The sequence below is a fragment of the Canis lupus genome, chromosome 5 (assembly GCF_048164855.1).
Source record: "Canis lupus baileyi chromosome 5, mCanLup2.hap1, whole genome shotgun sequence".
Taxonomy (NCBI): domain Eukaryota; kingdom Metazoa; phylum Chordata; class Mammalia; order Carnivora; family Canidae; genus Canis; species Canis lupus.
Genome location: NC_132842.1, coordinates 72979181 through 73220974, shown reverse-complemented (window position 1 = coordinate 73220974; position 241794 = coordinate 72979181). Strand labels below are relative to the sequence as shown.

Below are 241794 nucleotides of genomic sequence, written 5' to 3'. Positions count from 1 at the left end.
CCAAGTCCCGTCCTAATTTTTCTCCTTGTCAATTTCCTACTGTAGCCGGGACACGGGGGCACCTGGCTCGGGGGCTCCCAAACAGGCCAGCTTCGGCCCCTGGCCACTGGCAGATCCAAAGGTGGAGGGAGGAGAGGAGGTGGAGCAAGAGAGGGGTGCACGTCGGTGAGGCCCACCCCGGGAAGACGCCCCCCCCCCCCCCCCCATCCCTGAGCCGCGCTCCAAAGTGTTGAAAACACAAGGAGAATGTGCGACAGGTGGGTGGGGCCGGGCAAGTGGGCAGCTCTAAACCTTCTCGTGATTCCATTTCCCACCAGCTACCTCAGCTTCCTTCCACTTCTCTGCTCGGCTTTGCGGTCCACCGCCTGGAAAGAATTGTCTTACTTTGCCGTCTCAGCTGCTTCTCCTCCACTGGCTCTTGCATCCACTCCCGGCAGGCTTTTGCCCCAACACTCCATCAAGACCTCGCCTGCTTATACCCTGTGCAGCCCAGAATGCTCCAGAGGCCCCTCATTTCCTCCAGAGCAAGAGCCCATCTTTCCGCTGCAGGTCTGGCCCTACTCTGTCCCCACTCCCATTACCTCTCAGCTTTCCTACCACACAGGGTGGGTGGCTGGTCCCCCAACCCTACCCCCATGGCTAGGGTGCTTCCCCAGATGTCAGCATGGCCCCTCCTTCACTGCCTTCAAGTTGTGGAAGAGAGAAGCCAGCCTTGACCTCTCAGAGCTGGCCTGGCACTCACAGCTGGGCCTCGGTGTTCTGTGGAGCAGAAACAACTTCACATAACATCACCGTCGGACAGAGCCGCTGGGTGTCAGTGATGAACGCAAACAGGACTACTCTGTGATTGTGTCTGAACACAGACCAAACATGAACATTGCCCAAACCACAAAGACCAGCCATCATTATCATGGGTTGACTTGTGGTTCCAAACGGTACGTACACCTGGAACCTCAGAATGTGACCTTATTTGGAAAAAGAGTCTTTGCAATGTAATCGAAGGATAAGGTGAAGGTCTTGAAATGAGATCATCCTGGATTAGAATAGGCACTGCATCCAATGATGAATGTCCTTATAAGCGACAGAAAGGAAGAGACAGGACACAGAGGGGGAGGCATACGAGGATGGAGGCAGGGGTTGGAATGGTGGGTCTACACGCCAAGGGCTGCCAAGGATTGCCAGCAGCCCCCAGGAACCAGGAGAGAGGCATGGGGCAGGTTCCCCCGCAGAGCCTCCAGAAGCCCTGCTGATGCCTAGATGTCAACCTTCTGGCATTGGGTCTTCAGGACTGTGGAAGAATACGTTAGCGCCCCTATAAGCCATCAAGTCTGGAGTGGTTTGTTATGGCGAACCTAGGGAAGGAAGGCAGTCTCCCTTGCCAGTTAGTAGGAGAGACTGTTGCCTCTTACCAAAGACAGCTGTAGCCTTGGCCTGGTCACCCCTCCTTCTAGATAGAATTTAGTAGGATCTCCAAGCATGGAATTGGCCTGGTCTCCTGAAAGCATCCAATCTAGAGTCAAGCCCTGCTTCGACCAGCCCTCCCGAATCCCCTGCCTCAGCTTAAATCCTACATAAGGCCTTCCTAACACTCTTACCGAGTCCTGGTAATCCCTCTGGAGCGCGCAGTCCCTCACTACTGGGTCATAAACCCCACTGGCCTCCTGCCCTGTGTTCCTGGAGGCCTTTGGTTGGAGGGCATTGACGAAGTCCACCTGGAGGCCATCATCTCCAGCTAACATTACAGCCTGCTCGCCTCCCCTTCCCTACCCCGCTGTCCCCCCCCCCACCTCTCCGCTCTCCCCCACCTTACCCCCATCTGAATGTGAACTCCACAGGGGGCAGGGATGGTTTGTCTATTTTGTTTCTGGACCTATTCAAAATGGCAAGAACCCAGCCAGCCGTGGGCACTCAGTACATTTTGTTGAATGAGTGAATCAGTGCTGGGACAGGGGCAAGCCCAGGGAGCTCCTAACCAGTTTGGCCCTCTGGGAAGCTTCCCTGGAAGGGGCCAGGAAGGCTGGTGTCAGACGGGTAAACGGAGGCGATCCAGGTGCGAGAGTGTCTGGGCCTGTGCAGGAAGCCTGGGGAAGTGAGGACTTCTTTCAAGACTGGGGGAGAACAAGCACTTCATGGTGGCCGAAGAGGAGGTTGTGTTAGAATAAAGCAAGAGCTGGGGCTGAGAGTTGTCAGGGGCCAAGACACGAGGGGCCAGGTCATCCAGAATGGTGCTGTAGACCAGGTGAGATGAGGTGGGAAGGCCGGCAAGGCTGTCACGGGTGACATGACGTGACTGGCTCAGTGGCAGCTGGAGAGAAGGGAGTCCAAGGAGAAGGGGGAAAGCAGCAGGAATCCTGGGTCCCTGGCCTGCGCATCCGGGGGTTCAGAGGTGCCATTCAGTGCAGAGGGGACCACGGGAGGGTGGGTTACAGGGAGAGTGCTGAGTTCCGGGCACTACATGCCATCGACCTTCAGGACAGATGTCAAGGGCGCAGTCCTACACAGGCCTGCAGCTCCAGATTGGGCTGGAAGGTGGACGCTGAAGCCTTGCAGAAAGGGGATTCCGAGGACTTCCGCCTGAGAAGCCAGAGCAGAGCAGCGGAAGGGCTTCGGGGAAATGGGGGAGGCCCACTTCCCTCTCTCTGGGGCCCCGGGGGCTGGAGTCATTTGCTGGGACAGAGGTCTCCCAGTCTCTGCTCCTTTGGAAAGCAGAGGGGAGGTTCCGCGTTGCAGCAGCTCCCACAGAGGCAGCGGTGGCCCCTCCAGATCCGAAGCCCCACCTGGAGGGGGAGATGGTAGCCTGGCCCTGGGACTCCCCCCAACCCCCCCCCCCACCCCGCCGCCCACTATTCTGGGAAAGCTCTTTACTGGGCCGAAGTGGGCGGTCCCCAGACGAAGCCCAGCCACCTGCAGCAGTTCCCAGGCTGCAGGGCTGGGGGCGAGGCTGGCACAGGCTGGCACGCTCCCTCCTCGTCCCAGTGCCTCCCCGCCAGCCCAGGTGGGGCTCCCTCCCCTCCCCTCCCCTCCCCTCTGGGCGCAGCAACAGCCCCCCAGCGCCCTCCCCGCCTTCCCCTCCACCCTGCCCTCCTCCCCCAGAATCTTGCTGAAGTGCAGTTCCCCTCATTCAGTTAATCAGGGAGCATTCCCAAAACCTTTGGGTGAGAGGCCAAAGTCCCTTTGGGGGATTCTCGGGGACTGTTCTTACTAGAAGCTTCTCTCAGTTCCTCAGCGTGCATCCTCCCCCTGCCCTCCTCCTCCTCTCTCCCTCCGCTCCCCAGCACTTCCTCCCCAGGCAGCCTTCCCTGGCCTCCAGGCGGCGGAAGGGTCTGCTTGCCTAACCCTCACCCACTGGGTTCCCACCAGGAGCTCGAGGGCAGACACTGGTGGCCTTGTTTACTGCGGTTTCCCAGGAAAGCCACCGTGGGCCAGAAACAGAGATGGCCTCTGAGGTCTTCCACCTCCCCTCCCTCCCCGGGGCCTCGCAGCCCGACCTGTGGGGAGCGTGAGCCCTGGGGTGAGCAGAGGTCGGTAGGCTCCTTCCTGGCTAGAAGGAACAGCCTGAGTCCAGAGGCTGTGCCCCCCAGAGGGTGTCTGCCCTGAACCCGGTGACCTCGGACCCCCCAGAGGGTGTCTGCCCTCCTCCTCATGTTGGGGAGGAGTTGCATTTCCAAAGGACTCCTTTTTTTTTTTTTTTTTTTAAGATTTTATTTATTCATGAGAGACAGAGAGAGAGAGAGAGAGAGGCAGAGACACAGGCAGAGGGAGAAGCAGGCTCCTTGCAGGGAGCCTGATGTGGGACTCGATCCCGGGTCTTTAGGATCACACCCTGAGCCAAAGGCAGGCACCAAACCGCTGAGCCACCCAGGGATCCCCTCCACAGGACTCCTAAACCTTTGGGGAAGTAAGGGAAAGAGGAGGCAGGGCACCGGTTTCTGTGGAGAGGAGGCACGAGGGCCCAGAGGCCGAGGGAGGGAACTCTCCCTGCTCTGAGCAGCACAGAGGGTTGCTGCGAACCTGGGACCCTGGCTCAGTCTCATCCTTACTGTGGGCACAAGGCTTCGCCTTTCCAGGTGGCAGTTTCCTGTAAAATGGAAAGCAGGACATAACCTGCACCTTGGGGTGTTTGCAGGCTTAAGGCAACAATGCACAGAAAGCACTTGGCCCAGTGCCTGCCTGTGGTGAGCCAAGTTCCCCTTCCTGGGCCTTCCCTAGGCCTCCACGAATGCAAATTCAAGTTTGTGCTCTGCCTGGAAGCAGGGAATGGGGAAGGCTCAGCAGAGGGAAAGAGGACAACTGTCTGCTGTGGGAGACAGGGTCCCAGGGCTGTGGAAGATGGAGAAGGGGGTGGGGACTTACTTCAGTCCCTTTTCATTACAGCTGAGGAAACTGAGGCTAAGAGTGCCCAAGTATAACTCAGAGCCGGGTTTGGTACCACAGCTCCCCTGTACTTAATGCACTGAATGCAAGTTTCGCATCTCTCTGGACGGATGCCAGGCCAAGAGAGTCACGGTGGTGACTCAGGCCACATGCTTTAGACTCAGACAATTACTTGGCTCAAGATTACGTGCAATAGGCTGTTTCGAGAAGGCCAGGAACCTAGGGCTACAGACTCCCCCAAGACTCTCTGCCCCAGAGAGTGTCACCTTCCCCGATCTGGAGGAAGGGGTTGGGGGTGGGGGAGTGAGGGCCCATCCCATTCTAAAATCTTCCCATATCTGTTCAAAAATGCCAGGCTCTGTGGAAATAGGCAAAAAAGAAACAACACCCTGTGGAAGTAGCATTTAAATCAGGAAATAAGCCTGTGATGGTAATTGGATATCTTCACTGATAATCTGATTTGTGATAATTATATTTCAATTGTCATCTCTTAGTTACTTATAAGCCTTTTTATTTGGAGGGTAGGTCAAGGCAGAAGACAATTCTTGGCAACTCCATCTCTCTCATATGATATGTAATACCTATAATATGTGAAGAACAGGATGAATCAAAAATACACTTTTGGGGGGATCCCTGGGTGGCGCAGCGGTTTAGCGCCTGCCTTTGGTCCAGGGCGTGATCCTGGAGACCCAGGATCGAATCCCACGTCGGGCTCCCGGTGCATGGAGCCTGCTTCTCCCTCTGCCTCTGTCTCTGTCTCTCTCTCTCTCTCTGTGACTATCATAAATAAATAAATAAAAATTTAAAAAAAATACATTTTTTGTAGATTCTATTTTTAAGTAATCTCTGCACCCAATGTGGGGCCCTCACTCACAACCCCAAGTTCCAGAGTCACACTCCACTGACTCAGCCACGCACCCCTCAAAAATACAGTTTTTAGAAAGTTCTTGTAAATTAAAAATATAAAAGCAGAAACTATTAAAGGTAGAAGAATGGCTAGAAGATAAAGTCTGTGAAATTTCCTAAAAATCTCCTGGAATATAGAAGATGAGGACAGGGACTGAAAAAATGGTCCAGAAGATTCAACATATATTTAAAAAGGCTCCTGGGATCGCTGGGTGGCTCAGTTGTTCAGCGCCTGCCTTTGGCCCAGCGCGTGATCCTAGAGTCCTGGGATCGAGTTCCACGTCGGGCTCCCTGCATGGAGCCTGCTTCTCCCTCTGCCTGTGTCTGTGCCTCTCTCTCTCTCTATGTCTATCATAAATAAATAAATAAATAAATAAATAAATAAATAAATAAATAAATAAATTCTTAAAAAAAAAGAAAAAGGCTCCTGAAAGAAAGAAAAACAGAAAAGCAAGGAAGTTTCTAGAACAGAGGGGTTTGAATTATCAGATTGAAAAGATCCACAGATGCCCAGAAGCAAGAATGGGAGACCCACAGATGGCTGAGCATGTGAAATGAGAATCGGGGACTGAGAGAAGACTCCCAACCTTCAAACACAAAAGTCTAGAATATGAATGACATTGGACTTTCCAACAGCAAACATGTTACTACGAGATCATGGAGCCATGCTGCTACTTTTGGGGCAAACATTGTTTACAACCTGCACCTCAATACCAGCCAGACCACTGTTGAAGAATAAACAATGCTGTACATTGGATTCAGGCTTAGATCTGAGATAACTTTTTTAAGATTGTGATAAAATCCATATAACATAAAATTTTCCATCTTAACCATCTAAAACAATGTATAAAGAGCACAAGTGTGTGGCGGGGAGAGAGAGGGAGAGGGAGATGGGAGATTCTTTAGCAGGCTCCATGCTCAATGGGGACCCGGACCTTGGGCTTGATCTCACAATCCTGAGATCATGACCTGAGCTGAAATCAAGAGTCAGATGCTTAACCGACTGGGCCACCCAGGCACACCTAAACAAAAACTTTAAAAGTAATCTCTGCACCCATCGTGGAGCTTGAACTCCTGGCCCCAAGATCAAGAGGCACGTGCTTTTCCAACCGAGCCACCCAGTCACCACCCATCTCAACCCCCACCCCTTTTTAAAGATTTTATTTATATATTTACAGAGCGGGAGAGAAGCAGAGGGAGAGGGACAAGCAGACTCTGTGCTGAGATGAGCGTGGAGTCCGGCACGGGGCTGGATCCCATGACCCTAAGATCATGACCTGAGCCAAAATCAAAAGTTGGATGCTTAACTGCGCAACCCAGGCGCCGCTCAACCATTTTTAACTGCAGTTCCGTAGTGTTTAAGGACCTTCACGCTGTTGTATAGCTGATCTCCAGAACTTTTTCATCTTACAAAACTGAAACTTGATCCTCATCAAACAACAGCTCCTTATTTTCTCTCCCAGCAGCTCCTGGCAGCCACCATTTTACCTTCTGTCTCTTTGAATTTGACTACGCTAGGTACCTCGTGGAAGTGGAGTCAAACTTCGTCTTTTTTTGACTGATCTATTTCACTGAGCATAAAGTCCTCAAGGTTCATTCATGTCGTAGCATGTGTCAGGATTTCCTTCCTTTTTAGGCTAAATAATATTCCATTGTACGTTTATCCATTCATCTGTGGATGCGCCCTTGGGTTCCTTCCACCTCTTGGTTATTATGAATAATGTTGCTGTGAGCCTGCGTGCAGGAGTATCTACTTGAGTCCCTGATTCCAATTCTGTTGGGTATATACCCCGAAGTGGGTTTGCTGGATCATATGGTAACTCTATTTTTAATATTTTGACGCCTACTGAAAGGAGACAGCAGACCCAGGCTGCCCTCCTCAAACCCAGGAAGGGCACGAGGAAGTATAGCTTCTGGAGCTCAGAGCCTCACCCCTGTCCCAGAACTGAGACCGCTTCCTTCCTTCTGCTCACTGGCCCTGCAGGTGCCACAGTCCCTTCGCAGGGAGGAGAGGAGCCTCTGACGGAACTGAGTGGTGATTTGGCTTCCATCCAGTCCCAGCTAAGAAATATAGGGCCAAAAAGCCCTCTGGGCCCAAACCCACTTCCCCAGGCTGGAGGTCAATGGTTTCACTTTCTGGTCTGTTCTTTACCCGGCTTTCTCCCCCAGCTTGGGACCTCTGCAGTTCCCAGGCCTGAGGAGCTCTTGCCCAGGCCTCCTCAGCTCCCCTCCCCCCTACCCCGTCCTCCACTCCCTCTCCCCCTCTGCCCTCTGTCCCCTGCTGTCTCCTCCCCTCGTTCTCTCTTCTTCCCTTCCCTCTCCTCTCTCCTCCTTTCCCCTCCTTTCACCGACAGCTGCGCCGCCTCATTGAGGATCTATGCACAGTGAACCTCTCTCTCCAGCAGTGACTCCCCCACTCTCCTGGAAATCTGCAAGAGGGGAGCCTCCCTCCAGCATGGCCCTCATGGTAGGCTCAGAGAATCCTTAGCAGGGAGCTGTTCATATTATTCTTACAAACCGTGTTCTAGAAAATCTAGAACACAGGGAGAAGACAACAGATGCCCCTTCCAGGCCCTGTGGCTCCCGGTGCCGTGAGCGGTGCTGGTTTCATCTGTGAGTGCTATAGGCACCTGTCTCTGCTGAACCCCTGGAGCATGACAGCTTCTGAGCAAGCATGAGGTTTGAGTGGTTGTGTAACTGGGCTGGCACGGCAGGCACCCTCGAGGCCTACAGGTGCCTTGGGACTTGTGGAAGGGCCACCTGGGAGCAGCTGAGCGGGGCCTGTGCCAAGAGGCAGGAGTCCATGGCACCAAACCCTGACCGCTACGGTGTTTTCCACCGGCCCCCTCCTTGGCCACTGTGCCAGGCTGGTGGCTGTAAGTGGACGGCAGGGGATGCTGTTACACCCCCCCCCCCCAGATGCTGCGTCCCCCTCCTGGAGAGGACCCTGCCCCTGTACAGGCCCTGTGGAACAAAGCGCAAGAGTGGTGCCAGCACAGCAGGCAGGGGCCCAGCCCCACACCCTCTAGTCACCCTGAGTCACCCTACTACTGTGACCACAGGAAGCCTGGAGCCATCCACCGTTTAGATGCTGAAAATTGTGAGACTTACGGTAGAAATGAGGAACTCCAGTCTGGGTTGTGATGGGCCTTTCCTTGGGCCTCCTCCCCCACTTCCCCCTACCAGCCCTCCTCTCCCCTCTCGTCCCCTGCCCTCCCCTCCCCACCCTCCCCCCACCGCTATGCACCCCACTCAACTCCTGAGAAGACCCTGGCTGGTGCTCCCAGGCTGGGAAAGGGCAAAGGGCTGGGGCCATGGCTACCAGAGGCCCGGCCCTGCTTCCAATCCTAGTTCCTCCATTTGCATGCTGTGTAACAGCCAGGAGGACGGTTTCCCACTCAGAATCTCATTTTCCTAAACTAGAAAGCAGAGAATTAAGAGAAGTAAATGAGATCTGAGATCCCTGAGAAATGTCAGAGGCGCAGGAGACCCTCAGAAAACAGTAATAATAGATGTTGAGTGCCTGGCACGTGCCACCTGCACTGTCATTTCCACCAAGACCCTGCTCCCGCCAGTGCCCATGGTATACAAGGGACCGAAACTCAGAGAGGTAGGGAACTTGCCCGAGGTCGCACAGCTAAGAAGTGACAGAGCCAGGCTTTGAGGCCAGTTCGATTTTCAAAGCCCCTCTTTTTATTCTTCATCCTCTGCTGCGATTCTAGGCCAAACTAACCGATCGGAAATCCATCAGACTTCTTGGTCCGCTGAAACACGTGAGGAAGAGGTGACTAATTGGCCTCCTCTCCTCCAGGCTGCCTTGGAAGTCCTGGCTTCCCTGGGGCGCCTGGTCGGCTCAGGGGGAGAGCACGCGGCTCTTGATCTAGGGGCTGCAAGCCCAGGGCGCCACGTGGGGGGTGTAGAGATTACTCAAATGAATAATTAAAACTTAAAAAGAAAATTCCTAGCTTCCCCACTTTCTTGCTGCATGATCTCAGGGAATACTTTTCTGAGCCTCAGTTTCCTCACCTGCAGAGTGGGAATGAAAATGTCTGTCTTGGGCAGCCCGGGTGGCTCAGCGGTTTAGCGCCGCCTTCAGTCCGGGGCGTGATCCTGGAGACGTGGGATCGAGTCCCAAGCCGGGTTCCCTGCGTGGAGCCTGCTTCTCCCTCTGCCTGTGTCTCTGCCCCTCTCTCTCTCTGTGTCTCTCATGAATAAAAATCTTTAAAAAAATAAAATGTCTGTCTTGCTTGTAGAGAGAATTTTTTTTTTTATGATAGTCACACGGGGCGGGGGGGGGGGGGCAAAGGCAGGCGCTAAACCACTGTGCCACCCAGGGATCCCTTGTAGAGGGAATTAAGTGAGCATGTGTTTGTGCTGAACCTGCTCAGAGTAGGTGCCCACAGAATCACACCTGCCAATGTTTCTAGAAATACAGAAATGCCCCGTGTCCCATCTCCTCTGCTTAGCATACCCTCCCTTGGGCCCGTGGCCCCGTGGTCTCTGGCATACATCTGCTTGCCACTCCTCTCAGCTCTTGCAATGGGCCTTCTCCTTCCTTATCTTATTGGCCCATTGGAGGCTCAGCAACATTTCAACATGACTGAAATACACCCTCAGAAGCTATAAACACCAGCATACCGTTTCACCCAGAGATTCCACTTACGGGATCTATCTCAAGGAAGCATTTTTCCACCCATTCATTCAGTGAGTCATTAACAACAGTGATTTATTGAGCACCTACTGTTTACCAGGTCCTGTGATACACTGGGGAGCAAAGAGACTGGTACTCCAACCTCTGACCACCAGAAGCCAACTCTTTTCTTTTCTTTTCTTTTCTTTCTTTCTTTCTTTCTTTCTTTCTTTCTTTCTTTCTTTCTTTTCTTTCTTTCTTCCTTCCTTCCTTCCTTCCTTCCTTCCTTCCTTTCTTTCTTTTTCTTTCTTTCTTTCTTTCTTTCTTCTTTCTTTCTTTCTTTTTCTTTCTTTCTTTCTTTCTTTCTTTCTTTCTTTCTTCCTTCCTTCCTTCCTTTTTCTTTCTTTCTTTCTTTCTTTCTTTCTTTCTTTCTTTCTTTCTTCCTTCCTTCCTTCCTTCCTTCCTTCCTTTCTTTCTTTCTTTTTCTTTCTTTCTTTCTTTCTTTCTTTCTTTCTTTCTTTCTTTTTCTTTCTTTCTTTCTTTCTTTCTTTCTTTCTTTCTTTCTTTCTTCCTTCCTTCCTTCCTTCCTTCCTCTTCCTTCCTTCCTTCCTTCCTTTCTTTCTTTCTTTCTTTCTTTTTCTTTCTTTCTTTCTTTCTTCTTTCTTTCTTTCTTTCTTTTTTCTTCTTTCTTTCTTTCTTTCTTTCTTTCTTTCTTCCTTCCTTCCTTCCTTTTTCTTTCTTTCTTTCTTTCTTTCTTTCTTTCTTCCTTCCTTCCTTCCTTCCTTCCTTCCTTTCTTTCTTTCTTTCTTTTTCTTTCTTTCTTTCTTCTTTCTTTCTTTCTTTCTTTCTTTCTTTCTTTCTTTTTCTTTCTTTCTTTCTTTCTTTCTTTCTTTCTTTCTTTCTTTCTTTCTTTCTTTCTTTCTTTCTTTCTTCCTTCCTTCCTTCCTTCCTTCCTTCCTTCCTTCCTTTCTTTCTTTCTTTCTTTCTTTCTTTCTTTCTTTCTTTCTTTCTTTCTTTCTTTCTCTTTCTTTTTTTTGTAAGTTCTGAGTTTAAAAAAATGTTTTTTAGGGCAGCCTGGGTGGCTCAGTGGTTTAGTACTGCCTTCAGCCCAGAGTGTGATCCTGGAGACCCGGGATCAAATCCCACATTGGGTTCCCTGCATGGAGCCTGCTTCTCCCTCTGCCTGTGTCTCTGCCTCTCTCTCTCCTGTGTCTCTCATGAATAAATAAATAAATAATCTTTAAAAAAATGTTTTTAAAATTTTCTTTTAAGTAGGCTCCACATCCAATGTGGGGCTCAAACTCACAACCCCAATTAACAGTCACATGTTGTACCCATTGAGCCAGCCAGGTGCCCCCACAAGCCAACACTCTAACTGCTGATGAGACATTAAACAGTTACACATATATAACTGCAAATGATGAAGGCAAGAAAATATTTCAATATGTTGGTTGTAGTAGGCTTTTGCCTACTAATTTGTTAAGTCCACTTCAGCATCCAGGAATCTGGGAACAGATAAAGTCAAAGGGAAAGGGAGGATTTTAAAATTTTTTGTTGAGTGTTATCATTCAGGAGCTTCTCCTTGAAGGTCAGGCTGGACCTGATGTCAGCTGGGTCATGGGGTGGGCAGTGGTGTCTGTAATGTTCACGCAAAGAAAGAAAAAAACCAAATAATGGGCAACCCAGTGGCATGGAGTACTCTGTGACCGGCTCGTGGATGCAAAATGCTGTTCTCCAATAAAAGGAACCAGAAATGGCTGCGCGTAGGGATGGGGCAGAAAAAAGACAAGATGAGCCTAGAGTTGGGACACCTGGGTGCCTCAGCGGTTGAGTGTCTGCCTTTGGCTCAGGGCGTGATCCCGGGGTCCTGCATCGGGTTCCTTGTGGGGAGCCTGCTTCTCCCTCTGCTATGTCTCTACCTCTCTCTGTGTCTCTCATGAATAAAAATAAAATAAAATCTTAAAAAAAAAAAAAAAAGATGAGCCTGGAGCATCTTGTAGCACCGGACAGTAAGGAAGTGCTCAGAGAGAACAATCAAGGCATGGCAGAAGGACCCCAAGAGCCAAGGAAGGAAGTCCTAAAGGAAGTCTCAAAGCTGGAACAATTTGAGCAAGAACACGAATAGCGTAGTATTACATTATAAGTCAAAGTATAGAGTAAATACCCATCAGTCCATACTGACATAAATAATTCAATTAATAAATAAGTAAATGGGGGAAAGAGACACATCTCTCTTACAGAGGACTCCCAAGTACTTTATTTGGATGTTCCTCACTCTGGAAGGTGGAGCTTAGCTTCTCCGGCGACTTGTTTCCAAAGAACAGAGTTTAGACAGTGGACAGTAGCAACTTTACAGTGAAGAAATCCAGAAACGTGGCCTTAACTAAGCGATCAAGGTTACCATCACAGTGAAAAGTCCTGTGACTAGGTCCTGTGCCCCCTTGGAGAGATGATGATAAGAAGGGCGTATCCCCTTGGTAGTAGCCTTCTAGAAAACCCGCAGCCCCAGCCTAGTCATGAGGAAAACATCAGAAAAAAATCCAAGTTGGGGGACATTCTGCAAAATAGCTGACAATTTGTCCTTGAGCTTGTCAAATTTATAAGAACAAGCAAAGGTTGAGAACCAGTCACAGGACAGAAGACGTGCCAGTTAAATGCAATACAAAATCCTGGATAAGATTCTGGAACAGAAAAAGGACATCAGAAAAAAAGCAGATAAAATCCAGATAAAGTCTACAATTTAGTTAACATTAATGTGATGCTGGTTTCTTAGTTTTGACAAATAAGCTCTGGTAATGTGAGAGGGTAGCATTAGGGGAATTTGAAACTATGCTGAGGGATATGGGAAATCTGCTTTTTGCAACTTTAGTGTAGATTTTATTTTTTTTTTAATTTTTATTTATTTATGATAGTCACACAGAGAGAGAGAGAGACAGAGAGAGACAGAGACACAGGCAGAGGGAGAAGCAGGCTCCATGCACCGGGAGCCCGACGTGGGATTCAATCCTGGGTCTCCAGGATCACGCCCTGGGCCAAAGGCAGGTGCTAAACCGCTGTGCCACCCAGGGATCCCTTTAGTGTAGATTTTAAAAAGTTTGGGACGCCTGGGTGGCTCAGTGGTTGCATGTCAGCCTTCAGCTCAGGGCATGACCCTGGGCCCTGGGACTGAGTCCCACATTGGGCTCCCTGCGTGGAGCCTGTTTCTCCCTCTGCCTATGTCTCTGCCTCTCTCTGTATCTCTCATGAATAAATAAATAAAATATTTAAAAATAAATAAAATTTTAAAAGTGTAAAATCTGCACACAAACAGAATAAAGAGAAGGAAACACAACCTAGTGTTAGTAATAAGTGTATTTGGATAGTGGGAAAGTGTCCTCTTTTTAATTTGTCAAATGTCTTTAGGGTTTATTCCTTTTATTTTTAGCTTTTATTATTTCTTTTATAAAAGATTAATTTTTAAAGATTTTATTTATTTATTCATGAAAGACACACACAGAGAGAGGCAGAGACACAGGCAGAGGGAGAAGCAGGCTCCATGCAGGGAGCCGGATGTGGGACTCCATCTGGGTCTCCAGGATCATGCCCTGGGCTGAAGGCAGCGCCAAACCGCTGAGCCACCCAGGGATCCCCACCTTTCTAAAAAGATTTATTTATTTACTTGAGAGACACAGAGCGGGGCTCGCCTGCAGGAGGAGGGGCTGAAGGAGGGGGAGGGAGAGACTCCCAAGAGGACTCCCCTCCCCCAAAGGGCAAAGCTGGGCAGGGAGATCAGGACCTGAGCTGAAACCAAGAGTCGGAAGCACAACCGACTGAGCCACCCAGGTGCCACTAACTTATATTATTTCTTCACTTTACAGTGGTAAAAAAGTGAAATAAAGAATCTTGCACAGTACCTAAATGATTTCATTTTGTCCTCACAACCAGCTAAGAAAAGATCCTTTGCCCTATTTTACAGATGAGGAAACTGGGGCTCAGAAGTCAGGGATTTGGGGACGCCTGGGTGGCTCAGCGGTTGGGCGTCTGCGTGAGGATCAGGGCCTGATCCTGGAGACCCGGATCGAGTACCGCATCCGGCTCCCTGCGAGGAGCCTGCTTCTCCCTCTGCATGTGTCTCTGCCCCTCTCTCTCTGTGTGTCTCATGAATAAATAAACTCTTTTTTTTTTTTTTTTTTTTTTAAGTCAGTGATTTGTTTAAAGCTGAATACCGGGATCCCTGGGTGGCGCAGCGGTTTAGCGCCTGCCTTTGGCCCAGGGCGCGATCCTGGAGATCCGGGATCGAATCCCACATCGGGCTCCCGGTGCATGGAGCCTGCTTCTCCCTCTGCCTCTCTCTCTCTCTCTCTCTCTCTCTCTCTCTCTCTCTCTGTGACTATCATAAATTAAAAAAAAAAAAAAAATTAAAGTTAGATACCACTCAGCGGGCTCTCGCCTGTGATTTCTCTTTAGCCCAAGGAAGAAGTTTTAACTAGAAATGTCCAGAAGGCACGAGCATCCCGGAAAGGGTGAGCTCCCCAGCGCTGCGGGGCCGCCAGGTCCTTCCCGCGCCGACGCCCGGGCGGGGCTGTTTTCCCGGAGACCCAGAGCGGCGCGAGGCCGCGGACTCGGGGCAGGCGGGGGGCGGCCGGGGCCTCCCCGTCGTCCCCATCAGCGCCCCGCCCACCGCGCGGTGCGCCACCGACCAGCCGGGAGGGCCGTGGGGACCGGCCTTCGCGCGGTCGGAGCCTCCAGGCGCGGGGCCGACCGAGACCCCCCCCCGGCCGAGGCGGGAAGCGGGCGCCCGCGGGTTCCCACGCCTCGCGGCGGGCGGCTCCGCCCACGTGGCCGCGGGGCGGGGCTGCGGGCTCGGCGCCGGGAACGCGGCCACTCGCTCGGCGTCGGGGGAGCCGCGAGGACCATGGAGCCGGTGTCGCTGCACAGCTTCGTTTGCACCCTGGACCTCGCCTCCCTCCCGCGTGTGCTGCGGGTCTGCTCGGGGGTGTACTTCCAGGGTGAGTGAGGCGCTGTCGCTGGGGCCGCTCGGCGTCTCTGCGCCTCGGCTCCTGCTTCCGTGGATGCCCCGCGGGGCGACGACGAGCAGTCAGTGAGCTCAGACCCTCGGCGGGCGAACCGGGCCGGGCGCAGGTGGAAGCGCGCTGCGCCCCGAGGGCGGCCTGGCGGTGGGGAGGCTCGTGCCAGCCCCCCCCCCCCGCCGCCGACCTGCGCGCCTCCTCTCAGCCCTCCCAGCCCACCTGCGCCCTCAGCTCCGCTCCCCGTGCGTCAGCTCTGGAGTTGGGCCTCCCTGCCCTCTGCCCTCTGCTCGGGCGCACCTGCCCGGCCTGCCCACCTGGTTCCCAGGGATGCGCGCACAGCAGGGGCTGAAGGGACGAGAAGGGAGCGACTGACAGGCGGCAGAGGGAGCAGAAGCTGCTAAGAGGGTGAGGGAGGAACTGTGGCGAGGCGACAGCGGGGATGCTGGAGGGAAAGGAAACTTGGGGACTGGGTGGAGGGGGCGAGGCTCCTTCCTTCGAAAGCGAACGAAGGCAGGGATGCCCTGTGGCCTCCGTTCCCTTGCTCGGCCACAGCAGCCTCCAGTGTTCCGAGATTCCAAGGGGGGGGGGCAGTCCTAGACCAAGGGGGAGACTCGAGAAGAGCCATCCAGGAGCCACCACTGACTAGGGTTTGCAGGTCCACTTGGGAACGTGGAAGATGCGGGTTCAAATGCTGACCCCCCCCCGGGGGGCTCCCTGCAGGCCTCTGCTGTTTGTTCTACTGCCCACATCCCCTAACCGCTGTGTGTCACAATGGCTGCTTCCTCATTTTGCCTGAACCCAGGCATGGGAAGTGGTGAGGTGGGGGTGGGTGCGCAGAGGGGTGAGTGATGGGGCAGGTGGGCGGGCCCCACCCTCCGAAGCCCTAGTGTGCTGAGGTGTCCCAGCTATACAGACACACACCCTGGGCTGGAGTCCCAGTTCTGGCCCCTTTGACCTGGTAATCTGGGGACCCCACCCAGCCTCAGCCCGGAGCAGCTCATTATTTAGGAAAGGGACCCGGTCATCCCTCGGAGGGCAGTCACGGCGCAGTGTGGTGCCCCAGCGGCTAGTCCCGCCAGCCCTGGGGACCACCCCCTGCAACTGGAGACAGAGCTGCAGTTTATGAGCCTGGGTGCGTTTTCCTGGGATAAGGGGTAGGATTTTCAGCAGCTTCTCAGGGCTGTTGTGAAATGCAGTAGGTCAGGTGGCCTCAAGGCTGACCTGTGTGTGCAGTCGTGTCCCTCGTTAGCAGACGGAGCCTGTACCCCCTGTGGGAGAGATCTCTACTGAGCGCCTTCTATGCCCTGGACATTGCTTTAAACACTTTAAAATAGTTAAGTGGGGCTGCTGTGCTTGATGGTGGCACCCAGAACCCGCCTACGGGGCCCACTCTGTCAGTGGCCCTCCATTTTCTCCTGTGCTCCTTTTTTAAAAAATTAAATTAGGGATCCCTGGGTGGCGCAGCGGTTTGGCGCCTGCCTTTGGCCCAGGGCGCGATCCTGGAGGCCCGGGATCGAATCCCACGTCGGGCTTCCGGTGCATGGAGCCTGCTTCTCCCTCTGCCTGTGTCTCTGCCTCTCTCTCTCTCTCTCACTGTGTGCCTATCATAAATAAATAAAAAATTAAAAAAAATTTTTTTAAAAATTAAATTAAATTAAATTTTAAAGATTTTATTTATTTATTCATGAGACACACACACAGAGAGAGAGAGAGAGAGAGAGAGGCAGAGACACAGGCAGAGGGAGAAGCAGGCTCCATGCAGGGAGCCCAACGCGGGACTCAATCCTGGGTCTCCAGGATCACACCCTGGGCTGAAGGCAGGCGCTAAACCGCTGAGCCACCCGGGCTGCCCTGTGTTCCCTTTAAAGACAATTCATCTGAAGAAGAAAAGACAGTTTACACCCTATGGGGGTGTCAGGCTGTGTGTGACCTCCAGGCAGGCACCGACCATCTCAGGGCCTGGCAGTGTAGCTGTACCTTGGGCCTTCTGGCCTAACTCACTCAGGACTTCAGCACATGCTTAGACGCGGCCTGTGCAGCTGCAGTGATGCTGGGACGACCAGCCCTGCCTTAGAGCTCGGTCGGGGAGGCATGGGGATGTGGAGGAGGCCAGAGAAGTTATCGCAGAGGGGTAGCCAGCACTAAGAGCAGGCAAAGGCAGGGTGCACGCTGCCTGAGTACAGCTGAACGAGGGCCACGTGGTGGGGAGACAGGGAAGCCACTCCAGGCAGCAGGAGCATGTGCAAAGGTGAGGCAAAGCACAGCCTGTTGGGGAACAGGGCACGGGCCACCCGGCACTTGGCTCTTGCTGCACAAGGAAACTGGTCTCTCTGCAGGCTCCATCTACGAGATCTCTGGGAACGAGTGCTGCCTCTCCACGGGGGACCTGATCAAGGTCACCCAGGTTCGCCTCCAGAAGGTGGTCTGCGAGAACCCAGGAACCGGCCAGACCATGGAAATCACCCCCGACTTCCACGGTAAGGAAGGCAGCTGTGTCTCCTCCCAAGTGGCCCCTTCCGGGCACACCAGTGGGCTCGCCCGCCCCAGCAGGCACTCCCACCCCTCTAGGTTGGCGCATGTGCTCTCACATCCATCGCTGCCCTGCTCTAAGGCCTGGGGTGTCCTCTGAGCGGTCCGACAATGCCCTTAGCCTGGGGTGGCTGCACCCTCTCCATACCATCTCTCTGATCACATCTGCCTCTCAGCTGGGGCTCTTTCCTTTGTTCCAGGTCTTTGTCCATCTGCCTGTCTCTGTGTTTGCTCATTCGCTCACCAAACATTTGCTGACACTTGTGTGCCAGGCCCTGTGCTAGGGGTTTGGGGAGTGGGGCTCAGGATGAACCGGGTGCAGCCCTCCCAGCCGGGGCCTTCCAGGATGGCAGTGAGAGGGCGACAACAGTCGACACATAGTTTAGAGAGGGTTCCTGGCAGGGGGGGTAGCCTGCCTCAGGCATCTGTGCAGGCTTCCTGGAGGAGGTGACACCTGAGCTGGAAGAATTCCCAGAGGCAGTAACTCCAGGGAGGAGCATGTGCATATCTGGTGCTCCAGAAAGGACATAGCTCAGTTACGGCAGGAGGTGAGTAGCATGGTAGCCCATGGGCCAGGACACTGAAGTCGACAGTCTGGATGGGAATCCTAGCTCTGGCAGCTACTAGTCTTATCTTGGCCAGTTCCTGGCACCCCTCTGTGCCTCAGTTTACTCCTCTGTAATAATCAGGCTTGATGTGAGCATTGAGTGAGTTGCCATGCATGAAGTGCTTAGCACAGGGCATGGCACAGAGCAGGTGTACTCTGAGCGCTCATTCTACATAGGATTTACTGTGATTGCCTGAATGGGATAGGCGAGGCCTTGGGTTCCAGGTGAGAGGCAAGTGGTGGCAGGCAGACTGCAAGTAGGGCTTTGTGGGGCATTGGCACATTTTGATCTTTGCGAGCACTGTGGAGCCAGTGACGGTTTTAAATATGGAAGTGGTGTGCTTTATTTTGTATTTTTGAGGATTTTTTCTTTTTATTCTGAAATATGTTCAAGTTACAGAAGACTTGCTAGAACTACCGTACACCCTTTATCCAGATGTACCAATTGTTTCCCAGTTCACCAACACAAGGACATATATTACTATGTATGTCTATGTATTTTTTTCCTGAACCATTTGAGAATGAACTGCAGACATGATAACCCTTTACAACTAAATATTACTCCTTATATTTACTATTATTCCTCAGTACAAGGACATTTATTCATAAAAGTATAGTTCAATGATCAAATTCGATATAATACTACTGCCTAACATAGTTTATTCAAATGTCAACAACTGCCCTAATAATTGTCCTTTATTGCTGTTTTCCCCTTGATCCAGAAGACAATCTCAGATCACATATTGATTTTTCTTTTTCAATAGGAATTTCCTTCTCCTTTTCACTTATTTTCTTAGAGTGTGTGTGTGCGAGGTGGGGGGAGGGTGGGAGGAGGAGAGGGAGAGAGAATCTTGAGCAGGCTCCATGCCCGGTGCAGAGCATGACATGGGGCTTGATCTCATGACCCGAAGATCATGACCTGAGGTGAAATCAAGTCGGACTCTTTTTTTTTTTCCCCTCAAGTTGGACTCTTAACCAAGTGAGCCACCCAGGTATCCACTTTTTTTTTTTAAAGTAGGCTCCACACCCAGTGTGAAGCCCAGTGCAGGGCTTGAACTCACAATCCTGCGATGAAGACCTGAACTGAAATCAAGAGTTGGACACTTGACTGAGCCATCCAGATGCCCCCAGATCACATCTGCATTTCTTTTTTTTTTCTTTTTCTTTTTATAATAAATTTATTTTTTATTGGTGTTCAATTTGCCAACATACAGAATAACACCCAGTGCTCATCCTGTCAAGTGCCCAAGTGCCCACCTCAGTGCCCATCACCCATTCACCCCCACCCCCAGCCCTCCTCCCCTTCCACCACCCCTAGTTCGTTTCCCAGAGTTAGGAGTTTTTATGTTCTGTCTCCCTTTCTGATATTTCCCACACATTTCTTCTCCCTTCCCTTATATTCCCTTTCACTATTATTTATATTCCCCAAATGAATGACAACATATAATGTTTGTCCTTCTCCGATTGACTCATTTCATTCAGCATAATGCCCTCCAGTTCCATCCACGTTGAAGCAAATGGTGGGTATTTGTCGTTTCTAATGGCTGAGGAATATTCCATTGTATACATAAACCACATCTTTATCCATTCATCTTTCGATGGACACCGAGGCTCCTTCCACAGTTTGGCTATTGTGGACATTGCTGCTAGAAACATCGGGGTGCAGGTGTCCCGGCATTTCATTGTATCTGTATCTTTGGGGTAAATCCCCAACAGTGCAATTGCTGGGTCATAGGGCAGATCTATTTTTAACTCTCTGAGAAACCTCCACACAGTTCTTCAGAGTGGCTGCACCAGTTCACATTCCCACCAACAGTGTAAGAGGGTTCCCTTTTCTCCTCATCCTCTCCAACATTTGTGGTTTCCTGCCTTGTTAATTTTCCCCATTCTCACTGGTGTGAGGTGGTATCTCATTGTGGTTTTGATTTGTATTTCCCTGATGGCAAGTGATGCAGAGCATTTTCTCATGTGCATGTTGGCCATGTCTATGTCTTCCTCTGTGAGATTTCTCTTCATGTCTTTTGCCCATTTCATGATTGGATTGTTTGTTTCTTTGGTGTCGAGTTTAATAATGACAGCCTGAGGAAGAAAAACCTATGTTTAATTGGGGTTCCCGAGGGCGCCGAAAGGGCCAGAGGGCCAGAATATGTATTTGAACAAATCATAGCTGAAAACTTTCCTAATCTGGGAAGGGAAACAGGCATTCAGATCCAAGAAATAGAGAGATCCCCCCGCTAAAATCAATAAAAACCGTTCAACACCTCGACATTTAATAGTTAAGCTTGCAAATTCTAAAGATAAAGAGAAGATCCTTAAAGCAGCAGGAGACAAGATATCCCTGACTTTTATGGGGAGGAGTATTAGGGTAACAGCAGGCCTCTCCACAGAGACCTGGCAGGCCAGAAAGGGCTGGCAGGATATATTCAGGGTCCTAAATGAGAAGAACATGCAACCAAGAATACTTTACCCAGCAAGGCTCTCCTTCAAAATGGAAGGAGAGGGATCCCTGGGTGGCGCAGTGGTTTGGCGCCTGCCTTTGGCCCAGGGCGCGATCCTGGGGATCCAGGATCGAATCCCACGTCGGGCTTCCGGTGCATGGAGCCTGCTTCTCCCTCTGCCTGTGTCTCTGCCTCTCTCTCTCTCTGTGTGTGACTATCATAAATAAATAAAAGTTTAAAAACAAAACAAAACAAAAAAAACCAAAATGGAAGGAGAGATAAAGAGCTTCCAAGACAGGCAGGAACTGAAAGAATATGTGACCTCCAAACCAGCTCTGCAAGAAATTTTAAGGGGAACTCTTAAAATTCCCCTTTAAGAAGAAGTTCAGTGGAATAATCCACAAAAACAAGGACTGAATAGATATCATGATGACACTAAACTCATATCTTTCAACAGTAACTCTGAACGTGAACGGGCTTAATGACCCCATGAAAAGAAGCAGGGTTTCAGACTGGATAAAAAAGCAGGACCCATCTATTTGCTGTCCACATCTGGATTTCTTAATCTCCTTCAGGATGGCATAATTCTGTAGCCTTTGTCTTGACATCAACTTTTTGAAGAGTCTAGACTGGTACTTTTGGGGAATGTCCTTCAGTGTGGGTGTAGTGTGATGTGGCCTTGATTAGACTTGTGTGGGGGCATTTTGGAGCAGGAAAACTCTGGAAGCAATGTTATGTCTGGATGTGGGGTGTTTAGGGCCAGTACAGTGGCAGGAGAAGAGCGGATGGGGACAGGGGAAAGAGGTGGGTGAAGAACAAGTTGGGCCACCAGAACTGGCAGACAGGATGAAGGGGGGTAGTGAGGTCATTTGGCTAGGAGCTCCTGGGTTTCTAGTTTGAGAGAGAAGGAAAATGGCACTGCCCCAGCATGGGGTGATAGGTGTCGGATGTACGGGATTGGAGCAGTGGTGAGGAGTATGGAAGCAAAGTTGGAGGTAGGTGCGGTTCAGGATGTAGGCAAATGTCATTGTCAGTGTGTCTTTTGGGAAACACACTGCTGTTCTGTCCTTGGCAACCATCCCTCAGTGTTCTTGCCTGTCCGCGCGAGGAGGAACTTGTCCCTCAGCCCTGCAGCCTGGATGTCTAGATGCTTGGGGCCTGTCTCCAGGGAATTCTGATTGGGTTCTCTGTGGCAGACGGGACCTGGTATACGTGGCTCTGAACCCTGCAAAGGCCTGTCCTGCCTTGACACCCTTTGCTGTGCCCCACAGGCTACTTCAGCCCCCTCACTGGCCGTCAGAGCTATGGGACCCTGGAGGAGCTGCTCTCTGCTGCAACCCAGTGCTCCAAGACGCTGCCCATTTGCTTCATGTCGACCCACAGAATCACCACAGAGGCCAGAGTGGTGCCTGAGGACCAGCCCCTTAAACTCGAGGCTGTGGAGACATACCATGGGACCTACCGTGCCCGCTGTGTACTAGACACTGAAACACATCCGTTCATTCTGCACCTGCCTCTGTCTCAGAAGGGGCCCTTCTGGGAGTGGAAGCCCGGTGCCCCTCGGCCCCTGCTCAAGGCCCTGCAGGACCCAGCACTGAGCAACCTCCTCTTCACCTGCCCGACCCTCCCCTGGCGTACCCTGATCTTGAGGCCCCAGTATGAGGTCCAAGCCATCATGCACAGTGAGTTGCCTGGGCAGGTTGGTGGGGTGAGAGGGGGGCCCTGGGAAGCAGCACAGATGGAAGGTACCAGGTGGCTTACTCAGTACATTACAATATAACAGAATAAAGACTCCCAAATAGTGGGAAGTTTGGTATAAAAGGAGACAGGAAAATGAGGGGACTTAACTGTGAGGTCCTACATAGCAATTTTATAAAATCAGGCAAAAGTTGGGATTGTGAACTGGCTAGCAACTAGGACAAAACAACAGTTACAAAGTAAAACCCTCCTGTCTGGGTGATGAGGGCACCGGGTGAATCCTTAGCTGTTTCACGGGCTATTTCTTAGGACAGGCTGGAAGCAGCGTGCAGAACAGGGCTGGTGAAACAGGCAGACCTGGCCAGGTTTGGCCACTTGGAGGCCCAGTCAGAGCAGAGGCAGAGGAACAGGTGCCCTGGGGCCTCTTCCCTGGAGGGTAGAGTTTGAGGTTCAGCTCCCTGGCAGTTACCTGGGGAGCAGCTGGTCATGGCTGCTGGTGGGCTATGGTGGGAATTCCTTATCCTGATTTTTAAGAATCTTTGAAAACTACTTTATTATGGAAAAATTCAAACAAATACAAGCACAGACTAGGATAACAAACCTCTGGACCCCATCACCTGACATCATAATTATTAACTCATGACCTATCTATCCCATTTCATCTCTTCCCCACCTGCCAGATTATTTCAAAACAAACCCCAGGTATCCTATCATTTCTCATACAAAGACTTCAGTGTCTCTCTTTTAAAAATATATTTTTTTAAACAGACACACAATACCATCATCACACCAAAAAGAATTAACAGTAACTCCTAATACTACTACTTGGTGTTTGAATTTCCTCTATTGTCTTATAAATTGTTTTTTTTTTTTTAAGATTTTATTTATTTATTCATGAAAGACACACAGAGAGAGAGAGGCAGAGATGCAGGCAGAGGGAGAAGCAGGCTCCATGCAGGGAGCCTGACATGGGACTTGATCCCGGGTCTCCAGGATCACACCCTGGGCCAAAGGCAGGTGCTAAACCACTGAGCCACCCAGGGATCCCCCACATAAATTGTTTTACCGTTTATTCACAGCAGGATCCAGATAAGATCCACACATTGCTGTTGATTGTTAGGCTTAAATCTGTTAATCTATAGATTCACCTTTCTTATTTTTCTTATACTTAATCTGTTGAAAGGTCTAGGCCATTTGTCCTGTGGGCTCTCTCCCGTTTTGGATTTTCTTGCTGGCATCCTTGTGCTGGTGCCAGCATGCCTCTGTCCCCTGTATTTCCTGTTGTGTTGGGCCCAAGGCCACCCCAGGTTTGATGACCCGCTGGGAGGCCTCATGGGACTTCACATATGGTTGTACTCACAGCCATGATTTATTATAGCAAAAGGAAGGAGAGTCCTCTTCTGGTGGAATCACATAGGACTTGGCGAATCCCTCTAGCACTGAACTATGACAACACATGTAGGTGTTGTCTATCAAGGAAGCTCACGGACTCAGTGCCCAAGGTTTTTCTCAGGGGCTGGTCACATACTACCCTACCCTCTGCTTAGCACATACCAAAATTCCGGACTTCCAGACAGAGAGCAGGTGTTCAGCATCACCGATTGTTTTGTACAGTCTAAGGACAGGAAACCGCCCCCACCAGTTAGAAGACGGTGGGAACACGTGCTACACCATGTTCTCAGATGCCAGCCAAGGACCAAATTTGCAGGCAAGCTTTCCTCAGGCCAACTGTTAGCTCTTTTCTGTCCATCTGTAAACAGGCACTTAGAGTTTTGACCAGACACACGAGGCAGTTCTCACTGCTGCATGAGGTGTGGGGCAGGGAGTCCCCACCTGGCTCTATGTCTGTCACCAACCTAACTTGCAGCGCCAACCTTGCCATGTGATGTAGTCAAATACAATGGATGGGCCAGCATTTGTAATGTGAGTGTCTGTTGCTGATCCTTACCTGATCCATGATATCCTTAGGAACCGAGATAGTGATTTTAATCCTATTGTCCCTCATTCGTCTATTAGGAAACTACTATAAAAAGCCCCTATGCCCCTTTGGTTAGTTTGTACAAGAAATATGGGACATTGGGCAGCCCGGGTGGCTCAGCAGTTTAGCGCCGGCTTCGGCCTGGGGCATGATCCTGGGGACCCGGTATCGAGTCCCAAGTCAGGCTCCCTGTGTGGAGCCTGCTTCTCCTTCTGCCTGCATCTCTCTCTCATTAATAAATAAATAAAATTAAAAAAAAAAAAAGAAACACGGGACATTGTGTTTATATATGTCGAGGTTCCAGGATACCATTCTACCTCCACTCTGGCAGACCTGGCCAGGTCCTGTTTCATGAGCAGTGCTCTGCACACTGCCTCTAGCCTGCATGGAGGGACACCCTAAGAAATGACCTATACTTTACTAGTTTAACAACTTATTTATTTATTGAGAGAGAATGTGCATAGGGGAGAGGCAGAGGGAGAGGGAGAGGATCTCAAGCAGACTCCATGCTGAGTGCAGAGTCCTGCTCGGGGCTTGATTTCACATCCCTGAGATCATGAGCTGAAACCATGAGTTGGACATTTAATCGACTGAGCCACCCAGACACCCGTTTACTAGCTTTTAAAATGGATTGGCTCCCTAGCATTCTTCAAGGATGATTATTTAAGTTTTTTTTTTTTTAATCATCATTATGAACTCACAGATGAAATATTTTCAGTGTTCCAATCCACTGGAATTATTATTGATGCTCACACATCTCAGCTTTGACCTATGGGAGCCTTTTCAATTTGGCTCCTGAATCCTTGTGACACACCTGCATGGTCTCGAATAGATTTTTCTTACTTTCTGGTGTAAGATGTTCCAGACCATTGCACATTTCCTCTCTAGGAAGTTTTCTCTTTCCCAGGGAGCCCTGGAATCCTGTGGGAAATAGTAGTAAGAGACCACAGTCTGGGGAACAAAGGCTTTTTTTTTTTTTTTTTTTTGAACAAAGGCTTTTGATGGTGGGTTGGGCTTGGGGGCTGTCCTGGATAATGAGGCAGTTCAGGTAATCCATTAAGTGCTTTGAAGAAAAAAGCCAGAACAGTATAATGAACTCCCCATGCCCATCTCCCAGCTTCAACCAGCTATTAGCTCACCTGGCACAGAGCAAAAATCCCAACACTGTGACCTGAGGCAAGTCACATTGAGCCTCAGTGTCCTCATCTATAAAACGAGGATATTCCTTGCTCCATCTTCTGTGTGATATGGCTCAAACACAGCGGAGCCACCTCTTGAATTTATAAACCAGGAACTAATCGATGCCAAGAAAGGAAACAAGTTGCCAAGGTCATCAATCAGTGTTTTTCTTTTTCTTAAAGATTCATGCATCTATTTTATTTTTTTTTATTTTATTTTTTTATTTATTTTTAAAGATTTTATTTATTTATTCATGAGAGACACAGAGAGAGGCAGAGAGAGAAGCAGGCTCCATGCAGGAGCCTGATGCAGGACTCGATCCCGTGACTCTAGGATCACGCCCTGGACCAAAGGCAGGTGCTAAACCGCTGAGCCACCCAGGGATTCCCCCATGCATCTATTTTAGAGAGAGAGAGCAAGCGCACAAGCAGGAGGGGCAAAGAGGGAAGCAGAGAGAATCCCAAGCAGCCTCTGCTCTGAGTGCAGAGCCCATATACAGGGCTTGATCGCAAGACCCTGAGGATCATGACCTGAGCCAAAACCAAGAGTCATTTCATTGCCCTGTGAAGAGTCGGACGCTAAACTGAATGTGCCACTCAGGAGCCCCAACCAGTGTTTTCCTTAATTTTTTTTTTTGGGGGAGAGAGCATGCATGAATGGGGAGGTGGGGCAGAGAGAAAGAGAGAGAATCTTTATTTTTTTATTCATGAGAGACACAGAGAGAGAGGGAAACAGAGGCAGAGACGCAGGCAGAGGGAGAAGCAGGCTCCATGCAGGGAGCCTGACGTGGGACTCGATCCTGGGTCTCCAGGATCACACCCTGGGCTGCAGGAGGTGCTAAACCGCTGCACCACTGGGGCTGCCAAGAGAGAGAATCTGAAGCAGACTCTATAGTCACAGAGGAACCAGACTCAGGGCTCGATCTCACGACACTGAGATCATAACCAGAGCGAAATCAAGAGTCGGACATTTAACCAACTGAGCCACCCAGGTGCCCCTCTTGATGTGGTTTTATACTTAAAATGCAGAAAGGATCTGGAAAGGTAGCTTACAAAATTACGTTCAAAATTTAAAAATGTAAACAGTGGTTGAACTAATTGGATATCTGATGCTATTAATGAATTATCAAATCATCATTATCTAGATGTGGTAATGGCATTGTGGTTTTTAACTACTCCTTTTAGAGATACAGTGAAAGATCAAGATGGCATGATGTGATTTTTCTAATTAAAAATAATCAGTGGTGGAGGACAGACAGGGTATAAGTGAAAGAAGATGGGCTGTGCATTAAATGTTGAAGCTGGTGACAGGGGGTTCACTATACTATTCTTTTATAAATCTTTAACAATTTTTTTAAAGATTTTATTTATTTATTCATGAGAGAGAGAGGCAGAGACACAGGCAGAGGGAGAAGCAGGCTCCATGCAGGAAGCCCAGTGCGGACTCAATCCCAGGACTCTAGGATCATGCCGTGGGCCCTAAGACAGGTGCTAAACCACTGAGCCACCCAGGGATCCCCAAATCTTTAACAAGTTCTATAACAGCTTTTGAAAAGAGGTTAAAGAACAGAATGCTTAAGGAATCTGATACCACAGGAAAATGCTGCCAGAACAGAATAGGAACAGGTCAGGCAGCCCAGACATCATTGCCAGGGGTGGAGGGGCACCCCCGGGTGGGTGTGAGTGCCTCTGAGCTGATCTCTCTCCACAGTGCGCAGGACCATTGTCAAGATCCCCTCCAGCCTGGAGGTTGATGTGGAAGATGTCACCAGTTCCTCTCAACACATTCATTTCATCCAACCACTGCTGCTGAGTGAGGCCCTGGCCCGGGGAGGCCCCTTTCCTCTGTGCATGGAGATCCTGGAAATTCCGGAGGGGCCCTCCATCTTCCTCAGCCCATGGGCAGGCTCCTTGCATAAAGGCCAGAAGCTCTGTATCCATGGCCTGGCCTCACCACCTTGGCGGGTCCTGGTTTCAACCAAGGGCCGGAAGATACCCAGACACTTCATGGTCTCTGGGGCTTATCAGGGCAAGCTGCGGCGGCGACCCAGAGAGTTCCCCACAGCCTATGATCTCCTGGGTGCTCTCCAGCCAGGCCAGCCACTCCGCGTAGTGGCCACAAAGGACTGTGAGGGCGAAGGGGTGGAGAGCCCTGGGTTCACTTCCCTGGCTGTGGGCGACAGGCTGGAGGTGTTGAGATCTGGCCAGGCCCATGGGGCTGAAGGCAGGGACATAGATGTCTTGGTGTGTCAGCGGCTGAGTGACAAGGCGGAGGAGGAGGAGGAGGAAGAGAATGAAGATGTAGAAGACGACGACCAGATTCTGCTGCCCCTTTACTTCTCTGGTAGTTTTGTGGAAGAGATGAATGATAGTCGGCGCTATAGTCTGGAAGATCTGACTGCCCATTTTTCATTGCCCTGTGAAGTCAAGGTGGTGGCCAAGGACAGCAGCCATCCTGCTGACCCTCTGCCCTCCTTCCCAGGCCTGCGGCTGGAGGAGAAAATCATGGAACCTTTCTTGGTGGTCAGCCTCAACTCCAACCCTGAGATGTGCTTCGAGATCCCTCCCCGGTGGCTGGACCTGACTGTCGTGGAGGCCGAGGGGCAGCCAGGCCAGCCGGCTGGGCCTCTCCCTGTAGCCACGGTGGAGGAGCTGACAGATGCCTTCTACTACAGCCTTCGGAGGTTACCGGCCTTCAAGAACCAACCCCCCCCACCCAGGCCCCCCAAAAGTCAGGGTCTCAGTGGGCAGAAGAAACAAAGCAACAAGGAGAAAAGCGGCCAGGTACCAACCTACCAAAATGGGCAGGGAGGGGAAGTTGTCGGGGTCACTGCAGGTCCTGCCAGTTTTGTCCAGCATCCCATTTCTCTTTCGGTTGTGAAGAACTTACAGTTTATACACTTACACACTTTGTACCTATTATTCTTATAATCTGATGTTGGTACGATCATTCATATTTTAAGGGTGAGAAAACGAGGACTCCGAGACCTCCGAGACTTGCCCAAGTCAGTTACGAAGCGGAAGCCCTGAACCATAGCATAAGCACTCTGCCTCCAGGCTTACCTTGCTTTCCCTGCCCATCGTCCCCTCATGTAGGCCTCATCATCTGTCACCTGAACCGTGTCAGCAGCTTCTCCCACCCCTCCTCATGGCTGTCAGAACGGCCTCTCTCCCTTCCCTGGTTACTGATGGGCCTCAGCCCCATCTTCTGAACCGTCTGTGGCTCCCTGTGGTAAGGGGGTAATGCCAACCCCTCAGCATGGCATCCAGGGAGGGTCTTTTATAAACTGACTTCAATGTCCCCCTCCCAGACCCATCCTCCACTACCCACTCTGGTCCATACTCAGCCATAAACTCCTAGAGCTTCTTCAGTATGCCAGGATTCTTGCCTCAGCACTTTACACATTCTGGTTCTATTGCTGGAATGTTCTTCCTCTTTTCAGTGGACAAGGCTCAGCTCAGACTTCCTCTGGCAGTGACAGCCTTCCCCCTTCTGCATTCACACTGATGTGTGTGGTATGCAGCTTGGGGATGTGGGTAGGGGTGGGAGCAGGTGGGATGACACCTAGTTTTTGGTGTGTTGTGAGTGGTCTGTGAGGGCAGGGGCCTCGCCCACTTCCAGGTAGGCAGACAGCGCCAGTGAATGCTGAACTGATCCAAACTAAATCACGGGGATGGGGAAAGGACCAGACATGGAAGCAGAGGGACCCAAGCTTATGGCCCAGTTCACTTGCTCCATGGCCTGCTTCCTTTCCATTTTCTCACCAGTGCACCTGAGATAAGGTCACTAACTCACAATTCTAGTTTCTTAGCTGCTGCCTGGTGGGTGTCTACTCTGTCACAGGCTCCTTATGTGCATAGCCCCACAGAGCTCTCATGACCTGAGAGGTGGGCACTGTGAAGTCAGGCACTGATGGATAGCTCTTTCTACAGTTGAGAACACAAGAGGCACAGAGAGGTCAAGCAGTTGACCCGAGAGCACACACCCAGCAAACAGCAGGCTGGGGTTTGAAGCTGGGTCTGACCACCCAGCCTGGGCACCTAACTACCGTGGTCTGCTGACAGCAGTTGATTTACATCAAAAGCACTTTGTAAAGTGTAACAGGCTTACGGTTTTGGGATTTGGAGAAACTGGTATTTTGTACTGTGAGGGTAGATGGTGGGAGGGCAAGGGGAAGTGAGAAAGACAAATCAGGGGCAGTTTCGGCCCCAGAAGGAGACTGCATCTGTGGAGGAGGGTGGAGGGCAGTCCTTTTCTGATTGAACACAGACTGGACTGGGGCATCTGAAACACAGGCCTTCCCGACAGTACCGGAGAACATAGTACAAAAAAATTGAGAGACCTCAGTTCCAGCATTTGTTCCTGCTGGAAGTGACTTTGGGCCTGGTCCCTGCTCACTGCCCTTGATCCTGCAACTTTTCTTCCCTGGGGAAGTATTCCCCACTGCTGATCAGGGGCCCTATATGGTTTGCTCTCCAAAGCATAGAAAGAGCATAAGCTTTAGAGGTCACGAACATGGCTCTGGGTCTGAACCTTGGCCCAGCTTGCAATCTTGTGTGAGGTATGACCTGACACTCTGAGCCTGTTTCCTCGTGGGTACATTGGGAACTCAAAACAGCTACTCAAGAGGGTCCCCTGAAGATAAACGAATAGGTGTGCATATGGCAGAAGGTGGGAGTTCAACAAAAGTCCTCCTCCTTCTAGGACCCCTCTCAGCTCTGGCACTCTGTCCTGATATTCTGTGACTGCTTTCTTCCCCTTCAGCAGCAGATGTGAAGGACACTGATTGAATCCCCTCTGGGGAAGAAACTCAGGGCACCCTGTCTCTAGCCAACTCTTTCCTCTTTCATTCTGGCCCCTCTCCTCTGCCAAAGAACATTTCAGGCACTAGAAACAAAAACACTTGGGTCTCACGGAGCCCTACCCTGGCAAGGAAGTCAAGAGGGGAGCAGAGGAAGTGACAGTCGAAGGAAATGACATTTCATGGACTCTGCTGCCCATCTCTTGGGACCCTGACTTCTGCTTTTTCTCTCGCCTAGTCTTCTGAACTCTTAGAACTGCAGCAAGCCCCTCTACTCAAGCCCAAGATGCAGACGCTGCCACGGAATGCCAAGGACAGCTCAAATACATACAGCAAGGTCTCAGGCCACAGGAAGGACCGCAGGCACACTAAGTCCATCATAGAAGATGGAGGTGAGTCCATGTCAGCCCCAGTTCACCCCTGTCCTCGCTTCTTCCCTCCTTACCCTGCTCCTGCTTGTACCTCTGACTGCGCTGGCCTTACCCTCAGCAAGGCCCCACCCATGAGCAGCCCCCTTCTGCTGCTCTCTGCTGGACAGAGAGGCTTTTAAGGGGATGGGCCAAGGGGTGCCTGGATGGCTCAGTTGGTGAAGTGTCTGCCTTCAGCTCAGGTCATGATCCTGGGGTCCTGGGATGGAGCCCCGTGTCAGGCTCCCTGCTCAGTGGACGAGTCTGCTTTTCCCTCTTGCTCTGCCCCTCTGCTCCCTCCCTCCCCCTCTCGCAAATAAATAAAATCTTAAAAAAAAAAAAAAAAAAAGGATGAGCTTAGGTTGGAGGGTCCCTACTGTCCCTCTCCCACGGGCTTCAGAGTCCTGGCAAGGAAAATGAGTTCATCCTCCAACATACTACCCTCCCCGAGGCATGCAAGGGGAATATTTACACAGTATTCAGACAGAATAATTTATAGTTTCTGGCCTAGCAAGGACCTTAGAGCATCCAGACCAACTACTTCCCTGTCCAGTACCCTAAAAAGGGAAGGATCCTGCCTAAAACCAAAGATCATCACTGACTTGGACTCTTTTGTAGATAATGATGACCATGATTATGAAGAAATACTTGAGCAATTTCGGAACACCCTTTAAATGCTGGAGGAACCTTGCTTCTTACCTGCTGTTTCTCAGAGAATCTGAGATACCAGCCAACGTTACAAAGCCTTTACAAGACCTTTGGACATGATCTCACTGAAATCAGACTGTGGACAGGAAATGGCTTCGTGCGGACCAATCTGAAAAGGGATAGACATACCAGCTCTCCTGAGGTTCTAGGTTCCTGCCACAGAGGGCTGGCTTGTTTGGGGCCAGCACCTTGTGCTTGACTCCCTCAGCCTCAGAGCTCTGGTATCCAAAGGAGCCAAGGAGGTTCTACTCAATCCTGAGTCCCCAACACCAGCTGTCTCACTGGTTGGTGCAGAAAGGAATCAGAGACCACCAACCTTGATGGTGGCGGCACAGTGTTGCTTGACTCTCAGTAAAAAGGGCTCAATGCTGAACATAACGCACTGAGAGCCTTTTCTTATGTTTGCCACTCCCTCGCCACCCCACCCCCAAACTCTAACCCCTGAGAAAACAGGAGCTGTGTTATCTGTGCAGAATGCAGCACATAATAGTTGCATGTGACTATCCAAGATTTTTTCACTCTAAAACCATAGAATAAAAATTACATCTGGAAAAATAGGAACAGAAACCATTTAGTAAGGTCTGTGTGCCAGACCCTTTATAAGCATTATCTAAATCCTCGACTCTCTAGATAGACAATGGCCTGATTTTAAAGATCAGAAAACAAGCTTAAGTGGTCAGGTGTTTCAGGAGGCAGACTAGTCATGAGCCTGGGTTAGCATCCCTGCACCACCTCTCAGCTAGGACTATGAACAAGTTATTTTAACCTAAGCTTCAGTTCCTTCACATGTAAAATGAAATAGTTATCTACCTCACAAAATTGTTTTAAAGATCAAATGAGATAATCTTGGTATATAGTGCAGTGCCTGGAACGAATAAACACTTAATAAGAATCTTAGTATCATTACTGTTGACCTAGATCACATAGGTATACCTGTGTATGGACTGGTTGGAGAGCCTCATCACCTCACATAACAGAGATAAATCTGTGTCTATGCAGAGACTAGCTCAGCTTCTAAGGTCAGTCCAGGCCTGTTCCGTGAGGTAAGACCACAGGAATCACCCCCTGGAAGTGGTAGGGTTTTGGTTCCTAGATTGAGGCAGTCACAGAACTAAGCACTGTGGTCAGTAGAGGTCAGATGAACAAAAATGTGCCTGGAGTCTCCAGCTGTGGTGGGAGTGGAGTGTCCATCTGCAGCTCCCAGATTCTGGGGAGCACACCTGAGCCTGTCCTTCCTCTGCCTGCTAATAACGCCTCTGGGCTGTCCAGACCCATGGCACTTCTGGGCCTCCTGGCTTCCAGAACTGTGCATGGATTTCTCCAGGTGACTACCAAGCAGCTAATCCAAACTGCTGGGTCAGTTCCCATGCCTTCCTCCAGAGAGACAGTCTAAACTGAATGGAAGGACTGAGGAAAAGCGTATTCTGGGACAAATAAACAAGGGAAGTATGCAAAAAGGTTCCTCCTTGGCATGGGATCCCTAGGGCCAAGACAATATGCAAAATGCCAATAATTTTCACTTTCAGTCTGCATTTAATTGTGGCATCAAAAAAAAAAAATAATTGTGGCATCAAACTGAGCAAGCTCACAAAAGGGGGGCAGAGAGGGCTACCAGCTACTACAGAAGGGGATTTCTAGTGGCCAAATGCTGCAGGAAGAAAGCAAGCCAATTTCATAGCTAGGACAACTAGGCTTAAAAAGAAAACATGTCGGCAGCCTGGGTGGCTCAGCGGTTTGACACCTGCCTTCAGCCCGGGGTGTGATCCCTGAGACCCGGGATCGAGTCCCATATCGGGCTCCTTGCATGGAGCCTGCTTCTCTCTCTGCCTGTGCCTCTGCTTCTCTCTCTCTGTCTCTCAGAGTAAATAAATAAAATCTTAAAAAAAAAAAAAGAAAAAAGAAAATGAATAAATTTGGTCCCCCCCCCCTTTTTTTAGATTTTTGTTTTAAGATTTTATTTATTTATTTGAGAGCAAGAGAGAGCACACAAGTGGGGGTGGGGGCAGAGGGAGAAGCAGACTCCCCACTAAGCAGGGAGCCAAATGCAGGGCTTGGTCCCAGGACCCCTGCATCATGACCTGAGCTAAAGGCAGCTGCTTAACCAACTGAGCCACACAGGTGCCCCTTGTTTTAAGAGTTCTTTATATATTTTAGAGAGCATGTGTGCATGTGCGTGAGCAGAGGGAGAGGAATCCTCAAGCCGACTCCCCACTGAGCTTGGAGACCAACACAGGGCTAGATCCCAGGATCCCGAGATCATGACCTGAGCCAACATCAAGAACTGGATGCTTAACTGACAGTCACCCAGGTGCCCTGAATGGTTTAAAAAAAATAATGCAGTTGAGGTATCTGTCTGGCTCAGTTGGTAAAGCATGTGACTTGATCTTGGGGTCCTAAGTTTGGGCCCCACTTCAGGTGTAGAACTTACTTTTTAAAAATAAAGTTTTGGGGAGATCCCTGGATGGCTCAGCGGTTTAGTGCCTGCCTTCGGCCCAAAGTGTGGTCCTGGAGTCCCGGGATCAAGTCCCATGTTGGGCTTCCTGCATGGAGCCTGCTTCTCCCTCTGCCTGCCTCTCTCTCTCTCCCTCTCTCTATCTCCCATGAATAAGTAAATAAATAAAATCTTTTTAAAAAAAGTTCCGGGACGCCTGGGTGGCTCAGCAGTTGAGCCTTCGGCTCAGAGTGTGATCCCAAGTCTGGGGATCGAGTCCCGCGTCAGGCTCCCTGTGAGGAGCCTGCTTCTCCCCCTGTCTATGTCTCTCTCATGAATAAATAAATAAAATCTTTTAAAAAAAAAAAAAGTCTTTTTAAAGAAAAAAAGCTTTAAGAGGGGGATCCCTGGGTGGTGCAGTGGTTTAGCGCCTGCCTTTGGCCCAGGGCGCGATTCTGGAGACCCGGGATCGAATCCCACATCGGGCTCCCGGTGCATGGAGCCTGCTTCTCCCTCTGCCTGTGTCTCTGCCTCTCTCTCTCTCTCTGTGTGACTAACATAAATAAATAAAAATTTAAAAAATAAAAATAAAAAAAAAATAAAACACGGTTGAGGGAAATTCAGAACTCGATCCATTTTTGAGTATGTATCTCCAGTTTATGTTCATTTACTTAGCAGTTATTTACATCTGTTACTGTTAGCACGTTCTCTATATTATTCAAAATAGAAATGAGAAAAGATATGAAAAATAAATATGAAGGGATGAGCAATTCTTTTCTCCCAGTATACATCTTGTGTATTCCCAGAAGTTTGTGTTCACTTTGGAGACCACTGTTCAGGGGGAGCCCCTAGCCCCACTATAACACCCTCCCCACCACCCAGTAGCTTATTCCAGAGTTAAGACAAAAGCACCCCACGGGCATTGTCTGCTTTTGTTCCCTGCCAACCCCAATTGCTCTGATAAAACATTTACAGTTGTGGTTTTCAAACATGTTTTCCTTTTATTTTTTTAAGATTTTATTTATCTATTCATGAAAGACAGAGAGAGAGAGGCAGAGACACAGGCAGAGGAAGAAACAGGCTCCATGCAGGGAGCCCGACATGGGACTCGATCCCAGGTCTCAGGGATTACACCCCGGGCTGAAGGCAGGCGTCAAACTGCTGAGCCACCCGGGCTGCCGACATGTTTTCCTTTTAAGCCTAGTTGTCCTAGCTTGCTTTCTTCTTGCAGCATTTGGCCACTAGAAATCCCCTTCTGTAGTAGCTGGTAGCCCTCTCTGCCCCCCTTTTGTGAGCTTGCTCAGTTTGATGCCACAATTAAATGCAGACTGAAAGTGAAAATTATTGGCATTTTGCATACTAACCCGCTGAGCCACGCGGGCTGCCCCAAAATTTATTCATATACATCAGACACTATTTCTTATTGGCCCTTTTATAGTTAAACCTGATAAATACTATTTCCCAAGGCACCTAATTTCCCATCAGTATACCTAGAGAAAGACTCTCCTGAGAACAAGCTGGAATCATTGCTTGGCTGTGATAAATGCAGGAGCCTCCTGCTCAAGCAGGGTAAAGGCTCTAGAAGGCTGGCGTTTCATTCTGCTGAGGAGGGCCTGGCTGTGCTCAGCCCTACAGGCCTCCGTGGTGCTCAGAAATTACACATCTTATGCAAGGCTACGTAAATGCCAAGATGGCAGGGAATACAGCACTGCTAAGCAGCCACTCTGTGCTACTGGGAATGTGGAACCAGCAAATCCAATGATATTACTTACTTTGCTTTGTATTCCTAGTGCTTGACCAATGGGCCAACATGGTAGGTACTCAACAAATACGTGTTGAATTATTAAATAGTTTGTAACTGCTGAATCATCAAATTCAAAATCAAAAGACTTCTATCCAGAATTACTCTACTGCCTTGCCCATTTGAGAGTGCTAGATAACTAGATGTCAACCACTCATAAAAGTATCCTATGCATTCAAAATTCAAATTCATGGATGATTTTTTTAAAAAAATATTTATTTATATCAAGAGAGCAAGCATGCACAGTGGGGAGGAGCAGAAGGAAAGGGAGAGGGACGCCTGGGTGGCTTGGCAGTTGAGCGTCTACCTTGGGCTCAGAGCAGAGTGTGATCTCAGTTATGGAATTGAGTCCCAAAGCAGGCTCCTATAGGGAGCCTGCTTCTCTCTCTGCCTATGTCTCTGCCTCTGTGTGTTTCTCATGAATAAATAAAATCTTAAAAAAAAAAAAAAAAAAAAAAAAAAAAGAGGGAGAGAAAAATCCAAGCAGACTCAGATCTGAGCATAGAGCCCAATGTGGGGCTCAATCTCACAACCCCTAGATCTTGACCTGAGCCGAAACCAAGATTTGGACACTTAACCAACTATACCACCCAGACACCCCCAAAATGTATGATTTTTTTTAACCTGTTTTTAGCCAGTACCTTTTCTTTCAGGATATAATCAAGGATGGACAAACCTGTAGGTAAACATATTGGCTGGCTGACTGACTTCTTAAGCATCAGTATAGCTCCCTAGATAGGAACTGTTCTTCGGGTACAGAAACAACCACCAGACTGTTGTTCACTTTTAGAAACTGGATGGTGGGCATTTTCCACATGGCTGCTAGTAGGTTTCATTTTGAAACAGGTTAGAGCAATTATAGAATTTTTATTTGCATGTTACATCTCATTAACTTACCTCAGAATTAGTTCTTTTATTCAAGATGTACCTTACATTCTGGAGTTGTCAAAAACATCTTTGAGCTAGTTTGCTCTCTTGTAAGAAATAGAACTGATTAAGCTCACCAAAGGCTGCAGGCCTTTAGATAGTCTCATCTCGAGGTTAAATAATAGATATTCAATTCAGTTACGTGACCATATATTGCTAGAGTCAAGATTAAGGTTCACTTTATAACCTCTACTAATGGCAATGGTAGATGCTTTACAAACCTTATTTTGCTCAATCTTCACGACACACCTATGAGGAAATGACACAGTTCTCTTCATAAATAAGGAAATGGGAGGCCTTTAGAACTGACGTAGTCTACCCAAGATCCTAACTAAATATGGGAAAGCCAAGATATCAAACCCAAGTCAAGCTATGCTACACATCTCAGATTATAAAAGTATTAATTATACCATCTTAGGAATAAAAAAAAAAACATTTCCACAGATTCTGCAATAGAACTTTTATTAAACATATGGATTTTGTATTGAAATCGAAATATTTCTTTCTCCCCTCTCCTCTCATGAGGTCACGACTCTAGAACTTCATGTTCATAAAAACACACTTTCGGCAGCAGTCATGACAAGGTGAAGGAAAGTGCAATTCTGAAAATAATACCATATAGCCAACTAAAGGGTGGAACAAAACCAGGCAGAGGTTAGCAGGTTTTTTGGCTAGCTCCCTGCTGAAGGCCCTAGTTCTGCTCATCTTCTCTCAACAGGGAACATTATAGGAGCAGAAACTCCTGAGTATTCTTTAATTAATACTGCCCAACTCTCTTGGTAGTATGTCTCTCCCACTTCCATCAGTCCTGATGTTGTAAATGGCTGATTCGTAACTTTAAGAAAGTCCACCCAGGTTTATATTCTCATCAACTGCCCAAAATTGAGCTTCATAAAAACAAAAATTAAAAACAAAAAAAAAATAAACAAAACAAAACAAAAAAGCCAGAGCACTAAGTTTCAAAAGGATGTTAAATGAGACCCTTTCTAGATGAAACCTACTCCCTAGACGTCAACTGACCAAACATATGCACAGTTGGAGACAACAGATTATGAAATCTGGTCCAGCTGGAAAATACCTGGAGTACTCAATTAGATCCAGTTAGTCTGCATCTGTGGATTTAAAATGATCATCATCCACAGTGGAATAGATGTGGCCCTCATTGCTAAGAAAATCCACAGCTTGCCTAGAAAGAAAGAAAGAAAAAAAAAAAGGCTCATTATCAAACTGATGCAGAAGAAAGGAAACTGTCTTTTGGGTATGGCCAAACACAGATTTTGCTCACAGGGGACTCTTGCGGGGAGAAGTGCGAGTAAAATTGCAAAACTGAAACAATGCATGGAGACAATAGCTAACAGAGCTGCCCTGGACCCCTCTACCAAATGGTATAAAGGCAAGAAAATAGAGCCTAACTCAAATGCCAATCTATGCAAATTGAAACAAGGATCTAAGAATATAGTCCGCATGCACATAAAACTCCTAGTATAAACACCTATTTTTCAAAGTTCCTCCTCCCACCAACCCTCTGGGAAGTTGAAGGACATAAAGGAAAGACCTTTTGCAGAAACAATAGAACACCTTCATACCCTTTAAGGCTCTCAGGATCAGTATCTGTAACATGTTTAATAATATTAATAGTATTAACTGCCTATTTAATAACAGCAATAATTTACAGAGCAACTACTACATGACAGTGTTTCTGTACCTCATCATCACTGGAACTCTGAGATATGAATTAATATCTTCATTTTATAAAACAGGAAATGAAATTAGACCCAAGCCTTTCTTTTCTGTGTAAACCTAGAATATCAAGTGATTTACACTAACAAAATGCACCAAAATACTCTGCTTGTTTGATTCTTTCATCAGGATCAGGAAGCTGCTTGTCTAACATGGAAACAAAAGATGTTGGAAGGACGCTCTATGGTTTCAGGTTCAGACAGTCAAATGCACATCTCCACAGTGGAAACAGTAACACCAATGGGACAATACATGTGAGGACCAGGAGCTGAAGATCTCACTCCTCCAGGTCAAATTTTATCTGGTCAACTTTGACAAAATTATATCCCTTGCCCATAATGGGAATCACTGTTTGTTAAATGAACAAGTTAGGGATCCCTGGGTGGCACAGCGGTTTGGCGCCTGCCTTTGGCCCAGGGCACGATCCTGGAGACCTGGGATCGAATCCCACATCGGGCTCCCGGTGCATGGAGCCTGCTTCTCCCTCTGCCTGTGTCTCTGTCTCTCTCTCTCTCTGTGACTATCATAAATAAATTAAAAAAAAAAAAAAATGAACAAGTTAATCAGTGATGTGACGGGAAGCACCATCATTTTGAGTTCTTTTTTTATGTTTCCATGACTGAACAACTTCCCTTCTGTCAATGAGACTGCAGCTGACAGTTCTATTTTTATTTTTAATTCACTTCTCATTATCAGGAAACCCTGGTGAGTTGAAATGGGTACAATTCTAGAGCTCCAGTTGTTAGAAACCAAATACTCACTTAATTGAGGCTACAGACATGTGTTGAAGCTGGTTCTTGAGATCCTGAAAGTTTAATCCTTCAGGTCTTGGACAAGCCTTAATCAAATTCAGCACCTGAAGATTCAATTCAAATGAGAAAGATTTTAGCAACTACTCTGAATCAACTTCTTTATGTAAACCTGAGTCCCTTTATAAGAAAGAAATGGTTCAGGTCCCTAACCTTAGAGATTCATTAGGGAAGTAACAAATTTAAGACTGCCTGTGTCTTGAATTTCTGGAGCCACACAGTGTTTACCTGGTTTTGGGCCACAGTGAGGCCATTTGCTGGGATGGAGCTAATCCCACCAAAGTTTCCTGTTTCACCCATTCCTGGATTGCTGATAGGTGCTCTCCCTGCTGGGGGCTGAATTAAGAAAGAAGTTCACAGTGTTAGAAAATTTACCAATTTAAACACAGTCCTTGTTATTGTTAGATAGCCTGTTGATTAAGCAGCTCACAAAAATAATTTAAGCCATTCTCCCAATAACAATTGCTTACACTGGAAAGGATGACTGTCATCATTAACAAGTATTTCAAGGGAAGATAAAGTGACTCTTTGAAGCACAGAATATCAAACAGAGAGAAAGGTACCTCTTAGCTCCTTATTTTTGCTGAGGGGAACCAGAGGAAAACTAGCATCGAGAAGAAAATTACCTGGAGATTTGCTATAATAGTCTTTATTTATCCTTGGTACTTTACTATTCAAACATGCACTTATTTATTATTTATGGCTTGTTTTTACCTTCTCCCTCTGCCTGTGTCTCTGCCTCTCTCTCATGAATAAATAAATAAAATCTTTAAAAATAATTATTTAATAAAAAATCTGTATTATTGAAGTATAGTTGACACACAAGGTTATATTAGTTTCAGGTGTATAACATAGGGATTCAATAATTCTATACATTACTGGATGCTCACCAAGCTGTATTCACCCATTTCTTTTTTTTCCAAAGATTCATTCATTCATTCATTCATTCATGATAGACATAGAGAGGGAGAGAGAGGCAGAGACACAGGAGGAAGAAGCAGGCTCCATGCAGGGAGCCCAATGTGGAACTCGATCCCGGGACTCCAGGATCGTGCCCTGGGCCAAAGGCAGGTGCTAAACCACTGAGCCACACAGGGATCCCCTGTATTCACCCATTTCACTCACTGCCCTCTCAAGTATTTACTGTCACCTAGACATGAAGCATGACAGAGAGAGGAAAAAAAGATGGTTCCCATCACTCTGTTATTCTTTTTTTATCACCAAATTTTTAAGAACAGCAGACTATAATCACTGTTTCCATTTCACTTCTCCTTAATGACTCTCTAGCCCACTACTATTTGGACGCTCACTACTGAATATACCTCTGCAACCTCTTATGAAGTCACCAATGACTTTTTTTTTTTTTAAGATTTTTTACTTATTTATTTATTCATAGAGACACAGAGAGAGAGAAGAGGCAGAGATACAGGTAGAGGGAGAAGCAGGCTCCATGCAGGGAGCCTGACCCGGGTCCCCAGGATCACACCCCGGACTGCAGGCGGCACTAAACCACTACGCCACGGGGGCTGCCCCCCAATGACTTTTCTTTTTTTCTATGTTTGGAATTCCTAGTTCAATTTTCTTTTTTTTTTTTTATTTTTATAAATTTATTTTTTTATTGGTGTTCAGCCAATGACTTTTCAACCAACATACCCAACAGTCTCAGAAAGACACACTGACCACATTCCTCTTGGAATGTACCCATCCCTTCATAGGCTTCTTGAAGGCATGTTCTTCTGGTTCTCCACTTAACCTCTCAAACTGTACTGTCTCAGTATCTTTTACCAGCTTTTCTCTCTCCCTATCTCCCAAAAGGCTGACAGCTCCCCCAGGATTCCATCCCAGAGCTCCTCCTAGGCCAAATTCTTGTTCCCAGCCATTGACTGGATACATCCACCTAGCCCTCTCACACACTCTGAAGTAAGATTATGACCGTCCCCAAATCTGCTTGCCCTGCTCCATTCCACCTCAGTGAGTAAAGCTAACCCCATCCCACAGACTCCAGTTGTCTGGGAGTCCATTCACTTACCTCCCACAATCTGTCACCACAGCCTATCACACAAGCTCCAGCGTAGGTCAAGTCCACCCTCCTTATCCTGGCCTCCCAGTGGCCTCTCAGCCACTAGTCTCTCTGACTCAGGTCAACCCTCCTTTGCTACCTCCTTTGCTGTTCAGCTTCCGATCACATCCCTCCTCTGCTGGAAAGCTTTCAGGTGGCTCCCCCTGCCTGTGAAAATAATAGAAACCTACACATTCGAGACCTACCACAACTAGACGTCAAAAATCTCTATTTGACTGTTCTTTTTTTTTTTTTTTAAGATTTTATTTATTTATTCACGAGACACAGAGAGGCAGACACACAGGCAGAGGGAACAGCAGGCTCCCTGTGGGAACCCCGATGCAGGACTCGATCCCAGGACCCTGGGATCATGACGTGAGCCAAAGGCAGACACTCAACCACTGAGCCACCCAGGCATCCCTCAGACAGTTACTTTTTTGACACACTTCACTCCCCAGTGGCACCTGACTTCTTGCCAACTATAAACATGCCTCTGATTCGAACATGTTGTTCCCTGTCTGGAATGCCCTTCCTCTCATCTGCCTGGGAAACACTGACTTCTCATCCTTCAAAGCCCAACTTAATTGCCACTGCCTTTGTAGAGCTTTCTGACAAGCCCCAAACCAAGTCAGCCGTGTTCTTCCTTCTCAGCTCCTCCAGCATTTGGCCCATTCCCTCTCACAGCAGTCATTACACTATTGGCCTGGCACTTCCTGCCACCAGCCTCTCCACCTTCACACTGTGTCTGGTCTGGTGCAGGATGTGTTCCATGCTTTATCCACTGAACTGAATGAATAGGATGATACAACATTATATGTGTTAAGTACCTATACCAGATATAAGAACACTGTGGAAGCTCATTAGGAGAAATCCCATCTAGTCAGGAGATGCATTCATTCAATAAATGTTCATTAAATGCCTACTGTTTGGAATAAATAAAACACCAGTCATGGTCCCCTGTTTTCAAGCTAAATGCCTTCACACTGCCTGCTGGTTAGACAGAAGCCTCACATTTTATGATCCAATAATACTGAACTGAATGCTGTTTCTTATCCCGACACTGCTTAAAGTGGCTCATGTCCTGGTAACCCCACCTCATGTATCCTTTAGGACTTGGTTTAGGCATCACCTCCTCCAAGGGTTTTTTTTTTTTTTTTTTTTTTTTTAAGATTTATTCATGAGAGACACAGAGAGGGGTAGAGACACAGACAGAGGGATAGGCAGGCTCCATGCAGGGAGACTGATGCCTGATGTGGGACTTGATCCTGGGACTTCAGGATCACGCCCTCGGCTGAAGGGAGGCGCTCAACCACTGAGCCACCCAGGGATCCCTCAAGGGGTCTTTCTTGATGTCAAGGTTTCAAAGCACCCTGTGCTTGCCACTTATCCTGCATTTATGATTAAGTGATCTGAATCTCCAAAGCTCAAATACAAACTCTTTGCAGGATAGCAGGATTTTGCTTTGAAGATTTTTATTTATTTGAGAGAGAGCACAGAGGGAGAATGAGAGGGATAAGTGGACTCCTAGCCATAGCCAAGTAGAGAGCCTTACATGGGCCCAATCCCAGGATGCTGAGATCATGACTGGGTCCAAAGGCGGACACCTAACTGACTGAACCACCCAAGTGCCCCAGGGTGTTTTGTTTACTCCTCAATATAACTGTCGATATTCCCAGTTTCCACTCCCTAACTACACATTCTCACTTTGAAATCATTTTTATGAAATATGTGATACATACACATATGTCATTAAGTATGGTAATAAATACCCTAAACCTTCTATGCAATTCCATTCTTTTTAACCCACTTTCCCCATCCTCTATCAAAGCCTCCCTTTTGAAGATCCAGGTTTCCAAATCCAATAGCAGACTTCTCTCATCACCTTTCCTGACTTCAAGGCAGCATTCTACAGTTGATCACCATCCCCTCCTTCCTAAAATACTATTTATTTATTTGTTTGTTTGGTTTTTTAAAAAGATTTTATTTATTTATTCATGATAGACAGAGAGAGAAAAAGAGACAGAGACACAGGCAGAGGGAGAAGCAGGCTCCATGCAGGGAGCCCGATGTGGGACTCGATCCCGGGGCTCCAGGATCACGCCCTGGGCCGAAGGCAGGCCCTTAAACCGCTGAGCCACCCAGGTTGCCCTCTAAAATACTTTTTAAAGCATATCCTACAGAATCACATTTCCTGGTTTCTTCCTGCCAGTTGGCGACTTTTTTGACTTCTAGTGGCTTCTGTTCTACTCCAGACTTCTAAAGGTTAGTGTGTTCCAGAGCTTAGGTCTCTCTGACCTCTTACCTCCCCAGCTATCTCATCTCATCCAAGGCTTTAACTCCCAAAGTTCGGTCTCTACCCCTAACCTCTCCATTGGAACCCACTTCTACACATTCAACCATCCATTCTGTTCTCCACTTGGATATCTGACACCTCATACTTGCTAAGTCCAAAAGAACTCTGGATTTTACCCTTCAAATGTGCTGGCTTCATTTAGTTGCTCAAGCCCTGAACACAGAAGTCATTTTTGAACCCTCCCTCTTTATATCCTGTATGTAACCCACCAAGAAGTCTTGTCAGCTCTACCTTCAAAATATGTCAAAGTCCAACCACCTTTTATCTCAGCTGTTGCTATTAATCCTAAATTATCTTGCTATTTCTAGTGCCTCATAATCTATACTCCATACATCAGCCCAGCCTAAGTGAATTTTTTAAAAACTCAAGACCATGTCACTCCTTAGTTAAGACCTACCAAAGGCCTAGAATAATAATTGGTACATACCAGGCTCAATAAATATCTCTCGGGATCCCTGGGTGGCGCAGCGGTTTGGCGCCTGCCTTTGGCCCAGGGCGCGATCCTGGAGACCCAGGATCGAATCCCACATCAGGCTCCCGGTGCATGGAGCCTGCTTCTCCCTCTGCCTGTGTCTCTGCCTCTCTCTCTCTCTCTGTGACTATCATAAATAAATAAAAATTAAAAAAAAAAAAAAATATCTCTCAAAGGAAGGAATGAATTTCTCTCTGTATCCCCAGTGCTTACCAAATTGTTTGGTACAGAATAGGATGCAATAGCATCCTTAGTGGTTCATGAGTTCTCCAGCCTCTCCTACGCTGTAACCAATAAACTTCCAACCTGAGACCAGAATAATCAAAGGACATTTTTTTTAAAAAGTAGGCTCCACAACTAATATGGGGCTTGAACTCACAACCCTGAGATCAAGTCACATGCTCTACCAACTGAGCCACCCAGGCACCCCAATCTAATTTTTATTTATTTATGATAGTCACAGAGAGAGAGAGAGAGAGGCAGAGACACAGGCAGAGGGAGAAGAGGCACCCCAATCTAAAGACATTCTATTTTTTTTAAAGACATTTTAATACAAGAATAAACAAACCCTCTGTGGTCATAGACAGACTGGACAAATGGAATTCACACAGCAGAAAATAATGCTGAGAAATTTCAATGTGAAGCAAGAAAGATAACTTCAGGGAGAAAATAATGGTGCATCGTTTTAGCCAACAGGTTAGAAGAAGAGCAGTAAAATGCCATCCTACTTGGGATTTTTCTCTGAATATAATCCTGGAGCCAAGTGCTCAGCCTATATAATTATGTGTCTACACTTAAAGATTGTCTTAGGCCTCAGCCTTCCAAGTAAGTGGGGTCAGAGGAACTTGTAATTCTGAAAAAAAACATGAGTGCTTCCTTTGGAATAAAATAACATGGGAAAGTTCATGAAGAAAATGTTCTGCAGACTGAGTGAGGCCTCTGTTCTGGCTCAACCTTCAAAACGTTAAGAAAATCAAAGCCCCCCCCCCCCCAATCAAAGCCAGAGCACAGTGGATGTCTATGTTCTTCCAGAGAGGAAGAAAAATTCTGAGAGTAAAGTTGCTCACCTGGCTGTTAGATTTGCTCAGGATCATGTGTGCATTGACAACTTCCAGAATATGTGCGGTAAACTCATTCATATCCTCCAGAGGCATGATCTTAAAGGCTACAAGGCTTTTCTTGTTCTATTAAAATAAAGAGAAAAATGGGAATAAAGGACAAGCACATTAAAATCAACCTCAGGTTAAAACACTGTGGCACTTGTCTTGGTTATATTTTGTCAATATAGAAAAAATGTGTTATGTACTTAAATTTTTTAACTCAAGGTTAACCCTAATATAGTCATTAATGGGACAAAAACAAAAACAAAAAAACAAAACCAGCTCAGAGTTCAATAACTTGCCCAAGGTTATACAACCAAGCAGAGTATAGTCTCCTGAACTCCGAATCCAGTGCCTCCCTTTTACCCCTAGTGGATGCCACGGATGGCAATTATAGGCAGGGATCCTGTTCTTTCTCTACCATTCCATTAGTAGTAGTTGTTGTTTTTTTTAAGATTTTATTTTTTTTATAAGTAATCTCTATACCCAATATGTGGTTAGAACTCAACCTGGAGATCAAGAGCTGCATGCACTTCTGACTCAGCCAGGCATCCCTGTTAGTTTTATATTTTATATTAAGCTAAAAACCCATTATTTCTCTTTGAAGAGAATAACGAAGTAATTTCAATCTAACTCTCATTTAACATAAAGACTTGGTTCAATCTTAAGTATCCTAAACTCAGGAATGATTCCAGAAATTGCTTCATGTAAATATATTTTAATTATTATTTCTTCTGACTTTACCTGAAAAGATCGCAGATGGCCAGCCACTTTCACATACGTCTCTGGAGGAACCACTGTGTTTTCACTGCTGGCATCCTAAAAAATAAATACAAACCCATCACATTAAGGTTTTAGGGATGCCAGTGAAATTTTTAAAATGCTCAATTAAAAAAAAAACTGCTAAATTATATATGGGAAGAAAGCATTATATAGTAAGAGCACGAAAGGATCCTCATGTGGCACTAACTAGTTTGCCTGCCTTTTAGAATTTACCTTTTTAAAAAATCAGACATTAGAATAAAAAGGCTTCTATAGACAACTTCCAGTTCCAAATTCCTATGTTATGTATATCATCAAAAAACACTTTGTGACAGTATATACATTTCTCTATCACCAGCTATGTATCATGAATATACCATGGTTTAATAGTGCTCTATTGCTCGCATTTTGAAAATTATTTTTTATTTTTTTAAAGACTATTTATGGGTAGCCCGGGTGGCTCAGCAGTTTAGCACCTGCCTTTGGCCCAGGGCATGATCCTGGGGTCATGGGATCGAGTCCCGCGTCGGGCTCCTTGCATGGAGCCTGCTTCTCCCTCTGCCTGTGTCTCTGCCTCTCTCTCTGTGTGTTTCTCATGACTAAATAAATAAATAATCTTTAAAAAAAAAAAGGGATCCCTGGGTGGCGCAGCGGTTTGGCGCCTGCCTTTGGCCCAGGGCGCGATCCTGGAGACCCGGGATTGAATCCCATGTCGGGCTCCCAGTGCATGGAGCCTGCTTCTCCCTCTGCCTGTGTCTCTGCCTCTCTCTGTGACTATCATAAATAAATAAAAAAATTTTTTAAAAAAAGACTATTTATTTGGGAGAGTCAGCACAGTGGTAGGGAAGGGGTGGAGGGAGAAGGAGAAGCGGATTCCCTGCTGAGCAGGGAGCCTGATGCGAACTCAGTCCCAGGACCCTGGGATCATGACTTGAGCTGAAGTCCCAGGGGCAAAAATTTTTTTTTAAAGATTTGAAGGGGCACATGAGTGGCTCAGTTGATTAAGCGTCTGCCTTTGGCTCAGGTCATGATCCCAGGATCCTCCCTCTCCCTCCTGCTTGTGCACACACTCTCTCTCTCTCAAATAAATAAAAAAGGATCTGGGGGGCAGGAGGGCACACGGCAGTGAGGAAGGGGGAGAGGGAGAGGGAGAGGGAAGCCAACTCCCTGCTGAGTGCAGAGCCCAATTTGGGGCTCAATCTCACAACCCTGAGATCATGACTTGAGCCTAAACCAAGAGTCTGACACTTAACCAACTGAGCTACCCAGGTGCCCCTGAGATTGTTTAATTTTTTATTATAATAAACAATGCTATGATCAACATTCTTACAACTGAATCTCAGCATACATCTTTAATTATTTCCTTAATGTAAACTTCTAGCAGTGGAGTGCTAGATCAATATTTTTATGATGGATGATTTTGATCACCAGTTAATTTTTTTTAAAGATTTTATTTATTTATTCATGAGAGAGAGAGACAGACACACACAGGCAGAGGGAGAAGCAGGCTCCATGAAGGGAGTCCGATGTGGGACTCGATCCTGGGTCTCCAGGATCATGCCCTGGGCCGAAGTCGGCGCTAAACTGCTGAGCCACCTGGGCTGCCCTCACCAGCTAATTTTTGAGGTAGGTTTTATCAGTTTATACTCAAACCATCAAGGTCGAATGGTATCCATTTCCCTAAACAAACAATGACAAATCATTCATCAAATATTTAGTAAGTACCTACTAAGTGGTAGAGGCACTGTGCTACCTACCACTCTTATCAGAGGTGGACAATGTCATTCTTTTTTTTCTATGCTAAATTAATAAATTAAAAATGGTGGGCCACCTGGGTGGTTCAGTGGTTAAGTGTCTGATTCTTGATTTAGGCTCAGGTCATGATAGCTGGGTTGTGAGATCAAACCCTGTGTGGAGACTGCTTCAGATCCTCTCTCCCTCTGCCTCTGTCCTACTACTCCTTCCTTCTCTAACAAATCAAAACAACAAAAAATCCTGTTTTCACAGTTTGTATTCTATTGTCTCTGTCACTTGCCTTTTAACTTTGCTTTTAGTATAGTAGGGTTTGGAACATTTTAAATTTCTATGAAATCAAATGTAGTAACTTTTCATTTTAGGGTTTCTGCCTTTGATGCCTTGCTTATAAATTATTTTTATACTAAGAAATTAAAAAGACTAAAAAAGTTCCCCATCTCCAGAGTCCCAAAGTAAGCCCACTCTAATTCAGAAATAACTGCTTACGTCTGTGTCAACCCATTGGCGAACATCCATGGGTGCAGCTGTCATGTCATCTATTTTGTATACAATGTTGGTTGGGGCCTTCTCTGCGTGTCTGATTATACCCACAATAGTGACCTAGATCAGAAGGGAAAAAAAAGTTTGGTTTTCCTGGAAACTAAAACAACATTTATGTATTTTTAAATAAATAACTTTTATTTCATTTTTCATATGATGAAGTATCTCTTCCATGACCTATTTTACTTACCTGTGAAATCTCAACATTCCCAATTTTGAACATTTCATCAACTAGAGTGGCAGAAAGCAGCTGAGATATGGTACAGGGTACAATGTGTTGGGCTCGGGCTCTCTGAAAATAAAAAATATGTATACATTCAATTAAGAAAATAATATTACCACCCATTAACACCTTTCATGTACCAAGCACTTTACAATTTTAGTATATGTGCTGCTGAAGCAAGCACAGCACTCTACATACATAACACTGAATCTTCAGAATGAACGTCATCACCCTTGCTTCACAGAGATGGAAACCAAGGTCATATAGCTAACACATACCACATTTTTGAATTCAAACTAGGTGTGCCTGACTCCAAAGCTCCTTATCAGTGGTTAATTTTTTTGGCATTATGGATTCACTAGAACAAACAAGCCAGAGTGGGGACAACATTAAGGAAGGATGATCTGACCTGCTTTTGAAAAAAAAAATTTTTTTAAAGATTTTTAAAATTTATTCATTTGAGAGACAGATACACACAGAGAGAGCAGGGGGAGGGGCAAAGGGAGAAGCAGACTCCCCATTGAGCAGGGAGCCCCATAAGGGCCTCCATCCCAGGACGCCAAGATCATGACCTGAGCTGAAGGCAGATGCTTAACCATCTCTGAGCTACCCAGGCACCCCTGGAATAAAACAAACTTCAGTTTTAGGATGAAGGCAAGCTGGAACTGGCTACTACTAATTACATTAGGTGGTATTTGGAAAGGGTTTGAGAAATGGCTAGCAGAGACAAAGTTTTAGAGTTGCTCTAAATCTTGTAATAAAATATAACAAAAGTTAGATGTATAGCTTTCTCTTAAGGACAGATGCTCTCAAGATTGGATGGAAGTCTGGGGAAAATGGGATAAAGGCTTGGCCACACTGGCCATCTTAAAGGGAAAGGACACAATGTGTTGAGCAAAAGAATGTCTAATGAGGACACTGAAATCCAATTCAAAAGCAGCCTAAAAAAAAAAAAAAAGGCAGCCTAACAACAGTATAAACTCTTATTGTCACCTGCCACTGGCCAGGGCTTGTGTCATGGCATAAAGATAAAAAAAAAAAGTAATATGATTTGCCCTCAACACACTCCTACCTAATGGAGGTACAACAAACCTGGTATTGATATACTATAGAATGAGCATGGGACCCCGAAAAACGTATTTGCACTTTCAAGAAGTAGCACTCATGCTCTACCTTGAAGTATGAAAACACTGACAGTGAAAACACAGTAAGGGATAGGCATTACAGGCTAAGGGTAAATATGCACTCTTATAAACTCATTTAGGAAATAACTACAAGGAAGACAATGCATGGTGGATTAAAGATTAGAGTTCTTCCTGTCAAAAACCAAGAACTTGATAGCTATTCTACATGTAAGACAGAACATAATGGAATCTTGGCACTCAGGGATTTAGCAGTTACAGCTTTGTCCTGAAGGTCCATGATACTAGCAACATTTCCTTCTGCTGAAGCATAATTTTGAATGATGAGCATTGCCAGGATGGTATAACGTAAGCCCTGCCAATTACCAGCACAAGTCACAAAAGGCTTGAGGGTTAAGATTATGGCTCTATCACTCAGGAGCAGTGTGCTCATAGTCATGTTTTTCAACTCATTTGGATCTTAGTTTTCTTATCTGTAAAACTAGGAATGATAAAATGATGAAAATTAAGTATATGGTGTAGTACTTCAAATAATACCTGGCACATCATAAGAACTCAAAAAATGTTAGCAATTATTCTGTCAGTGTTCCTCACTGTTTATATCTGCAATAGCTTTTAATAAGGATACGAAAGAATCAATAAATGCTTTTCAATTTTACCTTATGGAATTTTTTAAGTGAAGTTACATGTGATATTGGTATTTATAGACTGAAAATTTGCTGAGGTCATGTTTTAGCTCTCACTACTATATATTCCGTTTCCACCTATCACAGGTGAGATTTTCATTGTATTTTCAGCATAAGAAAACTAAGAACCACTACTGGGAACAGGAACAAGAACATGGGCTTTGGTGCCACACAGTCCTATGGACCTGTGTTCAATCCCAGCTCCATAGCCCTGGACATGCCACCACCAATTCTGTCCAGTGGACATCCACCTTTCAAATTCTAAACAAAACATACAATGTATATAAAAATACTAATGCTGATTTCTACGTGTATTATGTATTCAACAAACATTATCATTCCTCAGTTAAAAAAATTACGTATGGGTAATGCCTGAGGTGTTACCTATACCTTCAAATTTATCTCAAATCACAGACACTTGTTTTTTAACAAGCACCTATTATGATTGCAAGGAGTCCCTGGTTTGTTCCAAGAGATTCACAGAGAGTGTGCCAGGATAAGAATATTTAACTTAAAAATTATTTTCTAGCTATGAATCACAGGTTACTCTGACAGCACTGTATGAAAACACCATTTTTATGGGTAAAAAGTGGTCAGTACTGAAAATTTCACATGGTTCAATAAAATGTAACAGGTTTACAGTAGATAGGAAATTAGATAGGGTGTTTATCTAATTTACTGTGGAAAAGGCACTAGATTTAAAAACATAAAGATCTTGGTTTGAATTTCCTTTTTTTTTTTTTTTTTTAAATTTTTTTTATTTATTTATGATAGTCACAGAGAGAGAGAGGCAGAGACACAGGCAGAGGGAGAAGCAGGCTCCATGCACCGGGAGCCCGATGTGGGATTCGATCCTGGGTCTCCAGGATCGCGCCCTGGGCCAAAGGCAGGCGCCAAACTGCTGCGCCACCCAGGGATCCCTTGGTTTGAATTTCCAGCTTATAACCATCATCACTCTCTGAAAAGCTGTCTTAATACACAATCCAAGTTAGGGATCTGAGAGAAAAATTCTATCAACTAGAATGAAGAAAACAGTCAAGCTTAGAAAGATGAAAACCAATGGTCTAATTTTTGCTTTCTCCTTCACAACCTTAGGGAAGACAAAGAGTACGAGAGTCCCCTCTGGTCTTCCTGGGAAAAAGAAAACTGCAATAGAGAAGCTGCTCACCAGATTTTGGATTTGTGTCCCGTGTGTACTATCTAGTCCCACTTACTTACTAGCTATAGAAGCTTAGGCAGTCCCTCCATCTCCCAGAGCCTCTGTTGTATAAGGAAGTAAACAATACCTTATGGAATGATTATATGAAATTGTATGAAAAATATAAAGCAACGCCCAAATGTATGGGAATTATCAATGAATTCTTTCCCACCGACATACACTCCTGAATTAACGGTTTAGGTAAAAGCTTTTCAATCTGTATAAAAACCATAGAACCTGCTAATACTGAATCTTAACACCACATCTGAAGGACACCTAACAGAGTAGCCAAATCAACCTTGCATTTAAAGGATGAAATCAACAGTAGTTGTGAAATGTAAACTCATTTCTGAAAGGGTAAATAACAAGAATCTGGACATCTTTTTACAGATTGTTTCCCCATACATTACCTTATTTATTAATTCTCAGAACCACCCTGTGATTTAAGTAGTACTAGTACCAGTATCAGATGAGAAATACCAAGGGTCACAAGGTTCAAGTTGTGCCACTAAAGATACTGCCAGTGAGAAGGTGATTCTGGACACTATGTATTCTGGGTCCAACACTTGTGTTCTTTTTAACTAAAATATGTGGGATCAGGGGTGCCTGGCTGGCTCAGTCAGAAAAGAATGTGACTCAATCTATGGCCTCTATCACTGAGTTTGAGTCCCACGTTGGGTGTAGAAATTCCTTAAATAAAAACTTAAAAAAAAAAAAAGAAAAAAGAAATCTGGGACCATTTATTCAAAGTGACTACAGGGCAGGCACTTTATATATACCATAAACTAGAATATTAAGTCTCACAACAACCTGTAAGGTATGTATTATTAATCCCATTTAGTAGCAATCCCATCTGATTCCCAATGTTAAGAAATCTGTCCAATAAAACCCTGTAAATAGTGTTGGAGCAATGGTAGCACATAGATCTATCCAAGAACATGCTCTTTCCACAGCTTTTTATCACTTCATTACGTTTAATTAAAAAAAAAAAAAATTAGGGCAACCCTGTCGGGACCCCTCTCACTTCTGAGAGCTTTCTCCGTGTTTCTGCTTAATACTTCTACCGCTTTGCTTTAAAAAAAAAAAAAAAATCGATTACATGAAGAATGCAAAGTAGGCTAATACAAGTCCAGTTTTTCCACAAGACTGATTCATTAGCTACATTGGTAAATTTCAAAATAAAGCCGATTCAACAGTGGAAGTGAATGTAGGAGAAAGTTTATTTTTTCAAAAACTTCCAGCACTTAATTCTAAGATTCGGTAAGGCAAGAATTGCTAATTATCCAACCAGTTCAGGTTTGGAATCTTTCGCCGCATCAAGTTTCTCCCAGGGGTGTTAGGAGCTTCAAGACAGAAAGAAAGAAAACGAAATACTCTTTCAACCTACTGATTTCTTTTCAGCCTGCGAAGGTGTCGGCGATCCAAAGCCCCCCGGGGACTGCGTGTAGCCGCCGGCTCCGCTAAAGGCGGAGTTGCCGTAGCTCTCAGATCCGCCTGGTTTGAAACGGCAGTATTAGTGCCCGCGCTGCTTCCCGAGCCTCTCGACAGCACCAGGCCCCCTCAGACTCCCCCCACAGCCAAGCACCCCCAGCACCGCGCTAACCTGTCCCACCGCCGTGCCCCGGCCCCCCGCCCCTTCGCCACCCTGTGCCTCCTCCACTCCCACCGCCGCGCGCCTCTCTCCGACCCCCGCCCTCTCGCTCTATCCTCCTCGCGACTCTCATGCTTACCGAACCACATCTTGGTCACTATTCCCTCAGGAAAGAGGTCCGCGACACTCCCGTCAGGTGGGCTCGCCGGACTCCTCAGAACCCTGTTGCGGCCGCAGTGCTAAGCGCACTTCCCGCTGGTGCCACAAACTCCTTCCCGCGAACGACGGAGCCAATCAGCGTCCAGGACGCTTCTGGCTTCAGCCAATCAATGCTCACGAACTCTACGCTTTTTCCTGTCTCAAGAAAACGCGCACTCTGTTTCCGATGGGGCCGGAAACCTCTACGGCCATTTTTACTAAGGGCAAAACAAGTTGCGTAAGCGGAAGCAAGGAGCGGCGAGAGGCTGATAGGGCCGTTTCTCAAAGTAACAACCAATCAAAATGACAATTACGAATCTCCGGCCGTATAATCCCCCCTCCCCCCCGTGAACGACACTTTACGTCACTTCCTTTGTTCGGCGTCTTCCTTTTCCCGCCAAACTGTCACCAATCAGATGACGCCTTAATCAACACAGCACCCCGCCCCGCAAAATTCTTGCTTCGGCGACTCCGCCTCGTCATCGTGCGGCGCTTGCGCACTCGGTGACCTCGCCACGCTGTCTGCGAGGCACGTGGTGGGATTGCTAGTTCATTAGCAAAAAACCAAAACAGAACAAAACAAAAAGCCAGGTTGTCTTCGTTTGTTGGCATTCCCTCGTCCTGATTTTCCCCGGCGAGGCTGCAGTAACATACACCTCTCCCCCAGGACGCCCCTGCCCACCTCCTGTCCCCTCTGCCTCCCCGATTGTTTAAACCATCCTTCACGTAGCAGTGTTCTGTCCCTCCTGTAGAGAGAGCACGTCGGTCAGCTCCTTCGCTAGATTGTTAGGCTCCCTCATGCCTCACTTATTTTGGTAAAAAGTATGTATTGCTGCCTCTTTTGTTCCAAGTTATGTGCTGGTCAGTGGGATTCAACAGTGAATGAGATAGGTACGGTCCCTGGGTTTCTGGGCCATTTTATTTTTCTAAAACTGCAGCCACTGTCTTAAATACTTCACATTTAGCAACTCAATCCAGTGAAGTGGATGCCGCTACGGTCTCGGTTTTAACAAAGGAGGCAGCCGAGGCAACGAGATGCTAAGTGGTCTGATTGCATCCACCAGTGTAGTCGCTGTACCTTCCTGAACATTCTAGAATTGGGGCACAAACTCAAGTTGACATGTGAGTCAGGCAGGAAAACTGTAAATGTAGTAGGTTGGATAATAGAGGGGATTTTATTTATTTTTTTTTACTTTTTTTTTCTCCACAGTGACAAAAATAACCACACAAAATAAGGACGAATAGCAACTGACAAGGAATATGGTCTCAGTGGTGTCATCTATCTATATTTTTAGCAGACGCCAGAAATTTTGATTTTTGTCTAAAAAGTTCTGAATTTTAAGTGCGGGTAAATTTAAAAATTTAAAAACACCATGTGGGCCAGAGAAAAGGTATCTGTGGGGCAGACATAGCCTGCCTGCCACCCCTTACCTATGGAAATTCTGTAAACCTCCAAATCGAGATACAGCCAAGGACAGAAACCTGAGGCAAACATGAGGACGTTGTTATATTCAGGGTAAGGTGACTGAAATTTACACAGTGTAACAAATAAGAGCATATTTATGATATATAGGATAAAATGTTTGAAATTAAGAGGATTCTGGGAAATCTAAGATGTGGATTTGCTCGGGGTAATTGGTTCATTTGGGGTTCGATTAGTTATAAATTCAGCTGAGACAATCATACATTTAAGAATGAAGGAAATTATGGCAGGGCTTGTATAAAGAGTGTGACCAAAATTAAGGAGAGGGGGCAAGAACCTGCAGCCCACATTGACCTTTCTTTTCCATAGAGATTTATATCACCGTATTTGTGGGATAGATGGTGGGGAGATCTTTTACCTGTGACCCCACTTTCAGAGTTAGAGCTTCTTCTCTGTTCCCTGCTAAAGATTCCCCTAGGAGTTAAAAAGGATGTGTAACAAGTATTTTCTTATATAGGCTTGCCAAGGCTGAAGCTATCTGGTATCCAGGATGAGAGTGCTGGTAGTCCTATGTATTGTTTGAAGTTTTAATAATAATAAAAAGTTTTCAAAGAGAGAGAAAAAAAAACCCACCAAAGAATATAAATGAAATGAAAATGTCTTAATTAAAATACTTCACAATGCAAAACATCGAAATAAGATTAATTAATTTCCTGTTTAATTTTCTCTACAATGAGATTTACTCACTTCTAATTTTTTTCATTTTTAATTTTACTAAGTCATTTTTATGTGAGTCAATTCTTTCCTGGACAATTTTTAAAAAGATTTTTATTTATTTATTCATGAGAGACACAGAGAGAGGTAGAGACATAGGCAGAGGGAGAAGCAGGCTCTCTTCAGGGAGCCTGTTGCGGGACTGGATCCTAAGACTCCAGAATCATGCCCTGAGCTGAAGGCTGACACTCAACCATGGAACCACCCGAGCACCCATGGGCAAATTTTCTAAGGAGTGCTTAATTCATCATTCAAATTTGATCCGTACAAATGTTACTGGTATTTCACATCTGCCACTGTAGTTTTATGGGTGCTCATTATTTCTATCAAGTACAGTTTGATCCAGGGGACTTTTTGAAGCTTTCAATATTATATACATTTGATTTTCTTTTTTTAAGATTTTATTTATTTGTTTTTTTAAGATTTTATTTATTTATTCATAGAGACACACACAGAGAGAGAGGCAGAGACACAGGCAGAGGGAGAAGCAGACTCCATGCAGAGAGCCTGACGTGGGACTCGATCCAGGGTCTCCAGGATCACGCCCTGGGCTGCAGGCGGCGCTAAACCGCTGCGCCACCGGGGTTGCCCTACATGTGATTTTCTAATTGTGTGTGTGTGTGTAAGACAATTTTATTGGGTACAGTAGCCACTTTCAGTTTTATATTGTACTGATTACTTCTACCAGTAATAATCAGTATGAATTGGATAATACTGATAGAATTTTTTAAAAGATTTTATTTATTTATTCATGAGAGACACACAGAGAGAGGCAGAGACAGAGGCAGAGGGGGAAGCAGGTTCCATGCAGGGAGCCCAGTGTAGGACTCGATCCCGAGTCTCCAGGATCACGCCCTGGACTGAAGGTGGCACTAAACTGCTGAGCCACCCGGGCTGCCCCGATAGAATTTTTTAAGGATTTATTTTTAACTTATCTCTACCTCCAACATGAGACTTGAACCCACAACTCCAAGATCAAGAGGTTCGTGCTCTATCGACTGACCCAGCCAGGTGCCCCCTACAGAATTATTTCAGTATCAGAGAGGCCTTTTTATGTGGCAGAGCACCCACAACTATTTCATGCTCTATCTATTCAAGTCTTACAGCTAATAAAACTTGAAATCAATCTTTGGAATATTTAAACATTGTTTACAAAATTAATTAAACATCCTGGGATCCCTGGGTGGCTCAGCGGTTTAGTGCCTGCCTTCAGCCCAGGGCTTGATCCTGGAGTCCCAGGATCGAGTCCACTCCCACGTCCAGCTCCCTGCAGGGAGCCTGCTTCTCCCTCTGCCTGTGTCTCTGCCTCTCTCTCTCTGTGTCTCTCATGAATAAATAAATACAATCTTAAGAAAACAATTAAACATCCTTAAATTTTTAAACCTCAAAGTTTTGGTATGGCTGATTCTTCTGAGTACTTTAAATCCCTTAAAGAACAGACAAAATATTAAAAAAATGATGTTTTCTTGTGAGGCTAATGTTGTTTAAGCTTCAGAACTCCTAGTCCTCACTCTCTTCCAGGGCCCCTTCTTTTGTCTGGATACATATTTACTTTCATACTTTAGCATTCTTTTTCTTACATACATAAAATACACAAATTGTATTTTATTTTTTAACTTTTTTTTTTTTTTTTTTAAGTAATCCCTACACTCAGCATGTGTCTCAGACTCAAGATCTGAGATCAAGAGTTGTATGGTTTACCTGAACCAGCCAGGTACCCTGGGGCATACAAATTGTATAAGCCTTAGGTCCCACAGAATCTGGATCCTCCCGCTGCCCCCCCCCCCTTGCTTCCTTGGATCACTGCTTTATTTATTTTGTTATCCTCTTAGAGTTTCTATAAGAGACTATTTTTATTCCTCTCTGGGCTTTCAAAAATCCCATCAGACTGAAAAGAAAAAGAAATGTCATCTTAGTCCAGTTGAAGTTATTGGATCTGGGTCTTTAATCAATCAGTTCTTGGTCAGGACTCAAGACTTGCTTGTGCCAGTGCCAGAAGGCTGTCAGCACAGGCCATGCATGATCTTCTTTTTGTTACGTCTCTAAGACTTTTCAAGTCATACCTCCACATAGGTTTTAGTTTTTTTTGTAACTTTATGTCTTTCCTCAAAATCATGGGTTGTCCATCTAACTTGGGCAGCATTATATAACTCACTGTCCTGTTTGATAGCACTGATGGGGACTTTCACATTTTTGAAAATTCATGTATTCCTATTAATACATTATTTTGTTATATTAATAGGACCACCTGAAGGCTTCACTTCTTAGAAGAGGAAGTGAGTTCTGTGGAGTTAGCAGGATTTGAGGATGGTCAGCTAATTGGCTCTTGTTGTCCTCACCTACTTACCCATTCTGCCCACAGTTCCCTTTGTCTGAACTATTCGGCTCCTTACAGTCCTGTGAGTTTCATCCCTTATCCAGGTGGGAACAAGTACACATGTATACTTCATGAATAGACATCTAACTAATAAAAGAAGCAAAGTACTCATATGTGTTAACATTACTTATTAAGATTAAAAAGTTAGAGGGCACTTGGCTGGCTGAATCAGTAGACATGTGGCTCTTGATCTCCGGGTTGTGAGTTCAAGCCCCATGTTGGGTGTAGAGCTTACTTAAAAGAGAAAAAAAAAAAAAAAAAGGAAAAAGGTTAAACATATTCTATAATAGTCACTATTTTTTTTAAAGATTTTATTTATTTATTCATGATAGACAGAGAGAGAGAGAGAGAGAGGCAGAGACACAGGAGGAGGAAGAAGTAGGCTCCATGCAGGGAGCCCGACGTGGGACTCGATCCCGGGTCTCCAGGATCGTGCCCAAAGGCCGGCACCAAACCGCTGAGCCACCCAGGGATCCCCCTATAATAGTCACTATTCTTGCACTATTCTTTGTGCGTTTCAACCAGTTTTTGTACTCTTTTTCTAATTGGGACTTTCTTATTTGGGTTGTCATTGTGAACTCATGGCCTTTCACAGATTTAACTTTTCCAGTAACCTTGGCAGCAACAATAATAAAATAATCATCATATTGTTACCGATGCCACGGTTGCCGCATCTTAGCTGGTGAAAGGTAAGTTCCTTTGTCCTGTCAGTGCTGCTAATGCTATTTATAGCCTTTTGGCTTTCTGACAACAGGAGAGGATGTTCCAATGCCACAATGCCATACAGTCTGATTTTTTTCTTCTTCCTCCAAGCCATGGACTCAGCGTCCCTCCTCTGGGTGGAAAACAGAACACATGAGCCTTTTGAGAGTTGTCTGTGGGTGGGGGCTGCTGCTCTTGGAGTCCTCTTAGTAATCACTCAGCAATGACAATAGTTAATTTTTTAAAAGATTTTACTGATTCAATTGAGAGAGAGCACGAGTGGGGGGGAGCAACGAGGCAGGGGGAAAGGGAGAGGGAAAAGCAGGCTCCCCGTTGAGCAGGGAGCCCAATACAACAAGGGGCTCTATCCCAGGACCCTGGGATCATGACTTGAGCTGAAGGCAGATGCTTAACCGACTGATCCACCTAGTGCCCCAACGATAGTTATTTTTTAAGGTTAGGAGTTTGCGTTTATTTTTCCAATTTAACATGGAGTGCTATTACCTTACATTTGTTACACTGGCAGATAATTTGTGGATAGCATTGCTTGTTTGTTTTAATCTTGAGGGGAGGGCATCCGATTGGCAGAGACTTAGAATCTGGGCATGTCGCTGGGTCAAAGGGCAGGATCAAAAGGTCCTGCTTTGGGACGCCTGGGTGGCTTAGCAGTTAAGTGTCTGCCTTTGGCTCAGGTCATGATCCTGGAGTCCTGGGATCGAGTCCCACATCGGGCTCCCTGAGTGGAGGCTGCTTCTCCCTCTGCCTTTGTCTCTGTGTCTCTCATGAATAAATAAACTCTTAAAAAAAAAAAAAAAAAAGGTCCTGCTTTATTCACTTAATCTTCACAACAGCCAAATGAAGTAAGCACTCTTAGCATCCTCATTTTACAGATGAGGAAACCGAGTTTCCCAGCCTTCTCCATACCATAGGCTCATGGGCAAAATAATGCTTATACAGCACACTGGATTAAATATTCAAGGCTGACAGGAGCCAAAGGTACAGGTTGACCAGTAGTCCCCATTTGCCCAGACTTTCCCAGTTTTAAAACTAAAAATATTTTGTCCTGGGAACACTTCCAGTCCCAGTCAAACAAGGTAGTTAGTCACTCTTGCAGAGGTGTCTGGCCAGGGGTCTCTGGCAGCCCCACAGCCAGCCTGCCTGGCTGACCTCTGGATGAATACCTCCTTGCTCTTGTAAACTTAGTGGTGCACTGCTGTGCCTGACCAAAGCTAGTAAAAAGAGGAGCCAGCATTGAACCCAGCCCTATGTGACTCCTGAGCCTAATGCTTAACCACAAGCATTGTCCTTCCGTGTTCCTTTATGCCCATCCCCTCAGCCTTGTCAGTACTGCTACCTCCTTAAATACTTAGCACTTTGATGTTGTCTTATCAAACCAACAGAGGTAAAAGGGGCTTATATTCACTTTTCTCAAAAATATTTGCAACTTTGAACTTTGAAGAGTGCCTCAGGAAGAGGAAGTGTGCCCCAAAAGAAAGATGGTAAGAGAGGTACCTACAAGGGGTTGACAGTGTCCTATCTGGATGTCATGCTAAGAATTTGATTTTTTTCCCCCTTGGCCCTGGAGAGCCACTGAATATTTTGGAGCAGAGGAGTTATGTGGTCACCTCCAGGTTTTGAGATGATCTCACTGGCTGAGTGAAGGAACAAGGACAGGCCAGGGGAGGCCAAGACTGGAGATAGGGTGGTCTATTAGGAGGCTGGTGGGCCTGCACCAGGGCAGGGAGTGAGAAAGAGAGGCAGAGTTAAGGCAGAACCATGGGAAAGGAAATGGTTGAAGAGGTCTGCAATTTATTAGTTTGTTCTTCACTCAGGCTTAATTACTCAACCATTCACTTATTCAACACATATTTATTTAGTGCCTATTATTTTTTTAAGATTTTATTTATTTATTCATAGAGATGCAGGGAGAGAGAGAGAGAGAGAGGCAGAGACACAAGCAGGCTCCATGCAGAGAGCCTGACGTGGGACTTGATCCAGGGTCTCCAGATCACGCCCTGGGCTGCAGGCGGCGCTAAACCGCTGCGCCACCAGGGCTGCCCTATTTAGTGCCTATTAAGTGCCAAGGGCTATGCTAACCTTGAACCGACTCTAGTTTTGAATCTGGGTGACAAGAGGAAACAGGTCAGGAATTCAAGAGCAAAAGCCAGCCTCTTTAGTGAAGATTTGGCCATGCTGAGTTTGACAGGTATGGCCAACTTCAGAATTTCTCTCTGGGATCTTTAAGAATCATCCATCACAAAAGCCCAGCTTAAGGACGCCTGGGTGGCTCTTTGAGTGTCTGCCTTTGGCTCAGGTCATGATCCGGGGGTCCTGAGTTTGAGTCCCACATCAGGGACTCTGTGGGGAGCCTGCTTCTCACTCTGCCTGTGTCTCTGCCTCTTTCTCTGTGTCTCTCATGAATAAATAAAATCTTAAAAAAAAAAAGCCAAGCTTAGATCAGACACAAATTATATGGTATACTTTGAGGCATTTCATGTTTCATTATGAGATAATTATTCTTTTGGATCAGTCATTGCTGCTGCAAAGGGAAAACTCAGGGAATTATTCTACGTTCTTTTCTTTTTTTTTTAAAGATTTTATTTATTCATGAGGGACAGAGAGAGAGAGAGAGAGAGAGAGAGAGAGAGGCAGAGACACAGGCAGTGAGAGAAGCAGGCTCCACGCAGGGAGCCTGACATGGGACTCGATCCCGGGTCTCCAGAATCACATCCTGGGCCGAAGGCAGGTGCTAAACTGCTAAGCCACCCAGGGATCCCTCTATGTTCTTTTCATGTTCTTGCTCCAAAACCTTCAGTGATCCCCCATGACCTATAGGAAAAAGCTTGAGGTCCCTTAGAATGGCATTCAAACTGGGCACCATCAGAGTTACAGTTTCACATTAATCTATATGGATTTTACTGAAGCCTATTTCTCTCAGTAAACTGTAAACTTTTTTTTTAAGATTTTTTTTTTTTTTTTTTGAGAGAGGGAGAGAGCATGGGTAAGGGAGAGGGGCAGAGGAAGAGACAAGCAGACTCCCTGCTGAGCAGGGAGCCCTAAAGCAGGGCTCAATCCCAGGACTCTGGGATCATGACCTGAGCCAAACACAGATACTTAACCAGCTGAGCTATCCAGGTGCCTCAAACTGTAAGCTATTTTTTGTCCATCATTGTATCACTAGCACTTGGCACTCAAATGTGTAAATGTAAGGAATGTGCTTATTCTAGAGTAACTGGACTGTCAGCATTCACAGATTCTATTATGGCCTCACTCTTGACCTTCTTGGACTCAGTGGACTTGAACCTCAAGACAACCACAGATAAAGGCTGGCTTCCCAGAGGCTCTGGGGCCTAGACAAAGGGCATCAGTCACCTGAGGGCCACCCCACACCTCCAAGGGCTTTGCTATTGGGGTGTTTGTGTTATAGGCATTGCTGAAATGAACTTTTACACAGAAACTTTTCTCTAAGAGTGATGGTGGGATTTTCTGGAGTTTATAGTTGCCAAGAATCAAATGAATGCTTTGGATAATATGAAGAAAAGGAGCTGTTTTGCACTTAAGAAGGCAAAGTCCTAACCTTTCAGATTTCTCTGCCTCACTTATCTCTTCCAGCAAACCCAGGTCCAGCAGGGGCTGAGTGAGGGCTGAAATACCCCCTGGCTTTGCTTTGAGCCCTAGCTGTGTCTCTCTGTGTCTGTCTGGGAGGAAGGCATCTTTTCGTAATTCACACAAAGGCCTGGAGGGGTGCCCTTTTCTACTTAAACAGATACCTTATTGGTTAGCAGGGGGTGACAGTGATGAGGGCCTTCTGGGCACATTGACCAAGATGCTGAGGTATTTAAAAGAAGCCTCTGGTGAGGCACCTAGGTGGCTCATTTGGTTAAGTGTCTGACTTTGGCTCAGGTCATGATCTCGAGGTCCTGGGATCAAGCCCTGCATTGGGCTCCCTGCTTAGTGGAGAGCCTGCTTCTCTCTCTCCCTCTGCTCCTCTTCCACCTGTACACGCACTCTCTCTACCAAATAAAATAATAAAAATCTTAAAATAAATAAATAAATAAAAAGAAGCTTCTGCCTCCAGTAAAAAGCCAAGTGAGACTCTAGCAGCCCCTGAGATGGGTTTATAAGGAGCTCCCAGGCCCCCTCAGAGCTCTCCACCTTGTTCCAGTTTCAAGCCTAGTCTTTACCAACTCCCTGCTCAGCCCTGGGGAGACGCCTACCCTAACCCCTTGCCTGCCCTCCTTCCCCACCAGTCCCATGGGTTACCTTCCATACATGCCTCCATGTGGCTTGGATACTGTCCAGTGGTTTTGAATCAGGCCATAGGCTCAGGTGCAAGAAGCCACACTGCCTTATTTTTGTTAAGTCAGCAGCACTTGGTCTCTGAGCCCTCTTCCTTCTGCATGGGCAGAAAGTTCACTCTTGGTGGTGATTTTGATGCCTTCCTCCATCTTGGGGTGACCCAGGGCCCTGAACACAGGCTGGACTTTGCTCCTCAGTTGTGTGTGGGCTCTCTTAAGAAACGAAATTCAACCTAGTAAATTTGAAGAACTGATTGGCTTCATCAGGCGACTCATGAATTTGGCAGCATCCATCAGGAAGTTCCACCAAGGAGCTCAGAGGAGGTGTTTTTATAGGAAGGAGGGTAGGGCAAGGAAGTTATTAGCAAAAGAAAAGAAAGGAGTATTTCAGGCAAGGTCATTTTTCCTTAGCGGGAAGAGCAGGAGTTCTGATCAACAGATTAGCTCGTCTTTCTTTGCAGGAAGGGTAGAGAGGGCCCACATGACAGATGACCTCATTGGTGCTAGCCAGAAAATTCCTGACTGACTGCTTAGGACTATGTTTCTGGGGAAGGTTAAAACTGCCATTAGGTTGCATATTGAGTCCCAGTTTGATGGCTTGGCCTAGTCTCAGTGACTCCATTTTGGCCTTGTATTTTCTTGTTGCTATTCTTTTTTTAAAGATTTTACTTAGGGAGAGGAAGTATGAGTCGGGGAGGGGCAGAAGGAGAGAGAGAACATCCTCAAGCAGACCCTGCACTGAGCCTGACATGGGGCTCCATCTCACCACACTGAGATCATGACCTGAGCTGAAATCAAGAGTCAGATGCTCAACTGACTGAGTCACTCAGGCGCCCCAGTGGTTTCCTTTTTGAAAGCCCCTTGATTGAGCTTGTGCAGTTACAGGGAGCCCGAGGTTCTCCTGCGACTCTGGACCCTGGGCTTTGCCAGGCCAAGAGCCTTGTTGATTCATTTGTGTCATGTCTGTCTCTTCTGCTGAATGTAAGCTCTAGGGGAACAGAGGCTTTGTTTTGTTCACTGTGTCCCCAGGCCCAGAAGCAAATAGACATCCAATATTTATTGAACCCAAGTAAATATCCAAGTACCCCCTGTCTGAAGATCTGCTCACTCCTGGAAACAGCCTAGACACGTTTGGAACCCAGCAAGCTGTGTCTGCTGTCCTGGCTGGGCCAGTCTCCCCTCTCTGAGAGATGCTTCTCCTCCCCACTCTATTATTATCCTTTTTAGGAGGGCAGAGGATAAAAGCCCCAGAGGTGGCTGTCTTCAAAAAGTTATGGCCTTCCACTTGAACACATCCTCCCCCAAGGGAAGGGACCTTTGCTACCTGCTTAGAGCAGGGTTTATTTATTTATTTTTTTATGATTTTATTTATTTATTCATGGGAGAGAGAGAGAGAGAGAGAGAGGCAGAGAGGCAGGCAGAGGGAGAAGCAGGCTCCCCACAAAGGCAGATGCTCAACCGCTGAGCCACCCAGGTGTCCCTAGAGCAGGGTTTAAAAAAAAAAAAAAAAAACAGCGAGAATACAATTTAATACCTCAACCAATGCCTCAGCCACAGTCTGCTTCATTCTTCCCTACCTCTACTTACCTAGTCCCTAGTGTAGACTCTCACTGCTTTTCACCAGAACTTCTCTGCTTCAGCCTCCTTACTGGTCTCCCCAGAAACCCACCTTCCATGAAGCCAGTGCAGTCTATCTAACATGTTAATTGGGCTGTCTCTCCCCTAGTTAAGACTCTTCCATGGCTCCCCACAATTCTCACTTGGCAACTGAGCACGGCCTGGCTCTTACCCGCTTCCCTGGCTCAGAACTCCAAACTCTCAAATCACTCACCACTGCTCCCTGGAATGTTTCAACATCTCTGCCTTAGCAGGTGTTACCCCTCCTGCCTGGGATGCCATCCTCTCTCTTTTCCCCTTCTCCTGGCTACCTGCTGCTTATACATCAAGATCAACCATACAGTTTATATGCCTTGTGATGCAGTGTAACAGGAGCGACACAAGACCACCTGAGGAGTCTTCTTGCCAACAAAGCAAACCCGAATGCCATCAAACCTCTAGGTCTAACTACCGTTAATAGGAAGTATGCAGGATAGAGGAACACGTGAAATTACACTACCAAGAAGCCATCAGCCAAATCCTCCAGAATGTGGGAAATTTAATAGGACAAACAACCAGGTTCCTTTGAAAAGAACAAGGCCAAAGAGAAGGAGGGAGAGGGAGGTACAGATTAAGAGAAACTTAATAGACATATCAAGCAATTGGAATGTGTGGACCTGAGGTAGGGAAGCCAAAGGGACCCCATTTTATTTCAAAATGTTACTTATTTATTTATTTGAGAGAGAGAGAGGGAGAGAGAGAGAGAGAGAGCACAAGGGAGACGGGCAGAGGGAAAAGGAGAAGCAGACTCCTCACTGAGCAGGGAGCCCGATGCAGGACTTAATCCCAGATTCTGGGATCATGACCTGAGCCAAAGGCAGGCGCTTAACCAACTGAGCCATTCAGGTGTCCCAGGACTCCATTTTAGAAAGGCTCTGGGGCTCATTCACTCATGTTCCATATTTTGCCTCTGAATACACCAAAAAAGCTATGTTCCCACTTCAAAGGGAAAACAAGAAAGTTAACCATTCTCTGAATTTTGTCTTAGACCCCAGACACCTAGTAATACCTAAGAAGAGTCAGATATCAAACATGTTCCGGGACATTAGCTTCAAACAAACCTTAGCTGACACTGGCATCAATACCCCCTACCTTCAGTGATTTATGGAATAACATCTATTGTTCACCTGACACTTGCCTGTGACTGACCCTACCCTGGATTCCTGGAGAAACACATACCCTAGACCCTTTTCTAATAAAGAACCCCTACCCCCAAGCAACAAGACTCATTCTTCATTCCTTTCTGAGGCTTCTAGACACTCTGTCTGCTATTCTCTACCTGTCACTTCACTATTCAATAAACCAGGTTTTCACTTTCTCTGGCTTGTATTTGATTTCGATCTATCCTGCATTAAGCCAAGGACTCTCTTGGCTGGCCTGGTCAGGACCCTCCTCTGCATTTTCAGATTTAGTCTGCCTGCATCAGACCTGGTTTGGATCCTGATATGAGTGAATCAGCTATAAAAAAAATAATGAGACAATCAAGACTTTAAACGTTGACCAAGTATCCACCTGGTGATAATAAAGAATTACTATTTTATTGCTCTGTTAGGAAAAAAAGAGTCCCTATCTTCTACAATATGGGCAAAATGATATGATCTCTGAAATTTACTTTAGAATAATTCAGGGGGCAGTCCCAGTGGCGGAGCGGTTTAGTGCCTCCTTCAGCCCAGGGCGTGATCCTGGAGGCCCGGGATCGAGTTCCACCTTAGGCTCCCTGCATGGAGGCTGCTTCTCCCTCTGCCTGTGTCTCTGCCTCTCTCTCTCTGTCTCTGTGTCCCTCATGAATAAATAAATAAAATCTGAAAAAAAAAAAAAAGAATGATTCTGTACAGTTGGGTGGGGGTACAAACGAAGTAGATTGGCCATAAGTTCCTAATCACTGGAATTGGAAGATGGGTGCCGAGGGCTCATGATCTATTCTCTCTATTTCTGTTTATGTTTGGCAATTTCAATAATGAAAGAAGAGATTAGGCCCATCACCTCCCTTTCCTCAAGAGTTAGATTCCTCCTCTGGGCTTGTCAAGCCACCTAACACGCAAAGCTGCAGTCCATTGGTTTCCTTCTCCCTCTTGAAGGCAGGGGCTGCCGTGGGTCCCCTCCATTTTCTGGGGATGTGGCTCCTGGCATAAATGTGTGACCTAGTCTTGGTTGGCATGTGGTAGGGCATCTGGAGCTCCAGCTAGCAGTAAGTTCCTTTGATGGCAAAGGCCAGAATCTCATCCAGGTCTGTCTGTTGGGCCGGGGTGGGGCAATGTAAAAGCTTGGAAAGTAGATGATTTTGCCACTCAGTGATTGGGGCTGGGCCAGTTTCCTGGGGAATCTGGTTGCTGTCTGGACAGACGTGCTCTGAGGAACAGGCAGGACAAGTGCTGCTTTCTACCTCAGAGTTCAAAGGCCTGGCTGGTGCATCTTCTTGGGCAAGCCCAGCTCACACCCTGCCAGGCAAAGGAGGAAAAGCCAGAGGAGGCAGTGCCTCGGATGACTGGGCACACAGGGAAATAGGACGGAAACTTCTGCTTGGGCCCATGGCCACAAGCACCCAGAGAGGAAACCTGTAGTGTCATCCACAGTTCCTGGAGAATCCAGAGGCTCCCTTAGAAAGTGAGCCCCAAGGATGAGGCTGCTCAAGCTGCTAATTTTCCTGGCCCACTGGGGAGTCGCCAGAGCTGAACCAGGTAGGTGCTGCAAGTGCCTTCGTTTTGTACTATGAACTTGGGATCCGTGGCTCCTGGAAGCTGCCCAAAGAATGCTGAAAGTGCTGCTTAAAAATAGCAAGGCAGGAAGCAGGGAGGTCAGGAAGAGAGTTAGTGAGTGGTGGGGGTATTCTTTGAGCCTAAAGATTTTTTAAAATGTATTTATTCATGAAAGACAGAGAGAGAGAGAGAGAGAGAGAGAGAGAGAGAGGCAGAGACACAGGCAGAGGGAGAAGCAGGCTTCCTGCCAGGAGCCCAATGTGGGACTTGATCCCAGATCCCGGAATCATGCCCTGAGCTGAAGGCAGATACTCAACTGCTGAGCTACCCAGGTGTCTCTAAAGATTTTTTAAAAAATATTTTATTTATTTATTCATGAGAGACACACACAGAGAGACAGAGACATAGGCAGAGGGAAAAGCAGGCTTCCCACAGGAAGCCTGATGCGGGACTCAATCCTGGGATCCCGGGATAACGACCTGAGCCATAGACAGATGCTCAACCACTGAGCCACCCAGGTGTCTGGAGCCTGAAGATTTTAAGTGGAGGCCGGAACTGACCAGGCGAGGGATACTGACTTTGCTAAGAGTTCATGCGTAAGAGCCAGCCCTCTGGTAGAGGTAGTTGGTGGCAGGCAGGTTTGTGGAATCATTCAACAAACATTGGTTACGGGCCTTCTGCATATCACACAGCATTCTAGGAGCCAGGAATGCAGCAGGAAAGAAAAGAATCAAAGCCCCAGTCCTAGTGAGGCATTCCTTCAACTAGGGAGAAGCAGACCAAAAGACACATGAACAAGTAAATGGATGATATTCCAGGAGTAATAAGTGTTCGGGAGAATTATAAAGCAGAATAAAGGGGTGGGAGTGGGGCTGGGGGTACTTACGGTGTGGCCAGGGAGTGCCATTTGAGTAGAGACCCGAGTCAGTGAGGGAGGGAGCTGTATGGACATCCAGGAGATCATTCCAGCAAGAGAGCTCAGAAAGCACACAGGCCCTGCGCCTGACACTCTGGGGGTGCACGTGAGGATGAGCCCGGGGCCAGAGTGGCTGGAGCAGGGTAGGCAAGGTGGGTGGCAGAGATGAAGTCGGGGACCACGGGAGTGGGGCTCGGGGCTGGCACCAGCTCACATATAAACATGTAGATAGCGTGAGGACTCAGGGTGGGATGGAACATCATTGGAGGGTTTTAGGCAGAGCTATGGGGTGATCTGACTCCTGTAAGCTTAAACGGCGCCCGGGGCTATGCACTGAGAAGAGACCATAGTGGGACAGAGGCAGGGTGACCAGATTATCTCATTGTGCCTGAGATTTGCCTCCTTTTAGCACCTGGAGTTCGGTGACCTGGGCACTCCCTCAGCCCTGGGCGCACTGGGGAGGGGGGGGGGTTGGTCACCTCAGTAAAGGAGAAACAGCCAGACCCATGGTTGTTGTCATCCTCCAGCGAGCCAGACCTCCCGGCTCTTGTCATCCTCCAGCGAGAGGAGATGGAGGCTCGCCAGGATGGTAGGAGCAGGGCTGGCTGGAGATGGTCTGATTCTGGACAGGACTTGCTGGCAGATGGTGGGGGTGACAGGAGGACTCCAGGGTGACTCCAGGGTTCTGTCTCAGTAGCTGGGAGGACAGAACTGTCATTGGTGAGGCGCAGGAGGAGAGGATGGCAGTTTGATCAGGGATGTGTCCAGTTGGAGATGCCTGTTAGATTTCCCTGTGGTGGAAGACGAGTCAGTGGGCAGGCTGGACCTGTGATTCTCCTTAGGATCCTAGGTTGTCCTTTCCTGGAGTTCTGGGATGGGACCTTACAGGTGACCCAACACCCTTTCTGTAGCGGCAGAAAGAAGGATGAAAGAGGGAAGGGAAAGGCTCAGGGCTCTGCTCGTTGTCTGTTCTGTGGGGCTCAGTTCTCTCAGGCTGGAGCCTGAAGGGCTGGTGGCCTCTAGGGACTGCCTTGGTCAGTGCACACCCTTGGACACTGCCCAGGAGTAGCTGGGAGCCCTGGCCAAGTGCTCTGCATGCATGGCTGGGCATCTCAGAGGCCAGCGAGGTGGAACGCCAGGGCCTGGGGCCAGGAGACCAGAGCAAATTGCCAGAGAGGGACTAGGCTCCAAATGCTGTGACCCAAATGCGGAAATATCATGGGGACAAGCCCTGCGATTGTGCCATTCCCTGTGAGGGCAACTTGCCTGGGAGAAGGCTGAGTGGCAGTCCTCCTTCCATCCAAGAGGCAGACCCTAGCCACTCCCTGGGGACCTGGGGGCCCTGCCAGCCTGACTGGAGAACAGAAATGGTTGGAAGCATCTCCCACTCTCTCCGTCCTTCACTTTCAATATGCTTGCTTGGAAATCCAAACACCAGTGGGCGGGCAGCCTCAGAGGCCACCCCAGAGTCCTAGTGGTTAGAAAGGATCCCCCTCCCCACAAATGCACTAAGACGTTCATTGTAGTGTTGTTTACTGTAGTGAAAAATCCTGACAGCAATAATGGAATAGCTGAATGGATTGTGGTAAAACCACCCGGTGGAAAAGTTTCAAGGCGATTCAGCAAAACCAAAAACAATAGTGACAATTATTAAGTACTTGTTTTGTGCCAGGCACTGCTGAAGTTCTCACGTAATACCCTCTCGACAGCCTTGTCAAGCAGGGATTATCGAAGTCGCTGAGGAAGTTAACTAACTACCCCAAGGTTACACATGTAGTGTCTGAGTCAGGACATGAGCCCAGGCTGTACAACCTCACCTTGTTTATAAAATGATGCTGTCAAAATAAACCAAGAAACACTGGAGGTCAGTGTGAAGAAGAGCTAACATTTTTTTTTGGGGGGGGGCGGTTTGAGATTTATGATGGCCCAAGCTGGTGCCAGTTGCTTGACGTCTACTGTTCATTCAAAACCCACTTGAAAAATGAAAGAAGAAAAACCTCCTTTGGTTTTTATAGTCCCTATAAAGCAGGTATTATACTCATTATACCCATTTTGCAGATGAGGAAAATGAGAGTCAGAGGATGCACAACACTTGCCCAAGTCCCCAGAGTCAGGAAGTGGCAGGACCAAGTCTGTTCTCAGCTGCCTTACACACTATGCCCCATGAAGGGTCCTCCTGGGATGGTGGGTTTTATAGGGACTATTTTTTCCTCTTTTCTCCAGACTTTCTGGAATGTATCTATCTATACTTTAAGAACAAAATTACATTTTTAAAAAGATTTATTTATTTGTATATTTATTTATTTATGATAGAGAGAGAGAGAGAGGCAGAGACACAGGAGGAGGGAGAAGCAGGCTCCATGCCGGTAGCCTGATGTGGGACTCGATCCCAGGACCCCAGGATCGCACCCTGGGCCAAAGGCAGGTGCTAAACCGCTGAGCCACCCAGGGATCCCCAGAACAAAATTACATTTTAGAGGAATCCCTTACAGCACCTGTAAGTTTTCTCCGAATCTGACACTTTCCTGAAGTGCAGGAGAAGGTGGAGACACCCCGTCAGAGAGCAAGCATACCTGCTCTGCCTCGAACTGTGGGGTTTCTACTTCCACCTTCCTTAGCCAAGAGCTTGGGTGGGGCACCAGCTTGTTGGCTCCGACTCCTCCCACGTATCCCCTACGCAGCACTGTGTTTATCCTTCAGCTTCTAATTGCAGAGAAAGGGACAATCCCTTTCGGTGTGGGTCAGCATGGGAGGCAAACAGTTCCCTCAAGAATAAAGCCTATGGGGCTGTCATGTGAAGAGAGAGCAATCTATGGACGTAACACTAGGGGTCAGTCAATGTTGGATTTAACAAGGGAAGCTTCTGTGTTTCAGAGGGCCTCAGTTTATAGGGGAGGAGGGTTATTGCCCAGGGTCAAAAGCAAAAGACTAAAATAGAGACCAGGATCGCCTTGTGATGTGGCTTATACACGGTAAGAGAGAAAAGTCATGGAATCACAGAGCATTAGAACCAGCAGGACCTTCAAATAACTTTGTGCAAGACTTTCATCCTACGCTCGAGGTAACAGAGGCTCCAGAAAAGAAGAAAAATTGAGGCCTGAGGGACAGAGTGGCCCAGAATATGCACCCACGCTGGCTTGTCCACCACGTGGCCAGGGGCTCTATCTGAGATCACTCCTCTCATCCACGCCTTTATTACTGTCATCATTACGCCCATTTTACAGATGAGGAAACTGGGACTCAGCTGGGGAAATCTCTTATTCAAGTTGCCATTGCCAATGTGGAAGAGTCAAGGTTCAAAACCAGATTTCCCTTATTCCAAGTTCCATGCATGCCCTTTCCAAAACAACCTGCTGCCATAAGCCAGAAAACCTGGGTCCTACCTTTCAATACCTATGTGATCTTGAGCCTCTATGTCACTATCTGTAAAATAGGATAATGATAAAGTAGAGATTAAATATGATAGTTAAGTGAGATCATACACACATATTGTAATGTGCTGTAAAAGTTTAAAGGATCTTTTTTTTCCCTTAAATATCCAAGGTCACACTGCTTGCTAGCGACAGAGTAAAGTGCATTGTGATCATTTCTACTCTGACACGATGCAAATCACAGGTCTGCCACTAGCTAGCTCACTTTCTTCATCTATAAAATGGTACAATAATAGAATATATTTCATAATTTTGTCATGAGTAGAGTGCATGGGTAGAGTGCTTGGCACAACATCTGGCATTCAGTTAGGCGCTAAATGAAAGGCAGGTGTCCTTCTGCCTTCCTTTTCTTGCCTCCAACTGTAGGTAGACTCATCTTTTGGTCAGTTTAAGACCTTCTTAGGCTCTAGGAATTATTTTTGCAAGTCTCCCTCCCCCTATCAGGCATCATAGTTAAAGAATCTCACATTATATGATTTTACTTTATTTTAAATTTTAAAAGATTTTATTTATTCATGAGAGACACACAGAGAGAAGCAGAGACACAGGCAGAGGGAGAAGCAGGCTCCCTGCAGGGAGCCAGATGCGGGACTCGATCCCAGGACCCCTGGGTCATGACCTGAGCCAAAGGCAGATGTTCAACCACTGAGCTGCTCAGGTGCTCTACATTATATAATTTTAATAAACTTTAAAATACATTATTGTTGTTGGGTTTTTTAAAAAAGATTTTATTTATTCATTCATGAGAGACATACAGAGAGAGAGGCAGAGACACAGGCAGAGAGAGAAACAGGCTCCATGCAGGGAGCCCGACTCGGCACTCCATCCCAGGACCCCGGGATCACGCCCTGAGCCAAAGGCAGACACTCAGCCACTGAGCCACCCAGGTGTCCCTACATTACTGTTTTTAAAATGAATTATTGATTTTTGATGGTATTGTTTTTTTCCCTGAACTTGGGAGCCAATGCATTTTTTTTTCAGCTCTCAAACATTCCCCTGTCCCTTACAAGGCTACAAGGCCCTAGCCCCTATATTTGTTGTCCCCTGTGGACAAGGAGGCCTGGTGACCCTTTGGTGATGGAGAAGGAAGACCAGGAGACTGTTTTGCCTGCCCAGGGATGGGAAGCAGAACTGAGCTCTCAAAATTTATTTTTATTTTTATTTTTTTAATTTTTATTTATTTATGTATGATAGTCACAGAGAGAGAGAGAGGCAGAGACACAGGCAGAGGGAGAAGCAGGCTCCATACACCGGGAGCCCGATATGGGATGCGATCCCGGGTCTCCAGGATCGCGCCCTGGGCCAAAGGCAGGCGCTAAACCGCTGCGCCACCCAGGGATCCCTCAAAATTTATTTTATTAAAGATTTTGTTTATTTAGTTTAGGAGGGGGGAAAAAGTGAGCAGGGGGAGGAGCAGAGGGAGAGGGACAAGCATATTCCACTCTGAGCGTAGAGCCCAACATGGGTTTGATCTCAGGTTCGAGCCTGAGATTATGACTTGAGCTGAAACCAAGAGCCGGATGCCCAACTGACTGAGCCATCCGGGTGCCTCCCTGAACTCTCAAATTTTAAACTAGAGGGAGGACTGTGGCCACCAGCCCTTTGCTCAAGGAGGGCCATCCAGGAGGAGACAGGATCTGTCTTCACATTGTTCTGCTTCAAATTCTGGCCCTGGATCTGCACTTTATCTGCAGAGGACAGTAGCTAAGGGGACTCTGGGGTGACAGGGGGAAGGTTGCAGCCACTCCCCCCTCATCCCATCTCCCTCCCAAGGTGAAAGGGGGACTTGCAGGACACCCCCCCCCCCCCCCCCCGCAATCAAATTCAGAGTACCTGCTGTTTCGCAGTGCTGAGTGCCTCGGCAGTATCTCAATTAACCCTCACATGGACCCTGAGAGGTAGGAGGCACTGTAGTCCCCCTTTTACAGATGAGGAAACTGAAGCACAGAACTGCTCATGCTCACACAGCTAGTGGGCAATGGAGCTGGAATTCCGTGCTCTCAACCACTCGCTGTAATTGGTACCAAATTTATTCATAGTCTCCATGGTTAATGAACAATAATGACAGCTAAGACTGATACAGCTTTTCCTAAAACTGAAGGAACTCATGAATACTTTCTTACTGTAAAAGATTCAGGCAGTATGGATATATAAAGACTCTTCATTTTAGTGGGACCCTCAGGTGAGGCATCTGCCCAGTGAAGTCTGAGGAACTCTGGTCTAAGAGTAAAGTGTTGAAGTGCCTGATTCCCCACACCTTCCCAGTCTCTCCTGGCCCCAGGGGTCACTGCCAGGGACAGCAGGTGTATCGGGATTCTTCTCCACCAGCCCTTTCTCTTTATTATTTTATTTGCTGCTTGCAGACAAGCGGGCCAGATGTCAAGCACCTATAGGCTCAGCAAGGCTAACCAGCTTGTCAGAATCCTCAGCCAACACACCGAGGAGCCTGCATTGGAAACCAGATAACTCACCTCCCTTAGGGTCCTTCTATTCACCTTCTCCATGATGTTTTTGAGCTTAATTCCTCATAGTCTGTGACTACTTCCATAGAAGCCTGTGGCTCCCACTGTTTTATGGGCAACATGTGTGTCTTATGAAAGCCATCTTCTGGAGGCTGAGTCAACATTTTGTCTCAGCTTTGGAGTCAGAGAGGGCTGGGCTTGAACCTCAGTTTCCTCATCTGTGAAATGGGCATAAGAACCCTACCTCACAGAATGGCTGCAAGGATGAAATGAGATGAGCGTGTGAAGGGCACCTAGCTCACATTCTCTGAGTGTGTATTAGTCCCCTCATCCTCCCCACAGTCTCGCTCATTCATTGAATACATGTTTGGGCGTCTTCCACACCCCAGGCATTGTTCTAGGTGCCGAGGACACAGAGATGAACAAGACAGGCCACACACTCTCATGGCACTGACACTGTAGACAAGGAAGATGGATGATAAACAAGTCAGCGAGATAATTTCATTACGTGAGAGCGCTCTGGAGAAAATAAAAGTGAAGGAGGTGATAGCTAGTGACCAGATGGGTGGTGAGGGGTGGGACTGGAGAAGAAGTTGTCAAGGAAGGCTTCTCTGAGGTGGTGACCTTTTGAGTTGAGGCCTGAGTGGGGAGGAGAAAGCAGCCGTGGGATCACTGACCTGGGGAAGATTGGGTTAGGCAGCAGAGGAACCAGGCAAAAGGCTGTGCGAGGTGAATGAGTGGGCTGAGTTGCTCCGTGTGAGGTCTGGGTGATCTACCTCCATAATGAAGCCACCAGAGCCCAAGGAGGTGGAGACCTCTGCTCTCCGTGCTATTCCGTCCACTATCGTAGCTTCTCCTGGAAGCTCTGGGAGGCCTCTGGGGCACGTACACACACACACGTGCACACACACGTCACTCCTGGGGAGGCTGGAAGGAGTTTCAGTTCTGTGCTCCGACTAGACTGGAGCTTGTGGGAAGAGGGAACCTGCCAGCTGATGACCTGTGAGCCTGTCAGCAGACAAGGACTTTCTGAAGTGAAGCAACATTCACTGAGTTTTTTGAGGGCTGACATCAAAGGGGCAGAACCGCTCACTGTTTAAGATTAGTTGAGAAAGGAGTCTGCTTGAGGCCCAGGAATGGTCTCTGCATGGCCTTCGGAGGAAGTCAGGGCACCACACTCTGGAGAGAAGGGCGAAGGGCCTCTTGCTGCATCTGACCTGGCCAGCGGGTCTCAGGCTTGGAAGCAGGTGCGCCCCCTTTCAGTTTCTGTGCAGGGGCTCAGGAAAACCCACCAACTCTGCCCATTTACTAGTTGAAATGGGGCAGTTAGTTTCTTTGGCTTGGGGTTTTGTCTCCGTAGGAGTAATTTCGCATATATTAATCACAATTTGTATGACAAATTTTCATTCCCCCAATTATAAACAAAGACTCTCAGTTTGGGTAAAAAATAAACAAGCAGGCATAGGCTGTCTACAAAAAGACACATAAAAAAAAAAAAAAAAAAAAAAGGCACCGGTTTGGGGCCCCTGGCTGGCTCAATCGGTAGACATCCAACTCTTGATCTCAGGGTCATGAGTTCAAGCCCCATATTGGGCATGGAGCCTACTTCAAAAATAATAATAATAACAAAAGAAAGACACTGGTTTTACCCCCTTAGCAATCACATCTTCCTGGGAGAACACTGAGAACCACACGCCGTCCACCGTTTACCGTGTCATCTCAGAAGGTTGACATCTTAGACTTAGTTCCCTTATCTGCAAAATTGGGATAATGATCAATGTAGTTGACCCTTGAACGACACAACCTTGTACTGCGTAGGTTCACTAATACACAGATTTTTTGATAAACCCAGTACTATAATGTATTTTCTCTTGGGATTTTTCTTAGTAACATTTTTTCTTTAACTTACTTCATTGTACAAATACGGCATATAATATATATACAAAATATGTGTTAGTCGGCTAACACTGTTAGTAAAGGCTTCTGGTCAACAGTAGGCTATTAATTACTGTTACATTTTGGGGAAGTCATAAGTTATGCACAGATTTTTGACTATGGGGATTGGTGCCTCTAACCTGCACTGTCCCAGGGTCAACTGTACCTTCAGGGCTGTGGTGACTGTGTAATGAATGACCTTGGGAGGGATCATGATTTACTTAATCAGTCATTTGCACCTTAATGTAAATAAGCTTCTGATCCTTTCCTGGGACCAGGTTTAGATAAGGAGAAGTGAGAAGTCTTGGAGAGAGGATCAGGGGCTGGACTTTGCCTTCCCAATTCTCCTAGAGCCACGCTGAGTGTCCTGTGGCTTGGGTGGTGCCCCGGCTTTCCAACCTTGAAGGCAACCCTGGGAAGCTAGGACTCCCAGGCCCAGGCAGGGATTTGCTGGGCTGGGGGCAGGGCTGGGGGTATGACTGTCAACACTGAGTGATACAGGAAATGGAGGAGGAAGTGACAGCAATGATGGATGGGGAGGAAGTCCCAGGCCTCACCCTAGTCTTAGCCAAAAACACAGAATTTAGGGCAGCGCCTAAACCTGTTCAATAAGCATTGTTGTAACTACTTATCTAAGGCCCTGTGTTGGGTTCAGATGACAAATCCACCCCATGGGAACTGTTTCTTTGTTTGGATTCCTTTCTCTCCATCACACCAAGAGATTTTTTTTTTTAAGATTTTATTTATTTATTGATGAGAGACACAGAGAAAGAGGCAGAGACATAAGCAGAGGGAGAAGCAGGCTTCCTGAAGGGAGGGGAGCCCGATGCAAGACTTGATCCCAGAACCCCGGGATTATTACCTGAGCCGAAGGCAGACGCTCAACCACTGAACCACCCAGTGGTGGTTTTTTTTTTTTTTTTTTTTTTTTTAAGATTTTATTTTTAAGTAATGTCTATATCCAACATGGGGCTTGAACTTACAACCCTGAGATCAAGAGTCGCATGTTCCTCAGACTGAGCCAGGCAAGCACTCCTCATGCTGAAAGATTTTGGACATTTTAGCCACCCTCGGTTGGAAGCAAGGCCAAGTTTCAGTGGACCACTCCCAGCTGCACTCAGAATTGCTAGCCACTACACACACAAGAAGTTCAGCCCAATCTGAAGTTGTGTTCCTCCTTTTCTTGTCCAGCACTCTTGAATTCCATCTCCACACACGTTCCCCAGGCCTTTGCTGGTATTAATTCACAAGACCTTACTATGCAATTGGTGCTATAAACCTTCTCCCAGGTCAGATTTTTGTATATATTTCCCTGTAGCCTGAGAAGATCTGGCTCCAGTTCTGGACTCAGAGAGGTGCAGCGAGTCACCCAAGGTCACACAGCTTGTAGGTGGCTCCAGAGCTCGAGTGCTAACCGAGTGCTTAACCATGACACTCCTCAAACTTTGCTTTCAAATAAGCACTCTGCTTAGAAGCCCCAAAGGATTCTTTTGAGAGTCATGAAGTCCAATTCCTGTGCTGCTGGGTCCCCTGAGGTGGGGAAATGGAAAGGTCAAAGGTCACAGGGCAAGGTCAGACATGTGGCTCTTTCTCTCTGAACCCTGGCTTCTGAGGAGACTTCGTTTCACATTTGCAGCTCTTCTCCCAGCTCAGGACCCCTCCTGGGCTTCCTCCCCGTCTAGGCTCAGGGAGGTACCAGCATCCAAGAGGGTCTCCTTTCCCCTGCAGGGAAGTTCTGGCACATATCTGACCTGCACCTTGACCCTGACTACAAGGTATCCGAAGACCCCCTCCAGGTGTGCCCATCGGCTGGCTCGCAACCGGTGCCCAACGCAGGCCCCTGGGGTGACTACCTCTGTGACTCCCCCTGGGTCCTCATCAACTCCTCCATCTACGCCATGAAAGAGATTGAGCCGGAGCCAGACTTCATCCTCTGGACTGGGTGAGAGCAGTCACAAGGGCTATAGTTCACTGGGCCGCTGCTGTGTGCCACCTGCTGGCCTGGCCCCCTCCCCACCCTGTCCCCCTTACTCCCGATTCAGAGAGGATGCACGTGAGGCTCCAGGGGCACGACCTGCCCAAGGGACAGTGGGCCTGGCTGGCCCCACAGCCTGTGCCCTTGACTCTGTGTCTCCTAGCCTTAGCAGAATGCACCTCTCTGAGGCTGGGGATGCAGTCATGGCACATCTGGTATCTGGAGAGCTTCTGGCTTTTATTTTATTTTTTTTTAAAGATTTATTTATTTATTTGAGAGGGGGAGAGATAGCGCAAGTAGAGGGAGGGGCAGAGGGAGAGGGAGAGAGAAAACCCCCAGCAGACTCCCAGCCAGGGTGGAGTCCCACACTGAGGCTTGATCCCCTGACACTAAGGTCATGACCTGAGCTGAAGTCAAGAATCAGAGACTTAACAGATTGTGCCGGGATCCCTGGGTGGCGCAGGGGTTTGGCGCCTGCCTTTGGCCCAGGGCGCGATCCTGGAGACCCGGGATCGAATCCCACATCGGGCTCCCGGTGCATGGAGCCTGCTTCTCCCTCTGCCTGTGTCTCTGCCTCTCTCTCTGTGACTATCATAAATAAATAAATAAACATTTAAAAAAAAAAAAAAAAAATAACAGATTGTGCCACCCAGGTGCCCCGGGAACTCCTAGATTTTAAGTCAGGGGGATGAATACTGGGGTCATTCCCACCAGGGTTTAGGGACTCTAAGCCCTAGAGATCCACATGAAGAGAGGGAAGAAGGGAGGGGGGCTGAAAGTGGTCCTGGCTTTGGGACCAAGTGCCCTGGCTGCCCTGGCCCTGGGGGTTCTCACCGGTCAGAGCACTGCTCTGCTGAGGATAGCTTGTGGGGTGATTTCTACTTAGCCAGACTCCATTTCTGCTCCTCATCCAAGGATGCTGCTGTGAGTCCTCCAGCTTTCCTCAGAACTGGCTGTCCTTGTCACTCATGGTCCCGGCTCCTTTTTCCCTCCCTTGGCAGGTGGCCTGTCTGGTGCTCAGCCCTGGGTAGACACTGGGGAGCTGAGATGAAAGAAACCTGGAGCTCCCGGTCTTGTGGGCGTTACAGACAAACGCATGGACCATCATATCCCTGCCAGGAAAGAGGGGAGCACTGGGGGTGTGGGAGCTTTTCCAGGGCACCTGACTCCATCCGGCCGGTTGGGGGAGGACTTCTCACAGGAAGTGGCAACCAGGGAGCTAGGGGGGAAGGTTGGCAGGTGCTCTGACTTCCTGCTCCTTTGTCCAGCCTCCATGGACACTTGCACAGGACAGGATCAAACCCATCCTGCCCCCAGCTGTCCACCGGTGTGGTGTAGGAATGACTGGGAATGACCCCCAGATGGACCCTGTGGTCGGCAGCGGGAGGCTGCAAGGCTGGACACTTCAGAAATGTGACAGTGTCTCAGGAGGGGCCTGGGCGGCTCAGGAACCAGCGTAAGAAGAGAGTGAGCTCTCAGGCTGTGACCCTGAACTCTCCCTCCTAAAGGGATCTTGCTCCAGCAGCCTCTGGATTTTCCAAGGAGGGACCCTGGGAGGAACACGTAACACTCTGAAAGTCATGATTCCTCTGGGAAAGGCGACTGCTTTGGGATATTCACATCCTTCCACAGAAACATCATGTTGGGCAGCCCCGGTGGCACAGCTGTTTAGCGCTGCCTGCAGCCCGGGGTGTGATCCTGGATACCTGGGATCAAGTCCTGCGTCGGGGTCCCTGCATAAATTAAAATCTTAAAAAAAAAGAAAGGGAAAGAAAGAAGAAAGAAAGAAAGAAAGAAAGAAAGAAAGAAAGAAAGAAAGAAAGAAACATCATGTTTCCGAGAAATCTCTGACACCTAGAGGAGGTGTATCATGTTGAATGAGATGACCTCTGGGACCTTTTATAATTCAATTTCTAAAAAGTTTAACTTCTCTGGGCGAGTTGCAATCTCTTAGGGGTAGGCTGTAGAAACTGGAAGTGTTTTCTAAAAGAAAGAATTAGATCCTCCAAACTAGAAAACAAAGGGGAGGAATCCCTGGGTGGCGCAGCGGTTTAGCGCCTGCCTTTGGCCCAGGGCGCGATCCTGGAGACCCGGGATCGAATCCCATATCGGGCTCCCGGTGCATGGAGCCTGCTTCTCCCTCTGCCTGTGTTTCTGTGCCCCTCTCTCTCTGACTATCATAAGTAAAAATTAAAAAAAAAAAAAAAAAAGGGGAGGGGGTGGTGAATTTTGTTGTTTTTGGACCTGCTGGCCTGTCCCTAGGGAGGCCAGAGTGAATAGGTGCCTCTTGCGGCCCTAGGGAGGGTGTCAGAGACAGAGCAGGGTGTAATGAGGGTAAGCACAGCCTCGAGCCAGCCTCCACCACTTTCTAGTTCCACAACTTACCCAGAATTCTCCACCTCTCTGTGCCTTGTTTCTTCATCTGTCAAATAAGACTAACAATAGAACCCACGCTGGGGGGCTATCATGGATAACTAATTAGGAGATGTAGGTACAACACATCCCTGCACAAAGCAAGCCAGGGTGAGCTGCTAGTAACAGTATCAGTACTACTATGCTAATTAACTTCTGTGGGGGCTATCGAGGCAGCAGCTGCTTCATCCCATTGGGTCCAGCAAGGTCTTCAGACTTTAGATTGTTGGGGCTCCTACCCATCCCACACTGCACCTTTCCCCTTACTCCTCCCTTGCTCCCTGCCCTTGATGTGCAATTTTTTAAAGCCCAATGTGGGACTTGAACTCATGACCCTAAGATCAAGACCTGAGCTGAGATCAAGAGTCAGATGCTTAAGTGACTGAGAAATCCACGCACCCGTTGTTGTGCATTTCTGAGTTGGAGGCAGGTATTTAGGGCCAAACAGGGGATTAAATGGTCCTGGGGCAGGTCCTGGATCTGTCCATAGAGTAGGATGAACTCTAAGCTCTGAAGCCAGTTCCAAACTCCTTAGGACCCTTGAGGTACAGAGCAGGACTCAGAGATGGCTCTTCCACCCCAAGGTCCCTGGGGGTTTGCCAATGGGACTGGAACCCCCAAGCTTCCCTCTTTACATAATAATATTAACTGCAACCTAGCAGCTACTATTCTTTTATTTTACTTTATTTTTATTTATTTTTTAAAGAGAAAGGAGAAGAGTTTTATTTGAGCTCAAGATAGGATAGCTGCCTGGGAAATATGCTCTTTGCAAGGAAGAAAGTGGTTCCACGAGTCTACATTTTATATGTATAATATCCTCCCCTTGCCCTTTTTAAAAATCTCACAAATACTCTAGGAGTAGGTACCATTATCACCCCTATTTTGCAGATCACGAGGCTCAGAGAGATTAAGCAGTCAGCCTCCTCCTTCTCCAGAGTTTTCAGCGCTCCCAGATCTTGTAGGTTAATATTATTATGTAATAGTGACCCACAGCAGGTCAACGGCAGAGCCCAGGTTTGAACTCTGCCCTGCGTGACCCCTGCCTCCCGGCCAGCCCTTGCCTCACAGGGGGTGTCTGAGGGGCAGTTCCACAGCCCATCTCTCATGGCTGAGCTGCCCCTTTCCTGTCTCGTGCCCCTTCTGAGCTGCCCACACCAAACTGGCTCGGTGGTGTTTTGCAGGGATGACACCCCTCATGTGCCCAACGAGAGGCTGGGAGAAGCAGCCGTGCTGGGAATTGTGGGGCGCCTGACCAGGCTCATCAGAGAGGTCTTTCCAGGTAAGACCCTGCCCTCGTGCTCCCCCTTCACCCTCCCCCCACAACCCCAGCATTTCCAGAAGGTGGAGTAGCAACAGCGGTAAGATGTGGGGAAAGAACCTTCAACCACTGACCATGCTGGCTGCTGGCCAGGCTCCTCACAGCGATCGATGGCTCCTCCGCTTCAGACAACCCTGCGAGGAACACGAGCCATCCCCGGCCTGTGTTTACACGCAGATTCCTATTAAGGGGAGCACCTGACCTTCACAGTCCTCTGCCCCAGCCTGTTTTACACGGGCTCACAGCCCTTCCCAGAGCACCTGCAGCTGCATGGAGGCGCGGTGGCCTGCTGGGTCTCACAGGGACTCAGGCACATAGCCCTGTGTCCTGCTCTGGCCCCGGAGCTCCCACTCACCGCCCTCAAACCACCCCGGCTCCTGGGGCCTCTGGGAGATGCTCCTTTCCAGCCAAGGTGCTGTTCTTGGCGTTCCCAAGGTCTCCAGGGCCCAGGAAAGCAGGCAAAGCCTGTGGGTGATGAGGGAGGCAGTCCCATGGGACTTGACAAGGAGAGCGGGATCTGCACACCCCATCAAAAGGCCCCCCAAAATGTTTTTAAGCAGACTGTGCCAAACACAGGGTGCTGGGGACTGACTCAGGCTCTCAGGCTGCCAGTTGGGGGCTGGTCAGAGCAGCCCGCTAGCCCCCAGCCCTACCTCCTCCGAGTTGGGGCACCACTACATCCTCTAAAGGTCTTACTCCCGGACCCCCAGGACCCAGATATAGATTAATCATAATAAGTCATCGCTGCAGCAGTAACTACATGTGTCTATGTACTGAGTGCTAAGTGGCAGGCACTGCTCTCAAAATATTATATGCTGTGGCTCCTTCATTGTCGTGATGCTCCTGGAGAGAAGTGCTATCAGGATTTCAATTTTACTGGTGAGAAATGTGAGCCCTGGGAGTCAAGTAAACTGGTCAAAGTCACGTGCCAAGGGCAGCGACACAAATCCTGGTTTGAGCACCACTCTTATCCATCACTCCCGCTGCTGCTGTAGGAGGGGCCCTGCTCTGCTGTCACCATCCCACATCTGTCCTCGAGGCAACCTTCTCTCTGCCACCTCCTTCCCTGGACTTGAATCGTTTCGTGCAGAGTTGTCTGGATGTGTAGCTAAGGCACCTGGGGCTCAAAGCTAGTCAGTTTGTAGGGAGGGATTCAAACTCAGATCCAACTCTGAGCACTCCTTCCTCTGCTCCACATGGGCTTCCGGAATAGAAGGGAAATAGTGGACAAGAAAATGCTTTACATGCTCATTACTATGAGTTCACATGCAGATGTCAATTAGAAGATCCTGTAGTTTATTACACATGTGCACATTTTTATTGAATTTCCTAATATCCAACATGCCATCAACCACAACATGCCTCATTATTTTAGGTATTGCTCAGAAAAACATGCTTGTTAAGGTATGACGGCGCTCTCTCATGGCCTCAGGGGTAAGTCACAGCCCACCTGCAGGGACGTTAAAATAAGAACATAGGAGAAGCACTGAAATGAGGTATTATCTTATTTGAGAGTTATAGCAACACAGGCCATGCAGAACATTCTCCATTTTATAAATAAGCTGAATCACAGAGAAGTCAAAGCAAATTGTTAGAGAGGAGGAAGGGACTGGAAGTTGATATCTAGGGTCCACATCATGTGTCATGTGATCTTCCTGCCATGTGCCTACTACCTGCATTTCCCATCAGAGTCACCGTGAGCGCTGGCCCATCTGCTCCAGCACGGCTGAGTGGTGTGCACAGGTGCACTAGGCAAACCGAGCCTGCTCCCGACTCAGGCTTGTCAGTTCCAGGGGAGCCATGCCCCAGAGATTCCATTTTCTGTCTGTGCAGAAGGAGGAAAATAATGGTACCCATCCCGTACGTTGTTGTGAGGATTCAGTAAAGCAATCCACTCACTCATTTAGCCAACAAGTATTTACCGAGGGTCTACTGTGAGGGAGCTATCAAAGGAACTTGGCTGTGAGCTAGATGCCAGGTTGTGCTTCTGCATGTAGGGTGGCTTCTCACCATGCCCAGCACAAAGCAGCAGCAAAGAAGGGGAGAGCTTCTTTCTCTTCTCATCTGTCCTTGGAATTCCAGGGGTTTGTGTTTTTTCTAAATGGATTCTTTTTTTTTTTTTTTCAAGATTTATTTATATTTTAGCATGGGGGGGGGGAGAAATAATCTCAAGCAGACTCCTTGCTGAGCATGACCCCAAGATCATGACCTGAGCTGAATCCAGTCTGAATCTTAACTGACTGAGCAGCCCAGGTGTCCCTCTAAATGAATTCTTTTTTTTTTTTTAATTTATTTATTTATTCATGAGAGACATACAGCGAGAGAGAGGCAGAGACACAGACAGAGGGAGAAGCAGGCTCCATTGCAGGGAGCCTGACATGGGACTCCAGGATCAGGCCCTGGGCCGAAGGTGGCGCTACACCGCTGAGCCACCCGGGCTGCTCTAAATGGATTCTTAAGGGCTACCGGCTAGTGGCATGTATGTAAAAGGGGTGAGGTTTTTCCGGGCCGTTATGGAGATGGCTTCTGGGTTTGCAACGATTCCTGATGGGAATGTTACAACCTCCTCCTTCTCCAGAGTTTTCAGCGCTCCCAGATCTTGTAGGCTCCGTGGGGCAAAAAGTTTGTGAAAACTTCTCAAGTGGGAATTAGAGGCTCCAGCCTCCCTCATTGGTTCAAGGTCACTCCCTGGGGAATGCCAAGCTCATGAAAGGGCACAACCCTGCCCTGAGCTCAGAGGACTTTTTGGTTAATTGTCCAATATTTATTGAGCAACTACTACTTGCCAGACATAGACGTAAAATAAAAGCAGGAATGAGGTTCCTGGCAAGGAGGAAGTGACTCTGATGGGTTCCCCTCCCTGAGGGGTCATCCACAAGCCACTTCCTCCTCTGACTCCTGTTCCCCCTTCCCCCCAATCTCCATTGCACACTTCCACAGAAAGTGGCTCTTCCCTTTTTGTGACAGCCCTCACACCTCTATTAACTCAATACCTGTCAACCCTATAGCCCAGCAAGGTCCCTGGGACTAGGAATGGGTGCCTGGTTCCCGGGGCTATGCATCAGTACCCATGAGGTGTTCAATAAACACCTGTTGAATCACGAATGTGTGAAACTCCTAGGGCTCCCAGAGTGAACCAGACCCCTTCCTTACCAGGAAATGGACCTGGAATTGATAAGAACAAGCAGCTCACAATACCCAGGGGCTCACAAGGGATATGACGATCATTTAGGTCTTCTAGCTTTCTTCTCATCCTCTGATGTTTCCTTCCAAGCGGGAAACTTTCTTCTGGGAATGGGGTTAGGAGCTGGAATCAGAGAACTCACTGTTCTTCCTACCCAGATCTGAGCAATGTTGAGCCAGATTGTACTGAATGTTGTTCTCTGCCTGTCTCTGTATTTGTGCTATGGCCCTTGGTTCTTGATGGCCAGTGGCAGGGCAAAAAGTACTAATTCCCCCAAGCGCTTTCACATAAATATATTTATATGTCTCTTTTTCCTCCCAGATACCAAAGTCTACGCTGCTTTGGGAAATCATGACTTTCACCCTAAAAATCAGTTCCCACCAGGAAACAACAACATCTACAATCAGGTAGCAGAACTGTGGACACCCTGGCTCAGTAAGGAATCCATCGCTCTCTTCAAACAAGGTACTAGCACCATTTGCAACTAGAAGCATCTACTTGTCTGCCAGGGTCTGGTCGAATTCTCTTCACAACGACCCCAGGAAATAGGTACTGATTTTATCCCCAGTTTACAGAAAAGGAGACAGAGGCTCGAAGATGTCGAGTCCCTTGGCCAAGGTCAGCCAGCTTAGAGGTGGCCTACTTGAGAGCAGAATCCAGGGCTGGCTCCACTGCCCATGCTCTCCACGGCACTGGGGATCATAAGTGAATGTTTATTGAGCATTTGCTGGTGCCAGGCACTACTCTCAGCATATTCCAAAACTCCTTACGGAAACATGAAAGGGGCAGCGGTCACCTCCAGTTCAGTCATGGTTTCCCACCCTTGGCCCGAGGGACATCTTGGGCCAGATAATTCATTGTGGGGGCCATCCTATGCATTGTAGGATGCTTAGGGGATTCATGGATGCTAGATATGAGTAACCACTGGATACGAGTAACACCTTCCATTGCCAATACAAAAATGTCTCCAGACACTGCCGAATATTCCCTGGGGGACAAAAATCTGTGGCTGAGAACCACTGATCCAGAGACACAGCCAGCCCAAGGTGACCCTGGCCTACTCTCTTCCCTGTCCTCAGTCCCCACTGGTCAAACCCGCCCAGAGGCCTGCTGATTTACTCCACAGAGAGTTGAGTGAACAGGGTTGATGGTGGATCTGCAGGGGCAAATGCATCTTATTGTCATGCACATTATAGAAAGGAAGAAACCAAAGCCCAGAGAGGTGAAGTAAAGATTTTCCCAAGCTGCACAGCTAATAAGTGCTAGAGTCAGGACTTGAGCCTAGGCAGCGGGCCTCCAGAGCCCCTGGTCTTGCTCACATGCCCCTCCCATGGGGACGATGGGAAGGGGGATGCAAGGGCGGGAGGAGGTGGGAGTGATGGGGAGGGACACAGAAGCGTTCTCATCAGAGGCAGGGAGCCGGCCCTTCAGATGCTCTCTGGCTGTGACACCTTAGGCGCCTTCTATTCCGAGAAGTTGCCAGGACTGAGTGGCGCTGGGCGAGTCGTGGTCCTCAACACCAATCTGTACTACAGCAACAACGAGCAGACAGCTGGCATGGTGGACCCCGGCCAGCAGTTCCAGTGGCTGGAAGAGGTGCTGACCAACGCATCCCGAGCTAAGGAGATGGTAAGGCTCCTGCCTCCACCTGCTACCTCTCTGGGGTGGACTCTGAACACGTCTCCCACCCCTGTTCGACCTCAGCCACTCGCACGAGGTGCCTAGCTCATGGAGGGTCCTTCATCAGCCTGGCCCGGGAGGGCGCTCCTTCTGTCCTTGCCACAGCCTGTGTAAAAGAGCAGGGTACTCCAGGTGGCAGGCTCAGCACGGGCAAAAGTACAGAGGTGGGAACCACATGGGGGAAAGCCATGGCTGGGTACTCAGTGCTGGAATCTGCCTCAGGAGGGGGCTGGGGGTAGCTTTGAGCATCCCTGAGCCCCCTGGACCACCCCATCCTTGCAGGTGTACATTGTCGGCCACGTGCCCCCGGGATTCTTTGAGAAGACGCGGAACAAAGCGTGGTTCCGGGAGAGCTTCAATGCGGAATACCTGAAGGTGGTCGGGAAGCACCATCGAGTCATCGCAGGGCAGTTCTTCGGGCACCACCACACCGATAGCTTCCGGATGTTCTATGATGATGCAGGTACTCGATGAGGAGGACAGCTGCCAGCCCACCCCCTCCCACTCTTGCCAGGCTCTCAGGCCTGCTATCTCTCTCCTGAAAGGTGCCCCCATCAGTGTCATGTTCCTTACACCTGGAGTCACCCCCTGGAAAACCACCTTACCTGGCGTGGTCAACGGGGCCAACAATCCAGGCATCCGGGTATTTGAATACGACCGAGCCACACTGAGCCTGCAGGTGAGGGGCCCTGGGTCTGCTGGGGCCAGAGCGGGAGGATGGGGAGGGACTGAATGTATTACTGTCTTGCCTAACTCCTTCCAGCTGATCCACTCTCCTCTAGAATTCGGGTTTAGAACCCTTGAGCCACTCGAAATTCTGCAACCAAGTCAGGTCAATTCTTGGTCCCCAGATCTCCCTTCACCCCAGATCACAGCCTCCTACGTGGCCTTCCTACCTCTAGCCCTGCCCTGTCATAGCTCATCTACTCCATACTACAGAAGGCACTAATCTTTTTAAAGCACTTGTCTCTCTCCTGATCAAAAACTTTCAGTGGCTCCCCAGTGCCCACAGATAAACTGGATCCCTTTGGCCTGGTATTCAAGACCTCCCACAGTATGACCTCATGCCCATTGCCTACCTCATGCCTGCACCGACTAGGCCTCAGCCAAAGCAGGCTCCTAACTCATCAAGCAATCCCTCATCTCCTGGGAACTGCTTGTGATTGTTGAAATGGCAAAGAAATAGCATTCCGTAACTTTTTCAACAAAATGTACTATAAGCATCTACCATGAGCCAGGTTGGGCTCAGGAGATAGATAAGTGAACAGCTTTCCTGCAGCTGACATTCTTACGGGAGGCACACAATAAATAATAAAGGAAAGTTAAGCATGGCATGGAAAGAAGCACTAAGGACAAAGCAGAGTGAGGAGGCAAGCGGGCTTGTTGTCGGGTGTGTGGCACATGCACGTGCATGCTGTGAGGTCGGTGGGACTGGAGTGCCACCAATCGGGTGACATTTGAATTCTGAGTAAATTGAGGGTGGGAACCAGGTGAGGATCTGGGGAAGGTGGAGGAAAGAGCAAGTCAGAGGCCCTGGGTGGGAACATGCATGGTGTGCCAGGGAAGAGCAAGGTCTGTGGCTGCAGAGGAAGGCCCCAAAGGGAGAGTGGAGGGACGAGATCCTGTCAGTCATGATTAGGACTCTGGATCTGGAGGGTTTGGGGCAAATATTCTGGCTTAGAATTTTATAAAATCACCCTGTCTGCTATGCAGAGAACAGGCTGTAGGGGGCAAGGGCAGAAACGGGGGTGACAATGAGTTAGGGGGTGACCCCACAATAACCACTGAGAGAAGACGGTGGTGTGGGCCAGGGTGTGGCAGTGGGGCAGTGAGATGCCTCAGATTGTGCATGTAGGCTGAAGGCCGCGAAGACAGGATTTGCTGGTGGCTGGATGAGGGTGTGAGAGAAAGAGAGGAGTCAAGGCTTTGGCCTCGGTGCCTGGAAGGGTGAAGCCACCCTTTAATGAAATGGGATCACTGTGGGGGCGGGGGGGGGGCAGGTTTCAGAAGGAGGATCAGAAGTCTGGTTTGGGACCTGTTTACTTTGGAAGGTCTAAATGGTGTCTTAGTGAAAATGTCTGAGCTGAGGAGGCAGCTGGGTATTCCAGCTGGATGCCCAGGAAGAGGCGGGTGTAGAGGTTTAATCCAGTTGTTGAGGGAGGACATTTAAAACTAGGGACTGGGGCAGCCCCAGTGGCTCAGCGGTTTGGTGCCGCCCTCAGCCCAGGGTGTGATCCTGGAGACCTGGGATCGAGTCCTGCACGGGGCTCCCTACAGCAGGAGCCTGCTTCTCCCTCTGCCTGTGTCTCTGCCTCTCTGTGTCTGTCTTATTTATTTAACAAATAAATAAAATCTTAAAAAATAAATAAATAAAACTAGGGACTGGATGAGGTAAGCCAGGTCAGGTCCTTGATTCTAGAGTCAGTGTGCATGGAGAGGTCTGACGTCTTTCAAGAGTGTGGCCTGTTGTCCACATGGGCACTCAGAGGGCCTCAGCACAGGAATCACAGGCTGGCTCCCCACGCCCCCCACCCCCAACATGCCCTACATCCTTCTCAGGGAGGGAGTCAGAGACTTTGAATCCTGGCTCCAGCACTCATGACATTTTTGACATCTTCCCGCCTCCACACATCTGTAAAACGGGAGTAACAGTACCTCACAGGGTTTGGAGAGGACCCACTAAAATAATGTAACGTGCCTATGGGGAAGCTGCCATCCATACATGGCAGCTCTTCCTACCCCACTTCTAGTGACCTGAGGCAGGTCCACAAAAGTTAAGTGGAAAGCAGGGAACAGATCAACCTTTCCAGATTCTAGTTCTGAAGATACATGTGATCCCAAACCCTCCTCAACCACAATTCCACAACCTCTTTCAGCCGGGCACCCCATCCCGCTTCTTCAAGTGGCTTTTTATCTGTAAATATTTACTGAGCTTCTCTGGGTACCTGGGACAGAACATGCGGAGGCCGCCGCGGGGTTAGCAACCTGGATTCCAGACCCCGCCCCTGCCACTAAACACCTGTAGGGCCCTGGACAAATGAATTAACCACTTAGGCCTCAGTTTGCCCATCTGTGAAATGGGGGTCATAAGGTCAGTCACCTCATCGGCACAGCGGGCCTACCCGGTAAGTAGGAAATGCTAACCAAAGGCCGGCATTGTGGGAGCTGTAAAGAATCTGGGGGCAAATGCGAGGTGCGGGATTGTGGGGGTGAAAGCTGCCAGCTGCTCACGGCCTGCCCTCCCCCGCGCCCTCCCTCCAGGACATGGTGACCTACTTTGTGAACCTGAGCCAGGCGAACGCGCAGGGGACCCCGCTCTGGGAGCTCGAGTACCGGCTGACCCAGGCCTACGGGGTGCCCGACGCGGGCGCCCGCTCCATGCACGCGGCGCTGGGCCGCATCGCCAGCGACCCCCGCGCGCTGCAGCGCTACTACGTCTACAACTCGGTCAGCTACGACCCCTCGGCCTGCGAGCAGGCCTGCCGCGCCGAGCACGTGTGCGCGCTGCGCGAGGTGGCCTTCGACGCGTACGCCGCCTGCCTGCGCGCCCCCGGCGCCGCGCCCGCGCCCCGGCTCGCGCTCCTGCTCGCGGTGCCGCTGGGCCTGCGCGCGCTGCTCCCGCGGTGACCCGGGGCCGCCCGGAGCAGCCGCCGCTCGGGGACCAGGCCCGGAGACCCCCCCTCCCCACCTCGGCACGGGGTTTAAAAGTTTCATTGGGAAAACAATGCTCACCGAGCATCTTATGCTGTGCGTCTTTCCTCTTAGTATATAAGTAATGTGTTTTTTTTTTTTTTAAGATTTCATTTATTTATTCATGAGACACACACACACACACACACACACACACACACACACACACACACACAGAGGCAGAGCCACAGGCAGAGGGAGAAGCAGGCTCCGTGCAGGGAGCCCGAGGCGGGACTCGATCCCGGGACTCCAGGATCACGCCCTGGGCCAAAGAGGCGCTAAAGCGCTGCGCCCGCCACCGGGGGACCCCTATGGATAATGCTGAATGCAACTCCCCTGCGCAGTTTCTGGACGGGTCTTGCAGGTCCCCCCACCCTGGCCTCCCCGCGTGTGGATGGTCCGAGTACCGGGGGCCTCCGGGGAGGGGCGCCCCGCGGGCCCGTGCCCTCGGGCTCAACGGGCGCTCGGCCCGCTCGAGGCACACCCGCTTTGCGAAGTCCCGCCGTCGGGGAACAGAACCCGCCTCGCTGTCCCGCGACCGCGCGGATGCGAGGGGTCGCAGTCCCAGCCCGGGCGCCGCTCTCCGGGCCCTTCCGTCGTCTCCATCGCAAAGCGAGGCGAAGAGAAGTACGGGGAGGCTAAGGACGGACGGAGTGGCCGGCGGTCTCCGGGCCCAGCGGCCCTCGGGCGCGGCGGGGCCGGCCTCCCGGGGCGCCGGCGGGCGCGGGCCGCATCGCGGGCGCCCCCAGCCGCGGGGTCCGCGGGCCTCGCTCCTCCCCGGACGGGGCGGGGCGGGGAAGTCCCGCCCAGGAGGCCCGGGCCCTGGGCGGCCCCTAGGGCTGCGCCCGCCTCCTTCCTGCCGCCGCGACCCCGGGCCCCGAGGGCGGGCCTGAGCCCAGAGGAGGAGGAGGGGGAGCGGCTGGCGGGTCATGCCCTGGTTACCCCGCGCCGCGCTCCTCTGGGACGTGGTCCTGGGCTTTGGGGGCACCGCCGCCTTCCTGATCGACCTGGGCGCCGACCTGTGGGCCGCGGGCCAGTACGTGGTCAGCGGCCGCTACCTGTGGGCCGCGCTGGTGCTGGCGCTGCTGGGCCTCGCCTCGGTCGCGCTGCAGCTCTTCAGCTGGCTCTGGCTGCGCGCCGACCCCGCCGGCTTGCACGCGCCGCAGCCCCCGGGTCGCTGCCTGGCGCTGCTGCACCTCTTGCAGCTGGGCTACCTGTACAGGTGAGCACCACGCCCTCGGGGAGAGGGAGGCAGGCGCCGCGGGCTGCTAGCCCGGGGGAGGGCCGCGACACCGCGAAGGGGGCGGGAAGGGAGGATCCGGACCCTGGAGAGGAAACTAAGCCCTGTGGGCACTCCTGCCCACAGGTGAGCTCCCCGCCCCTAAAGCCACGGAGGCCAGGCCGGCAGACAGCCCTCTGAGCGCCTCCTCTAGCCCTACCCTCCTGCCAACCCTGGGGAAGAAACTGAGGCACTTGGTCTGGAGTCAGGCCTCTCTGGGCTCCAGTCCTCGCTAATTTACCGTCTATGGCCTCATGCCTGCGTTCTCTAAGCCTTTTTCCTCTTCTCTGAAAAGGCAACAGTGATGTAGAAACAGGTCTGGCAGGCGGCCTCTTGTGGGGAGTGGAGGCAAGAGCTGAGGTGCCTAGTATGGTGCTGGGCTCTTGGTGGGCTCTAGGGTAAGGGCAGACTCCTTATATTTTCCATACAAAAAAAAAAGTTCCTTTTTTTCCCTGGGTGGGGCCTCAGGCAAGTCACTGGAGCCTCCGGGTCTCAGTTTACTCATTGCTCAGTGGGGATGGTTGTAGCGCCTGCCTCTTTTATTTATTTATTTATTTTTTTAAATTTTTTTAAATTTTTATTTATTTATGATAGTCACACAGAGAGAGAGAGAGAGAGAGAGAGAGAGAGGCAGAGACACAGGCAGAAGGAGAAGCAGGCTCCATGCACTGGGAGCCCGACGTGGGATTCGATCCTGGGTCTCCAGGATCGCGCCCCGGGCTAAAGGCAGGCGCTAAACCGCTGCGCCACCCAGGGTTCCCCCTGCCTCTTTTAGTAGAGATTAAATGAAATAAGATCTGTAAGTTGCTTTGAGTAAGCATTCAACAAATGTCAGCTGGCTTGATCACTTGGGTCACCGTGTATGGAGCGGGGTTGTGTGTGTGTGGGGGGGTGCGGGGCGGGGAGCTTCAGCAGCCCTGACCCCCAGAGCAGAGCTTGTTGTTTCAATCCCTCTTTCCGAGTTTTGTTCTCTCTGCCCCAACCTCTCACCCCCAGAGCAAGTGAAAGAGCAACATGGGGTCTGACTCACGCATGTCCCTTGAGCCAGCCAGGGCTGGACACAGGCTGGGTTCCAGAAAATCTGTGTGGGTTATACTCCTCCTCTGAACTGGCAGGGCCCTCTAGAGATGAAGAAACTGAAAGAAAGCAAGGGATCAGAGTCATGGGATGGAGTCAGGACACATGTGGTCTGGGTTGGGATGGGGTGGCTGGAGCCAGGATCTGCTCTTGAATCGATTTTACAGATTCTCTCCAGGTCTTGCTTTGACAAAGCTGCATCGGGTCTTAAGGAGTGGACAAGAGGAGCTTTGATATTGCAGTTTTGCCCGAGGGGCTGCACAGGCATCAGTAACATGCTGGGCGGGCGCGAAGGAGTGGTTATTCGGGTCCTGGCAGACCTCGCGGAGCCCTGAATCCGTAACTGTGTCATGCATCTTCCCTTCTCCTATTTCTGCTGAGCACGAGGCCAGCAGACTTTCCTACACTTTGGTTTTGAAAATGGGGTCTCTTTGACTAGACTGAGGCAGGGGCCTTGGGGGACCAGGGGCCGAGGCTTTTGCTGAGGGAGGAGCCCCAGCCTGGGCCTACCCGCCCTGCTCCCTTAGTGTGTTAGTCCATCCAGGGGGAAGTGACAGTAGATGACTGAATTTGCTGTGACTGAGTGGGCTCAGTAGCCCGCTGAGATCAGCTCTGTGGGGGAGATCGTGGTACATCTTCCTACCACCTCATGCCAATGCCAGTGGGTCAGTCACCCAGGCCTGTTTGGCCAACCTCTGGACCCCTTAACTCTGCCTCTGTCTCCATGTCCATTACTCTGGACAGTCCTCTTAAATAGATCTGTGCTCTCACAGCTGAGGGCTCACCCCTCCACCCCTTCCTCTTCTCCACAGCCAGGGTAATCTTCCTGCAGCACCATCTGACCTATCTTGTCTGTGCTCGCAAGCTCTCAATGTCTCCCCACTCCACCCCCCGGCCCCCAGAATCCTAAGAAAAATCTTATGCTTGCTAACATTTGAGAACTATCGCCCGAAGCAGTTTCACAGTAAACCTTTGAAATTCACACAGCTTTGGGGCCAAATCCTGTTTCCACCATTGATTAGCTCTTTGGGTCTATTCCCCATCCGTTAAATGGGAATGTTGTCAGGAGTAAATGGTTTGTGATGACCTTAGGACACCCCGGCCAGCTGGAGCCCCGGTAGCTGGTACTGCTCCCCATTCTACAACAAAAAGCAAGTTCAGGGAGGTTAAGTCACTTGTGCCCAAGGCCCCTCAGCATGTAAGTGACAAAAGCTAGGACTGGAGGCCACCTGCATCGACCCAGTGGGTGAGGGAAGGTGGGACGCCACCACACACTAACCTGGCCCCTTGGAGCATCCGTGTCCGCCCCCCCCCTCCCAGGTGTGTGCAGGGGCTGCAGCAGGGGCTCCTGGTGTGGCGGCAGGAGGCGCCCTCGGAGTTTGACTTGGCTTACGCCGACTTCCTGACCCTGGACATCAGCATGCTGCGGCTCTTTGAGACCTTCTTGGAGACGACTCCACAGCTCACGCTGCTGCTGGCCATTGTGTTGCAGAGCGGCCGGGCCGAGTCCTACCAGTGTGAGTGATGGGCCCTTGGCCAGTCCCCCTGTGGTGACTTGGGAGAGCTTCTGATGAACATCATGAGTGTTTTAACTCTTTTATAAAGGCTGCTTAGAAAATAGGAGAATGTCCCTTAGGCAAGGTCCGAGTCCAATTTGGAAGTTCTTCCTTAGCCTCCTGAATTAGGACAAATAACAGGAATGGTGGCCGTGATGATTGAGGGCCTGCCATCAGCCAGGCACTGTGGGAGGTGCTCTCCTTTTGACATCGCTCACATGCACAGCAGCCCTGTAGGCTCACGTGCTCTCCATGTCACATGAGGGCAAAGACGTGTCAAAAGGTGAAGTGATCTGCTCCAGGGCACGTGGTACTCACTGGGCACGTGCTTCGTCTGTTGGAGCGATGTGGGTGTCTAGATCAGGGCTCCCTGGGGACAGTCTCCACTGTACATGCAGGGGTGGCAGGGAGCTAGGGAAGAGACAGATTTTTCTGACTTTTTATTTAACCAACATTTATTCGGCTGCTATTATGTGCCAGGTCCTGGGCTGCTGGGGACCCCAAGGGAGCAAAATGTTTTATACCGTGAAGGAGCCCCGAGACAAGGCAATAGATAATTACTGTGCTAAGACTCCAGACAGAGTGGGTGAGGTGCTACAGGTCACCTGCAGAGTGGGGCGGGGTGCGTGGGGTCAGGATGGGTGACTCTAGGGGATAGTCAAGCTGGAGCTCGCAGGGCACGTGCTCCTGGCCTAGTGGATACTGTGGGCTAAGCTTGTCCAGGTCAGCGAATGCAGCATGCTAGGCGGACTGTGAGATATCGGCCCCGCCGAGACCTAGCATGGGGTAGTCAGAAGGGATGTTGCCACAGATCTGCTCCCCAGGCGGTGGGGGGGGGGGGGGGGGAGGCGGGGCAGTGGCCTCCTGGGCCACAACAGGTTCCCAGTAAACCTCTGTTGATGGTGGGAAGGGACAGGGGAGGAAGCATTCCAGAAACGTTCCAGTGCTGCTTTCATCCCTCCTCAGAGGTCCTAGTGCTTCTTGTCCAGCCTGGGCACCCAGGAGGTGGGATAGGATCTCCATCGTAAACTGCGAGCATTGAAAAATTGAAAAATCAAAACGAAGGCCCAGCCTGAGCTGGGATGTTGTTTGTATGGCAGGGACGGCCCTCCTGGCCTGGAGGGCAGCTTCAGCCACCGGCCTGTTGCCACCCCTGGGATTTCCTGCTTCCGTTTCTGAGACTACGAAAGAGGAAACTGGGATTGTTGGTTTTCAGGCCCCAGAAAGGCTGGGCTCTTCTGGGAAAGGGTTACAGGGCCCTAGAAGATGCTCAGGATGTGGCCAGGGCCCAAGGTGCCAGATGCTGGGTGACAGGGGTGCAGATGCGGGTATGTAAGTCACATAGTCCCCCACCCCAAATCCTGGAAGAATTAGCACCATGCTAGCACCTGAAAAGTAAAGCCTTGTGGCGAAGGGCAGACTCCGTATTTGGGTCCTAGCTCTGGTTTTGGTTGTGTGAACAGGTGCTACCCAGCTGTGGTTTCCCTTCAGCAGTCCGGGGCTCTCACACCCTCCTCAGGGTGGCTATGAGGTCGCGTGGTGTCTGCGACCCCTAGGGAGTGCCGGGCAGGCTGCCCACAGGGCTCACCTTTTTCTGCTTACTCTCTGTAGGGGTCGGCATCTGCACGTCCTTCGTGGGTATCTCGTGGGCGCTCCTTGACTACCACCGGGCCTTGCGCACCTGCCTCCCGTCCAAGTCGCTCCTGGGGCTGGGCTCCTCTGTGGTCTACTTCCTGTGGAACTTGCTGCTGCTGTGGCCCCGAGTCCTGGCCGTGGCCCTCTTCTCAGCTCTCTTCCCCCACTATGTGGCCCTGCACTTCCTGGGCCTGTGGCTGGTGCTGCTGTTCTGGGTCTGGCTTCAGGGCACAGACTTCATGCCAGACTCCTGCTCTGAGTGGCTGTACCGGGCAACGGTGGCCACCATCCTTTATTTCTCCTGGTTCAACGTGGCTGAGGGCCGCACCCGAGGCCGCGCCACCATCCACCTGGTGTTCCTCCTGAGTGACAGCGTTCTCCTGGTGGTCACCTGGGTGACCCACATCGCCTGGCTGCCCGGCGGGATCCCACTGCAGATGCTGCTGCCTGTGAGTGGCATTTGCTTCCTCTTGGGCCTGGCTCTACGGCTTGTGTACTACCGCTGGCTGCACCCTAGATGTCGCCAGGAGCCCGACCGGGTGGATGGGGCCTGGGGCCTCCGTTCCCTTGAGTGGCGTCGGCTACCTCAGAACAGGCGCATGGCCCAGCTGGCTCAGAGCTTTTTCCCCAGGGTCAGGGATGAGGCTGCTTTGCCACAGAAGGGAGAGGCGAATGGGGTCCTTTGAGGCAAGACCAGACCCAGCAGGTTCAGAACAGATGGAATCAACTGGTAAAATGCAGAAGATAAGCTAATTTTGCTGCTATGGGTGTTGATTCACCCCAGAAGCACTTACTGCCTGATGTGCCGGGCACTGGCGACCAGAGTTGAGTAAGACAGAGGCCTGGCTTCAAGGATGAGAACAAGATGAGGACGGCTGGGCCCTGGGAGTCATGGGCTCTGATTACGTACAAGACACTTTGGGAGGAAAGAAGAGACCCCCTGCCCCACCGCCTACCCCCACCCCGCCAGCCAGTAGAGCTGGTTCCCCAAGGCTCTTAGAGCTGGCCTTTAACCTCCCTGGCCACCTCTAAACCAATTGGTGAAGGTGCTGTCCCAGTGCCTGGCTCCCCGATCCTTGGCTAGAAGGCCCAGGATCTCCGGGACGTGTTCAGAATTCTTCCTTTCTGCCCCACCTGTCACTCTGTTCATCTGACAAATGTTTACCGAGAGCAACTTCTGTGCCTGGAATATTCTATCCTTGGAACCTGGAACAAGATGAGCTGCCACCCAAGCTTCATCCCTTGCCCTCTCCAGCTACTCCTGAGTAGGCTGCCATGCGGGAAGCCAGGGGTGTCCCAACTGGCCACCCTGTCAGCCTCCTCAAGGCCTCGGCACAGCTGGCCCAGCCTCTGGCCCTGCTCTCAAGTAAGCCACCTTTCAACCAAATGCTTGTGAACCTGTGGTCTGGGCCATGGCTCAGCCCAGAGAGTATTTTTATACTTTAGGCAGTATACTTTCTACCTCAGAGTCTATGTGAGAGCAAGAGAAGGGGTGTGCATATGTGTCTCTGCAAGTGAAGGACATGTATGTGTTGTTTTTGTTTAACAGTATTATTATTAAAACCTCATGAAACCCTCCAACCTAGTTGTGTCATTAAATCTACAGTGTTCAAAGACACTTGGAAAGAAGGGTCCAGGGACATGAAGTCCATCCTTAGAATTGGTAAGGGCCCTGGGACCAGACAAGAGGGCTGGTGCAGGCAGGATTTCTCAACCTTGTTTTCCAAGTTTCAGGAGCTGGTAAGCCATTGTGGGGTTGATTGTTGCCAGGCGGGCATCAGAACCCAGATCTGGACCGACCCTAGTGCATGCAGCTTTGCTGCTAGGTCTGGTTGGAGTAGCCACAGACACCTCTGCAACCAGGAAGTGATTCCCAGAGCCCGGGTGAAGAAAGGTACCTGTGCTGGGAGCTCAGGGAGGGTGTAAGTGAAGAGGCAGCTTCGGGGATGTGGGTGTGGGCAATGATGCCAGGGCGGTGGGACTTCTGTTGCTCTGGAAGATCTGTGTTTGGAGAAACTAGGGAACAGGGAAAGGGCACAGAGACAGGAAAAAAAAAGTAGCAGTCATCCATGTGAGGGGATCCAAGACCGTCTAAGTTCTAGTATTCTTTTTAGTGGAGACACGATAAACAGGAGAAGTCAAACTGTTGGAGATAGCGTAGATGTGGGGGAGGGCACAGGGAGAGGGTGAATGTAGGCTGTGGGTGGGGGTTACGGTTCTGTATACAATGGCCAGGGAAGGCCTCCCTGAGAAACGGATTCAGCCCTAAAGGAGGGAGGGTGAGGAGCATCCAGATGCACTCTGTCCCAAGGACCAAATCAGCAGTGTCCGGCGGAAGGCTTGCGCAGCTTTATGGGCAGGCCCAGGATGAGAGATGAGTGGGGTGTGGGAGGGGGGAGCCCTGGGGAGATGATGCTGGTGCTTTTTGACATAGAAAGGGAAGGTGGAAAGGATCTCCAGGATCATGTTGTCCAGTGTTTTCCAGATTTGAATATCACGGACCAGGGACACCTGGGTGGCTCCGTGGTGGAGCATCCCTTCAGCTCAGGGTGTGATCCTGGGGTCCTGGGATTGAGTTCCGCATAGGGTTCCCTACAGGGAGCCTGCTTCTCTCTGTCTTTCATGAATAAATAAATAAAATCTTAAAAAAAAGTATCACGGAGCAGTAAAAAGGCCAACATGGTTGCTGACTTAATTGTAACAAAAAAAGGTGGTAAAAACTACCATCTGTTATCTTTATCATCTCTTATAGGAGATAAAGGCCTCAGAAAAGGGACCATTCTTGTAATCAAATATATTTAAATACATATAAACACATCCATAAGTGAAATCATTAGAATTTCTCTCAAATCAAGGGTTGAGACCCTAGATGGTGGACTTAGTGCCTAACCTAGCCTTGGACATGGGTCCTAAGGGTTTCACTGAAACAAAGATTGACGTTATTTACTTTTCCAAGCTACTTGTCATAATGATTAGGATGTAATGTAGAGATTAGGTTCAGGGGAGATGCCATATATGCCCAAATAGAAGACACAGTTTTAGGCAATTCCCTACTTTGCCCTGACAAAAATCCCAAAGATGTGTTTTTAATGTTTTGGCGAAACTCTCGTCTATAATCACTAAATTGTCAAATAATGGTAGTATGTACCTAAATTAAAACATAGAGTGTAACACTTAAATCTATGGAATGAAGCAGTCACTTCATTTGTATATAAAGCTTGCAGAATTACATTTTTTTAAAAAAAGATGACAGTGACGTTATTTGCAATTAGAAATTGCCTTTCAAGATTCCCACCAAGAATTTTTTTAAAGGTCAAGAAACTTGTTTTTGAAGAATAAAACCATCCTGAATTACTAACTTGTACCTGCCAGCAAAAGGTTTTTGAGAAATACACAGATGTTATACTTACTATACACGAGATGTTTACTCCTAGGGCTTGAAAAGCAAATAATACTCTAGTATTTATTTGTACTTAGGACCAAGTAAAGATGTAACAACTAACAAGTTTGCTTCAACTATGATGTGGCTAGAAATATGTACCTTCTGATGCAAACATTTAAAGCCTAGAATATAAGGTAAGTCCCTTTTCTAAAGGGGAATTAATTTGGAGGAAAATACATCTTAGAGTCTGACGCGTGTACTTAGAAGCTAAACTCGAATTCCGGCCTCCTTCGTTGGAATAAAAGGCAAAGGGATTCTCGACTGTTTTCCAGACAAGTTAGTGACAGATCCAAATATGAAGAAATGAAATGAGATACGGTAGTTGATGTGACAGGAAATCAGGCCAAATCAAGCGATGTTTGATATCAGTTTGTCAGTTTTATTGCTTTTGCATTTTAAGCTCATCACAGCAAGGTATCGATTTCTCTTTAATAATTATATTTCAGCACATTTGACAGCAAATGAAACCTCTTATCATTCCAGTCCTAAATTTTAAAAAGCAATAGGTTTTAGAAACAATTAATAAACTTTCCCTTGCAAGTTATTTTAAAATATTTATTTCCCCATGTACATTTATTTATACCAAATGGGTTAATTTGTTTTTGTTTCTGATGAAATGAATGACTGGGTTATTGAAGGGTGCCATCTTTCTAATGAGCTCTTCAGGTTTTTTTTATGAAGCCCTACTTAGCCTACTTAGCTGGGCAACTGGGCTGATCCTACTCAGAAAAGACACAGGAGCAAACTGTATAGAAAATAAAAACTTTATTTTTTTCAAGTTTATAAGATAGTTCCCATTACATATAACATTATGGTCAAGGACTCTACACAGCCACGAATGCCCGCAGTCACATAAATATATCTGATCCACTCAATGCCTTTTCCTGCTAAATGAGGCATCTGAGGTCCAGAGGGTCATGTTTTGAGTAAAAGTTGTCCTTAATGAGATGGCTCCCGTCAGTGCATTAGGAACTAGCCATGGAGCCTTGCTTGCTGGAGCTGTCTAACTCAGAGGAGAGGAAGGGGCAGAGGGACTGCAAATCGGGGATGGGACAAAACGAGATTTTTCTCTCATAGTTTAAGATATTTTAGAGTCCCAGAATTCAGATTTAGCTTCTTTGTAAGTGTGAACATCTGGGGAGTTCCAAGTTTTGGATGAAAAAGGAAGCCAATTTAGTTGTAAGAAATAGAAGCCTGCTTAGGAAGGGCCTTAACTAGCCCCCTTCTATAGGAGTGAGGAAAGGAAGGCCCAAGCTCACCACCCTTGGCTTAGACCTTTATTCTCCCAGGAAGAGGAAGCATGTGGCTCTGCCCCTCCCCCCTCTCCCCCATGGTTCAGTGGCACTGACACCCATTCAAGGTAGTGAACATCTAGATGCTCCATACGCTGCAGCTAGAGTTTGCCAATCAGAATCTACTTGGAGCTTTAAAAGTGAGTTTGTATGAACTTTTTGAACAAGCTGTGGCACAGGTCTCCTGGGACACTAGCTTTGCCCCCCAACTTACAGAGCAGAAGACAGGAACACCCCAAACCAAATAAAAGCCCAAATAGGCATCTAAATTTGGAACAGGCATCTATTCTCCTGGACACCACCAGCTGCCCCAGGGGCATTGGACAGGGTGATGCTAAGGCACAATCAGTTTTACATTCGAAAGTCAAGCCACCTCTTAAACCCAGGACACATCTGACAACTCCAGGTCCCATACTAGAGACAGTCCTCACCGTGAAATGTGCAGACCCATTTTGTAGAACCCACAGTGCCCAGCTGGGGGAAAGACTGATCACATGGCCAATTTCAAGGGTATACTTTCTAGCAAAGAGGGTTTCCCCCTGAAGAAATGACTCATGGTATCCTTTTGCCCTGAGCTTCTAAGAACTCTTGGTGCTACCCACTTATTTTCCTTTCCAGCTCTTTGTGCTGGGGAGGAAGAAAACACAGGGTAAAAGGAGGACACTGTGTTCCCTGGACAACTCATTTTGGCAAAGAGGAATCAGGAAGCTCTCATTTTCTGTCTGTCCTATAACGAGGGCAGCAACCATCAAAAAAAAAAAAAAGGCAGAGGTTGCTCTGCTCAGTAGAGCTCCTCACCTCTTGTAGCCAATTTCAAGTTCCTTTTGCAGGCAGTCAGGGCAAGGGTGGGGAGTGGGGGATAAATGCCATTGAAAAGAGGAGTCCAAGTCATATTACAGGGATAAAGAGCTTCTCCCAAAGGGCAGGGAGAGGAAAGTGTTTGTGTGTGGACCGGTGTGCATGATGGGGGTACCATTCCACAGCCTCAAAAGCCTGAAGTACAGCACCAACTACATGGCCTATGTCCAGTGCAGAGAACCAACAGTTATACTGTCGTATGGGGAGAGCTTGGGGCCTGGAAGAAAGGCCCCTCATAGAGCTTTCTAAGGTCAATTATCAAGCAAGGCAGAGTAGCATGTGGATAACTATGCTGAACACAGACCACAGAAGGCTGGCCTCAGACTACATGCCTCATCTCTTCCCCACCTGCCAAAGGAGACTGGGTCAGAGACGCAGCTAAGTAATGAGCACTGACTTCAGCTCCTCCCCCAAAACTGCTTCCCTAAAATTGAGTAATGGAGCACTTTCTCAATGAGCTCTGAAGGAATGTGTCTATCAGTCAGTCTTTGTCTGCTGCCATCTGGGTGGCCTGGCATTGGAAGGAGCCGGGCCCCTTTGTGCCGCAACATCTCTGGAAATGGATATGCAAAATCTCTAGGGGTGAGCAATTACAGCTGGGGTTGGTCAAGGGATGCCTCCTGCTGAGGACCCAGACTGCACACCTGAGGTGCTTATATGATCGCCTCTTCATGCCGCCTGGGAGAGGCTGAACTTCCTCAGCTCTAGGAATTTTGTCCTGAGCAGATAGATGCCCACATTGGTCTTGGAGAGATGGAGCATCCACAGACACAGCTAGGCTGCAAGGTTGGGATTAGTTGCCTGGCACCCACCAATCTTCCCAGAGGTCAGGGTGAGATGTTCCTGCATTTGGCCCAGGATTAAAATTTCAGGCATGGAGTAGGGTTCCAGCACTCTCATTTAAATCAGGAAAGTCTTTCTGGCCTTCTAGTTTCCCATTTTAGAACAAGATTTGAGAAGCAGGAAGGGTGTTCCATGGGAAAAATGGGTTTTGATCACAGCAATCTGTTCTTTAGTTTCAGGCAGAGATTTGGGTAAATATAGGCCCAAAATACCTTTTTTGGCTTAAGGGCTTCAAAGGAAGTCAAATGTAGTTAGAAGTCTGTTTTTAGACTTAACTTCTTAGATCCAAAGCAGAGGGACTGGCCAGAGCTGCATGGAAGTGGATGTGAGGTACAGGGGGCAGGAAAGGGGCAAGAGTCTAGTACTGATGACTAAGAAGGAAGAGAAGGTTGTAGGGGTGTCTGCCGGGAAGTGTGCTTCTCTGCAGGAGGAAAAGGTGGAATCTTCTTGTTTCAAGAGCCAAAGAAGCAGAAATTCCTCAGAAGCCTTAGTCCTTACCCTCCAGTTTGGAGGTAAGCCCTCTGGGATGCAGTCTTTGAATAAAAGTCAAGCTGAAGGCTTAGAATTTACTGTCAAAAGGGGGCGTTTCTAGAGTTGTGCCATTTGGTTAAAGGGGAACAGGGATTGGGATGGGGACTAAGGCTTCTAGGATGGGAAATACCAAAGCCTAAAGTTAATCAGTATTCAGTGCCCCACAGTTCAGCAAACTAGGAGATGGAAGAACGGGAAGGAAACCACCCTAGAGAGCAGACCACTGGAGCAGCTAAAGAGGTGCTACTGTCACAGAGAGGTATTTTAGATATTTCAATTGCTATTTTCCAAGGAAACTTTACACACTCCTTTCTTGCTAGAAAAAGAAAGGAGGGAAAACCTGCTTCAGAGACCAGACCCTTAACTATAAAAATAACATATACATTCCCTGGGAATATTTTCTAGAGCTAAGGAGATTACAAAGACTGCAAGAGATGGTATCACAAAAGTCTGCCATGTTTATCCTGTTACCGCAAGTCCAGAACAGTTCTCAAACTGGGCACGAACTAAGAGTGCAACTCTGCCCCAAGAATTTCCTTTTCTTTTCTTCATTTTTTTGAAACAAAATAAAATGAAACAAAAAACAGAAGAATTAAAAGCACTGTAGCTGCGGTGAGTCTATTGTTCTCTCAATCCAACTGTCTCCTGCCTCTACGAGGATGAACACAGGGCTGCAGCTCACTCTTGGCAAAAAAAAAAGCTTCGTCCCTTGCAGCTGTTGGTTCTGATTGTGTTCTCGCCAGCATTCCATGGAGAAAGAGAGAGAGACACACACACAGAGACAGAGACAGAGAGAGAGTTCCCAGATGGTTCCGGTCTCTAGCTCCCTTGACGAATAAAAAGGAGCTCATGGGGAAAGGTCTTCATTCCAGTTCTCAGAGAAAATCAAGCTCCAAAGCCTGGTGGAGGGACACTAGGTCTCCATGGTTTGTGATTCTCCAGAAAGGCATGTTGTGCTGGAAGAAAGGAGGACAGCTGATTAGCCCAACTTCTTTTGCGAACTTATATTTACCTATATATACCTCTTCCTCTCCCCAAGATACTTGGGAACACTCTCTCCTCCTGCCCACCTTATAGGGCTGTTACAGGATCAAGTCAGTCATATGTGTAAGGATTTTGTACACGCTAGGATACTTTATAAATGTGAGAGATTTTTATCAGGTCTTCAGTTGTAACTCTGCTTTTATGATATATACTTGTTCTAGCCATTACATAGGGTCTTCAGGATCAAATAAAATGACCCATGTAAGACATTACAACTAATATTGTATTTTCTTATAGATGGTCAGTCTTCTGTAAGTTTCAGAGCTACAAAGCTTAAATATTCTTCACAACTAAGATACACGAATCTAAGAAATATGATCCCATTTACTATATTGTCAAAATCATGTCCAGGAGACCATGTGCTGTTGTGGAAGCCATATTTTAAAGAAAGGATTTGAAAAAATCGAAGTATTGGAAACCATGTTCAATGAAGCTAAAGGGGATTAGCTTTACTGATCATTTTGCTCAAACTGGTTGCAAGTCACCCAAAATACTGAAGTCTTATTACAACAGTTCTTTGGCAGTAAGCTCAGCGTTTTTCAAGCATGTGGCTTGCACATAATATTTAAAAGGCTTTTAATATGCCGAAGAGGAAACAGACTTGTTACGTTGTGCTCAAGACTAGGCCCAGGATGTGAAAGAGACACAAGTTTTAGTTTAGTGGAAGGAGGAACATCCTAACAGCTTGAGTGACTTCACAGAAGGGGATACACAGGAAGCAGTCTCCCCATCCTTGGGTTTATTCAAGCAAGGACTAGAAAGTCTTCTATCAAAGGGCCACAGAGAAAAAACAAAAACAAAAACAAAAACAAAAACAAAGGGCTACAGAAAAGGCCCCTCACAGGGTAGAGTCTGAACTGGATAGAGCTCTAAGGCATCTTCCAGTGGGTATATTCTATGGTAGATCACTACAGGCATCAGCTTAGAGGCACCAACTCTGCTAATGACTTAAGTTGTTCTTTATCTCCCCAACTCCCTTCTTCAAACCAAGCAGCACTATTGCCTCCATCCACTAGTGTCTTTCCTAGAGCGCAACAAGCACTTCAGAATCAAAGCCTTAGAAATAACACATTAAAAAAAAAAAAGGTCCTTGAATTGCTACATAAAATGGTAAATGAAAACATAATGAGGTAATAGTGCCACCTGATTAGCAATCTCAATTTATTAATAGTTGAAGTTTTTACATTAAGTGATGAAGAAAAGCAGGACAGCTAGTCCTAGTTGGCAATCTTCCACTTCCAAACCTAAGAAGCAGAGTTGCTGGAAGGAACCAGAGTAGAGGAAAAGAACTTTTGTAGATTCATTTAATAAATGCAGATGAGGAAACTCAAAGAGAAGTAAACTGTCCAAAGTCACACAGCTAATAAATGGATAAGATCTGACCCAGTCTAATTTTAGATTCCATAGGCAAGACTCTTTCATCCACCATTTCCTGTAATGAGAAGAGGTGGCCTGGAGTTGGGACCTGCACAGCTGAATAATCTTTTCTGGGCTCAAAAGCAGAAAGGACTTTATCCAAAGAACTTTCACTTGGTTGTATTGGCCTCTACCAGGTTTAATGATGGGGGTCTCTCCAGCAAGGCTCAATGATTTTAAGATTTCTGAGTGGCAGGGAGGAGAGAGAAAGGAAGGATCTAACAACTTATAGGGAAAATTCTATTTGGGGAAAAAAGGAACCTCTTTCTTTAAAGAAAAGGGAAAACATTATAATGCATAAGATTACTAAGATTTCTGACTTTTACCATTTTTCTAACTGCTTGATGCATTACCACATGGGATTATTCTCTTAACCATGTTTACCTGTTTGGCTGCAATTTCTTCATCTCGTCCATCTCCAATCACTACGTATGTGACTTTCTTTCCAAACCTAGACACAATTCTCTCGAAGCAGCTCTCCTTACCTGGTAAGAAAAATAAATTTCCCATTAGGATAGTCTCCCTACCTTTTTTCAGCACCAAAGAGGGCTGCTGCTGGTTCACCTGCCTAAGCTTAGACAAAATAAGTGGCAGCCCAAGTAATTTGTCTGGTGGGGAATATGGGTGGCCGCTAGAGATCCAGCAGGCCTGCTACCCAAAGAATGTGAAATTGTGCTATTAAGATGACAACAGACTTCCTAGGCATTGTTCTTTTTAGGTTCTTATTTTAATCTGCATACTGAGGGTAAAATCCCTAAGATCTTAGTGTGGGGATTTTTTTTTTTTTTTAGTAGGGTCCACACCCAGCACAGGCTTGAACTTATGACCCTGAGATCAAGGTCTGAACTGAGATCAAGAGTTGGACGCTTGGGGCACCTGCATGGCTCAATGGTTGAGTGTCTGCCTTTGGCTCATGTCATGATCCCGGGGTCCTGGGATTGAGTCCCGCATCGGGCTCCTGCAGGGAACCTGCTTCTCCCCTGCCTATGTCTGCCTCTTTCTCTCTCATGAATAAATAAATAAAATCTTTAAAAAAAAAAAAAAAAGGGTTGGATGCTTGACTGACTGAGTCACCCAGGCACCCCTTAGTGTGGGGAATTTTTATAAATGGGAAGCAAAGGGGCCTAGGCAGTGTGAGAGCTGAGAATACCACCTCCCTCTTCCATATCTCCTGTAGCCTACAAAGCAGTTCTCAAGGTATTCCTTTAATGAACTCTCAAAATAATCCAGTGAGATGAGTATCATTTCCCTACTGTAAAGATGAAAATGGAGCTGAAAGGATTAGTTACTTGTCCCAGATCACAAACAAGCTAGTAGCTATATTTTGGGCTCCAGGCTCCAATCTAGGCTCTAGCTATCTTGCCATGATATAAGAATGATTTCAGAGGGAACCCGTTTTAGTGTAGGGAAAAAAAAAGTGGAAGCATAAGGTCCTGATTTCTTGTTGGTAACAAGAAATAGGCAAACAGCCATTTCCTCCAATTCTTCACTTTCCAGAAACAGTCCTTAGGCTTTCAGTGGGGGAACAGCCCCAGACTACCAATGAATATGGCAGTAAATCTGTCACATCCAGAATATCCTATTATACTTTGTAACGTCAGCTGAGATAGTGTCTCTCTGAAATTGACCTTGGGGAAGGTGATTTCAAGCCATGGTAGACAGCTGAGAAACATGGCAGTGTATCAAAATTCAAATCCCATCTGGAACAACTGGAAACATGCACTGATGATAATGCTGTGGGAAAGATACTTTATTTGCGTAAATAGAAAGGAAATTATTTCCTTTGCTCTTATTTCCCTGTTTCTGCCACCTTCTTCAGTTAAGCAAGGTCCTAACTCTGCTTTCTTCTTCATCCTTTCTTCCTGCAAGATCCAGTGACTTAGCACCAGGGTTCCTGTGTGAACAAGAAAAAAAGTGCCTCTTCCCCAAGGCACTTGTCTGCCATCTGCTGGAAATTTTTTGTAATAAACATATAAATACATGAATTTGAGATGACTACATCAAAATTGACAAGAACCTATCCACCCATACTCAGAAGTCCTGCTTGGCACATGTGAGCAACTGCAAGTCTTTGAAACTCCTAGCCTAACTGGCACCTCAAACCAGGTGAACTAGTCACCTGAACCAAATTCTGGTCCATTTTGGACTTTAGCCTCCCACTTGTAATAAAAAGCTTGGCTCAGGTGCACGTAGGTCCCTTTAAGTGCTAATGTTTTACAATAGCATTGTCAAGCCTGACATTCAAATCAAGCAATGCAGTCAATGTTTGCAGAATAAATACACATTAATCTCATAAATGATTCAGTAGATGACTGCAGTCCATGTCTTGAGCCCTAATTCAAACATTAAATAGTTCAACTAATAAATTTTTATTATGTTCAAAGTGTTGAAGAGCTGTTTGCGTAATTCCATGCCAAATACTACATCCTTACAACCTAAGCCAACCTCTGCCAGATCCAATCTCCTTTATGATCTGTTTATAGAAAAGAACCTTAAGTCAGAGTTTAGATTTTTTTCTGTAAGACCCAACAAAGGGAATGTCTCATATTTAAAGGACAAGGACGTAGAAAGATTTTTGTCATGGCATGTAATGATCAAGGATGAAATACATTTAGGAATGTCTCCTCTAAAAGGATGGAGACAGAAAGATTTATTAGCAGCTCAAAGTGAAGAAGTAGCTATATAAAAAAATGACTCCCATACTGTTGGTAAATATACTTCCTCCATTTTACACTCTCAAAACAATCCTGAAGATGAGCCCTGCATGCAGGAGGATATGGCCAATGATCACTCAGCTTACCAAGTATCAGACAACTAAATCTGTAACAGCAAGACCAACTAAACCTTTGGAGAATATTAGGTTTCTAGGATTCCTGAAGCATTTTTGAGAATTCTTTTTATTTATTAATTATTATTATTATTAAGATTTTATTTATGAGAGAGAGAGAGAGAGAGAGCGCAGAAACAAAGGCAGAGGGAGAAGCAGGCTCCATGCAGGGGGCCTGATGTGGGATTTGATCCCGGGATTCCAGGATCATGCCCTGGGCCGAAGGCAGGCACAAAACTGCTGAGCCACCCAGGGATTCCGAGAATTCTTTTTAATATCCAAGATAACAGAGTGGCCATTTAGAGAACCTTAACTCGAAATCATTTCAGAGGAAGAAAACAAATATTTCTTCTCCTTACTCCCACTTCACAGTTCTGTACAGGAAAGCCTCAATTCTCTCACTGTGGTTACCAAGGTCCAGGTACCTATTGCTTTGCAAATTAGCTCTGGGTGAAATGAGACTGAGAAAAATTACCAAATAAACACAGGTACTGTCAAAGGGAATAAAATCATTCCCATTAGTTGGATGAGCCTTTGGATGTCAGGACTCAGTATAACAAGGACTACAGAGAATTTACCTTTCAGGTGTGAAAGGCATAAATTATTAGTAAGTGCTCTGCATTCTTATGAAACGCATAGTGAAGCAGTGGCAGTGATACCAAAACACAAAGGGGAGTGTGTTTCCTGCAATCCCTTGTAAATGAAATAACTAAACATACAGAATAAGGAGAATAAAAATAAATTCTTGTGTATCTACCACCAACTCACTTTTGTCAAATCGTAACACTGTACATAAAAAAATAAGAATAATGAGATATTACAGATTTGATTTCCTGTGTACCCCTATCTGTTGACCCTTCATTTATCTGAGTATATAGATATCCATAAACAATATATGGTTACATGGTTATGTACGTTTTTGACCTTTAGATAAATTATACACTCTGTACATATCTACAATGTGTTTTTTGTGTTAAACACTGTTTTTCATATTAATCCTTATGGATGTTATGTAGTTTTAGTTCATTTACTTTTTTAAAAAACATATCTTATTTATTTGAGAGAGAGAACACAAGCAGGGGGAGCAGCAGGCAGAGGGAGAGGGAGAAGCAGGCTCCTTGCTGAGCAGACAGCTTGACATGGGGGGGGCTACATCCCAGGACCCTAGAACCATGACCTGAATTGAAGGCAGATGCTTAACCGACTGAACCATTGAGGCGCCCCAACAGGTTTTATATATGAATTAGTAAGTAAAAGAGCTGCAAATATCTTTTCCTAGTCTGGTTTATCATTTTATATTTTCACTCAATATAAAATAAGATTCGTCTAATTAAAATGATAATTTTTTGTTTTTTGAAACTTTTTTTGGGCCATTTAAATAAGATCCTCTTCTATCTTAAGGCCATACAGATACTATTCTGTATTTTCTTCTAAAAATTAAAGTTTTGCTTATCATGTTTTTTTAATCTACCTCAAACTTATTTTTACAAATAGCATAAGGAAGGAATAAAACTCTGCTTTTCTCCTCACATGGAGAACCCAGTTATCCTCGTACCAGTGAGTGAAGGTAAGTTCCATGAGGAGAGAGGATTTTGTCTCTGTTATATTCCTAGTGCCTTGGCAATGCCAGACACACAGGAGTCACTATTGTCCCTCATCATCTAGAGAATTGCTACCACTTGCATATAAAGTTGGTATAATTTCTCTTATGTTCAAAAATTCTCTTGAACTCATATAACCTTCCATTTATAGACTCATTTCTTTGTTCTTCTTTACATCTCATCTAAAGTGTTACCATACGGTTACCATACCTTCTGCAGCTCTTCCCTTCCCATTCTCTCTTAAACCCATTCCAATTAGGAATCACCCCCATCACTTTGCTCAAACTGCCCATTCAGGGTTATTAGCAGCCTCCAGGTAGCAACCTCATTTGACCCATCAGCAACATCTGATTGAGCCCATCACTTTCTTTTAAGACACAATTTCCTTGTTTTCTTCCTATCTCACAGACCTCCTTCTGACACTTCTGCTGGTTCCACCTTAAGATCTAAACATTTAAATATTAGAGGGACTCAGGGCTTAGTTCATAGACCTCCATTCTTCTGTCTACATTCATTCCTATGATTTATCCAGTCATTTTTATTTTTATTTATTTTATTTATTTTATTTATTTATTTATTTATTTATTTATTTATTTATTTATTTATTTATTTATGATTTTTATTTATTCATAGAGACACAGAGAGAGAGAGGCACAGACACACACAGGCAGAGGGAGAAACAAGCTCCATGCAGAGAGCCTGACATGGGACTCGATCCCGGATCTCCAGGATCACGCCCTGGGCTGCAGGCGGCGCTAAACCGCTGCGCCACTGGGACTGCCTTATCCAGTCATTTTTAATAACCACAAGTACATGAAGAACTCCCAATTATTTATCTCCAGCCCGTACCTCTCCTTTGACTTCCAGATTCAGAAACCCAACTGCCTACCTGACACCTCCACTTGGATGTCCAGCAATTATTTCAAACCTAGCATCCAAAAGAAAAGAAAAAAGGTAGCTTTTCCTTGAGGCCTTCCCTAACTACCCTAATTTGAAACATGATCTTCTTTTCCTAATTGATTTTTAGCTATAGCACTTACTACCATCTGACATATGTAGTTTATTTTACTTACTTGTTTACTGTTTTTACCTACTAGGATTTTTGTCATTTTTGATCACTGCTGTATCCCCAGTACCTAGAAAAAATGCCTTGCACATAAAGGTGACCAAAAAATATTTGGTGAATGAATGAAGAAAAATAAATGTCAACAGGACCTGGTGGGCTTATAACCTCCACAGGTCCTGGGGTGTGTGTATGTTTTTTATATATATAACATATATATTTTAAAAATATTAAAAATATTTATATTTTATATAAAATTATATGTAAAAATTTTATATATATAAAATCAGACCTATTTTTTTTCAGACCTCCTTTTTATGGAGAAAGCTCCATATAATCATGCATGTAGCAGATTAAAAAAAATAATAACCACAGCTCACTTTCAAACTCCATGACCCTCTCCTTAGAGACAACAGGGAAGTAGGAACTGTAAGCACAGACTAAACAGTCTGGAGAGATGAGGAGTGGGTTGTCATATTCCTCCTTCTCTGACCGTGTTCAGCACACAAGAAGTTGAGTGACACATTCTACGGCCTTCTTAGTGCAACAAGTTGGTTTTGTATAAACCTGGTGCCAATGAATTAATACTGAGTACCTACTGTTTCCCATACTTGGTTCTGAATATATTTTTTTTATTTATTTATTTATTTATTTATTTATTTATTTATTTATTTATTTATTTATGATTTTATTTATTCATGAGAGACACACACACAGAGAGAGAGAGAGAGAGAGAGAGAGAGAGAGAGAGAGAGAGGCAGAGACACAGGCAGAGGGAGAAGCAGGCTCCATGCAGGGAGCCTCACGTGGGACTCAATCCAGGGTCCCCAGGATCAGGCCCTGGACTGAAGGTGGCGCTAAACCGCTAAGCCACCTAGACTGCCCTGAATATATTTTTAAAGGTTAAACAGTACCTTAATAAAAATAGTCCCATTGATTTTCACAAACTCTCTCTGCATGTTTGTCATTTTATATGAGAAAACTGAGGCTCAGGAGAAAAAGTAATTTGCCTAAGGTGAGAACTAGTAAGTAGGAGAGATAGGACTTGAATTCTAGTCCTTTTTCCCCCTTTTAAAAAGATTTTATTTATTCATGAGAGAGATGGGGTGGGGAGAGAGAGAGAGGATATGAGAGAGTACAAGCGGGGGGGGGGGGGGGGGGGGCAGAGGGAGAGGGAGGAGCAAACACCACCCCCCACGGCAGGGAGCCTCATATTGGGGCTCCATCCCAGGACCCTGGGATCATGACCTGAGCCAAAGGCTCAGATGCTTAACTGACTGAACCACCCGGGCACCCTGAATTGTAGCCCTTATTACTGTTTTTTTCTTTTTTTAAAAAAATGTACTAAAACCATAAAATCTGCCATCTTAACCATTTTCAAAAATATATTTAATTTTTAAAAAATATTTTATTTTATTAACCATTTTTTAAAATGTGTACTTCGGTAGTGTTAAGTATACTCACATTGTTGTTCCAGAACTTTTCATGGTGCAAAGCTGAAATTCTATATCCATTAAACAACAATTCCCTACTTCCCTTTCTCTAAGCCTCTGTTAATCACCATTCTACTTTCTATCTCTAGGAGTTTGACTACTCTAAGAAACACATAGTACTTGCCTTTCTGTGACTGGCTCACTTCATTAGCATAATGTCTTCAAGGCTGATACATGTGGTAGTGTAGGACAAGATTTTCTTCCCTTTAATGGCACAATGATATCCCACTGCATGTATGTATATGCCATATCTTTTTTTTTTTTTTTAAGATTTTATTTATTTATTCATGAGAGACACAGAGAGAGACAGAGGGAGAAGCAGGCTCCATGCAGAGAGCCCGATGTGGGACTCGATCCCAGGACTCCGGGATCAGGCCCTGGGCTGAAGGCAGACGCTCAACTGCTGAGCCAACGAGGCATCCCTGTATATGTCATATCTTGTTTATCCATTCATTTCATGGATTCATTCTACCTTTTGGCTATCATGAATAACGCTACTATAAAGATGGGTCTGAAAATATTTTTTTGAGATCCTTCTTCCAATTGTTCTGGATATACAGCAGGAGTAGGATTGCTGATCAAATAAAAGTTCTAATTTTAATTTTTTGAGGAACCACCATACTGTTTTCCACAGTAGTCATACATTTTGTATTCCCAACAACAGTGCAAAAGGGCTCCCATTTATTCATATCGCTGTCAGCATTTGTTATTATTATTATTTCTTTTAAATATTATTAAATAAACTCTATGCCCAATGTGGGGCTTGAACTCACAACCCCAAGATTAAGAGTCACAATCTCCACTGACTCAGCCAAGCACCCCAACTATTTTTTTTTTTTACAGCAGCCATCCTAAAGGGTGTGAGGAATTTAACCAATTTTAAGTATACATCTTAGTCTTTGATTTTTTAATCTAGTACTTTTTCTATTAGAGACTATAGCAGCACTCTCTCTGTGAAAAAGAAAAATAAATCTGGAATGAGGCAAAAGTAGATTTTCAAGCTACAATATTATGTTCTTTCAATTATTATAAAAGGTAAGAACATGATAAACATTAAGTCCTACAAACCTGAATTTGCTTACTAGCTGTGAAGCCTTAAGCAAGCTATGTAACTGGTAAGCCTGAACTGGCCCATCACTAATCTTAGGAAAAGACTGCTATGAGGATTAGAGATATGTATAAAGTGTCTAATTAAGGGATTGGTAAATAATTAAGTACATCATAAATTATGAAGTATTATGTAAGGCAAGTGACAAGAAATAGAATAGAAATCATACCAATTTTGGTAGCACTATAGATGTTTTCAATAGGAAATATTTCTCCTAGCCCATATAGGAGAACCTTGGCCAGAGCTGGAACCAGCTGGGTTGTAGTGATCAGAACATTCACACAATTCTTTCTAGAAGGGAGAAAAAATAAAAAAGAAAAGAAAAAATAAAAAGAAAAGAAAAGGAAAAGGAACCAAACCAACATGAGAGCAAGAATTCAAATGTGTCTTCTCTTTAGGATCTAATTAAAAACCTAACCTCAAAGGGCCTGTTATTTGTTCAATGCCATGTTGGGTTATCACTCTATCTCAGGTTTATTCATTTCCCATATTAAAGGACAGAGTCTATATATATAGTTGGCACAGAGCAGCAACTTGATTCTTGCCCCATTTCCCTCCTGACCATTGTAGCTCACTACACTTGTTAGCAAATAAACCACCACCACCGCATGTCACTGATGCCATACTCTGGAAAACCAGCAATGAAGACTTTTAGTCACAGACTATTCTATCTGAATGTAACTCAGCCCTTAAATAAGACATGATTTAAGTCCTCTCTGCCTTTCACACAACAGCAACACAGATTCCAGAATACATGGTAATCTCATCACATGTCCTTTACCTTTATGGGTATCCACCCCTTGGTGTCAGTTGTACTATTTGCTCTACTGGTTGTAGATCTGGAATTCCTGATTTGAGGGAGGGAGCAACAGGGTACTGATGCAGACTGTATTTGATTCTATTTCCCATTCTAAGCTTCAAGCTGAAATCTCCTTAGACTGCTTAATATATTCCTTTTCTTGTGAGTCCTGCCTTCCTGAGTGGGTTTTGGTACATTTCTCTGGAGCTTCCTCTACTTATGTGGTGTGTCTCCTACATGGATTTTTTGATGTGACCAGGCCCATCTCCTGGGCTGGAGATGATGGGTTACTCTGATCTTTTAATTCTGTGAGCAAAAAGTAAGGGGAAAGAAGACAGTTTCCATATATAAATATCCTTTGAAAATTCGAACATGTACTGTCAGCACAGAATGACTTCGTCTCCCACTTAACTTGAATATTTGTTGGTATCCTTTGAACTCCCTTCACCCCTGTCCCAAACCTATGTTACAGAGTGGCCTATTGTGGACTGGTGCAGGAAAGAGCACAGCCAGGAGAGGATGAGAACTGAAAGAACCATTTCCATACCTGGACTGGATGAGAAGTAAGGACTTCAATGCAGTTCCTAGCCAGGAGTCTGTTAAAACTTCAATTTCGGCTCTCAGTCTCTGCAGTGCTTCCTTCCTCTGGGGACTGAGCAGGCCTTCGGGAATAAAAGCAGACACATTCATCACTCATCATCTGACAACATATCCCTGCTGTCACTGAGAAAGCAACTTCTAGAGTCAATTTAGAAACAGTGTGAGTCACTGAAATACTCTAATGAGCGAACAGATTTCTCTTCTTGGTAAAACCCTAGAGTAGCTTACTTCATTAAGATGCCTTTTCAACTTTATCAGAATGTTTTGCTAGGAGGGCCAACACCACCACAACAAAATCAGCTGAAAGAAACACTGTGATTAGATTCTGCCAAAGCAGAATCTTTCATCAACAGCCAGTAACATAATTTGCAGATGGGTGGACCATACTGAGTAGCACTGCTTTAGATGTGATATCAAGAATCAAAGGGGGGAGAAATGAGGGTTATAGTTGGAAGAGTGCAGCATTTCCAATCTCTCTAAAGAAACCAAAGCCCAAGGAGGAAAGGGGGGCTGCCTAAGATCACACAGCAAGTTAGTGGCTTGGTTTCAGAAGTCTATGCACTGCCATACATTGCTCCCATGGTGACTGTGCTTTCACCCTATCACAACACATTGACTTGAGATTTCAAGTTGAATGACCAACTTCAGGAATGTCATTTATTTGTACTGAAACAACTCCAGCTAAAAAGAGACTGAAACACTGTTTAAGATCGGTCAATTAAGCATAGAACAAAACAGAATTCATCTGATGGGAGCATGTTAGCAGACATTTGAACTGTAATACTCAAATAATAAATCTGGTGTTGTATTTTCTGTAGTGAAGGTAAAAACAGAAATCCTATATTCTATTTCAAATATTTCACAAAAACAGAAGGCATTTCTGTGAGGAGAATGGTGTATCATGTTTTCAGACTGATGGTTTCACAATGCAACCCTAGAATCACATGACTTTCAATGTTTCTGATAAAACAACAAAACCAGTACCTGTATGTCATGTGTGGCATACACATAAGTACACAGGTCACACACTTAACTAATAATATGATGTGGCACTTTTGTTAATTCCTATTTACAAAATCAGGTGGACATTACTTTTAGTGTTCCTTAGGGTAGGCTCAAGGGATTCTCACAGAGGATTATATCACTTTCTTCAGGAGACCAGGTCCTGGCACTCATTGAACAGAGGAAGGATCAGATACTTAGGTTGTATATGAAAACTAACAAAAGAAAGGCTAATATGTGGAGAGAGTAAAAGCAAAAAGATGGAGTTGCCAAAATATAATACTGGCTTTGAATCATGAGAAAAAAATAGGCTATTAAAAAGGGAGTCTAAAAAAAGCTAATTAGGGACACCTAGGTGACTCAGTGGTTGAGCATCTGCCTTTGGCTCAGGTTGTGAATCTGGAATCCTGGGATCGAGTTCTGTATTGGGCTCCCTGCAAGGAACCTGCTTTTCCCTCTGCCTGTGTCTCTGCCTCTCTCTGTGTATCTCTCATGAATAAATACTATCTAAAAAACAAACAGAAACTAATTAAATTCCTAAAGCTTAGATGCCTGTGATTTTTATCTGGTACTGGGGGCTCTAACAGAAGTGAGCAAAATTATCTTTGAAGCCCTGTTTTTATTTTCAGCACCACAACATAAGGCAGCATGGTATGGCAGGAGGACTCTCTTGATCTGGGGTAATATACCTCTTGATAGTCTATCGAATCCCTGAAACTTCATGCAACATTTCATATTAGATCTTTGAGGGTGATAGTTTATAGCTTAAAATTTTCTTCTCATAAGTATGTCACTAAAAAAAGGAACTGCATTGGGGCACTTGGCTGCCTGTTAGTAAGCATATGAGTCTTGGATCTTGGGCTTGTGAGTTCACGCTCCATATTGGGCAGAGAGCTTATTTTAAAAATAGATAAATAAAATAAAAATAAAGACATTCTTTATATATATATATGGCCTGCATGAATGTAAAATGCCCTGGATCAAGAGTTAGGGGATTGGGTATGACCATGGGTAAAATGTCCTCAGTATCCTCATAATAAACATGCTTTCTCAAATTGAAAATGAGAGGTTCTAAACATCAGAAATCTAATCTATGGCTAAGTTATTAATTCCAAATAATAGAATTTTAGGCATAGTGACACTGATAGTTGAGGGATTTCTGGGCAGAATTTCCAAGGTCTAACACATGGCTACTGCCAATCTAGAATTCTGGACTGAGTTTTCCATCCACCATAAACCTAGTCACTAGTTCTAACAAACTTGTTCTGGTAGTTTCATTAATCAGTCAAAAAATACGGCAACCTATTAACTAGTACTGACAACAGTTGTGACTCCAGAATAAAACATATGTCATCCAACATAATCTTGGGAACATATTTCTTTAAAAAGGTATTTGTCTAAAAAGAACAAGAGAACTTTGCTAAGAGAAGTCCATGAGAAATGCAGAGCTTCCTCCTCACAGGGTTTCAATCAAATCTCAATTTTTTTAAATACAAAGTTAAAATGTTATTGTGGCCCCAATTCCTAAGCAGTTGCTAGGAATCCCTGGAAAAGAACACAGGAAATAAAGAGGGAAACAGAATACCAGACTGGTTGTATGCCACACTTACCACCCACGTTGCTTTTATGCTTATCATAGATTTCTCTCACTTTTCGGTAGCGGAAAGCCAGTTTTCTCATCCAATCCACACCTCCCTGGACACCCACAGAGGAACCATGGCTCCCCCCACCTCCTGATCCACTGAAACCATCTGTTGAGAAACTGTAGTTGCTGCAGAAAGAGAAGATGATGAAAATTAATAAGTATACTGTAAAGGGTTTTGGACTGAATCCCACCTGGGATTCTCTGTCCTATTCCTGGCAACTGACATCAAGTCTAAAGGCTAAGAGAACTTTCTCCCTCAATTTCTGTGTGTCAAATCTATCTTCCATTAGTTGTCTACCTCAACCCTATTACTGCCATCAAAAAAAGGAGGGAGAAAGAGGGAAAGAGAGGTAGGACCCATCCAAACATTAGCATCCACTAGATGTTGTCTTGGGAATAGAGCATCTTTTCATTAATGACAGAATATCTTATAATGAAAAAAAAAAAAAAAAAAGCAGAAGAAAACCCCACCCCAGAATATAACATTTTCATGTACACACATACACACAAATGATGGCAACTATGTAAAGCAGAGAAACATGTCAAGAAGTAATGGAAGGAGGGATCCCTGGGTGGCGCAGCGGTTTGGCGCCTGCCTTTGGCCCAGGGCGCGATCCTGGAGACCCGGGATCGAATCCCACGTCGGGCTCCCGGTGCATGAAGCCTGCTTCTCCCTCTGCCTGTGTCTCTGCCTCTTTCTCTCTCTCTGTGTGTGTGACTATCATAAATAAATTTAAAAAAATTTAAAAAAAAAAAGAAGTAATGGAAGGAAATGACTCCAAATATTAATAACTGCAAGGTATAATGGTAATGTTCTTCAGAGACAGAAGAACTGTCTGGTTCTTGGTGTATTTGATGGTGTCAGATCTCTTGCTCTCTCTTGGAGTACCTGCTCTGAAAGAAGTTAGCTGTCACATGAGCACACTCAAGCTGCTCCATGGACAGACATCAGAGTGAAGAACTGAAGTGTCCTGTTAGCCACATGTGAGAGAGGCGGCAAACAGATCCTCCAGCTCTAATCAAGCCTGCAGATGATTTAAGCTCCAGCCAATATCTTGATTTTAATCTCAGAGACTCTGATTCAAAACCACCTAGGTAAGTCACTTTCAAGTTCCTGTCCTATAGAAACTATGAGATGATAAATGTTTATTACTTTAAGCTACCAAGTTTTGGGGTAATGTTACAGAGCAATAGATAAGTAACACAGTTAAACAGGCTGGGAGAGATTAATACTTCCTAAGTAAAGATTTAAAAAATGACAGAATTAGAGACAACTTGGTTCAATCAAAAGTCAAAAATGAGTTCAATAAGTACGAGGTTCTATTCTTAAGAAAATGAAGCTGTCCAGATATTTAGGTAATTAGTGGTTAGCCACATGTAGAAGAGGAAAAAAAACCCACTAGGCTTCAGGGTAGATCATAAACTGCTTCAGACCAGGCACTTTCCTAAAAAGTCTAGTAAAATCTCATTAGAATGGTGTGTTCCAAAAAAAAAAAAAAAAAAAAAAAAAAGAATGGTGTGTTCCATGGCTGTGCAAGCACCACATGGAGAACTGGATGCTGCTCCTGATGTTAAATCTTTTAATCTTTCTCAGCCCTATAGGATTAGGTCCTTCCTAAGTGTTATGTCCAGTCCTGCTCTATGCTTGAGAATTCATGGGTGAAACAATTTTAGGGTAGATATAGGGAAGAACCTATGAAAGGGACAAACATGAACAACATGAAAAAAATGTCTTTTTTTTTTTTTTTCTGAATGTCTTTAAATAGAAGCTACATAAACTTTCAGATTATTTGCTAAGACTACTGGGCCAGAAGATAGTAGCCAAGAGAGAAATGAGGGGACGAGCAAGCATTTTGTCCCAGATATCCCCTTGGTGTAGTGTTCACTGGTACAATACTTAGGACTGGCTACTATAGGGTTATTCCTGACACCAACAGACTTCCACCATTAGTTTCCTTGGCAAAATTCCTGATGTTAATTTGTATATAAAACTAATCAGTCTGGAAGCACATTTTTCCTGATTTAAAAATCTGGCTAAAAAAAAACTAATGTATCCTTTACTCTGAAATTCTCTTCCCTCATCCCGTCATTGCTACCCATTTTTTAAGGCCAAAATCAAATTCTACTGCACTGAGAAAGCCACTCCAATGCTGGCAATTAGCCATTCTCCACAGCCATCAGAATTACTTTCTTTTCTGTGTTCCATCACATTTTCTACTGTCACCTCTACACATCGCAGTCCATTGTTAACTCTGTTTCCTCTAATAGACGGTGACATCTTTTAGGGCCATGTCTTACTCATTTTTGTTTTTCTCTGAATCTAGACAGTGTCTCGTGCTTAACAAGTAATCTGATATTTAAGACATTACTGTTTCTATCACCTCAAGTCTTGGCCATTGTCATCAGAAGCCACATCTTCCACGTGCACCTGGTCACACTCCTGTTAAAAGACAAAACCACACACTATTTCAGTGCAGGGAGTATAAGTGCTATCACCACCATGACATAATGTAAAAAGATCACAAAAAATGGCAGATGATGAAATACCTTACAGTCTTTCTTGTGTGTGGAGGATCACTCTCACCCCCCTGCTGTCCAACTTCTTTTAAGGTTTAATTCATGTCCCACAGTCTTCATAAAATCTTCCTTAACCAGCCCAACCCTCAGGTGTGCTCTTCTCTTAGCAGTCATGGGTATAACACAATAGCTCATGGGTACAAACATAAACTCCCCTACACTGTCAAGGATGTCTATGTCCTAAGCTAGACTATAAGGCCTATTACACTGTTGCCCTTCTATGGCACAACCTGTATCTTATACCTCCTTTGTACCCTTCTAGTCTAGTCCTTGTGTAGCATGTGCTCTTATGTAGCATGTACCCAATAAATTTTTGTAGATGAAGCAGATATTGGCAGAGTATGGTATCAAAATGGAGAATGACTGAAACAGAAATCTGTAAATTCAAACTTAGGAATTAGAAGTGGTCACCTAAGTTAATCTCATGTTCTAAAAGTGAGATGAAATGAATGACCCAAAGTCATACGAGTGATAGAAAGAAACTTGAAAGAGCCTGGGCCTTCCAATTTGAATCTAAGGTTCTTTCCACCAAGCCCGTGTTACCACTGATATAAAATGCCACCCACTGCCTAACTGAGAGAATCACTCCTCTGACACCACCTAGAGCAATGTTGTGATGTCTGCCTGCATCAGAATCCCCTGGGGAAGTTTTTTAAAAATGCATATTCTTGGGTCCACCTCAGACCTCCTTGAATCAGAATTTCTGGGTGTGAAGTCCTAGAATCTTCATTTTTAATAAGCTCCCCAGGTGATTCTTATGCCCCCTAAAGTTAAGAACCACTGACCTGGGGGGCAGGAACACATTCAGGTCAAATTCTTCACAGAACTTTCAGTCCTGAGTGAGGACTATGTCTAGAAAATCATTACAAATACAATTTGGCAATAATTATTGGCACAAAGTAGGTTTTCAATAAATGTTTGCTGAATAAAAATTATGATGCCCTAACGTATCAACATGTGAAGTTGAGGAAGATAAAAGCACTGTGGAGGTCAGACAAAAGTACTGAAGTTTAGAGCCCTGGTAATTCAATTTGTTGGAGAATTGTCCATTGAGTAGAACTAGACTGTATTTAAACAGAAACAGAATTACTTTGTGTTTATAAAATGCTATCTTATTTTTAATTAATTAATTAGATTTATTTAATCTTTACACCCCATGTGGGGCTCAGACTCACAACCCTGAGATCAAGAGTCACATGTTCTCCCAATTGAGCCAGCCAGGCGCCCAACTATTTTATCTTTTTTTTTTCTATTTTATCTTTTTAAATTAAAATTTTCACTGTTACTAAAAACTAGGTTATGTAAGTAGTACACAGCATGAACTTAAAAGGGCATGAGATATGCCCTTCCCACCTCTGTGTCCCAGCAACACACCCCCTTTTCCAGATGGAACAACTGCTAGTTTCTTGTGTAGGACAACTGCTTGACTGAGGTCCAGCCAGAATGGGGAAATAACTTTCCTAACCTGGAACTCACACTCTGATCTTCTGACTTCCCAGTCTCGTGCTCTTGCCTATATCATCATGGGTCACCACAAAGGTAACTCAAATGTCAAAGCCAAAAAATTCACCAAGAAGCTCTGTGTTCTTGCTTTTCCTTGTATCTAACATAAAATGATTCTGGACATCAAAGTTAACCTACACATAGATAATAAGCATGTATAAATTACAATGAGTTAGAGCAGCCGTTTATAGATCTGATACATCAAAAGATTGTATTTTTAGAAAGTAAAATAAAAGAAGTCAAAATATAATTGAATACAAAGAATCAAATCCACCATACTACATGTTATTTAAGATAGATGAATAGGAGTGTTGGTTTATATTTCACTGTTTTGCCTAAAGGGCTGGCATTTCCTCTAGAGCTAGATCATTTCCAAATAATCTAACAGAAATAAAATTTTTGAGTCAATGAAATTGAGGGCCAATACCAAGACTGATGACCTAGCCAAGGCCTTGTTCTTATAAGACTATATAAGCCTAAGTGGTCAGCTGGCCTCTTCACAACCACCCCTTCTCCCACATTTCCTCTAAATAAAATAAGCATAAGGCTAGATAGTTATTAAAGAAACAAAACGTTTCACTGAAGCACAGAAACAATTTAAAATGCTTACTTCTAAGTCATTAAAAAATAGATGTGTATCAGCCACTTCAAAAATCATCTCTTCCATTGTTAAACCTGAGCCAATCACTACTGTTGGATCCTAGAAGACAATAAAAGAAAAATTTGTTTAATTGGTACTAAAAACACTGTTCCAATCTTTAAATATTTCAAAGTTATTCTGGGTCAAGACCAAAACAACACAGACTAGCAAAAGTGCTTCTAACTATTACTTATGCAATTTCATTGACAGAAGATTGTGCAAAGGGATTGTGCAAAGTTAATAATTTTAGGACTTAGTTTTTAGAAAACTAAACCCACCCCCCAAAAAAACCCCAAAACTCCAATTTGGGTAGAAATTCCCTGTTTTGTGAGAAATGTTATTGCTGAAATATTACTATTATAACACCCATCTCCCTTCCACCTCACAGCCATGCACGAGCATATACGGTGTAATACTGCAAGTCAGTTATCTGACAATCTCAACAGCCAGGAAATAAGTAAAGAAAGGAAAGAGAGTCAAAATATTTGTATGAAGAGCAATGCATTTAGCTTTATAGTGAACCATCAGGTCTTCACTTAAGAGGATGTATGCTCTTATTTTATATACTTTTATAATCAGCTTGTTAGTGTTACTAGCTTATGTCAGCTTACCAGCCTAGATATTAAAACCCCATGGAAAGTACTTCTAACAGAAACATTAATGACAATAAGAAACAAATGGGAATAGTAAGAAAGCAAAGGAGGCAGATATTTTTATAAAACTTATTCACAGAAACTGAAAACTAGAAGCCTGGAGATAATTTAGTGTAGAAATATACAGCTTATCCCTCTATTAAAACTGATGCTTAGGGGTGTATGAGTGGTGCAATTGGTTAAACATCCAATTCTTGATTTTGGCTCAGGTTGTGAGATCTGCACTCAGTATGGAGTCTGCTTGGGATTTTCTCCCCTTCTCTCTTTACCCTTTGCCGCGTGTGCACTCTCTTTCTTGCTCTCTCTCTCAAATAAATCAATCTTAAAAAATAGAAACAAAAAACCTCCCCAAAATCCTGATGTTTGTATTGACGACTAAGTAAGTTAAATTCTGCTTTGTATATTTAGTTTATGAAGGTATATAATTTTAGAAAAGTATTTTATATGTACTTTAAATTTACGTATCTAGCATATACTCAGCTAAATAAAATACTCAGTTTGGGCTTTAAAAGTGACTTAAGGTTAACAGATCAGTCTTTGGAATGAATATATAATCCTTAGGTTCCACCATGTTTTGAGCTTCATTTCCATATTTAATCTTCATAAAATAGTGCTCTTGAACAACTTCAGTTTAGTACTGGTCCCGGGTCTAGTGTTCAGTTTTATCAATACTGCCTGACCACGTAGCCTACCTGGTACAAGTCATCAGGTAAAGTTTCACATAGAAAGTAAAATGCCAACAGGGTAAAATGGAGGTAGCAGAGAAAGTGATTTTGGTTACCTGTCCATATATTGTTAGGAGGAGGACGGTTACAACAAAGGAAGAAAGACTTCAATTACCTTTCCGTATTTCTGGGCATAGGATCCAGTAAGAAGAGAGTGAAAGATGATGATGGTTTCATCCAAGTCCCACAGAAATACCCGCTGAGGAAGGAAAACATAAAAAAAAAAAAAAAAAATGAGTGAGCATCTTTTCTAAATACAATGGAAAGGAACAAGAAATAAGTAATAGAAAGAAAACTAAAAAATTCATAAATATGTGAAAATTAAACAACACAATTTTAGACTACCAATGGATCAAAGAAAAAAAACCCCAAGTGAAATTAGGGAATACGTTGAGATGAATGAAAACTAAAACACAACATGCCAAAATCTATGGGCTGCAGTGAAAGTAGTACAAAAGGGAATTTGTAGCTGTAAATGCATGCCTTAAAAAAGAAATAAGATCTCAATCAATAATATAACTGTACAATTTAAGAACTAGAAAGAGCCAGCAGAAGGAAGGAAATACTAAAGGTTAGAATATCAGAGAGTAGGGGCACCTAAGTAGCTCAGTGGGTTAAGCAACTGCCTTTTGGCTCAGGTCATGATCCCAGGGTCCTGGGATCGAGCCGCACATCGGGTTCCCATTCAGCTGGGAGCCTGATTCTGATTCTCCCTCTCCCACTGCCTGCTGCTCTCTGTTCTCTGTCAAAGAAATAAATAAAATCTTAAAAAGAAAAAAATCAGAGAGTAGAAAAATAAGAGAAAAATCAATGAAACCAAAAGTTGGTTCTTTGAAAAGATCTACAAAATTGACAAGTTTTAGCTAGATTAACTAGGAAAAAAAGACTCAAATTAGTAAAATCAGAAATGAAAGTGGGGATGTTATTATCCAATAACATGATGTTTAAACAATTTTATAGAAATAAAAAGAATTATGAGAATACTATGAATAGTTGCATACTAAAATAACCTAGATAGAAATGGACAAATTCCTAGAAATACACAAAACTGCCTCAAGAAGAAATGGAAAATCTGAATAGACCTTTAATAGAGGTTGAAATCAGTAATCAAAAAGATACCAAGAAAGAAAAGCTCAGGACCAGGTAGATTAACTGGTAAATTCTACCAAAAATTTAAAGAATTAACACCAATTCTTCTTTAACTCTTCCAAAAAGTGGAAGAGAGAAAAGAAAGGAATACTACCTAAATCACTCTATGAATCCAGCATTACCCTGATACTGAAGTCAGATAAAGACACGTCAAGAAAACTGCAGACCAATACCTCTTACGAACATCGATAGAAAAAAAAAATCCTCCACAAAATAAGAGCAAACAAAATTCAAGCAGCATATTAAAAGCATCATACATCATGATCCTGTGGAATTTGTTTAGAATGCAAGGATAGATCAACATACCAAAATTAATCAATGTAATCTGCTACCTTAAAAAAACAGAGGGGAAAAAAAAACAATGGTCAACTCAACTGATGCAGGAGAAGCATTTGACAAAATTCAACACACTTTCGTGATAAAAACATTCAATAAATTAGGAATAGAAGTCAGTTTCCTCACATGATAAAGACTGTGTATGAAAAACTCAAAGCTAATATCTTACACTTAATGGTATAAGACGGAAAGCTTTACTCCTAAGATCAGGAATAGGACAAGTATGTCTGTTTTCACCAGCTGCATTCAATGTAAGTATGAGAAATTTTAGCCAGAATAATTTGGCAAGAAACGGGGAAAAAAAGGTACCCAAACTGAAAAGGAAAAAGTAAAACTATCTCTGTTCACAGATGACACAATCTTATTTGTAGAAAACCCTAAAGAATCCACAAAAAATTGTTAGAGCTAATAAATGAATTCAGCAATGAGCTGTACTTCTATATACTTGGAATGACTAATCGTCAAAGAAATTTATTTATTTTTTATTTTAGTTTTTTTTTTTAAGATTTTATTTATTTATGATAGACAAAGAGAGAGAGAGGCAGAGACACAGGCAGAGGGAGAGGTAGGCTCCATGCCAGAAGCCCGAGTGGGACTCGATCCCTGGGCTCCAGGATCGCACCCTGGGCCAAAGGCAGGCACCAAACTGCTGAGCCACCCAGGGATTCCCCCTCAAAGAAATTAAAAAAAAATTCCATTTACAACTGCATCAAAAATAATAAAATACTTAAATATAAATTTAACAAAGGGGTGCCTGGATGGCTCAGTCAGTTAATCATCCAACTCTTGATTTTGGCTCAGGTCATGATCTCAGGGTTATGAGATAAAGCCCTGCATTAGGCTCTGTACTGAGCATGGAGCCTGCTTAAGATTCTCTCTTCCTCCCCCTCTGCCCCTCCCTGCCATTCCCTATCTCTCTCTCTTTAAAAAAAAAAAAAAAAAAGGAATTAATTTAACTGAGGAGGTGAAACAATTGTACACTGACAACTATAAAACATTGCCGAAGGAAGTCAGATGGACATAATAAGTGGAAAGACATATCATGTTTATGGATGAAAGATTTAACAATGCTAAAATGACACTACCCAAAGTGATTTACAAATTCAATGCAATCCCTATCAAAATTCCAATGCTTTTTTTTAATAATAAATTTATTTTTTATTGGTGTTCAATTTGCCAACATACAGAATAACACCCAGTGCTCATCCCGTCAAGTGCCCCCCTCCGTGCCCGTCACCCATTCACCCCCATCCCCCGCCATCCTCCCCTTCCACCACCAATGCTTTTTAAATAAACAGAAAAACTCATCCTAAAGTTCATATGGAATCTCATATCCCATGGCCTGAATGGCCAAAATATGAAAAAGAATGAAGTTGGAAGACTCATACTTCCTGATTTCAAAACTTATTACAAAGCTACAGTAATCAATACAATGTGGTACTCGTATAAGGACAGACACACAGACCAATGAAATTGACAAGATAGCTCAGAAATAAACCCTTACATATATGATCAATTTTGGCAAGAATACTAATACCATTCAATGGGGAAAGGAAAATATTTCTAACAAAAGGTGCTAGGAAAATTGTATATCCATGTACAAAAGAATGAAATTAGGCCCTTACTTTATACCATATACAAAAATTAACTCAATATGAAAAAAAATTCAATATGAATCAAGACCCAAGTTTATGAGCTACAACAATAAAACTCTTAGAAAACACAATAATTTTTACCTTCCTGATAAAAAGAACTCACAGGAGAAATATTTGCACATCATATATCTGATAAGTGATTAGCATCTAGAATACACAAAGAGTTCCTAAAACTCAATAACAAAATACCAAACAACCCAATTAAAAAATGTGCATAGGATTTGAACAGCTATTTCTTCAAAGAAATCTACAAATAGCCAATAAACACATGAATAGATGTCAAACATTATTAATCATTAAGGAAATGTAAGTCAAAACCACAATGAGTTACCATTTCACATCCATTAGGATGGATATTACAAAAAAAAAAAAGGGAAATAATAAGTGTTGCGGAGGTGGAGAAATTGGAACTGTCATGCGTTGCTGGTTTTTATTCGTTCTTCAAAAAGTTGAACACAGAATTACCAAGTAATCTAGCAATTCTACTCCTTAGTTTATACCCAAAATAACTGAAAAGAGATACTCAAAGAAATATCTGCATAGCAATGTTCATAGCAGCATTATTCAGAATAACTCAAAGGTGGGAAAACCAATAGTATCCATCAACAAATGAATGGGTAAACAAAACATGGTATATGCATACAATCAATGGAATATTATTCAGCCATAAAAAGAAATGAAGATCTTACACATGCTATAACATACATGAACCCTGAAACCATTATGAAAGTGAAAGAAGCCTCACACAAAAAGGTAATGTATCATTCCACTTAAACAAGACAGTTAAAATAGGTAAATTCCTACAAACTGAAAGTAGAATAGAGGTTACCAGGGGCTGATAGAAGGAGAGAATGGGGAGTTATTGCTTAGTGGGCACAGAGTTTTTGTTTGGGATTATTAAAAAGTTGTGGAAATAGGTAGTGGTAACAACCACCATTGTAAATGTACTTAATGTTACTGAATTGCACACTTAAAAAAATAGTTACAATGGTAAATTTTATGTTATGTATATTTTACCACAATTTAATAAAACTAAGTGAGTTCTCAATAAATGTATCAGGACTTTAGATTTTCTTTCTTGCCTTTTTTTGTCAGGAAGAAAGGGAAAGAGAGTCCTCAAACACAGCCTCAATTTACTTATTATTATTTTTTTTAGATTTAAAAAAAAATTTATTCATGAGAGACACAGAGAGAGAGAGAGAGGCAGAGACATAGGCAGAGGGAGGAGAAGCAGGCTCTACATACAGAGCCTGATGCAAGGAGCTTGATGCGGGACTTGATCCCAGAACTCAGGGATCATGTCCTGAGCTGAAGGCAGATGCTCAACCTCTAAGCCACCCAGGCGTCCCAATTTACTTATGTTTTAACAATTTACTTATGTTTTATGTTTATCGATGAACTCATCATATTTAAATACAGTATCCCCCTGCCCCATCAAATGTTTATACTATAGAAAAATCAAAAACAAATGAAAAATGCCACTATTATTAGTGTTTTGTATAATTTTCTAATCTTTTTAATTACAAAGCCAAATGTATGCCCATAATAAATTCTTTTAGTGCCTAACCACAAAATAATTGAGTGCCAATCTTGTTAATAAGTTACCAGATCTCGCTGCAGGTTTCAAAGAAGCTTGGCCTAAAGCCTAAAGCCTAAAGCACTCTCACCTTCTCATTTTACTTTTAGATGTTTAAATGGAGAACACTATGACAGTACTTGTGATACCCTCTGCTTTCTGAATATGATGGAACTGTTCTTTCTGTTCTCCTCCGGAACATAGAGAACCATTTGTTCTTCCCCTTAAAAAGTTATCTGGCTACCTAAATTCAAAAAAACTTTTTCAAAGCCTTGGTGAAAAGCATCTGAAAGTAATATGGTGAGCTATGGGCACAGAGAAATGTGTTTCTATGTTTCTCTCTTCACTTGGCCAATTTCATTCCTCTTGCCCAGGAATCAGGAGGCATTCAACACAGAACTACAGTATCTCTAGGAGTTTCAGATATGTATGTTCGATAAACTTAAAAAACGAGAAAAAAAAAGTTTCTTCCCATACTTCCAATTCACTGTCCTGGGAAGAGCTGGCATCAGCTTTCCTTTTGCCCCGGTTCTTGCCAGTCATGTTTTTTCTGGATTGCTCATCAGCCTCTTTATTTGGTGTAGTTTGGGACAAAGACGGACTTGTAGAAGGGTCTCCTGGAAAGGAAAAGCAAGAGATATATTGCCAGTAATCACAGGCTTTAAGGACCAGAGTAGGAAGAGGGTCAGCATGTTTTCTCTCCTTAAGAATCATATTGCAAGGATAAAGGCTGAAAAAGCAAACTTTCTCTAATCAGTTTAAGAATATAGATCTAGGCATCAACATTGAGCATTCACAGCTCCTAACATCACAGAAGAGAGTTATAAATGGAATTTATATACCTGCCTCTCAATGGAAGAACACAGCTATGAAGTTGTTCTACAAAAAAGAACCTGTATCTGATAAAGTTTCTACACCAATTTCTCAACTTGGCACAACTGACATTTTGGACCAAATAATTTTTGTCAAGTGGATGTCCTGTGCATTATAGATTTCTGTCCTCTATCCACTAGATACCAGTAGCACTCCCCCACCCACGGTAACAAATGAAAACATTTCCATACATTGCCAAATGTTTTAGGTGAACTGGGGAGAGAGCATGGCACAAAAATCACCTTTAGTTGAAAACCATGACTCTAAATCTATTTAACAATTTAAAATAAATTAGAGAAGGTAGCAGGACATGCTGAACTACCCAATATAGAAATAATCAGCAAAATTCAGACTAGGAAATGGTATGAGAGAGAGAGTCTGGTTTCTTCACAAATACAGTAATATCAGGGAATAAAAAAAGAAGGGAATTTGTTAAGAGACACAAAATACATATCTACCAACCCCAATGTATGGACCTTACTTTGATCCTAATTAAACAAACTATAAAAGGAAAAATAAAACTCCTAACATTCATGAAAAGCTACAAATAATACCTTTTAGTATTTTATGATATTAAGGAATTATTGTTGAATTATTTTAGATGGGATAATGGCATTGTCGTTATGATAGCAAGTATTTATCTTTTAGATATATGATGCCTGGCATTTGAGGAGAGAACTGGACGAAGTATAGTTGAAATAGGAGTTAACTGCTGAAGATTAAATGTTGAAGATTATTTAAAGGTTAAAACTGTTATGAAGAACAAAGATATTTAGAGATATGAATTCAAAACTAAGGCATCAATATGTGTAATTATTTCAAATTTATGTAGGTTTGAAGCAGTGACCATCTATATGTCTACTTAGAAGACTAATGAAGGCAACGTGCACAGAAAACTGCTTCAGTTATAACAGAGAGCACTGTTTTTAAAATTGTATCAGTGCTAATGATAAGCAGTCCTTCCTCCAGTTATGTGATGTGACAGCCAATCACAAATTTTCTTGAAAAATGAAGACAAATTAAAAGCATATACATACGTTTATTGAATGTGTGCATAAAGCCTTTATGTCAGTTTTTTTTAAACCTAGACTTTGTAATTTATCGATACATTTCAAGCCTAAATGTATAACTTTAAACTTATACCTTAAATTTTATGTATTTACTTGAGGGGTAAAGGATCATAGCTTTCCTCAGAATCTTGGCGATTCATGACCCATAAAAAGTTAAGAACTACTACTCTAAGGCCTCAGCAAGCACCTAAAATAAGCGCAGAACTAAAACTGGAGTCCTCCAACTTTTACAAACTGTGCTAAGATTTTGATGTTCCCCATGACAAGCACATTAAAGCTAAAGGGTGGGGTGGGTGTCACAGTCTTTTCATTCTTGGTACTTTCTGTTCACAGCACCAGGTATTACATTCAGCCTGTCAATGACTCATCATATAGTCTGGATCCAATGTTTAAATATTCCTTACCTGAGAGGGAAAGCCAATAACACAGTGACTCAGACCAAAACAAAATGATCTTTACTATTATATGTTGAATGAAGTGCCCTTAAGCCAAAGTTTTTGAAACAATGGTGCTTACCAGAGGAAAGCCTCTGTGCTGTAGGCGCAGGTACCATGACACTAGGCTTCTCCGCCTGGTATGTGGCTGCTGCTAATGTGGTACTCTCAGCGTCACTGTTAGTCTGGCCTGTGACTCCAAAGCTGGAGCTGGGGTAGCAGGTCTGGTACTGACTCTGACCAAGGATAGTATAGGTGGGATAGTCCTGGAGACCGAGGGGAATAAGGGGGGAAAACAAGACTCTCAGAAAGAGCAAAACACTGATTTCAACACAAGAGACTTTCATGTCCCTCTTATTCACAGCTATTTTCTTAAAACATTTATTTGACTTCTCATTTACCCATCTATAGCTTCCACTTAAACCAATGATTTTCAAAATGCATTCTGTGGCAGCCTAAGAGTCAAGAGGAGAGACCTGAGGGGCTATCTTCACCATGAGCAGAACACTGAGGGAAGGGTCCCAAGCACTCTAATTTCTCTTTTCTACTCAATAGCTTTCTTATTTTCCTATTTTACGTACTGAATTTCTGTGTAAATTTCTTCACAGAGTATCTCTATCTTCTTAAAATAATCAAGTTTTCTTTTTTTTTTTTTTTAAGATTTTATTTATTTATTCATTCATGATAGTCACAGAGAGAGAAAGAGAGAGGCAGAGACACAGGCAGAGGGAGAAGCAGGCTCCATGCAGGGAGCCTGACGTGGGATTCGATCCCGAGTCTCCAGGATCGCGCCCTGGGCCAAAGGCAGGCGCCAAACCGCTGCGCCACCCAGGGATCCCTCAAGTTTTCTTTAAAAATGAAGTTTCTTGGGGATCCCTGGGTGGCTCAGTGGTTTAGCGCCTGCCTTTGGCCCAGGGCGCGATCCTGGAGTCCCGGGATCGGGTCCCACGTCGGGCTCCCGGCATGGAGCCTGCTTCTCCCTCCTCCTGTGTCTCTGCCTCTCTCTCTCTCTCTCTCTCTCTCTCTCTCTGTCTATCATAAATAAATAAATAAATAAATAAATAAATAAATAAATCTTTAAAAAAAAAAAATGAAGTTTCTTTAAAATATCTGGAGGGAGGCCTCAGGTGGCTCAGTTGGTTAAGCCTCTACCTTTGGCTCAGGTTATGATCTCAGGGTCCTGGGAGCATGCCCCAAGGGTCTCCCTTGCTGAGTGGGGAGCCTGCTTCCCCTTTCTCTCTGCCTGCCCCCCCCCATCTCATACTCACTCTCAAATAAATAGATAAAATCTTTAAAATAAAATAAAATATTTGGAGGGAAGGGCTTCTGGGTGGCTCAGTCAGTTAAGCATCTGACCCTTGATCTCAGCTCAGGTCTTGATCTCAGGGTCATGAGCTCATGCCCCACTTTGGGCTCCATGCTGGGCATGGAGCTTACTTAAAAAAAAAAAAAAAAAAAAAAAAAGGAGGGAACTTTTGATGATTTCATGGGCACATACATGTCAAAGCTTATCAAACTACAACTGCAACTTATGCAGATTATTTATTACTATTTTTTAAGACTCCAACTATTCATTCATGAGAGACACACAGAGAGAGACAGAGACACAGGCAGAGGGAGAAGAAGCAGGCTCCATGCAGGAGCCCGATGTGGGACTTGATCCCGGAACTCCGGGATCACGTCCTGAGCTGAAGGCAGATGCCTAACCACTGAGCCACCCAGGTGTCCCAAATGCAGATGTGTTAATTATACCTTAATAAAGCTGCACAGAAATGTGCATGACATATAGCTCAAATACATATGCTAAAAAATTTCCACTGATACTGATGTTAGTAATAAGTAGGAAGAAACCAATCAACCAGACCAATTATAAAGAGTGAACATCTATCATAAACAAATACAACTCAGTGTGTGTGTCTGTGTATGAGCTGGAATATTACAGAAAAGAGTGAGTTGTACTGGCTGAACTCAAGGGAGTTAAAAACCTAGCAGAAGAAGACAAAAATATGTCCAACAAATTGGCAATAAATTATATGTCAAATGAGTGAAATACAGAAGAAGTCAACTATCACTGCAGACTGTTGTCAGAGAGCTTTCTGAGATACAGGGAATAAGAGCATGAATAGGCCCTTATTAAAGGACCAGAGGTGTTGAGTCTGGTTGAAACAAAGGCTCTTAGAGGCTTGAATGAGTTATGCAAGCCCATGAATGTGACTTGGATTCTTTAGACAACTGTGTATAGTTTGTATGGGGCAGGTAATAAGGACAATCAAAATAAAACAAACAAACAAATAAAAATACAACAAGATTCTGGACAGGTAATTGATGGGATAAAAGTGGACTTTTGAGAAAATTACTCAGATAGTGTTTTAAATTAAAAAAAATTTTTTTGGGATCCGTGGGTGGCTCAGGAGTTTGGCGCCTGCCTTTGGCCCAGGGCGTGGTCCTGGAGTCCCAGGATCAAGTCCTATGTCGGGCTCCCTGCGTGGAGCCTGCTTCTCCCTCTGCCTGTGTCTCTGCCTCTCTCTCTCTCTCTCCCTGTGTGTCTCTCATGAATGAATAAATAAAATCTTAAAAAAAAAATTTTTTTTTTAGTAATCTCTAACCCTAACAGGGGCTTGAACCCATGACCCCGAGACTAAGAGTTGCACGCTCTACTGACTGAATCAGCCAGGCATTCACAGTGTTTTAGGAAATGGTTAGGCACAGAGAAAAACTAGAAATGAGATAAACAGTTAACTAAAGTAATTCAGGATTAAAGGGGAAAAAACCAAAACATGGGAAATAATAGCAAAAATGGAAAAAAGAGAGAAAGAATTCTAGAAATGGCTGGATTAGAATAGGTGAGGGAAAAAACTGCAAACAACTGGTCTGGTTTGAGGCCTAGATTTATTTAAAAATCGTCTCACTGAGAATTCATAGGGAAAAATGGTTTTACTTTTGGAGGATGAGACAAAAAAAGGTGGAATAAAAGCCTGGTTTTCGATATGATGAACTTAGGGAAATAGTAAAACATTAAAGAAAAAAATGGCCATCGATCAGCAGGAAGTCTGTAGATATTATGAAGTCAGAACTAGAATAATCATTTCAGGGGTAGTAAATGGATACTGTGAATGTGGTTAAATATTACTGGGGATGAAGTAATAAACACGTGGAAAACAACAAAGACTGTCCATGAGAGAAAACAGGATCAAAAAGAAAACCTATAAAAGGGAAAGAGATAAACAGTACACTGAAAAGTGCCAGGTATATAGTAGAAATTCAGTAGTCTGCAAACTATAAGAATGAATGAATGCAAAAACAGCCAAACATAAAAGATGAACCAGAACAGTTATGTTAATTATAGCCAGAAAAAGAGATTCATGGAGAAAATTTCATTGCTGCAGAGAAAACAAATAATAACATAACAGCAAATCAAAAAACCCTAAAACCTAAAGATATTACTAGTGATCTAAACATAAGGAGTTAATAGAACAGTGATCAAGATCAGATCATGAAGAATTCACAAAGGAATGAGTAGCTCAATAAAAAAGTGGAAGAACATTCATTCCACAAATACTTATTATGTGTCTTTAATGTGAGAACCAGGCATTTTCTGAACTCTAGGAACATGTAAGTGAACAAAATAGAAAAATAAGTCCCTATCCTCATGGAGCTTACTTTCTAGTAGGGATAGGGCAGGAGGTAGACATGCAGAGTAAGTGAAGGAGCAGATACAGCTCTATCACTCAGAAGCTTAGCAGAGTAATGAGAGAAACTAGAAGGCAGCCTGAAAAACCATGCAGGATCCTAGAGTTCTGGTTGTTCATTAGACTGGCAAATTGATTTTGGAGAGAAGAGAAGAGCAAGCTTGATGAACCATATCAAATAGGATGAATAAAGTAGCACAGTACCTGGTTTGAGATGCTGGAAACTGCTGCTGCTGGAATATTGGCAATTGTAGATGAAGTGGATATCAGGCTGGCATTTGTGCTTGAAGCTATAGGATTGAGAGTGTTAAAAGATGTTAAAGATATCATGCAAAAGCCTAGAAGAAATGGAAAATATATTGTATCTTATGTAAACAGATCTACAAGGAGATAAAGAACATTGGGCAAAAGAAACAAATACTGGTTTTGCTCTACTGCATGCCATACCTTACTGTAATCTTGATTAGAAATAAAACAGTTCAAACATTTTTCTTTTTCAACTCTTCCTATTAGGAAGTATACTTATACAATACACTCATTCATACTAATGATATCAATAATCAGAAGCTACGCCAACTCCAGTCTATCTTTTGAGCCGTTGAAAAATGACTCATCTGCAATATGACCTACTGACAACCAAGAGAAATAACAAGAGCTCTGGTAAATCCACGTGTAAATCCTGCACTGTGATATTTGTTGTTACTTGCCCCAAATTATGCCTTTCCTAATGCAACATAACTACCTTGAGAAATAGAGCTGATCCCCCAAACATGCTTAAGAGTTGCTTTTGGGCTCTACTCAAATCATGGACTATTAATATGATCAACAAACATGATGATGGCATTTGATGATTTTACCAGTAAGCCTGGAAAAACTTGGAAAGTATTAAATATTATTCTGGCCAGGTAACGATGTAGTCTGTAAGCTATTTAGGCTGCCTATGCTGGGAAAGGAATTTGGGTTAAGTTTTCATACTCTTCTATCACAGATTCCACTAGGGTTTTAGTCAAATCTTCATTGACTACTATTTGTTACAGTGACTTTTTTCAGGTGGACCATGTGACTGAGCCTGTGAGGTACCTGTCTTGAACTCCTCTCTCTCACTTATCATAAGCACACTTAGACATGGTTCCCACTGCAGTTACATGTGCCATCAGGGCTCACCATCAAGTAGACCTGATTGACTACCTAACCCATTAGCAACAAAGTCTTTAGAGGTAAAGTTAAGTCATGGAAATGGAAAACTTCCATGAAGAACATAACAGATGAACAAATGGAGCAGAAATGTGAGAGTTCTTGTCAAAATCAGAGGCATCCTTACCCTTTCCCAAGGGTACACTGCTTAGAATGAGGTCTAGAAGAGATTAGAAGACAAAGTCTAAGAAACAGCTATTGTTGCAACCCCAGCTTTCATACGAAGAACGTGGGACAAAGAAGAGTTAAGTAATTTGTCCACTATCATGGAACTAGTGGCAGTCATGATGGTGATTGGGATCTCCAACTAGATGAGCTAAGATCAGATTTCCTGACTATCCAGGGAAATTTTCTTTTCTACAATACTTCTTTCCCCAGGAGAACTAAATGACTCTTAAGAGTTTACCTTCTTAAATCCCAAGACCAAATGAAATAGATTTTATAACCCCATAGATGGTATTTTCTTCCTACCAATATTCATTTTCTTCTCTACTTAACCCATTTTGTCCCCCTATGAGGAAGTACAAGGAATTACTGTACAATACACAGGCTTCAATAATTCTTTAAATAGTTTTTAATCATTTTTGTGGATAGAGATTTTGAGTGGCTTTCAGGTTCTATTACCAGTATACTATGGTAGGCACCCATGCAATAAAACAGATGGAAGGACACAATGTGATTTAAGGTGGGAAAGAAAATGAATAATTTACTTAATCTCTCCTAGCAAAGTCCATTTCTAGCTCAATTTTTCTTTGGTCTTTATTCTAGCATATACTCCTCTTTTACTCCTATGTACCTTTAATTGTTTTACCTTCTAACTTATAAATGGTTAGCACTACAACCCATTCATATCTGATCTTTACATACATGGAAGAAAAGGTACTCTGACTGACAAAGTGGTTTTACAAATTTAACAATTTTTCAGATCATTTACTGAATTGGGTAGACCTTACAAAACAATTGGTCATATACCCTATGCTAGGAAATTTAATGACTTGATTAGTTAGTTGCTGATCCTGAGTTTTTAACAAGTATCTTACTAAAAATCACTAACTACCTTCAGCAATAGTGACTTCTATTATAGGAAATGCTGGCCTGATGACCTAGAAAGTTTATAGGGTTCAATAGCCCTTCTTTCTCCAACTCAAATCATTTCTATTATGTGCCATTAGTTCATTCATTCAGCAAACTACGGTTTACTATGTACCCAGAAACTGTTCCAGTCACTGAGGAATAGAGGAATGAACAAGGCAAAGTCCCTGCTCTCATGGAGATTAGATTCTACTGATAGAGTTAGATGATAATCAAACAATATTTTTAGGCTCTTTTAACAATCACAGAACTCAAGCTAAACTCACCTAAAAATATATATAATCACTGTATACTCTATACATAACTGACTAAAAAGCCATGCATCTCAAAAAAGTACTTATCATTCTGTGCATATATATGTGTGTGTGTATATATATATTATATATTCCATATATAATATATATATACATAAATTGCAGATATAAAAAAAAGCAGCAGCAATAAAATTGCAACAAAAAAATAAACTTAGAGGATCATCAAAACTGAAGTGGTAGATCCTATTGATAAATATCTGAAGACTATTAGCTCTCCAAAATGCCAATGGCATGGGTAACTGTTTTTGGATAGTTTCCACTCCTGTTCTGACAATGGAGCTATGAAATCACAGAAAGACAAAATTTCTGAGAGTCATGCCCCGCAAGAGGTCCAACTGATACAGTCAATATACACAGATAGCTTTAATCAGAAGATGGTGGTTATAGAATTGAGGGCATAGCCAAATTAAATGATACTGCCCCAAAGCCAGAGGGCTAACCTAAGGGTTAGTGATACATAAAAGTTGGCACAAGATTTATTTTCTACCCATATCTAATCTTATACATGTCTCCCTCTACCACCCTTGCTTACCTAGCTTTCAAGTTACTCAAAATAAGATGAGCTCTTTCTCACCTGAGTACCTTTGTAATACTGCTTGCTCTGCCTGGATTGTTCTCCCTGGCCTGTCCCTTTTGCCCTCCCAGCATATGGCTCCTCCTCAGCATGTCTACTTCCTCAGAGACATTCTCTTTGAGCCCTCTATTGATACTAACTCTTTGGGGAACCTCAGTGGCTCAGTTAAGTGTCTGATTCTTGGTTTCCAGGTCATGAGATCAAGTCCCACGTCAGGCTCCATGAAGCCTACTTAAGATTCTCTCTCTCCTCTCCCCGCCGCCTCCCACTTGGCACGCTAATAAAAGATAAATAAAATAAAAATTAAAACTACTTGTTTTCCCAGTCCCAGCAATCTATTCTTTTTTTTCTTTCAAACTTTTTGAAATCTATTTAATGATTTACATGCTTATTTTGTTTCCTCCACTCATCTGTAGCTCCATGAAGGCAGAATCTGTCTTATTCATTATCTCCAGTATCTAGCAAAAAACCTGGCACAGTGTATACAGGTGATGCTCAATAAATACTTGCGGGATTCATGTATCATGTAACATGTCAAGGTCATCAAAAACAAGAAAACCCTGAAAAACTGCATAGTCAAAAGGAGCCTAAGTAGACATTACAATTAAATGAAATGTGGTATTCTGGATGGGATCCTGGAACAACAAAAAAAAGGCATCAGGTAAGAACTAAGGAAATATGAATAAACTACGGACTAGTTAATAATAATACACCAATATGGGTTCATTAATTGTAATAAATGTTCCAATCTAATGTAAGATTATGTCAATAATAAGGGAAATATTATGCAAGATGGAGGGGATATAAAACTCTATACCATCCTCAAAAACAAAACTCCTACTAGTCAATGAAAGACTATCAAAAAGATTATCATGTGCTACCAACAATACTAGAGCACAAACACATTCATTAAAATTCAAGATTGAGTTAAAATTAATTTTGAAATTTCTGAAATTAATTTCACCACTTAATATCAACCATTTAAACCACCTCAACTGAAGAAAATAATCAGGGACTGGACCACATAGTTATACCTTAGGAAAAGACTGATTTAAAGAAGCCAGATCTTTTTTTTTTTTTTTTTAAAGAAGCCAGATCTATTTCATCAAAGAGTTTTCATGAACATTGCTATATAAACTAAAGAAAGGTTTTTATTTACTTTTTTTTTTTAAAGAAAGGGTTTTGATCAGAGTTGATCAAGCCTGAAGTAAAATTATTTTAGGCTGAAATTATATACATTTTAAAAGAAATTGCAGTATGTTGACACACAATGTTACATTAGCTTCAAGTGTACAACATAGTGATTTGACAACTCTATACATTAATGGTAGAACGCTTTGGGGTAAAACGAGGAGACACTGCTGTTTTGACCATTAAAAAAAATTCATTTTTTATTGACTAATAAAAAAACCTTTTTATTCTGTGGAAGGACTGGATAGTTACACAGGGGAAAGGAGTAACCCTGGATGGCTGATAGTCACTATCTATGCTAAAGTGAAATTAAAAGTGTGAGTGAGGAGAGTAATATTGATAGAAAACAACCCAGTACTTGTATTTCAATTTTAGACAATTGTTTCAAACTCGTATTCTACCAATTTTTTCTTCAGAATAAATGACAAAAATCAGTAACCTGATGGTTACCTTCTGCCTTAAATCCTACCCTTTGCCAAAGTTCTAATGAACAACGAAATGGGCCAAGCAGTTAACCAGAAAGGGAGGAGGAAAAATGAACTTAGTTATCTGTCAGTAAAGGTTCTCACTTAAGGGAGAGTTGATTTCAATATTGAAAATCATAAATACTGTACTCATGCTCTGAGGTCAGACTGCCCAGCTTACATCCTGACTTAATTATTCACTAACTTTGCGACCTTTGACAAATTACTTTGCTTTTCTGTGTCTTATCTTCTCCATCTGTGGAACTGGATTAATAATAGTAGCTTCCTTGTAGGTGTGTTGTGAAGATTACCTGAGTACACCTGTTATTTAAAACAATGCTAAGAACATGGTAAGCATTTAAGTACCAACAATGATCATTATTAGCAAATGAAGAGAACAAATTTAATTGATCAAAAGGAGAAAAATGTACTAACATGTAACAAGTATGGATAGTGGTTAATGAAGTTCAAAGATGTTCTCATGACCCTTTCAAGTCAATGGGTCCTAAGTCCTAAGAGACTGTAAAAAGGTTGTTCCTCTTGTTTGACAAGGAGGGAGAAGTAAGCAAAGCTATTAGATTTCCTTAAACTCAAGATACAACTACAGAGGAGTGGTGATGCTACACCTTGGAAAAGGGTTATTAATATAAAACAAGAGAACTCTTTGCTTTTCTTTCATGACCTAGGTGTAGTCATCAGGAATGTTTAGGAGGGACATAGCAACTAGATTTGCCTGTAGTTGGATCTAAAGGCCTATTAACCTAGAGAAACACTTTACAAAAATGAAATGGGGTAGAAGAGAAGACAAAGTCATGCTCTTGAGTTTTTGCCCTCCTAGTTTATTACCATTTTAGAAAGAGGAAGGGGGAAGAGATAGACAAAGAAAGAAGGGAAAAATAAATAAAAAACAGGAGACTCAGTAACTGCTGGGAGGTAAAGACAGCTCAGAGCAAGGTCTTAGAATGTAGTGACCAGTTTGTTCTCAAGCAGAGGTAGTTCTCAATCATATAAATGAAAACAATTAAAACTGAGCATCAAAATATTTTATTTAATCTACATCGAAACATTCTTCATCACCAAAGTTTATATCTTAAGAGTACCTCAGACTAGTTTTTGCTGTCCCACTCCCACTCCTCTAGCATCTATTTTATAAGGAATAAAATTTTAAAGCTGGGAGAAATCAGAAGAAAGGAGGCAGATGAGATGCCAGGTACATGAACATTAATTCCTGATCTGGAGCAATGGCAAATTGCCTGTGTTCCATTTGGAAGGGTACGGAATTAATTTCATAGTGCCTTCTGAGTTTCTTTGTCTTCATTTGCCATTGTCTAATAGTCTTGTCATAATTCTAACCTTTTAGAAGAACAACTCAGGAAGGCAAAGATGTTTAGAGTTCATTTAAGGCTATGCTTTTTATAATGAAATAGGAATAAGATTGAACTTTTTGAGAAAGAAAAATGCTCTCACCAAGAAACAGCAAGTGGGAGTGGAGATAAGGCTGTAGCAAAATACCTCACATTCTGCCCTATGTGGACTTCACATAAAGAAGTCAGTAAAGTTCTACCCCATGGAGTCTTCTGCTTACAGGACAAAATACCACTGAGAACAGACTAAAACAAAATCAGATAGGTTTTCTGGACACCAACATGCAAAAGGGAAGGCTTTGATGCTACTAAGCAGCTCATATTTAAAGGTTAAACTACTTACAAACCATAGTCCTGGGTTCTGGTTTGCCAAACACAAAAAAAAGCATGCACAAATGCAAATATCATCCCCTTCTATTTTACAAGATAGATCTCCTGTATTACCCAATTTGTTTGGAGATCTAGGTAGACTGAAAACAACAAAAACAACAATAATAAAACACACACAACCATGCCTATTTACCTTGAATGGGGTAAGAATAATGTGCTGGGCTTGGCTGGCTTGTGGTTAACCCTGTAGTGCAGGTAAGAACACTGTGTTGACTTGGAGATGGAGTCTGAATTAAACCACTTTCAGGTTTCATACCTGGCCACAATGCACCTGAATCAGATAAATTGGACCAATTACAAACAACAAACTGGGACTGAGGAGCATGGTTATGCTTTCAAATATCAGCCAGTAGGTTTAAAACCTAAATCTTAAAACAAAAGTAAATTTGCTTGTAAGAGAAAATTACTGATTCTCCCACTCATAATATACCACAAGCAAATACAATTTCAAAGACTGGGAAGTGGGGCCACAGAAACAAAATCTTGTCAAAAACCCCATTAATGATATGATATAAATTCATTTCAATGGCTGGGGGAGACTGATCAGGGTTCAGAAAAAAAGGTACTGACACCCAACTAGAATACTGATTGTAAAGTGCCTGTTGACCATGTACAGTGATAAATCATTTATCCGTTGTCAAGGTGGGAGACATTCCACAGAAGTTTAAAATTCACTTACCCATTAAATAAGCACCAAATCTTTCTAAAATGTATTATGTACTTTTCTGCCTTCTTAAGCTGGTTATTTTGTTACCTGTTTCTTCTGATTAGGAAAGACATACCTGCTTATTTTTATAAATTAAAAACATTAAGGAAATATGTAACTTAGAAAAAAATAAAGTCATATATAATCCCAGCATCCAAACTTAAGCACTATTTACAGTTTGCAGAAGAGTCACTTAGATTTCTTCTATATATGTACTAATCTTTTTTTTAATAAAAATGGGATGTTATATATACTGTTCATAATTTGCTTTTCCACATAATACCTGTGAAAGACATCTTTCTACGTCAGAACATATAAATCTCTCATATTGATAGACATCATAGCTGTTCACTTTTATTTTATTTTTATCACAATGCTCCTGGGTGACAATCTTTCTAAAATATATTTATATCCTTTCCTGCCTTCTTTGCAGGGAGGAAAGAGTGAACAAAACATACCTTTAGATTTTCTCAGAATTACTGTCACAAAGATTAGTAGTGTGCTGTGATATATATATTACAAAGACACTCCCCAGAGGCTACTGGGATATGTGAAGACATTTGCTTAGTACTAAATAGAACTCAGTTATAGATCTTTATCACTTTGTTTTTTCCTCTGTGACCTATCACTTGACAATCACTTGTTTCTCACTTTCCTCTTTCATTTGCAGTAAACTAGAAAACCATAAATGAACTTTGCTTCTATGTGACAGCCTAAGGATGTCCTTTATGGTGTATAGTTTTAGTGATAATTTTGGCTACGCAAAAATCTATTTATAAAAAATCTTACCGTCTGGTTGTTCACTGTATTCTGAGCAGCTATGGCTGGTGGATTGGTGTAGTTGGAGCTAATAATTAGGTACAAGAAAGCTCATCAATCACATTCCAGGCAAGAAATCAATACCAAGGTCAGCCATAGCTTCAAATTTAATATTAGCTCATTTCATTTACTTCTAATCTGATACTGAATTATAGAAGTATAATGCACTGATAATGCCTCTGCTTCACGAGGGCACTGAGATATCTAGGTGCAACTCTGATCTGATCTGTAAAATTTGTAGATTAGCAAATGTAAAGGAGATGTGAAAATCTCAAATGGACGTGGGCTGTGGCAATTGCCTTGCCCCCAACTCTTAAAATATAAAAAAAACCAAAAGTCATATTCTTTCTTCACCTATTAAACACATGAAATAACTTATTTGATGAGACTGAAGAATACCATCATCTCCAAAATGCATTAGGAGGATTTGCCCCCGTTCCATGCTTAGTTTATGATAATTAGCCACAGCTACAGTTCTACTATATCTAAATTTCAACACTAAAAGTATTTGAAAATGTTATTAAGTATTTATATGAAATTGAATATCAGTGCCACGATTCTTGGTGGTTGAATATCACATTTTTTAGTAAACAAAATGCCATTTTATTTTATTTTTTTAATTTTTTATTTATTTATGATAGTCACAGAGAGAGAGAAAGAGAGAGAGGCAGAGACATAGGCAGAGGGAGAAGCAGGCTCCATGCACTGGGAGCCCGACGTGGGACTCGATCCCAGGTCTCCAGGATCGTGCCCTGGGCCAAAGGCAGGCGCTAAACCGCTGCGCCACCCAGGGATCCCCAAAATGCTATTTTAATGTCACAATAACTTTCAGATTTATTGTAATCAATGTAATTTTTTTCCTAAATAGGTTCTGAATCTGAGGTGTTGGATCTGTGAAAATGTTTAGATTACACTGTACTAAAGTATAATCTTATTAATGAGAACAGTATTACCTGAAAATGTTTTACTAGTCTCATTATTTAAGATATATTTAAGTTTCAAAATGTAAAATATCTATAAACTGGCCCTAAGGTAAAAAAACAGACAAAATGTCCAAGGTAAGTGGGAAAATGACTACTTATAGTAATTTTGAATGTTTTTGACTGAAACATGAAGTTGATATTTAAAATACAATTATTTTATGAAGAATAGAAGAATAAAAGACCATAGGAACAGTGCCTCCAGCATCATGGCAGCCTTGCTCTGCAAGCATATAAACATCTTCCTTTAAAAGTGCCCTCCCCAGAATTCCAAGTCACAGACAGCATGACCAAATGATCTGACTGTACTGCAATATTGCCCATAGTAAAGATGAAACCAAATCCTGGTTTCCTGACTGTTAGTCCATTGCTCTATCCCTACAACTACAAAGCTTATCAAGTCATTTTAAGCACCAAGAGCGTGGTGTGGAACAACAGCTGGTCTAACAGTGGCAAATGAAGCCTGTCTCTGAAATGCTATCCTCTCAATGCCCCACACTGGGGTCTTATCACAAACTCTACCCAAGTTTCTCAACACAAATACCTCACCTTTGGTTAGTCACTAACGAAACTAATCTGAGCAGCTCAGTTTACAGTAATACGTATCAGAGTAGTGGACCCTAAGAGAAAAATTAGTTTGGTTAGGAACTGAAGTACTAGTTGCTTAGGAAAAAAACACAAGAAAGAATATCTTGATTTGTTGATTCAATAGCTCAATGGGATGAGCTATTATAAATACTAATTTAATGAGTATTTTTCCTAATTATAAAGCAAGTATGTTATAGGAAATTAAGAAAATACAGAAAGTATAAAGAAAAAAACTACAGTCTCATTGCACAGAAAAAATATATAGGCAGTTCTTGCTTTTGTATGGCTCTGTGTTAACTGAAACCCATGCATAGTGCAACGGTGTCTTCACCGTGCATGGTTCTGTGGTAACTGAGATCGAAGCTGTAATGCCTGTGCTGTGAACATTCACATTTGTCTTCCAAAATATTCTTTATGTACATTTTTGAAAAATACCTACTTGGACTACCATATTGTTTTTAGTTTTACATACTGCTTTTTGAAATTAATAAACTTTTCTCAAGATGCTGAATACTTCTAAAGAATGTGAATTTATAAGGGACACCTGGGTGGCTCAGTTGGTTAAGTATCTGCCTTTGGCTCAGGTCATGATCCTGGGGTCCTGGGATTGAGCCCGGCATCGAGCCCTGCATCAGACTCCCTGCTCCAAAGGAGCCTGCTTCTCCCTCTGCCTGCCTCTCCCTCTGCTTGTGCTCGCTCTCCCTTTCTCTGTCAAATAAATAAACAAAATCTTTAAAAAAAAAAAAAAAAAAAAGAAGAATGTTTATTTATAGAACATGATTTCTAAGTTTTCCATTCTGTAGATGCACTGCAATTTAACACACACCTTTCAATTAAAAAAATGTAGGCTGTTTCTAATCTTTTACTGTTAGAAGTAATGCTTTTTTTTTTTTTTTTTTTTTTTTTAAGAAGTAATGCTTGATGAATACCTTGGTTTGAAAATTTCTGTATCTCTAATTAGTTCCCTAGGATAAATCCCTTGAAGTGAAATTGCTGGGGGAAATGGCATGAAGATCCTTAAGGCTCTTAACAGTATTACCAAATCTCTCTCACATTAAGAGTTCTTTCAAAAGAGGCTGGGATAGTGGCAGCTAGGTAATCTTTTATGAGCTCCTAAAGAGAAATGGGTGCCCCATTCCTCTCACATGTTTATTGAGATCAGTGGACCCTCTAATCCTCTTTCTACCATTTTACTACTTTCTATGTAGCTCTTAAAAAGAATATGATCTTTATTCCTTTACTTTTACAGACTGGTCACAATATACTGCCTCCTAGATTTCCTCTAGTCTTGTCTCCTTTCATCAAGAGGAGGAATATTTTTTAATTTCAAATTCAACTCTGAGACACAGACTAAATTTATGAGTACTTCTGAAATTAAACAGACCAGGGTTCAATTCTAATCCCAGGCATTTCCTGATTGTATGACCTCAGGCTAGTCACATGATCCTTCTAAGCCTGTTTCCTCATCTATAAAAAGGGATAATGCTACTGCTCACTCCCTCAGACTGTTCTGAAGAATAAGTAAGACAATAATGTGAAGTGTGAGGTACCTGTTCCCAGCTTACTGCTTTGTATATAAAGTACTCCATAAACATTAGATATTATTACAAGATTTCCTGAAGCCCTGTTTACATCTGAAATAAAATAACAGACCAGCAATCTAACTTTAGTGCTAATAGGCAACACTAAGATAAAATTGCCAAATCTTCACAAGAAGAAATAGTGTTTTATACTTGAGTGAACACACTTTTTAAAAAAGAGCTATATCTATAATTTCCTTAATAAATCTGAGACTATGCCACATCTACCATTCACATTACCTCAACCTAGATCTCCAAGTAAGCATCATGTTACTTAAGAATCAAGTTTAGCTGATTCTCTTTGAAATACTGATAAAGAATTTATAAAACCAGTCTCCCTCATTCCCAAATATTAAACAAAACCAGATTAATAAGTCTGTTAATACCAATATTTCTTTACGATATAAACAGTTTCAAGTTTTTACCAAGGATCTATTACACAGAATTTTCTTTCTTTCTTTAATACAAGGGAATGCAGTGATCATAAAAGACACTATAATATGCATATAGTACTACATTAGGTATTTTATAATCTGAGATTAGAGATATAATAGGAATTTTATTTAACACTGAATAGCAGGAACGACCGCCTGTTCAACAATGTCATAAAGGGCTCTGGGCTTACTGATAATGAATTTCAATCAAAACAGAAGGTAAAAAACCAATATAAATATACTTATTTTATACTTGCTAGCTTTTACTAGATAGCTATTGAAAAATTATTTTGATACAGGCAAAAAGATAGAAGCATAAATGTATTCACAGAGAGTTCTATTTCCAAAAGGACTGCTCAGTCTTGGCTGGTTAAATATATAATAAATTTAAGATTTTAGTATAGTGGCTGATACTGACAGGCATGGAGACATGGACATGCTAATGGGCAAACAAAAGCATTTGTTTGTCTCTGTTCATGAAGATATCAACTACCGGTATCATTAAAACATAACCTCTCATTTTTGTTTCTAGTAGTTACCAGGAACTAAGGCAATGCTAACAAGCATAAAACTAAGAAAGCTGTCACTATCATAGAAGACTAGCCCATGGGCCAGGTAAAACAGGAATGTAGAAACCAAAAGGAAGCAACACTAATACATCCAGAGTCTGAGGTGGCCTTTTAGAAGATCTTTCTAATTTGCAGCTAGTTTCAGTAAAGGCTACAGAGATGTAATTTTATTAACATGTTGCATATGTGAAAATAATACAGTATTCCCTCAATTTTCTAACACCAGTTCTAAGAAGCCAGGGAAGGGGCAATAAAGCACACTGCATATATCTATCAATTTACACACAGAGAGAAAAATCAGCACAGATATTAAGTGCTCAAAAGAGTCTCAATCGGACTTCTAGCAAATCAACCTAAATTCACAGTTCATGTCTAACATACCTAAAACGACAGAAAAAACTATGCACAAGGTAAGGGTTCATAAAATTGGGGACTCTCTTCATTCTAAGATGACTTTTTGGTTCAGCAGAGCAACAACTGATTGGTTTGGGGCACAAGGAGGAAAGAGAGGGTGAAACTGACCAAAAAAAAAGGAGAGTAAACTATAAGGCATATTCTATCTGGATATTTAGATTACCAAGTTTTAGCAGGAAACTGAGTCACCTCAAATTATATTATGCTTATCTAACCATGGTAGCATATTTTATATAATGAAAAAAATAGTAACTCCTCAAAGAGTTTCCCAAACACTTAAAGATTCCAAGCTTTACAGTCAAGATTTTAGTACCTTAGAAACAGCTAAATTTTGGCAGATAAACAAATGAGTATTGAAAATTAGGATTTTATTTAACATGCATCAAACATACTGTTGGAAAATTGCACACTTAACTTCTATCATACTCATAACTGAGTAGATACTCTTTAAGAACAACTCATCACCTTTCGGCTTCCTGATTAGCCAGCCATACTTGATTTTTGGGAAAGATCAAAGTTTCTGAGGGATAAAATCAACACTCTTAGAAACTGCTTATAATAGAATGCCTTACCAAAAGGAGGTAGTCCATATGTTTGGGTTGCCTGAGGGTAGACAGCATAGGGTTGAGACTGCTGTAGTGTCTGGTACGGAGTCTGCCCAGGGTAAGCAGTTTCCGAAACAGGAACTGAGAGGATATGTGCATAAGGTCTAGAAAAATTCAAGAAAACAAAAACTTTCATGTGTGATTTATTTTTAATGAAAAGCAGAGGAAATAGCTAATACCACTAAAAGCAAAAAAAATCAGCAATGAGGAGACTAACTTTCCACATAAAATGTTTCTTACTATGGTCAGAAAGTAGTAGTAATTTTTCTTTTCCAGGTTCTACTATCACCTAAGAAACATTTTTATGGGAAATTTAATAGTTCCGAATACCCTCCCAAGGTCCAATTACTATGCTATAACCATTTGTGATAGGTTACATGTAGCTTGTAGATAAACTTGTTTATCTACCTGTAGAATGAACCCCTAACAGAAAACTGGATAGAAAGAGATTCACAATTGGCTCTTATTCTCCATCCAGCCCTCTGGGCCAAACTTAAGTTCTAAGAGGGAAAGTAGAACTTGAGGAGAGGGTTAGGCTGGTAGAGATAAGGCAAGCAACCACTATAAATCAAAGAACAGGGAGTAAGGGTAGGCTCCAATATTCCCAAATCAAGCCTACAAAACAGGAGCCAGATAACTAATAAAATCTGAAAAGTCCCAGACAGGGCTCAGAATCTCCCCACGGATATTTAAGCCAGAGTATAATGCCACTGGTTGCAGCCAACCATATCAGGTTTAGCTAGGGAATTTGACTTTAGCAGTGAAACTTCTGGGACTTTAACTAGATGACATGGTCATTTCATCCATGCAATAAAATGGTCCCACATTTTGTGCACTGAATTTTTAGATACCAGTTATTTGGTGAGTTATGTTGTACTTAAAATTGTAAGCATTTTGTGTACCACGGAAATCAGAACAATAAAATATTGGGAAGAAGGAATGTTTCAGAAGGGGAAAACTTTTTTTTTTTTCAGCTTTGGGGGAGAGGAAAATTAATGAAAGCTATAAAGAAGTACTATGTGAGCTGAGCAGATAAGATGTGCAGAAATGAGAAAGAAAGGGTGTTCAAGGTCAAGAGAAAAACTCTGGTAAAGGTACAGAGGAAGACAAAGAAGGGCTTTAGCCTACAAGTAGCACAGATTATATTAAAGGTTATATAAAGTGAAGGAGAGTAGCAAGAGAAGGAAAAGACAGCAAAGACCTTGAATACCAGGCTGAGTTCAGACCAATCTGAAATAATTGGGAGTCACTGAAATTACTGAGCAAAGAGTGACAAGATTAGAGCTGTACTTGAATAAAGATTAATTTGACACTGCTTTGTAAAATGGGTTAGAAGTGGGAGAAAGTTGAAGGAGAGGTCCAGTTAAAAAACAGCTATAATGCGATGGTTCGCATAAATGCTAAAGAGGTCTGAACTGAGATAGAAGGTATAGCTAATGAGGGGATGTCCTGAATGCAACAGGTATGAAAATATTTTTTGAATAGGCAAATGAATCTGGAAATGCCTGATGTTCCTATCTATTCTTCTTAGCCAGATCTAAGAAGAAATAGCTCAGATTGTAGCTATTAAGTTACATGGGAATAATTTAAAATCCTGGTGACTTCAAATGGACTGATCTCCAGATATGTTAAAGATCATAATACCTAGGGTGGCTCAATTGGTTGAGCATCTACCTTTGGCTCGGGTTGTGATCTCAGAGTCCTGGGATAGAGCCCTGCATCGGGCTCCCTGTTGAGTGGGTAGTCTGCTTCTCCTTCCCCCTCTATTTCTGTGATCTCTCTCAAATAAATAAAATCTTAAAAAAAAAAATCATAATATCTCTTTTTCCTACAGTGTTTTTATAGCTCAAAGTATTTTCTTATCTCCTTCATAATCTCAAAGAACATGTTCAGTCATTTCACAGAAAAAAATGGCCCAAAGATGGACCATTAATGGTTAAATACCAGATTAGAATTTGGAGACCTCATTGAATTGACTTTTTATTTTTAATTGATGAAAAATTCAAAAGGTATAAGTGGGCACAAAAAGGAAAAAAAGAAATGCCAGTTTTCTTTCTATAACAGTTTCATAGGTATCAGTCATCTTTGTTACCAATTCCTTTTTGTGTTTTGCCTATGTAAGCACTTGTGAATACCTTCTAATTTAATAAACACATTTCATGTGTCGATGAATGTGCAGGCTCACTCTTTATCAATGAACAGCTGATAGGCATACACTCAGTTCTGTACCTGCTCATCTTGGGAGATGATTAGCTTGTAGATCTTAAATGCTGATCTTACCTGCTGAAGGCCCCAAATATTGCTCTTAGTGACTTCAACCTGCTATGCCTAACTTGAAGCCTAATTCTACTTTGAGGGCATTCCTAAAGCAAGAAACTGAACATAGATCAGGCTGAGAAGTCCCACTAGGAGGCTGGCTTAAGCTGTGTTTATTGACGTAGCAAGGTAGAGGAAAGAGAGAATGATCAGAGGTCAATCAGTGATATGCTTTGATCACGAATAGTATTTTTCATTTTCAGTGGGTAGTCATTTATTTATTTATTTAGATTTTTAAAAAAATTTATTTATTCATAGAGACACAGAGAGAGAGAGAGAGAGGCAGAGACACAGGCAGAGGGAGAAGCAGGCTCCATGCAGAGAGCCTGACGTGGGACTCGATCCAGGGTCTCCAGGATCAGCCCTGGGCTGCAGGCGGCGCTTAACCGCTGCACCACCGGGGCTGCCCTCAGTGGTTAGTCATTTAGAGCAAGCTCATGGGTAACAGTGATCTACCCCAGGCAACCATCTACTTTTTAAAAGTATGTTACAGAGACTCTATGATTAGAGGGAATAAAAAAATTGGAGTCAGAAAATAAGAGGTGAAATTAAGTTAAATGACTTAATAAGTAAAATATCAAATTAAATTTTGAAACGAACCTAGAGAAAAGGCATATATATTTTTTAAATAATTATTGAACTTACTTTGCAGAATACATTTGTGAGGTATAATCATTGGATGAGCGAGGGATGTAATCGGTGCATGTCATAACTGAAAGAAAGATATCACCAGGTAAAAAGTTAGAACATGTCAAAAATGAAATGAGAAAATTGCATATCTCACTGTAGAGTCTTTCAAACTAAGTAACAGCTTGGACATGAGAAATTTAGAAAGACTATGCCATAGAAAATCCCTCTCTTACAGTAATGGATTTAGAGACTTTTTGAGACAGCAAAAGAAGCTACAATGTGGGGGGTTTGGAAAGAGCTGAAGGTTAGCACCAGTTATCTTTACCTTTATCCATCACTGATCTAAAGCCACAGATCAAACAAACTCCTAAGCTTTAACTGTGCTTACAGGCAAACTTAAAAAGCAAGATCCGTATCTAAAAAACTGCATTATTCAGCTTATTCATTCTTTCAGTGCTTCTACTCTTCTGAGTAAAAAACCAGGAAGACAGATTTGGGGGTAAAGTACCCAGTTTTATTAGAAAATTGTTGCTACTGCTGTTTACAATGCAGCAAAAGATGCAAGTAGCTTCTGTACCACTATTTTTCAGCTCTGTAGAGATAGCTTTCAAATTTGGCAAAGACAGATCTGAGGAATGATGTGATACTCTGATGAACCATCAAGTAGAGAGACTTTCACAGGTAGTATCCTTTTGACTCCTATGATTTCATCTAAAATAGCTGTTGTGAAGGCTTAACTCTACTGATTTCATCTGTAAATATTCTACTGAAATCTGACAGGTAGCAAAATCCTATTCATTAGGCACTATTTCAGTCCATGCTGTAGACAGAGTTATATCATAAGAACTTGTACCAGATCCCTGAACTGTCCAAGAACTTCCTTTAACATCTATAAAGGAGGTTGCTCTACTATTAATAGGAATTAAGAGTAAATCAACTAACTTTATATCTAGCTGGGTTTCCTGAGTATCTGAACTAAAAAGGGAACTGTGGTCAAGAGCACATGAGGGGCCAACTCACGGTCAACAATAAGACACTGTTTTTTTAAAAGATTTTATTTATTTATTCATGACAGAGAGAGACAGAGAGAGAGAGAGAGAGAGAGAGAGGCAGAGACATAGGCAGAGGGAGAAGCAGGCTCCATACAGAAAGCCCGATGTGGGACTTGATCCCCAGACTCCGGGATCATGTCCTGGGCCAAAGGCAGGTGCTAAATTGCTGAGCCACTCAGGGATCCCCCAACAATAAGAAAAATTGATATCTGTGAGTTTAGCATAGAAGATCTTTCCACTGCCATTGTTCAAAGTCTTTAAAAATAATTACTGGAAATTTGTAGATCACATTCATCCATAATAATTTTATTTTATTTATTTATTTATTTATTTTTAAATTTTTATTTATTTATGATAGTCACACAGAGAGAGAGAGAGAGAGGCAGAGACACAGGCAGAGGGAGAAGCAGGCCCCATGCACCGGGAGCCCGATGTGGGATTCGATCCCGGGTCTCCAGGATCGCGCCCTGGGCCAAAGGCAGGCGCCAAACAGCTGCGCCACCCAGGGATCCCCCATCCATAATAATTTTAACAAAAATGAAAGAGAGATCAATTAGGTCTAAAGTTCTTTATTCACATCCATCACAGAAAACATAACTTCATTTGAATTCTGCATGATAGTTCCTTCCCTGCTGACAACTACTTTCAAAAACCCCAACTCAGGATGCGTGGGTGGCTCAGCGGTTGAGCATCCTGCCTTCGGCTCAGGGCATGATCCCAGGGTCCTGGGAATTGAGTGCTGCATTGGGCTCCCTTCGAGGAGCCTGCTTCTCCCTCTGCCTCTGTGTCTCTCATAAATAAATAAATAAATAAATAAATAAATAAATAAATAAATAAATAAATAAATAAATAAATAAAATCAATCTTTAAAAAAAAAAAAAAAAGAACCCACAAATCCTTCTCCTCTGATTTAATTTAATTGTAGAAGAGATCGACAAAACATCCTGGGAGACTTAGGCTGATATTTACTTCTCTGTAGAATGAACGAAGCTTTATCTTTGCAGTAGTTAGGAACCATGAAAGGATTATAAACAGTCAAGACATAATCTGCTATAACATTAGAATGGTAGTAGTGAAGATGAGGCACAACCTTGAAATACAATCTGGAGATAAAACTAACAGGACATTCTGACAGATCTGCATATTAGGAATGAGGAAGACAGGGGAATACAGGATAATTTTTGTTTTCAGCTTGAGCAACTGGAGGGACAGTGAAACTACTTCCTCAGATGGAGAAGTTTGGGAAAAGAAGAGATTTGATGGGGCCTAAGGGAATAAAAAGCTTTCACACATTTTAAGTATGACTTTCAAATATCTAAAGTTGATTTATCAAATAGGCAGTTGGATACACAAATGAAATTGGGGGAGAAGTCAGACTGGAGATACAAATTTGGAATTAACAATGTATACAATATGTAAAGTAATGTAGTGGATGGGAGGATGCAGAAAAAGAAAAGATGCTGGACTAGAAATATATCCTGAGGCCCAACATTCAGAGTTCAGGCAGAGGAAGAAGGGCCAACAGAAGAGAAAGGTGGGAGGAAAAGTGGAGAGGCAGAATATGAGAAGAAAGAAACATCCACTAGAACTAGCACTTTCACAGTAACTCCAAGTAGCTAATGACCTTAACAGGAGCAATTTCCTTGAAAGAGTGGTGATAGAAGCTAAATTTGAGAGGGCTGAAGAATGAATAGAAGACAAGAAAACAAGAAAGGGCAACTCTTTCCAGAAGTTCCAATGGGTCATGGAACAAAGGAAAGGTCTAAAACTAGTAGGGAATGTGGATTCAAAGGAGGATTTTGTTTGTGTTTTAAGATGGCAGATATTGTGTCATGTCTCTTTTCTGACAGGAAGGATTAAGAAGAGAAGAAGAATGTGGTGATGCAGGAATGGTTTAATTAACTATAATACCAAAGTCCTTGGGGAAGGTAAGAAGGGGTTAGATATGGAACCCAAATAAAATGTCTTACCTTTGGCAGCACTAAGAATACTATTTCCATCCTGATGAGAATGAAGCAAGAAAACATGGGTACAAACACAGGTAAGCTTGCAGATTTCGTGGTGGAAGGAGGATAAGGGAGTTTCTTGTCTGACAACTTCTATTTGTGATGGAGCCATCAGTTAAGAATGAGGAAAGGTGAATGAAGATATGGGTACTCTGAGAGGACAGTAAGTGCTTGTGAAATATCAAAAGGTAGGGCACCTGGGTGGCTCAGTGATTGAGCATCTGCCTTTGGCTCAGGACGTGACCCGGGAGTCCTGGGATTGAGTCTTGCATCAAGTTTTAAATATCAAAAGGTAAAATTCATTAAGGAAATGTAAGAGGATTTCCAAGCATGCTGGGTGCCTATTTGAGGACTTGTGAGTAGTAAGTCAGCTCGGTTTATATTTATCCAATGTTTAGCTATGTGAATGCACTTAAAGGGAAGATGGAGAGTTGTATTAAATTAGATTAAATTAGGACTGGGATTTAACAAGGAGAGTACTAGAGGCAAAGTTATTGAGGGTATTTAAAAGAGAGTAATTATAATAAAGAGCCACAGAATCTATGCTGAATAAGAAGGGATATAAAGGCAGACAGATATGATGACAGGTATTTGATAGGTCATCTACATGGATTTTGAAATTACCAAGAACAGTAAGGGTTTGGATGGAGAAGAAAACAAAGAAGACCTACTCTTTAAAGCACAAAATGACCAGGAGTTCAGTCTAGGGTAAAAAGAAATGTAGGGGAGGCATAAATATAGATTTCAAAGGAATTAGAGTTTTTGGAGGGAAAAGAGAAAGAGAAATGATTTGGAAGGAACAAGAAGACTCAATTTACCTCCTGGCCCTGGAATATATAATTCTCGGGGATGAGTGGCACATTAAAAAATATTAGAGAGACTTGTCGTTGATTATAGCAGTTTCCCATAGCATGAATAGTTTCTCCTATGCATCAGAATTACCCAGCTATCTTCTTGAAAATACAGATTCTGTGTATCAGATTTATTGAATGATAATCTCTGAAAATGAGGCCAGAATTCTACATTGCAAACAAGCATTTCAGATGATTCTTAAGTATGCTAGAGAACCAACAGAGTAGTACTTTCGAGGAAATAATATATATAGCTTAAGATATACCATTTCCCTCCTTCTCTCCTTCCATCCTTCCTTTTTTTAAAGACATAGCATTTTCTAATACATGGAATTATATCAGGTTAAGCATGACCACCTTAAGAGAAGAAAAATCTCCTAAACAAGTGTCTTTTTAAAAAGTGTCTTATACAAACTTATTCTTTTAAATTATTTGGTGAAATACGGAAGGGCACCAATATTTAATTTCAGGGAGAACTACTTGTCCTATAGAGGCAATCTGGGGTAGTATGTGGGTATGCTAGAGAAACTTGACACCTCTGCAAAAAACAAAAACAAAAACAAAAACAAAAACAAAAAAACACCAAAACCAAAAACAAACAAACAAAAAACCCAGAACACTCTACAAATTTTTGTCTATTATATGAATGTATCTGTTGTATAGGAGAAAGCAGATTGGTAAGTGGATAACGTATCTTATTGGGCTGGATCTTTCCCAGGGCCATCAATCTTACTGGATTACTGGATTAGTTTTCTTTTTTGGCATAGATGGACAGGTAGAGAATCATTTGGTTATTAGAAAGGTGGGAAGACATCAAGGCGTCTGGAGGAATAGTTAGTGGTTGGCCCACAAACTTTTCTGATTTTGAGTAAGGCAGTATTAACATTTAGAACATCCAACTTCAAAACAAAAATAAATTCACCAAGTGTGACCCCTCAGGTACATGGATTCCATGTGCTTTTGTTCCTCAGCTGGTATGTCAATAAAGCTTATATGAAAGCACAAGGATAAATACACACATACACACACAGAGAAAGGAAAGGCTTCTGGATATATGGGGCAAACAAGGCAATTAGTGAAAAACAATTCGAAAAGAAGACCATCATCCATTTACAGGCGTACATAGAATACAGTACTTACTTTCCTCTGACATGGTAAGGTTTGAAGCAAGGCTTGAAGTTTCAGGTTTCTGATCACTGACTTCAGGGCTGCTCACTTGGCTGAGAGAACCAAAATGAATACATTAGCCCCTCATGGACTTGCTATATTGCTAAAAGTGATTAAATCAAACTCATTTCTCTTCCTAGGCTGTACACGTAAGAGGCAAAGTAAGACTTCATGGTATCATTCTTGGTTTTTAGCAGCTATCTGAAGAGGTAGGGCCAGGGCTAGTATCCTCAATATTTGACTGTTCTTTCTCATATCGCTAGATCCTTTCTGTTTTCATGTCACTCAGAACTTCCAAGTAAGTCGGGGGGATCCCTGGGTGGCTCAGCCCAGGGCATGATCCTGGAGTCCCAGGATCAAGTTCTGCATCACGCTCCCTGCGTGGAGCCTGCTTCTCTCTCTGCCTTGTGTCTCTGCCTCTCTCTCTCTCTCTCTCTCTGTGTCTCTCATGAATAAATAAATAAAATCTTAAAAAAAGAGAGAGAGAGAGAGAGAAGAAAAAGAAATTCCAAGTAAGTCATAGGCAAGTCAGAGTTTTCCTAAAGACCATGTAGTAAAAACAAAAAACACACACAAAAAAACCCAAACCAAACTGCGCTGTTACTTTGTTTCCATAAGTTCCACAGGAAAGCAGGGAGATGTCTGATTTCAGAGAGTGGTTTTCCTAATTACTAGAGAAATTTTTTCAAATTACACATGCTTGTTTCCAAGAAGGGAATTCTGAACCTTAAAATGGTTCATTCTACCATATTTCTCTTTTCCTCCAATTAAAAAAAAAATTAAAATTTGTTATCATATCCCAGACTGAGCAATATCTTTATTTTTTTAAGCTATAAGGAGAATTCAGAGAAATTACAAAAGGTAAATCACAAAAATTGGGGGTACAAATCATTATGTTAGACACTTTAATGATGGTAAGATTCTCACTGAAATTCTGGAATAGAGATTTTACTAAGTTTCACCCCTCACAATGTCCTCCCTCTTCCTTCTACTTTACTTTCTACTTTCCAGTTATCTTCTCAACTACCAGGATAGCATAGTGGTTAAGGGTACACATTCCAGAGCCAAATTGCTTACAATTATATTCCACTCTGCCAAAATTCACTTAATGACTTTGGGTCAAATTTCTTTGTGCCCCAGTTTCAACTGTCAAAGAGGGACAATAACAGAGCCTAACTCATATGGCTGTTAGATTAATGAGTTAATATGTGAAAAGTACTTACAGACTAGAACAGAGTAAATACAATATAACCATAGCCATGATTATTATATTACAACTTCTCCCCAGCCCAGGCATCCTTCTCACATTAATTTTCCTTAGAAAGAAATCTGCTTTGCTAATGTATATGCTAGGGACAAGTAGACAGCACTGTCTGTACCAGAGGCTCCATATATCTCCAAAGATAATACTCACTAATAAAAGGTAAGAGTAGTTTCTACACAGCAGAATTTTTAAAAGAAGTGTTACTTATAAAAAATACACAGCTCAAAATTCTTAAAGCTCTCTTCTTTTTTCTGAATGGACCTGTAACATTCAAGTATAAAATCAAGATTTTTTTTTTTCCTGGTATATTCTCAATGTTCAAACAATTTTTCCTCAAATGTAATTAACTTTTATTTTTTTCAAGTTTATTTATTTTTTAAGTAATCTCTACACTCAGTGGGGGCTTGAACTCACAACCCTGAGATCCAGAGTCACATGCCCTTATGACCAATCCAGTCAGGCCCCTGTAATTAACATTTATTTATTTATTTTTCTTAAGTAGGCTCCATGCCCAATGTGGGGCTTGAACTCATTACCCTGAGATCAAGAGTTGCATGCTCTACCAACTGAGCTAGCCAGGCACCTCTGTAATTAACTTTTGCTTATTTATTTATTTTTAAAAAGATTTTTTTTTTTTATTTGAGAGAGAGCACAAACAGGGGGAAGGGGAGAGGGAGAAGCAGGCTTCCCACTGAGCAGGTAGCCCAACTTGGGGCTCGATGGGTCAGGACTCTGAGATCATGATCTTAGCAAAAGGCAGATACTTAACTGACTGAGCCACTCAGGTACCCCTGTAATTAACTTTTAAAGCTAAATCCCCAGATAAAGTTTATCTATTTACTCAAATGCCTGTATTTTTGGAATAGCATTTAATGTACTAACCAAGATGTGACTATGAAAATTGAAGGGTAAGGGTAAGAAATCATACTAAATAGTTACATCAATGTTTCCCAAACTGGTCTATTATTATAATTACCTGAATAATTGGTAAAAATACAGACTTTTGGGCTCCATTTCATGCCTTAGATAGGATTCCTAGCAGAAGGGTATAAAAATAGACAAGAACTTATATTCCTGACTACAATGACTGTTTTGTCTTCTATGTGTACCTGGATAAGTCTGGGGTTCACTGTTACACCCATTGCTGAAGGACTATTTCTAGACCCTATAACTGAGAAGGTGTATTTTTATAATCTAGGATATAATGGTATAAATCCTATGGTCCTGGAATATTATATTATAGCAAAATCCCCTACATAGTTCACTGAGCGTCTAGAGATTCAATAGAAACAACAGTGTCAATGGGATGCCTGGGTGGTCGGTTGAGCAACTGACTCTTGATTTTGGCTCAGGTCATGATCTTAGGGTCATGGGATTGAGCCCCATGTCAGGCTCCGCACTCAGTGGTGAGACTGCTGGAGATTCTCTCTCTTTCCTTCTCCCTCTGCCTCTCCCCTGTTCATGCTCTTTCTCTATCAAATAAATAAATCTTAAAAAAAGAAAGAAAAAGAAACAACAGTGCCAAAACAGTGAATTAAGTAGCATTTTGTTAAACATTTAAAATTATTTTATCCAGGAAAATTATGTATTGTCTCAAAATTTAATTATTTTTAATTATATAAACACAAATTTTACTTAACAGTGTGTGCATGATGGAACAACAACAAAAAAAGATGTTCCAAAATAAAATGATGGGATCCCTGGGTGGCGCAGCGGTTTGGCGCCTGCCTTTGGCCCAGGGCGCGATCCTGGAGACCCGGGATCGAATCCCACATCAGGCTCCTGGTGCATGGAGCCTGCTTTTCCCTCTGCCTGTGTCTCTGCCTCTCTTTCTCTCTCTGTGACTATCATAAATAAATAAAAATTTAAAAAATTAAAAAAAAAATTTAAAATAAAATGACTTCAAGGTGCCTGAGTGACTCAGTCATTGTTTGCCTTGGACGTGGGTCATGATCCTGGGCTAGAGCCCTACATTGGGCTCCCTGCTCAGCGGGGAGTTTGCTTTTCCCTCTGCCTAGTTTGCTTTTCCCTCTGCCTGCTGTTTCCCCTTGCTTGTACTCTCTCTCTGTCAAATAAATAAATAAAATCTTAAAAAAAATTAATAAATAAAATGACTTCTACCCCCCAAAAAGCAAGAACACTCAAACTCCAAAAAAGTGAGCATTACAAATACTTGATACTCATTCAGTAGAATTTTTGTCAATAATCAACACAATCAACCAATACACAAATAAGCAAAATTAGGTATGGACATATAATGGAATATTATTCAGCCTTAAAAAGAAAGGAAATTCTGACACCTGCTGATATTGATGAACCTGAAGACATTGCATTAAGTAGAACAGGTCAGTCACAGAAAGATAAATACTGTATGATTCCACTAATATGAAAAACTATTATTTAATGAATAGTTTGTTTGGGAATATGAAAAAAGTTCTGGAGACGGATGGTGGTGATTATTGCAGAATAGTGTCAGTGCAATATGAATGAAATGGTGAATTTATGTTTATGTATGCTTTATCATAATAAAGAAACTGAAGGAGAGAGAAGGGATAACTGCAGGAAAAGATGAAGTTGGTAGGTTCTATAATATAACTGGAAGGATTAGCCTTACATATAAGCAGGGGAATAACTTGAGAGGATAGAGTAACAGGGAATATTGTAGAGAAGCAGATAAATGGGTAGATTTGGTTACAGGTAAATGAGGTAGTTTCTATCTAATTGTTTCTAACTTTCTGAATTAGGTAGCAAGATCCCCAACTGTGTGAATAGGGACAGAGTGGAGGGGAGGTGAGATGAAAGGAAGGGGAGCAAGCAGGAGGCAGGGAGGGAGGGAATGATAAAAGGAAGGAAGGAAAGAAAGTTAACTTTAGAGACTAGGGAATAAAACGCCAGGAAGGGTGGCTGGACCACCAAGAGTGTTTAAGTGCCTGTGTAATTTTTTTTTTCTTTTATTTTTTTTTTTTAGTGCCTGTGTAATTATAAATGAAAACAGATCAATCAGCTCAATTTTCTGTTTTTCTCTCACAAAGTTCAGGTGATTGGAAATAGCATGGAATAAATGGATAGTGGGTTTAACCAGGGCTGTGGTTTTGCTAACGCAACGTGACATAAGGGAAAAGGAGAGTTAAAAGTGTTTGTAAGGGACTGATTAAATTAATAGATGTTATAATTTAAACAGCATAAGAAAGATACTGAAGTCTTTTTTTGTGGGAAGGGTAAATGGTTAAGAGTGAAAATATGATAGCTCATTTAATGGAAAGTGAACAGGAAGATATATAGCTACTGTGGCAGTAGCATAAATGAGCAGGAACGTAAAGTGTGGTCCTAACAGTAAGATTTTGGAAATTAAGATGTCAGAGGTGATACAGTTACTGGTTCACAAACAATAGGAAGAACGAAGAAAACAGAAAACCATGGTGTTTTGGAAGCCAGAGGGTGAGGTACAGAGACTGCCCCTTGTCTAAGGGGAGTGAAGCTAATGATTAAGGCATCCCATATCCATTCGATAATTAACAGAAAATCCCTTGGATTTCCCTTATTTCTGCTTATTCTTCCCATTCTGTATACTGTACATCTGACTGAAGAACATTTAATTTATTGTCATGTCTCTTCCATGTATCACAGTAGCTGACAGATAACCTGAGCTCAGTACATATTATTGAACAAATAATGAATAAGAAAATATCAGCACAAAAAAAAAAAAAAAAAAAAGAAAATATCAGCACATATTTGTTTCAAGGACAACCTATTAGAAGGAAATTTTCATCTTAAACCAAGTAATTTCAAAAAGAAATTTGTAAAGACTGAGATACAAAAACTCAAAAGGAGACTAGTCAACCCAAAATGCACCCATTTACTAATCAGTGTGTAAAAAAAACCTTCTATGTAGATCACTAAAAAGAAATTCAACTTTACATACCTTAAAGTTTGCTCTCCTGATTCCTGCATCTTGGCTTTTTTCACCTGCAAAAATATATACAAAGCCATCAACACAGTGATCTGCTTTTGAAATCATCTATCTATTTAAATGGCAGGCTAATATTAACTAATAAATTATACAGAGTGTTGCATGTTGTTTTGCTTAGATTTATGTAATTAACTTTTGTTATATTTTAGAGATGAACTCCTTTGTATTTCACATGAGCTCTTTTCTTTTAATGAAATAAGTGTTTTCCAGATTCAAGGTAAAATGTTTACCAGGATTTCTACTCAAGATAAAATGTTTATCAGAATAAAGTATTCAAACTTGAATACAAACTACTTGGTTTTAAATTTTAACAGTCATATATTATCAAATAGTATGGCAATCTCAATATCATTTATTAATTTATTAAACAGAAATGCCTTAATATCTAAATTACTTGCATGCCAAAAATATAGATAAATTCTTATGAGGTTATGAGTAATTTTTTAAAATATTATTTATTTATTAATGAGAGAGAGAGAAGGAGGCAGAGACAGGGAGAAGCAGGCTTCCTATGAAGCTGGGAGCCTGTTGCGGGGCTCAATCCCAGGACCCCAGTATCACGACCTGAGCTGAAGGCAAACACTCAACAGACTGAGTCACCCAAGAGCCCCAGGTTATGAGTAATTTTTTTAAAAGATTTTACTTATTTAGTTTGAGAGAGAAAGCACACACGAGTAGGGGAAGCGCAGAGGGAGAGAAATTCAAGTGGATTTTACACTCAGTGTGGAATCTGATACAGGGCTCAATCCCACAACCCATGAGATCAAGACCTGAGCCAAAACCAAGAGTGGGATGCTTAACCAACTGAGCCACCCAGGAGCCCCAGATTATGAGCAATTTAAAAAATATTCTGCATGCTGTTCTGTTTTATTCCAGATTTTCACCTTTTCTAATTCTTTCGGAGGTGAAAGCATTTCCACTGAAACAGTTTAACCCACAAACGGATGATCAACATTTAACACTACTAGTGGATTTTCCTGCTTTCATATTACAAAGAAACTGATGTTAGAATTAGAACTCTAAGATTAGAATAACTAGTCCTAGTAGAAACATGCTTAGTATGCTTAACCATACAAAATTATGGATCCTTAAAAGTAGTTCATGCTAACAAAAGGCAGAAACTCTGTTAAATAATTTTAAACAAAAATATCAAGTGGAAATATAGCTATTTAATATAATTAAATTTAGTATCTCAGACATTGTTTGCCTTGATTTGGGCAATTCTGTGCCGCTGTAATTCAGGGATAGGAAGTACGTGCTACCTTGGTACTAGAGGCAGGTAAATGAACTCAAAGGATACAGAGGGACTTCACAAGTAGGGGTTCAAACAACAGAATTCAGCAACTGACAGAATATAAAAAAGATAGCTACTCTGGAAAACAGTCTAGTAGTTCCTCAGATAAGGCAAATAATAAATATAAGATAAATACAAGGCTACAACATTTCTCATGGACATCTATTCCTCATGAGAAAACATGACAAATTCACTCTTGGTTCCTTGCTTATGGCATGCCACATATGTTATATTTAATGCTACTTTAATTTTCAGTTACCAAACAAGATAAAACAATGAAAAAGGGGGCATTAAAAACAAACCCTCTGGGGGCCTGGGTGGTGCAGTCTGTTGGGTGTCTGACTCTTGGTTTTGGCTCAGGTCAGGATCGAGCCCTGTGTCAGGCTCTGTGCTCACCTCACCTCCACTTTGTTCCTCCGGCTCATGCTCTTTCTGTCTAAAATAAATAAATCTTAAAAAAAAGAAAAAAGTCTAAGAATAATAGGCATAGCATACAGCATATAGTCAATCACATTGCAACAGCATTGTGTGGTGATAGATGGCAGCTACAACTCTGGTGAGCGGAGCACAACACAGAGCAGCTGAATCATTATGCTGTATATCTGAAACTAATGGTGTATCTACTATATTCAAAAATTTTTTAAATCCTCTAAATTTAAAAATAAAATTACAGAGGCATATGAAGAAAAACAAGAGCAAACAAAAACCAGTGAGGCAGATAAAGTCTTACTAAGCATATTAAATTCCAAAGCCATAAAATAAAAAATAGATTTGAATATACAAAAATTCAAAACTTCTATATGATAAAAGATACCAAAAACCAACCAGGATCAAGGGGTCCTAGGATGATATACGGACCTGGACAAAAACATTTAACTTATTACAACTGTATGATATAACCCCACTGAAAGGGGTGGGAGACAAATGAGGTACTTAAGAAAATAATGGATGACATTTTAACTGGAAATTGCAAAGTTAGACATAAGAAAAATTCAACTATCTGGTTTTACAAATGACAAAATATATGCCTTTGTTATAAAATGTGCTGTCCTTCCCACCTGGACAGTATTTACATTAGGTCAGATGATAATGTAATTTTCTAATAGTGGGGATGAATTTATGCTTAGCTCACCCTAAGACTCTCCTTCTCCAAACAGTCATCCATATAAAGAAAACTGGAGCACTGAGGAATCTAATTTATAATCTTAATTTTATTAAAACCACACAGTAATAAACTTAGCTCTAAAATTCCAAAAAAAAAAAAAAAAAAAGGTGGCACTGGAGCAAAAAATCTAAATATGCCACAATACCATAGGGTCTTTTTTATTTTTAATTTTTAAAGGTTTTGAGAGAGAGGGTGCACGTGCATGAGCGGCGGAGGGACAGAGGGAGAAGCAGATTCCCTGCTGAGCAGGAAGCCTGATACAGGGCTCAGGGCTCAATGCCAGGACCCTGAGATCACAATCTAAGCCACCCAGGCGCCCCTATCATAAAGCCTTTCAAATTTTATACCACTTTTTATTTATTATAGGGCCAACCCAGTACAAAGAACAAGTAATACTAGAAATGGAGAAAATGTACCCCAAATCATATCTACCAAATAAAGTTTGGAGGAAGAAAATGTGTTATCAGCTCATTTTTTACTTTCCATGGCCCACTGTTTGCCTTGACTTGAGCAATTTTGCTCTCCTATAAATCAAAGATAGGAAGCATGTGCTGCCTTGGAACTCCAGGCAGGTAAAGGAACTAAAAAAGATACAGAGATTTCACTGGATTACAGAATCACGGGTTCTAACAATACAACCCAGAAACCGAGAGAATGTAAAATAATGTAGCTACCTTGGAAAACACTTTAGCTGTTCCTCAAAAGATTACATATATAGAGCTATCATATAACCCAGCAATTTGACTCCTTATCTATATAACCAAGAGAAATGAAAACATATGTCCACGGATGTTCATAACAGCATTATTCAAAATAGTCAAAAATTGTAAACAACCTCAATGCTCACAAATAAACAGATAAATGGATACATAAAATGGTAAAATAATGATAAATTAAATAATGATGAATGCTAAATAAATTCATATAATACATTTAACAATAAAAGGGAATGAAGTACTGATACATGCTAAAACATAAATGAACCTTGAAAAGATTATGTTAAGTGGAGGAAGCCAGTCTCAAAAAAATCACAAATTGTATGATTCCATTTACATGAAATGTCTACAAATTGGTAAGGTTTTAGAAAGAAATTAGATTAGTAGTTGGCTAGGGTTGTAGGGGATGGAGCAAATGGAGTGTGACTGCTAATATGTATGGAGTTTCTTTCTGTAATGATGTAAATGTTTTAAAATTGATTTTGGTGATGGTTGAAAAACACTGTGTTTAGTATATTTACATATACTAAAAACCAGCAAATTGCACACTTTAAAATGAATATGTGAATTGTATCTCAAAGCTGTTATTTTTTTTAAATGACATATAATCTTATTTTTGACTTAAGATAACACAAAAAGAACCACTGGCAAAGTCATGAATCAGGGTTCTATTTGTGCCTCTGCTTAAAAAAAAAAAAATCCTGGGATCCCTGGGTGGCGCAGCGGTTTGGCGCCTGCCTTTGGCCCAGGGCGCGATCCTGGAGACCCAGGATCGAATCCCACATCAGGCTCCCGGTGCATGGAGCCTGCTTCTCCCTCTGCCTGTGTCTCTGCCTCTCTCTCTCTCTCTCTGTGACTATCATAAATAAATAAAAATTAAAAAAAAAAAAAAATTAAAAAAAAAAATCCTGCTTTAATTTAAATGTAACAGAGTAAGGGAATGCTAGTAACACAGAACATGAATTCAGAATATCCACATTCTGTTTCAAGTACTTCTTCACTATGTGATTTTTCAGATGATCAATGCTGGCTTTGTATTGATGTCTGAAAGTTTTAGTTTTATGAGATAAAACTGCTGTTAAGTCTGGAAGAATAGAACTCATTTGAAATAACTTAGGTACTTGCTTATACATATTAAAATAAAAAGTATTTTTAAAAATTGAGGTATGCTACTCTTTACAGCTCACCTTCTTTCATAGGGAAGATAAAGAAATCAGGGGTTCTCTCCTTACTAACTGTTCCACCTCTTTCTTCTCCTTACCCTCCAAGCCCCAAACACATTTTTTTAAAAGATTTTATTTATGAAAAAAAAAAAAAAAAAAGATTTTATTTATGTATTCATGGAGGGGGATGGGTGGCAGAGACACAGGCAGAGGGAGAAGCAGGCTCCATGCAGGGAGCCTGACTGGAACTCAATCCCAGGACTCCAAGATCACACCCTGGGCCGAAGGCAGGCGCTAAACCGCCGAGCCACCCAGGGATCCCGCAAACACAATTTTTAAAGTCCTTTTTTTGTTCTCAAAAATGTTTCCCAAGCTTCGCTCTTTTCCATGTTTTAGCCTAGAGAGTATACTATGGCTATTGGCTATAAGCATCTGCCACCTCTGTTGTCTACAGTATGAGGAATTTCTTTTAAAAATTTAAACACAAAAGGCATACATGCTCATATTTTTAAAAATTCAAACCATTCAGATATGTATAAAAAATAGAAGATCTTTTTCTGACCCATCACCTCCATGAAATAATCAGTATTAAGTTTACTTTATATTATTCTAAAAAATTTTCCTACCCCGTGTATCCTTTCAAAATGTGAATTTGGAAAGCACCCCTGACAGCCATGAAGGAGTTTTTAAAGTGCTTCTACCTTGCCAGGGACAGTCTTGGTTTATATCTCTTATCCCCAAACCAAGTCGGGTTAGTGTCCTGTTTTACTCTTCAAGAGTATTATCCAGTTTAGAAAATAATACAACTGCTTCAGTGTATTTGAAAAAGAGGAAGGCTGGGATGGGGGGGAAGAAGGAGGAGACTGAGTAATTTCAAAGTAACTGGTGACCACAGAGTGAATCATTTCTGACTGCAGAAGACTATGGATTGACTGGCAAGAAGGGAGAGTGAAAGAGAGAACCCAATGTTAGGATTTACATTGCATTGTCAACAATGACCTGAACAAAGCTTAAGATGGAGCAAATAAGTAGTAGAGAAACAAAAAGATAATTCAGTAGGCAAGAGACAAAAAGACACAAAGAGTTATAACATAACTCCAGTTAATACTGCCCACCAACATCTCTCTATGTATACAGGTAACAGTCAGTAGGGTAAAACTCTTGGTTTTATTTATTATCATCAACTTGGGATAGAATCATTCTTTCTACTCAATTTTTAGATCTCTACTACAGCCTGTGAAGACTTTTCTCCTCAAAGTACAATATTTATCCTTCCCATTCTAATTATTTTTAACAACTTATAGGCATTCATTAATCATAGGGACAAACTACAGACCAAGGCTGTGTACATCTCCCCTGTGATCCAGAGCCCATACTCTGATCCTTCTCTTTTATGCTACTTACACACCAAGTCAATATTTCCCCTGCTCCAATCACCCCAGAGCCTGACACCAGACACCTAGTGACAGCCTCAAAATCCCAAAAGCTCTTGGAATTATTCAAACAAACGAAACTTAAATTGTTTACCCTGCCTTGCCTGTGGAAACTCCAATAAAGGCCATGTCTTCTGTATTCCCCTATCTCCTTTCTGTCTCCTAACTGACGCTGGTACTTCCCCTGTGGCCTGGTGTGATGTGCATGGCCTTTCATTTCTAAGGACTGTAAGTAACATTAAACTTTTCTTTCAATGGCATTGACCTCCCCATGTTGTCACTCAATTACCTTTATAAATTAAGACTAAGGCACAAGTCAATAAAAAAAATTATGCCCTGGGTCAATCACCATTTAGAGTCAGCAGAAAATTTGCTTTTAAAATGGTTTAATCAGGGCAGCTCAGGTGGCTCAGTGGTTTAGCGCTGCCTTCAGCCCAGAGTGTGATCCTGGAGACCTGGGATCGAGTCCCATGTCGGGCTCCCTGCATGGAGCCCGCTTCTCCCTCTGCCTGTGTCTCTGCCTCTCCTCTCTCTCTCTGTATCTCTCATGAATAAATAAATAAAATCTTTTTAAAAATTTTTTTTAAAAATAAAATGGTTTAATCTGGGACACCTGGGTGGCTCAGCGGTTGAGCATCTGCCTTCAACTCAGGGCGTGATCCCAGAGGTCCCGGGATCCCGCATGGGGCTCCCTGTGGGGAGCCTGCTTCTCCCTCTGCCTATGTTTCTGCCTCTCTCTCTCTTCATCTCTCATGAATAAATAAACAACATCTTAAAAATACAATAAAATGCTTTAATTTCTCACCTTCTTAAGTAACAATCAGGGTTGCATATCATGTTATAGAAATTGAACAGAACAGAAAGGAAATGAAGCAGAACAGAAAAGATGATCACCAGCAGATCAGCCTCACAATCCTCATTACCTTCAATAAGTGAGGAGTAACTAACAACAATAACCTTATTTCAATAGTGTGTCAGCATGTAAGTCTTGAAACTAGACCTCTATCTTGACTAGATCTCTGTTTTGCTACCCTAAAAACTCAAATGACATAATTTAATTTTCTTTTTTTTTTCTTCATAATTTTCTTTAGTACATTTAATGTCTCTAATCTAGCTATATTTGTTCTCACTGTACATATCCTAAGAACACTGCTGAGGATGATTTCCATAATTATCATTGCCCCATCAGGGATAGTGATGACATTTCCTGTTTCAAGGTCATTTTACCAAATGTGTATGACTTTCTAGTCTTATACTTACCTTAAGTGAGAGGGCTAAAAGAATAATGGCAAAGTAATCATTAGTATGACTTCTCAACATAAAACAAATATTAGAAATGTATTAAAGGACTTCATGCAAGCAGGTGTCCATCCTTCTGCGGTTTAAAGAATATATCTGGAACATGAAAAACATACCCTATTATCTGCTTTCAAAATTCAAATTTTTCTAAGTTGGATTTTCATAAAGGTAAACATGTATCATTCTACATTCTCTCTTAATATGATATTCAAGAGGCTCATTCAGGATAGTAAGCTGACTCAGAATTTATCTAACTTCAGAAAAATAATCAACACAACAGGAAAAGACTCTTTATTATAAAGAGATCTTAAAAGAATGATTACTATTGTTTTCCTATTTTATTTTATTTTACTTACTTTATTTTTTAAGTAGGCACCATGCCCAACATGGGGCTTGAACTCACAACCCAGAGATCAAGAGTTGGATGTTCTACTGACTGAGCCAGCCAGGTGCCTTTGCTTTTTTTTTTTTTTTTTTTTTTTAATGCTAAGGGTCAAAATACAAATAGAGCAAAACAAACAAACAAAAGGCCATGGCGGCAATAAATCTGTATCACATGGAGACATTTATAATTACTTTATTTATATTAAATATTTCAAAGAAATTAAGACTCTAACCTAGACTCTAGGGTCTTACCTGTTTTTAACAATCAGCTAGTAGTCAAATTATACTTTTCTTCAACTACTGTTTTTTGAAAAATTAAGTCAATCAGAGAAATTTAGGTAAAGATAAAACTAAGTTTTCTGGCAGAAATGGTATATATTGTTTTCCTGGTAAATAGATATCTTCTTTTATTTTCTAAAAACTGTAAGAACAGCCATTGGTGTTTTTTTCTTTTTTAATGACATTTCCAAATACAATACTTGTTTTGTAATGCTGAATCTTCTAAGCAGACTCCCTAGCATTAAGCTAACAAAATGTGAATTTTAAGAATATAACATAACACTGTTTTCTTAGAAGTATTAGGAAGTCTTTTCCTTATTTTTATTCTAATTTTGAACTTGTAGCATAACAGTAATATTTAAAATCTCTTACGATTAGATTTTCTAAAAAGAATTTTAATTGAGACACTTAAAGGAGACACTTACTGGTTGTTCTGGTAAGTCTTGCTCTTCTTCCATGAGGACCAGTATTCCTTTCTATCGTTTATGTGGCTGGATTGTGTCTGTCACAGCAGTCTTCACTGTCTGTTTAAAAAAAAGGGATGGGGGATTCAAAGCTTTATGTACTCTTAAAGCATTATCATTGAGGCCATCAGAGAATAATTTTTTAAAACTTTTTGTTACTCCAATCTTTCTACGTGAATCCCAATCTCAAAATCTCAAACCTGCACGTGGCTTTTCAAAATTGACATGCTGCACCAAGTCAAGATAGGTGTACACAATGACCTTTATACTACCTTGTAAAAGCCAACACGTGGAACTCCTTCTGCTGTACTTAAAACATGGTTACTATAGTGCCTAATGCACTAAACATTTTATAATGATAGCCACGTGCAGATAACTAAAACATGATTTTTAGGATTACTGTTACATTAAAAAATGATAAAAACTAGCATAGCAAGTCAATAAGTTATGATAACATCTAACCTGCTTGAATGTGGAACATTTACATAACTGTTAACACAGACAGACACACTGAATCACTTTAAATAGGACAAATTGGAATAGCAATTGAATACTTTCACAACCAACTATCTGTATATATGTAATTAATTTAAAGGAAAATTCTTCTGGATTTATTTTAATAATGCAAATAAATAAGTAAAGCAAAACCTTGAATTTTAGAATTAAGGAAAAATCATGTAAAACTAAGACCCAATTTTATTCTGAAATAACAAGCTCCATTAAATATACTACCTAGTCAATTTGAGGGAGGGAGAGAGCGAGCACGTGCATGTACACACAAGCAGGGGAGAGGAACAGAGGGAGAGGGAAAAGCAGACTCTCTGGGCTCAATCCCAGGACCCCAAGATCATGACCTGAGCCGAAGGCAGACAGTTAAACAATTGAGCCACACAGGCAGCCCGCTACCTAGTCAATTTTTAAGCAAACTCTTTACCTTCTCAGACCCTATTCTTCCTTTCCTGATTTTCAAACTAAAAAGAAAAAAAGAGGACTCAAAGCCGCACATTTACAAGTAATAACATCTTATGGTGGCCTGCTGGCAAGAAAGAGACAGGTAGAGATATTAGCAAACTAAATACATTATAAAAATAAAACTCCATTTCTATGTAACACAAATGAAACCGACACTTCTCCAAAACAGATGTGATAGCTTACGCCTTTAATGAAGGTCACACCTGTTTTCACTTCTACCAACCACTGTAATTAAACATATTAAAGCTAAGTATAGAACCTTATTGCTAAAATAATGAAAAGAGAGAAAAAACATGTAAAGGGAAATAAAAACTTCAGTTGTGCCAATATACCCCCCCTTCTACTGCTCTATATTGATGCAATACAAAACACTATTTTAGAGCCACACTCCAGAATGGGAAAAAGAGGGAACACACAAGTGATCAGATGCAAAATTGTCTAACTCCACCACAGCTTTACTCCCTTCTCTGACCTAGATGTCAAAGAAAAAGTTTAAAGGTCAGAAGCACTTGATGATCAATACTCACGTGTAGCTCATACATAGAGCCTCAAAAGCCAAGTTCTCCAACTACATGACGCAGGTAATTGGTGCTGCAGAATTACAGGGCGCAGTAACTAAAGCCCACAGGAGCTATCTTGCCTGAACTTGTTTTGCTCTCCTCCGAAGAGCATAATCAATGTGACGTGAAACGGATTCACAATTGTGAAAGATGAAACATTTTTATGTTTTACCAGCTTATATCTATTTTAGTTTTAAATTGAAATGTCTTTATGTTATGGGATTTTAATATCGTCTAAATGTACATAAGGTACACATAAAATTTCATCTGAAAAGAAGGAACAAAATAGGGCCAAATTATGAGGGAAGTGTAATGCCTTTAATACCTCATTTGTTGGATTTTTGTATGACCATTTCTTAGCTAAACAAAAAAGTGATAATATTCCATATTTTACTTAATTGAAGGACATATGTAATAACTGCAATCTGTAGATTTTCAGCACGGCAGAGGGTAGGGATATTCCTTCTTATGGGGGAAGGGTTATAAAATCTGCCTCCAGGCAAGAAGGTAAAAAAAATTGTTTTTAAAAAAGGATACTCAGTAACATGTGCTTTAAGTTTAAAACACAGGAACTAATTGATTGAAGAAATATAAACATTTAAGAAGAATTGTTTTTTAATCGATCAAAGGGATCACAGATTTTGTAAGGTAAATACTACTCTTAATTGTGGGGAAATAAATTCTCAAGCCATATAAAACTAAATATTAAAATCTTGAATTTTGTTTTTTAGAAATATGGCAATATTATAGTGATTTTATAATGAAAATGAACAATTTCTCTATTTTTCCTAAGACAAATTCTATGGTAAGTTGAAGAAAACTTTAAGGGAAAAAATTAGAAGACATTTTTTTCTACCTCTCCTATTTCTCCTTTGAAAATAAGCACTGGTTGTTGCTTCCATCTTAAGTCACCTTATTTTCTCAGCTTTTCAATTTAGGGGAAGAAAAGGGGCACAATTTCTATGGTTAGGAAAAAACTTTAAAAATCAAGTAGCTGTGGTCCCCCACGCGGCCCCGGTGTGGTGTGGGGCGGGGAAGGTGGGAACCCCCTGGGCGCCTGTGGGGTTGTAAAAAATAAAATAAAATAAATAAATAAAATAAACAAAAATCAAGTAGCTGATCAATGATGACCAATAATTTTGATCATTTAAAACAAACAAAAGCAATCTTTTTTTTTTTTTTTTTTTTTCAATTTTTATTTATTTATGATAGTCACAGAGAGAGAGAGAGAGAGGCAGAGACACAGGCAGAGGGAGAAGCAGGCTCCATGCACCGGGAGCCCGACGTGGGATTCAATCCCGGGTCTCCAGGATCACGCCCTGGGCCAAAGGCAGGCGCCAAACCGCTGCGCCACCCAGGGATCCCCAAACAAAAGCAATCTTAAAAGGAAAGCACATAATTTATTACAGAATCTTCTGGGATTCTATTGGCAACATGTAAAATACATAAAGTTGCAAGCATACATTCTGGTACATTTGTGTATATAATATGTTAATAACTATAAATTATGTATTTCCATCACAATATTCATCTAAGTACTACTTTCTGTTAATACAGTAGTTTTCCTTCCTTCCAATAATTTATAATTTGAATAACCTGAAATATAAGGACATACTAAATACAAGAATACAAGTACTTGTCACATTCCTCGAACTTCTCAATGAGCTAAAACTTTAATATTAAGATCTGACACCATTTTCCGTAAGTGGCACATGCTTACAATCAAGTCACATTTACTAGCAACCAAATGGAAGTGCTGTATAATATAGACACAGTACTATAATAATTGATAATAAAAAAAGTACAGAATTACTATACAAATCTTAGTATTCTCATTTCCATGTTCTAGAGTTTAATCTAATTGTGGGTTTTTGTAAACCATTAATCTAACATGCATTATTCTACACTAAACGAAATTCATCTTCTAAAATATTCAAAAATACACAGACTTGACATAGAAGTAGAAAATGGATTCTTATTGGAACTTAAATGAATACAGTTACTTACAATTTAGTCAAACAGCCAGTGAAATTATGAAACAAGGTGTGAGTTAATCTTTTAAGTGCCTTTCAGCATTTGGATAGTAATGTCTTCTCACAACTTTCTAGTTTCAATTCTTATTGTTGATTTCTAAATACACCTTTTTAATCACAAGAGTTTGTCAGTATCTAAATGCCTTTATGGGCAGAAATTGGGAAAATCTACAACTGAGAACAGAAATAGTATTCTGTTCCGTATCTGCAAATAGATATGGAAATAGACTTTCCGTATCTGCAACTGCTCACAATGAAAAAATAAGGAATTTTGTTTGGATTTGAAGAGATCACATAATTTTAAATACTGTGATTTCACATATTCATAAATAAAGCAGGATACTTTTATAATATGGCAGCCATAATTTTTATTTTTAATCTTTAGAAATCAGAAGGGAAATAACTAGTAAATATTTTATTTCAATATTCTAATTAGATTTCTACCTCATAATTTCTGTTTTGTATCAAGTTGAATATACTATTCATCCTGTAATTGTAAATGGCTACATGCAAAAATCTAGGTTACTGCAATATTATTATAGCTCTTATGTATAGGAAGGGGAGAAAATATATATATTCTAAACACACGTAAAGAACAAAGATCAGATCATAATGAAAATAAACACTACTCTTAATTATAACATCAAGAGAAGTGTCTAAATAGGGCACAACATTCTGATCCTAGAAGGGGAACTTGCATGTGGCAAAGTGTGCACAGATTAACTGAATATCTTTGATACAGTTCTAAAGAGTATCTCTAAAGAGAAAACAGGTAGCTCATAAATTTAACCACTGACCATGCCGTGTTTTAGCAGTCTACTTAATATTTCTTCCAACGCCTTATATATACATATTTTTAGAACATAACAAATAAAGGCTGTAGAAGTTTCCCTGTGGAAAATTAACAGCATCCTTCCCAAAATTAAGTATGTCACAGCAATAGTTATATACAACAGTAATCTAAAGAAGTATCCAAAAAAGTGGCATATCATCATTTAAGATTATTAACATGTGTATTACTCTAGGATTTAAAAGTACATAATCAGCAAATATCTACCATGGTATCCTCAAATATGTGTATGCCTTGAAGAATGAAAACAATAAGCAAAATACCATCTTCTAGTGGCTTTAAGATGACTGCTTCAGGTATTGTTATTTTCAACAATAACTGATCTATTTTAAAGGAGATCCATAAATGAATTCAGAAACTAGTGCTCTAATACCCAGAGTATCAAACATAAAACTTAAAGATATCTCTTAAAAACAAACTCTAATTTATAAACTAAGGGGCCTTAATAAGGCAAAATCAGAAAAAGTGTCAGGAAAAATGGTTTCAAAACGTAAAGAAACATTTCTATGATCTCTTGCAGAACACTGCTTATTTGTACTGTTAGTGGGTGTGTAGAAAACTGGGCTTCATAATCTATAGAATGTATACATTAGTTTCAAACGAGAAGTGAACAAAGGTTTATTCCGTACCTACAAATGTCTTACTGAAATTAGGCAAAAATAACAATGAATATCTTGGAGGAGAGGAGAATTATTAAGAGAATTAAGGAAGATGTATGCCATACCAGCCTTTAAAATCAGTTACAGGGATCCCTGGGTGGCGCAGCGGTTTAGTGCCTGCCTTTGGCCCAGGGCGCGATCCTGGAGACCCGGGATCGAATCCCACATCAGGCTCCCGGTGCATGGAGCCTGCTTCTCCCTCTGCCTGTGTCTCTGCCTCTCTCTCTCTCTCTGTGACTATCATAAAAAAATAAAAATTAAAAAAAAAAATCAGTTACAGCGGGAAGGATGAAACAGGAATAATTTACCAAGCATGTAAAATACACCACATATTTTTACATTTATTGTCTTACCTAGTCTTATCTCCACAACTATCCTAAGACACAGGTGTTATCCTCATACTATGGAAAGGGCAACTGGGACTCAAGAAATTGAAACAATTTGCCTGAGAATAACAGCAATAATGTCTCAGGTTAAGGTAGAAATATACCAAATAAAGAGACTAAAGAATGGTGGTGATGGCTGCACAACACTGTGAATGTACTTAATGTCACTGAATGGTATATTTAAAGTGGTTAAAATAGTTAATTCTGTTATGTATATTTACCACAATGAAAAAATACAAAAGACCTACGAAACAAGAAATACCAAATGATCAAATCCAAAAAGTGCTTATAAACTAGAACTTAAATAAAAACTTGAAACAAAACAAAAACAAAAAAAGTGCTTCTAAGTAGAGAAAATCAATACTTAAAAAGTACTGCCAGAGCATGCAACTATCAGTCTTCCATCTTCAGGTTTTGAGTTTGAGCCCCACGCTGGACATAGAGATTACTTAAAAAAAAAAAAAAATACTGCCAGAAAAACAATATCAATATGGAGAAAAGCATGACTAATTCTAAATAAATTAAAAACTAGGCATTCAAGAAATTTTGGAGAAAACGGATTAGCATATTTCTCTCATCTGTGGAAACGATAAAAATTGCATGCAATAGAAGAAAACATAAGCAATGAATTAATAGACCCAATTATATAAAATATACTTTCATGCAATGAGGAATAATATATCTAATACTAAAAGAGTGTAACAAATGGAAGCAAGACCTGCAATAATTATAATAAACCTTAATGTCTGCAATATAAATCCACCCAATTCTATATTACTGATCACTTATAATGTGGCAAACCGTAACTAATACTTATATCCATCAAAGGATACAAACAGTTTAAGTAACCACCAAGATCAAATCAGCACTTGGGAAAAAAGATTCTCACTACTAATTGAAAAAACTTTAATAATTTCAAGAGACTACTTCATTCCTATGAAAATACCAAAAATAAAACTAAACAAAATCAAGTGTTATCTGAGCTATAAGAAGATAAGAAATGTTCAGGCACTGGGACACGTTGGGTGGCTCAGCAGTTGAGCATCTGCCTTTGGCTCAGGGTGTGATCCTGGGGTCTGGAGATCAAGTCCTGCATCGGGCTCCCTGCGAAGAGCCGGTTTCTCCCTCTGCCTATGTCTCTGCCTCTCTATGTCTCTCATGAATAAATAAATAAAATCTAAAAAAAAAAAAAAAAAATGAGAGAGAGACAAATGTTCAGGCACAGCTGTAAAATCATGTTATCTTCAGACTGTTTTCTGGTTAGAGTATAAAACAGGTCATAAAATTGCCCATGGCCTGATTAATTTTCTAATTTTTTCCCCCAAAATTAGATAGAAGGGTAAAAAGCTAACTCTAATTCAAGAAACAGTAAGTTTGTTCAGAGAAATTAAAAATTGGAAACAATCAGCATGTGGAGAATGGCTTACCTAGGCTGTAATTCTATAACATTCTATATTAAAATAGAAACTGTAGGGGTGCCTGGGTGGGTTAAGGTAGAAATATACCAAATAAAGAGACTAGAGAATGGTGGTGATGGCTGCACAACACTGTGAATGTACTTAATGTCACTGAATGGTATATTTAAAGTGGTTCTAATTTTTTTCAGTTAAGCCTCTGCGCGCAGCTCAGGTCAGGTCCAACTCGGGCTCCCTGCTCAGCAAGGAGTCTGCTTCTCCCTCTCCCTCTGCCCCTCCCCACTGCTCATGTGCTCACATTCTCTCAAATAAATAAAATCTTAAAAAAGAATAAAATGGGAACTATAACCTATTTCAATAAGCTCATTTAAAAAGGTGAAAGAAAAGATTTTACATTAATTATGAAACTTAATATAATTTGTTAAGAGTCAAAAGCAGATCCAAAGGGATACAATGTTAGATGTCTCAAGGTTTGTACAGTAAAATGTTTACACACATTATTTTACAAATGCTCCTAAAAAAGTGTTCAAGACATTAAGCTAAAATTGGACATAAATTCTCCATTCTTGCCCCACCCTTTTTCCTCAGGAAAAAACTTCAACTTTGAGAGAAAAGCAACTTAAATTGTATTGATTCTCCCTTACCCCAAATCTTAAAGAAGTTCAAGACAACACTACAGGCAGAAAGACTTGTTAATTTTCTTGTTCCGTTATCTCTTTCATAAGCAAAAAGTCAAGTTAGACCCTGCACACAAACCTAGGGTTGTTTCATTTTACAGTTCTATACAAAAGCACTGAACTTCCACTAAAGAATTTGATATCAGAAGATATTTCACATTTGATTTTACCCTATTAGACAGAAATTATGAATGCAAGAAAATATATAACATAAAATGCTATATAAGGAATATAGATTTTAGGGTTGTAAACTAAAATCAAAAAGGTGAAGACACTGCCTCATGAAGCCTCTTAAGTAGCAGAACCAGTAGTAGAACCCAAGACTATAAATTCTCTCATCTGAAGCTTTTTTTCCCCTTTCAGGTAGAATTGAATATAGGATTTCCCTTTTGAAAACTACATTCCTAATTAGCATAGGCTATTTATTCCTTTTCCTATACTAAATCTCTTAACTATTCTATTACTTTGACTTCGTGGCATTATAGCATAATTTTTAAATGTTTTAAATTTATAAATTCAACACATTTTCAATATGTTAACTGGCATCTTAAGGACCGCCTCAAAATCTTAAAACCAGATTCTTTTTTATTTTTTTTAAGATTTTATTTATTCATGAGAGACACACAGAGAGAGGCAGAGACACAGGCAGAGGGAGAGGCAGGTTCCCTGTGGGGGACCCAGGTGCCCCTACCAGATTCTTTTCTAATGCTACTTTTTCTTTTTTTTTAAGATTTTATTTAGAGGATCCCTGGGTGGCTCAGCGGTTTGGCGCCTGCCTTCAGCCGGGGGCATGATCCTGAAGACCCGGGATCAAGTCTCACGTCGGGCTCCCTGCACGGAGCCTGCTTCTTCCTCTCCCTGTGTCTCTCTCTGCCTTTCTCTGTGTGTGTGTCTCTCATGAATAAATAAATAAAATCTTAAAAAAAAAAAAAAGATTTTATTTATTCATGAGAGACACAGAGGCAGAGACACAGGCAGAGGGAGAAGCAGGCTCCACGCAGGGAGTCTGACGTGGACCTCGATCCCGGGCCACCGGGATCACGCACTGGGATGAAGGCAGGCACCAAACTGCTGAGCCACCTAGGGATCCCTCTAATGCTACTTTTTAACTTCTTGTGAAGTCTAGCAAAATAACAATTGGTCTTTACAACATGTCTTTAATTTACAATGTACAGATGGATTTACTGTTAACGAAACAGGTCGTTTTAATTACAAGGTATATGAAAATAAATTCCTTTACTATTTCTACTCAAAGATAAACATCACGATTTTAGAAAATTAAAATACCTATTAACCTACTAAAACCTCAGTGTTGTTAGTGAAAGTTCCATGTTTCACAATTAATGATTAAGAATTCTTCAAATGGAAAAAAAAATTCTTCAAATGGGACACCTGGGTGGCTTAGTGGTTGAGAATCTGTCTGCCTTCGGCTCAGGGCATGATCCTGGGGTCCTGGGATCCAATCGCACATTGGGCTTCCTGCATGCTTCTCCCTCTGCCCGTGTCTCTCATGAATAAATAAAATCTTAAAAAAAAAAAAAAAGAATTCTTCAAAACTCCTCTAAACCTCTACTATGGTCTGTAAGTCTGACAGTTTATAATTCTGTTAATACCACTGTTGTATACTCACTTGTTACCAATTCAAATTCATGTTTTCAAAGCTTGTTTTGGACAAAGTTGTGGTATGAGCTTGTTTTGAATAGCTGGCTTTGATGGAATTGTTTTTGAAGATATTAGGATTTTCTTATCGAACTTTTTTGCACCTTGAGTGGAGAGGACCATGAAGTCCCCGATACCATGGTAAGAGCAGTGGTGTCCATCAAGTGATGAACTTAAAAGTTCAACTTTAAAAACCAAGAGGTCTGACCACCAACTCGACAGCGTTCGGTCTGGGCAAGGCTATTCTTTGCCGATCTACACAGCCCTCTGAAATCTTGAGAAACTTGCTCCTGCTATGGCCAGACTACCTGTGGTCGGCAGTGGCAATAAATCATGTAGCAGTCCCAGGAGTAGAAGGGGCATCTGTTCTGGCCTTGGTGAAGCTACTCCTCACAGGCAGTGGCTCTTGGAATAAAAAACCTGTGGAGCAGCCCACCTTGCCCGTCAACACCACTATTAATTACGGTCTGTGAGCAATGTGCCCCGGCAGCAAGGGACCTACGCCAGCAGTTGACACTCAGCTTTTAGTTGCAATGACTGACTCCACCAAGACCAGCTTGTTGAAAGGTATACCTCAACTAAATTTGGATTTTATTTCTTTCATCTCCCTTTACCTGAAACAATAGGGTAATTAATTTATCATTAGTTTGCAATATCATTGGTTTATTGGCTTATTACAAGACATTATCCTTTATGCCATTGGTTTGTAAGATATTAATATTATAAATTCTAATTCCCATAAACGTGTGTTAAATAAATTATTAGCAAAGACAATCTCTGTCTCGGAGCATAATTTGCCCCAAACAAAACAACTACTAGTTTTCCTTGGGGTTGATTCCTGTGGAATTTGATACTAAATTCCACAGTGGCAGAGACCACTTTCTTCTTTTTAGTATCTGACAGCACATTGTGGGCATTCAATAAATATTCAACCAAGTACAATTTCTAGGCTCTTGATTCCTCTAAACATTTACTTAAAAGCAGTTCACTAAGAAATTTCAATACATTTAGAGGCACAGAACATTCAAATCTTCACGTTTCCCATTTCTCACCAGGGATGTCTAAATCACAACTTTAGTTCCTTACAAAGTTTTGTTAACTGACTTCAGGAATATCACTTTGAAGTCCGTGTTAACTGAAAGGTTCCATTCAAGTAAAAGCAAGGAATGATATACTTTATATCACATCCATAACAAAGAATTTCAGCACAGGTACTACTTATATAGCAATCAGGAGCCCTCGGGTTTTTCTCCCTTAATAGACTAAAGTTAGAAAAAGAAAAATGGGGGGGGGGGGGAGCACAGAGAAAGAGGAAAAAGAATCCCCTTTCCCAAACACACATATACACATAAAATAGATTTCTGATGAATGATAGGTCCACACTTTAATCCCCAGAACCAACAAATGCCATCTTATTTGGAAAAAAGTCTTTGCAGATGTAATTAAGGATTTTTAGATGAGATTATCCTGGATTATCTGGATAGGTCAAAAATACTATCTCCAGTGTCCTTGTTAAGGGTGAAAATGAGTAAGAGAAACCTCATTTGAAATGGAGTTCAAAGGCCATGAAGGGGGTGCTCTCAAGCCCTACCAACTTGTCAACTGCAGACCCCGAAGGAAGAAACATACCTTGCGTCTTCCAACAGAAGAATCCTACTTTATTACAACAGTGGCAAAAGGTAAGATATCCTCCTAGCTAGGCAATAGCCCAGTCAATGAGAAACCATCACCACCCTGAACTCTCCTCCAATGGACTTCTGCTCAAAACAGCTCCTCCATACTTCCTCCTTTTTCCCTATAAAGGAGAGATATAACTTGCTTTGATGCACTTCACTTTATTGCACTTCCCACTCTGATTTTTGGAAATTGAAGGTTTGTGACAATCCTGTGTTGAGCAAGTCTATTGGCACTATTTTCCCAACAGAATTTGCTCACTTTGTCTATGTACCACATTTTTAAAATCTTGCAATATTTCAAGCTTTTTCAATATTATTATGTTTGTTGTAGTGATCTGCAATCAGTGACCTCTGATGTTACTACTATAATTGTTTTCAGGTGCCATGAACTGTGCCCATACAAGATCATGACCCTAATCGATAAATGTTGTGTGTTCTGACTGCTCCACTGACCAGCCATTCCCCCATCTCTCTCCCTTTCCTCAGCCTCCCTAGTCCCTGAGACACAACAATACTGAAATTAGGTCAATGACTAATCCTACAATGGTCTCTAAATGTTCAAGTGAAAGGAGGAGTCACACATCTCTCACTTAACTTTTTTTTAGCGTAACCTGTTTATTGAATTAGCTGACTCGATAGGGTGCCTTCTCATCAGGTCTCCTCTTTCTCTTTTAAAAAAAATTTTGAGGATATTTGGCAGTTACCTTAGTTTCAGATATACAACACAGTGATTCAAGATCTCTATAAGTTACATTATGCTCACCACAAGTGTAACTACCATGCGTCACTACACAAAACTATTACAGTATCATTAACTATATTTCCTATGCTGTGCCTTTTATTCCCATGACTTACTCTTTCTATAACTGAAAGCCTATATCTTCCATTCCCCTTCACCCGTTTTATCCCTCCCTCTGGCAACCATCACTTTGTTCTCTGTATTTGTAAGTCTGATTCTGCTTCTTGTTGTTTATTTATTTGTTTTGTTTTTTAGATTCCACATATAAGTGAAACCATATGCTATTTTTCTTTCTCAGTCTGACTTATTTCACTAGCATAATACCTTCTAGGTCCACCCATGTTGTAAATGTTGTAAATGTCCTTTTTCTGCATATCTCACTTTAAATGAAAAGCTAGGGGCAGCCCCAGTGGCACAGCGGTTTAGCGCCGCCTGCAGCCCGGGGTGTGATCCTGGAGACCCGGGATCGAGTCCTGCGTCGGGCTCCCTGCATGGAGCCTGCTTCTCCCTCTGCCTGTGTCTCTGCCTCTCTCTCTGTGTGTGTCTCTATGAATAAATAAATAAAATCTTTAAAAAAAAAATAAAAATAAAAAAATAAATGAAAAGCTAGAAATGATTCAACTTAGTGAGGAAGACATATCAAAAGCTAAGGCAGACTAAAAGCCAGGCCTCTTGTGCCAAACAGTCAAATTGTAAATGCAAAGAAAAAGTTCTTGAAGGAAATTAAAAGTTTCCTTTTAATTTTCAGAGTAAAATTTCAGGGAAATTTTACACACTTTTCAGAGTGTAGGGAATACATGAGTGGTAAGAAAGCAAAATGGTTTCATTGTTAATATGGAGAGATTTTGAATGATCTGGATAGAAGATCAAACCTGCCAAAATATTCCCTTAAGCCAAAGCCTAAGCCAGGGCAAGGCCCTAAGTCTCTTCAATTCTATGAAGGTAAGAGAGGGGAGGAAGCTGCAGAAGAAAAATCTGAAGCTAGGTGAGGTGGATTCATGAGATTTAAGGAAAGAAAGCCATCTCTACTTCATAGAAATGCATAGTGAAGCAGCAAATGCTGATGTAGAAGCTGCAGCAAGTTATCCAGAAGATCTAGCTCAGATTAATTGATGAAGATGGCTACACTAAACAACAGATTTTCTTTTTTTTTTTTTTTAAGATTTTATTTTATTTACTCATGAAAGATACAGAGCTAGCGAGAGAGAGGCCCAGGTCTCCAGGATCAGGCCCTAGGCTGTAGGCGGTGCTAAACCGCTGCGCCACCGCCACCGGGGCTGCCCCAAACAACAGATTTTCAATGTAGATGAAATGGCATTAAATTGGAAAGAAGATGCCATCCAGGACATTCATAGCTAAAGAGAAGAAATCAACACTTGGCCTCAAAGCTTCAAAGGACAGGCTGACTCTCTTGTTAGGAGTTAATGTAGCTGGTGACTTTAAAATGAAGCCAAAGCTCATTTACCATTTCAAAGATCCTAGAGCCCTTAAGAACTATGCTAAATCTACTTGTCTGCACTCTGTAAATGTAACATCAAAGCCTAGACAACAGCACATCAGTTTACAACATGGTTTTCTGAGTACTTTTTTTTAAAAAAAGATTTTATTTATTTTAGAGACAGAGTGAACATGCCTGCATAAATGGGGGGGGGAGGGGCAGAGAGAGAGGGACAAGCCCTCTGTGTTGAGTGTGCAGCAGAGTTCAGGCTCCATCTCACGACCCGACCCTGAGAGGTCATGACCTGAACCGAAATCAACTGAGCCACCCAGGTGCCTCAGTTTTCTGAGTATTTTAAGCCTACTGCTGAGAACTACTGCACAGAAAAAAATATATTCCTTTCAAAATATTACTGCTCATTGACAATCTACCTCATCACCCAAGGGCTCTGATGCAGATATACAATGAGATTAATATTGTTTTCAAGCCTAGAATATATTATTCCAAAACTAAAATTATACCAAAATAATTACTCCAAAATAAAAAGTTTATCTTTTAAAAAGGGAGTATCATTACACACTAGCATGGCTGAAATGAACAAAGGAAAACTGACCATATCAAGTGTTCACAAGGAAGTAAAGCAACAAGAACTCTCATCCATTGTTAGTATGAATGTAAAAAGTACAATATAGCCATTGTGGAGAAGTTTGATAGTTTCTCAGAAAGCTAAACATCCACTTACCAGATGAACCAGCAATCCTATTCTGAAGTATCCACCTAAATGAAAATTTATGTTCACCTGAAAACCCGCACATGAATGCCTATAGTGGCTTTGGTCATATATACAATGAGAACTGGAAACAAATGTCTTTCAAACCAGTGAATGAATAAACTGTTGTACATTTATAGAATGGAACACTATGCAGCAATTCATGGAACTCAGATGAATTTCCAATACATTATGCCAAGTGGAAGAAGCCACACTCAAGAATCTACATATTGTATAATTCCACTCATATGACATTTTTCATGTAAGGACAGAAAAGAGATCAGTGGGTGCCAGGTGCTAGGGATGGGGAAAGGACTGGCTACACAGAGTTACAAGGGAACTTATCGGCATAATTGGAACGGTTTTCTACCTCAATTATATTGGTCGTTACATGATTATATGCATTTGTAAAACTCAAGAGAACTTAGTATGATGACTTTATTATATGTGTGAATTATACCTCAAAAATTATATAGGATCTGTTTAAATGTTTAGAAAAAATTAATTGTATATGAAGTTGAATAAAATTCTGATTGTGAGCACCTAGGATCGAGCCCCACATTGGGCTTCCTGCTCAGTAGGGAGTCTGCTTCTCCCTCTCCTCCTCCCCCTGCTCATGCTCTCTTGCTTTCTATCAAATAAATAAAATCTTTTAAAAAAAATCTTAAAAAATAAAATAATAAAAATCTACATCTTTTGTTTAAAAAATTCTATAGCTGTAATATATACAAATAAAATTATAAACATAGATCAATGGTTTATGAATACAGAGATTGAAATGTTGGTTAATAAAATTATAAATAGGGCAGCCCCGGTGGCGCAGCGGTTTAGCACTGCCTGCGGCCCAGGGCGTGATCCTGGGGACCCTGGATCGAGTCCCACATCAGGCTCTCTGTATGGTGCCTGCTTCTCCCTCTGCCTGTGTCTCTGCCTCTCTCTCTCTCTGACTCTATGAATAAATAAATAAAATCTTAAAAGTAAAATAAAATTATAAACGGTTGGATCAAAAATTCACAAGTACAGAGACTGAAATGGTGGTATTACTTGATATTATCTTAGAGGAGTTTTCCATCACATAGAGGACTTAAATAAGGTCAAATTGTATAAATTTTTTATGTTAAATGGAGCTACCTTCAAACAGATATCCCTACCTAAACTGGAGTGGTAGAAGAATTCTAACCCTATGCTAAGCCATTAAAGGTAGATCTATACAATACAATTAGAACCAATTACACCTAACTAGAAACAGATAAATTACACCTAAAATAGAAACCTATGTACTCAAAGACAAAAACAAAGAGTAAGGGGTACTTAAGAGACAAGCAATTGAACCAAAGATCTCTGCAAAATACATAGACATTTATCAAGCCAGAAGAATTACTCTACAGAAAATACTTCGCAAACCCAATGATATACCATGAAAACATGTATCTGGAAAAAATAAATAAATTTTAAAAAAAAGAAAAAGAAAAAGAAAATCCTTTAGTTGGAAGTCTTAAAAGAAAAAAAGTCGCATAAAATCCGTATCTTTTCATCATTTACCGGAGTGTCATTATGGATGTTAACATTGAACAGCACTGTTTTCTTTTAAAAAAGATATTTAAGGGGCTTAGAGGCATAATACCAAAAAGGTTGCAAAAAAATCATTAAGCAAGTTTGCTTTATAAGACAGATGGTTCTGGGCAGCCCCAGTGGCACAGTGGTTTAGCGCGGCCTGCAGCCCAGAGTGTGCTCCTGGAGACCTGGGATCGAGTCCCACATACGGCTTCCTGCATGGAGCCTGCTTCTCCCTCTTGCCTATGTCTCTGCCTCTCTCTCTCTCTCTCTCTCTGAATGAATGAATGAATAAATAAATCTTTTTTTTTTTTTTTTAAGAATAGCCTTTTTTTTTTTTTAATTTTTATTTATTTATGATAGTCACAGAGAGAGAGAGAGAGAGGCAGAGACATAGGCAGAGGGAAAAGCAGGCTCCATGCACCGGGAGCCTGATGTGGGATTCGATCCCGGGTCTCCAGGATCGCGCCCTGGGCCAAAGGCAGGCGCCAAACCGCTGCGCCACCCAGGGATCCCTGAATAAATAAATCTTAAAAAAAAAAAAAGACAGATGGTTCTTAGAAGTTTGTGATCAAGTTTTTATAAAATCAGTCATTCCAAATACACTACAGGAGCTTGCTTAATTTAACCGGCAAATTAATACAAGGGAAAGAGATGGGATTCAGAGTCAAAAAGGTTTATTTAGCTCTGTTAACTACTAGCTGTAAGACCTGGACAAGTCACTCTTATCTCTCTTGTAAATATAGATTCATTTTAAAATTCAATGAATACTTAGAAAAAGAGTCTAGTACAATCCATGTGTCTAACACAAATATAGGTACCCCCAAATTGTTAGTCCCCTTTGCATTCATAAGTGTCTTGCTATGCACTAAGAGGGGAAGACTAAATAAGGTAGGACCGTATCCACAGGTTATTTAGTCCAGTGGATTTCTTAGGTATGAAACCACTACAAACCCACAAAAGAAAAAAAAAAAAAAAGAGAGAAATCGGACTTCAAAATTTAAAACTCCAATTCTTTAATTTGTATTCTGGTTTCTATACCACTATAAAATGTTTCCTATGGAAATTAAGAGTTAATTTTTTCACTAATGTTTTCTCAGTCCACATCTGTGTATGTCCTATCAGTGCTTATCGTAAATGTAGTCTCCTTAGACTTTACCAACGCCCCACCCACTCACCTCTGGCAACTACCAGTTTATTCTCTGTATTTAAGAGTGGTTTTTTTGGTCTCTTTTTCTTTGTTCATTTGTTTTGTGTGATACGAGTGAAATCTTATGGTATTTATCTTTCTCTGACTTACTTCACTTAGTATTATATACCCTTTAGGTCCACCCATGTTGGTGCAAATGGCAAGATCTTTTATTTTTTTTATGGCTGAATAGCAGTATTCTATGTGTGTATGTACCATATATTTATTCATCTGTGAATGGACACTTGGGTTGCTTCCATATCTTGGCTACTGTAAATAGTAATAAACATAGGGGTGCATATATCTTTTTGAATAATTAGTGTTTTCATTTTCTTTTCCCATTTTAAAATTTTATTTTGTATTTTATTTAAATTCAATTTGCCAACATACAGTCATCTCATTCTGTGCCTCCTTAATGCCCGTCATCCAGTTAACCCATCCCCCCTATTTTCATTTCTTTTGGGTAAATACTCAGTAGTGGAATTACTGAATCACATGGTAATTATATTTTTAATTTTGAGGAACTTCCATGCTGTTTTCCACAGTGGCTATACCAATTTGCATTCCCACCAACTGTACACAAGGGTTCCTTTTTCTCCACATCCTCACCAACATTTGTTATTTTGTGTGTACTTTGGAAAAATGTCTACTCTGACTTAAAAATCAGAAGACTGCTTATTTAGTGTTGAGTTATATATGTTCTCTATATATTTTGGATATTAACCTCTTATCAAATGTGTCATTTGCAAATATCTGCTCCCATTCAGTAGATTGCCTTTTTATTTTGTTGACAGTTTCCCTCTCCATGCCAAAGCCTTTGATTTGGATATACAAGTGTACTTCTGCAGGATCTGATGATGCTGACTGGCCCCTCTGTACTAGATTTCTTTGGGGATACTTGAGAATTGCCTTCTTTACACACAAGGTTAGGTACCTTTATTTTTTTATTTGATTTTTTAAAAGATTTTATTTATTTATTCATAGAGACAGAGAGAGAGAGAGAGACAGTGGCAGAGGGAGAAGCAGGCTCCATGCAGGGAGCCCGATATAGGACTCGATCCCAGGTCTCCAGATCACGCCCGACGTGCAGGTGGAGCTAAACCGCTGCACCACTGGGGCTGCCCGGTTAGGTACCTTTAGCCCTTACAAACACACATGTATTATTTATCTGTGTATGTGTATGTGTACATATATTTCTTCTAAGTAGTTCTGCTTCTCTGATGAACCCTAACTCTGCCAATCCTGACAATTTACTAATAAGGTTGCAACCATTAATACCCACTTTGCTGTGCCTTAACCAGCACCAAGTACCATCTTTTAAATTTCTTGCCTAACTCAACAAGTAAAACATGATCTCAAATTGCAAAATAGAAAGCATGATTTTTAAGAAATAAAACTTGTCAATCTTTTTTCCCTTTGTGCTTTCTAGAATTTATGCCCTATTTAGCCTTCTCCAACTTATACATTCATACTTTTGTCTACAACTTCGATAGCTTTATTATCTACATTTACATGTATTTATCAGGAAAGGATATTAATTTGGTCAAATGCTTTTCTGGCATCCAAAATGATCATACAGTTTTTCTATCATCTATTAAAACTTGTTAATAGATGTTCTAATATTGAGCCATATATGCATTTATTTCAGAAACCAAACTCTTGGATTGTAGAATATTATTTTAATAAACTGTTAAATTGGGATCCCTGGGTGGCGCAGCGGTTTGGCGCCTGCCTTTGGCCCAGGGCGTGATCCTGGAGACCCGGGATCGAATCCCACGTCAGGCTCCCAGTGCATGGAGCCTGCTTCTCCCTCTGCCTATGTCTCTGCCTCTCTCTCTCACTGTGTGCCTATCATAAATAAATAAAATAAAATAGAAAAAAAAAACTGTTAAATTCTATTTTCTAGTACTGAATTTAAGATTCTTACATTGATACTTGTAAGATTCTTCCACAGTTTCTTATTTTGTGGTTTTCATGAAGTTTTAGAATCAACATTTCATTGGCTTCCTTAAAAAGACCATAAACTTACCTTTAAAAAACTTTTTTATTTATTCATGAGAGACACAGAGAGGCAGAGACATATGCAGAGGGAGAAGCAAGCTCCCTGTGGGGAGGAGCCTGATGTGGGTACTCATCCCAGGACCCCCAGCCTCATGCCAGAGCTAAAGGCAGACACTCAACTGCTGAGCCACCCAGGCATCCTGGGGGGCTGCTGGTTTTCAAAGTTACCATGGAATTAGAGAGAGGAGGATGGCACTTGGGCAAGTTAAACTGCTACAAAGTTTACTGTTTTTCCTGAAATGTGGCCATTTTTCTTGAATAAATACTCCCAGTTTACTGTAAGCCTATGGTTAATTTTCAGAGTTCTGAAACAGTTGATTGTGTCTGCCCAGGTTCCCATTGCTTTTATGGAAGGGAGAATTTCAGAGGTTCTCACTGTCATTACTGCTGACATCCTGCACTTTAACTGAGAAACTCCTTTAACTCAGTTTTTTTTGTTTTTTTTTTTTGTTTGTTTGTTTGTTTTTGGTGGGGGGGGAAGCTAGCCCCAGTGGAGCTAGGGGTAGGGTGATGAGAGTGATGGGTGGGGGGGGTGAGGAGAGAATCTTTTTTTTTTTAAATTTTTTATTTATTTATGATAGTCAGAGAGAGAGAGAGAGAGGCAGAGACATAGGCAGAGGGAGAAGCAGGCTCCATGCACCGGGAGCCCGATGTGGGATTCGATCCCAGGTCTCAAGGATTGCGCCCTCCAGGATCGCAGGATTGCGTGGGCCAAAGGCAGGCGCTAAACCGCTGCACCACCCAGGGATCCCCGTGAGGAGAGAATCTTAAACACCCTCCACACCCAGTACAGAGCAGATGTGGAGCTGGACCTCATGACTCTGGGATCATGACCTGAGCCTAAATCAAGAGTCCGACATTTAAATAACTGAGCTACCTAGGCAACCCTTAGCTCAATCTTTATGTTTATTATTTTGCTATATTTGCTTTTGAATTTTTCTCTTCAAAATTTCAATATTTACATTTATTTCATTATTTATTTCCTCTGAAATTACTAAAAAATGCTTATCTTTAAAATCTTCAGTTCATACTATTCTCTATTTCCTTTAGTGTCAGCTGCAAAAAGAATCATCTTTTTTCATAACATTACTTTTCCTCAAATGATTAAATCTAGACTATTAGAGTTCATTTTTACAGTTGGGAGTTTTACTTTTTTCCCTCAGAGTAGATGAGAATTTTTGTTCATCTGTTGTATAGGTAGGTTCTAGTTATATACATTCACTTACGGTATTATGGAAGAGGGGTGAAATATACAGTTCATCAGTGTCCGCAGGTAATCTGCTTTCCGGATATGAATCCATCTCTTCTGAACATCAAATAAATTATTAGGGATATCTCTGGCCTCTTATGCCATGACTTTCACTTTGGAATAGCTATCAAAGCTTTATCCTAGGGAGAAATACCAGACTTAGCTAGTCACTTTGCATTTCATTTCCTCTACTTTTGTTATAGCAGTCTATAGTTACTTCAGACTCCTCATTCTTCTTTTTCTAATCCCAAAATTCATTCATTCATTTATAAAATATTCATTGAATGTGTACTATGTGCCCTCCATTAGCTTAGATACTGGGAATTCAGTGATAAACACAAAATCCCCAGCCTCAAGGAACTTATATTCTAATAGGAAGATGAACAAATACATAAGGTAATATAATTTTACAAAGTAATAAGTACTATGGAAAGGAACACAAAGAGACAACAACGGACTACAGGGGAGCTATTTCAGATAGGGTAATAATTTCTCTGAGGTGGTAATATTTCAGCAGAGTTCTGAATAATGAAAAGGAGAGAGTTATAAGCAGATGCAAAGGAAGAGGTTTCAGAAGAAAACAAGAATAAAAAAAGTGAAAGGATAACATCTTGGCATGTTTGAGATATAGCAAAGAGACCAGTATTAGAAAGTGAAGGAATGGTTGGAAATGAAGACTGAGAAGCAGGCAAGAGCCACATCACATACCGCCTTGTAACACATGATATGGAATTTGGGAAGGCAATGGGTGCTTCAAGCTAGAGAATGACATAATTTGTTTAATATACACTAAACTCCAAGGGGAGAATAGACCAGAGGGAAACACATGCCCTCTCCAAGCAGACTGTACAATGTGTCTTGAAAGCATTTCTCCAGGCTTTATCCAGGAGACAAACACCAGATGCTCAAAATCAAGAGTAAGGGCCGGAAACTGATTTATGCTCCAAGCACCCTTCAATTTCTTCATAATTGTTTCTTGGAGTCTGATACATTTTTGGAACTTCTACATATACTTCCAGCTGTGATTTCTTCTCCTACTCTCTATTAAATCCCATCTCCTTGTTTATCTTTCAGAAATTCACCAGTCTCATCAAATGATGGCAACCTTTCTTGATATATTACCTTTCAAAAAACATCTAACATATCTAACATATTACTCAAAGTCCTTTGTACTCGAGTCCTGCTGAAGTAGACAAAAATATCTCACAACCCTGGGATCATGACCCAAGTTGAAACCAAGAGCTAGATGCTTAACTGACTGATGACTTATGTTTATTATTTTGCAAGCTGACCCACCTTAAAGCTGACCCACCTTAAAGCTCTCTTTCAAGGGACCCTAAGAAAGCCTTTTAGCTCTCACAATTCAGGCATCAACGCAAATTACATTTCTGTGGGGGAAAAAATTATAACCAACAACACCTTCCCTGCAGAACTGTCTGCAGACAGACAAAAGCCATCACCACGGTGGTGAACTCCTTCCATAAATAAACAGCCCAGCCAACTGACTGTGGTAAAGTTGGTGAATTCTTCTGGTTACTTTATTTGGGAAGTATGACTGACCGACATATCATGGTATTGTCAGCTGTACGAATATTTATAGTAACTTCACACTTAACAGAATACTATCAGAACTTACAGAGAAATAATTTTTAAAAAATACACTTAGGCTGTACCACGTTCTTTTTTTTTTTTTTTTTTAAGATTTTATTTATTTATTCATGAGAGACACAGAGAGAGAGGCAGAGACACAGGCAGAGGGAGAAGCAGGCTCCATGCAGGGAGCCCGATGTGGGACTCGATCCCGGGACTCCAGGATCCCGCCCTGAGCCAAAGGCAGACACTCAACCGCTGAGCCACCCTGTACCACGTTCTTAATAAGAAAAATACTTTATCAGGAACAGATTCTCTAAGAAGAATTGTTCTTAACCTAATATTATTTCTTGGAAAATCATCCCTTCAAGCTGTCTATAAAATAACCTTTAATAAAAATTAAAAAAACTTTCCCCCCACAAGCTTCTGATAAAATAGGGGGATGTGTTCTACAAGAAAAATTCCAAAACCATAGTAAAAAGTATTGCAAAGGAATGAGTTAATCTGAATTAGATTTGTCAAAGTGAGCTTAATAATAATCTAACAGTTCTACTACAATCCTTCCAACTCTTTCTGTTTTTAGTAACTTGTCAATCACAAACCTAAGAATTTATTTAATGTGCCAGATCCAGACTCCATGGAACTCAAAGCCTCCAAAATTTTTCTTTTTTTTTTTCTTTTTATTTTTTTTTTAGGCAGATAAAGGTTTGTTTTATTGAATAACTGATCTGATTCATGCTGAGGCCACTATGTACAGACAAGAGAGAGGGAGTTTTATTTCTTGGTCTCTTCCTCCTTGGAGAGAGTCTTGATGATTTCCTCCTTCTTGGCCTGGAGCCGCTCTTCAAGGCGCTTGCGGGCCTCCTTTGTCTTAGATCTGCGGGCCTCAGCCTGGTCAGCCAGAAGCTTCTTGCAAGCCTTGTCTGCCTTCAGCTTGTGGAAGTGTTCCATGAGATCCGCTTGTTCTGGAACATGTTACCCTTCACTTTCAGGTAGAGGCTATGATACATGTGGTGGTCAATCTTCTTAGATTCACGGTATCTTCTGAGCAGCCTGCGTAGAATTCTCATCCTCCTCATCCACGTTACCTTCTCAGGCATTCGAGCATTGGCAGTACCTTTTCTCTTACCAATGCCCATATGCCTGCCCTTCCGTCGGGCCAGAGTGTTTTTCCGGCACCGAGCTCGGGAATGGACAGTCACAGGCTTCCGGATTATCAGCCCATCTTTGATCAGTTTTCGTATCTGATGACGGGAGTCTGCATTGGCAATTTCATTGGTCTCATTGGGGTCCAACCAGACCTTCTTTTTGCCACAGTGGAGGACACTGGAGGCAAGCCTCTTCTGAAGCATGAGCATACTAATGGCTGCGGCCAGCAGCAAAAGGAAAGAACCCAAAATTTTCTTTATCCTTCTTTGATCTGTGAGGTTAACATTTCTAAGAGAATCGCAATTTTTTTCTATAGGTGCTATGGCCTGATACATGGTTTAATTCCAGTATGAATATCCTATGTGGGACCCAGGAAATTTAACAAAAATCCCCTACCCCTGGACAAGCAGAGCAGGACTAACTCCATTTTGTGCTACACCTGCCACCTCCTGTATGACCCCCACATAACCTGCTTATTGCTTAAGGCGCTGCCCCACCCTAGCCAAACCGCTGGGCACACCCTAATCGGAAATCGGCTCATAACAATGTAACCCCGTCTTGTGCCTGCCAAAACTACACCCCCGATTCTGACCAAATAGGCCAGCTCAAATGGATACTATAGGGGGAGATGTAATTCAACTGGCCACCTGCGTGTGGACATGACTGCAACTTTCTGTATATCCCATTGGCCACTGGCCCCTATAAAGCTGCTAGGGCTCTTAGTCTCGGGGTCCAAGTCCCTGCTCCGCTGTGTCGGGTATACTTGGACCCAAGCTCGAGCTTGTAAATAAACCCTCCTGTGTTTGCATCGGTGTCGGCTCCTTGGTGGTTTCTCGGATTCGCAATCTTGGGCACGACACCTATAAATGTGTTTTCCAGTTATATAGAAAAATTTTTACCCTATTTCTTCCACCTTTGAAAAACAAAACTGTATCACTTCCTATAAATCTATCTATATATTTAATTACCAACTCTCTATTATTCAGATCAAATTTATCTTACACTATACTAACAGAACTAAGTCTTTTGAAATGTATGTCTTCAGTTGTCAAAACTATAAAATCTAGGTTCAGTTCTTCTATTAATGTTTTATTTCCCCAAACTTATTTACTCTTTTGAGAATACATCAGCCAAAAATTCAGTACTGTCATTTCAGCACAAGGTGAGGAATAGTGAATTTTTTTCTATATTTAAAAAAATTTAATTCCAATGTAGTTAATGCACAGAGTTGTATTAGTTTCACAGTAGTAGTGAAGTTTGAACACCTGTTATTTTACTCTTTTCAACATAATTCACCTCTAGAAGAAGCAGGCTGGGCAACCTTGAAGCATTAACTCTGGAGCCAGACTACTTAGGCTCAAATCCCAGCTCCACCCTGATAAAAGGTATGGGAGTTTACTTATTTATAACCTTCCTATGTCCCAGTTACTTCATCTGTAAAATGGGAATAATAAATAAATAATAAATAAATAAATAAATAGATAAATAAAATGGGAATAATAATAATGTGTCTTCATCATAAGATTTAAATGAGTTAATATTTGTGAAGCTCTCAGGATAGTGCCTGGCACTACAGGAAACATGATATAGCTATTTGTTAAAGAAAAATAATAAATAAGTATCTTAGGCGTAAGATAAATTCAGGAAAGAAATCTGGTCTTGAGTGAAAGTCAATTTGATAACTAGTTGCCCTTAGTTTTTCAAAGGGAAAAGTATTTAGATTATTAAGTGTATGGTCCAAATAACAAGAGATTCCTATGAAAGATTAAATAAGTTGGACCTGTAGCTTTACCTTTCTTATTTGGCTTTGATTCCCAATACCCTATATAACAACTTTCCCTATGAGTCCTTTCCAAGAAACGCTGTTTTCAAGCTCCTGGACAATAAAACATTGAATGTCAATCACAGACTGTTACTTAGCAAATACACAGAACTCATCATGGTCACAAGTACTTTTAGGAGATCCAACTGTGAGTTGTGAGTTATTAATAACTAACATTTATGGAATGTTTTTTATGGGTTAGAACACCGTTCTAAGTACTTTACATGTATAACTCATTTGATCCTCTCAATAAGTCTATGATAGGTACTATTTATCATTATCACCATTTTACAGATGAGGAAACTAAAGTACGGAGAATGACTTGCCCAAGGTTATTTACCTAGGAAGACACCAACCTGAAATTCAAGCCCAGGCAGCCTCGCTTCAAAGTCTGAGGTCTCAAACCACAGCTATGTACCATTCAATATGGAACATCACAGACAGTGCTGATGACTTTAAAAGGCTGACCAAGCTAAAAATGCATGCTATGCCATGCTACACCAGTAGCCAGAATTCACAAGCCAGATAATAATAAAGAGGCAATTTTCTTCTTTATCCTCTCATTCTCATTCTCCTAGGCCTCCCAAGCGAATGAAGTGCTTTATTATTTTTTTAAGATTTATTTATTTAGAGACAGAAAGAGAGAGCGTGTTTGTGCACGCATGCGCACAAGTGGAAGGGGCAGAGGGAGAGAAAATACCCAGCAGACTCTGCACTGAGCACAGAACCCCATACAGGGCTCCATCTCATGACCCTGAGATCATGACCTGATCTGAAACCAAGAGTTGGATGCTTAACTGACTGTGCCAGCCAGGCGCCCCAAGTGAAGTGCTTTAAATAGTGCATGGAACATAGTAAGTGCTTAGTAAATGTTAGGAGGTGGTGGTGACAAAAAAAAACAAACAGTAGAGTATGCTGCTGACCCTGCCTCACTTATTGGCTACGATATGCTAGGAACTGTTGATATCTCTACTCTCTTTTCCCCTTTGTGATTACAGGAAAGGAGTCAGGACAATACATACGTGCAGTCTACTCTTTAGACATGTTACTTTCACCTGACCATATACACACAAGCAAACTGCTTCACTCCTCAGGTCTCTTTTTTGGTTTACAAGGACTGGATTGGGGCCAGAAGAAAGTAGAATAAAGCAGCTTTGTAACCTTTTGATTAGCTGCCAAGGGCAGAAACAAAATTTGTGAAAAGCAACTTCATCAACTTAAACTTTGACTATTATTTGGAACCTAGCAAAGGATTCTAATGATAGAAGTTCTACATGTGAACAAGTGTTTTCAACCTCCCGATTCTTTATTATTGCAGTTTTTAAAATGATATGCCTGGACACAGTAAAGAACAGAGATGACAGTAATGGCAATTGGCAATAGAGTCTCCCTCTCTTAATTGTTCTGCATAGTTATTTAGATTAAAAGCTTAACAGATTCAAGATACATTTCAGAGAAAAAAGTAACAAACTCAAACATTTTCAATTCCAAAAAAACAATATTGGAAAAAATCTAGCAGTCATTAGAATTTTTCAAACTGCAGGTAAAATGTATTAATATCTTATTAACTTAGTGGAGATCAACAGTTTTAAATGAAATACAGTAAAACAAAATAGAGTAGAAAATATTACAATTCACATCCAGTAGTAAAAATAACACTTTCACAAAACTCCTGTTTCAATTTTAAACATTAATATGTACATTAATATGTACAAGTATTGGATAATACACATATATATGTGAGTACTGGGTAACAATGAAAAACTGCATCTTATAGTGGGTCCTGATCAAAAAAATTTGAAAGCCACTTTATCAGAATAAAAGAAAATGCCAGACAATAGGAGAAAAATATCCACTTCAAACTACATAGGAAATAACATTCAGAATTTTGGTGGTTCTCTAAATTACAGTATTTTTAAGGCAACCCTCTGAAAAAGAAAACCATCTGCATAAGAATTAATAGTTTAACAGTTATTCCAAATAAACAATTTCACAGAATGTGAGGTACCGACATTAAATAAATACATACTAACAGGAGATACACAAAAATGAGATAAAGCAAAGATTTTCTGTTCATCTAGCTATTAAATGTCACGCCAATGTTAGAGATGGCTTATTTTCTTTGCAAAAGCTCTCAATTCTCACTCTCATGAACACTTATTCATCAATGTTATCTAATCATTGCTTCCGAATCTACAGCAAAGATGTGGTAAAAAGAAAAAGCAGATTTGAAAATTTCAGTGAATTAGTAACACTTTTTAAAAAAATAAGACCTGTAAATACTATTTTTTTATCCTAAAATGTTCTCTAAATTCTAATTTTCTAAAAACCAAGTCACGTACACATTATTTTCTATGATGCTGTCGATAAAGAGAGTGAAGCTATCATATCAATCTAGTAGGAAAAAAAATTAACATCATTGTGCTAAATTAAAATTCCCTCTTATTTTGAAAAAAGGAGGAACAACAGGTAAATCTGACCTAAATCTTTTTCAACTACTATGGAAACTAAAGAATAAAGTTCAATCCCACCTAAGAGCTAATCATTCTAATTTATTCCCATAGTAACAGTGCTGATAGCAATAAACAATTTTTGTAAATTCAGTAATTACATTATTAAATTTCAGGTAAAAGTACTATTGAAATTTTAGAAGAGAAACTGATTATCAAACACACATAAAAGAGCTTCTTTTGAAACAAATATTAAATGTTTAAACCAAAGTACATTCTAAACACCAATAAGTAAATTATCATAGCAAAGCCTAGACTTTTCAGCTCCATAATAGTATTTTTCTCAAAAAAAGAAAAAAAGAAAAAAGCTACTATGAAAAAGGGTGTACTTATGTCTGAATTAACAAGTGGAGTTAATATGTAAAAAATAAGTAGTATCCCTAACCAAGTGTCACTTCTTACCAGAAATAACTGTAGTTTTTTTCTGTTAACCAGATCCCATGATTCTCAACTGTTTTTAAAATACTCAGAAAAATCACTTCTCCTATCTCAGTCCCAGATTCTTAAACTACCACCTCAACTGATATAAAATCATCTCCTTCCCTTGGAGACGCAACAAAAATTTTTATATTTGGGAATAACAAAAGCACAAAGAAGTATCCTAATATGATTAATGATATTCTAAATGACTATTTGCATTTTTTAATTTACAAAGGAATTGATTTGTCAAAATTCTCCTCCTCTTTTCTAAGTAAAACTAAAAACATTTAGTTTTGCACAAAGTTCCAAATTTGGAAATGAAACACAGGTAAGTCAGAAATTTTAGTTTTAGTTTCGTTTTGTATTTCTAAGTTGTTAAATTCATATTGGGAACATTAAGATTTCAGAGTTTGAGACATAAATTTGTTGAATACTTTGCAGATCAAAGAAAGAAAAAATATTAAGATCAAGAAGGGCAGCCCCGGTGGTGCAGCAGTTTAGCGCCGCCTGCAGCCCAGGGTGTGATCCTGGAGACCTGGGATCGAGTCCCAGGTCAGGCTTCCTGCATGGAGCCTGCTTCTCCCTCTGCCTGTGTCTCTGCCTCTCTCTCTGTCTCTCATGAATAAATAAATAAAATCTTACAAAAAAAAAAAAAAAAGATCAAGTAAGACATGTTAGTAATATAAAATGCACTTTATTAAAAATACTGCCTTTTCTCCAAAAACTCAAAAGTAACTAACTTCCACAAGATAATTTTTTTAAGAGGCAAAGACCTGGTCCTGTTTTCCTTAAGCTATAAAGGAAGAAATCACTAAACTAGTAGAACTCTGTACAAAAAGATCATGAACTCTGAAGCCAGAAAGACTAAGTTCAAACCCAGCTGCCCAACTAACTGTGTTACTTTGGGCAAGTTTTATAACTTCTGTGCCTTGTTTCCTCATTTGTAAAATGGAGATAAGAACAGTACTTACTTCACAGGGTTGTAAAGATTAAAGAGTTAATATAATTAAAGAGTTAAACCACACGGAATAGTTATATATATATATATATATGAATATAATGAATTTATTATATATAAATGAATGAATTTATTATATATAAATATATAATATTATATATAAATATATATATTTCATTATATATATATTCATTCATTCATTTATTTTAGACATAGAGAGAGAGAGGCAGAGACACAGCAGAGGGATAAGCAGGCTCTCTGCCAGGAGCCCGACATGGGACTCAATCCCAGGTCTCTAGGACCGCGCCCTGGGCCAAAGGCAGGCACTAAACCGCTGAGCCACCCACGGATCCCCTAAAGCTGCTTTTATGTTTACTGTTTTACCATTATAGATTTTTACAGTTCATTTGTGAAGACTCCCAAATGAAATTGATTTAACTGTACCTATAAAGAACATGATTTTATATTAAACTGATGCAAATTAACACAAGAACCTCAAACTAGATTACTGATGAGAAACCAGTGTTTTGAAAACATAAAATCATAAAATCTTTAAAAAATCATATACCATTGTCACTGGTTGAAATAACATTTTCTTAGGATGAAAGTTTAATTCTAATTATGTTATCTCCTTCTGCTTTTTTTTTTTTTTTTGCTACCACCTGGTGATATAGGTTATATTACATCCTATAGTTTAATTCAAATATGTAGAAAGAAAACCAAATTCAGGATTTAAGTGTAAATGTCATTCTTACATAATGTTACCTAGTTCACATGAGCAGCCTGTACATGTATTATTGAAACCGAACATAGTAGGGACCCAAAATAAATTTGCTAAAAGAAATGTATTACAAAGATTATTGCTATTTTCTACAGCAAATAAAAGCAAGTCTACCTAGTACAAATTATTAACCAAGCTAATAAGTTAAAGTGCATCCAACACAATCTGTAGTAAGATCTTTAAGACGTTAAAGTACTAGACTGCCTTGGGAAGGATCTGTTAACTTACAGTTAAGTCAGCAGTATTTTTTTTCTTTCTTATCTTTTTAAAAAAAATTTTCCACCCAAATGTTAGAATTATTTGTTCCAGTTCTGTGAAAAATGTCACTGGAATTTTGAAAGGAATTGCACTGATTTTGTAGATTGCTTTGGGTAGTATGGACATCGTAATAATATTCTTCTGATACATGAACATGGACTATCTTTCCATTTATTTGTGTCATCTTCAATTTTTAAATCAATGTCTTATAGTTTTCTGTATACAGGTCTTTCACTTCCTTGGTTAAACTTATTCCTAGACATTTTATTCTTTTTGATGCCATTATAAATGGGATTGTTTTGTTAATTTTTCTTTCTGATAGTTCATTATTATTGTGTAGAAATGCAACAGATTTTTGCATATTGATGTTTTACCTGCAAATTTACTGAATTCATTAATTCTAACACATTTCTGGGGAGACATTAGGTTTTCTACATGTAGAATTAGGTACCTGCAAATAATAGCAGTTTAACTTATTCCTTACCAATTTGGATACATTTTCTTTTTCTTTGTGTAATTGTTGTGGCTAGGACTTCCAATACTATGCTGAATAAATACAGTGGGTAAGAGCGGAGGCATCTTTGTCTTGCTTCTGATTTTAGAGAAAAAAGCTTTCAATATTTCACTGTGGACTATGTTTGTGATGGCTTTGTCATATACAGTCTTTATTATGTTGAGGTATGTTCCCACTATTGCTATTCTAAGAGTTTTATGAGTTTTATGATTTCAATGGAGGTTGAAAGGATAGCACTATTTATAATTTCCTTTTTTGATTTAAAATACTAATACAGGGGCACCTGGCTGCTTCAGTCGGTAGAGCATGTGACTCTTGATCTCGGGGTCACGAGTTCCAGTCCCATGTTGGGCGCAGACTAGATTACTTTAAAAAAAAAAAAAGTAAAATACTACTACATATTTAAAAGGAGAAAATAGTAAAGATAAATTTTATGAAGTCCATATTTCAAATAACTGGGGTTTTTAATTATTTTATTTATTTATTCATGACAGACACACAGAGAGAAGCAGAGACATAGGCAAAGGGAGAAGCAGGCTCCCTGCAGGGGGCCTGATGCGGGACTCCATCCCAGGACCTTGGGATCACAACCTGAGCCAAAGGCAGATGCTCAACCACCTAGCAATTCCCAAATAACTGTCTTTAAATATACTATAAATAACAAAGAAAATACTCAATTATTTTTACATTTAATAATTAGATACTAGGACTTAGATTGATGGGACCAAATAAAGATATCAAGATGATGGTATGGTTTGCTATGTTCTCTGCCAATAAAACATATTCAGTTTATGCCATACATTCTATATAAGAACATGCACCTGTATTTTTAGGTTCATTAGCAAATAGAAAGTACACCTATTTTCAACTTTATTCAAAATGTAATAATCCCTTGACATAAATGAATGTATGAGAAGAAAAACTATTCCTATTTTTTTTTTTAAGATTTTTTTTTTAAACATTTTAATTTTTATTTATTTATGACAGTCACACAGAGAGAGAGAGAGAGAGGCAGAGACATAGGCAGAGGGAGAAGCAGGCTCCATGCACCGGGAGCCCGACGTGGGATTCGATCCCGGGTCTCCAGGATCGCGCCCTGGGCCAAAGGCAGGCGCCAAACCGCTACGCCACCCAGGGATCCCTTTTTTTTAAGATTTTACTTATTCATGAGAAACACAGAGATAGAGAGGCAGACACAGGCAGAGGGAGAAGCAGGCCCCATGCAGGGAGCCCAACATGGGACTCAATCCGGGGTCTCCAGGATTAGGCCCTGGGCTGAAGGCAGCATTAAACCGCTGAGCCACCCAGGCTGCCCTATTCCTAATATTTTTAAATACATTTTGAACTATTTCTATGTTAAACTAGTATATGTTAACTATTTTTAACTATTCTTCCTCCATTTAAAATACACAAAAGGTAAAATATCCTGCCGTTATATGCAGAACACAAAAGTCTTTTAGACAAACAACTACCAAAATAGAAGTTTTATCAGCCTTTTATCTGAAAGCAAAACAAAAAGAATGAAGTTATGAAGTGGCTTAGGCAAATCACAGAAACCATCACACTGCAAGGTACAAAAGGTAAGGGCATGGTAGAGGTGTACTTTGCTTCTGGAATTTTTAAAGCTGCACTTTCCTTAAAACATATTCCAGGGTTCAAGAATAAAAATTAAACCATGTAAAACAAAGCACAGTAACAAGGAAAATGACAAAACAGCAAAATAATTAAACCAAATAAAAACAGAAAACCTGGGGCACACGGGTGGCTCAGTGGTTAAGCATCTGCCTTTGGCTCAGGTTGTGATCCCAGAGTCCCACCCATATGGGGCTCGCCATAGGGAGCCTGCTTCTTCTCCCTCTGCCTATGTCTCTACCTCTCTCTGTCTCTATGAATAAATAAATAAAATCCTTAAAAAGTAAAATAAGAAAAAAAAAAAACCAGAAAACCTGACAGGCATAAAATAATATGCAGAAATTTATTTTAAATTGAGACTTCAGGGTCACAAGTTAAGACTGCCAAACTAAAGGAGAAATTTCTATAGAAAACTGACAGTGATTCCTCTCCTGAACATTACAAACATATACACTAAGTTGTCTCTAGTGATATTTTTATTTCTTTGGAAGCTGGGTAAGACAGGCAGGCTTTTTAGTAAACAGAAAATCTATTAGTTCTGGGTAAGAAGACCAGGAGCATGAGCACAATTGCTCCAGTGAGACCATGGGATGTTCATTTCATGTAAAGGCTTTTATAGAAGAAGAAAAGAGACTCCCTAAGACTAATTTCAACTTCTACACAATTTCTTTCTAGAATCCGCCTTTGAAGGCAAAATGACTCCAGCCTTGCATTTAAAAATCTGTCATAAGTTTCTTATCTTAAAACTCATTCCTGTGATACAAATGTATTGAAATGAACCACTAAATACTACGTTGTACTCTCTGATCTGCAACTTTGAGGGAACTAAAACCCACTTCTGAATGCATGGACAAGACTTCTTTATTTGTAAAAACTGACCTTAGAAAAATCACCAATTCTTTGTCTTGATTTCCTTATTGTAAAATGAAGGGGTAAGTCTGAGCTCTGTGGTTCCCTCCAGCCGTAGTAGAAATTCATCTAGGTTTAGACTTACGACATACTCAAGAAAGAAAAAGTTCAGAGATGATAAAGGTTAAAAGAGGGCCTTACATCAATCCAAATGTTTCTCTATGAAATATCTGTGGCTAAAAAAAAAAAAAGTCCACAAACCAGGAGGTAAGGAAACAGAGTCAGCCCATACTCACTGGAGTTAGTTTTTAAGGATGCAAAATAATAAGATCAGGCTGAACAGAAACTAGGGTTTCCAGTGTAGGTGGTGGGGAAGATAAGAGGTATGGGTAAGGAGCTCTCAGCCGTTAGATGAGGCCTGAAAGCCACCCAGAAGGGTACTTCTCTGTAGGTTCTAGGACTAGTATGGCCAAGCTCCAAAGTCCTTTGCTAAAAATAGCTGAAGGGAGTAGCCCAATTCTGGAATGAGCCAAGGTCTATGCTATGCTTGCATATGTATATGTATCACATAATGAAACTTTTCTGTAACTCAGTAATCAGAAGTGAAACGGACACTAAAAGCTGTATTTATTCTGTTCACTTAAGTACTAAATTTCAGAGCATAATTTATATTTCAGAAGCTGCTCACACAAAAATATTTGCAATCAAATGCTACACACCACCATAAACATCAGAAAAACAAAAGTAAAAATTATCCAATCCTGTGTCTCAAAATATACCTCAGATCACAAAATTTGAGAAATAGGAACTAACCACTATTAAATCCAATCTCTTCAACTTATTTTTTTTTAAAGATTTTTTTGAAAATCTTGAGTCTGGGATCAAGTCCTGAGCTAAAGGCAGATGCTCAACCAGAGTCACCCAGGTGTCCCTGATCTCTTCATCTTAAAGGTGACTATGAGCCATCAGAGAAATTTAAGAAATTAAAAGCCTAAGTCTCAAATGAGAAAAAGACGGTTCTAAGGCTAAGGTGGAGGGGCTGCCCGAGTGGCACAGTCAGTTAAGTGTCGGACTCTTGGTTTGGGCTCAGGTCGTGAGATCCAGTGCATTATGCTCCATACTCAACATGGAGTCTGCTTGGGATTCTCTCTCTCTCTGCCCCTCCTGCTTCTACTCTTTCTAAAATAAATAAATAAATAAATAAATAATTCTTAAAAGGTAAAAATAGTAAAGAAAAAATAACAGAATAATAGTCAATGTAATAATGTACTGTAATGTCTGGCTTATGAAGAAACAGGAAGAAAAATAGAAAACTTGTCAATAGAGTAAAAATGAAAATTTCTAAGAGGTAAGGATAAAGATACATATGCACACTGAGTTCAAATAAAGAAAACTTAGTGCGAAATTACTACAGTGCGCTCTTTAGCAGAAAATATTTCAGTGACACTAAAATTTTTGGCAATAAGCTTATTAAATCTGGGGCTAAAAAATCTCCCAAGAAACCGTCCTCTGTCATAGCAACTGTTCTGTAAGTAAAGCCTATGCAGAAACAGAGATGATCGTCCCAAGATTATCCGCATTTTTGCCTCAGCTGTGCACATCCATTCTCAAGGGATAGAGAACACAAAAATGACAGGACATCCTCAAGGCCTGTCAGTTAACCAGACCACACAAGCCCAATCTCTAGCAGTTCCGTGTGCCTGCCACCTGTTAGCCTGCTCTGGAGAGAGCACCGAAAACTGTGCTCCAGCAAAGAACTGGAACCGCCTTTGTTGTTCCCTAACAACGGAAGCTACCCGAGTTGGGTCTCACACGACGCCTCAAGGCAAAACTTCTCCCTGGCCGGATAAATCGGCCCCGATTGGGGCTTTGGCTAAGCATTCCCCTAGCTAAGAAAAGGCGGGAGAACCCCAGGCGAAGCACAAATGTCACCTACTAGTCCCAGGAAGGGACAGGGGTCGAAGGCGATGGAAGTTGGAGGACAGGACCCAGGTAGGACCCGAGAGACACAGGCTGAGTTTTGCAGTGGAGGAGGGGAAGCACAATGAGGAGGTGGGCTGTCCTGCTGCGGGAAAGCACAGCGAGATCCCAGGGAGGTGCTAACGTGAGAGCCGGGGAAAAGCGAGAGGCAGTGGTGAGAGAAGCGCCGAGGCGAAAGGCAAGAAACCGAGGCTTGTAACCGGGTAACCGGAGGCTAAGGACGAGGAAAACAGCCAGGCAAGAGGTGCGCGCGGACGGGCGAGGCTAAAGGGAGGTGAAAGAGGCGAGGCCGGCGAGGGAAAGGCTAAAGTGAGAGAACCATTGCAGGGACAAGGGACAGGCAAAGAGAACCCCCACCCACAGGGACCGGGACAGAACTTTTGACCCGTCCCTCTACAGGCTGTACTCGACCGGCCGCATTCAGACCCTGTCGCAGCGGAGACTCACCCTACGGCTGCAGAGGCCCCAAAGCAGGACATGGGTACTGGTCCAGACTCACAGGAGAACCAAGCGGATGGAGGAAACCGCGGCGTTAGCGTGACCCGGATGCGCATCCCTAGGAACCGGAAGGCAGCGGCCAGGGTCACCTCGCAATCCACACCTCGTTCCACCAGGAGCCTCTGGGCGCATGTGTCAGACTTCACGAGGCGGGGCGAGGACGGGCCTAGGCCCCGCCCACTCCGCCCTCCCGGGAGCCCCGCCCCGCCCCGCCCCTGGTGACGCCCCGCTGGGCGCCTAGGACTTGCTTAGCGCGAAGAGGCCGGGTCTTGCTGCGGGAGCCTTGGTGGTGGCGCCGGGGTACGAGCAGCCCCGGTAAGGCATATTTCAGCGTTCACGTTTTTAGACGGTCTTTTAAAATTCGCGTAATACCCGCCTCCCCAAAGCCATCGTGAGAAGACACGCCGGATGCATCTGATTTAAAAAAACTGTGGGAGGAGGAATGTGTGAGAAGTTTTGGAAACACTGGTGTAGAGGCGAGACTAAGGTGGTGTTTTTATCCTCAATATTAGTTTATTTCTAATGTTGGATTAATCTCACAGTGACTTCTATTTCGTGCACATTATTTTATGGGAAAATTTTTATCAGAAACGATATTAATGCTTCACTAACTTTAAGTTACTACCCAAATATGGGCAAGGAGTAAGGTTGAATTCAGGTGTTGTGGGGACTTGAGATTTATTCAAATTGAGGACCCTGTTTAAAAAAAAATCCATAACTACGTGGGGCGCCTGGGTGGCTCAGCGGTTGAGTGTCTGCCTTTGGCTAAGGGCGTGCTCCTGCAGTCCAGGGATCGAGTCCTGCATCGGGCTCCCCTGGGGTGCTTCTCCCTCTGTCTCTCATGAATAAATAAATAAAATCTTTTTTAAAAATCCAAAATTATAAATACAACATGAGGTATAAAAATGAATCTTTTCTTTGGAGAAAAGAAATCACAAATTATGAATTTGTAAAATTTAATGAATACCATAAAATCCAGAAAAATTACAAACTAATTTTTATTTCTTTTTTTAAGATCTTATTTATTTATTTATTCGTGAAAGACACAGGCAGAGAAAGGGAGAAGCCGACTTCATGCAGGAAGCCTAACATGGGACTTGATCCCGGGGTCTCCAGGATCATGACCTGGACTGAAGGCGGCGCTACACAGATGAGCCACCCCAGCCGCCCAAATTACACACTATTTTTAAACTGTTTTATACCCCTCAAATACATTTTTCTTCTTTTCTCTGTTTTTTTTTTTTTTTTAAAGATTTTATTTATTCATGAGAGACCTAGAGAGAGAGGCAGAGACATAGGCAGGGAGCCTGATGTAGGACTCTATCCCAGGACCCCAGAATCACACCCTGACCTGACCGGAAGGCAGACACTCAACCACTGAGCCACCCAGGTGCCCCTTTTGCTCTTTTTTTTAAGTAAGCTGCATGCCCAATGCAGAGCCCAATATGGGGCTCGAACTCTACACTGGGAGATCAAGACCTGAGCTGAAATTGAGAGTTGGATGCACAACTGCCTGAGCCACCCAGGCACCCCTAAAATACTTTTTCTCTACATTTTTGGCTATATATATATTCTTTGATCACCTCTTCCTATGACAACAATTTATTAATATCATTTACTAAGATCCTTGACTCCACCACTCACATCAGTGAATTCTCTTTTTTTTTTTTTTTTTTTTTTTACGGTTTGGTCCTTGTGAGTCATTATTATTACAATATACTTTGACAAAAATAGAAACTCATTTCATATCAATACAACAACAAAAAAACAGTTTCCTGGACTGTTACACTGCTAACGTTTTCCAAAGGTTGCTATTTACAATTACAATAGCCAAAAGGGAAGGTGGGCTGTGGCCTGGGGGTGGTGGGACAGGAGGTAGCCTACCAAGAGGACGGCCCAGAGCAGGGAGGTGGGGTCATGGGGTCAGGAGCAGAGGAGCTAAGAGGGGCTGCCATCAAAATTTGTTCAGAATCTGACCACTTACTGCTTCTCTTGGTAAAAGCCACAATGTGTGACTGCTCTCTTATATACCCTTACTTTTCCATGATTAACATGGCAGCAAACTTCTGTTAAAAACTTTAAGCAGATCGTGGTCCTTCTCCAATGGACTCCATTTTCTTTTTTTTTTTTTAATATTTTATTTATTTATTTATTTATTTATTTATTTATTTATTTATGAGAAAGAATGAGAGAGAGAGAAAGACAGGCAGAGGGAGAAGCAGGCTCCATGCAGGGAGCCTGACATGGGACTGGATCCCTGTTCTCCAGGATCACGCCCTGGGCCGAAGGTGGCGCTAAACCACTAAGCCACGGGGGCTGCCCTGGACTCCATTTTCTTTTCTTTTGTAAGATTTTATTTATTTGAGATAGAAAGAGTGAGAGAGAGAGAGCACAAGCAGGGGACAGAGGTAGAGGGAGAAGCAATCTCCTTGGGAGCACGGAGTCTGACATCATGACCCAAGCCAAATGTAGGCACTTCACTGGCTGAGCTACCCAAGTGACCCTAGACTCCCATTTTCAAGTGAAAACAAAAAAATCCTTAAACTGGTCTACAAGACCTTCAAGATGCAACATGCCTCCTCCCCCCAATGAAGTATAACGAACCTCATCTCCTATTCTGTTATTCCCCCCACCCTACCCCACCCCACCCAAGGCACATTGGCCTCCCTGCTATTCCTCAAATCTGCACATAAACTCAGGCCCGTGGTGTTTGCTGATCTCTCTGCCTGGAATGCTCTTCCCCCAGATAAATGCATCATTCACCCTTTCACCTTCTTTATGGCTTTGCATAAATATTAACCCTCTTAATGAGAACTTCCCTGCCATTGTATTTAAAACTAAAGCACCACCACCCTCCCTGCATTTCCTAGCCCAGTTCCCACTTATTTTTTCTCAAATAACATTTATCCCATCCATTTGCTGGTGGAATTGGTTAAATGTCTTTCTCCCACGTATATTCGCCAAAATGTCAGCTCCAGGAGGGCACAGATATCTGTGCTTTGTTCGAAGGTGTATTTCAGCACCATTACAGAGCCTAGCACATTGTAGGTGCCCAATAAATGTTTGCTGACTGAAAAGATAAAATTGCTCATTTATGTTGCTTTTGCTCATCTGAAAATATGCAAGCTGAGCCACCAATTCCACCAGGGGGAGCCCATGAGTAGCCAATGTGGTATTCCCCAGAAAAGTTATCCTAAAGCACCATACACATACAGAATTTTAGAGCAGGGCCACAGAAGAGCACAAAAATTCCTCCCAAGAGCATGAGTGTTGTACCTACTAACAGTAAACAATAAAACCCCTCAAATGATCTTCACAGTCCCTTAAGAATAAAATCTTAAAAAATTTAAGCTCTATACTATGATCCGTGAGGCCCATCTTGACATGTTCTCCCTGACTCTCGTACGTCATGCCCAGCCTCCCTTCCTCTCACATACAGATCCAGTCATCCTGTCCTGCTTTCTTCCTGTATACACCAAGCTTTCTTACCTCAGAGCCTCAGCGCATAATGTTCCTGCTCTCTCATACTCTTCCCCAAACCTACTGATGACTGATTCTTTCTGCTACTCTCAGTTAAATTCACCTCTGAAGGCTTCCCATAGGCCTCCCCAGACCTCCTGTCTGCTTCTAAAGTAGCTCCTGCATCTCCTTCCCATACTTTTCCTCAGGGTCCCTATCACTATCTGAAATTACCTTGTTTGTTGTCTATCACTGGAAAGTAAGCTCCACAGGGGTCTTATATATATATATATTTTATTGGACTTTGATTTGCCAACATATAGTATAACACCCAGTGCTCATCCCGTCAAGTGCCCCCCTCAGTGCCTGTCATCCAGTCACCCCATTCCCCCGCCCACCTCCCCTTCCACTACCAGAGTTAGGAGTTCATTTCCCAGAGTTAGGAGTCTCTCATGTTTTGTCACCGTCTCTGATTTTTCCCACTCATTTTCTCTCCTTTCCCCTATAATCCCTTTCATTATTTTTTATATTTCCCATATGAGTGAAACCATATAATGATTGTCCTTCTCCAATTGACTTAACTTCACTCAGCATAATACCCTCCAGTTCCATCCACGTCGAAGCAAATGGTGGTATTCGTTGTTTCTAATGGCTGAGTTATATTCCATTGTATATATAGACCACATCTTCTTTATCCGTTCATCTTTCGATGTACACCAAGACTCCTTCCACAGTTTGGCTATTGTGGACGTTGCTGCTATAAACATTGGGGTGCAGGTGTCCCGCAGTTTCACTGCATCTGTATCTTTGGGGTAAATCCCCCAGTAATTGCTGGGTCGTAGGGTAGCTCTATTTTTAACTCTTTGAGGAACCTGCACACAGTTTTCTAGAATGGCTGTACCGGTTCACATTCCCACCAACAGTGCAAGAGGGTTCCCACAGGGGTCTTTATCTCTCTTGTTCACTGATGAATTCTCTGTACTAGAAGAGTGATTGGCATATAGTAGGTGCTCAATAAAGTAAGTACAAATATTTATTGAAGCTTTGCTCTTACTGTATATGGTAAATATATAAGTGCCCATATTTTTCATTCAGTTATCCCAACAAACTTGGGAAGTATTGCGATTGTCTCCACAGATGAGAAAACTAAGGCAAAGATAGGTTAAGGAGGGATGCCCAGGTGGCTCAGTTGGTTGGGCTTCTGCTTTGGCTTGGGTGATGGTCTCAGGATCCTGGGATAGGGCCCCTCGTTAGGCTCCCTGCTCTGCGGGGAGTCTGCTTCTCTCTCTCCCTCTGCCTCTACCCTCACTTTTGTACTCTCTCTCAAATAAATAAATAAATAAAATCTTTAGAAAAAACAGTTAAGGAACTTGCTCAAGGCCACACAACTGGCAAGAAGCAAACCTAGGACTTGAACCCAGGTCTGTGTGACTTCAGAGCCCATGATTTATCTCAAACTATAGGAAGAGCTTATGTAGCCACATATGAATTCATTTTACTTCCTCGTTTTTCAATGATTTCATGCATCTTCACTTGTTGCCACAGTCAGTAGGAGTGGAAATGTGTTTTTTTTTTTCCTGACCTATTACACTACTTTTGGTGACAGATCTAAGAATATGTGTGTGTGTGTTTTTTTTTTTTTTGAGTTGGGTTTAATTAGATATTTTTTATATTATTTTCTGTAGATTTAAAATATTTTGAATATTTCATTCAAAATTTAATACAAAACAAAGGCTATTCAAGTAGTCTAAAAATATTATAGCCAGGTCCTTTTTTTTTTTTTTTTTTTATTTATGTATGATAGTCACAGAGAGAGAGAGAGGCAGAGACACAGGCAGAGGGAGAAGCAGGCTCCATGTGCCGGGAGCCCGATGTGGGATTCGATCCCGGGTCTCCAGGATCGTGCCCTGGGCCAAAGGCAGGCGCTAAACCGCTGCGCCACCCAGGGATCCCCCCTTTTAAAAAAAAAAAAAAAAAAAAGGGATCCCTGGGTGGCGCAGCGGTTTAGCGCCTGCCTTTGGCCCAGGGCAGGATCCTGGAGTCCCGGGATCGAATCCCACGTCAGGCTCCCAGTGCATGGAGCCTGCTTCTCCCTCTGCCTGTGTCTCTGCCTCTCTCTCTCTCTCTCTCTCTCTGTGTGACTATCATAAATAAGTAAAAATTAAAAAAAAAAAATTTAAAAAAAAAAAAAAAAAAAAAAAAAAAGATTCCTGCATTTATTCCTGAGAGAGAGAGAAAAAGAGAGAGGCAGAAACACAGGCAGAGGGAGAAGCAGGCTCCCTGCAGGGAGCCCTATGCGAGATCTGATCCCAGATCCCGGGATCATGACCTGAGCCAAAGGCAGGTGCCCAACCGCTGAGCCACCCAGGTGTCCCACCAGGTCTTTTTTTAAAGTCTATTTATTTTTAAGTAATCTCCACACCCACTGTGGGGTTTGAACTCACAATCCAGAGATCAAGGGTTGCATGCTCTTCCAACTCAGCCAGCCAGACACCCCTGTACCCAGGCCTTTCTAAACAAATCCAAATGTAAATCAAAACACAAGCCTAATTAAACTGAAAGTATCTAAAAGTAATATCTCTAACTTATATATTTCCATTTTTAAAAGACACAATGAATGTTTGATCAGTGTTTTGTTCACAGTTATCAACTTAAACTCTCCTGATTGATGTATCTGAAGCACATGGATCTGGGTTTTTTTCTGGTAATTTCTCTATTGTATTTAGGACAATATCTTATGATACACATGACAGTTGAACCTCTAAAAGCAATATATAATGGGTGGGATAAAAATAAGATTACTGTATGATCCAGCAATCCCACTTCTGAGTATGTATCCAAGAGTCAAAGGCAGAGTCTCAAAGGGAGATCTGCATACCCATGTTCATAGCAGCATTATTCACAATAGTGAAGAAATAGAGACAACCCAAGTGTGCATCAGCAGGAGAATGGATAAACAAGATGTGGTATATACATACAACAGAATACTATGGAGACTTATAAAGGAAGGAAATCCTGTCACATGCTGAAATAAGGATGAACCTTAAGTCACATAAGTGAAATAAGCCAGTCACAAAAGGACAAATAACAGTATGATTCCACCTACACAAAGTATCTAAAGAAGTCAAATTCACAAGTACAGAAAGTAGAATAGTGGTTACCAGGGCCGAGAGGAACTGGACAGAGGAGAATTGTTCAGTATACACTAAATTATACACTTAAAAATGGTTAAGATGGTGAATTTTATAATTTTTTTGCCACAATAATTAATTTTTTAAAAAGTACTTTGATATAGGGATCCCTGGGTGGCGCAGCGGTTTGGCGCCTGCCTTTGGCCCAGGGCGCGATCCTGGAGATCCGGGATCGAATCCCACATCGGGCTCCCGGTGCATGGAGCCTGCTTCTCTCTCTGCCTCTCTCTCTCTCTCTCTCTCTCACTCTCTCTCTGTGACTATCATAAATGAATAAAAAAATTTAAAAAAAAAAGTACTTTGATATAGAACTACCCTATGATCCAGCAATCACACTACTAGGTATTTAAAAAAAGAATACAAAAATACTAATTCAAAGGGATATAGGTACCCCAATGTTTATAGCAGCAGTATCTACAATAATCAAATTATGGAAACAGCCCATGTATCCATCAATTGGTGAATGGGTAAGTAAAATGTTACACACACACATGCACCATGGAATATTACTCAGCCATAATAAAGAATGAAATTTTGCCATTTGCCATGACATGGATGGAATTAGAAAGTATTATGCTAAGGGAAATAAGTCAGTCAGAGAAAGACAAACACCATGTGATTTCACTCATATACAGAATTTAAGAAAACAAAATGGGGGAAAAAGAGAGGCAAATGAAGAAATAGACTCTCAACTATAGAGAACAAGGGGTGCCTCTGCCTCTGCCCCTGCCCTTCCCCTCTGCTCATGCTTGCTCTCTTGTGCTCTCTCTCTCTCTCCACTCAAATAAATAAAATCTTTTAAAAAAAAGCTATAGAGAACAAACTGAGGGTTACCAGAGGGGTGGGAGGTGGGGAGGGGGTGAAATAAATGATGGGATAAGGAGTACACTTGTGATGAGCATCAAGTGTTGTATGGAAGTAATGAATCACTATATTATAACCTTAAACTAATATTACACTGCGTGTTAACCAACTGGAACTTTTAAAAAAATTATTATTTTTTAAAAATTATTTATTTATTTATTTATTTATTTATTTATTTATTTATTTATTTGACAGAGAGAGAGACAGAGCACAAGCAAGGGGGAGTGGCTGGCAGAAGGAGAGGGAAAAGTAGGCCCCCTTCAGAGCGGGGGCCTAACATGGGGCTTGAACTCAGGGCCCTGGGATCATGACCTGAGCCGCAGGCAGATGCTTAACCGACTGAGACACTCAGGCACTCCTTAATTGGAATTTAAGAAAAAACTTTTTTAAAAGAGCAATCAATAGCAATCTAGTTAATGCTATAAGAATGTGGGTCACTTTATGCCTATTTGGCCGTGTATAGAAATTATTAGAGTCTCTTTCACAGTTTTGCCTAAATTTCCACCAGTAAAAATACTTTGAGGTAGAATGAACTCACATTTTTTAGTGTATGTGCTGCTGAAGCGAGCACTAAACTCACATTTTAAAAAAAGATTTATTTTAGGGGTGGGTCGCTTATTTGGTTAAGTATCTGCCTTCAGCTCAGGTTGTGATCTTAGAGTCCTGGGATGGAGCCCCACATCTGGCTCTGTGCTCAGAGGGGAGTCTGCTTCTCCCTCTCCCTCTGCCCCCACCCTTGCTCATGCTCTCTCTCTCTCTCTCTCTCTCTCTTTTTTTTATGATAGTCACAGAGAGAGGCTCTCTCTCTCTTGAATAAAGATTTATTTGTTTATTTGAGAGAGAGAAAGAGAATATGAGCAAGAGGGAGGGGCAGAGGGAGAGGGAATCTCAAGCGGACTCTACTCTGAGCATGGGGCCCGATGTCAGGCTCAATCTCATGACCTTGAGGTTACAACCTGAACTGAAACCAGGAGTTGGATGATTAACCAACTGTACCACCCAGGCACCCCTAAACTCACATTTTTAAGATACGCAGTAACCATTGCTGTCTTCAGAGCAAAGCATTTCCAGTCCCCTGAATATATTATCTTCACTTTACCCACAGGCATCTTTTCCTCATGGGTACTATTGTTGTGTGTATTTACCCCTAACAAATTATTATGATTTGGCACCATCCAAGATCTCTTGCTGTATAGCCAATGATTCTGGTATAAAACTCAGGTGTTTTAGGAACACCTCACAGCAATGCATATAGGATTAAAATTATAGCCCTGGAAATCTACATGAAATAGAAATGGAACACTTTCTGCATCCCTATCACGGTCAGCTTTGTATCACAAAGTGTGTTCTGGTTATCTATTGATATGTAACAAACTATCCCCAAACTCAGCAGTCTTAAACAATCGCTGTATTATATCTCACAGGTTTGGAGTCAGGAGTTTGGGCAGAGCTGATTTTTCTCTTCTGCATGGCATCAATCAGAGTCAGTTGGTAGTATTCTAGCTAGCAGATAGGCAGTGAGGCTAGTGTGGCAGGTCCAACACAGCCTTTCTCATGTGCCTTGTACTTGATGGGATTGGCTGAAAGACTGGGTTCAGCTAGCCCCCTGATCACATAGTCTCAGAACCTCTCTACATGGTCTCTCCATGAGGGTAGTTGAACTTTTTAAGTGGCAACTCAGGCCTCTATAGAGATGGGTCTTGGAAGTTGCCATTCTTTTAAGGCCAGCCTGGAAACTGACACTACAACACATCCATCCCATTGGTCAAAGTGGCCATAGAGGTCATCCAGATAGACCTGGCCATTGTCAGAGTAACTTAGACCTATTGCTACTACTGTAGTTGGCCTGATGTTCACCAAAAGAGCTCCTGGGAAAACATTCATATTGTTGTGTATCTACTACTTTGTAATATGCTAGACTCTGAGGACACAGCAGAAAACAAATTAGACCAAACTTCTTCCCTCATGGAGCTCATATTCCAATCAATCTGTGGTCAAAAATACGTGTTGTATATGTTTGGCTGGGCTCAATATCCATTCCCACTTCTTTCTGCAGAAGTGGGAAGGTTAAAGATGGCACTTCCCAGGCTCCTCTATTGCTAGGGTTCTAGATGAAAACTAGGTATTGCCAATTAGAGGGACTGGGTCAGATTTACAAGAGAAATGAGTAAGAGGCAATTTTCCTGCACATTGGCTCTTTCTGGTGGTCAATAGGATCATCACTGGAGATGTGGGGCTTTTCTGTGTCAGTCTTTCAGTTTCTATTTCCAGCTTCATGAGTTAGATAGTTATAGCAACAGCAACCAGGAAGACAGTTCCCCAGTCCTAGCTTTCTGATTTCTGAACCTTATTTATAGAAGTATGTTCTTTTTTTTAAACATTTCTTTTTTTTTAATTTTTAAAATTTATTTATGATAGTCACACAGAGAGAGAGGCAGAGACACAGGCAGAGGGAAAAGCAGGCTCCATGCACCGGAAGCCCGACGTGGGATTCGATCCCGGGTCTCCAGGATCACGCCCTGGGCCAAAGGCAGGTGCTAAACCGCTGCGCCACCCAGGGATCCCCTAGAAGTATGTTCTTAAGATCAGTAATCCCCCAGCTGGCCTCCTGATGCGTACTCTCTCCTTCAGATTTTCCCACAGTTTTCTAAACATCTAGTTTCCTAATATAATTGCTTTCTGCCTTAAGCACCTAGAATGATTTCTTTCCTGTGTGGAAACCTGAGAAGGTATAACATTAAAATTGAAAATACTTGGTTCCCACTACGTCTCCCTTCTAGGTGGCTACCTACATGGCTACATTAGATGGCTACATTAGAGTCACTCCCTGGATATCTGAGCATCTGATGCCCTTGCCTTTAATGCCTCCCAGACAGTATGGAGTCCCAGACAGTTCTACAGCTTTAGGGTCTGGGTGAACAGGACCTGTCCCAGGAATCATTGGAAGCTTAGAAAGTCCAATTGCGGGATCCCTGGGTGGCTCAGCGGTTTGGCGCCTGCCTTTGGCCCAGGCCTGATCCTGGAGACCCCGGATCAAGTCCCACATTGGGCTCCCTGCATGGAGCCTGCTTCTCCCTCTGCCTGTGTCTCTGCCTCTCTCTCTCTCTGTTTTTCATGAATAAATAAAAAAAGAAAGAAAGAAAGAAAGAAAGAAAGAAAGAAAGAAAGAAAGAAAGAAAGAAAGTGCAGTTGCTGCAGTGGGGGATCCAGGGACACCATCTCAGCAGGAACCCTAAAGAGGCAGGGTTCTTCCTCTGCTGGTCCCTTCACTGCTCCCACGGCAGTGTGCTTCCCAGCTATAAAATGGGAATAAGAATACTTTTCCTAATTCAAGGAGCTTTGTAAACTATACTACCACATAAAAATAAGATGCTACATATTATCTGAACCAGTGGTTCTTCAAGTATGGAAGTCTCCAACACACTATCAGGGAGTGAAGTGAAATAAAAAAATTACTTAAGATAATACCAACTTGGGGTACCTGGGTGGCTTAGTTGGTTAAGCATCTGCCTTCTGCCCAAGTCATGATCCTGGAGTCCTGGGATGGAGCCCCATGTCGAGCTCCCTGCTCAGCTGGGAGTCTGCTTCTCCCTCTCCCTCTGCCACTCCCCCTGCTTGTGCTCACCTGCTGTCTCTCTTTGTCAAATAAATACATAAAATCTTTTTAAAAATTATAATACTCAGTATTTTACTTTTTCACTCTTATTCTCCCAAGAGTATGGTAGAGGTTTCCAGAGGCTATGTGATGATGTTATTCCTCTGATAGCTAAGGAATATGTATTCAAAGATGTACTTTACTTTTAAGATTTATGTTTTAATTGGGAAAGGAGCAAATATTCATAGCTATAACCCATTTAAACAAAAGCTCTTTGGGGTTCAAAATCATTTTTAGGAGTATTAAGGGATCCAAGATCAAGACATTTGAAGGACGCCTGGGTGGCTCAGCGGTTGAGCGTCTGCCTTTGGCTCAGGGCATGATCCCGGAGTCCCAGGATCAAGTCCCATATCAGGCTTTCTGCATGGAGCCTGCTTCTCCCTCTGCCTGTGTCTCTGCCTCTCTTTCTCTGTATCTCTCATGAATAAATAAACAAAATCTTGAAAAAAAAAAGACATTTGAGAGCTGCTGACTTAGACCATTGTAAATTCCCATTTTTGTACTCTCTACATGGCCCCCACTTTAACATCTTCTGGATGCCTGCTTCCCACTCATGGTCATATCCCTGCCATGTCCAAAAATCTTCTACCAGGATGCCTTTCTATTTTGATTAACACACTTAAGATAGTATCTTCTTGCACAGATGTCCAATAGCAGCTGTCTTGGCACAGCCTTGAATCTCCACATAACTGAGTGGGGAACAAGAGACCCACAAACCAGCTCCTTCCCTTACTGGTACTGGGTCATCCTGGCCAGTTGCCGTGACCAAGCTGAGTCATCCCCACCCCTTATCTCTGTCCAATTCCAGCCTCCCCCATCCCTTATTGCAGTTTAGAGGTAGGTCAGGCTGAAGCCTCCTGGAAGCTTCCTGCCAACCAGATAATAGATTAATATTTGCTTTTAATTATGGCTATATCCTCCCCAAGAATGCTGTTATCTATGTATTTATACTCTGTTAGATTTAAAATTAAGACATAAACAGTTAGCAATGGATAATTCTTGTGACCAAGGATGAAGGAGAGTATTCACTTCTATGTTATACATAACAGGCAAGTTTGCTGGGGTTTTTTTGTTTTTGTTTCTTTTTTTCCTATCATGAGAATGTGTAGAGATTAAGGACACAATGTCTTTGGGGACATTGTGTCTGTTCTCCCAGAGTTTGCTGGCTCTCCCACTAATAATTGTGTGACACTACACAGGTCAAATAACCTCTTAGTACCTCATATTTATCATCTGTAAAATGGAGATTTTAAAAAGCACTTATTGGAGAAGTAGGAAGAGGAAGGAAAAAGTCTTTATCTCATAGAGTTGTATGAGAATTAAAAATATGTAAAATGTGAGATGCCTGAATGGCTCAGTGGTTGAGTATCTGCCTGTGGCTCAGGGTGTGATCCTGGGGTCCTGAGATGGAGTCCTGCATCGGGTTCCCTGAGGGAGCCTACTTCTCCCTCTGTGTTTCTCATGAATAAATAAATAAGATCTTTTTAAAAATATGTAAAATGCTTGGAATTATACAGATACATACCTATATAAATGATTAAAAATCGAGAAGAATGGAGATGTAGAATCTATGCTGTGAAGCTTTCATGAATTTAGAAATATAGAAAAAGATTATAACGGGTCCTAAAGTCTTGATCTTTTTTCCCCAAGATTTTATTTATTTAATTGACAGAGAGCACGTGCACAAGCAGGGAGAGTGGCAGGCAGAGGGGCAAGCAGGCTCCTCACTGAGCAGGGAAGCAGGCTCCTCACTGAGCAGGGAGCAGGACTCAATCCCAGGACCCTGGAATCATGACCCTAGCCGAAGGCAGATGCTTAACTGACTGAATCATCCAGATGCCCCAAGTTCTGATCTTTATAAGGAAACTTGAGAAGGTGACAAGCCATTAACCCAAGTGCTTTGGAGAATGTCAAGCACTGGATGGTCCATTCTCCTTTGTTTAGAAGATGAGAAGAAGGGTGCCTGGGTAGCACAGTTGGTTAAGCATCCGACTCTTCGTTTTGGCTCAGATCAATCTCAGGGTCATGGGATTGAGCCTACTGTGGGCTCCATGCTGAGCATGGAGATTGTTTGGGATTTTATGTCTCCCTCACCCCTTGCTCATGCTCTCTCTCTCTCTCTCTCTCTCTCTCCACTAAGAAAAGAATAAAGAAAACAGTGGTTATTCACTTAAAGCTGTAACTATGTTTGTTATAAAAGGTTAATTTTTCTCCAGTTTAGTGATAAATTTTTTAAAATTCTTTTAATCAATTTATTTATTTATTTATTTGAGAGAGAGGGAGAGAGTGCGCACAGGGAGGAGCAAAGGAGGAGGGAGAGAATCTCAAGCAGACTCCATGGTGAGCAGGGAGCTCGATCCCACAACCCTAAGATATTATCTGAGCGGAAACCAAGAGTCAGATGCTCAAAAGACTGAGCCACCCAGGCTCTCCCTAGTTTACTGATAAATTAAGCCACTGATTATGTCTTTGCTGACCAGTATAAGAAGTCTAATTAACTTGACCAGTATAAAAGTCTGGGCAGGGGCATCTGGGTGGTTCAGTCAGTTAACCATCCAACTCTTGGTTTCCACTTAGGTCATGATTTCACATTCAAGAAGTTGAGCTCCTTGCTCAGCAAAGAGTCTGCTTAAGATTCTCTCTCCCTCTCCTACCCTTTCCCCCGCCCGCCACCCCCTGCCATGCATGCACACTCTCTCTGTTTCTAAAATAAATAAATAAAATCTTAAAAAAATTTCTGGACAGATTCTTTAAAATTTAGTAATACATCAAAATATATTCCTTCATGTGAAAAGAGTTATAAAAAATAAATATAAGACTCTAGTAGATTAACTTTTGTATATATGCTGTCAAGGAAACACACTGGCAGATTAATTTTAAAAAGCAATTCAGAGGGGCATCTGAGTGGCTCAGTCAGTTAAGCATCCAGCTCTTGGTTTCGGCTCAGGTCATGATCTCAGGGTCATGAGATTGAACTCTGCCTCAGGCTCCTCACTCAGTGCATAGTCAGCTGGAGGGTCTCTCTCCCTCTTCTTCCTCTGTCCCACCCCACACACTTTTCGGTGCTCTCTGTCTCTCTAAAAAAGAAGTGAAAAATAAAAAGCAACATAGAGAATACAATTCTGATACATGCCACAACATGGATGAACCTCGAAATATCATACTAGGTGAAATAAGCCAAACACAGAAGGACAAATATTATCTAATTCCACTTGATGAGTTACCTAGAACAGGCAAATTCATAGAGACCAGAAGTAAAATAGAGGTTACTAGAAGTTGGAGGAAGAGGAAATAGGGTATAACTGTTTATTAGTACAGAGTTTCAGTTTGGGATGATGAAAAACTTCTGAAAATAGTAGTGATGGTTGTAAAGCACTGCCAGTGTACTTAATGCCAGTGACTTGTACACTTACAAATGGCTAAAACAGGGTGGCCTGGGTGGCTCAACTGGCTAAGCAGCTGACTCTTAATCTAGCCTAGGTCTTGATCTCAGGGCTGTGAGTTCAAGCCCTGCATACCAAGTATGGAGCCTACCTTAAAAAAATTAATAAATAAAGTTAAAAAAGAAAAAAAGGCTAAAGTGGCGAATTTTATGTTACATATATTTTACTACACACAAAAAAATACATGCCAAAAAAAAAAAAAAGCCATGCAAAGGAAACAATGTAAAATTTTTTTGCAGGACAACTAGTCTGGATTCTTCAAATCATCGATGTCATGAAAAATCCAGAAATGGAGTGGAATTGCTCCAGATTAAAAGAAAATAAAGAGAGTGCCTACGTGGCTCAGTAGGTTAAGCTTACTCTTGGTTTCAGCTCATGTCATGACCTCAGTGTCTCTCTCTCTCTCTCTCTCTCTCTCTCTCAAATAAGTAAATAAATCTTTTTAAGAAAAAGAATAAAGAGACTCAACAACCAAGTGCAATGAGTGAACTTTGATCTTTGATTTGAAAAAAAAATTTTTTTTAAACAAGTCTTTTTTTTTTATTTATGATAGTCACACAGAGAGAGAGAGAGAGAGTCAGAAACATAGGCAGAGGGAGAAGCAGGCTTTATGCACTGGGAGCCCGACGTGGGATTCGATCCCGGGTCTCCAGGATCGCGCCCTGGGCCAAAGGCAGGCGTCAAACCGCTGCGCCACCCAGGGATCCCCTGAAAAAAAAATTAAATACATTCTTGGGAGGTGGGCGGGGGGATGGGTGACTGGGTGACAGGCACTGAGGGGGGCACTGGACAGGATGAGCATTGGGTGTTAATGCTATATGTTGGCAAATCGAACCCCAATAAAAATATACAAAAAAATAAAATACATTCTTATATCAATTGAGGAAATCTGAACATGAACTTTCTGTAAGATATTATAGAATATTTATTATCTTTTTAGGTATGGTTAATGGTATTGCATTTATGTAGGAGAGTGGAGTTATCCTCAGGAAATATATGAAGTATTTAAAGGGTAATGTCTGCAGCTGTCAAAGAGTTCACCAAATTTAAAAATACAAGGGCGCCTGGGTGGCTCAGTCTGTTAAGCATCTGCCTTTGGCTCAGGTCATGATCAAGAAGTCCTGAGATGGAGCCCTGCATCAGGCTCCCTGCTCAACAGACAGGCTGCTTCTCCCTCTCCCTCTGGCGCTCCCCCTGCTTGTGCTCTCTCTCTCTCTCTCTCTTTTTCTTTCTCTCTCTCTGTCGAATAAATAAATCTTTTTAAAAAATTTTAATGCAGAACAAAATTAAAGCAAATGTAGCAAGATGTTAGCATTGTGGAATTTAGATGGACATATAAGTGTTTCTTGTTTTATTCTTTCAGCAATTCTGCATATTTGAAAACACTTGAAAAATTCTGAATCTTGATATTTAAAGACAGAGAGAACAGTATTTGTAGAGGACACCTCCTATTTGTGTTCATCCAGTGTACACACCCCTCTTCTGGTAACAGAACTTCCACTTACCTTCTGAGCATTCTCTCTCCCATTGTATGCTCACTTATTATGAATCTCAATCAAGGTGCCCTCTCCTTCCCTGAGAAAGGGGATAGGGTATGCAACACAACTCAGGTCAGTCAAACAGTCTCTTGGGAGAATTTAATCTTGGGTAGATCAGCACAAGGCACACCCGATAGTTCCTGGAGAAACTGCCCATCATTTCCACTACCTAGATCCCTAGAGCTACCCTGTATGCTTTTGCTGAGGCTTGACTGATAGCCTTTTCTTCAGTGTATTCTATATTTTCCCAATAACATATTTTGTTGTTGTTGTTGTTGTTGTTATTAAGACCAGAATTAGTCACTGATGTCTTTAACCAATGAACCATAGCTGATCCAGTGTTTGGTCTGTAAGAGGCATATGGGGTGCCTGGTTCATTCAGTTGGTAAAGTAGGCGACTCTTGATCTCCAGGTTGTGAGTTCGAGCCTCACGTTGGGTGGAGAAACTACTTAAAATTAAAAAAAAAAAAATTTTTTTTTTTAAAGAAGAGTGGCACAGGGATAATTTCTAGCATGAAAAATCTCTTGCTTTTATATAACAGTTAAAATCTTAGAGGCAGGCAGCCTGGGTGGCTCAGTGGTTTAGCGCCACCTTCAGCCCAGGGCATGATCTTGGAGACCCAGGATGGAGTCCCATGTCGGGCTCCCTGCGGGGAGCCTGCTTCTTCTCCCTCTGCCTGTGTCTCTGCCTCTCTCTGTCTCCCTCATGAATAAATAAATAAAATCTTTTTTAAAAAAAATCTTACAGGCAAGAGATAAATCACAATTGTGAAATGAGCTGTGAACCCTAAAACCGATAAAAAGCTTTCAGAGTGTAAACAAAGGAAAAAAAGAAAAACGCATTAAATTTATTCCTTCATTGAACTGCAGTCTCATCTATCAAAGTAGGCAATGAGAGTGGAAGTAAATGGAACATAGAGAAAGGGGGCAGCCCGGTGGCTCAGCGGTTTAACACCACCTTCAGCCCAAGGCTTGATCCTGGAGACCTGGGATCAAGTCCCACGTCAGGCTCCCTGAATGGAGCCTGCTTCTCCCTCTGTCTCTGTCTCTGCCTCTCTCTCTTTCCTCTCTGTGTATTCTCATAAATAAATAAAATTAAAAAAAAAAAAAAAGCCTCACTGCTCCACCGAGGATGGGCTCTCACAGCAATATGGCCACCATGTACCAAGAGCTCAGGGTCACACAGGTGCTAGGTTAGTCCTTCGTATCCATCATCTCACTGAATTCTCCCAATGGCACAATTATCATTTATTATTCAACTACATATACTCTGATTATCCCCCCTTTACAGAAAATTGAGTGAAGCCTAAGGTTGCTAAGTCACTAAGCCAAAGTCCCAGAAGGAGGAGGGGCAGGATCCCAATATAGGCAAGTGGCTCCAGTGCTCTGGGCAACAGACCCTGGAGGGCCAGCAAGCTCCAGCTTCCTGGTCCAGCCTCATGGCAGCATCCCTGGGGCCTAGGCCCCTACCAAGTTCCCGAGCCAATGTGGAGAGAAATCAGTGGATATTAACAGAGACTCTGCTGCTCTCCGCTCACTCTGGTCCCAAGAGCTTCTTCCACAGTGTTCAACTGCTGCTGGCTTCCTGAGTCACCTCTCCTGCCCGAGAGAGCAGAAAAACCAGGTGGGGAGCCCTAGCCATCCCGATGCCACACCCTCTCAAGGTACTTGCTAACATTTTGCAGTGTTAACTCCATTCACAGGAACTAGATTTCTCCCACTCCTACTCTCCTGGAATTAGTAAAGCCTAATGATTAAAAGCAATAGCTTTGGAGGCAGACACACCAAGGCTCAAGTCCCTGCATCACTTCTGCCTCCCTGTATTAAGTTTCTTCATCCTCAACCTCCCAACCTAAAGTAGGAATGCTAACCTTACCTTCTTAGTAGAGTTGTTGTGAGATTAAGATGCTTTCTGGTCTTTTGTAAGCACTCGGTAAATAGTGTTTGTTATTTTCATGGTTTCCATTTTTATTGCCATGCTATAATCTGTCATTTGGGGCTTAGATCTCCTGCCTTCTTTTGTCATATTTTTTTCTCCCTAGTAGTGAATCCCAACCTTTGAGGGCTCCCAGGGCATGGATGGGTCTTCTTCATTTTGATGTATCTTCCAGAAACAAGACTTTAGCCTACCTGAAGTCTTCATTTATAAAAGTTATTTCCAGGTGGAAGTTTGCCGCAATGCCCACCAATTTTCATCTAGAACTTCAATGTAGGTGATATGCCCCCTGAGAGAACCAATAAAGGATGGGGCATCCTGAGGTGGGGCTAGGGCATGGGCTCTCAAGTCAGCTGCACCTGGACCTGCATACTCCCTCCCTCTCATCTCTGAACTTCAGTTTCTTTAGCTATAAAATGGGGAGTCTTGGGGCACCTGCATGGCTCAGTTGGTTAAGCATCTGCCTTCGGCTCAGGTCATGATCCCGGGGTCCTGGGATAGAGCCTGATATCAGGCTCCCTGCTCCACAGGGGGCCTGCTTTGCCCTCACCCTCTGCCTGCCATCCCCCTTGCTTCTGCTCTTTCTCCTTCTGTCAAATAAATAAATAAAATCTTTTTAAAATTAAAAATAATAAAATGGGGAGTCTTGCTTTTAACCTGAAGAGATGTAGTGAGGATTCCATGAGATAATGGCGGGAAAGCCCAGGTACCTGACGCAGAGTAGGCAGGGATAGTGCCCATTTCCTTCCCTCTGGGAAGCCATCACATTTTTGAAATACCGCCACCAGCATCCTAACAGAGAGGTCCCAGCCCTAGAGAAATAGCAAAGCTCCCCCTTTCCTGTTGCTCCTTCTACCTTCTTTCTCGTCCTTATTGTGTTTCTCCAAACCTTTGCCATTCTGAAGTTGGGGTGGGGCAGGGAAGAGAGTCTGTCCCTGGGGTTCAGCTCTGAAGTGGCCCTGCTCAGATGCCATTTGGTCAGGAGCCAGATTTGCTGCTTAGAAAAACACATCCGTTCTGGGCACCACTACTGAAGGGGAAAGCTCTGAGAAACGTCAAAAGCAGCAGTCAAGATGATTAAAGAGTTCAAGAATAGGACCTTCAGGTTAAGGAAGTGAAGGCAGGATGGGAAGGCTAGGCTGCTGAGAAACACTTTTCAAAGAAACAGAGCCTATATGTGTGTGTGTGTGTGTGTGTGTGTGTGTGTGTGTGTGTCTATGCTGTAGACTGGCAGTGGTGAGTACGGGGCAGTGAGAAGGTCTTGGTAGGTCCATTGAAACAGAGGCCAGAAGTCTCTTTAAGAAAAAGAATACGATGGGGATCCCTAGGTAGCTCAGAGGTTTGATGCCTGCCTTTGGCCCAGGGCGTGATCCTGGAGTCCTGGGATCGAGTCCCACGTCGGGCTCCCTGCATGGAGCCTGCTTCTCCCTCTGCCTGTGTCTCTGCCTCTCTCTCTCTCTCTCTCTCTCTCTGTCTATCATGAATAATAAATCTTTAAAAAAATAAAAGAAAGAAAAAGAATACAAAACTATCATTACAGAAGGGTGCTTCCTGGGCTTTGGAAGGGTTATGAGCAGGTGAGGTGCCCTGAAACATAAGCTCTGCTGATTCCACAGTATATTCACCTCATGAAACAAACTGGTGGTTACCAGGGGGGAGGTGGGTGAAGGGGCTGAGTGAAATAGGAAAAGGAGATTAAGAGCATACGTATCATGAGGAGCACTGAATAATGTATAGAATTGTATATTGTACACCTGAAACTAACATAACACTGTATGAACCATATTGGAATTAAAATTTTAAAAATTTGCATCTAATCAAGGATGTGACAAGTGAGCTGGCAACAGGTCTGGGAAATGAACATACAACTAACTCCATTATCCTGCTGACTTTGGCTGGAAATGCCGTCTCTCCCTTCTTCCCCAAACTAATGCCTCCTTAGTCTACAAGTTGCAATGTAAGCCTACCCTCTTCTCCGACATCTTACCAGAGGCAGCCCTTCCTGCCAGCATGGAATGGTGTGCCACCCTCACGTGTACACCTCTCACATTGTGCTTGTTTGTACCACTCCCCTTGTGTATGAGTTATCTATTGCTGAGTAACACATTTCCCCAAAACGTACTGGTTTAAAGCAACACGCATTCATTATCTCACAGTTTCTGTGGATCACACAGTCCCGCATGGTTTAGCTGTCCTCAGTCACCTTCAGGCTCAACTAGAAAAGATCTGTTTCCTAGCCCATGTGACTGTTGGGATTCGGTTCCTCACAAGCTGCCAGACTGAAGCCTCAGTTCCTCAAGAGCTGCTGGCCAGATGCCTCCCTGGGTTCCTTGCCATGTAGGCCTCTCTGTCAAGCAAGCAAGGCAACTGGCTTCATCAGAGTGAGCAAATGAGAAAGCCAAGAGAGAGTGCCAGCAAGGTAGAAGTCACAGTCCTTCATAACCTAATCACAGAAGTGTCATTTATCGCTTTTATCACATTTCATTCACTAGAAGCAATTCCCTAGGTCCAGCCCATACCCCCAGGCAGGGAATTACACAAGGGCATGAATACCAGGAGGTGAGAATTGTTTGGAACCTTCTCAGAAACTGCCTACCACAATTGTCACTCCTTCTACTCCATATTGTCATTGCCTATTGTCCTGCCTGTCCCTGCCATTCCATCATGAGTTCCTTAAAGACAGGGACTACATTTTACTCACCAGTTAGTCCTCCTTGGTGCCTAGCACAGTCCTCTTGGGCTTTTTAACTGAATAGATGATGAATAAAAGAATGGCTGGTTACTTACGGTAGCAGAAAATGAATGGCTTTTGGTTCCTTTGGTAGGAACCAAAGACAAGCATATCATTTTACTTAAGAGAAGGTGCTATTTGGGGCACCTGGGTGGCTCAGTGACTGAGCATCTGCCTTTGGCTCAGGTCATGATCCCGGGGTCTTGGATCAAGTCCCCATGAGGCTCCCTGCAGGGAGCCTGCCTATGTCTCTGCCTGTCTGTGCTCTCATGAATAAGTAAAATCTTTAAAGAGAGTGAGAGAAAGAGAGAGGGTGCTACTTTTTACCTTTTGACCCAGTCATTTAATTTCTAGGAAGTTAAACAATCAGGAATGCAATTACAAGGATATATTCAGAATTTTACAAATTAGTTGTGAGGATGTTCTATGGAATTGTTTATAAGGTCAAACCTCCCCCTCAAAAACAAAAAAACCAACCCATAAACTACCTGAATGTCCAGTGATAAAAAGTTGAGTAAATGAAAAAAAAAAAAAAAAGTTGAGTAAATGCATTATGCTACAGTCATACAATGGATATTCTGCAGTCTTTAAAATGAAAGGTGTTAAGCAATAGTGTGTATCAGGGAAGGATGCTTGTGACACTGCATATTATCTTAATATTGTACAGTATTGCACATTATTTATTGTACATCTGGAAAGCAGGTAGTTGCAAAGTAGTGTATGTATTCTATACCTTTACAAAGTAAATATGCACATAGAAAAAGTCTGGGAGGATTTAATCAGCTTCGAGTAGCCATGAAATTCTGAAGATAAACCAATTTTTTTTTAAGATAAACCAATTTTAAACTGCTTCAACAAACAAGTATTTTTGGTTTTGTAACAGACTATCTGGAGGCAGGCAGCCTCTGGCCTTGGTTCTCTCTGGCTCAGTATCACTGCAGTTCTTCTGGTATTCCCCTCATGCTTGCCCTGCCCCTGCAGTCAGAAGATTGCTGCCCCATTTCCAGGCAGCATACCCACATTCAAAGTAGGAAGAACAAGTAAGGGGAGGCTCCAGTGGTGGCTAACTCATTACTAGGAAAGCAAGAGCTTTCCCAGATGTCCTCCACTAGATTTCCCTAACACTCTCCTTGGTTGAGTCACATGAACAATCCTAGCTCAGGAGGCTGGGGACACTAGAAACCAAAATTTCATGATTAGCTTAGAAAATCATGATTTATCCCCTACTTACACTATCACTCAAACAAACTTGGAGGTAGATCTGTTAGGAAAGGAGAGTGAAATGATATTGGGTAAGCAACTAGCCTCCTTTAGACAGGACATGATCCTACCCTACTGGTCCCAGTCCCAGTCCCAGTCCCAGTCCCAGTCCCAGTCACCTCATTCCTAGTCTGCTCAGTTAATCACCTGCTATTCCCTGAAGGCATTGGAGCTTTCAACATATGAATATAAGATTCAGGGTTAGAAAATGTGAAAAAAAAAACCTGCTAGTTATCTTCCATTACCCATGATTTCCTTCTTGTAATAACAAAATAACCTTCATCTCAAGATATTGAGGGGCATATGGCTGCCCAGCTCTAGCCCGCTTTTCCCAAACCCCCTTGCAGCCAGCTGGGCGTGACCATGCGAGGACTCACCATTGGAAAGTAAATAGAATTGGTATGAACCTCATTTCTCCTACATCATTTCTTAAAAGGAAATTGTTAGGCATCTACTTATTTTCCCCCTCTCCCCCAAGTTGGGGCTGTTGGTATAGTTAGTGGTGGAGAACTTGCTTTAGCAATGTCCTAGGAAATGGCAGAGCAGTAAGAATAGAAGGAACGTGTGTTCCTAAATGTCTGCCTGGAGTGGAGCCACTTACTCATCTCTGGACTCACTCTGAGCCACTCATAGGCTTAAAGAAATAAAACAAGGGGCACCTGAGTGGCTCAGTTGGTTAAGTGTCTGCCTTTGGGTCAGGTCATGGTCCCGGGATCCTGGGATCTAGCCCTGCATTGGACTCCTTGCTCAGCATGGAGCCTGCTTCTCCTTCTCCCTTTGCTCTTCCCCCCTGCGTGCTCTCTCTCCTCTCTCTCAAATAAAATAATAATAATAATAATAATAGTAATAATTAATAAATAAAATCTTAAAAAAAAGGGGGTGCCACCTTCAGCCCAGGGTGTGATCCTGGAGATCCCAGATCGAGTCCCGGGTCTGGCTCCCTGCATGGGGCCTGCTTCTCACTCTGCCTGTGTCTCTGCCTCTCTCTCTGTGTGTCTCTCATGAATAAATAAATAAAATCTTAAAAAAAAGAGAAATAAAACAGCAACGACAACTATTAAACAAGAGATTTTTAAAAAGTATTCTGTATTTTTGAATCGCTTTATTAAAACAACTTATTCTACTTCCTAACTAATATAGAAAAACAAACTGCGTTATGCTAACAATTGTTGTTAATAGTTTAAAAGGGAGTTAGGGGACACCTGCGTTGGTCAGTGGTTGAACATCTGTCTTTGGCTCAGGGTGTGATCCCGGATGTGGGATCAAGTCCCACATCGGGCTCCCTGTGAGGAGCCTGCTTCTCCCTCTGCCTGTCTCTGCCTTCTCTCTGTGTCTTTCATGAATAAATAAATTTTTAAAAGTATCTTTAAAAAATAAAAGGGGGGTGGGAGGAAAGATGAGAAAAGAGAGGAGTCAAATAAATGTAGGCATAGGTGTTTTTATAAAGAAGTGGGAGAGACAACCAAACTATTAATAGGCAGGACATTGATTGAAGTTGGTCACAAGACCTGATGGGGGAGGTACCTGGGTGGCTCAGTGGTTGAGCGTCTGCCTTCCACTCAGGTCGTGATCCTGGGGTCCTGAGATTGAGTCCTGCATCAGGCTTCCCGCAAGGAGCCTGCTTCTCCTTCTGCTCCCTCCTTCTCCCTCTCCCTCTGTCTCTGACTCTCTCTCTCTCTCTCTGTCTCTCATGAATAAATAAATTTAAAAAGGAGGAGGAGGAAGAGGAGACCTGATGGGTCTACTTTGGTTTGGAATGGAGTTAACATGTTTTAGCTGAAGCTAAATACGAGGACCAAGGTGAGACTGAACCAGTGCAGCCTGTCTATGGGATGAAGGCCCATGGCTCAAAAAGGGTCTGTGAGCTATGAATTAGACGACAGGACCATTAATCAGGGTCTTAGGTTGCAAGCAATAGAGAGCAAGTCTGACTCTTTCAAATAAAACAAACCCCACAAGGAATTTATTGGAAGGACACTGAGGAGTTCAAAGAATCTAAGGAAGATCTCAACAGCCAAGTCCCAGGAAAGGACAAGATCCAGCAAAGCTCTAAGAATCCCACTAGCAGAAACTTCCAGTTCTCTAGAGCAAAATAATCTGGAGGGTTTATTAAAACACAGATTCCTGGGGCATCTGGTTGGCTCAGTTGGAAGAGGATGAAACTCTGGATCTTGGAGTTCTAAATTTGAGCCCCACGATGGGTGTAGAGATTACTTTTAAAAAAATCAATAAACTTAGAACAGAACAAAACAAACAACAACAACAACAACAAAAACAGACTCCTGGGGCCTACCCTAGAATTTCTCATTCAGTAGGTGTGATATAGGGCCTGGGAATTTGTATTTCTAACAAGTTCCCAGATGCTGATGCTGTTGGTCCAAGGACCACAGAGGAGAACTATTGCTATATGGTAAACATATCACATGACTCAGCTCTGACTACCTTCCATCCTTGTATGTCTCCAACTTCAAGTTTCCAACCAGACTAGAGAAAGTCTAGTTGACTCAGAGTTGGGTCATGCCTGTGGTCAGAAAGGTAGAGTCCTGTGATGGTAGCCCTACAAGTATCACATGGGGTGGAGTGGAATAGAAGTTCCCCAAAGGAAAGAATAGTGAACACACAAAAATAGTTGTCCTCAAAGTGGCAATTGGCCAAGCTGAATGCACAACTCCATCTGGAGTGAGATCTGGGCAGCAACGTCTCCTCTTCGAGGCAGAAAGTTCCAGAAGAGAGAATAAAATGATAATGATAATAATAATAATAATAATAATAATAATAAGAGAAAATGGACTCCTGTGGACCATTATTTCTATTCAAATCTCATTCTATTTTCCTAACAAAGGAGATGCCTAAAAAATATAAAATAAAATAAAATAAAATAAAATAAAATAATAAAATAAAATAATAAAATAAAATAAAATAAAATAAAATAAAATAAAATAAAATAAAATAAAATAAATAAAAGGAGACTCCTGCCCCCAAGAGGCCAATGATCAATTCCACCAACTCCTTGATGACTGATTGGATCCTTGAGGTGGCTTTAGACTTCACAGTGAGGTGCATTTTGACCAATTACGCCACCACCCAAGTCAACAATCATCCTGCATACTGTAGCTTTTCTCAGACTCAGAGAGACTGACACTAAAGATAGTTCCTAAAAAGCCTAAGCATCCCATTTTTGCATTATATTTTGTAGGCTCACAATGAATTTTCTCCTTTTGGAAAACTTGGCAGAGGGAAAAAAAAGTCTGTTAACCTAAGTAACCAAGCCTATATAAGTCTAAATTGTCATCTATCAGATTTTCTTAAAATGAGGCCCACTTGAGCTTATAAACCAAGGTGATGATTTAACACAGCAACACGGAATGTGTTAAAAACACCACATTAAAATTTACACAGCACTCAATGGGATATACCATATTAATAGAATAAAGGACAAAAATATGATTGTCTCAATACAGGCTTATTTCATTTTATTGCTCTTCACTTAATGGCACTTCACAGATAAATTGAAGGTTTTGTGGCAACTCTGTGTCAAGCAAGTCTGTCGACGTCATTTTTCCAACAGCATTTGCTCGCTTCGTGTCTCTGTGTCACGTTTTGGTAATTCTCTCAGTATTTCAAACTTTGTCATTATTATTACATACGTTATATGACACCAAAAGCTCAGATGATGGTTAACATCTATTAACAAAAAAGTATTTTTTTAATTGAGGGATGTACATTTTTTGAGACTTAATCCTATTGCACCCTTAGTAGGCTACAGCATAGGAGGAATATAACTTTTACATGCACTAGGAAACCCCAAAATTCACTTGACTCACTTTATTGTGATATTTGCTTTATTGCAGGGGTCTGGAACCAAAGGCACAATATCTCTGAGGTTCGCCTATAGATGCATAAAAAAGCATTTGACAAAATCCAACCTCTTTTCATGATAAAAACACTCAACAAAGTCAAGAGTAGAGGGGAACTCTTTCAGCCTAATAACGGGGCATCTATAGAAAACCTACAGCTAATATCACACTTAATAGTTGAAGACTGAATGTTTACCCTTAAGATCAGTGTAGAGTGGCTGCTAGGAGCTGGGGACAGAGAAATAGGAAGTGACTACTAATGGGTACAGACTTTCTTTTGAGGATGTTGAAAATGTTCTGAAATAAGACGGTAGCAAATGTTGCACAACCTTGTGAGTGAATATCCTCAAAACCACTGAGTTGTGTGCTTTAAAATGGTAAGTTTCGTGATATGTGAATTATATCTCAAACAAAATTGTTACTAAAAATGTATATTTACACAGGGGCAACTAGTTAAAGTATAGCTAGAAGGCGAAAAAACATTCCACAGTCCCTGGCAATTTGTTTGAGACAGGAGAATTATTTCTTGTAATATCCTCTTGAGCTTCCCCAAAACAGGAGGGAAAGAGATCCCAGCCTAAGAATTTAATTTTGTTAGGGGGAAGAAAAACCCTGTAATTTTCTAGTGTGTTTGGTCCTTTGTTTTGAAGGGCCCGTTAAGGGTCCTTTGTTTTGAAGCGTTCAGTGAATCAGTGTCAGCCTGGCCTTTAGCCTGGCGTCTGGTATGGAGAAGAAAATCCTTTGTGTAATGAAGTATGAGAAGTTCGGAGTACACAGGAGACTGGAATGGAGCTAGGGAGAGGCTGGAGGAGATGGGGGCCAGTGGATTCCTAAAGGGGGATACAGTCAGAAAGAAATTCCTCTTGGCAGGAATGGCCCATGAAATTTTAGGACAGTGATGTCTTCTAGATCATTTTAAGCTGGTGCCCATACTATGCTGAACTTGTCCTTCTGTTTCCCCCAAATCTCAGTGGAATCTGCAAAGTGCTAGTGATATTTGGATGAAGGGAGGAACCAGGAATGTGTCCAGAAGTGTCTGAGAGCGCCTGCAAGAAAAAACAGCACCAGAGGAGCAAGAGTAACTGTAAGAAATGCTATTTCTTGGGCTAGCCAAGAGGTGGTCACCCCACATCCATGTCATCCCTTGCCAACATCACAGAAATTAGGGAGAGACAGCTGGAGACCAACCTAAAGATGGCTTTGGGGGCACCTGGGTGGCTCAGTTGGTGGAGCATGTCACTCTTCTTTTTTTTTTTTTTTAAGATTTATTTACTTGTTTGAGAGATAGAAAGAGAGCGTGAGAACATGAGCAGGGGGCAGAGAGAGAGAGAGAGAGAGAGAGAAGCAGATCCCCTGCTGAGTGGAGAGCCTGACTCCGGGCTTGATCGTGGGATTCTGAGATCATAACCTGAGCCCAAGTGAGACACTTAACTGACCACTCAGGTGCCCCAGGAACATGTCAGGCTTGATCTCGAGGTCGTGAGTTCAAGTCCCACGTTGGGGGTAGAGTTTACTTAAAGAACAAAAAAGGGATGAGGGTATCTGGGTGGCTCAGTCAGTGGAGAATCCGACTCTTGATTTTGGCTCAGGTCATGATGACAGGGTCCTGGGATCAAGCTTGCAATAGGGCTCCATGCTCAGCAGGGAGTCTACTTGAGATTCTCTCTCTCTCCTCTCTCTCTCTCTCCTCCACACCTACTCCTTCATGCTCTCTCAAATAAATAATCTTAAAAGAAATAAAAGGAAGGCTACATGTTATAAAAAGTCAAACTCCAAAAAAAAAAAAAAAAGTCAAACTCCAAAAATAATTAACCAATAAGGATATTTTTTTTTTTCATATAACAAGAAGTCCTAAATTGGATGGGTTCTGGGGTTGGTGAATTCAGCAGCTTAATGAAGTGATCAAAGGCCCACTGTTCTTTGACTCTTGCTGCTCTACTATCCACAGTTTGTTGGCTTGTCTTCAGGCCACCAGAGATCCAATTACCCTGTTTATATACTAAAGTGAGCCTATGTTTTCTTGATCAGAATTCTTTTGGCTACAAATGTCAAAAATCCAATCTAGGCCAATTTAAGGAAAATAGGAATCAAATAGGACTTCAGGCATGTCTGGAACCAAGAGGTCATCAAACTCTCTTTTATTTCATCTTTCACATTTATTTGATTCTGTTTGGCTTTGCTCTCAGGCAGCAGGATGACTGCTGGCATACCCAATCTTCAATGCCATATATCTCATGCTTTGTAGTGGGGGAACAGGGAGGGTGCCATGGGGAGGGAGAGAGAGAGAGGTTCTTTTCCTTCTGGTGTCCATATGACAAATTTTTTTTAATATTTTATTTATTTATTCATGAGAGACACAGAGAGAGAGAGAGGCAGAGACACAAGCAGAGGGAGAAACAGGCTCTATGCAGGGAGCCCGATGTGGGACTCGATCCTGGGTCTCCAGGATCACACCCTGAGCTGAAGGCTGATGCTCAACCACTGAGCCACCCAGGCGTCCCCCATATGACAAATTTCATGAAGGGATCCTGACTGACTAAGTCACAGGCCCAACCCTGGACCAATCGCTGGCAACAAAAGAACATAGACCTTGGATTGACCAGCCTTGTGTCTTCCACCACTCCTGGGACTTGAGGTCAGGACCACCCAAACCACAAAGACTGAGCTGAATTTGGGGAAGGAAAAATGATTTCCCACGGGAAGACAGGCAGAGCAACAAAAATGTGTCTGGCACCTCCCTGAAGGCTGAGAACAAGAGGACACCAGGATTCCAATACAAACTGAGGCTAACAGTCACCTTCCAAGAAATCAGAAGGAAAGAGTGAAAGAAACTGGAATTTTGGGAGGGCCTACTATGTACTTTCCCAAGGTCACAGAGCTAGAACATGACAGAGCCTGGATTTAAATCTATGCCTTTTTAGTTCTAGGGGGACTAAGCACAGAGGAGACAAGATAAAGAGAGACTACACTATTGTGAAGAAAATATGTCCAGCAAACACCATAGCAAAGCACTTAGCCCAACCAGGGAAGCCTTTCTGGAGGAGGAAATGCTTGAACTGAGGTTTGAAGGACAATAGGTGTTTGTCAAAAGAGTAAAGGAGAGAAACAGGAAAAGAGGTTGTCTGAGTAGGCGGGGAGATCTCCAAAGGCCAGAGTTTCAACTTTGGAGAGTCACTGTCTCCGTGGGGTGGGAGCTTCCTTGTCCTGCCTCCTCTCAGCCCTACCCCATGCCATTGCGCCATGACAAGCCGTCATTTTTCTGAGACACACAGTTATTCCCATGGGGGTTTCCAGAAGCATTCTCACAGTGGTTGAAGCAGTGGCCTTCATTCTACTCTCTGTATGGCCAGCTACTCTCTGTATGACTATTGGCTATTCACTTCCCTCTTTGGATGGAATTATCCATACAATTAGAGTGGGCAAACGGACTGTGGTGATGGTTGTACATATCTATGACTACACTAGAAACCACCGAATTGTACACTTGAAATAGGTGAAATGTATGGTATGTGAATTACATCTCAATAAAGCTGTTTTAAAAAAAAAATTGTGGGCTAGGTGATAGGGCAAGTTGCAGAACTACTGCAGTCAAGGCTTTGCTACTTTGTAGCCAGGTGACCTTGGCACTTTGTTTTGCTTTATCTCTCTGAACCTCATTTTTTTGAACCTCATTTTCCTTGTTTTAGGAAGGGAATTATATCCTTGTCTCATTTAGGTAGTTAAGGAAAAGGTGCAGTAAGGTGTTGCAATGTTAGAATTCTGGCTCTATCACTACGGTCTCTCTGTGCCTCTACTACCCCCCCCCTTTTTTTTTTAAGATTTTATTTATTTATTCACGAGAGACACAGAGAGAGAGAGAGAGAGAGAGAGGCAGAGACACAGGTAGAGGAAGAAGCAGGCTCCATGCAGGGAGCCGGATGTGGGACCCGATCCCGGGTCTCCAGGATCACACCTTGGGCTGAAGGCAGCGCTAAACCGCTGAGGCACCCGGGCTGCCCCTACCCCATCTGTATAATGAGAGTAAGAAGACCTAGTTCATAGCGTTGTTGGGAAGATTGACTTGACACCTATTCAGTTCTTAGAACTATGCCTGGCAAGTGGCTCAATAGTTAAATAAAAATGGTAGGTCATTTATTATATCCACTTCATAATCCTAGATTCTATTTGGGAGCTTCTCTAAGAGATTAAACTGCCCACCGAAGTCTCTATTGGATTCCCTGAGAACTGAGGATTCCCCTGCCTTCAAGGTAGTACACAATTTTGGGGGTGGTCAGCCAACCTGTGCTCTTCTTCTCTAAAATTGCCTTTTCCATATGAGTGGGCTTTGGCAGTTCCCAGCCATGACCAAATGGACAGGGGCAGACCCCACACCTGAGCTGGAACAGTCAACTTCTTTCTCCCAAAAATTTGGAAATTAGGACACTAGTATGTGTTTACCGGGTGGCGCTGGAGCTGAGACATTTTGTGCCATGGTAATGGAGATATGAAGAAGACAGGGAGGAGCCCAGAACAGAGCCATAAAGAAGAATACGAAACCCCTAGCCTCAGAGGGAAAAGGAGAGAGTAGTTCTACCTTGAACCCTGGTGCATTCCCACTTAGTCATTTAACAAATTTATTGAACATCTACTATGTTCTACGCCCAAGAATAAAGCAGTGAACAAGAAGGACAGATTCCTACCCTGAGGAATGGAAACCCACTGAAAAGTTCTGTGCAGGGAAACAACATAATCTTACTATATTTTTAAAAAATTGGGGCACCTGGGTGACTCAGTCAGTTGGGTGTCCGACACTTGGTTTCGGATCAGCTCATGATTTCATGAGTTGTGGGATCAGGCCCCATATTGGGATCCATGCTTGGCAGGTGGTCTAGTTGAATATTCTCTCTCTCTCTCTCTCCCTCTGCCCGCCCCCCATGCTCGCTCATGCTCTCTCTAGAGAGAGAACATGTGCAAAACCGTGTGAACATCAGAAGGGGCAGAGGGAGAGAGAGAATGTCAAGCAGACTTCATGCCCAGCACAGAGCCCTATATGGGGCTGGATCTCACAACCCTGAGATCATGACCTGAGCTGAAACCAAGAGTCAGATGCCCAATCAACTGAGCCACCCAGGTGCCCCCCAAAATAAATCTTTTTTTAAAAGATTTTATGTATTTATTCATGAGAGACACACAAAGAGACACAGAAACATAGACAGAGGGAGGCCTGCTGCGGTACTCGATGCCAGGACCCCAGGATCATGACCTGAGCCAAAGGCAGACACTCAACCACTGAGCCACCCAGGTGCCCCCCAAAAAATAAATCTTGAAAAAAATCATTTTGGCTGCTGTGTGAAGAATGAGTTGTAGGGGAACAAGTGGAAAATTGGAGAAAATGTCGCAATGGTCCAGGCAAGAGATGATGATGGCTCAGACTATGGCAGTGCAGAGGAGTGGTGACCAAGAGGGGATCTATTTTGAAGTTTCCAGTTCCTGGTTCTAGTTCCTCATGAGACCTGTCTACTTCCTGCCTGTGAGCTCATCCAGATTCCACACCCCCCCCTTTCCCTTCTCCAACGTGTTTATTATGCTTGGACTAGTGTGTACCACGGATTCTGTTATTAGGAATTGAACCATCCCTGACTAAGTCACCTTGGTTCTTCAGGCTAGTTTAATTCACCACTAGCCAGGACATGACCAGTTTCATTTTCCCTGCATTAAGGAAAGTGTTTTCTCCTATGAGTCACACATATAAGAATCAGCAAGTTTCCAAGGAAATGTTTTCTTCTGGAGAACTTTCAAAGGAAATAGTCAAAGAAGATTTATTTTGTGATATGGAAAAAATGCTTATGATGTATCCTATGCTGTCTCCTATTATATCTACAAGGTCAGATAAGGGGAACAGATAATAGTAACATTTGCTAACATGTTTGGCTATTATGTGCCAGCCTTTTTCAAAAGCTTTGTATATATTTTTTAAAGATTTATTTAGTTATTTGAGAGAGCACGCACGCATGTGTGCGCAGGGGGAGGGACAGGAGGAGAGCAAGAGGGAGAGCAGACTCCCCGCGGAGCATGGAGCCAGATACAGGGCCCCATCTCATGACCGTGAGATCACAACCTAAGCTGAAATCAAGAGTTGGAGGCCAACCCACTGAGGCACCCAGGCATCCCAAAGCTTTGTGTATTTTAATTCATTAAAGCTTCAAGGCAACCCCTCTATGAGGTAGGCTATCATAGTTCTTATTTTACAATTCATTTCATTGCCCTATTTGACAACTGAGAAAACCGAGGCACAGAGAGGTTTAATAAGTGTCTAAGATGATGAAACCTAAGTGGTAGATCTGTGATTCAACCTGGGCATTCGAGCTTCATGCCCTCAGCCAGTGTTTCTCCACTATGAGTTCTGATGGCATTTTGGGTGGGATGATTCTTATGTACAGGACTGTCCACCTAACTCATTGTGGTTAATGTAGTTTCCCGGGCTTTACAGACATTAATTCAGTTAAATCCTTTCCCCATCCCTATGAGTTAGGTGTTACTACTTTCATCCCCATTTTACAGAAGAGGAAACTGAGGTTAAATAGCTTGTCTTGAGTTATCCAGCTCATGGAGGGGGTGGGCATGGCAGAGGGTGCCACTAGGGTTTAAACACAAGCAGTCTGGCTCTAGCTGTTGCTTTTAACCATTCTGTCCTCCTGCCTCATTAAGAGGTAAGAGAATAGATGAAGGAGTGGAGCACCCTGGCCAATTGCACCGTTAAGGAGAGTCCAGCAGGCCTTTCAGCGTGGGCTTAGGAGCTCAAGGGAGCTACTCCAGCTGGAAAGGTGAAGACTGGCAGGAACCAGTGACCATTTCTTCATGCGAGACTAACCAGCAGGTAAAGGGGAAGGGAGAAGTGGTCAGAAAAACTCTAATCTGCAAAGCATATAGGCCAGGAACTGGGGTTAATCCAGAAGTGGGAATCAGGAATCGACAGCAGAGCAAAGCCAAAGGAATGTCCAGAGCACTGGCCTGCTGGGGGGTGGGAGGGGGGTGCCTTATCTTCCCTGACTTGGGTTTTCCCCAGTTCCTCCTCCTGCAGCTCTTCCTTCCCGTAAAGGTATCACGTTGCCTGAGGCATCCTGGGCACTCGTTTCTCTGTAACTCTGCACTTTTATACTCAAGATACGCTCTGCAATTGGCACCAATTTGGGCAAAGCCACTAATAGCTGATGCCAAATCAAATCCGTGACTCTATAATTTGACTCCAAAAATAACTCAGCCAAAGCTGAAGGCTGAAGGCCTGGAGATACTGGTATCTGCCCTCCCAGACTTTCTACTTTTAAGCTGCAGAGTTATATTTTGTTTTTTTAAAGATTTTATTTATTTATTCATGAGAGACACAGAGAGGCAGAGACATAAGCAGAGGGAGAAGTAGGCTCCCTGCAGGGAGCCTGATGCAGGACTCGATCCCGGGACCCCAAGATCACGACCTGAGCCAAAGGCAGATGCTCAACCACTGACTGAGCCACCCAGGCACCCCAAGGTGCAGAGTTTAAAAGGTAAACTTGTGGAAAGCAGCAGTGGGACACTGCCCAGGACACCACCTCACTTTGAATTCAACTTCTGTAGTCCAGCTCTGGGACTGTAGCCCAGACCGGTAACTTTGTCTTCATTTTCTGCCTCATTTCAGACCTTTAAACTTGTGGAGGATTTGGACACAGACTCTCCTCTCTGATTCCTCTTATCCTGCCTACTTCGGAAGGAACACCCAATCCTGGGCCAGCAATTACCTGTTTGCCAGTGGGCGAAACCCACTCAAACCAGTGGGTTTCTCCAGAGGAATTTATTATATGAACCCAGGGATCTTACAGAGCCCAAGGCAATAATTGCAGCCATGTAATAGGATGTAGAAATGGGGCCTTTCCCTGCCAGAGCATAGACATCATGTCCCAAAGTGAATGTGAAGTCATCTCCCAAGTAGAAGTTACAAAAGCAAAATGTAGAACCTGTTTTTCTACCTTTGGACGTCTGGGGCAGATCTGTGATATTAAAATGTGGGCAGAATGTAGAAAGAGGAGGGGTTTGATGAAGACATATCTTAGGAGAGAACTTTGTCTGCCCTGTTTTCCCACCATCTCACCCCTGCCCCTAGAATGACACGGCAGAGAGGGAGAGAGGCATAGAACACATCATTTCAAGCCCAGGAAGGCAGTTCTTCAATGACAGGGGAGCCTCTCCACACTGAGGCCCGAGGCTGACTTCTCCCTAATCAATCCTGAAGATAAGAGATGGCTCACCAACTACTTTGACAACTTTTATCAAGAGCTTTATATGTTAGGCAGCCCGGGTGCGTCAGCGGTTTAGCGCCACCTACGGCCCAGGGCGTGATCCTGGAGACCCCGGATCAAATCCCGAATCCCGGGATGGAGCCTGCTTTCCCCTCTGCCTCTCTCTCTCTCTCTCTCTCTCTCTATCTATCTCTCCTGGATAAATAAATAAAATCTTTAAAAAAAGAAAAAGAACTTCATATGCTAGATACGATTCTATGTATTAACGCATTTAATCCTCCCCATAAGCCTGCATAGTAAATGCTATATATTTCAATATATATATTGACTCTTTCTTTCACCTACATGTTGTAAATATTTTCCCACAATAAATATTCTTTCTCACATCAATAAATATTCACACGGAGTTGATGGCTGCAATCTTCCTTTGCAAAAAAGCATCATAGTTTAGCACATGGACTCTGGAGTCAGATCACCTGGTTCAAATCCAGTCTCTACCAATCATATATGGTTCAGGACCATTTTTATAAAGGAAATGAGTACTTGTAAGCTGAGGTTGGAAACCTGCATGACCCCCTCCCCATCTCCAGCCCTTTGGGGTCACCTTTTACTCCGCTTCTATTTCTCAAACACTGAGCATCTTCCAGAAACTGGAGATGCATCAATGAATGAAATAGATGTATTCTTTGCTTTCAGAGTTTATATTCTAGGAAGGGAGACACACATTAACCAATAAAAATGCCAAAAAAGTCATGCAAAATAATACAAATGGATAAATTCAATATAGAAAAAAAGCAAGGGGCTGCTGAGATGGGGAAAACTGTCTTTCTTGGGAAGTTACATAAAACTGGCTTAAACTCCCAGAGCTTGAGAGTGGGATATTCAGAGCCCCTCCCTGCACGTCTAAAGATACACGTGACTGGGGGTGGAGGACAGTGAACTTTCAGCTTCCGGTTTCCCGGCTCTAGTTCCCTTCTCTTGCATTCTTAACTCCCCGCCTTTCTATAGGTTCCTGGGATGAACTAGCAGGACCCTGAAAACCACGATACTGCTTGGGGTCTTGGTTTACTTCCTCCTCTGCCCAAAATATGTTGTTTGTTTAGAGAGAGGGAGAGAGCAAGCACGTGCAGGGGTTGGAGGTGGGAGTGGGTTAGAAGGAGAGAGAGTATTTTAAGGAGGCTCCATGCTCAGGGTAGAGCAAGCCACAAGTCTCAATCTCTGACCCTGACATTAGGACCTGAGCCAAAATCAAGAGTCTGGCACTCAGATGACTGAGTTACCCAGGCACACCCCTCACTTGGGATATGGTTTTTTACCAACTGAGTTCTTATAGGTCTTGGCAGGCCCGTGAAGCAGCTCCCTTTCAAATGTAGGGCCCTTTGGAGATTACCTCATCCCACCACTCCTCCATCATCAGATGGAGAAACTGAGCTGGTCACCTTCGATACTTTTGTAGAGAAATTTAAGTTTCTCCTGAATCAGAAAATTATTATGATAAAATGCACATTCAAAGGGACATAGAAATTAATCTGAAGTTTCATCAAAAACTATCAAATCATCATCATCATTTGGGGCATTTCCACATTCCAGATCGAGAATCAAAGCTGAGGGAACTGAACAAGATGCATAGAAATGGATGTTTCAGAAAAGAGAAGTAACGGCAGTCGACAGGAAGAACAACATCCTCAATTTTCAAGATACTTACCGAGTGTGCATATGTTTTTTTTTTTTTCCTAAGTTCCCTCTTCAAAGAAAAAGTATTCCTCCTCAGTTCAAATAAACTTTTACTTATTGGCACACCCTGTTTGCCTTTGCTGTTAAAGAGACAAAAACCAAGCAAATTGTGAGAATCCTTATATAAAATTTTAAAAATTATAAGGGTCAGTGCTGGCAAAGACATAACAAAACCGGTATTTACACAATTTGCTGATGACATTGTAACTGGAATAACCCCCTTTTGAAAGCAATTTGGCAATATATTTTAGGAGACAAAAAGTTCTCCTGGAAGAACACAGGCAACACCCTTTTTGAACTCAGCCACGGTAACTTCTTGCAAGATACATCCACGAAGGCAAAAGAAACAAAAGCAAAAATGAACTATTGGGACTTCATCAAGATAAGAAGCTTTTGCACAGCAAAGGATACAGTCAACAAAACTAAAAGACAACCTACAGAATGGGAGAGGATATTTGCAAATGATGTATCAGATAAAGGGCTAGTTTCCAAGATCTATAAAGAACTTATTGGGGATCCCTGGGTGACGCAGCTGTTTAGCGCCTGCCTTTGGCCCAGGGCGCGATCCTGGAGACCCTGGATCAAGTCCCACGTCGGGCTCCCGTTGCATGGAGCCTGCTTCTCCCTCTGCCTGTGTCTCTGCCTCTCTCTCTCTCTCTGTGTGACTATCATAAATAAATAAGAATTAAAAAAAAAGAACTTATTAAACTCAACAGCAAAGAAACAAACAATCCAATCATGAAATGGGCAAAAGACATGAAGAGAAATCTCACAGAGGAAGACATAGACATGGCCAACATGCACATGAGAAAATGCTCTGCATCACTTGCCATCAGGGAAATACAAATCAAGACCACAATGAGATACCACCTCACACCAGTGAGAATGGGGAAAATTAACAAGGCAGGAAACCACAAATGTTGGAGAGGATGCGGAGGAAAGGGAACCCTCTTGCACTGTTGGTGGGAATGTGAACTGGTGCAGCCACTCTGGAAAACTGTGTGGAGGTTCCTCAGAGAGTTAAAAATAGATCTGCCCTACGACCCAGCAATTGCACTGCTGGGGATTTACCCCAAAGATACAGATGCAGTGAAACGCTGGGACACCTGCCCCCTGATGTTTCTAGCAGCAATGTCCACAATAGCCAAACTGTGGAAGGAGCCTCGGTGTCCATCGAAAGATGAATGGATAAAGAAGATGTGGTTTATGTATACAATGGAATATTCCTCAGCCATTAGAAATGACAAATACCCACCACTTGCTTCGACATGGATGGAACTGGAGGGTATTATGCTGAGTGAAATAAGTCAATCGGAGAAGGACAAACATTATATGGTCTCATTCATTTGGGGAATATAAATAATAGTGAAAGGGAATATAAGGGAAGGGAGAAGAAATGTGTGGGAAATATCAGAAAGGGAGACAGAACATAAAGACTCTTAACTCTGGGAAACGAACTAGGGGTGGTGGAAGGGGAGGAGGGCTGGGGGTGGGGGTGAATGGGTGACGGGCACTGAGGGGGGCACTTGACGGGATGAGCACTGGGTGTTATTCTGTATGTTGGCAAATTGAACACCAATAAAAAATAAATTTATTATAAAAATAAATAAAATTAAATTTTAAAAAAAGTTCTCCTGGAACTTTCTCCTAATTAAATCAAATAAAGAGGAAATGAGGTAGCAAAAATTTGGAAATGACCTATGTGTCTAAGGTGTTTTGAGTGCTTACTTTGTGGTGAGTCCCATGTTGTACACTTGACACAGATTATCTCATTTAATCTTAAAACACTTCTAAACAATATATGCTAATTTACCCCTCATATAACAAGTGGGAAAACTAAGGCTATAGGAAATAGTGTAGTTTGCCGATGGCTCAACAGAGTTAAAGCTGGGATTTGAATCCAGGCAGTCGGCTTCCAGGGCCGCATGCCCCACCACTGTGTTTTGCTGTCTCTGCCCAGTCTCTAATGTCAGTGACCTGTTGCTCCAGTGCAACTTCCTTTTTCTCCAACCCAACCCTAAACATGATAGTGATATCTTGATCTGATAATGAGTTTAGGAAAAGCTTCAAGCAAGGGATGTCTTTAGTAGTCAGGAGTAATGATGATCCAGAACTCCCTTCTGCTCTGCAGTGGTATGTGGAGGAGGGGCAGTGAACAGCCGTTTGTCAAGTCTCCACAACTCAATGACTGTGGATAGGTCATTTCATGAAATCCTCCCAACTCCAAGTGGGGATCATTAGCCTCCTTGACATGTGTGGAAATTGAGACTCGGAAAGAGGAGGTGACCAGCTCAAGGTCATCCAGGTTAGTGAAAATGGTCCCAGGAT

The 241794-nt window shown here is 42.7% G+C and overlaps 5 protein-coding genes, 1 long non-coding RNA gene and 1 pseudogene across 12 annotated transcripts; 4 read left to right on the top strand and 3 right to left on the bottom strand.

Annotated features, from left to right (window-relative positions):
- Positions 1-14752: 14752 nt before the first annotated feature.
- Positions 14753-51406, top strand: THEMIS2 (thymocyte selection associated family member 2). 4 transcript variants are annotated; one of them, XM_072827563.1, is made up of 6 exons: positions 14753-14898; positions 17256-17396; positions 21765-22175; positions 27059-28131; positions 30388-30541; positions 51160-51406. In XM_072827563.1, the coding sequence occupies exons 1-6, from the start codon at positions 14805-14807 to the stop codon at positions 51297-51299; spliced, it is 2013 nt and encodes a 670-aa protein (XP_072683664.1). In that variant the 5' UTR covers positions 14753-14804; the 3' UTR covers positions 51300-51406. The 4 variants fall into 4 exon arrangements, with proteins under 4 accessions (XP_072683664.1, XP_072683663.1, XP_072683666.1 ...); XM_072827562.1 differs by lacking the exon at positions 51160-51406 and adding an exon at positions 38293-40539; XM_072827565.1 differs by lacking the exon at positions 51160-51406 and adding an exon at positions 31175-32156.
- RPA2 (replication protein A2) lies at positions 36869-53266 on the bottom strand. Its single transcript, XM_072827566.1, has 9 exons — positions 52993-53266; positions 52650-52756; positions 48204-48305; positions 47960-48073; positions 45701-45775; positions 44924-45040; positions 39201-39308; positions 38925-39019; positions 36869-37609 (listed from the first exon to the last, which is right to left on the bottom strand). Exons 1-9 carry the CDS (start codon positions 53000-53002, stop codon positions 37525-37527), a joined length of 813 nt encoding a protein of 270 aa, XP_072683667.1. The 5' UTR covers positions 53003-53266; the 3' UTR covers positions 36869-37524.
- Positions 53267-66640: 13374 nt separating this feature from the next.
- On the top strand, positions 66641-89917 carry SMPDL3B (sphingomyelin phosphodiesterase acid like 3B). Its single transcript, XM_072828449.1, has 8 exons — positions 66641-66959; positions 77450-77663; positions 81290-81387; positions 84932-85075; positions 86067-86239; positions 86573-86753; positions 86836-86969; positions 89552-89917. The coding sequence occupies exons 1-8, from the start codon at positions 66899-66901 to the stop codon at positions 89915-89917; spliced, it is 1371 nt and encodes a 456-aa protein (XP_072684550.1). The 5' UTR covers positions 66641-66898.
- Positions 89918-90786: 869 nt separating this feature from the next.
- XKR8 (XK related 8) lies at positions 90787-97108 on the top strand. Its single transcript, XM_072827560.1, has 3 exons — positions 90787-91202; positions 93657-93853; positions 95504-97108. The coding sequence occupies exons 1-3, from the start codon at positions 90910-90912 to the stop codon at positions 96211-96213; spliced, it is 1200 nt and encodes a 399-aa protein (XP_072683661.1). The 5' UTR covers positions 90787-90909; the 3' UTR covers positions 96214-97108.
- Positions 97109-99327: 2219 nt separating this feature from the next.
- EYA3 (EYA transcriptional coactivator and phosphatase 3) lies at positions 99328-203653 on the bottom strand. 4 transcript variants are annotated; one of them, XM_072827557.1, is made up of 19 exons: positions 203499-203637; positions 188566-188728; positions 168664-168762; positions 160458-160501; positions 155245-155324; positions 150211-150277; positions 147217-147353; positions 140688-140825; positions 134176-134261; positions 130365-130548; positions 128383-128522; positions 123305-123388; positions 121782-121871; positions 119473-119531; positions 117057-117217; positions 114392-114506; positions 113215-113336; positions 105338-105438; positions 99328-103449 (listed from the first exon to the last, which is right to left on the bottom strand). In XM_072827557.1, the coding sequence occupies exons 3-19, from the start codon at positions 168694-168696 to the stop codon at positions 103369-103371; spliced, it is 1722 nt and encodes a 573-aa protein (XP_072683658.1). In that variant the 5' UTR covers positions 168697-168762; positions 188566-188728; positions 203499-203637; the 3' UTR covers positions 99328-103368. The 4 variants fall into 4 exon arrangements, with proteins under 4 accessions (XP_072683658.1, XP_072683657.1, XP_072683659.1 ...); XM_072827556.1 differs by lacking the exon at positions 188566-188728 and having other exon boundaries at positions 203499-203653; XM_072827558.1 differs by lacking the exons at positions 188566-188728; positions 203499-203637 and adding an exon at positions 167537-167550.
- Positions 190838-191677, bottom strand: LOC140634080 (large ribosomal subunit protein eL19-like; annotated as a pseudogene).
- LOC140634085 (uncharacterized) lies at positions 202874-238108 on the top strand. The gene is made up of 6 exons (XR_012031639.1): positions 202874-203063; positions 203451-203864; positions 230455-230567; positions 236171-236339; positions 236842-237003; positions 237135-238108. It is a non-coding gene; the product is annotated as an uncharacterized lncRNA (long non-coding RNA).
- Positions 238109-241794: the final 3686 nt, after the last annotated feature.

Excerpts from the sequence above, each read along its gene's own strand:
- SMPDL3B (XM_072828449.1), top strand. The coding sequence starts at position 66,899 with ATGAGGCTGCTCAAGCTGCTAATTTTCCTGGCCCACTGGGGAGTCGCC. Across the intron at positions 77,664-81,289 it reads GACTTCATCCTCTGGACTGG|GGATGACACCCCTCATGTGC; the intron begins GTGAGAGCAGTC and ends GGTGTTTTGCAG. Across the intron at positions 81,388-84,931 it reads CATCAGAGAGGTCTTTCCAG|ATACCAAAGTCTACGCTGCT; the intron begins GTAAGACCCTGC and ends TTTTCCTCCCAG.
- THEMIS2 (XM_072827562.1), top strand. The coding sequence starts at position 14,805 with ATGGAGCCGGTGTCGCTGCACAGCTTCGTTTGCACCCTGGACCTCGCC. Across the intron at positions 14,899-17,255 it reads CTCGGGGGTGTACTTCCAGG|GCTCCATCTACGAGATCTCT; the intron begins GTGAGTGAGGCG and ends GTCTCTCTGCAG. Across the intron at positions 30,542-38,292 it reads GTCCATCATAGAAGATGGAG|GATCAGGAAGCTGCTTGTCT; the intron begins GTGAGTCCATGT and ends TTCTTTCATCAG.
- EYA3 (XM_072827556.1), bottom strand. The coding sequence starts at position 168,696 with ATGGAAGAAGAGCAAGACTTACCAGAACAACCA. Across the intron at positions 128,523-130,364 it reads AGCACAGAGGCTTTCCTCTG|GAGACCCTTCTACAAGTCCG; the intron begins GTAAGCACCATT and ends TTTCCTTTCCAG. Across the intron at positions 119,532-121,781 it reads TATTTTTTAATGACTTAGAA|GAGTGTGACCAGGTGCACGT; the intron begins GTAAGCATTTTA and ends GTCTTTTAACAG.
- XKR8 (XM_072827560.1), top strand. The coding sequence starts at position 90,910 with ATGCCCTGGTTACCCCGCGCCGCGCTCCTCTGGGACGTGGTCCTGGGC. Across the intron at positions 91,203-93,656 it reads CAGCTGGGCTACCTGTACAG|GTGTGTGCAGGGGCTGCAGC; the intron begins GTGAGCACCACG and ends CCCCCCTCCCAG. Across the intron at positions 93,854-95,503 it reads CCGGGCCGAGTCCTACCAGT|GGGTCGGCATCTGCACGTCC; the intron begins GTGAGTGATGGG and ends TACTCTCTGTAG.
- RPA2 (XM_072827566.1), bottom strand. Across the intron at positions 39,309-44,923 it reads TGAGCAAATCTAACAGCCAG|CCCCCAGCAGGGAGAGCACC; the intron begins GTGAGCAACTTT and ends TTCTTAATTCAG. Across the intron at positions 39,020-39,200 it reads TCACTGTGGCCCAAAACCAG|GTGCTGAATTTGATTAAGGC; the intron begins GTAAACACTGTG and ends TTGAATCTTCAG.